Source organism: Opisthocomus hoazin, chromosome 29, assembly GCF_030867145.1.
Source record: "Opisthocomus hoazin isolate bOpiHoa1 chromosome 29, bOpiHoa1.hap1, whole genome shotgun sequence".
In the NCBI taxonomy this organism is placed as follows: domain Eukaryota; kingdom Metazoa; phylum Chordata; class Aves; order Opisthocomiformes; family Opisthocomidae; genus Opisthocomus; species Opisthocomus hoazin.
This window is the reverse complement of record NC_134442.1, coordinates 3,917,613-4,202,350: the sequence shown is the minus strand read 5'-3', so window position 1 is coordinate 4,202,350 and position 284,738 is coordinate 3,917,613. Positions and strand designations below refer to the sequence as shown.

Sequence of the window (284,738 nt, the reverse complement as noted above, 5' to 3'; positions counted from 1 at the left end):
AAAACCGGAGGGGATACCTTCCCTCACTCTTTCGCCCCCCCTCTCTCCCTCAGGCCAGTCCTAACAGCTTTTGAGAATTTCGAGTACCCGTGGGATGCTCAGGCCAGCACTCTCCTATTGTTCTGCTTCCTGAATGGGTTTCAGGTTTTGTTTAGTGCTAAACAAGTAGTTAAGAACATCGTGCAGAGACCTGCCCCGGGGCTGGATAGCTGTGAGTGGCTGGGAGTGTGGGACAGCATGGGCAGCTGTCTAGGGCAGTGGGCACCACTGGTGTTTTTTAAACTCACCCCTGAACAAATACAGAATCCTGACAAACTAGTGAAATATCTGAAAAAAGTGTGCTGCCACCCTGGGAACTCCAGAGAGACACAAATCACCTCAATGTGCTGGGGTCTGGCCCACGCCTACTGAGCCCTGTTTAACCTGATTCAGTGCTCTAAATGGGAAGGGGGGGGAAGCGAAGCGGCAGGCACTGCGACTGGCGCTGCCCCCCCAGCTGGCCCTGCAGCCCCTCCAGCCCAGCAGGCAGTCACAGCCCCCCCGACTGGCACCACCACTGCCACTGGTGTTGTCCCGGCTTCCCTGGCGGACACAGCAGTTACTACAACTCCAGCCCCAGCTCCAGCAGCAGGCATCGCGGCTGAGCCCAATGACCAACCTGTGCCAGTTGCAGTCGCCCCTGTAAAACTAAAGACGCAAAGAGAGCAGATCGCTCCGGGAGGGATGACGATGAGCCAGGGTCATCGCGGGAGATCGAGACAGAGATCATCACCCGGTCCCTGTCCCTGAGCGAGCTGTGAGACATGCGGAAAGATTTCAGCCACCACCCAGGTGAGCACATTGTCACCTGGCTGCTGCGGTGCTGGGATAACGGGGCCAGCAGCTTGGAATGAGAGGGCAAGGAAGCCAAGCAGCTGGGATCCCTGGCCAGGGAAGGGGGCATTGACAAGGCCATTGGTAAGAAGGACCAAGTCCTCAGCCTCTGGAGGAGACTTCTGTCAGGCATGAGGGAGAGGTACCCCTTCAGTGACGATTTTGTATGCTACCCTGGCAAGTGGACCAATACGGAAAGGGGTATTCAGTACTTGAGGGAATTAGCTGTGCTGGAGCTGGTTTATAATGAACCAGATGATGACCAGTTACCCACAGACCCAGATGAACTCCATTGCACAGCATCTATGTGGAGGAAGTTTGTGCGGAGCACACCATCCTCATATGCCAACTCACTGGCAGTAGTAAACTGGAAAGGTAAGGAGGCACCAACAGTGGATGAGGTGGCTGTCAGACTCCGGCAGTAGGAGGAAAGCCTCTCTTCCTCCCTTGTCTCAGCTGTGAATAAATTGTCCCGGCAGTTCCAGCAATTCAAAGAGGATATGTCCTATTCCCCACCTGTGTGGGCCCGCATCTCAGCTATTAGGGGCAAGCGTTTCTCTGCTCAGGAGAGATAGTACAGAGCCTACACACCACGGGGCACGCTGTGGTCTTACCTGCGTGACCATGGAGAGGACATGAGGATGTGGGATGGAAAACTCACCTCAAGTCTAGAGGCATGAGGACATTAACATATGCTATTGTGTTTCCAAAAAAGCTATGTATATGATAGGCATTTCTTAGAAATATAATGAATATGTATATTAACATAGCATAAATACCTAGTAGTTGTTTCTTTTCGGTATGCACATTTGGGCGGAGCTATCTCCTGTGTGTCCAGCCCTGCAAAAAAGAATGCCTGCTTTCTAAAACTCCAAAATTCAGTTTTAGAGAGTGAATTATTTGCCGCTTTCCGATAACGGTGATGTGCTGCAGGGAGAGCTCAATGTCTCTCTTCACCTTCTGCTGTATTTACTGGATCAACACTGACTAGGCTGGCACTTGACTCAGGTCCACCTCCACACTGCCTTACAGAATTCAGGGCAGCTACTCAATTTAATTTTCTAATCCAGGCCCACAGAGCTACAGGAGATGACAGGGCTGGCAGGAACAGCACAGGACCTACAGGAAAGCAATTCCCATCTGGTGTGTGAGTGACAGGTCACCCCAGATGACATGGCAAAGAGTGCAATTTGGTGCCTCTGTGCCACTGACATAAGCCTTCAGTCAGATATCAGTTATCAGTTGTCATCAGAGAGGCAAGGTCTTTCCATCCTCAACTCAACAGCTGCAGGCATTGCATGAACATCATTGTTTCTTCTTTAAATGTTCTAAAGGAGAATCAGCTCATTGTTGTGCCCTTGGACTCCCTCGCAAGTGTGAAATCTGGGGGAACTCTGGCTTTTCTAAAACCAGCTGCATTTTTGAATTCCTCCTTTTTTTCCGTTCTTAATCCAACTCTCATACACATCCTTTTTTCCTTGTAGGTTCCCCATGAGTTTCCTGTTTCCCCAAGCTTCTCTCCTGATAGCTCTGCTTGTTTTCCTGACCATTGACATGCACAGTCTCCTGCTTGAGAGACACTGTCTTTGAAGAGCAGCTGTACTGAGCTCTGCTGCCCTTCAATGCTGCTCACATGGGCTCCCTCATTAGTACTCACGAGACTAGAATAAAGTCTGCTCCCCTTCGGGGAGTGGGATGAAGAGATGGCTTGCAGGGCTCCAGCTCCTCTTCTCTGTGCCCCAGGCTGAGGTCATTGGTTCGTGGCTGGGCTGCAGCACCTCAGCGGTGGCACATGTGGCCTGAGAGCAGACTTGCAAAAAGAAACCTGTTACCAAGTGCCCAAGACCTTGTGTGTGCAAAGGCTTTGTTTCAGAGCAGAGACATGCTGGAGGGGAATTCAGATGGCAATGTAAAGGAGAAATGAGATGCCCACCAAGAGAGCAAACCCTGCTTTTGGCAAGGCCAGGAGAGGTGTTTGCTGTCTGTTGTGTCTCTGCAGCCCTGAGGGCCTGTGATGGAGGTAAAGCTGATCTCAGGAAGGAAGAGACAATGTTGAAGGAAGAAATGATGTTGAAAATATCCTTGGGTGTGGATGTCACTGAGAAAATCATCAGACTGATCCACGATTGTGACATCAAGGGGATGGTTAAATGATGGGGGAGAGAAGAACCAGAAGAGTTTGAGAGGGAATGCCCTCAAGTGGAGACCCTGCTGTGATGTGCTTGCTGTTCATGTTCTGCCCTGCATCCACTGGGTAGAGAAGGGAGATACCTTGCGTCACTGCAGTGGTGGGATTCCGTCACTGCCCAAAGGCACCAAATCTGTGTGAGATGCCCTGGGTTGTGCCTGTCACACAACGAGTCTGAAAGGAGATGGGTTCCTGTACAGGACCTGTGCTGTCCATGTCAGGTGCATGCTGTTTTTCTGGAGAGCCCTGGCACCTTCCATAGTCATAGGTGTCTGTAAATGTAAATTAAATGAAGCTTCAGCTGCCCTGAATGAGGCTAGGCAATGAAGGGATTCAGCTGAGACCAATGCCATCATACTGTTCAGGCCATGTGGACAATGCAGCTGATGGAGAACAGAAAGAAAGAGACTTGGCTCTCCCTGTGCCCCAGGACTCCATTTGGTCACCTGATGACATCCACAGGAAGCCCTGGACATAACAAATATTTACATATTCAGTTTTCTTAAATGTGGTCACCTTTTTTCATTTAAGCTGGCCAAAGGCGCTTCCCATCAGCTTCCAGGAAGGTGCCCTCGGACACTGTCCTGTCTCTATGTACTTCTCCTTTAGAGTTTGCAATTACCAGCAGGCATCTTGGTCACCTCTGGAACCAAGCCTGTCAGCAAGTGTCTGTGTCTGAATATCTTCCTCCTGCCCTCCACTTCCAATAATTAGAAAGGGAGTCGAGACAAGGAGCTCTTATGCAGGAGCCTAATTTGTGCCCATCTGAACTGAGGCAAGAAGAATCCCACCTCCTGTGGCTTTGTGGTGTGCATGAGAGGGAGCCGTGTCCTTTTCTAGCCCCAGGACTTCAAATGCAGGATGAGATGCCTCGGATGAATAGGCTGAAACCCTTCCCTCGTCAGGGGTAAAAGAGATCTCTCCCTGTCACTCTCTGGCTGTCTTGTCCAATGATGGGGCAAGGAAAGATGACTTTTGTTTCTAACTCTTTTTCCAACAGATGTTCTGACACTGTAGAAAAGAAGTGTCTCTCCCCAGCTGAGGGAGGGAACATCAGTGATGACTTCAGTCTGTTTCACAGAAGGTTCTTCCGTAGCCCCAGGGACGGGAGCCCAGAGAGGGCAGAAAGAGACACACATTGAGCTGGTCCTGTGCTGCTGAGCTGGGCTGGGCTCCTGGGATGGAGGGAGCTCATGGCATCAGGGAAACGCTTCAACGAGACAGCTGTGCCCAGGAGCAGCTCCTCTGCAAAGCACAGTAGGGCTGAGGGCACTGCCTGCAGGCAGCGAGGGGAGCGGAGTGAGACAGACAGTGGTTAAAGGCAGTGTGGGGTGGAAGGATGATGAGAGCTCACTGAGAGAAAGATCTTTTCAGTCATTGACATGGTAAGTCTCTGAAGGAAGGGCAATGTGTCTGCAGTGTGTGTAAAGATCTAAAGCTGGCACATACCACAGCCTGTGGGATGTACCATAAGGAATATCACAGTTTGTCTCTTGTTGAAGGTGAGGATGTGCTGCAAAGCAAGGCTTGCATGCTCCACCAGCACAGACACAGGGCAAGGCAGTTCCCTTCTGGCAAGGACGGCTGCAGGGTTGGGAAAGTGGATATGCAGCCCGGGCTGCCCGAAGCTGTCCTTCAGAACAGAGTGTCTGCACCCCAGGAGCTGTGTGCTGGGGCAGGGACTCTGCTGCCTGCCAAGGTCAGTGCTCAGCCTGCTTGGGGAGCTCCTCAGGTTACTGCGAGGAGAAGCTGTGGGTGGAAGGAGTGACCCCCAGTAAGGCAGGGCAAGGTCCTTCTGCTATCAAGAAACAGCTGCATGGGTCAGGGCTGATCACAGATCCAGATCTCCCCAGGATATTTTCCAGGGGATATGTGAAGGGGCAGGTAGAAGGAGGGATGACTGTCAAGCTCTCAAGTCACTTGCTGAGTTCCCTCTGAGGATCTCAGAGGCTGAGAAAAACTACCTGGTAACGTTGATGTCTGGGATCTGCACAGCTGGGTAAGGGTAGCAGTGTCCTGAGTGCCCGGCTGCCTCTGACTCTTTCATGTAGAACCTCACTGTGTTTCTCCTTATTGCTCCATTCGTCTGTGTTACTGAAGTAGTACCCATGTTCTCTCCGTCAGGATCTCTGGGGATGGGAGTTTCAGCTGCAGAGTCAGACACTGATCTTGTGGGTCCTCATGCTCAGGAGTGTCCATGGGAATGAGGTGTGCCAGTTTTTTCTAAGCTGTGGCGCATATGACAGTGAAGTCTGTGAGCCCAGAGAACAAGCTAGATTTCCTGTAGTTAGAATCCATCGCTAGGACACATGCCTATCTTCCTGAGGTGTTCTTCAAAGCTATGAGCCGGGCTCAAGAATGCATATCTTTCTAATAACTCAATTGTGTTATCTGAAAAGCCCCATGAAGCAGCGCAGAGATGCTACGCCCAACAGAGGAAATGCTCTTGGGTTGGTGAAATGAGCCGCATGTGTCCTTGACTACAAGTGGGGTGCTGAGACCTTGAATAAGGGTGAGATGTTTAGTGGTCTGTTGTGTATTCTGCTGCTCTCAGCAGTGTCTGCAGGCTTTTCAGGATAACATGGGAGTGCGATCACTCTCAATATCAGAACAGTGTAAGCCCAGGGCAGCTGGGCAGCCCTGTTCTCCTTGAGGGCAACAGAAATGCTGAGGGTTTCTGACATCCCAGAACAATCCCCAGGTGAGTTGGGGGCAGCTCTGAAAATCCCAGAGAACTCAGCCTGACTTTGCCTTCCTCATTTCTTAGCACTGGGAGTGCAGGTGCCGAAAAGCCCTTTTGAGTCAGGAGTAGTTTCAAGGGCCACAGTCAAACACCAGGATGTCCCCTTACTCCCACCATGCCCACAAACCCCAGTGTTGCACAGCATGGCTGAATCCTTGGCACCCAGTGCACAAAGGTCCTTTTCCTCATGGCACATTCAGCCAGAACCAACCAGAGACACGGCCACGGAGCTTAAAGAAAGTCTCCTAAAGAAAGAAAGGGTTGGGGGGGGCGGAGTGTAGCAGGGGAAAAGTCTGCAAGAAAAGGCTCAGAGACTTGTCCCCTAAATTCCCACTGTTTTTTTTTACTTGGACGGTAATATTTTCCCAGAGAGAGCAAATGTCTAATGGCAGCTCCATCACCGAGTTCATCCTCTTGGCATTCGCAGACACACGGCAGCTGCAGCTTTGGCACTTCTGGCTCTTCCTGGCCATCTACCTGGCTGCCCTCCTCAGCAACGGCCTCATCATCACTGCCATAGCCTGTGACCACCGCCTCCACACCCCAATGTACTTCTTCCTCCTCAACCTCTCCCTCATCGACCTGGGCTCCATCTCCACCACAGTGCCCAAATCTATGGCCAATTCCCTCTGGGACACCAGGGCCATCTCCTACTCAGGATGTGCTGCCCAGCTCTTTCTGTTTGCCTTCTTGGTTGTAACAGAGTATTGTCTCCTCACCATCATGGCCTATGACCGCTACATTGCCATCTGCAGACCCCTGCACTACGGGACCCTCCTGGGCAGCAGAGCTTGTGTCCACATGGCAGCAGCTGCCTGGGGCAGTGGGTTTGCTCAATGCCCTCCTGCACAGTGCCAATACATTTTCCACACCTCTCTGCAAGGGCATTGCTGTGGACCAGTTCTTCTGTGAAATCCCCCAGATCCTCAAGCTCTCCTGCTCCGACTCCTACCTCAGGGAATTTGGCCTTCTTGGGGTTAGTGTTTCTTTTGCTTTTGGGTGTTTTGTTTTCATTGTGCTGTCCTATGTGCAGATCTTCAGGGCCGTGCTGATGATCCCCTCTGAGCAGGGACGGCACAAAGCCTTTTCCACGTGCCTCCCTCACCTGGCCGTGGTCTCCCTGTTCACCTGCACTGCAATGTTTGCCTACCTGAAGCCCCCCTCCATCTCCTCCCCATCCCTGGACCTGGTAGTGTCATTCCTCTACTCAGTGGTTCCTCCAGCAGTGAACCCCCTCATCTACAGCATGCGAAACCAGGAGCTTAAAGATGCCCTGAAGAAGCTCATTCAATCTGTAGTGTTTCAGCAGCAATAAACTACCCCTGTCTCTTCACAGGTGATTTCCAATGTATCTGGGGAACCTCCTGTGCTTTCGGTATTTTACCTGTGGCAATGCTGTTTGTCCAGGAACATCTGCATCCTCTGAACTTCTCCAAATTTTTTAACCGAGCCTGTCTCACCCAGAGCTCTTTGCACATGTTTCTTACATGACAGTAGAGTCGGTCTCCTATGCCTCTTCTTTTCAATAAAAGGGCATTTCCTCAGTGCCAGTCTGGAGCTTCAGCTCTTTTTCCAAAGCTGAGGTCAGGAACAGTCTCAAGAGTGTTTCTCTGTGAGGCCGTGCTGCTGTGCTGGTGTTCTCCATGGGCTCAGGTGTGGATGGCATGGAGCAATGTGTTAGGGAATGGGTCTGTCCTGAGCCTCCAGGTGTGGGTGTCCAGTTTCAATGAGAATGGTGAGTGACAAAAGGGAACTCCCTGGACTGTCTGCTCATGGCTTTCAAGCAGCACAACCCACTCAGCCTGCAGAGAAGCACCGCCATCTCAGGTACTTTTGAAGAGCATGGGGAGGGAGGAGTGAACTCCCCTGACGCAACTTGAGGCCGTTGCCTCTCATCCTATCACTGGTTGGTTGGGAGAAGAGACCAACACCTGCCTCACTACCACCTGCTTTCAGGTAGTTGTAGAGAGCAAGAAGGTCTCCCCTCAGCCTCCTCTTCTCCAGACTAAACAGCTCCAGTTCTCTCAGCCATTCCTCAAAGACATGTCCTCTAGACTCCTCACCAGCCTCGTTGCCCTTCTCCGGACATGCTCCAGCACCTCAATGTCCTTCCTGTAGTGAGGGGCCCAAAACTGCACACAGTACTTGAGGTGAGGCCTCACAGGTGCCGAGTACAGGGGCACAATCACTTCCCTACTCCTGCTGGCCACACCATTCCTGATACAAGGCAGGATGCTGTTGGCCTTCTTGGCCACCTGGGCACACTGCTGGCTCATGTTCAGCCGGATGTCGACTAGCATGGTCCCTATGGTCCTTTTCCGCTGGGTAGCTTTCCAGCCACTCCTCCCCAAGCCTGTAGCGTTGCACGAGGTTGTTGTGACCCAAGGGCAGGATCCGGCACTTGGCCTTGTTGAAACTCATACTGTTGGCCTCAGCCCCATTGTTCTCGTCTGTAAAGATCCCTCTGTAGAGCCTTCCTGCCCTCGAACAGATCAACACTCCCGCCCAATTTGATATCTCCTGCAAGCTTACTAAGGGAGCACTTGATCCCCTCATCCACATCATTTATAAAGGTATTAAAGATGATGATTATTATTGTAAAATTATTAATAAAATAATATAAAATTACTATTTCAATAATAAACACCAGGAATAAAGGAATTCTTCTTTTTAAAAATTCTCTTTATTTTTCCACGTACACATTAAGTGATATCAGCAATTCTGCTTTCAACTGATACTGTAACAGAGCATATGCAAATGGATTTTGAATATGGGGGGAAATCAAGACCCGTTATGTCAGAGAATCTATGGGCAGTCTTAGTCACTGTGTCCCAACCCCACCACATGTCCCACTATCCTTCTGGGACTTACAGCAACCATGCAAAAATCTGAACTTTCTCTGTAAAGTCTGCAGCCATGTGTTTCAGCCCATGGACACCATCTCCTCCCTCCTTTGCCTGGGCAACGAGCCACACACGGCCACAGGAAGATGTGTCTTAGTTGCCAACAGACATAAACAAAGACAAGCAGAATTCAAGAAAAGAGAAAAGACATTCCTCAGCTGTGTATTCAGTCTATGCTACCTCCACTGAGATCTGCCTTCCAGAGTGGATAGCCTTAGACCCATAGAGAATGTCTTTTTGTGTCAAGCACAGATCCCAAGAGCACCCAAAACACTCCCTTGCCCACCCACAGCTTACTGGCCTTTGGAAGGGGTGGAGTGGAGAGACAGCCTTGATGCTGCGCAAGCACTGCCCAGGTAGATCCAAATCATAGGTGTGTTATCAACACCATTTCAGCTATAAATGAGAAGCACAGAGCTATGTGCTCTGCTATGGGGACAGATAACTGCATCCCAGCCAAAGTCAACACAATCTCCACCCTTTAGGCCATACTGTTTTCATCATGTTCAGATCCTACTTAATTTGAGACATTGATATACCTTCTGGCCATCTCACTGTACCTCTTTCTCATTCTTGAAATCCCCTCTTACCAACAGTTGCCACTTACACCACATACTTAAATCATTTCTATACCCAACATACAGATTTCTACATTCTCCTTATCTCCTATCCCCAGTTTTTAACGGGTAGGCAGACATAGTTTTCCCACTCCATGGGCCTCTGCCACTTCTCAAAATGTCCAGAAGAACAAGCAATGACTTGAGCCTCATCTGTCAAGATGGTTGCTCAGGAAAGGAGAAGTAGCATGTTCAATTCTTGGGTGCCAACACCAGCTTGGTTTACTTTAACGATGCCCTCACCCAGTTCCTTGTGAAACTCGCTCCTCATCGCTACAGGTAATCCCTGCTACATTACATCCTACAGCACACAACTCACCTCATGGATTATTTTCCGCCAAGGTAAAATCTCCCTGAGGTCCACACTGAATCTTCCCATCCTTCCCATGAATGTCATTGCCTTTTCCCAAGGGAGGAGCAGCCCGCAGTGCCTTCCCAGCACTTTCCTGTGTGCGCTACAGAGACCTCATCTGCTCCCACAGTCCATGGGGGCTTTGTCTGTGGATGCTCACCACGATGCTTAGCAAGTTTTATGCTGTTAACCAGCCAAGTGGCTTCCGCAAAATTTATATCCCAGTGCTTCCATGTCCCAGTGCCCAACATGCTCAACACGGCTTTAACAGTTCGTGATATCTCTCCTACTTTCCAGAGGCTTGTGGGTGATGGGGGCTGTGATACACCTAATCAATGTTGTGTTTTTTAGCCAAGGAGTTTTTGAAGTTATTTTGGAAATTTTCCCCATTTTCTTGCTCAGTACTTTCTGGGGTACCATGTGACCAAAAATCTTCCACTCCAGGCCCAAGGTGGTGTTTTGGGGCAGTGCCGTGGTTTACAGGATACGTTTCTGGACGTTTCTGGACATTCTGGTAGTTGCTTCCACCATGGTGAATACCTAGTGCTTGCTTTGGTGGGTTTGTGGCAGTAATCAATATACCCAATTCACCAGGCCTCACCATATCAGAAGCCCAGTCACTGCTCTCTGTTCCAGGGAGACTTTACTGGTGTGGTTCACTGCATTACAGCATGTTTCACATTGATGGGTGTCTCCATGATGGCTTCCATGGTCAGGTCCATTCATCAATCATGAGCCCATCTGTATGTTACATCTCCCCCTAGATGTCTCAAGACTTCATGCACACATTGAGTTACAAATAGCTCACCATTACTCTCTCAGACCAGGTCTACCTAAGCTACTTCAATGTTGACAGCCTTGTCTACCTGTTATTTTTTTCGGTGTTCTTCAGGGGCATGGTTCTTGGGCAGGTGAGCATTTACCTGATGTATCTTTAGGGCAAGGTTTTCTACCTGGGCTAAAATGTCTTGCCATAACACTGCAGCCCAGGTGGGTTTACCTCTGCACTGCCAATTGGTCTTCTCTCACTGCTGCAGCCACCTCTAATTGGCATTTGCCACCATCCATGACTCAGTACAGACGCAGGGTACTGGCCACTTTTCTCATTCAACAATCTTTAGGACCAGGTGGATGGCTTTCATTTCTGCAAACAGATTGACTCACCTTCTCCTTCAAAGGCTTCAAAAACTTAGCATGTTTTTCTCCTTTCCCTCTACACTGCCCTAGTGAGGCCCCATCTGGAGTACTCTGTCCAGTTCTGGGCTCCCCAGTTCAAGAAAGATGAAGAGCTGCTGGAGAGAGTCCAGTGGAGGGCTATGAGGATGGTGAGGGGACTGGAACATCTCCCCTACGAGGAGAGGCTGAGGGAGCTGGGCTTGTTCAGTCTGAAGAAGAGAAGGTTGCGAGGGGACCTAATATATACTTACAAATTTCTGCAGGGTGGGTGTCAGGAGGATGGGGCCAAGCTCTTTTCAGTAGTGCCCAGCGACAGGACAAGGGGCAATGGGCACAGACCGAAGCACAGGAAGTTCCGTCTGAACATGAGGAAGAATTTCTTCCCTCTGAGGGTGACGGAGCACTGGAACAGGCTGCCCAGGGAGGCAGTGGAGTCTCCTTCTCTGGAGACATTCAAGACCCGCCTGGACAAGGTCCTTTGCAGCCTGCTGTAGGTGACCCTGCTTGGGCAGGAGGGTTGGACTAGATAACCCACTAAGGTCCCTTCCAACCCCGAACATTCTGTGATTCTGTTATTCTGTGATGTGCTTGGTGTTCATGCACTGCCCTGCGTCCACTGGGTAGAGAAGGGACAGACCTTACATCACTGCAGTGGTGGGATTCCGTCACTGCCCAAAGGCACCAAATCTGTGTGAGGTGCCCTGGGTGGTGTCTGTCACACAATGAGTCTGAGTGGGGATGGGGCTCCTGTATAGAACCTGTGCTGTCCATGTCAGGTGCACGCTGTTGTTCTGGAGAGTCCTGGCACCTTCAATAGTCATAGATGTCTGTAAATGTAAAATAAATGAAAATTCAACTGCCCTGATGAGGTTAGGCAATGAAGGGATGCGCAGGAGACAAATGCCATCATACCGTTCAGGCAATGTAGACAATACAGCCGATGGAGAACAGAAGGAGAGAGAGTTGGCTCTCCCTGTGCCACAGGACTCCATTTGGTCAGGCTGTTTACATCCATCAGCAGCCCTGGACATAAGGAATATTTGCAAGTTCAGTTCTCTTAAATGTGGGCACGTTCAGCCATTTAAGTCAGCCGAAAGCATTTCCCACCAGCCTCCGGGAAGGTGCCCTCAGACACTGCCCTGCCTCTAAGAACTGCTCCACTAGAGCCTGCAGTTACCAGCAGGCATCTTGTTCAACTCTGGAACCAAAACTGTCACCAGGTGTCTGTGTCTGAACATCTTCCTCCTGCTCTCCACTTCCAATAACTAGCAAGGGAGCTGAGGCAAGCAGCTTTCATGCAGAAGCCTATTTAATGTCCATCTGAACTGAGGCAAGAGGAATCCCACCTCCCGTGGGTTTGTGTAGTACGTGAGACAGAGCTGAGTCCTCTTCTAGCCCCAGGACTTCAAACCCAGGTTGAGCTGCCTCGAATGACCAGGCTGCATCCCTTCCTTCATCAGGGGTAAAGGAGATCCCTCCCTGTCACTTTCTGGTTGTCCTGTCTAATGATGGGACTGGGATAGTTGATTTTTGTTTCCAACTCTTTCTCTGAGAGGAGAAATGACACTGTAGAAAAGAATTGCATCTCTCCAGCTGAGGGAGGAATCATCATTGATGACTTCAGCCTGTTTCACAGTAGGTTCCCCTGGAGACAAAAAGACACCTCAAGTGAGCCCAGAGGGCAAAAAGAACCAGAGACACATTGAGCTCCTACTGTGCTGCTGAGCTGAGGCTGAGCTTCTGGGATGGACAGACCTCATGGCAAGTGGGCAGCACTGCAGAGAGACAGCTGTGCCCAGGAACAGCTCCTCTGCAAAGCCCAGCAGGGCTGAGGGCACTGCCTGCAGGCAGCGAGGGGAGAGGAGTGAGGCAGAGAGAGGTTAAAGGCAGCATGGGGTGGGAGGGTGCTGAGAGATCACTGGGGGAGAGATGTTTTCAGCCATTGACACGGTAATCTCTGCATGAAGGGCAATGTATCTGCACTTTGTGGAAAGATCTCCTCAAGCTGGCACACCGCACAGCCCATGGGGGGGTGAGGAATATCACTGCTTGTCTGTTGTAGAAGGTGAGGATGTGCTGCAAAGCAGGGACTGCCTGCTGCACCCTCAGAGGGACAGGCCATGACAGCTGCCTTCTCCCAGGGACGGCTGCAGGCTTGGGAAGGTGGATGGGCAGCCCAGGCTGTGCACCCAGGATGTGCACCCCAGGGGCTGTGTGCTGGGGCAGGGACTCTGCTGCTTGCTAGGGCCAGCACTCAGCCTTCCTGGGGAGATCCCCAAGACACTACAGAGAGAAACTGTGGGTGGAAAGAGTGACCCTTGGCAGGGCAGGGTCCTTCTGCTGCATGGGTCAGGGCTCCTCACAGCTCCAGATCATCCCCAGGGCATTTCCAAGAGAGCTTTTCAAGATGGAGCTGTCTGAAGGGGAAGGCGCCTGTCTTCTGAGGTTTTTCATCTTTGTGTTTTATGGTGGACATTGGGACATTTTGAAAGGGAATTTTCAATTTTTAATTAAAGGTGGATTTACTGCAGAGATAAGAAGGGTTCCTGAGTCTGCATTTTCCCTTTCCAGCTCTGGGAACTACAGACAGCACCAGCATCCCCTGGCCAGTTTCACCAGCGTTTGTGTGAGCTGCCCTTTAGTCCCTGCACACACCGAGAGGCTGCAGGGCAGAGCTGGGCACACAGGGGCTGGGCTGGGGTCTGTGAGCACTGGCAGGGAGGAGATGTGGGGCCAGAGCAAGAGCTCCTGGCAGGGACAGCTCCAGGCAGTCGAGATGGGCAGGAAGGGAGGGAAATGCTCATGGAAACCCTGTTGCAGGGGAGATATGGGCACCTCCTGGCCATGTCCTGCAGTGCAGATGCCTTCCCTGAGCAATCCCCTTCCTCTCTTCTCTGCCTCTCCCCTTGCCTCTCTCAGCCAAATCCTCACTGTATTCTTCCTTTTTTCTCCTGTTGTCTCTTTTAAATTTATCTTTTTGTTGCTGTCACTCTCTGGGGATGGGAGTTTCAGCTGCAGAGCCAAACTCTGATCTTTTTTCTCCATTCCTGCAGATGTGACCACGGGAACAAGTGTCCCACCTTCCCTCTGACCTGTGGGGCTGTGGGCAATGCAGCCTGTGGGGCGGGGGACCGAGTCAATTTTCATTTAATGGGATGCCATCCTTAGGACAATTGGCTAACTCCTTGCTTTTCCTTCCAAGGTGTCAGATGCCTTCCAGGATGCAAACGTGACCCATAGCAGCTCTGTTTTATCTTAAAACCCCGTGGAGAAGCACAGAGATACTACTACTGAGGATATGCTGTTGGGCTGCTGAAATGAACTGTGTGTGTTCTTGGCTAGAAGTGGGGTGCTGAGACCCATGGAAAGAGTGCGACATATACTGGTCTCTGTTCTCAGCAGTGTCTCCATCTCAGCAAGCTGCAAGCCCAAGGCAGTTCAGAAGAAGACAGAGGGACAGAACAGCTTTACTGTCTTTGCACTAAGAAAGGGGCAAGCCTTTTGCCTCACAAGACTGGTTCTTCTCTGCTGAGGGTTTCTCACATCTAAACACACTCCCCAAGTTTACATGAGGGAAGCAGAAAAAACCCAAACGTGTCAAAATTAGTTCTGCTTTCCTGGATCCTCAGCACTGCCAGTGCAGATGTTGAAAATCCATTTTGCAGTAAGAACAGGTTTCTCAAACATAGTTGAAAACCAGGTCTGGCCCCTGCCCTTATCATTTTCGTGAACTCATGGCTACAGAGCAGGGCTGCCTTCTGGGCAGCCAGTGGGGAGAAGTCCTACTCCTCGTTGTACACTCAGACAGCACCCACAACAGCTGCAGCCACAGACCTGAAGGAAGGGATCTTGGAAAAAATTGTGCTGTGTATGTAACAGGGTGAGGGTCTAGGAGAAAGTCTTTGATTTTCCTCTGAGATATCTCCCCTAAATCTTCATTGATTCTTCCTCTAGGAATAGAATCCCATACCCAGAGGAAGCAAATGTCCAATGTCAGCTCCATCACCCAGTTCCTCCTCCTGGCATTCGCAGACACACGGGAGCTGCAGCTCTTGCACTTCTGGCTCTTCCTGGGCATCTACCTGGCTGCCCTTTTCAGCAATGGCCTCATCATCACTGCCGTAGTCTGTGACCACCGCCTCCACACCCCCATGTACTTCTTCCTCCTCAACCTCTCCCTCCTTGACCTCGGCTCCATCTCCGCCACTCTCCCCAAATCCATGTCTAGTTCCCTCTTGGACTCTAGGGCCATCTCCTACTCAAGATGTGCTGCCCAGCTCTTTTTCTTTCTCTTCTTCATTTCAGCAGAATTATTTCTTCTGACTGTCATGGCCTATGACCGCTACATTGCCATCTGCAGACCCTTGCACAATGGGACCCTCCTGGGCAGCAGAGCTTGTGTCCACATGGTAGCAGCTGCCTGGAGCACTGGTTTTCTTTACGCTGTGCTGCACACTGCCAATACTTTTTCCATACCCCTCTGCAAGGGCAATGCCCTGGACCAGTTCTTCTGTGAAATCCCACAGATCCTCAAGCTCTCCTGCTCAGACTCCTACCTCAGGGAAGATGGGCTTGTTGTGGTTAGTGTATCTATAGGTTTTGGGTGTTTCGTTCTCATTGTGCTGTCCTATGTGCAGATCTTCAGGGCCGTGCTGAGGATCCCCTCTGAGCAGGGACGGCACAAAGCCTTTTCCACATGCCTCCCTCACATGGCCGTGGTCTCCCTGTTCATCAGCACTGCCGCATTTGCCTACCTGAAACCACCCTCCATCTCCTCTACATTGCTTATTCTGTTTGTGGCAGTGCTGTATTCTGTGTTTCCATCAATACTGAACCCCCTCATCTATAGCTTGAGGAACCAGGAGCTCAAGGATGCAGTGTGGAAACTGGTGACTGGCTGTTCCTAAGCAGCAATACACTTCCTGTCTACTTCTGAACATTGTAATGTACTGCAAGACCAGGTTGTCTTTGGTCATTTGTTTTGTTTCTTTTGGTTTATTTTCTTCATAGTCTTGGTTGTGATAATGTTCTCTACAACTAATTGCCATCGTTCCTCCCAATGCTATTTCATTATCTACCTGTCGTGTGTGACCCAGAGACTGTGTAAATCAAGAGCCATTTTCTTGGTGTGTTTAAAAACAATAAAGGACCTTGTAATTTCTTGCTTGTCCAAGACCCCTCTTCCAAGACTTTCTCTGGAGCTGCAGGGGCACCTCCAGAGGGGCAGGGCAAAAGAGTCCCAGCACAGCAGAAGTGCTAGGGAGCACCAGCACTTGGTCTTTTCTGAGCTGCTCTCTTTCCAACTCCATGAAGTCCTTCTGAGGCCTTGTGTACTGTAAGACCTGAGTGCTCTGGCAGTTTGGTCCCAATCCTATGGGAGCGAAAGGGGATCTCCTCAAGGCAGTGCCTGAAGGCTTCAGACTCTTTCTAACAGTGTTCTCAAGAACATGCCCAGGAAAGTCCCCTGGAGATGAAAACACAGTGAAGAGCTGAGCTGAACTGTGTGAGTGGGAAGTCTGGGGGGACACAGCAGTGTCCTCGCACAGACAAGGTTGCTGGGAGAGACACGAAGGACCAGCAAAAAAGTGTCTGGTCTGTGTCCATGTTTATTGGAAACCCTGGGCAAGACCCTCCATGGTAGTTGTCACTTAGCAGCCAATAACAACAAGAATTTCCAGGGCTGGTTTCTCACTACAGCTTGGAGAGTTTCTTTATCTCTCCATGCAGGGACACCAAATGACATGGTCAGAAGTTCAGGTTTGTGTTGCATGGCCAAGACACAACCATGCACACTGTGTGCTAGTGGGGAGATGAACCCGAGTGAGCACAAATGCCATCAGCTATGCCTAGAGGTGGCCATGAAGGCCATGAGGTCTTCTGGGACAGAGAGTGTCTTCAGGTCACTTCACTTTAGCCTGTAACTTACCCTGGGAAACCTCCTGAATGTGGCACTGTCATGTGGTTCCTTGAACTGAGGTCCACGTGGCCATTCCTCATGCCATGGGGAATCTCTGATGCGTGCAGACCAGGGCAACACACCACACGGTTGAGGTGCCTCTGGGAGTGGCAGGAGGCAGCCAGGGAAACACTACGCCTGCTGCAGTGCCCTGCCTCTGCCTCTGCCTGTGCAGGGAAGCACTTGTGTCGCTGAACAGCCCTGTCAGAACCCTGACATTTCTGGGAGTGACTTCAGGAACAAGTCCCACCATCCCAAGGAGATTTCTCTCACCTGCCTTGTCAGCTTCGTTGCAAATGTCCCTGGGTGCTGTGTCACCTCCCTTGTCTTTAGGGCCTGTCCTTTTCATTAGAAAGAAGCACATCTCACCAATGCAGTCAGAAAGGGTTCTGAAAGCATGAGCAGCATTGCCCTGTAGAAGACAGCATTTCATTACTTTCACAAAGCACAGAGCATGTCTAGGGATCAGGAATGCAGTCAGAGGCACGCACCCCTCCATGTTTCCCCGCTCTGAACTTCCTTGACAATTTCTGTAAGCACCTACACAGAGAAAGAACTCTTGGGTGTCCTACCAGGAGACAGGGGACATGAAGACCAAAAGCTTTGCATGGAAAAAGGGGACTAGGACAATCAGACGTTATCAATGGAGTTTTCTGTAACAGGGAATGGGGAAAGTCCCCAGCTTTCGGATAAATCTTTTCATCCTTTCTCTCCTGCTCTGCCACATACTGGAGGTTTGGAACACCTTCGTCATGGGACTGCTGCTGGGAATCTTGGAAACCTGCTACAGCTCCACCACCCTGACAGCACAGTCTCTACTCCCAGCAAGGGTAGTGCTATTTCCTGCACCTTTTGCATTTATGGAGTGATTCTGGCTGGTGGCGACATCTTACAAGGAGTACTTAGCTGTATGCCACCCCCTGCTCTCTGTAAGACTCATGAACTGCAAGGGCTGTCTCCAGAAGGCAATTGCACCATGGCTAGGCGGATTTCTGTCACCTACACTCATCATTTTGTTCTCATCCCCTCTACATTTTGTGGCCCTCATGTATCGCACCACTTCTTCTGTGGTTTTGCCCCAGTACTGGGACAATCCTGCAGTGACAACCATGACACTCCTGCTCTTTGATTTCAAGATTGCTTTCAAGATCCAATCTTCCACTTCCTGTTCCCCCTGGCATCCTATGGGTGCATCAGAGCTGCCACCCTGGGGCAGCTTTCCTGCCCAGCGTGGGTTGGCGGAAGGCCTTGTCTACCTGCTCCCCTCACCTCACTAGTGTCACTCTTTTCTACAGCATCCCTCATCCTGGCGTGTGTAAAGCCCAGGACAGCCCTACTGAGAGACAGTTTGACAAAACCTTTTTTCTCCTCCATCCTTGCCCCTGCTCAGTCCTCTCATCTACAGCCCGATGACCACAAACTTGTGGGGCAGGGAATCACTCAGAAAACCACTCAGGAATGCTGTCAGCTGCACAGAGAGCCCATTAATATTCTGTGCCTGTAGGAAGAAATCACTTCTCATTCTCTTCTGAACAGGCCATGAGGACCTGGACAGGCACATCTTGTGTCCTGGGCATTCCCCAGGAAATGTGGGATACGGAGACAGCTTTTGGTGTCAGGGATATCAAGAAGGCAGGCCAGTGTCATTGTGAGACCTCTGTCAAACATCTTGGAAAGGCCAGAGCCATCAGAGAGGTTCGTGAGGATTTGAAAAAGGCAGGCGTGAAATAAGTCCTCAAAAAGGGCAGGAAGAAAGCTTGTGTTGGTTGTTCTCCTCCTGCCTCCTGCCTCAGGGCTTGAAATCCTGGGAGACCTCGCTTGTGGTAACCGAGGCAAAGAGTGCAGAGGCTATCACAGAGCTATCTACATCTCCTCTTACCAAACTCAGCAGTGGTCCCACGCTCTCTTTGTTTATTCTTATACAGTTCCTGATGCATCAACAGCTCATTTTGTTCTCATTTCATCCTCCTTCCAATTTCAACTGAGTTTTTATGAGGATTAATGGTGTGTTTGAAGGAGGCTGTCCTTGAAGACGAGATGTATCCAGGTACACTGTGAAAATACTTGTTCTGTCCTGTTCCTTGACTGTGTCGTCATGGGTGTGAGTATTCACCCCAGTGTGATGTGCTTTGTGTTCACATAATGCTTGCAGATATTGATTAGAGGAGGGACAGACCTTGCATCTCTCATGCATCTGACTGCCGCGATTGAAAGACGGGACACCTGCTTGATACAAGCAGAATGTACGTTTTATTGTCCTTACACACATACATTTATACAGATCAAAAGGCAGCGTGTTTTAAACTGAGTGGTTAAGTTTCAAACTAGGCACCTATTGATTGGTGAACACAGTTGCTAACACAGACACATTCTTTTCCTAAGCTTATCTAAACTAAGGCCATGCAGACACATTCTTTTCTTATCTAAGGCCCTGCTTCCTCCTTCAAGATGGCTCGGCACTATCTCCCTTCTTCCCAGGGTTTATGGCCCACAAGTTCCAACACATCCTTCCTTATCAATTGCACCGCTCTGGGGGCCCTGCTGAGGCCCACATCTCCCCCTTCCTGTGGTACAATAAGAATTCCTTTTACTGAGCGTGTTATTAGTTTTTGCAAACACTGCAACAGGCATGGAAGAAGTAATAACAGAAAAATAAAAACAGCCAAAGCATACACTGCTGTCATTTACACAAAACCCATGGTTCACAAGTGTTACAGAAAAGACACGAAACTTTCGTGACTGCTGTCTCTGTACACTGGTTCATACAGTCCTTCCATGTTTATGATTCATCCGTCCTGATTGTCCCGGTCCTCTTGAGGAGATTCACCTACTTGTTGATCAGAAGGTTCGTCCCGGGTACGATCCAATTTGTCCTCAGATGGTTGTGGCAACGATTCGCGGAAAGGCCGCACGCTTTTCGCTGGAATCCATCAGGGGCCTCTTTCTGTGGAAACACAAGCATAACCTCTGCCCCACGTGATAAGGAGGTAGGGTCCCGTGATCTTACCTCTTTCAGGATCTCGAATCAACACTGGGGCCTTGATTGTTGCTTCAAACGAAGCGTTTGTATTAAAATGATGAACTATCAGAGGGTTGCTGTCTAACAGAGAACAATTCAAAAAATTGAAAACATATAAGAGTTTCTGTAGACGCTCCTCAGGGGTAGCAGTCCCTACTCCCCCTTTTTGTTGTTGTAGCAAGCGTTTCAGAGATTGATGAGAGCGTTCAATTAAGGATTGGCCTGTAGTGGAGTGAGGAATGCCAGTAATGTGAGTAATCCCCCAGGAGTTAAAAAAAGCTTTCGTTGCGGATGACACGTAGGCAGGGCCGTTGTCCGTCTTGATCTGAGAGGGTATACCTAAAGTGGCAAAGGCACGCATTAAATGTTTTTGAACATCACGTGTCTTTTCTCCTGTGTGGCAGGAGGCAAACAAGGCACCAGAAAAGGTATCAATGGAAGAGTGAATACATTTTAGATGACCAAATTCTGAAAAGTGGGTTACATCAGTTTGCCACAGTTGTAAGCTCTGCAGTCGCCTAGGATTAACCCCTCCCGTTATCGACGGAAAGGAGTGTTTTTGACAGTCAGGACACACGGCGATAACATTAGTTGCTTGCTGAGTAGTGAGGCCGAATTGTCGTTTAAGACCTCCAACATTCTGGTGAAAGAAAGAATGGCTGAGTTTAGCCTGCGCTACGCGATCCGGTAATACTTGCACTGGTAACGTAAGTATATCAGCTTGTCGATTCCCTTCTGCAATAAAACCAGGTAAAGCAGTATGTGCCCTGACGTGCATAACAAAATAGGGATGAGGGCGCGAGTCCAGGAGGAAAATAAGCTCCTGCAATAAAGCAAACAATTCAGAATGTGAGACATCACGTAAGACAGATGCTTCAGCCTGTTCAACAATTCCTGCAACGTAAGCTGAGTCAGTAATTATGTTAAGCGGTGTGGACCACTTTCGGAAAACTCGAACAACTGCTTTCAGTTCTACTATCTGAGGAGAACCAGGTACAGTCTCTATATCCGAGTCCCATTGTCCACGCTGGTCATCCCACCATAGGATGACCGATTTATGCCACTTTCCAGAGCCGTCCGTAAACACGGTGAGGGCCTGCAAGGGTTGGTCACTTCTTTTTGGCCTGGACAGAAGATGAAAGTCAGCATTGAGTAGCTTATGAGATGGCGGGTGAGAAGTAAGTTGGCCTGTGTAGCCAGCTATTGCTACACTGAAGGCATCGGATTGTTGGTGGAGCCACTGTAAGCAAGTACTTGCCACAGGCAAACAGATGCAGGCAAAGTCCATTCCTGATAGTGTCAGTAAACGTTGCCGGGCTCTAATGATTAAAGATACAAACATCTCGTGCTGTGTTGAAATATTCTGGACTGATTGGGTAAGAAAACCCATTCAATAATCAGCAGTGGGTCTGATTTCTGAGAATCTCACTGAAATATTAACGCATGAGGTTGTCGTGCGGGGTTTAAAATAATCAGAAAAAAAGGTAGCTCGGGAGCCCATCGATGTGCTTGTCGGAGACTAATTGCTGTAGCAACCTTTTGCAGGGAAGTAGTGGCTTCAGGGTCAAGACTGTGGGGGGAGCGTAAGTCAGTGTCCCCTTTTAGCAGTCTAAATAAAGGACTTAAATCTGCATTAGAAATCCCCAACAGTGGTCGAACCCAATTGATTGTTCCTAACAATTTTTGTACATCGTGTAAATTTTGTATGTCTGTCTGTATCTGTAGAGGTTGGGGAGTTATAGTCTGGGCCCTGATGCGCCAACCTAAGTATTTCCATGGAGATATTTTTTGAATCTTTTCCGGAGCAATAGAGAGGCCTGCCGAGTTAACGGCAGCCATGACAAGGGCTACAGCTTCCTCCATGACTCCATGGAGTTGTGCAGCCACCAGGATGTCATCCATATAGTGATACAACAAGACACTAGGCATCGTAGTTCTAACAGGGGTAAGTACTTTAGCTACGTACCACTGACAAATCGTAGGACTATTCTTCATTCCCTGTGGCAGCACAGCCCACTGGTATCTTTGCAACAGGGCTTGCATGTTGACGCTTGGAACTGAAAAGGCAAATTTAGGAGCATCGTCTGGATGCAGTGGGATATTAAAAAAGTAGTCTTTGAGGTCAATAACAGTCAAGTGCCAATCTCGAGGGATCATAGTAGGGGACGGGAGTCCTGGTTGAAGGGCTCCCATATCTTCCATAGCGTCATTAATTTTTCTAAGGTCATGGAGTAAGCGCCACTTGCCAGTTTGTTTCTTGATGACAAAGACAGGTGAATTCCAAGGGCTAGTGGAGGGCACAATGTGCCCTTTTGTCAACTGCTTCGTGACTAATTCCTGGAGGGCGCGAAGCTTTTCCAGAGGGAGGGGCCATTGATCTACCCAAATAGGGTCATTGGTTTTCCAAGTTAATTTCAGGGTGTCACGCACTTCAATGGCCCCATCTAAAAATGGGTTTGAATGGACATTCCCCACTGAGACAGTACGTCGCGCCCCCACAGAACCATAGGAACAGGTAACACAAAAGGCTTAACAGAAGCCGTATGCCCTTCCGGACCTTGGATTTGGATTAATTCTACGCTTTGGTGGCTTTTACCAGTTCCCCCAATTCCAGCCAATGTCTGGGAAACATTAGCCAGAGGCCATTGGGCAGGCCACTTGGCCTGGGATATTACTGTGACATCAGCTCCAGTATCAATAATCCCATTTAGCATTACTTGCTGCCCCCCACGAATAAGGGTACATTGGTACACAGGTCGTTTTTGGGAAATAGACTGTACCCATAAAATTTGTGGGTCCCCCATAGGTCCAAACCCACCCTGCCTTTGTTGAGGTTGGTTAGGAACTGGGGAGTCCGTCACTGTGGGAATCAATACCAATTGTGCTATACAGCTGCCTTCTGGCACCGTGCAGGGAGGAAACGGGGTCCATGCCATGATTTTAATTTCATCAGTACTGTCAGAATCAATGACCCCTGGTAGTACAAAAAGTCCTGACAAGGTGGTAGATGATCTTCCTAACAAAAACGCTTGGGTTTTTGGGGGTAGGGGCCCCGAAACATTTGTTAACAATAAGTGAACCGAGGAATCGAGCAACGTTACTGTGTGGGAGGTTGCCAGGTCCAATCCGGCGCTACCAGCTGCTGTTGGGTGGAGACTTGAGACACTGCTGGTTCCCTCCGTAGGGGTTGAAACGTCGGCTGCGGTACTTGTGTCTGCGTGCGTCGCTGCCCCGCGCTTCGCGATCGGTTTCCCTGTATCGGTTGACCCTGGAAATCATACTTAGACCGACATTGATTAGCATAATGACGCCCTTTTCGGCATCTAGGGCAGACCCCAGGGGCCTGGGGCCTGGTACCAGCATTGGTAGCCAAACAGTTCCTTTTCAAATGACGTGGTTTGCCGCAACCATAACAATTCCTGGGCCCCCCAGAGCTGTGCATGGTCGCGAAAGCAGCAGCCATGGCTTCAAATTTATGATCCATAGTGCCAATTCTATTACAAGCCTCTACCATCTCCACCAGTGTGGGGTTTGGATTTGGGAGAGATTTCAGTAACTTTTTACAATCCACATTAGCATTTTCTACAGCCAATTTTAACAACAAAATCTCCCGCGCTTCCGTATTGTCTATCTGACGCTCCAGGGCTTGCTTCAGCCTGTCAACAATCTGCATATAAGGTTCCCGGTGGTCCTGGGTAATCGTAGTGAAGGTTTTTGGCGGTTTTTGTGAGTCAGGGACCTTAAAAAGGGCTTTTTTAGCTTTGGCTTGAGCCACCGGATCAGAATACTGACCCGTGCCAGTAAGGTGTTCGATAGTCAGCGCAGCTATAGCTGCATTGCCGTGACCCACGTAAGTTGTGAGAAGTGCCTGGAGTCCCCCCTTCCAGTGTGACTCCCACAGGGAGTACTGTGTCGGAGTCAGTAACAGTTGCGCTAAAGATTTTAAATCATGCGGAGTCATAACATAAGTGTCGAAAACAGAAGACAATAAACTTGCAAAATACGGAGACGAAAGCCCGTGCTCAGTAACAGTACGACGCAGTTCCTTAATTACCGAGAAAGATAAAGCCTCCCACTGAGCCCCCCGACCCTGATAGATCACGGGGGCTACAATTGTTTTAGCGATTTCTAACTCCCCCTCCTTCAAGGCTTGGCGTTTTATATTAGCCCACACATCGCACGGGTCAGGGGGGTAGAGATCCGGTTCTTTTTCAGGATCCACCGGACCCGGGTCAAAAGGATCCCCCCCTGGGGGGTATCTCGCAGCACACACTCTTAAGGGTTTGTTCTCCAGCGGCACCGGAGGCGCCGTGGGAGAGTTATCCTCCTCCCCTGCTTTGTCTTTATGATTTTTCTCTTGCGCTTTTAAGGTCTCAAAAACACTCCTCCACCAGGGGAGCATACGCTGCGCTTCGGCGTTCCCTGTTGTTGCCGCGTCCCATAGTTTCACCCCCACATCGTCCCAAAGTTCCCGCGTAAAGATAGTAGACGCAGTTACAGTGGGCATCTTCACCTGTACCCATTTAAGTATCAGTTTGAGATCGTGCCCAGAAATATTCTTTCCATGTTTTTTAAGGAGAGCTTTCATAAGCTCATATACGTCTCTCTCTGGGGAAGACGTCTGACTTCCCATGTTTCCCACAGCTCACCTCTCAGCTTTGGAGGGACTGTTTAAGCCGGCTCCTGCTTCCTTTCAGCAGCTCATTCAACGTCCTGTGGGACTCGCAGCATGCCACGCAGATAGGTGGTTTTTCTCCGAATCACGTCGGGGTCACCAATTTGCCGTGACTGAGAGACGGGACACCGCTTGATGCAAGCAGGATGATCGTTTTATTGTTCTTACCCACATACATTTATACAGATCAGAAGGCAGCATGTTTTAAACTGATTGGTTAAGTTTCAAACTAGGCACCAATTGATTGGTTAACACAGTTGCTAACACAGACACATTCTTTTCCTAAGCTCATCTAAACTAAGGCCATGCAGACACATTCTTTTCTTATCTTATCCAAGGCCTTGCTTCCTCCTTCAGGACGGCTCGGCACTATCTCTCTTCTTCTCAGGGTCAGGATGGCTGGGCACTAACTCCCTTCTTCCCAGTGTTTATGACCCACAAGTTCCAACACATCCTCCCTCATCAATTGCACCGTGCTGGGGGCCCTGCTGAGACCCACACCCGCCCTTCACAAGAGCTGATGACCTGCCATTGGCTGCCAGGGCTGTCACTCTGCCCAGATGCAGTGCCCACCCTCCCCTGAGGTGACGCTGCCTCTGATAGGCCCCCTTTGCGTTCAGGCTGCCCCGCTGGGTGCTTGCCCTTCATTTGAAATGTGACCTCTGATTGGCTACCTGGGCTGTCGCTCTGTCATGGTGTGGGGCCCACCCTCCCCTGAGGTGCTGCTCTCCGCTATTGGCTGCCTGAGGGGCCGCTCTCCCCTCCGCCGGTGCCTGCCCTGCTCCCAGGCGATGTGGTGATGAACTCCACAGGGTGGGCTGGGTGCTCGCGGTGACCCTGTGGGCACGGCAGAGCAGGGAGCTTCCGCTGGGGAGGGAGCGGCAGCCATCGCCCCGTCCAACCGCCCGCCCTGCAGGGCTGGCCCGGCCTGACAGCAGAGCATGGAGGGCACTGCCCAAAGGGCTCCTGGGCACGGACAGGCTGGGGGCACCGACCGCCTCTCAGGCAGCCTGTCCCAGCGCCCGGCCGCACTCTTGGTGCAGAAACGGATCCTCGTGCCCAGCTGAACCCGCCCTGACGCAGCTCTGAGCCGTTCCCACGCGTCCTGTCCCTGGACCCCAGCAGCAGAGCTCAGCACCTCCCTCTCACGTCCCCTCCTGGGGAAGCTGTGGAGAGCGGTGAAGTGGGACAGGGAAACACACGGCTGTGTGCAAGAACAGACAGGTTGGGGCCCCAAAAATGAGGATTTTGGCCCTGAAAATGAGGCTTTGCAGGTGAGGACTCTGGACTGAGGCACAGGGAACCTTCCCCCGGCTCAGGGCAAGGCTGCGCCAGCCCAGAGCACGCAGGAGGTGGCCGCCTCTGCACCGCGGCACGAGTGGCGACTCGCCGGCTTGGCAGGGCGCGGGGCCTTTCCATGCCCGGGGGTGTCTGGGGAGGGGGCAGGCTGCCTAAAGCGTCTCCCCTCCTCCTCACCTCCAGGTCTCTGTGCTCCAGTGGGGCAGCTGGGGCTTTGCTGCAAGGACACCCGGGGTCAGCGTGCGCTGTGCTGCCTTGGGTTGCTGGGAAGGGACGGCATCGGGACGCTCCCTGGGTAACCCTGCTTCCCCCGGGGGCTGCCATTTCCCATTTTCCCACCCAGCTGCCAGGCAGCCATGCTGCTGTCGGAGGGGCAGGCTCTGCTCCAGGCCCCGGCTGAGGTGACGCTGACACTGCCCTACCAAAGCCCTCCTGGTACACAGCTGTGGGATTCTGGGAGAAGGTGAGTACACAGGGTGTGTGCAAAGCAGTAACATTTGAGCACCTGCATCTTGTCAGCATCCACACCTTCCCTAGCTCACACTCCTTCTCTCTCCTCCTCTGGTGATATTTCTACATTTCTTCTCTCAGTCCAGGTTTCTCCTGGAGCAGAGAGGTTGTACAATATGTTGGAAATACCTGTGGTCGCGCCACCCCTACACAAAGAAAACCTTTTGCTTCACGATTCAGGAGCTTAGCCCAGATGTATCAAGCACATTACCCAGGACTAGGAGCCAGGAGCTTCCAGAAGCTGAGTTTCAGCTCTAGAGAAGAGTTGTTTTGTGATCTGGGATGATCCCACCTTCCTCCATCACTTTCTCTGTTGGCCAAATGACCAGTGAAGTGCCAGCCTGCCTGAGGTGAAGCTGAAGGACTTGTATCTCTTGGTAAGTGCTTGGGCTGGCAGAAGTCACTCGGTGCCTGCCAAACACCGCAACCACGGGGCTTGCCCCTGGCTCAGATGCCCCGGCCTGTTGTCCGTGCCCCCGTGACAGCCCACCGTGCAGCGAGGTTGCCCTGGCTGACGTCAGACAGCGGGAAGAAACCAGAGCGGAGCAGATGGGTTGGAATCTGGGCACAGAGAGGGGCAGGATGTAGGCTGAGAGCACTGGAGCTGCGACCAAACCGGCTTCCCCTCCTGCCCGCTCTGTCGCTGGCGTCTGCTGCGCTGCGGGAGCGCGGCCACAGCAGAATGTCCCTTGGGAGGAGGCACCGAGGACACGGCCCTGGGGGCTGTGGGACCATGGCCGTGCCCCCGGCAGGCTGGTGACACCCAGGGTGGGGCACAGGGGCCGGGGGAAGGCACCGGGAGAAGGGGGAGAGAGCAGCACCCAGAGACTGCATCAGGGGAAGAGGAATTTATTTCCTTTCTCTTGAACACACTTTTGCTGGAGCCCTGCTAGTGCTGCCGGTGGGGTGGCCGCTTGCAGGGCTGGGGAGAGTCCTGGGGGCTGGGGGCTCTCCTCTCTGGGGGGCACCGGGGCCCCCCGGGCGAGCAGTCCCTGCCCTTGTCGGGAGCAGAGGGGCTGGGGCTGCAGCCCTGGGCAGAGTGCCCTGATGCCGCTGCCTGCCCCGGCTCCTCCCGGGGCTGCTCCTGCTCTGCAGGGACGGGCGTGGATGGGGAGCGGCCGGGACCCCCGCGCAGGGTGGCCTCCGACGTGCCAGCTTCCTCCTCCCCGTCAGAGCCCGCAGAGCTGCTGGAGGGGGGAGTCCCCACCTGGAGCTGGTGGGGCTGGGTCTGCTCACAGGGCTGTCGTCCTCCTCCCCGGCAGCGTAGAAGCGCAGCAGCCTCCAGGCCTCCTCGCTGCACTGGCGCACGGTGACGCTGATGAGGGAACCTTCCCTCGGCTCAGGGCAAGGCTGCACTAGCCCAGAGCACGCAGGAGGTGGCCGCTTCTGCACCGCGGCACGAGTGGCGACTCGCCGGCTTGGCAGGGGGCGGGGGCCTTTCCGTTCCCGGGGGTGTCTGGGGAGGGGGCAGGGTGCCTAAAGCGTCTCCCTTCCTCCTCCCCTTCAGGTCTCTGTTGTCCAGCGGGGCAGCTGGGGCTCTGTTGCAAGGACACCCGGGGTCAGCGTGCGCTGTGCTGCCGTGGGCTGCTGGGAAGGGACGGCATCGGGACGCTCCCCGGACAACCCTCCTTCCTTCAGGGGCTGCCATGTCCCCTTTGCCCTTTGCCCCGCTAAAGGAGAGACTTCTCCAGGAGGCAACAAACCCAGCTACTTCTGGGGAAAACCTAGCTGAGGGTAAACTTGTCAAACAAGAGGGCAGCCAGGGTGTGCTGAGGAATGAGATGTTCTGCGGGCTGTGGGAGAGGCCAGCAATGACCATGTCTGCTCAACACCACAGGGTGCTCCCCATGCGAAGGACACCAGGAGACTGGGCTTGTGGATCCATCTTTAACCAAAAAGGCAGCCGTTTCTGCCAGGAGAGCCTCACCTCTGGCTGGCTTTGCAGGGCCAGCAGCACAGCGCTCGCAGGGTCCTTCGCCATGTTGGCTGCTCCCTTGCAGATCGCAAAGGAATGGACTGAGGGGTTGTTGTCTTTCTCCAAGCGCTTGAGGGCTACAACAGAAAGAAAGAGATGAGATGAAAGCCCGCTGTCTGCAGAGACCCCCAGGCATCCCCTCCAGAGCACGCCAGGCCCACCCTTCTCTTTCCCTGGCCAGGAGGAGCAGGTGGGACACAAGGGTCAGTAGGAAGCTGCTGCTCCAAACGCCCCTGAGATGTTCCCCTGTCCCTGAAGCGTTTCCCTGGAGCTGGGCAAGGCATGGCAGCACCCGTCCCCGGTCTGTTCTCAGCTCCACCAGTGCTGCCCCTACTCACCATCGCAGACTTCACACAGCTTCTCCCCGTGTTGGTCCCTCAGGCGCTGCATGGCAAACCCTAGGCACAGAGCTCCCGTCAGACCCCCCACTCCCCAGCACGCACGGTCCCTAGCCCTGCCCGCTGAGCTGCACGGTCTCCCCCCTCAGCAGGGTGACCCTTGGAAGGACGGTGCCCTGGGGCCAGGTTGCCCAGAGAGGGACCGGGGGCGGTGGCTCACCAATGAACCTGATGGCTGCATCTCGCAAGCTGGCCTGAGCATCCTGCAGGTACGGCAGGTTCTGCTCCAGGTATTCCTCAGCTCTGCTCCTGTCCCGCGCCAGCTGCAGAGAGCACATGGGTATGGCCACGTCGCAGAGCCTCTCCGGCCCCCGGAGCCGGCCCTCCTCCAGCACCCCCTGTTGCAGAGACCCGGGGGGCAGCCCTTGTCCGGTCTGGGCCCAGGGGCTTGGGGGTTGTCCTCACCAAGCACTCGCTGATCCTCCATGCCTGCTAGGTCCACACCAGGTGTCTGAGCTGGTTCCACCTGAGGAGCTCTGCTGCAGCCAGGAGGGCTTCCCCAGAGGCCTGCAGAGCAGCAGAAAATGAGAGACGGCACCACGGCCCAGGGAAGGAGACTTGGCGTCTCCCTCCTCTTGGCTTTGCTCCTGGGGTCATCCCACCCTTAGGAAGCTGGAACGTGCCCTGGCCCACACAGCTGGGACTTTCTTCCCTGCACCGCTGCTGAGCTTTGACAGCTGTACCTTGGCCACGCTCTGCGGTTGGTCGCTCATATGAAAGAGCAGCAGGAGCAGGCCCCCTTGCATGTTCTTCTTCATCTGCCTCTTGCTGTTCCCCAGCACAGTGCTCATCAGTTCTCTGCAGAGCCTGGTGGAGAGCTCTCTCAGCTGGCTGAGCTCCTGGCAGGAAGAATTGCAGCAGGACATCAGCAACAGCATTTCTGTGTGCACGGCGAGCAGTAGTGTTGACATGGCTGATGGGAGAGGAGATGTTCTGGGGTCAGATTCTGCACACTGGAGCTGTGGGCCAGACCTGCAGCCACAGCTGAATGGCCCCGGGCTCGTGAACGACCACTCCAAAGATCTCCTCCAGGTGGTGCCTGAGCCTCAGAGTGCTCTCCCAGACACCCAGCACTCCCCACCAGCGGCACCAGCCATGCTGGAGAAGAGCTCCCAACGGACGGGCTGAGGAGGAGACCGGCAGGCTGCTCCTCAGCAATGTTTCTCGGCCATGCCCCACTGGCTCAGCCTCAGCCCCTTTCCTTGGGGTCTGGGGAGAACGTCTGGTCGTGCCCCGCAGTGCAGCTGGGGAACACTCAGGTCTGTGGCAGCAGATGCCAGGGAGAAGCTGGCCTGGGCTGCACAACCCGGAAGCCATCCCACAGGAGCCCAGGGCAGAAAGCAGAGGAGAATAGGCTGGTTTGAGCGCTGCTTGCAGGGCTGGGCTGAAGGGCAGCTGCCCTTGCCCAGTGCCCATCTGCGGGGCTCGGGCTGCCCCATCAGCCTCACCTCGTCAAAGAGTGGTAGGAGCTTCTCTGACAGCTGCACACCGACGGAGCTGGCCTCCGCCTTCTTCAGGTGACCCATTAAGTTTTGGGTGACCACCAGGGCCTGCTTCCTGATGTCTTCATCGCCATTCTGCAAGACCTCCATCAGGTCTGTCACGAAGACCTTCGTTTTTCTGGCCTGTACGCAAAAGCGAACTTCCTTCTTATGAAAAGTTCCGTGCCTGCAAAGCTCCCCAGGCAGCCACCGGCCCCACCACGGCAGGGAGGGCGCTTGGAGCAGTCACCCCACCTCCTGACTCCCAGCCAAGTTCAAGCCACCACCTTACCCACTGTCCCAGCCCCCCGCTGCTAACATGGCTCCCCTTGACTGCGCCCTGCTCACCATCTCGCCTCTCTGCAACAGCTTGATCAGGCCTGTGAGCACCAGGGAGAACATCACCATACCTGGAACCCTCAGAAACCTCCAGACTTGGTACATGGGAGCAAACTCCTCATCTTGCAAATCGCTGGAGGCCAGCAGCTGAAAGAAACCCAGCAGTGAGCGACAAGCAGAGCTTGTGGGGCTCCCCGCAGCATGAAAAACATGACTCCCAAAAGCATGTCGCGTTATTTTGACAGAAAATAAATCCCTTTGCTTTCTAATGCTGGAGTTGGATGAACAGCCGGTGCTGGAGTTGGATGAACAGCTCCTTCAAGACATTCTCCAAAGTCTGGGGCGCAGAGAATATCACCTCCCACATGGCCAGGGCAGTGTTGCAAGCCAGAGAGCTCTGTCAGCAGGGCTGCCTCAGCCACAGGAGCATGGCCTGGGTCAGCCCCGCAGGACACAGACCCGGCCCCTCAGGTAGGATGCCCTAGGCAGCAGGAGAGGGCTGAGGTGATGTCCCCGTGGGGCTGGAGGAGCGTGGTGAGGGGGCTCTGGGCTGGCTCTGCCAGCTCTGTCTGCTGCGGGCCTGGCCGACCCACCCGAGCTGGGAAGCGTGGTGGGATGGAGGCCCCTGCTCCTCAGAGAGGTCCTGCGGTATTCCCACGAGCAAGGCCTCAAGGCTGTCAGGACCAGTACCTGTCTCCTCGTGGAGCGACTTTCAACAGTGTCCTGACTACCTCCGCAGGGGTCTTGTTAGCCCTCAGAAGAAGGAGAGATTGGAGGCTGTGCGGGGCTGGTGCCATGATGATGCTTTGCAGGTTTTCATGGGTACAGTTGAAGATCTTTGGTACCTGGAGGGGACACAAGTGAGGATGGTGCTGCCGCTGCAGTGCAGCCATTTCCTCAGCTGCCCTTCCCATCCCTCTCTGCTGCCTTGGGGTGGCTTCAGGTGCCCAAGACAGCTGGCTTTGGGAGGGAGGGATGGAGGGGAAGGCAGAACAGGGCCTGACAGGGCTGAAGGGCAGGGCAAGCCAGCCACACGACACCTACATCCATCAGCCTGGAGGCTGGGTCTTTCATGGCCTCGTCCAGAATGCTGCTGGCCCCCTCCTTCTCAGAAGTGCTGGCATCTGTCAAAGCTTCGATGGCTGTGAGGATGACATCTGTTCTTTCAAAATGTTGGAGGTATTTTCCAAATGCCTAGGAGTAAGGAAGGAAGACATGTCACACCAAGTGCCCTGATGGTGCTGCTGAGCTGGGCAATGCAAGCAGCCCTAGAGAGATACCTGGCAGTGCTGGCAGCAGTGCCCGCAGGAAATCTGGAAGGAGCGGCTGCAGTCACTGCATGGGGGAGGATGAGAAGAGAGGGCCCCAGGGTGAGGAAGGAGAGTTGGGCTCCCGGGCACAGTGTGCTGGCCCTGCAGAGAACCAGGGCTTGCTGGTGGCCAGGAGGGCTGGAGCTGCTGCTGGGACACTTCAGTGCAGCCCTCAAAAAGTCCCTGCTCAGGGACAGCAGGAACCCTGTCCCTAGGGACACTGCCAACCCCACTGATTCTGGGTCCCTTTGCTCGCTTAAGGCCCCTGCCGATGCCTCGGACAGGAGGCCCAGCAAGGGGGGAGCTCATTACCATGGTAATGTCACTGGTTCTGGTTGAAGAAAGCCAGGAGGTGTTCTCGGCTTCCAAAAGCCTTTGGATCTGTTTTGAGCCTCTGGCAGTTCCCTGCCTAAATGGGGATAAAAGCAGAAGAGTCCGTAAGACACAGCGTCTTTGCCAACAAGCTTCCTAAAGGGTGAAAAGAGCTTGGAACTAGGAATGGCTGAGGAGGGAGGGTACAATGCAGAGTCAAGGGAGGTGGTGGTGGGTGGGTGATAAACAAAGGGAGACGGGCGATGGGAACAAGACAGGAACGTTCCTCAGGAATGGTGGGGAAGGGTTAGGAAGAAGGGACAGCTTCTTGCTACATGCACTGGAGGGACCAGCTGCATCTGCTCTTCACTGACAGGGAAGAAGTGGTCTGGGGACACAGCAATCAATGGTAGCTGCAGCTGTGGGGCCGATGCAACAGCCGGGTTTGAGATCCTGAGAGGATTGAGGAAGGAGAGCAGCAGAGAACTTAAAAAGGAAACTTTTTTTAAAAAAAAAAATTTAAAATACAGGGAAAGAAAATAAAAGAGAAACTTCAAAAGAAAATATAGTAAAATACTATCGAAATGAGCATGCGCAGCGCCCTGGAGGTAACTCACGGGCAAATGAGGTAGACTACCGAAAGAGATGAAGTAACGACGAAAGACCACCAGAGACCACCCGGGAGCTGTAATACACCTGCGTAAAGGAGAATTGGAATAGATTCATATGCTCTCGGAAATCTAACAAATTAGTATACTACTTCTCATAAAATGATTAATATACTTATTGTAGTTGTATTTAACCTGAAATTAAAGGGTGTTTGGCGCACACGTTTGGAGGAGAGATCCCCCGTGTGCCCAGTGCCGTAATAAAGGATACCTGGTTAACAGCATACATTGTACTGTTAGGTTATTACGGGATCTGTGAATCACTCTAACCAGCATTTTCCCTTTTTGACTAGAAAATGAAAATCTTCAACAGCAGATAACCCTGAATGAAACATTAGTCAAATCTGGACCCAACATGGGGTGTGCCTTATGATATGACACAGATCTGGACTTGACTCTTGAAAGCAATCATGCACTAAGGAAAATTTTAGGTTTCTACGCAGAGTTTTAACTAGAGTCCTGGCAACTGAATTTGGGACATGAAAGGTATCAGCACTACAGTGCCATGTGCAGTAAAGAAAACTGCTCTTGCAGTTCAATTCCAACAGCGCATCCTCAACCAAAACAAAGCTGCTGTGTTTGAGGAACATGGCTGGAAATCTCCCCTGCCACATTGAAGTGAAGCTCGGTGATTTCTTCACCTTGTAGCCTCTTTCCTCAGGCTTGGTGAATCTTTGGCAGAGTCTGAGGCAAAGGCCCATGGCTTTCTCCTGTCTAACAGGGGATGTCTGAGTCTTCACATGGTGGTTTGTTGTGGGGCACCGCCTGCACCCTGGATTTGCCTTCATAAATGCATCCCTGTATTAGAAAAGGAAAGGAAAAGTACCAGTCAGGCCAGCCATGACAATGAACTATCCACAGGGCAACAGAGTGCACTGTTTGTAAGAGGATTTCAGACAGTAAAGAATCCTTAAACAGCTTGATTTTTCAACAGTTTAATCACGTGCTTAGAGTCTGACTGCCGACACAACCGAACAAAAGAAACAGGACTATAAGAAGAGCTGTATTTCAAAAAGCGAGGTTTCTCTTTCCTCACCTGAAGGTCTATGACCCAGAGCAGGCTGAAGGTCTGATCCTGCAAACTGCTCCCCACTGCTTCTCTGCTCACCCTGGGGAACAAGGACAGCTGCTCCCATTCTTTTGCAGGTACAATATTTCCAGTTTTACACTGCAGTTTGAATGAAATGAAGACATACATTTAGCAATACATGCAGAATGACGCACCCAAACGAGGAACAGAAAAAAACCCTATGACCAGGATCACCTCATTTTCAGGAACTTCGGATACATCTTCCCCATGTTCCCACCAAAATGTACGACGCTGCGTGGCTGCATCAGATCCACAGGGAACATGCAGGACTGTCTTTGGCCTGGAGCACACAGCACACAGCCCAGTTTCTGCTATATTCTCAGTCTGAGTCTGAAACCGCTACAAATAATTAAATCTTCAGGAACGCTGACCCACAGACACGCTGCATCTTCAGAACAGGGCATATGGATTAAATCTGCAAACTCAGGGCTGCAACCCCTCTCCCCTCGCCCCTTTTCTCTCTCCCTCAGCCAAGGCTGGGAGCTCATCTCACCAAGGAAGGCACGCCGTAAAAATCGTCTCACTGAGGGGCAGGGAGGGGAGGAGGGGATCAGGGGGAAAGGCAACGCACAGAGGAGTAGCTCTGCCTTCCCTTGGTCAGCCCACAGCCCGCTGGTGCCTGTGCCCGGGGGCTCCATGTCCGTCCCCTGCCCCTCCCCAGCTCTGGGCTCACCCCCGGGGCTGCCCCGGTCGGGCCCGGCTCCAGCGGGGAGCTCCCCCCCGTCCCCCTGGCGCGGCCAGCAGGCAGCAGAGCCCCCAGTGCCCGCCCCAGGGCCCCTCTCCCCTCACGGCCAGCCCCAGCCCTCACCTCAGCCGGGGCCTGCATCAGAGCCTGCCCCTGCCACACCAACATGGCCGGCGGCAGCCCCTGCCCCGGGCCTACAGCTCCCAGCATGCCCTGGGAACAAACATGGCCACCCAGCAGCCCCTGCCCCAAGGCAGGCCCCAGGACTACATCTCCCAGCATGCCCTGGGAAATAACATGGCCACCCAGCAGCCCATGCCCCAAGGCAGGCCCCAGGACTACAGCTCCCAGCATGCCCTGGGGCGCTCCTCCCTGCCCTGCCTTCCACTCGCCAGAAGCATCTTTGTTTCGCAAGGGATGAGAGTTTCACGCAGTAAACCTCAGAGGTGCTCTTATTTCTTCTCAACTCAGCAGCCATTGCCAAGCACACATCCAGTCAGGCCAGGAGAGCACGGGGTCCCTTCTGCTCCATGTCCCTCACACGATGAGGAGGTGACAGCCACCAGCCCCTGTGAGCCGACAGCTCGTCAACAGCCACCACGCTAAGGGACACAGCCCCTGCTCAGACACCACGGGCCTCTGGAATGGCTCTTCAGAAAAGTACTCAGGAGAGGGACAAAAGAAGGACCAAGAATCTGCAAGATCAGAGCAGAATGAGGAAACCAAGAGCCTAACCTGGCAACAATCCAAAAGTGAGAAAAGACATCAAACTCTTCTGAGGATGTCACATCATCTTGGCAGACCAGTGCCCTTGCCCGCACGCCGGTAGGACCCAGCAAAGTCTTACTCCTGAGATTTCACCCTCTGTGGTGGCAAGCCCCTGGGCAAGCCTCATTAGCCATATCCTTCGACAGCTTTAATTGACGACTCTCGCCCTTAGGACAAACGGGTGAGAGGCTAACGAAGGCTGTAAGGAAGAAAGAATCCCATGCTACATCTACATCACCAAACGTTTCCAGGCACATCAGACCTCAGCACACTTGCCATGCCGTCACAGATCTACTTGGCTTCTGCCGAAATTACTGCTTTTTCTCTCTCCAGGTTTTCTTTCGTAGCACTGCCCATTGCTGACAGCAGCCTGCTGCAAATTGCTTACTGTAATTTAGCTTATTGCCTGCAGTGATTTCTGCATATAGACAGGACCCAGAAAGAAGTGGCACAACAGGGAATGGGATTTTTGCCAAACTTGACAAGGACACGCTGTGAAAATGACAGCCCTTCCATCCGAAAGAGCAACAGCAGCTTTAGTAGCGGGGTGGGGACGTGGGGGAAGCAGAAAGAGTTTCTGTAGCATTTTCAGTACTTTCCCTTGGAACAGCAATGTGCAATCATGCCTTGTGACTTTGGCCCATGAAATCCATTAAAACTTTGAGGAAATAGTTGATACTTTAAAAAAAAGCAACAACCAAACCAAATACCACAGTTGCATTTCTAGCAATTACTGAAAACCTGCTGACATATATGTTGCACATTGCAAAGCTAAAGCACAGCCGCACAGAGCTGTCTGGTGGTTGGAATAACCACCAAATAATAGAAGCAAACAACATTTTGCAACTTCCAGATCAACAGTTGATTTGGATGGAGTCAAGAACTAAAGCAGCCACAACAGATGAAGGACATCATGTAACATCCACAATAGAACACCAGTAAAAACTTCAGTTACTACCACTCTGGCAAAATGATAGGAATGCATTACTACACAAGTAAAAACTTTAGTTACTACCACTCTGGTAAAATGGGGGAATGACACATCTCTCCATCGCTGCCAAAACCAGAGCTCCATCACTGCACAAGGGTTTTCACTGTGTTCCTAAACACATGCTCCTGCACTTCACGTTGGACGTACCCAGCTGATGAATGATGCAGGGCCATAAACCCAAACAGAAGGAACAAAGAAAAGCGTGAATTTTAGTGGAACATTTTTGATTTCTCTTTCAGCTGAACATCAGATGCTTCCGAAAAGGAAACGCTGGGGCAGACAGCCCTGTCACAAGAAACTCACCTCCACAAACAGGAACAGTGACGCCTGCTGGCAAGCTTCCGTCGAATGAGTCGCATCAGACTGGCGATTACTGGAGGAAACCTGGAACAGGGAGAGGGAAGAATACCACCTCTGTGTTACTCCGACATCATCCTCTGAAGGAATTGTGTCCCATGGGACGCACTCGTTAACTGTCACAGCACATGTCACTAGCAGTCACATGTCAGCTCCTCATTTTATTTCATGTTCCTAATTTCTGCGCTGCATTCCTGTGCACTGCGCTGTGTGCAGCGTGTGCTGCGCTGTGGGATTCACTGCCCTGTCTGCTCTCTGTCGCGTTCCCTGTGCTGTGCTGCTGCGTTCTGTGGTACCAACTACCCTGTGCCCACGGTCTGTGTGACACTGTCGGTGCTGTGCTGGCTGCTGTGCTATGTGGGGCCCAGGGGGCGATCCCCCAGCCCTGGGCCCAGGCCGCGGATTGGCCGAGACAGCACTGGGCGGAGCCACCAATGGACACCACCCACAGCGGACAGAGCCACCAACGGTCACCAATGGCCACCAACGGGCACTGCCCCGCAGCAGACAGACGCCGGCCAGACCCATCGGCACAGCGATGCCCAGGGATGTGGCAGAGCAGGCTCCGGCAGTGAGTGGAACGCGGCGTCCTCGGCTTCCCCGGGGCTGCCCGCGCCCGGCAGAGCCCCCACAGCCGCCCGGCCCCACCGCCTGTCCCTGCAGGCGATCTTCTTCCCGGGGGTCCGGCAGAGGGGTGCACGGGGCTGTTCCCGGAGGGGTGACAGCCGGCCGGCTGGGATGCCACAGGCAGACGCGGGGCTCTGCCCGGGGGCTGAGCTGCAGGAGGGGCTGGGCAGGCAGAGGGGTGTTCGGGAGGGACCCCGAGCCATGGAGCTGGGCTCTGCCGTCTGCGGCATTTATTTTGTATGGTGTGCTTCGTTTTGCATTGCATTTCATATTGTATTACATGTATGGTGTGTGGAATACAGAATGGTACGGACTATATGGTATGTGATGTATTGCACTGGGTTTTGTGTTGTACTGGTTCTGGTCTCTTCTGTGTGTTGTGTTGTGTGTATTGTGTGGGTTTTGATTCTCTTTTGTATTGCATTGTACTGTTTGTATTGTAAGGCTGGTGTTCTATCTTATGGTATGGCCTTTCTTTTATTGTATGCAATGTATTGAAAGGTGTGGTATTTATTTTTTTGTAAGTATTGTCTGTATTGTGTGGTTTGGTTTTTATTGTATTTTATGTATTGTTGTTTGTATTATATTGACATGTATGGTATGTAATGTATGGTATGTTAGTGTATGGTATGGTAATTTATGGTATGGCATTGTACTGTATTTTGCATTGAATTTTATGTATTTGATGTCTACACTATATTTTATGTGTTTTGTTTAATGTATGTTACGGTAATTATTTTATTGTATGTATTCCATGTATTATTTTGGGTGTAGTACATGGCATGGTATTTATTGTATTGTATTTTCTAGTCTACGGGGAACTGTATTGTATGGTAGGCATTGTATGGTATGGTATGTATGGAATGGTGTGCATTGTGTTTTATGTTGTGCATTGTGTCGATTTTATTCTATTTTATGGTATGTATTGTATAGCTTGTACAGCGAGTAGGTACTGTATGTTGTGTACACATTGTATTGTATTGCGCAGTGTGTATTGTCTTGTCTATACTGTGTGTTTTGTGCTGTAGGTACTGTAATTTCTTTTCTACTGTATTTTGTATTGTATTGTGTGCATTTGATAGTATGTAACATATACAGTGTATGCTATAGTAGGTGTTGTGTTGCTTGTGTTGTATTTTCTATTGAATGTATGTGCTCTGTGGCTTTTGTGTTGCGCTGCATTGCATGTACTGTACGTCATGCTATGGCATTATGTTTATGCACGTGTTGTATGGTATGGATTGCGTGTGTGGTGTTGTGTGGTATGTACTGTAGGGCGTGATGTTGTATTTATTGCGTTGTGCGTACTGTATTTTGAATTGTATTGAATTCTGTATTGTATTGTGGGGTTTTTGTATTGTATTTTATATACTGTGTTGTATTGTACGGTATTTATTGTATTGTACGTACTGTAATGCATTTTGCGTTGCAATGTATTTTGCAGTGTGCTTTGTGTGTGGCGTGGCTTGGACCATACAGCCTGTAGTGTATGGCTTGCACTGGACTTTGGTTTGTGTTGTATTGCCCTGCAGTATTGCAGACTGTCTTGTACAAGAGTGCAGACAGCAGGTACTGCATTCCATCGCAGATCCACTGGGATAAGCGAGACACGGCGGAATGAGTCCCACAGCTGGAGTGCTGCGATGGAGGGCTATAGGCTCCGTTGTACGTGTTGTATTTTGTATTGTATCGTCTTTTTTGTGTCGGCGTGTTTCTATTGCACTGTGTGGAGTGTGTTTCATACAGTATTTTGTGTTATTTTGTATGGTACGGCATTTACAGTGTTGCATTTTGCAATGTGCTGTGTTTTGTATAGTGAGGGTTGGTAGGATCGTCTGGTATGCACTGCCTGTGTGGTACGGTTTCTGTGGCACAGTTTGTAGGTATGGTAGGCGTGGTCTGGTACTGTATGTTCTACTGTTTGTCTGGTACATATGGTATGGTATGGTATGGTATGGTATTTTGGTTGTGGATATGGTATGGCATTGGGTAGGGTAGGGTATTGTTTTGTGCGTCTTGCGTTACATTTTGCGTTGTATTCCATTCTGCGTTGCATTTGTTGTATGCGTAAGACATGGTATGGTACATACAGTGTTTTGTTTTGTAAGGTGTGGTGTCTTTTGTACGATGCAGTGGGTACGGTGTGATGCTGTGGGTATGGTATGGTACGGTATGCCATTGTATGGTCCTTAGGGTAAGCTACGGTATTTAGGGTGTCTATGGTATGTATGGCTTTGTTTGGCGTGTATGGTATTGTATGCGTGGTAGGTATGGTATTGTCGCAGGAGAAGAGTCAGAGATCACTGAGATCTGAGCTGGCAGCTAATTCATTCAGTTCTAATCAGTACATTTCGGTATGCAAAATATTTAATAAATACTGATGGACTGGCGGTCAATACTTTGTTATCATCTGCTACACTGGGAGCAGTACGGGATACGAAGACTATTGCGTAAGCTTACTAAGTGTGTCTTAAATGTCACTTGCGTGCACAGAATGTCACTTACTGAGCCACCGGTGTCTGGGGTCAGGTCAGGGACCTTTCAGCCTCGAGGGGTGACCTTGGGAGATCCAGGGGAGATCACGGCCACGCAGCCAGCTGCTATGGAGGGAGAGCTCAGCGGACCCTGATGACTGCAGATATTTATGGCATCAAGTGGTTGATTTGTGGTCAGATTTTCTGCTGGGTTCATGCAGTTTCGGTCCCTTCTCAGGCAAGCCTCCAGCCAAACCACTTTTTCTGGTTTGGGTGCTGAGCTCCCTACTGACCACTCACACAACAGGAGTAACTTTGGCCAGGCCGACTTGCTGAGCACCTGCCTGGACCAGAGTTCAGTTAAGTCAGACAGGAGGAGGGCATCCGTCACAGGTATGTGTGGTGTGGTGTGGTGTGGTGTGGTAGGGTAGGGTACGGTATGGCACTGTATGGTACGGCATGGAAATGTGTGGTACAGCATGGTAAGGTACAATATGGCATGGCACTGTATGGTATTTTGCTTTGCATTATACGCATTGCATTATAGTTTGCATCGGGCTGTCAGTATTGTACTGTATTGCATTTTGCATTGTGTGATACGGTATTTATTGTATTGCATGCATTGTGTGTGTTGTGTTGTACACACTGTACTGTATGGTGTGTCATTTATTGTTTTGTATTGTGTTCTGTGGCATTCTGAATGTCTTTGTGTTGTATTTTGTACTGTATGATATGTATTCTACAGAGTGTATTGCACTGTGTATCGTATGTATCATACGACACGCTATCGTATTTATTGTATTGTATTGTATTGTATTGTATTGTATTGTATTGTATTGCACTGTTTGTGCTCTTGCATTGTATCTACTGTACTGTATGCGTTGTATGTTATGAACCGTGTGGTATTGTAGGGTATGGTATGTACGTAGCTTACTCTATGTAGTGAATTGTCTGTACTGCACTGATTGTACTGTGTGGTATGTATTTCATGATATGTATTGTATGGTACGGAATGGTATGCTACGTACCGTGTGCTACATGTGGTATGGTGTGTCTTGTACGGCATGTGTGGTAGGTATAGTGTTCTGTATTGCATGTAATGCATTCTGTGTTGTTTGCACTGCACTGTGAATTTTGTGTTGTTTACTGAAAGACATGGAATGTATTGTATGTGTTGTGTTGTAAGGGATGGTATGTATTGTACTCTATCTGTGCATTTTAATGTCCTGTGCGGTATTTTGTTATTTTACGTATTATCATACAGTATGTTTTAAATTTGATGCATTCTACTGTGCATTCTATAGTATTCTGTGCATTGTATTTTGCCTTGCTTTGGTATCGTATTGAAAAAACGGTACTGTGTTTTGTATTGTTCTGTATTGTCTTGTACATACTGTACACCACGTTGTAGGTATTCTATTGCATGTTTTTTTCTTGCATTGCCTTGTATACATTGTATGTGTCCTGTCCTACTGTATGGTACAGTATTTATAACAGTTTATTCATTCTAGAGTGTTTAGTTTTCTAAGGTATTTTGTTTTATTATATGTTGCTTGTCGTTTACTGTATGTAGAGTATGCATTGCTGTGTACAGTAAATATTGTGTAGTTTTTATTGTTTTGCAGCCATTGTGGGTATTGTGGGTATGGTAGGTATGGGACTGCGCTATACAGTTTATTATTGTCTGTGTTATATTGTGCCCCGAACGGGATGAACCTTTTCCAGAACCACCCAATGCTCCTGCAGACCCTGCAGCCCTGGGTCCAGCAGGAGCTGGAGCAGATCTTTGACAACAGGGGGTTGGAGGCAGCCATGGTGGAAGACACCGTCATGGCCATGTTGACCAAGATGCCCCCGACCCCGCTGCCTCCTGAGGAGGGTCTCTGCCTCCCCCGGCAGCCCTGCGAGATCCGGCACGGACAAGCTCCTCGGCACCTCATCTGCCACTGTGTGTTTGCACCTGGCAGCTGCCCCGCTGCTCCCGCTGCCATCCCCATGGAGCAAGAAGAGCCTCAGGAGGAGCCTGGGGAGGCTGTGCCCAGGCCCTCCACTTCCATCCGGGGCAGGGAATGCTCCCGGGGGGCCACAGCCACCCCCAAAGCGGTGCACCAGCAGCTCCGAGGACTCTCCAGCCAACAAGAGGCCAGCACCACACCAGGGACCCTGGAGGGGCCCTCGCCAGACGGCCGAACCAGGACTGGGCCACCAGCTGCAGCACACGCTGGCCCTCAAGGGCTCCCAGATCCCATTAGCCAAATAAAAGAAACGCATGCAAATGACAGAAAAAGTCTCAGTGTTACCAACAGTGCAGATGGCTTTGCTGTCCTCACCCTTTTTAGCTTTTCTTTTACAGGGAGGGGTGGGATGTGAACGCTGAGGGGTCCTTCTGCGCGTGCCAGGCACTATTTTGTTGTTCTCCCCCAAGGCAAGTGCTGCCCAGCTCCAGGCCTGCAGCTCTGCACTGGTCCCGGGGCAGATGTCTCCAGCCCGGGGGTCTCCAGGGCCAGCCCGTGCCCCATCGCTCAGCACCCCACGCCTGTCCCCCTCTTCCTGCACCCTCTGCCCCCACGTCTCAGGGCGCTGCTCCCCGACCAGCCTGCACTGCTGGGTGCAGCCTCGCGACGGTGACACCCAAAACCCTGCTCCTGCACAGAGTCACGACGTGGTGCTGCTCTCTGCACCAGCCCAGGGTCGCACCCTGCCCCAGCAGAGCCCCAACAAGTGCAGCCAGGGGAAGCGCAGAGTCCTGGCCCTGGGGAGGTCACTACCAATAGAGCTTTGGATCCTAAAAGATGCTTTCTGCTCTGAAAGTGAGGGTTTAAACCCCAACAAAAGGAACTGTGTGTCCTAAGAAAGTCTACGGCTAATAAAAGACAGCTTTGGACCCCAAAAAATGAGGATTTCCGCCCTTCAAATAAGGGACCTAAAATGAATGGAGAGTGTCTACAAATGTCGCTTTGGGCCCTGCAAAGGAGGTGAACCTCTTGGTTACTCTGTTGCCCCAAGAAATGAAGCTCTGGTCCCAAATACAGGGCTTTGGGCAATCCAGTGCAATTCTAGAGCTGTAAAAGAGGGGTTTGGTCCCAGAAATGAGACTTTGGACTCTCCAAAAATGAGTTTGGGCCTGAAGCATGGGGCTTTGGGATGTGAAAATAAGGCTTTGGAAATGAAAATGAGATGCTGAACCCTGAAATCAGGACTTTTGCCCTCACATGATGTTTTGGTGCCAAAAGCTAGGGCTCTGTATGCTAAAAACGGGTCTTTGGAGCCTCCAAATGAGGCTTCGGTCATTAAACAAGTGAGGCTTTGTACCCAAAATGAGCAGTTTGGATGCTAAAATGAGGCTTTGGGCCCTCCAGATGGTGCTATCACCATCGACCTCTTGTAGGACAGAAAGAGGTCTTGTGAGGCAGCAGTTGCGTCCCACTGTGCAGGCTTTGAGCCAGCCCTGGGGACTCAGCTGACCAGCAGGTTGTCACTGGAGGACACTGGGGCTGCAAGGGTACGCATTTCCCAGCCATCACTTAGCTGCAGGGAGATCTGCTTTGACGGCCCCAGGCCAGAAGGACACGCACTGCACAGGCGGGCATTCACAGAGGCGTCTCTTGGACTTGCCAGGGCAAGAATCACCTAGGGCAGAGGACAACAGCCCAAGAGCAGGGAAGTGCTGGCCTGTTTTTCAAGCCAAGGCGGCAATTTCACCTGCAGGGGCTCTCCTGAGCAGCGGCACAAGTGCCAGCTGGCTGAAAGCATGCACAGCTCGCTCAAGGGCTGGGCTGAGTGCTTCGTGCCCCACTAACGCAGGGCAAAAACAAAGCGTGCTCACCTCGCCTGAACGAGCGGCTGCAGAGCTGTCACTCCCCGGGTCCAGGCGGGATCTCCACGTGTGCCCTGGGACACCCACGGGTGCGTACGCTGGAGCCGCACACTTCCCATGCCTGGTGACGGAGGGCTCCACGCACGCTGGAGGAGCTGGAGAGCAGCAAGGCAGACGCTCAGTGCCCTCAGCACCAGGGCCAAGCCCTGCTCTCGCAGCAGGACGGGGCAGAGCCATCTCCCCGTTCCCCTGGGCAGCTGTCCCCAGCGCTCCACAGGAAAACTGCCAGGGCGGTGTGTTAGGGGTTGGAAGGGACCTCTGTGGGTCATCGCGTGGGCAGCGGTGTGCAGAGCAACGGCGGGCTGAGGGCAGCCGAGGCAGGAGAGCAGCCTTGCGCTCAGTGGGACCAGGCTGCTCTCTGCTCTGCCACCAAAGCTAAGACTTTAGAAAGTCAAAATGATGCTTTGGATGCTAGAAATATAGCTCTGGAGCCTAAAAAGAGGCTTTCTGCCTCCAAAATGAGAGTTAGGACCCTCAAAATGGAACTGTGGGCCCTAAAAGAAGGTTGTGAGTGATAAAAGACAGGTTTGGATCCCATAAATGAGGGTTTCAGCCCTGAAAATGGGGTTCTGGGCACTCAAAAGGATGGGCTAGATGATACAAAGGATGCTTTAGACCCAGAAAAGGAGGGGAACGACTTGGTTCCTCCATGGCCTCCAGAAATGGAGATTTCGTCCCAAATAGAGGGCTCTGGGCACTCCAGTGGAGGCTTTCAGGTGTAAAAGAGGGCTTGGGACCCTCCAAAGCAGAGTTTAGACCCGCCAAAGAATGGCTTGGGGCTTAAGAATGGAGCACTGGGCCCTGAAAATGGGGCTTTGGAAATTACATTGAGGCATTGAACCCTGAAATTCTGATGGTTTTAAGCCCTGAAGTGATGCTTTGGGTTTGAAATTCAGAGCTTTGTGCTGTTAAAATGGGATTTTAGACCCTCAGAATGAAGCTTGGGACATTAAACAAACAAGATTTTTAACTCTAAAGGAGCAGTTTCTATTCTACATGGAGGCTTTGGCTCCTGAAAAGCAGACTTTTGAAGCTAAAGATGAGGGTTGGGTCCACAAATGGAGACTTTGGACCCTATAAACAATGCTTTGGACTCTGAAAAGGAGGCTCTGCACCTTTAAAATGATGCTTTGAGCCCTTAGGATGAGTGTTTGAACCTTAAAAGTTGAATTTGGAACTTAGAAATGAGGGTTTGTACCCTAAAAAGGAGGCTTTGGGTCCTAAAAAGAAGGCATTAAAACCTAAAATAAAAGTTTGGACGTTAAAGATGAGTCCTGGAGACCAAGCGCTACACCCACCCCGTCCCTTGGCAATGACAGACTCACAGCTGAGGATGGTGGCCCTCTTTCAGGGGCGGGTGCTAGCGGCGGCGGGGCAGAGAGCGGTGCAGAGGAGGTGCAGGCGGCCTCACTGTCGCAGCCCTCGTGGAGGCAGCGGCAGGTCTGGCCCCGTCTCAGCCGGGCGGGCAGCATCAGGAAGGAGATGATGTGCAGGAGCTGTGGGGATGGGGGAGAGCATCAGCCCTGGGACCCCCCTGCTTCGGGGGGGAGATCGCAGCCCCACATCCCCCCCGTCCTCGCCACCTCAGGGCAGACGCTGGACGGCAGCCACGCCCTGCCCCTCCTCACAACCCTGCAGGCTGCTGTGGGGTCGCTGGGGCTGCGCGGAGGGGATGTGGGGGAGCCGATGGCCCCAGGGCAAGCATCACCCCCACCCAGCCTTGTCCACCCCAACGCCACCCCGGCGGCCTCAGCATCACGGAGACCTCAGAACACGGGGACAGCTGGGGGGTGCAGAGGAGACAGAGAGGAGCGGTGGAAGGGGGGAGGAGGGGCCCTGGGCCTGGTCCAGGGGCTGCTCGGCCTCGGGGCAGGCCCCACAGGAGCCATGGTGAAGCTGGGCCTGGCTGCAAGTAGGGCCCGCCTTCTTCCCGTGTAGTCTTGGCTGGCAGAGGTCGGGAGGGCTGTCAGTCTCCTCCCCTGAGGTGCTGCTGCCTCTGATTTGCCCCCGGGTGGTCAGGCTGCTGGGCTGCAGTGCCTGCCCTTCACCTGAAGTGATGACCTGCCATTGGCTGACAGTGCTGTCACTCTGCCCAGATGCAGTGCCCACCCTCCCCTGAGGTGACGCTGCCTCTGATTGGCCCCCTTTGCTTTCAGGCTGCCCCGCTGGGTGCCTGCCCTTCATTTGAAATGTGACCTCTGATTGGCTACCTGGGCTGTCGCTCTGCCATGGTGTGGGGCCCACCCTCCCCTGAGGTGCTGCTCTCCGCTATTGGCTGCCTGAGGGGCCGCTCTCCCCTCCGCCGGTGCCTGCCCTGCTCCCAGGCGATGTGGTGATGAACTCCACAGGGTGGGCTGGGTGCTCGCGGTGACCCTGTGGGCACGGCAGAGCAGGGAGCTTCCGCTGGGGAGGGAGCGGCAGCCATCGCCCCGTCCAACCGCCCGCCCTGCAGGGCTGGCCCGGCCTGACAGCAGAGCATGGAGGGCACTGCCCAAAGGGCTCCTGGGCACGGACAGGCCGGGGGCACCGACCGCCTCTCAGGCAGCCTGTCCCAGCGCCCGGCCGCCCTCTCGGTGCAGAAACGGATCCTTGAGCCCAGCTGAACCTGCCCTGACGCAGCTCTGAGCCGTTCCCATGCGTCCTGTCCCTGGACCCCAGCAGCAGAGCTCAGCACCTCCCTCTCACGTCCCCTCCTGGGGAAGCTGTGGAGAGCGGTGAAGTGGGACAGGGAAATACGCGGCTGTGGGCAAGAACAGACAGGTTGGGGCCCCCAGATGAGGATTTTGGCCCTGAAAATGAGGCTTTGCAGGTGAGGACTCTGGACTGAGGCACAGGGAACCTTCCCCCGGCTCAGGGCAAGGCTGCGCCAGCCCAGAGCACGCAGGAGGTGGCCGCCTCTGCACCGCGGCACGAGTGGCGACTCGCCGGCTTGACAGGGCGCGGGGGCCTTTCCGTGCCCAGAGGTGTCTGAGGAGGGGACAGTCTGCCTAAAGTGTTTCCCCTCCTCCTCCCCTCCAGGTCTCTGTGCTCCAGTGGGGCAGCTGGGGCTTTGCTGCAAGGACACCCGGGGTCAGCGTGCGCTGTGCTGCCGTGGGCTGCTGCGAAGTGATGGCATCGGGACGCTCTCCAGGCAACCCTGCTTCCCCCGGGGGCTGCCATGTACCATTTTCTCCCTGCCCTGCTGAAGAAGAGACTTCTCCAGGGGGGAGCAAACCCAGCGACTTTTGGGGGAAAGCCTAGCCGAGGAGTCAATGTGTCAAACACAACGACAGCCACAGTGTGCCGAGGGATGAGCTGTCCTGCAGGCAGCGGGAGAGGCCAGGAGCGACGCTGTCCGCTCAGCACGCTCAGGGCGCTGCGCATCTGAAGGACACTGGGGGTTTGGGCTTGTTGTGCCAGCTTTATTGAAACAGAGCCGCGGTCCCAAGAGGAGCTGCCTCTCTGCCCGGCTCAGCGGCGCCAGAAGCGCAGCGCTCGCAGGGTCCATCTCGATGTCGGCTGCGCCCAGGGAGAGCTCAGGATGTGGATGGTCTGATCTGCCAGGGCACGGACAGAGGGTTCGCAGTCTTCCTTCAGGGTCTGCAGGGCTGTGACCGACAGAAACAGAGCCGAGATGAGCCCCCGTGCCTGCAGAGACCCCCCGACATCCCCTCCAGACCAGGCTCCCTACTCACCGCTGCAGATCTCGCAGACCATCGCCCTGTTCTGCTTCCCCAGGGGCCATGCAGCAAGCCCTAGGCACAAAGCTGCGTCAGACCCCCCGCTCCCCAGCACCTTGCCAGCAGCGAAGCCCCCGGCCCTGCTGCCTCGGCTGCACGCTCTCACCCCCTCAGCAGGGTGACCCCCGGGAGGAGCAGAAGCCAAGGGGGGCTGAGCAAGGTGCCCCCAAGCCCACCGGCGTGGGCAGCGGGGCAGAGGGAGGCCCAGGCCCCGCACGGGGCAGCCGGGGCTCCGGCAGCCCCAGGGATGCTCCTTGCTGCCAGCGCAGCGGCGGGGGCTTGGTCCAGGCTGCCCAGAGACGGACCGGGGGCGGTGGCTCACCGATGAACCTGACGGCCACCTCTCGCACGGGGGCCTGGGCATCCCGCAGGTATGACAGGCTCTGCTCCAGGTATTCCTCAGCCCTGCTCCTGTCCCGCACCAGCTGCAGAGAGCACATGGGCATGGCCACGTCGCAGAGCCTCCCCGGCCGTCCGGAGCAGGCCCTCCTCCAGCACCCCCTGTTGCAGAGACCCAGGGAGCAGCCCTCACCCAGCCTGGGCCCGAAGGCTTGGGGGTTGTCCTCACCAAGCACTCGCCGATCCTCCACGCCTGCTGGGTCCACACCAGGCGCTTGAGCTGCTTCCACCCGAGGAGCTTCGCCGCAGCCAGGAGGGCTTCCCCAGAGGCCTGCAGAGCAGCAGAAGATGAGAGATGGCACCATGGCCGGGGAAGGAGACTTGGCGTCCCCCATTCTTGGCTTTGTTTCTGGGCCAATCCCACCCTTAGGAAGCTGGGACGTGCCCTGGCCCACGCGGCTGGGGCTCTCTTCCCTGCACCACTGCTGAGCTTTGACAGCTGTACCTTGGCCACGCTCTGCGTTTGGTCACTCATGCGCAAGAACAGCGGGAGCAGGCCCATTAGCGCATTGGTCTTCATCCGCCTCTTGTTGTTCCCCCGCACAGTCTTCATCAGGTCTCTGAAGAGGCTGATAGAGAGCTCTCTCAGCTGGCTGAACTCCTGGCAGGGAGAAGCACAGCAGGACTTCAGCAACAGTAGCTCTCTGCCCAATGTGAGCAGAAGCGTTAGCATGGCTGATGGGAGGGGAGGTGCTCCCGGGTCGGATTCTGCTCACGGGAGCTGTGGGCCAGACCTGCAGCCACAGCTGAACGGCCATGGGCTCGTGAAAGGCCACTCAGGAGATTTCCTCCAGGCAGTGCCTGAGCCTCAGAGTGCTCTCCCAGACACCCAGCTCTCCCCACCAGCGGCACCAGCCATGCTGGAGAAGAGCTCCCCATGGACGGGCTGAGGAGGAGACCAGGGGGCTGGTGCTCAGCAATGCCTCCGGGCCATGCCCCACCAGCTCAGCCTCAGCCCCTTGCCTTGGGGTCTGGAAAGAACGTCTGCTCCTGCCCCGCAGTGCAGCTGGGCAGCCCTCGGGCTCTGGGAGCAGCTGCCAGGGAGAAGCTGGGCTGGGCTGCAGAACCCGAAGCCATCCCACAGGAGCCCGGGGCAGAAAGCAGAGGAGAATAGGCTGGTTTGAGCGCTGCTCGCAGGGCTGGGCTGAAGGGCAGCTGCCCTTGCCCAGTGCCCATCTGCGGGGCTTGGGCTGCCCCATCAGCCTCACCTCATCAAAGAGCGGTAGGAGCTTCTCTGCCAGCTGCACAGCGACGGAGCTGGCCTCCCTCTTCTTCAGGCGACCCATTATGTTCTGGGTAACAACCAGGGCCTTTGTCTTGATATGTTCATTACCCTTCTGCAGGACCTCCATCAGGTGTGGCAGGAGGACCTGCATTTTTCTGGCCTGTATGCAAAAGAGAACTTCCTTCTTATGAAAAGGTCCGTGCCTGGAAAGGTCCCCAGGCAGCCACTGGGCCCCACCACGGCAGGGAGGGTGCTTGGAGCCGTCACCCCACCGCCTGACTGCCAGCCAAGGCCAAGCCACCACCTTACCCACCACCCCAGGCCCTGGCTGCTAACATGCTAACCCAGCTTGAAGTGGCTTCAGGTGCCCGAGACAGCTAGCTTTGGGAGGGAGGGAGGAAGGGATGGAAAGGGAGGCAGAACAAGGCCTGGTGGGGCTGAAGGCAGGGCAATCCAGCCACAGCCCACTTGCGTCCATCAGCCACAAGTCAGGGTCTTCCATGACCACATCCATCACGCTACTGGCCAGCTGTTTCTGGTAGACGGTTGTGTCTCTCCTCTCAGACATCTGGTAGATGGTTGTGTCTCTCCTCTCAGAGACAGATGGGATGTCTGTCCTCTCAGAAGGATGGAGGTATTTGCCCAAGGTTGTGTCTCTCCTCTCAGATATCTGGTAGATGGTTGTGTCTCTGCTCTCAGAGACAGATGGGATGTCTGTCCTCTCAGAAGGATGGAGGTATTTGCCCAAGGTGGTGTCTCTCCTCTCAGACATCTGGTAGATGGTTGTGTCTCTCCTCTCCGAGACAGATGGGATGACTGTCCTCTCAGAAGGATGGAGGTATTTGCCCAAGGTTGTGTCTCTCCTCTCAGACATCTGGTAGATGGTTGTGTCTCTGCTCTCAGAGACAGATGGGATGTCTGTCCTCTCAGAAGGATGGAGGTATTTGCCCAAGGTTGTGTCTCTCCTCTCAGACATCTGGTAGATGGTTGTGTCTCTGCTCTCAGAGACAGATGGGATGTCTGTCCTCTCAGAAGGATGGAGGTATTTGCCCAAGGTTGTGTCTCTCCTCTCAGATATCTGGTAGATGGTTGTGTCTCTGCTCTCAGAGACAGATGGGATGTCTGTCCTCTCAGAAGGATGGAGGTATTTGCCCAAGGTTGTGTCTCTCCTCTCAGACATCTGGTAGATGGTTCTGTCTCTGCTCTCAGAGACAGATGAGATATCTGTCCTCTCAGAAAGATGGAGGTATTTGCCCAAGGTCTATGGGAGGAAGGCATGGAGCAAAGACAAGTCACACCGAGTACCCTGATTGTGCTGCTGAGCTGGGCAGCGCAAGCAACCCTGGCGAGAGATGCCCGGCAGTGCTGGTGGCAGTGCCCGCCAGAAAGCTGGCAGCAGGGGCTGCAGTCACTGCACGGGGAAGGATAAGCACAGAGAGCCCCAGGGTGAGGGAGGAGGCTGCACTAGTGGACACAGTGTGCTGGCCCTACAGAGAACCAGGGCTTGCTGGTGGCCAGGAGCTGCTGCTGGGACACTGGAGTGCAGCCCTCACATCCTCCCTGCTCGCGGACAGCCAGAACCCTCTCACCTGGGACAGACAGGCCACACCATCACCACTGATTCTGGATGCCTTTGCTCACCCAAGCCCCCCGCTGAGTCCACAGACAAGAGCCCCAGCAAGGGGGGAGCTCATTACCTCGGTAACGTGACGGGCGCTGGGCAAAGAGCGCAGGGAGCTGCTCTCCGCTTCCCACTCCGCTTGGAGCTGCGCCGTCTCTTCTGGCAGTGCCGTGCCCGCAGAGCGGGGCAAACGCACAAGAGGCCGTCAGACACAGCAGCTGGGCCAGCAAGCTTCCCAAATACTGGGAAGAGCTCTGACCTGGGAGTGGCTAAGGAGGGAGGTTATGGCCCACAGTCAGGGGAGGAGCTGGTGCACGGCGGTATCAACGAAAGGGCGACCCGGCCTCCCGTGTCTGTGTGCCAATGATGCTGGCCTGGGAAACTCCCAGGAGCTGAGCTCTGCGTGCTGTCCCACCGTTCAACCATGGCTGGGATAACGGTGACGTGGGGGACAGCTGACACGGCTGGAGGGCTGCGGGGCAGGGATTCAGGCTCTTCAGGGCAGAGGGGAAGATGTGGGCTTGGGCTGCTCCTGGGTGAAGGAGCAGCTCTGGCCAGACGGGACGATGAACAGTCTGGGAGAGAGCGTGTGGGCCAGCGGCAGAGGCCGTGCTGGTGACATGCTGGTGCCTCCACCAAGCACAAGAATGGCCCGTCACAGCACCCAGGAAGACAAGCAGATGTATCGGGTGATGTTGGTGTGTGGATGGTTGCAGCCCACCACAGCTTCTCTTACATTTTTGCTGGCGGTTGAATATGAAGAGGGAGCAGACAGCCACAGTCTCCTCTTCCTTGAACGACATGTGGAGGAGGAAACATCCAGGCAGCTGTCCGAGGATCAGGATCTGGATCTGTCCGCAGGAGGCAGGGCTGTCCTCTTTCTGAGCAGCCTGGGCAAGGGAGGAAGAGCAGTAGAAAGGCTGAGGACAGGCACCTGGGGCCAAAGCCCTGAACCCCAGAGCGTGTTTGGGGGGCTTGGTGCAGGTGGGTCAGAGCTGTGCAGGGCCCTGCCGGCCCCAGCTCCCAAAGCAGCTCGACCTGGGCAGCAGCCCCGCGCAGGGAGAGCTGCCAGGCCTGGGCTTCCACCACGCTCCCCGGGCTGTCCCGTCCCACAGCGCAGCGGGGGCAGAGCTGGCTCCTGGCACAGAGGGGGGTCCTGGAGAGAACAGCCCATGGACCAAGAGCCCTGCAGCAGCACAGAGGCCGGTGAAGAGCCCAGACCCGTGCCCAGGCTTGCCCTGCAGGCACCTCTGAGCTGCTGGCTGCTGCGCTGGGCAGGGAATGGAAGATGGTCTGGCTAACAGGGGCCCTGTCCTTACCTTCAGGGAGTGATAGTTGTCCAGCAAGTGGCTCAGGCTCCTGATCCTGCCCAGGGTCCTCCTACGCACCACTACTGCTCTCTCTGAGCTGGTGAAAGGCAACAGCATCTGGGAAGAGAGAAGCGCTTGTGAGCCCTGGCGGCAGACACCCGCTGCAGCAGAAGCAGCACTGCTCAACTCCCACACTGGATTCGCACGGTCCATCAAGGCTTCCTCTGATCTCCTCCAGCAAAGCCTGTGGTGCGTGCCTCGCAGGCTTGAGACAAAGGCCCCAGGCCAACGTTATGGCCCTGCAGGGAGGCGGAAGCCATCCCCTCTGCAGGCACTGTGCCCCAGAAGAGCCTGGTGGGCAGCCCCTGGTTACCCAAGGGAGGTGGGCACCCTCCCCGCAGTGTGCTCTCTCTGCATGGCACTGCGGTGGGGACTGTCCCCTCAAGAGCGGACACCCCCTGCCCTAGGCTGAGGAGCAGCCCCTGTGGAGCCGACTCTTTGCACATGCCAGACCTGCAAGATATTCTGCAGCTCCTCGCCGACTCTGCAGGCAGGACAATTCAGCACCAGCTCCTCCAGCATTGTGTACATGGCTTTCAGGGTCTGCAAGGAAGGCAACGGGTTGTGGCAGCCTTTCCTGTGGTCCATGGCACCCGCAGGAGACTGATTTGAATGTGCAGTGCGAAGGGAGGACTCCCGCACTGCTTCATGGTGCTTGGGAGAGATCGAGGGGCAGACCGTGTGCTGTGGGAAGACCATCTTCTCGGCGATGTTGATGAGGAATTTGTCGCTTGGTTCTATTCCTCCTCCTTCTTTTTCTCGTTCTTTGGGGTTTTGCTGCAGTTCTTGGACTTTCCACTGGCGTTTGTCCTTAGCTTGGTTGGCCGCAGGTGGGATTTTGGTAGCGGAGACCGGCCTGGAGGGACGCAACAAGAGAGGTCTTACCTAAGGATGCTCGAGGGGTTCTCCTGAAGGGCTGGAGAAGAACCAGCGTTAGGGAATGGGGTGGGTCCTGGCAGCTCCACCCCTCCGGGCATTGCCTTCCCCCCATGAGCGTTCGGGGCTGGGTCAGAAAGCCGTAGAAAGGTTGGGATTGGAAGGGACCTTTTAAAGTCCATCGGGTCCAACCCCACGGCCATCAGCAGGGACGTCTTCAACTGGATCAGGCTGCTGCAAGCCACGTCCAGCCTGACCTTGAACCCTTCCAATCACAGACTCCTGGAATGGTTGGAGGTTGGAAGGGACCCTTCAAGGTCCATGTAGATCAGCAGGGACATCTTCCAGTAGATTCAGTTGCTCCAAGCCCCATCCAACCTGACCTTGAACACTTCCAATCACGGACTCATGGAATGCTTTGGGTGGGAAGGAACCCTTCAAGGTCCCCCCAGTCTAACTAGATCAGCAGGGACATCTTCCAGTAGACAAGGTTTCTCCAAGCCTCATCCAACCTGACCTTGAACCCTTTCAATGATTTGAGGTTGGAAAGGACCTTTCAAGGTCCACCCAGTCTTCAACATCTTCAAGTAGATGATGTTGCTCAGAGTCCCATCCAACCTGATCATCAACATTCCCAGGGATGGGGCGTCTCCCACCTCCTGGGGCAGAAACGACCCCGTGCAGACACCAGAGTCTTCAGCCTCACCTGCCCTGGGACCTTCTCCTCTTCTGCCTCACTGTGATATTGCAGCATGGTGGTACCGGACTGGTGGCCGGCCTTGGGCTGTCGGCAAAGCGAAAACCAGGAAATCCATCTGGAAGCAAGGAGGAGACACCTTGTCAGAAGAGCGTCGCCGTGACGGTGACACGCAGGGACCTTCTGCTCCCCTCGCAGCCCCTATCCGGGTTTGGGAACGAGGAGCTGGGTGACGCCGGGGGAGGTCATTTCCGAGGAGGAAGGGTCTTGGGTGACCTTCCTCCCACCGTACTCTTGAGGATATCCCACCCTGGGGCTCCGTTTCGGTGGAGGCAAACGAGTCATTAGGAGAAATTACCGGTGATTTCCCTGTCTGGTTTCCTGCGCGTGGCGGAAAGGAACCGGGAGCTGCCTCACCTTCATGGCCTCCTCCGAGACGTGGCAGAGTCTCTCGTCTCATCCACTCCTCATCGTGGGAGCCGCACCTCAAGGTCTTCTTGGGTGGTAGTTTGGCCGCAATCTCCATTTCAAACCTGAAGGCGAGGAGAAGACACCGGCGTAACCCAAGAGGCGCGGGCAGATGTGTGGCGTTGTCGTGAAGGCCATCGTTTTCCCAAGCCCACCACCTTTTCCCAAGCCCACCACACTTTTCTCAAGCCCACCATGTTTTTCTCAATCCCACCTCATGGACAACCCAGAGAGACGGAGTCACCAGGCCACCACGGGAAGAAGGCATTGCCTAAATCGCCCTCTTGCCCGTCAGATCTCCCTTTTGGGAGCGACTACGACCTGAGGGCATCAAGAGGACACCCGTGGTCACAAGGACCAACTGTACCTGCGTCAAACAGTGGCTGCAGCCACCGACGTACTCACTCGGGAAAGACGATGGCACGGCCAGATGAGGTCAGTGAAGCCACAGGTGTCCGCCACGACTCCATCATGTCCAGCAGCTGGGGGACCTGTCATGGAGGAGCCAAAACATGGCAGGATGTCCTCAGCATGGGTGAGGAACTCCACGTTGTAAGAGCCCAAAGGTGGCAAGATATCCTCCTGATGGATGAGGCACCCAGCGTTGGAGGAGCCCAAAAATGGGAGGATGTCATCATCATGGACAAGGCACTCAACATTGGAGGAACCCGAAGAGGGCAGGACATCCTCCGCATGCCTGAGAAACTGAATATTGCAGGAGCCCAAAGATAGAAGGACATCCTTCTCATGGACAAGGCACTCAGTGTTGGAGGACCCCAACAGTGGGAGGACGTCCTCAGCATGGACAAGGCACCCAGCGTTGGAGGAACCCGAAGAGGGCAGGACGTCTTCAACATGGCTGAGGCACTCAATATCGCAGGAGCCTGAGGCAGTTGGTAGGACGACTGTAGCTCCTTCTTGGCCTGAGTGGTTGGCCATGTCCTGGTGGGCCACAGCCGGGGACACCGCCATGGGACCGCCCGTGCCACGGAGAAACCACAACGCTCACCTTGAAGACGACTTTTTCCAAGTTCTCCTTCCCAGACAACGCCTTCATGAAGTTGTAATAGAACTTCATCTGCACCTTCGTGCCATCGATCAGCAGCACCCCAACGTCCTTGAGGATGAAGGCGATGTTCTCCCGAGTCCCCAAGCAGTGAGAGAGCTGGGACGTGGTGCCGTGGATGCAGTCCTCCACCTTCCTCCGGGACACGGAGGCCTCCGTGGCCACCCTGAAGTATTTGAGGGGCTCCAGCTCCTTGTGGCCTGGAAATAAACCCACATGAGGATGGAGACGCTCACGCCATGGTCCTTCTGATGGCGTTTCCCATCACGTCACCCAGAAAAACCCCATTTTTTGGACTTCTCTGATGAGCGGGAGTTGCTTTAGAGAAGAATTTCAGACCCAGGGAAGGGACTCCATGACTGCGTGACCAACCAAGATCTAATCCACCACCTTACCAGGCAGGCAGGCCTTGTCGTCCACCAGGTTGTGGACTTCCGGCAGGTTCCGGACCTCCGCCAGGATCCTGGCCAGACGAAACACCGGCCAGTGGATAGTCACGACCTCCTCTCCAACCTGGATCTGCTCACTGACGAGGTCGAAGCACCCGAGGCTGGGAATTCGGATCCCCTGGAGCAGAAGAGAAGGAGCGAAAGGTGAGGACTGGCCAGTGGGAAGAGCTGGAGGTGGCCCTGACCACGGATGGTGCTTCGGGATGGATCTTGCCCCCCTTCCTTGTTCAGAGACATGAAGGCGGGGCAGTGGCGAGCGACGCCAAGTCCCTCTGTAACCAGGGTGATAGAATCAGTTGACCATAAACAAGAACAGTGCTGCCATGTTCCTGGTACAGCCCGACCCACCTGGACATTAGGTCTGGGAACAGAGGTCTATTCTCCAGGTAACCATTAACGCTAACCATAGTGGGTAATTGTGTTTTTGTCAAGAGAAATGATGGAGTGTGGTTCTGTGAAACGGACTGAAGAGACTGACCAGGTTTGCCAAGATTGCGAGCCTGATAGGTAAAAGGTGATTGCGGCACGGGGAGATGGTGACCATTGACTCACTGACCCCCTACTCAGAAAGGAACAATGGCAGAGGGTGACTGAGTCTGCGCAACAATTCACGTGAGAAGCAAGAAAAGGCATCCGGGGGGGTCTCCAGCCACCAAGACCAGCCCTGAGGTCCAAGAGCACCTACCAGAGGTGATCCCACCCTCACCCAAGCCCTTTTTTGTCCATCGACGGGGGAATTTTGGGGCGAGTTTCCAGCTTTTTGGGGGGGGGAAGAGTAAGTGTAGGCCACGCCATGGGGCGATGGGGGTCACCCCACATGTCCGGGTGGGTCAGGAGGACAACGGGTGTTGGACTACCTTGTGCAGCAGGAGACGTTCTTCAACGTAGGCAGCCACCCTGTCCCAGATGGCTGTTCGCTCTGGAAAGCAGAAGAAAACCAGGTCACGCTCACCATCCACCACCACCCCGCGCTCCCACGCCTCCTCCCGCTGCGGTGTGGTGGCAGCGGCAACGCATCGTCACAGTCGCCTGCCCCAGATGGTGCCACCCCGGATATGGCCGCAGCCCCGCATCTCTCCCACGCGACCGTTGGCCACCACGATGTGGCTGCAGGGGAGGTGGGTAGTTGTACCTTCAGGGGTGATGCTGGGCATGATGGAGGTGTGCCCCACCCCCGCCCCGTTCCAGAAGTCCACCTTGGTCCGCCGGACGGTGACGGGTTGCCCCTTCCCAGTCATAGCCACGGGGGAGCTCATCCCTGTGTTCCTCCTCCGGGGGCTCCTCCAGAGTGAAGGCCCCACCACCGCGCGACCCCTTTTTTACCCCCGTGTGGGCGTGTCAGAGACCCATAGTGACATCACAGCCACCACTGTTTCGTTGCTCACGGTGCGTGGCACCCACAGACCTGTTGCCATTGGTGACAGGGCTGCCACCGGCTTCTTCCGCCATGGCTGGTGCCCACGTCACGAATGTCTGTGCTGTCTTGGTCCCACAATCCCTCTTTGAATCCCGCTGCCACCATTATCGGTGGCTTGGTCTATTGAACCTTCATAGACTCCTCGAATAGATTGGGTTGGAAGGGACCTTTGAAGGTCCACCCAGTCCAACTAGATCAGCAGGGACATCTTCCACAAGATCCAGTTGCTCCAAGCCCCATCCAACCTGACCTTGAACCCTTCCAGTCTCAGACTCAGAGAATGGTTTGGGGTTGGAAAGTTCTTTGGAAGCACCTTTCAAGGTCCACCTAGTCCAACCCCCCAGTCATCACCAGGGACATCTTCCAGGAGATCCGCTTGCTCCAAGCCCCGTCCAACCTGACCTTGAACCCTGCCAATCACAGACTCATTGGATGGTTGAGGTTGGAAGGGACCCTTCAAGGTCCACCCAGTCCAACTGGATCACCAGGGACATGTTCCAGTAGATGGGGTTGCTCCAACCCCCATCCAGCCTGACCTGGAACCCTTCCAGTCGTAGACTCATCAAATGGTTTGGGGTTGGAAGGGACATTTCAAGGTCATCCAGTCCAACTAGATCCGCATGCTTGCTTGGAGCAACCTGGTCTACTGGAAGATGTCCCTGCTGATCGAATTCGACTAGGTGGATCGGGGGTGCTAGAGCATCCGCCGGCTCAGTAACAACCGAGCAGGTCAATCCTGTGAAGGATTCATACAAAAGCCCCCTTCCAGCACAGCAGCTCCAACCATTACCTCCTCCTGCTGCCCAAGGCTTCTGGCACCTTCTCTCTTCCTAGCTAACCTAAATAATGTTATATCTTCAGCTGTTCCCCTCCTCTTACAGCTCATTAGGACTTCTAGAGAACCCGTCCAACCCACCATTAACCTCTTTCCACACCAAGAACTGGCTGTTACTTTGGACTCCAATTCCCACCTCAAACAGCTTCCATCTCCAGGAGGACTCTACCCCTCGCCCTTGAGGTGACCAAGTTTCTTTAATAGCCTCTTCTGAGGGACTTTATCAAAAGCCTTTTGAAAGCTAAATAAAATTCTCTGCACCGTATTTCTCCTTTCCCCAGGATTTTGTTATCGCATTTAAAGGCTCCTGACAGGCTAAGGCTGAGAAAGCTTTTGGTTTTGAAGGTGATTTCCTCCTCCTAAGCAGCAAAGCTCTCATTTTGCCTCCTTAATTGGGCCAGCAAGCATGCACAGCTCTGGTTTGGTTTCCTCGGGCAGCTCTTGCTGAATTTCCACATCGCTCCTGTCAGGGTGTTGGTCTCAGCGCTGCGTTACCACACTGCAGTGAGCCGGTAAGCTGCGAGGTTTGGGGAAGGAGCTCCATGCCGCTGCTGCGCTTGTCCTGGACCCGGGCAATCCCACCACCTCCTGTTCCACGCAGGGCTCTGTGCCTCAGGTTCAGGGGTGTTGTTTGAGGGTACAAGGTCAGCTCAGCCCTGCCCAAACCAACCAAGGAAGACTGCTGGGCCAGAACAGGGTAGTCCAAGGCAGAGAGAGAGTTTTGTTCCACAAGAAGCATGGAAGGCATCAGAAGTAAATTGCACTGGGGGGGGGGAAGTGAATCCATGGCATAAGTGTGCTCAATTTTCCCTCCCGTCCTCACTCTTCCCACCCACCCATCCCCCTCCATCAGGTCTCAGGCAGGGACAGAAACTGAGCTTGGCAGATTCTAGGTTTGAAACTCAAAAAAACAGCATTGCTCTCTTTACATACAAGCCCACCACCACTGAGAGCACCTGCTTAGTTGTATGGCCACAGCAGGTCATCTACAAAGCATGTCCAAGGCAGCATGTGAAGATTAAGGCCACCCACACCCACCCTGCCCACTGTTCCTGCTTAAAACCTGTATGAACACAGAAGTCAGGCTGCAGCTGTTACCAGCCTTTGGCCCAGAGCTACAAAGTGGGTCAGGAGAAACATCAAACCTGCCTGCTCTGACCAGGCCTCCATCCTTACCTCATCTGGAAGAGTTTCCCTAGAAGCCTCGAACAAAAAGCTGCTCTGGAGCTTCAGAGATGTCACAAGTCCACGTCCAAAGACAGCAGCTGTGGTTTGCTCCTGCTCCCACTGGAGCTCACTGCCTGCTCTGCCACTGTCTCCAGTGGGGGCAGGACTGGACTAAGGGGAAGTCCTCAGCAGAGCAGGTTTCAAGCCTCTGCACAGCAGCCAAGGCCAGAGTGCCCAGCCATGGTGTGTGCCAGGTCTCTGAGAATCTGCCAGAGAGAGGCATCCCAGAAGACCTTTCTCCAACTGTGATGGAAATTGTCCTGCAGGTCACTTGGCTCTGGCTATGGAAATGGACATCTGCAAATGCTCTGCAACACATCTACCAAGAAGAGGCCTTCAAGGCTCTTCCAGGAATTGTGCAGGGAGAGCGAAGAGGAGATGCCAGGCTGAGCTGAAACAGAAGCAGTTTTTTTTTCCAGGCTCTGTTTTAGTTTGTTTTCAAGCAGAGCAGTAAACAGCTCTACCTAGGCCTGCACCGCCCTGTCTGCCCAAGCCTGCAGCTGAGGCATAGCTCCTCCTGCCCCCAAGTGCCAGCACATCCTCAGGCCACCCCACACTGGGGCAATCAGGGATGCCCGAAACCCTTCTCGCCACACAAGGGAATCCCATTTTTCAGGCTGCTCTCCTGTCAGATCAGGGATGTGCTTGGCTCAGGGCAGGTTTTAGAGACTCATTAACACTCTGCAATGAGGCCTGGCAGCAGCTGATTTGATTTAAGATTCATTTCCAGGCTGTGATTTAAGAGAAGATTTGCTTAATGTTCTCTAACAGACTCTTCTGACTGGGAGCTTGAGTGCTGCCTAATGACAGCCTTATTTATTGTAATGTCTTTGCAGCGCAGAGTCTAGAGGAGCTGAGCAGGAGCACAGCAGCTGCCAGCAGGTGCTCAGACGGCAGGGGAAGCATCCCTCACCACAGAGTGGTAACACCAGGGCATGCATTTCTTTATCCAGGACAGCCAGATACTGCACCACTTTTCTGCTCAGAGGTCAGCAAGAAAGACCACTCTCTGCTTGCCTACGACAGACGGTGCTGCATCTCTACATATCTTTTTAAGCACGACAGGAGCAACGCTCCTCTTTCTCCCTGTTGCAGTACTTGAATGGTGGGAAACGCAGAAGTGCCTGCTCATCTCTAGACTGGTTAAAAGACAATTTGCAAGCAAGACTCCCAAATGCTCCTCCCCATTTCCCAGTTTTGGGCTTCCAACTCAAAGGCTAAGCCTGTTTTCCTCCTGCGAAGGGGGTGGTCATCATCTGACATTTGTAAGCTACCTTGAGCTTCTGAGCTGGATGTACCTACCCCACGGCCGAACACAGAGACAATTGTCGTGCCATTTGCCGGAACGGAGGGAAGAAGCAGTCACTCAATATGAGAGATCAGCAAGCTTCGTTTATTGCAGTTTGGTTACACAATTTATAGCGGTCTTAACTAGCTCATACATATTGCAAAAGCTAAGCTCCTTATTGGCTGTTAGTCTAAAAGTCAAGACCCGCCTCGATATCCTGTTCTAACGGATTCTTCTCATAACTTCGTAACCACAAGTTCCTGATACCGTGCCTATCTGCTAAACAAGGACAGTCTAACCTTGTCCCTGATTGGTTCCTAAACTAGTTGTTTTCGATACTTCTTGAGATCCTGATGACTTAGCTTTTCTATGTCGAAATGCCCTTGCTCCGCTAGCCATTCCTCCACAGACAATCACCACACAAATGAAGACAGTAGGTCAAGCAAGGGTTTGTCATATTTTAATGACATTGATCTTTGGTGTTTCCTTCATTAGCACTCACGCTCTCCCTGTCCTTCCTCCACAAGCCTGCTAGGGATGGAGAGTTACAAACGAAAAGGAAAATCACATTTGAGACTAAAACCAAAATGCCAGAGCCTTGATATCCACTAGAAACTACCTGTACAAGGTCAAGATTTCACATGCAACACCTTACATCACAGACCCATACCTCACAGCCTGGCCTGGAGCTGAAAGACGTTTCCTGCCCCCTGCCAAGGAGGTGCAGCTCAGTCCTGGCACCACGCCACTGGGACGGCTCATTCACGTTAATACTGGCACAGCTTAGAACATCCTTGCACGAACTGCATCCTGACTAGAGAGCAGCAGCCGCTGTCCCTCTACCCCCCTGTACAGAAGCTCTGCTTAGGTTCCCACCAAGTGCTAAACTAACTCTCTAAAAAGGAAAGATCCCCAACTGAGCAGCAGATCCTGAGCCATGCAGCTTTCGCCAAAGCCCCGTTCTTCCCAAAAAAGACCACAGTGCGGGCAGAACAGGTCTCAGAATAGCATGCTCCGAAGGGCAAGCAGTGGTGTGCCATGGAGCGGGGCTATGGCCTGAAGACTCCTCCACTCCAGCGATGGAGCTGGAGCACCACGCCCAGGTTTGCCCAGTAGGACTGCCTGTCTCCAGAAGGATGCTGCAGGCCTTCTTCACTCTACTCACCAGCCCCCAGGCATATAAGGGCAGGAAAGAGGAAAGGAAAGCAGCTTTACAAAGGATGACACTGACCGAACTGCAGGGTTAGGGCTGAGCTCAGGGGATCCCATGGGGCTTCAAAATCTGCATGATGTGCAGCCAGTATGGTTCATATTCCTGCCAACGCTTTGGCAGTGGGAATGTTGCAAGTGAAGTATGCTTTCTTCCCCATGGCTTCCCTTGCAGTCCTTGTCCCTTCCCACTCACCCAGGATCAAGGAGCCCTCTGAACCGCCAGCATCCTGTCAGAGCCACACGTCCCTACTCTTCCAGCTCCTGGCCAGCTGTGAGGTACAGGTCTCTGCTGAGCAGTACAAGGGTAGCACCAACACACGGCTCAGTCTCTCCCTCTTCCGCCACTCCCCACTGGTGCTCTCATTCCTGTAGAAGTTGGTACTGTCAGGAAGATGGTTATTATTAGTTAGGTCACCATACTCAGTTGGTCCCTCAGTGTCCATGGAGGACTGGGCCTGCTCCAGCATGTCCAGATCCCCAGCGCTTTGTCCTTCACTCCCACCAGGGGCTGTCCGCGGGCTCAGGCCATGCTCTGACAGCTGCATAGACTCCGACAGGATCCGTCCCTCCAGCTCGGCTGCCAGCTGCTGTGAGCTGGACTGCGGTGCTGATGTGCCCTGAACGAAGGCAGACTCTGCACCAGTCTGAGAGCTGCGGTGGATCCGGTGGCTCACAATGATTTTATTGCCAAAGCCGCCCATGGACGCCATGGTGGTACTCTGCTCCTGCTGGACCACAGCAGTCATGCCACCTTCTGCCATCAGCCTTTGGATCCTACTCAGGGCATCCTTACCACTGGCCCCATATTCTGGACCTTGACCTGCAAGAGAAAGAAGCAGTAGCTTTGATGCACAAGGCAAACTACAACAGAAAGAGAAAGCATGCTGGGTAGACGCATCACACAGTGCGCATGTGCTAGGACAGAAGATGAGTTTTGTTCCAGAGTGTCCTGGGTTTGGCCAGGACAGGGTGAATTTTCACCGGACTCCAGGAAGGGGCACAGCTGGGGGTGCTGACCCCACCTGACCAAACAGAACAGGGTATTCCATAGCATGTGCCACCATGCTGGGTTCCAGTGGGGGGGAGCTGGGTGCGGGAACTCACTCGCGGCTCGGGAGCGCGGGCACTGGTCCGGTCCAGGAGAACGACTCTCTGGGTTGGGCGGTTTGTCTTGTGCTTTTCTCCTCATCTGTAACGTTGTTGTTGCTGTTCCCTCTGTTTGCTGTTCTGTTAAACTGCCCTTATCCCCACCCACCAGTTTTCTGCCTGTTTCTTTCCATTTTCCTCCGCACCCAGGCGGGGGGGAGGGGCGGCCACATGGCGCTTTTGTTGCCAGCTGCAGCCAAACAAGAATATTAAATATGGCACCCAAGTGTGGCGCGGAAATAACAGCAGGGCTGAGAAGCGGGAGTTAAAACAGTTTTCTTAGATTTTGTTAAATTATGTTATACGCATTTTTCTGTGTCAGTTAAATAGTCGCCGGTAAAAATGTTTATGACTTTGATCAAATGTCTCTGGTATTTAAACCCATATTTGCTTTATGTGTTCGTTGCCGTGCTGTTTATTACCTCGGGGAAGAAGTCAGGCAGACGATTTTACTGTACTGTATGATATCGACTTATGACATGATAACATCACTGTGCATGAAATTAGGCTTGTATTTGCATGCGGCACTGTGGTCATTTCTGTACCTCGGATCCCATCCCGCTCCCTTGCAGCACGCCCAGTGCCTGGGCACTGCCAAGCCCAGCTGAGAGACTGCTCGCGAGAGGGCTGGGCTCACGCCACGGCTTCCTAGCAGCCTCCCGCCCGACACTCCTTGTGCCCAAGGCGTGCTAGGGCAGTCGCACCCTCCGTAGCGCTGCCTTCCTCTCTGCCCTGTGCAGCAGAAGGCAGGCAACTGCTGGGCTGCTTGCAGCACGGGGCTGCGCTCCCTCTGACCCCTCTCTCCACCTGCCTTGCAGGCACATCACCATGTGGCACGTGGTGATCGGGGCCAGCCACTTGACTCAGCTGGGCCCTGAGACCCAAGTGCGCACTATTAAGCGGCTACTGGTTCACGAGCACTACTACAACATCACGCAGAGGAACGACATTGCCTTGCTGGAATTGGACCAGCCTGTCCTGCGCGGCTACTACGTGCAGCTTGCCTGTGTGCCCGACGCCTGGCTGAGAGTGTCGCAGCTGAGAAGCTGCTACGTCAGTGGCTGGGGTTCCACGACTGCAAGAGGTGAGTTCCCAAAAGGGAGTGGTGTCCTGAGCGCAGGCTGGGCACACTGGGGAGGCGGGGTGGGCTTCCTGACAGCAGAGGCGAAAGCCAGAGTCGGGCTGCGGGGTGCATGCCGATGGAGAGGTGGGCCTGGCCCATTACCCCAAGCAAGACAGAAGGGAGATAGCAGCGGCACAGTGCCTCTGGAGACGCAAAGCCCAGCCCTAGGGCAGAGCTTCAGTCAGACGCCGGGGAGGGGGTGGGGGGAGGAGAGGAGAACTGGCAGCGAGCTGCTGGCTGTTAACTCCTTTCTGTGCTGACAGCTGGGGGACCAAGTTATGTCCTGCAGGAGGCCAAGGTCCGCCTCATCGATATCAAGCTCTGCAACAGCAGCCGCTGGTACGGAGGGGCCATCCACAGCCACAACTTGTGTGCTGGCTATCCGCAGGGCGGCATCGACACCTGCCAGGTAGGAGCGTGCTACAAGTCCACCCCCAACAGCACAGGCAGCCCTGTGGCAACTGCCCAAACCTGCCCCAGCGCGTGCTTTGCCTGGCAAGTCAGCCTGCCACTGCTGGGTCCCCTCCACTCTTGGGGTTCACCTCCCCTTGCCCAGATGCAGGTCCTTGCCCAGGGCCGCCCTTGTCCCAGAGGCCTGGCTCTCTGCCCACAAAGCCCATCTAGTGCTCTTGGCAGCCCACAGCTCCAGAGCCCAGTCCTGCAACATCCCCCTTCCACACATCCAGGATCACTGTGCAAAGAGGACAGAGAGAGAGAGCCCTGCCTGACTGGCCCACCACCCCCTGCCAGACAAGCTTCTGTAGGCTCCAGCACCTGAGCAGAGCCTTTGTGTGCAGTCAGGACAGCTCTGGCAGCTGCTGCGGGAGAGAAGGAGCCAGCCAGAGTGCTGACCGGGGCCACCCAACACCACCTTAACCCTCTCTCCTCCGCTGCAGGGTGACAGCGGTGGTCCTCTGGTCTGCAAAGATAACACCTACGACTACTTCTGGCTTGTTGGAGTGACCAGCTGGGGGAGAGGCTGTGCCAGACCAAACCAGCCTGGAGTCCACACCTCCACGAAGCATTTCTACGACTGGATCCTGCTACAGATGGGACTGCGCTCAGCAAGAAGAGATAGTCCAACAGCACGGCCATGGAGTCATTTTCTCTCCACCTCAAGCCCCTCTCAGAGGCCAAGGCCAACACCAGCACCAACACAGTCGGGCAGCATTAGCTCCTGTCCATTTCCACGCCAGAAGCTGGTGGAATTCTTTACTCGGCTGAAGGAGCTCCTGCAGTTCCTCAGGGGAAAAAAGGCTTGAGGAGCAGGATCAACAGGAACCAGCGCAGGCTGCACTGGACCATGATGATTTCCTTCTGGGGCAATGCCTGCTGCTCCAAAGGCAGCCTCAGCATCAAAGGCCTGCTCTGTGCTGCCCGCTCTCCTCCCCGTGCACACAAATGCTGAAGCTGACTTAGTTCTTGGAATAAATTTGCCAGGTTTCACAGTTAACCGTGCCTGAGTCCAATTCACTCTCGTGCGCAACGCAAGCATTTCCATGCCCGGCAAAATGAGGCTGCAGGCAGTCAAGGAGGGCACAAAGGGCAAGAGTCGCTCAGCAGGGCTGACACCATGCCTGGTCAGACAGGAGCGTGCTCAGAGCCACCATGGCATGAAGAAGACTGGCACATTGAGGCTAGAAAGAGGACGCAAAATAATGATGTGGCGTGCAGACAACTCTGGGGATGATGATTAGGACCTGGTTGAAGCATCTGCTAATTGGAAATATGAAAGAAAGCTGGCAGGAGTTACAGTGCCATGAGGAAGAGCCAGATGTCACCAGAAGTTAAGGGGGAATGGTGTGAGATGTGGCCAGACTTCAGCAATATCTGAAGGAAGAGCTGGAGTCGTTCTGGGGACAACATCACGCAGAGGAACGACATTGCCTTGCTGGAATTGGACCAGCCTGTCCAGTGCGGCTACTACGTGCAGCTTGCCTGTGTGCCCGACGCCTGGCTGAGAGTGTCGCAGCTGAGAAGCTGCTACATCAGTGGCTGGGGTTCCACGACTGCAAGAGGTGAGTTCCCAAAAGGGACTTGTTTGGCAGGCACAGAGTGACTTCTGCCAGCCCAAGCCCTTACCAAGAGAAACAAGTCCTTCAGCTTCACCTCAGGCAGGCCGGCGTTTCACTGGTCATTTGGCCAACAGAGAAAGTGATGGAGGAAGGTGGGGTCATCCCAGATCACAAAGCAACTCTTCTCTAGAGCTGAAACTCAGCTTCTGGAATCTCCTGGCTCCTAGTCCTGGGTAATGTGCTTGATACGTCTGGGCTAAGCTCCTGAATCGTGAAGAAAAAGTTTTTCTTTGTGTAGGGGTGGCGCGACCACAGGTATTTCCAACATATTGTACAACCTCTCTTCTCCAGGAGAAACCTAGACTGAGAGAAGAAATGTGGAAATATCACCAGAGGAGGAGACAGAAGGAGTGTGAGCTCGGGAAGGTGTGGATGCTGACAAGATGCAGGTGCTCAAATGTTACTGCTTTGCACACACCCTGTGTGCTCACCTTCTCCCAGAATCCCACAGCTGTGTAGCAGGAGGCTTTGGTAGGGCAGTGTCAGCCTCACCTCAGCCGGGGCCTGGAGCAGAGCCTGCCCCTCCGACAGCAGCATGGCTGCCTGGCAGCTGGGTGGGAAAATGGGAAATGGCAGCCCCCGGGGGAAGCAGGGTTGCCCGGGGAGCATCCCAATGCCATCCCTTCCCAGCAGCCCAAGGCAGCACAGCGCATGCTGACCCCGGGTGTCCTTACAGCAGAGCCCCAGCTGCCCCACTGGAGCACAGAGACCTGGAGGGGAGGAGGAGGGGAGACGCTTTTGGCACCCTGCCCCCTCCCCAGACACCCCCGGGCATGGAAAGTCCCCGCGCCCTGCCAAGCCGACGAGTCGCCACTCGTGCCGCGGTGCAGAGGTGGCCACCTCCTGCGTGCTCTGGGCTGGCGCAGCCTTGCCCTGAGCCGGGGGAAGATTCCCTCTGCCTCAGTCCAGAGTCCTCACCTGGAAAGCCTCATTTTCAGGGCCAAAATCCTCATTTTTGGGGCCCCAACCTGTCTGTTCTTGCCCACAGCCGCGTATTTCCCTGTCCCACTTCACCGCTCTCCACAGCTTCCCCAGGAGGGGATGTGAGCGGGAGGTGCTGAGCTCTGCTGCTGGGGTCCAGGGACAGGACGCGTGGGAATGGCTCAGAGCTGTGTCAGGGCAGGTTCAGCTGGGCATGAGGATCCGTTTCTGCACCGAGAGGGCGGCCGGGTGCTGGGACAGGCTGCCTGAGAGGCGGTCGGTGCCCCAGGCCTGTCCGTGCCCAAGGGGCCTTTGGGCAACGTCCTCAATGACTCAGTTTGACCTTTGCTCAGTCCTGAAGGTGTCGGGCAGTTGGACTAGATGGTCATTGTAGATCCCTTCCAAACGAAATTATTCTATTCTATGCTATGTTTTTTCACCTGCTTGTTGACAAGGCTGGGCCTCCATCCTGAGAACTCATCTCAAATGACAAGGACATAGTCAGAATTATAGGATTAAATTAATCAAGTAATTCTGCATCTGAATGAAGTAAATCTGCAAATTTTCAAGCGGCCCACAGAACAGAACTAGCTGAACAAAAAGAAATGTCTGTGAATTATATATATCCTGAATTTGTGGGGACTGTTGGAGAAGAAAAAGAAATCACAGCTGAAGTTTCTTAACTGTTCTTGTAAGATGAGGCTGCCCCTTGGCAAGGGTGCATTTCCCTTTCCTACCTGATTCTTCACAAATCTGGAAATTCAATTGCTAGAGAGTTTAGAATCAGAGAATCATAGAATCATTTAGGACAGAAAAGACCTTTAAGGTCATCGAGTCCAACCACAAACCTCACACTTGATTCGAAGATGCGGTAGGAAAAAAAACCTCACAGTACAATGTATACAGTTCAGCAGGTATTCTTTATTGCGGCGCCGGGCACACGGGGGATTTCTCCTCCAAACGTGCGCGCCAGACACCCTGTTGCTTCAGCTTAAATGCAATCACACAGGTAAATATTCATTATGTTTCTCGGAACTAATTAGCATATGTAAATATCTTTCACGCATGTCTGTTAGCATCTTTGGGTGGTCTTCAGGGGTCCCAAGATGAAGGCCCTTCCTCTTCATCACGCTGTTCACTGATTGACATTTGTTTCTGCGCAAACTCAGTTCCAGGATCACCTAGATCATGTCCTTCAGGTCGCTTGGCTCCGGTCTTGTTGCCCTCTTGGTGCCTTCTGATCTCTGTAGCTTGGCACATTTGCCCTCCCAAGGCTGAGCTGTCTGGAGTAGAATCATTTAGGAGTCTCTTTTATCCCACAATTATCCCAATTATTTGCTGAGAACCAAGACCACTTTTGTTTCACTTAATTATTTTGTCTAAAGACTAAGTGATAGCTTGTGCCCATGTCCTTTCACTACATTCCTTAATGAGAAAACAGGGATTAGTGCAACAGCCACATCGTTAGATCACTATGCATGCAGAAATACAAGTTACAGTACTAAAGACTACTAAAAACTAGAAAATATTAAGGCTTTTTTGTTATAGTTTCACATTTCTTACAATCCCCTCTATCACACTGCCAAGTCCACCACTAAACCATGCAGACCCCATCCGCAGAAGACACTCTCCTGTTTCGGTCATTCAAGCTGCTCTAGGATTTTGCTACAAGGAAACAACTCTGTTCATCATCTCTGCAGTCACACAGAGACAGCGTTTTCACGGGAACTTCTCCCTACAAGGCCACGCAGGACGCTGGTACAGAGTGGGACCTGCCTGCAAGCTCCTGTGTCACAGGGAGCTGCTGAGGTTGTCCTGCAGCCAAGGGATCTGTGCAGTACACACAGGTCTGAAGGCCACGCTCCATCTACATTGGTCTTCTCGTCAGGGTCAGAGCTCAGGTTTCCCCGGGAGAAGACTGTGCTCCCCCCTGATGCCACCGCTGAGGTGCTGTGGCCCAAACGTGCCCTGCCAGGAGGAGCCCCGTGGCTTGTCACAGCATGGTGGTGTGTTTGGATTCAATGAGATGTGGTGGGACAGCTTGATAAGCTGTTGTGCTGCCGTGAGGACACAGGCTGTGCCGTGGGCAGTGGCGGGGAGGATGAGGACGGGGGGATGTCCCCTGTGTGACGGAGCAGCTCAGATACAGGGAACTCCTCAAGGAGAGGGGCTGCAGGCTGCATTAGCATGTGCGAGTGAGGATGTCCAGAGGCTGTGGAACATCTCCAGGGACAGAGCTCCACCAGCTCCTGAGGCAGCCTGTGCCACCACTCGTCACCAGCACAGCACCCTTTGCCTTTCCCCTCGCTGAGCTGCACAAGGCCCCCGCCAGCCCATCTCTCCAGCCTGCCCAGGTCCCCCAGGATGGCGGCATGACCCCCTGGCCTGCGCCGCTCCTCCCCGTCCGGTGCCATCTGCCACCTTGCTGAGGGTGCGCTCGGCCCCACCATCCAGACCCCCAGTGCAGGGAGGTGTTACGCAGGATCGGGCCCGGGCCTGGCCTCTGGGTGGCACCGCCAGCCACCGGCCTTTCCCTGCACTCGGTGCCGCGGAACAGCACCCTCGGGCCCGGCTGTGCAGCCGGTGCTCAGTGCCCCTGGCTGCTGGCTCGTCCAGCCCGTGTCCGCTCGGGGGACGTGAAACCCGTATTTAAAAAGAAGAGATGGCACGATGGGCACATGCCAGCAACAGTACTTTCAAATCCCAAGACACAAACCTCCCACACCAATTGCCCCAACACCTACAGAGACGAAAACACGGCACAAATCTCACAGCCAAGGCCAGCAAGTGCTTTTAATTCCAGCTTTGACCTTTCTGCCAGTCCCCACTGCAGTGCCCTGAGTGTTTGCTCAGCCCGCATCTCTAGGGCACTAAAACCCTCCTCCTCCTCCTCCCTGCTGAGGAGTCGTAGTCCGTGGTGTCCATAAACTGGCTGCGGAGATCACAGCTCTGCCACGGGGATCTGCTCCGCTGTCTCTGCCTCAGCAGGGTTTGCTCCCGAGCAGCCCTGGGTATGGGAGCCCACCCGGAGCTGGCATTGGCGGGCCCTGCAGCTGCATCATCCTCTGGGGCTTGGTCACGATGTGGAGGACCTGCTCTCCACCTCCTGGTTCTCCTCGCTGAGCGGTGGCAGTCCGTGTTCTCCATGAATCGGCTGCGCAGACCATAGCCCTGACCCAGGGACCTGCTCTGCTCTCTCTGTCTTGGCAAGGTTTGCTCCAAAGCAGCGCTGGGTGTGGGAGCAAACGGGAGCTGCTATCAGAGGGCCTCGCAGCTGCGTCGTCCCTGGCAGCGTGGACACGACTTGGAGGAGCAGTTCTTCTCCTCCCTCTTGCGTGCTCGTAGTCCGTGGTGTCCACGAGCCAGCTGCGGAGATCCCGGCCCCACTGCGGGGATCTGCTCTGGGCCCTCTCCCTGGCACCGCTCCTCTGGCCACGGGCAGCAGGGATGTGTCTTGGCTCCTCTGTGCTGCTGCCCTGTGTCCCGGTGTGCAGCATACAGTCGCATGGCTGACTGCAGTCCAAGCACGCAGCTGTCCTTCTGAACAGCAGCCTCGCACAGCTGCAGAAGAAGCGGTGCAAGCACGAGCCCACTCTGGAGGTAAGGCTGAGGCTGCTTGGCCTGATGGGGCACAGCCAGCCTGCAGACACCTCCCGTGCGCCTGCCTCGGTGAGCTGGCTGGGGCTGGCTGGTGCAGAAGAGCTGCTGTCCTCTGGAGAGTCCTCCGTGCCCACCGCCACGTCCTGCAAAGGAAGCAGTGAAAGGTGAAAAGGTCTTCCTGAAAGGATCAGCACAGCGGGGAACAGTGGGGAACCCCCAGAAGCTCTGTCAGGGGACAGCTCAGGGCCTCCCAAAGGCCCTCTCGGATGGCTGCAAAGGCAGAAAGGCCAACGGCAGACAAATGGGACAGATCTCTGTGGGATGATCTGGGAGGCAGTAGAGTTGTGGCTGTGAAGCCAGCTGCAGTGTGTGAGGGAAAAGAGAGCAAGGCCTTGATTCCAGAAAGCAATCCGCCGTCCATCTGGTGCCCTGACCCACCCCCCAGAGTTATCTTAGTCCGACGAGGCAGACCCTGTTACCTAACAGAACCCACCTGCTTGCTGCCGGCTGCCCACCAACTGAGGAAAGCCTGGGCATATGATGATGCCGGTGAAGGAGAAGTCCTTTCTCCAGTTCACAAATCAGAGCACCTGGAGAAAAAAAAAAGAGTGATCTGCTTTTAGAGCTGCTCTTGCAGCCTCCCCTGGGGTTCAGTCATTTTCTTGGAGCAGTTTCTATGACAAAGAGAAAAGGTAACCAAGACTCCCAATGGGAAATTCGATTGGGGTCTGCCCACCAGGGCTGACCCCATTAGAGCAAGACCTTGTCTTTACTCCCCTTATGGCCTCCATTTCACAGAATCATAGAATCATCACATGGTTTGGGTTGGAAGGAATCATCCAGATCCAACCCCCTGCCACAGGCAGGGACAGCTCCCACTCGATCAGGTTATTGAAAGCCCTGTCCAGCCTGGCCTGGAACACTTCCAGGGAGAGGCATCCACAGCTGCTCTGGGCAACCTCTGCCAGTGTCTCACCACCCTCACCGTAAAGAACATCTTCCTAACATCTGACTGAAACCTGCCCTCATTCAGTTTGGAACCGTTACCCCTCGTCCTGTCACTATGCTTCCTGATAAAGAGTCCCTCCCCATCTTTCCTGTAGGCCCCCTGCAAGTCCTCTTCTCCACACTGGCCAGCTGCAGACAGCAGACAGAGAGTAGAATGCTGCAGGGCAGCAGCCTACAGCCCAGGAAGGAAAGATAGCGATTGACGTGGGGTATGTCAGAGTCAAGAGAACTGAGTGATGCTGGCAGTAATTCTCTGCTGTGAGAGAAAGAGAAACACTCGGAGGATGAGAAGAAAACCAGCAAAACCAAGGAAGGAAACATATTCTAAACAGATGTCATTACTTGTTATTACCTGATATAAAACAGCAGATAAGCTTGCTGCCTGAGGACTTTCTTGATGTCACAAAGAACCACAGATGCGTCGTCCATCATGTACCACAGCACATTGCTGGCCTGCAAAGAAGAGATATCTGGAGACGAACTGCATGTCTTCTTAACAGAAATCCGAAAAAAACTGCAGAACCATGAGTACCTCAAAACAAATTCAGTCCAGACCGTAAGGAGACCTTCTCTCACCAAGAATCTTGGCTGCCAGTAACACTGCCGTCTCTTCCCCAGCACACATTTTTCTCTTGTTAGGAAGGAAGTTGCTCTTTACCTTTCATTAGCAGAAATAGTGTCCTGCACGACAGTTGCAACCGCTGTGTACCAGGACAGCATATAAGGTGTAGAGCAGAGGTTCTCCAGTGATCTGAGACATGTATGGGCGAAGATCCAAGTACTCGGGATATTCCGCAATCTATGGAGAGACCGAGGGGGCTCAGAAAAGATCCTGACCTACTGCAGGAAAGAGCCTTCCAAGACTAAAGGCTGGAGGTGTAGAAATAAATCTTTAGGGATCACAGCAACTGGCTTTTCCCTAAAGCAACGTGTAATGCTTTGGGTGGCAGGAAACTGCTCTCGGCGAAAGCAGCTCTGCTGGAGCAGAGGACATGCTGGTCTTCCCACAAGAACTCTCCTCTCCACGGCAAGGAACGGGAAAAACCCAACATGACCAGCTTGTGAAAGAGACTACTGCTTTGGGAAATCTCCTGCTGCAGGCAGAGAAAATTGCACCCTAACTGCGCACACAGTTGATCACCACAGTTCCCAAAGAGGTAGTGCAGAGGGGACGTGCCTAGGTGGGAAGCAGCTCGGGGTATGCGTGGTCAAGCACCTCCAAGTCCTTCCTGACTCCAGCAGGTGGAGATGTGGCCGGTGGTTGGCAGGCCTGGTCCTCTTGTAAGGTCTGTTAATGCTGGGGCTGATCAGTCAGGTAGGCTGCAGCCACATGTCACCCACGGGACTGAAAAGGTCTCTGTCCTCTTGCTCGAGAGCTAGGCCAGCTTCAGGTTCGCTAGTGCACTGCGCACGCACACAGCGCTCCCACCAGGAGCTGGCCCGAGACACTCGGTCTTTCCAACTGCGGGGTCCCTATGACCTGTGTTCCCTTCTGCCATCGCCAGCAGCCAGGCCGCTAGACCCACCCCTCTAGCAGGTACAGAGTGGGGCCACACAGAAAAGGATGTGGAATGACTCTCAAGAAGAAGGTCGGACAGGCTGTGGGGAGTAGGGACAGGGTTCAGCCAAACAAGCAAACCAACCGGCACTTTGCTTATGCTCAAGGACGAGCTTCTTGAGCCCTCCTTCTCTCCATTTTCCACACTTACTCATCCCCCTCGACTTCCTTGGCTCCTCACTTTCTCTGCCCTTGTCTCCTCCCAATCAAGGGACCTAGCCCCGCCTACTAGTCCCCCTTGCTCCCAGGTCTGTCACATCTGGGAACAGATTGGGTCTTTCAGGGGCTGTTAGCTAGGTCATCTTGGCCTTGCGTGGCATTACTGTAGTGGTTTCCTGGCTACAGCTGTCCCTGCCAGAGTCCTCTCCCCAGAATGACCCCGGCTCTTCCTTCAGATATTGCTGAAGTCTGGCCACCTCTCACACCATTCCCCCTTAACTTCTGGTGACATCTGGCTCTTCCTCATGGCACTGTAACTCCTGCCAGCTTTCTTTCATCTTTCCATTTAGCAAAGGCTTCAACCAGGTCCTAATCATCATCCCCAGAGTTGTCTGCATGTCACATCATTATTTTGCATCCTCTTTCTAGCCTCAATGTGCCAGTCTTCTTCATGCCATGGTGGCTCTGAGCACGCTCCTGTCTGACCAGGCATGGTGTCAGCCCAGCTGAGCGACTCTTGCCCTTTGTGCCCTCCTTGACTGCCTGCAGCCTCATTTTGCTGGGCGTGGAAATGCTTGCCTTGCACACGAGAGTGAATTGGACTCAGGCACGGTTAACTGTGAAACCTGGCAACTTTATTCCAAGAACTAAGTCAGCTTCAGCATTTGTGTGCACTGGGAAGTGTTGCGGAGGAAGAACCGGACTCGACACGATGATCAATGTGATCACGTACAAGCCGTTTATTAGCCTCAGATAGCTCACTTTTATATTCCCCACTACATACGCGGCGATCCCCCATTGGTGATAATCAATTTAACTCACATAGTAACTCGATTATGATTGGTGTGCGTCACTAGCTCACGCGCACTGCTCGTGGCCTTCTTGCAGGCGGCAAGTTCCTCTTCGGCATCTGGGAGTTGTTTGTCTCTGCGTTCTTACTTCCTCATTCCAACCGCAGTTTGTCCTCTGGATGCCCTTGCGGCCTTATGCTAAGGCTCTGCGGCCTTAGGCTAAGGCTTCATGGCCTTCTAGAGAAATGCTGGATTGCTCACATGTCCCCAGTCCTTTAATGTTTCATCCTCCACAGGGAGGAGAGCGGGCAGCACAGAGCAGGCCTTTGATGCCGAGGCTGCCTTTGGAGCAGCAGGCATTGCCCCAGAAGGAAATGATCATGGTCCAGTGCAGCCTGCGCTGGTTCCTGTTGATCCTGCTCCTCAAGCCTTTTTTCCCCTGAGGAACTGCAGGAGCTCCTTCAGAAGAGTAAAGAATTCCACCAGCTTCTGGCGTGGAAATGGACAGGAGCTAATGCTGCCCGACTGTGTTGGTGCTGGTGTTGGCCTTGGCCTCTGAGAGGGGCTTGAGGTGGAGAGAAAATGACTCCATGGCTGTGCTGTTGGACTATCTGTTCTTGCTGAGCGCAGTCCCATGTGTAGCAGGATCCAGTCGTAGAAATGCTGCGTGGAGGTGTAGACTCCAGGCTGGTTTGGTCTGGCACAGCCTCTCCCCCAGCTGGTCACTCCAACAAGCCAGAAGTAGTCGTTGGTGTTATCTTTGCAGACCAGAGGACCACCGCTGTCACCCTGCAGCGGAGGAGAGAGGGTTAAGGTGGTGTTGGGTGGCCCCGGTCAGCACTCTGGCTGGCTCCTTCTCTCCCGCAGCAGCTGCCAGAGCTGTCCTGACTGCACACAAAGGCTCTGCTCAGGTGCTGGAGCCTACAGAAGCTTGTCTGGCAGGGGGTGGTGGGCCAGTCAGGCAGGGCTCTCTCTCTGTCCTCTTTGCACAGTGATCCTGGATGTGTGGAAGGGGGAGGTTGCAGGATTGGGCTCTGGAGCTGTGGGCTGCCAAGAGCACTAGATGGGCTTTGTGGGCAGAGAGCCAGGCCTCTGGGACAAGGGTGGCCCTGGGCAAGGACCTGCATCTGGGCAAGGGGAGGTGAACCCCAAGAGTGGAGGGGACCCAGCAGTGGCAGGCTGACTTGCCAGGCAAAGCACGCGCTGGGGCAGGTTTGGGCGGTTGCCACAGGGCTGCCTGTGCTGTTGGGGGTGGACTTGTAGCACGCTCCTACCTGGCAGGTGTCGATGCCGCCCTGCGGATAGCCAGCACACAAGTTGTGGCTGTGGATGGCCCCTCCGTACCAGCGGCTGCTGTTGCAGAGCTTGATATCGATGAGGCGGACCTTGGCCTCCTGCAGGACATAACTTGGTCCCCCAGCTGTCAGCACAGAAAGGAGTTAACAGCCAGCAGCTCGCTGCCACTTCTCCTCTCCTCCCCCCCCCCCTCCCCGGCGTCTGGCTGAAGCCCTGCCCTAGGGCTGGGCTTTGCGTCTCCAGAGGCACTGTGCCGCTGCTGTCTCCCTTCTGTCTTGCTTGGGGTAATGGGCCAGGCCCACCTCTCCATCGGCATGCACCCCGCAGCCCGACTCTGGCTTTCGCCTCTGCTGTCAGGAAGCCCACCCCGCCTCCCCAGTGTGCCCAGCCTGCGCTCAGGACACCACTCCCTTTTGGGAACTCACCTCTTGCAGTCGTGGAACCCCAGCCACTGACGTAGCAGCTTCTCAGCTGCGACACTCTCAGCCAGGCGTCGGGCACGCAGGCAAGCTGCACGTAGTAGCCGCACAGGACAGGCTGGTCCAATTCCAGCAAGGCAATGTCGTTCCTCTGCGTGATGTTGTTGTAGTGCTCGTGAACCAGTAGCCGCTTAATAGTGCGCACTTGGGTCTCAGGGCCCAGCTGAGTCAAGTGGCTGGCCCCGATCACCACGTGCCACATGTTGATGTGCCTGCAAGGCAGGTGGAGAGAGGGGTCAGAGGGAGCGCAGCCACGTGCTGCAAGCAGCCCAGCAGTTGCCTGCCTTCTGCTGCACAGGGCAGAGAGGAAGGCAGCGCTACGGAGGGTGCGACTGCCTTAGCACGCCTTGGGCACAAGGAGTGTCGGGCGGGAGGCTGCTAGGAAGCCGTGGCGTGAGCCCAGCCCTCTCGCGAGCAGTCTCTCAGCTGGGCTTGGCAGTGCCCAGGCACTGGGCGTGCTGCAAGGAAGCAGGATGGCGCTAGCACGTGCTGCTGTGGAGCGGGCACGTGCTAGTGCTGTGGGGCTGTTCCCTGGTCCTCCTTACCCGGGCGTGATGAAGCAGTGGGCTGCTGTCAGCACCCACTGTGGGCTGATGAGCGACCCTCCGCAGACATGCGCTATGCCTCCTATGATGGGCTTCTGGATGCTGACGATCCAGGGCCAGGCCCCTAGCTGGGCATCGGTGCCACCCACGACGCGTGACATGCCGTAGTAAGAATCCATGGGCCGGTGCCCGCAGGTCCCTCTGTAAGCAGAAACTGATGAATGTCCTGCTAAGTGTCTTGCTGCTGTTGAGGCTGCAGGTCAGCCCCCTTCCCCCCCACCAGGCGCTGCATGGACAGCAGGGCCGCGGAACCCTGTGGGGCATGCGTCCATCTACCCCTGTTTGTGCTTGAGCCCCGTAGGCGAGTTGTGCCAGCGGCCTGGCTGCTGGCAAGGAACTGAGGCTCCCACATGGCGTTTGGGAAGCTTTGGTGTGGCCAGGGGGAAAAGCGAGCACCCGCCAGTGAAGCCCACAAGGGCTGCCCCAGCTTCCTCCCAGAGCCTCGGGGGCCACTTACCCACAGTTGTCCCACATGCCGTACGCCGGCCAGCACACGGCCAGCAGGACCAGGACGGGGAGAAAATTCGTGGCTGCCAGCGGCACGTGGCAGCTGCAAGAAGCGAGAGCTGGTGGCCAGCAGTGCAGCAGCCGACGTAGTGCCTGCAGCAGTCCCGCTGCCCAGGGAACCCTTGGCCCCGTGGCTGATGTCACAGAGTGGCTGGTTCCGGGTGCTGGGCACGGTGGATTCTAGGGGGGGGCGGGCAACATGGAGGGTTCCGAGCAGGAGGGGAGGCAGAAGCTGGGCTCGGACACCCCCAGCAGACCCCCGCTGAATGCTCTGCTTGCGGGACGAGGCTCTGCAGACCTCGTGGCAGGCAGCAGTGCCTGCCTCCCACTGCTGCCTGCTAACAGCTAGCCGGGAAAACCAAGTGTGGCACCATAGCCTCTTTGGGAAGTTCACTGCCACCCCGCTCTGCGCAGCCGCTTGCCACCAGGTCCTTCCCAAAGAAACTGACACCGCAGAACGGAACTACTACAGGCAGTAGGCACCTGGTTGGGGGCTGAAGAGCCAATCTGCTTACAGCCGCGGCAGGCAAGCAGGGATGTGCAAGCCAAATCAACCAAGCATAGCCAAGCACTGCCATCCTGTCCTGCACAAAGCACAGCGAAACACAGATGGAGCACGCTCCACACTGGCTCTGTCTGCCACCGCAACGCCCTCTGACAGGCTCCGTGTCCTTGCTGTCTACCGGCTACACTGCTCTTCTGGGCCAACACTGGTGCGGGCAGTCGCACTGCCTGCTATGCGTGGCCACAGACGTGCAATTGCAAGCAGCATGGCTTCATAGGCACTAGAAGACGTCCCCAAACAAACCGCACTCCACGCTGCTTTGGTTTTCAAAAATTGACCTGAAGGTGGTGCCCGATATCTGCTTAGAGCAGGCAGAAGATGGCCTTGGAGAACGTCACTTGTCTTGTGTGGATACTCTGTGATGCCAGCAGCAGATTTTTGCAGGTGGTTAAGAGGGAATGGTGTGAGAGGTGGGCACACTTCAGCAATATGTGAAGGAAGAGCTGGGGTCATTCTGGGGAGAGCACTCTGGCAGAGACAGCTTTGCTTGTTTGGCTGAGCCCTGTCCCTAATCACCACAGCCCCCAAACAGGTAGTGCAGAGGGGACGTGCCTAGGTGGGAAGCAGCTCGGGGTATGCGTGGTCAAGCACCTCCAAGTCCTTCCTGACTCCAGCAGGTGGAGATGTGGCCGGTGGTTGGCAGGCCTGGTCCTCTTGTAAGGTCTGTGAACGCTGGGGCTGATCAGTCAGGTAGGCTGCAGCCACATGCCACCCACGGGACTGAAAAGTTCTCTGTCCTCTTGCTCGAGAGCTAGGCCAGCTTCAGGTTCGCTAGTGCACTGCGCACGCACACAGCGCTCCCACCAGGAACTGGCCCGAGACACTCGGTCTTTCCAACTGCGGGGTCCCTATGACCTGTGTTCCCTTCTGCCATCGCCAGCAGCCAGGCCGCTAGACCCACCCCTCTAGCAGGTACAGAGCGGGGCCACACAGAAAAGGATGTGGAATGGCTCTCAAGAAGAAGGTCGGACAGGCTGTGGGGATTATTGAGAGGGCTTTAAACAGAGCTGGCGGGGCTCATTGAGAGGGCTTTAAATGAGGTTCAAAGGGGGAGGGGGACATCACCCAGCTCACTAGGGAAGAGCCCAGGTTTGGCGTGCCAGGGTCAGGGGTGAGATTTGCTGCCCAGCTCAAGTGTGTCTATACCAACGCACGTAGCATGGGCAAAAACAGGAGGAGCTGGAAGCCATTATACAGCAGGACGGATATGACTTGGTCGCCATCACAGAAACGTGGTCGGACAACTCGCATGACTGGCATGCTGTCATGGATGGCTACAGACTCTTTAGGAAAGACAGGCCAACAAGGAGAGGTGGTGGAGTTGCTCTATATGTGAGGGAGCAACTGGAATGCATTGAGGTTGGCCTGGGGGCAAATGAGGAACGAGTTGAGAGCTTGTGGGTAAGAATTAAGGGACAGTCTCACACGGGTGACATTACCGTGCCACCTGACCAGGAGAAGGAAATTGATGAGGCTTTCTACAGGCAGCTACAAGCAGCCTCAAAATCACAGGCCCTGGTTCTCATGGGGACTTCAACCACCCTGACATCAGCTGGGAAGACCATACAGCTAGGCAGGCACAATCCAGGAGGTTCCTACAGAGCATCGACGATAACTTTCTGACGCAAGTGGTGAAGGAACCCACAAGGAAAGGCACTCTGCTGGACCTTGTATTAACAAACAAGGAGGGACTGGTGGAGGCTGTGAAGGCTGGAGGTAGACTCAGCTGCAGTGACCATGGAATGGTCGAGTTCAGAATCCTGCATGGAGGAAGCAGGGCGATAAGCAGGATCAAAACCTTGGACCTCAGAAAGGCTAACTTTGGCGTCTTCAGGGAGCTACTGGGAAGAATCCCGTGGGCCAGGGCTTTCGAAGGCAGGAAGGTCCAAGAGTGCTGGTCGCTGTTTAAATGTCACTTCCTCCACGCTCAGGAGCGGTGCATCCCCCTGAGAAAGAAGTATAACAAAGGAGGAAGGAGACCTGCATGGTTGAACAAGGAGATTCTAGTGGAGATCAGGTGGAAGAGAAAGGTCCGTGGAATGTGGAAAGAGGGGCAGGCCACTTGGGAAGAGTACAAAAACGTGGTGAGAGCGTGCAGGGATGTGACGAGGAAGGCCAAGACCCACTTGGAATTGGAGCTGGCAAGGGATGTCAAGAACAACAAGAAGGGCTTCTTCAAGTACATCAGCAGCAAAAGAAAGGCTAGGGACAATGTGGGGCCGCTGCTGAATGAGGTGGGTGTCCTGGTGACAGAGGATGCAGAGAAGGCAGAGCTACTGAATGCCTTCTTTGCTTCAGTCTTCAGTGTCAAGGCAGGCCCTCAAGAATCCCAGGCCCTGGAGGTAAGAGAAGAAACCTACAGAGAGGACGACTTTCCCTTGGTTGAGGAGGACTGTGTGAGGGATCGATTAAACAATCTGCATACCCACAAATCCATGGGCCCCAATGGAATGCACCCACAAGTGCTGAGGGAGCTGGCAGATGTCATTGCTGAGCCACTCTCCATCATCTTTGAGAGGTCCTGGAGGACAGGAGAGGTGCCCGAGGACTGGAGAAAGGCCAATGTCACTCCAATCTTCTAAAAGGACAAGAAGCAGGACCCAGGGAACTACAGGCCGGTCAGCCTCACCTCCATCCCGGGAAAGGTGATGGAGCAGCTTATCCTGGAGGCCATCATCAAGCAAGTGGAGGAAAAGAAGGTTATCAGGAGTAGTCAGCATGGCTTCACCAAGGGGAAATCATGCCTGACTAATCTGATAGCTTTCTACGATGGCATGACTGGCTGGCTAGATGAAGTTAGAGCCGTGGATGTTTTCTACCTTGACTTCAGCAAGGCTTTCGACACAGTCTCCCATAATATCCTCCTAGGGAAGCTCAGGAAGTGTGGGCTAGATGAGTGGTTGGTGAAGTGGATTGAGAACTGTCTGAATGGCAGAACTCAGAGGGTTGTAGTCAGCGGCGCTGAGTCTAGTTGGAGACCGGTAACTAGTGGTGTCCCTCAGGGGTCAGTACTAAGCCCAGTCTTGTTTCACTTCTTCATCAACGACCTGGACGAAGAGTTTGAATGTACCCTCAGCATATTTGCTGATGACACCAAACTGGGAGGTGCGGTATATACACCAGAAGGCTGTGCTGCCATTCAGCGTGACCTGGATAGGCTGGAAAGTTGGGCAGAGAGGAACCTGATGCGGTTCAACAAAGGCAAATGCAGAGTCCTGCTCCTGGGGAGGAACAACCCCATGCATCAGTACAGGCTTGGAGTGGATCTGCTGGAGAGCAGCTGTGCGGAGAGGGATCTGGTTGTCCTGGTGAACGACAGGTTAACCATGAGCAAGCAGTATGCCATGGCTGCCAAGAAAGCTAATGGGATCCTGGGATGCATTAGGAGGAGTGTGGCCAGAAGGTCGAGGGAGGATTTTGTTCCCCTTCACACTGCCCTGGTGAGGCCCCATCTGGAACTGTGTTCAGTTCTGGGCTCCCCAGTTCAAGTAAGATGAAGAGCTACTGGAGAGAGTCCAGCGAAGGGCTACGAGGATGGTGAGGGGACTGGAACATCTCTCCTATAAGGAGAGGCTAAGGGAGCTGGGCTTGTTCAGCCTGAAGAGAGAAGGCTGCGAGGGCACCTAATATATACTTACCAATATCTGCAGGGTGGGTGTCAGTAGGATGGGGCCAAGCTCTTTTCAGTAGTGCCCAGTGACAGGACAAGGGGCAACGGGCACAAACTGAAGCACAGGAAGTTCCGTCTGAACATGAGGAAGAACTTCTTCCCTCTGAGGGTGACAGAGCACTGGAACAGGCTGCCCAGGGAGGTTGTGGAGTCTCCTTCTCGGAGATATTCAAGACCCGCCTGAACAAGGTCCTCTACAGCCTATAGTAGGTGACCCTGCTTGGGCAGGGGGGTTGGACTAGATGACCCACAGAGGTCCCTTCCAACCTCTACCATCTGTGATTCTGTGATTCTACGATCAACCTCCAACATGCTTTTTTTTTTCCAAAATTTAGTTGATACTGGTTCAGACAATTACCAGAAAAGTTAGTGCAGTCATGTTATGACAGTTCTGAATTTCTTCAGTCTAGTCCTCTCAAATACCCAAGCTGCACACAAGCCTCTTTCAGACAGTCTGTTTTATCTATTATTGCAATGTCAAGATAGTCCTTCATTTGTTATAGATCGATTGTAAGGCTGGATTGCATTTTGAGATCTTCAAGATAAATCAAACCCCGGGATCAACCCCACAGATTATATAACATATCAAATTCAAAGTAAAAAAATAACAATTCAGGGACAAGAGCAGGCCAAAGACATCTTCATGAGGCAACAACACAGGAAGCGTATGTGGAAGAAGGTAAAAGAAATTTGAGAGAAGATTAGTTAATATTGGTGCAGTGCTCTGAAGATCAGAAGTGTGAAGCATGAAGTGTACCAAGGAGTGGCAGAGGAGGGGTGGGCACTTGGCCCATGGGGCATGGGAGTCTGTGAAGCACGGGCAGCCTCCATCCACAGGCACAAACCTGAGTCTAGGGAGAGAAAGCTGAGTGAATTTTGCGCTTTATTTTATGGTATGGCATTTTCTGTATGTATTCTATTGCATGGCATGGTATTTATTTTTCGTAAGTATTGCATGTGCTGTATGGTATATACAGTATGGGGTTTATTGTATTCTATGGTATGGTCTGCTGGTTTTTATTGTATTCTTTGTATTGTAGTTTGTATTATATTGTACTGTATGTTATCCATTGTATGGTATGGTATTGTATGGTATAATGTTACACTGCATTTTGTATTGCATTTTATGGATTTTATGTGTCATAATGTATTTTACGTGTTCTCTTTAATGTATTGTACAGTAAGGCATTGATTTTATTGTAGGTATTTTATGTATTATTTTGTACAGAATATATGGAATGGTGTTTCTTGTACTGTATTTTCTCGACTACTGGGATTTGTATTGTCTAGTATGCATTGCATTGTCTGTCACGTATGGTATATGGTGTATTGTATTTTATGTTCTGCACTGTATCTATTGTATTCTATTTGATGAAGGTTAGGGTATGCACTGTACTGTATGCAGGCATTGTATGTACTGCATGCTGTGTCGGTATCGTATTGTTTATCGTGTGGTGCCTACTGTGTGTTGTATGGTACTGGATGATACGGTGTTGTATGGTGCGGCGTAGATTGCCTTGTCTATATCCTGTGTTTGTGTTGTAGGCATTGTATTTTGGTTTGTATTGTCTTTAGTACTGTATGCATTTGACTGTATGCAGTACACAGTGTATGCTGTAGCATGTGTTGTATGTGATGCGTGTGTTGTATTTTCTATTGTATGTGCTGTGCGTGTTGTGTTGTGGTGCTGGTGTTGTATCCTATATTGTGTTGTATGTCATGCTACGGCATTATTGTAATGCATGTGTTGTATTGTACGTATCGTATGTGTTGAGTTGCATGGTAAGTATTGCAGGGCCTGGCGTTGCGTTTATTGTACGTACTGTATTTTTTATTGCATTGACTGCTGTATGGTGTTTTGGTTTGTATTGTGGTTTATCACAATCAAAATCAAGTGTTATTAAAGAAAACAAGCAGTCTGTACCGCACCGCAAGCTAATAAGCTTAATGCCTTGGTGATGTGTTTGACCTTTGCTTCTGGGACTTTTTTTCCCCTCTTCTTACTCATTCCATGTTGACTCTGTGAGGAGTCCCCTCTGTGTCTTCCTTCCACTCCAGCCTTCTGCTGCAGGCAAAGACAACAGACATGTCTATGCCATGCAATATTGTGCATTTTAAGAATTGCAAGGCACTCTCACGATCTACTTCTGTCAGTATGACATGGAATTGTACCTTGCAGAAAGAGCTGCTTGGTTGCCTATGTATTGTACTGATTTTAGCTCTGAGCACAGTGCCATGCTGACACAGCTACACGTGGCTTCCAGCTCTGGGCCCGCTTTTTTGTCACTTCCCTGGGAGATCTCTCATCTCTATTCCACTGTGTGACATGTGAAAAAAAGAGAAGTGATCGAGCGTGGTGCTGTTATAACTTATATTTCAGCATCTAAGGAAACAGGACAAAGCCAACTCAAAACATTTCAGACATCGCTGGAGACTTCAGATGGTGTCTTGATATTCTAAAACGTTTTTAAATTGTACGTTTTTCTAAACAAACTGCTGGGACATGAGGCTAAAACTTTGGGGGTGTATGAAAATGAATATGTGAATAGTCTTCAGACTGCCTGTAAGGAATGGAGAGTGGTAACACGGGGTCCTTCTCGTGCTCCCAGGCGAGAGGCACCTTTATGGCTGGCAGTAAGAAGGGGTTTTAGCCAGTGCGTCCTTCTGCTGCCTCTTTTCCCAGCACCCACGCACGAATTACAAGAAAAGGAAAATGCAAGCAAATCCCTCTTGGTAACAAGAGAGCCGGGTGTGGGACCTGTGGCTGAGCTCGGGACAGGGAGCACCCCTGGAGCAGCCTTGGGGCTTGCTGCCAACCTGCCTTCAAATGAGCTCTCCCAGCAGGTTGGTGCCCAGGAGTTACTTGGAGTTTTGCTCTTCTCCTTCAGGAACCACGTTCGATGCCAAGCACACCCAGAGCCAGGAGAGGACTTCTAGGACAGCTGGGGCTGATGGTGACAGTTCCCACCAGCTGCCCAGGCCAGGGAGATGCAGGTGAGATAGCAGGGAGGAGACACCAACTAATTGCCTCTTCTCTTGCAGGAACAGGCTTTAGCAGCAGGAGAGAGCCAGGCACAAAGGGCCTCTGAGGTCAAAGAAAGTGTCACGCAGCCAGAGCACAAAGAGGCAAAAGGAGAGAAATAGGTGCAGGTCCCATGGCTGGGACAGTGCTTTCAAGGTACCACCTGCCATCGAAACACGAGAACAGCGAAAGGCACTGGCAGGTGATGGAGTGACTGGGAAGAGTGCCTGGCAGAGGGAAGAGCACTGAGAGACAGGAGACAAGACAGAAACGGAGGTGAACCAGATGGCAGGTTGAGACTCAGGGTCTACCAGCTACATTGCTCTTCTGGGCCAACACTGGTGCGGGCAGTCGCGCTGCCTGCTATGCGTGGCCACAGACGTGCAATTGGAAGCAGCATGGCTTCATAGGCACTAGAAGACGTCCCCAAACAAACCGCACTCCACGCTGCTTTGGTTTTCAAAAATTGACCTGAAGGTGGTGCCCGATATCTGCTTAGAGCAGGCAGAAGGTGGCCTTCAGAACGTCACTTGTCTTGTGTGGATACTCTGTGATGCCAGCAGCAGATTTTTGCAGGTGGTTAAGAGGGAATGGTGTGAGAGGTGGGCACACTTCAGCAATATGTGAAGGAAGAGCTGGGGTCATTCTGGGGAGAGCACTCTGGCAGAGACAGCTTTGCTTGTTTGGCTGAGCCCTGTCCCTAATCACCACAGCCCCCAAACAGGTAGTGCAGAGGGGACGTGCCTAGGTGGGAAGCAGCTCGGGGTATGCGTGGTCAAGCACCTCCAAGTCCTTCCTGACTCCAGCAGGTGGAGATGTGGCCGGTGGTTGGCAGGCCTGGTCCTCTTGTAAGGTCTGTGAATGCTGGGGCTGATCAGTCAGGTAGGCTGCAGCCACATGCCACCCAGGGGACTGAAAAGGTCTCTGTCCTCTTGCTCGAGAGCTAGGCCAGCTTCAGGTTCGCTAGTGCACTGCGCACGCACACAGCGCTCCCACCAGGAGCTGGCCCGAGACACTCGGTCTTTCCAACTGCGGGGTCCCTATGACCTGTGTTCCCTTCTGCCATCGCCAGCAGCCAGGCCTCTAGACCCACCCCTCTAGCAGGTACAGAGCGGGGCCACACAGAAAAGGATGTGGAATGGCTCTCAAGAAGAAGGTCGGACAGGCTGTGGGGAGTAGGGACAGGGTTCAGCCAAACAAGCTAAGCAACCGGCACTTTGCTTACGCTCAAGGACGAGCTTCTTGAGCCCCCCTTCTCTCCATTTTCCACACTTATTCATCCCCCTCGACTTCCTTGGCTCCTCACTTTCTCTGCCCTTGTCTCCTCCCAATCAAGGGACCTAGCCCCGCCTACTAGTCCCCCTTGCTCCCAGGTCTGTCACATCTGGGAACAGATTGGGTCTTTCAGGGGCTGTTACCTAGGTCATCTTGGCCTTGCATGGCATTACTGCAGTGGTTTCCTGGCTACAGCTGTCCCTGCCAGAGTCCTCTCCCCAGAATGACCCCGGCTCTTCCTTCAGATATTGCTGAAGTCTGGCCACCTCTCACACCATTCCCCCTTAACTTCTGGTGACATCTGGCTCTTCCTCATGGCACTGTAACTCCTGCCAGCTTTCTTTCATCTTTCCATTTAGCAAAGGCTTCAACCAGGTCCTAATCATCATCCCCAGAGTTGTCTGCATGTCACATCATTATTTTGCATCCTCTTTCTAGCCTCAATGTGCCAGTCTTCTTCATGCCATGGTGGCTCTGAGCACGCTCCTGTCTGACCAGGCATGGTGTCAGCCCTGCTGAGCGACTCTTGCCCTTTGTGCCCTCCTTGACTGCCTGCAGCCCCATTTTGCCGGGCGTGGAAATCCTTGCCTTGCGCACGAGAGTGAATTGGACTCAGGCACGGTTAACTGTGAAACCTGGCAACTTTATTCCAAGAACTAAGTCAGCTTCAGCATTTGTGTGCACTGGGAAGTGTTGCGGAGGAAGAACCGGACTCGACACGATGATCAATGTGATCACGTACAAGCCGTTTATTAGCCTCAGATAGCTCACTTTTATATTCCCCACTACATATGCGGCGATTCCCCATTGGTGATAATCAATTTAACTCACATAGTAACTCGATTATGATTGGTGTGCGTCACTAGCTCACGCGCAGTGCTCGTGGCCTTCTTGCAGGCGGCAAGTTCCTCTTCGGCATCTGGGAGTTGTTTGTCTCTGCATTCTTACTTCCTCATTCCAACCGCAGTTTGTCCTCTGGATGCCCTTGCGGCCTTATGCTAAGGCTCTGCGGCCTTAGGCTAAGGCTTCATGGCCTTCTAGAGAAATGCTGGATTGCTCACGTGTCCCCAGTCCTTTAATGCTTCATCCTCCACAGGGAGGAGAGCGGGCAGCACAGAGCAGGCCTTTGATGCCGAGGCTGCCTTTGGAGCAGCAGGCATTGCCCCAGAAGGAAATGATCATGGTCCAGTGCAGCCTGCGCTGGTTCCTGTTGATCCTGCTCCTCAAGCCTTTTTTCCCCTGAGGAACTGCAGGAGCTCCTTCAGAAGAGTAAAGAATTCCACCAGCTTCTGGCGTGGAAATGGACAGGAGCTAATGCTGCCCGACTGTGTTGGTGCTGGTGTTGGCCTTGGCCTCTGAGAGGGGCTTGAGGTGGAGAGAAAATGACTCCATGGCTGTGCTGTTGGACTATCTCTTCTTGCTGAGCGCAGTCCCATCTGTAGCAGGATCCAGTCGTAGAAGTGCTGCGTGGAGGTGTAGACTCCAGGCTGGTTTGGTCTGGCACAGCCTCTCCCCCAGCTGGTCACTCCAACAAGCCAGAAGTAGTCGTTGGTGTTATCTTTGCAGACCAGAGGACCACCGCTGTCACCCTGCAGCGGAGGAGAGAGGGTTAAGGTGGTGTTGGGTGGCCCCGGTCAGCACTCTGGCTGGCTCCTTCTCTCCTGCAGCAGCTGCCAGAGTTGTCCTGACTGCACACAAAGGCTCTGCTCAGGTGCTGGAGCCTACAGAAGCTTGTCTGGCAGGGGGTGGTGGGCCAGTCAGGCAGGGCTCTCTCTCTGTCCTCTTTGCACAGTGATCCTGGATGTGTGGAAGGAGGATGTTGCAGGACTGGGCTCTGGAGCTGTGGGCTGCCCAGAGCACTAGATGGGCTTTGTGGGCAGAGAGCCAGGCCTCTGGGACAAGGGCGGCCCTGGGCAAGGACCTGCATCTGGGCAAGGGGAGGTGAACCCCAAGAGTGGAGGGGACCCAGCAGTGGCAGGCTGACTTGCCAGGCAAAGCACGCGCTGGGGCAGGTTTGGGCGGTTGCCACAGGGCTGCCTGTGCTGTTGGGGGTGGACTTGTAGCACGCTCCTACCTGGCAGGTGTCGATGCCGCCCTGTGGATAGCCAGCACACAAGTTGTGGCTGTGGATGGCCCCTCCGTACCAGCGGCTGCTGTTGCAGAGCTTGATATCGATGAGGCGGACCTTGGCCTCCTGCAGGACATAACTTGGTCCCCCAGCTGTCAGCACAGAAAGGAGTTAACAGCCAGCAGCTCGCTGCCACTTCTCCTCTCCTCCCCCCCCCGCCTCCCCGGCGTCTGGCTGAAGCCCTGCCCTAGGGCTGGGCTTTGCGTCTCCAGAGGCACTGTGCCGCTGCTGTCTCCCTTCTGTCTTGCTTGGGGTAATGGGCCAGGCCCACCTCTCCATCGGCATGCACCCCGCAGCCCGACTCTGGCTTTCGCCTCTGCTGTCAGGAAGCCCACCCCGCCTCCCCAGTGTGCCCAGCCTGCGCTCAGGACACCACTCCCTTTTGGGAACTCACCTCTTGCAGTCGTGGAACCCCAGCCACTGACGTAGCAGCTTCTCAGCTGCGACACTCTCAGCCAGGCGTCGGGCACACAGGCAAGCTGCACGTAGTAGCCGCACAGGACAGGCTGGTCCAATTCCAGCAAGGCAATGTCGTTCCTCTGCGTGATGTTGTAGTAGTGCTCGTGAACCAGTAGCCGCTTAATAGTGCGCACTTGGGTCTCAGGGCCCAGCTGAGTCAAGTGGCTGGCCCCGATCACCACGTGCCACATGGTGATGTGCCTGCAAGGCAGGTGGAGAGAGGGGTCAGAGGGAGCGCAGCCACGTGCTGCAAGCAGCCCAGCAGTTGCCTGCCTTCTGCTGCACAGGGCAGAGAGGAAGGCAGCGCTACGGAGGGTGCGACTGCCCTAGCACGCCTTGGGCACAAGGAGTGTCGGGCGGGAGGCTGCTAGGAAGCCATGGCGTGAGCCCAGCCCTCTCGCGAGCAGTCTCTCAGCTGGGCTTGGCAGTGCCCAGGCACTGGGCGTGCTGCAAGGAAGCGGGATGGCGCTAGCACGTGCTGCTGTGAAGCGGGCACGTGCTAGTGCTGTGGGGCTGTTCCCTGGTCCTCCTTACCCGGGCGTGATGAAGCAGTGGGCTGCTGTCAGCACCCACTGTGGGCTGATGAGCGACCCTCCGCAGACATGCGCTATGCCTCCTATGATGGGCTTCTGGATGCTGACGATCCAGGGCCAGGCCCCTAGCTGGGCATCGGTGCCACCCACGACGCGTGACATGCCGTAGTAAGAATCCATGGGCCGGTGCCCGCAGGTCCCTCTGTAAGCAGAAACTCATGAATGTCCTGCTAAGTGTCTTGCTGCTGTTCAGGCTGCAGGTCAGCCCCCTTCCCCCCCACCAGGCGCTGCATGGACAGCAGGGCCGCGGAACCCTGTGGGGCACGTGTCCATCTACCCTGTTCGTGCTGGAGCCCCGTAGGCGAGTTGTGCCAGCGGCCTGGCTGCTGGCAAGGAACTGAGGCTCCCACATGGCGTTTGGGAAGCTTTGGTGTGGCCAGGGGGAAAAGCGAGCACCCGCCAGTGAAGCCCACAAGGGCTGCCCCAGCTCCCTCCCAGAGCCTCGGGCCACTTACCCACAGTTGTCCCACATGCCGTACGCCGGCCAGCACACGGCCAGCAGGACCAGGACGGGGAGAAAATTCATGGCTGCCAGCGGCACGTGGCAGCTGCAAGAAGCGAGAGCTGGTGGCCAGCAGTGCAGCAGCCGACGTAGTGCCTGCAGCAGTCCCGCTGCCCAGGGAACCCTTGGCCCCGTGGCTGATGTCACAGAGTGGCTGGTTCCGGGTGCTGGGCACGGTGGATTCTAGGGGGGGGCGGGCAACATGGAGGGTTCCGAGCAGGAGGGGAGGCAGAAGCTGGGCTCGGACACCCCCAGCAGACCCCCGCTGAATGCTCTGCTTGCGGGGCGAGGCTCTGCAGACCTCATGGCAGGCAGCAGTGCCTGCCTCCCAGTGCTGCCTGCTAACAGCTAGCCGGGAAAACCAAGTGTGGCACCATAGCCTCTTTGGGAAGTTCACTGCCACCCCGCTCTGCGCAGCCGCTTGCCACCAGGTCCTTCCCAAAGAAACTGACACCGCAGAACGGAACTACTACAGGCAGTAGGCACCTGGTTGGGGGCTGAAGAGCCAATCTGCTTACAGCCGCGGCAGGCAAGCAGGGATGTGCAAGCCAAATCAACCAAGCATAGCCAAGCACTGCCATCCTGTCCTGCACAAAGCACAGCGAAACACAGATGGAGCACGCTCCACACTGCCTCTGTCTGCCACCGCAACGCCCTCTGACAGGCTCCGTGTCCTTGCTGTCTACCAGCTACACTGCTCTTCTGGGCCAACACTGGTGCGGGCAGTCGCACTGCCTGCTATGCGTGGCCACAGACGTGCAATTGCAAGCAGCATGGCTTCATAGGCACTAGAAGACGTCCCCAAACAAACCGCACTCCACGCTGCTTTGGTTTTCAAAAATTGACCTGAAGGTGGTGCCCGATATCTGCTTAGAGCAGGCAGAAGATGGCCTTGGAGAATGTCACTTGTCTTCTGTGGATACTCTGTGATGCCAGCAGCAGATTTTTGCAGGTGGTTAAGAGGGAATGGTGTGAGAGGTGGGCACACTTCAGCAATATGTGAAGGAAGAGCTGGGGTCATTCTGAGGAGAGCACTCTGGCAGAGACAGCTTTGCTTGTTTGGCTGAGCCCTGTCCCTAATCACCACAGCCCCCAAACAGGTAGTGCAGAGGGGACGTGCCTAGGTGGGAAGCAGCTCGGGGTATGCGTGGTCAAGCACCTCCAAGTCCTTCCTGACTCCAGCAGGTGGAGATGTGGCCGGTGGTTGGCAGGCCTGGTCCTCTTGTAAGGTCTGTGAGTGCTGGGGCTGATCAGTCAGGTAGGCTGCAGCCACATGCCACCCACGGGACTGAAAAGGTCTCTGTCCTCTTGCTCGAGAGCTAGGCCAGCTTCAGGTTCGCTAGTGCACTGCGCACGCACACAGCGCTCCCACCAGGAGCTGGCCCGAGACACTCGGTCTTTCCAACTGCGGGGTCCCTATGACCTGTGTTCCCTTCTGCCATCGCCAGCAGCCAGGCCGCTAGACCCACCCCTCTAGCAGGTACAGAGCGGGGCCACACAGAAAAGGATGTGGAATGGCTCTCAAGAAGAAGGTCGGACAGGCTGTGGGGATTATTGAGAGGGCTTTAAACAGAGCTGGCGGGGCTCATTGAGAGGGCTTTAAATGAGGTTCAAAGGGGGAGGGGGACATCACCCAGCTCACTAGGGAAGAGCCCAGGTTTGGCGTGCCAGGGTCAGGGGTGAGATTTGCTGCCCAGCTCAAGTGTGTCTATACCAACGCACGTAGCATGGGCAAAAACAGGAGGAGCTGGAAGCCATTATACAGCAGGACGGCTATGACTTGGTCGCCATCACAGAAACGTGGTCGGACAACTCGCATGACTGGCATGCTGTCATGGATGGCTACAGACTCTTTAGGAAAGACAGGCCAACAAGGAGAGGTGGTGGAGTTGCTCTATATGTGAGGGAGCAACTGGAATGCATTGAGGTTGGCCTGGGGGCAAATGAGGAACGAGTTGAGAGCTTGTGGGTAAGAATTAAGGGACAGTCTCACACGGGTGACATTACAGTGCCACCTGACCAGGAGAAGGAAATTGATGAGGCTTTCTACAGGCAGCTACAAGCAGCCTCAAAATCACAGGCCCTGGTTCTCATGGGGACTTCAACCACCCTGACATCAGCTGGGAAGACCATACAGCTAGGCAGGCACAATCCAGGAGGTTCCTACAGAGCATCGACGATAACTTTCTGACGCAAGTGGTGAAGGAACCCACAAGGAAAGGCACTCTGCTGGACCTTGTATTAACAAACAAGGAGGGACTGGTGGAGGCTGTGAAGGTTGGAGGTAGACTCAGCTGCAGTGACCATGGAATGGTCGAGTTCAGAATCCTGCATGGAGGAAGCAGGGCGATAAGCAGGATCAAAACCTTGGACCTCAGAAAGGCTAACTTTGGCGTCTTCAGGGAGCTACTGGGAAGAATCCCGTGGGCCAGGGCTTTCGAAGGCAGGAAGGTCCAAGAGTGCTGGTCGCTGTTTAAATGTCACTTCCTCCACGCTCAGGAGCGGTGCATCCCCCTGAGAAAGAAGTATAACAAAGGAGGAAGGAGACCTGCATGGTTGAACAAGGAGATTCTAGTGGAGATCAGGTGGAAGAGAAAGGTCCGTGGAATGTGGAAAGAGGGGCAGGCCACTTGGGAAGAGTACAAAAACGTGGTGAGAGCGTGCAGGGATGTGACGAGGAAGGCCAAGACCCACTTGGAATTGGAGCTGGCAAGGGATGTCAAGAACAACAAGAAGGGCTTCTTCAAGTACATCAGCAGCAAAAGAAAGGCTAGGGACAATGTGGGGCCGCTGCTGAATGAGGTGGGTGTCCTGGTGACAGAGGATGCAGAGAAGGCAGAGCTACTGAATGCCTTCTTTGCTTCAGTCTTCAGTGTCAAGGCAGGCCCTCAAGAATCCCAGGCCCTGGAGGTAAGAGAAGAAACCTACAGAGAGGACGACTTTCCCTTGGTTGAGGAGGACTGTGTGAGGGATCGATTAAACAATCTGCATACCCACAAATCCATGGGCCCCAATGGAATGCACCCACAAGTGCTGAGGGAGCTGGCAGATGTCATTGCTGAGCCACTCTCCATCATCTTTGAGAGGTCCTGGAGGACAGGAGAGGTGCCCGAGGACTGGAGAAAGGCCAATGTCACTCCAATCTTCTAAAAGGACAAGAAGCAGGACCCAGGGAACTACAGGCCGGTCAGCCTCACCTCCATCCCGGGAAAGGTGATGGAGCAGCTTATCCTGGAGGCCATCATCAAGCAAGTGGAGGAAAAGAAGGTTATCAGGAGTAGTCAGCATGGCTTCACCAAGGGGAAATCATGCCTGACTAATCTGATAGCTTTCTACGATGGCATGACTGGCTGGCTAGATGAAGTTAGAGCCGTGGATGTTTTCTACCTTGACTTCAGCAAGGCTTTCGACACAGTCTCCCATAATATCCTCCTAGGGAAGCTCAGGAAGTGTGGGCTAGATGAGTGGTTGGTGAAGTGGATTGAGAACTGTCTGAATGGCAGAACTCAGAGGGTTGTAGTCAGCGGCGCTGAGTCTAGTTGGAGACCGGTAACTAGTGGTGTCCCTCAGGGGTCAGTACTAAGCCCAGTCTTGTTTCACTTCTTCATCAACGACCTGGACGAAGAGTTTGAATGTACCCTCAGCATATTTGCTGATGACACCAAACTGGGAGGTGCGGTATATACACCAGAAGGCTGTGCTGCCATTCAGCGTGACCTGGATAGGCTGGAAAGTTGGGCAGAGAGGAACCTGATGCGGTTCAACAAAGGCAAATGCAGAGTCCTGCTCCTGGGGAGGAACAACCCCATGCATCAGTACAGGCTTGGAGTGGATCTGCTGGAGAGCAGCTGTGCGGAGAGGGATCTGGTTGTCCTGGTGAACGACAGGTTAACCATGAGCAAGCAGTATGCCATGGCTGCCAAGAAAGCTAATGGGATCCTGGGATGCATTAGGAGGAGTGTGGCCAGAAGGTCGAGGGAGGATTTTCTTCCCCTTCACACTGCCCTGGTGAGGCCCCATCTGGAACTGTGTTCAGTTCTGGGCTCCCCAGTTCAAGTAAGATGAAGAGCTACTGGAGAGAGTCCAGCGAAGGGCTACGAGGATGGTGAGGGGACTGGAACATCTCTCCTATAAGGAGAGGCTAAGGGAGCTGGGCTTGTTCAGCCTGAAGAGAGAAGGCTGCGAGGGCACCTAATATATACTTACCAATATCTGCAGGGTGGGTGTCAGTAGGATGGGGCCAAGCTCTTTTCAGTAGTGCCCAGTGACAGGACAAGGGGCAACGGGCACAAACTGAAGCACAGGAAGTTCCGTCTGAACATGAGGAAGAACTTCTTCCCTCTGAGGGTGACAGAGCACTGGAACAGGCTGCCCAGGGAGGTTGTGGAGTCTCCTTCTCGGAGATATTCAAGACCCGCCTGAACAAGGTCCTCTACAGCCTATAGTAGGTGACCCTGCTTGGGCAGGGGGGTTGGACTAGATGACCCACAGAGGTCCCTTCCAACCTCTACCATCTGTGATTCTGTGATTCTACGATCAACCTCCAACATGCTTTTTTTTTTCCAAAATTTAGTTGATACTGGTTCAGACAATTACCAGAAAAGTTAGTGCAGTCATGTTATGACAGTTCTGAATTTCTTCAGTCTAGTCCTCTCAAATACCCAAGCTGCACACAAGCCTCTTTCAGACAGTCTGTTTTATCTATTATTGCAATGTCAAGATAGTCCTTCATTTGTTATAGATCGATTGTAAGGCTGGATTGCATTTTGAGATCTTCAAGATAAATCAAACCCCGGGATCAACCCCACAGATTATATAACATATCAAATTCAAAGTAAAAAAATAACAATTCAGGGACAAGAGCAGGCCAAAGACATCTTCATGAGGCAACAACACAGGAAGCGTATGTGGAAGAAGGTAAAAGAAATTTGAGAGAAGATTAGTTAATATTGGTGCAGTGCTCTGAAGATCAGAAGTGTGAAGCATGAAGTGTACCAAGGAGTGGCAGAGGAGGGGTGGGCACTTGGCCCATGGGGCATGGGAGTCTGTGAAGCACGGGCAGCCTCCATCCACAGGCACAAACCTGAGTCTAGGGAGAGAAAGCTGAGTGAATTTTGCGCTTTATTTTATGGTATGGCATTTTCTGTATGTATTCTATTGCATGGCATGGTATTTATTTTTCGTAAGTATTGCATGTGCTGTATGGTATATACAGTATGGGGTTTATTGTATTCTATGGTATGGTCTGCTGGTTTTTATTGTATTCTTTGTATTGTAGTTTGTATTATATTGTACTGTATGTTATCCATTGTATGGTATGGTACTGTATGGTATAATGTTACACTGCATTTTGTATTGCATTTTATGGATTTTATGTGTCATAATGTATTTTACGTGTTCTCTTTAATGTATTGTACAGTAAGGCATTGATTTTATTGTAGGTATTTTATGTATTATTTTGTACAGAATATATGGAATGGTGTTTCTTGTACTGTATTTTCTCGACTACTGGGATTTGTATTGTCTAGTATGCATTGCATTGTCTGTCACGTATGGTATATGGTGTATTGTATTTTATGTTCTGCACTGTATCTATTGTATTCTATTTGATGAAGGTTAGGGTATGCACTGTACTGTATGCAGGCATTGTATGTACTGCATGCTGTGTCGGTATCGTATTGTTTATCGTGTGGTGCCTACTGTGTGTTGTATGGTACTGGATGATACGGTGTTGTATGGTGCGGCGTAGATTGCCTTGTCTATATCCTGTGTTTGTGTTGTAGGCATTGTATTTTGGTTTGTATTGTCTTTAGTACTGTATGCATTTGACTGTATGCAGTACACAGTGTATGCTGTAGCATGTGTTGTATGTGATGCGTGTGTTGTATTTTCTATTGTATGTGCTGTGCGTGTTGTGTTGTGGTGCTGGTGTTGTATCCTATATTGTGTTGTATGTCATGCTACGGCATTATTGTAATGCATGTGTTGTATTGTACGTATCGTATGTGTTGAGTTGCATGGTAAGTATTGCAGGGCCTGGCGTTGCGTTTATTGTACGTACTGTATTTTTTATTGCATTGACTGCTGTATGGTGTTTTGGTTTGTATTGTGGTTTATCACAATCAAAATCAAGTGTTATTAAAGAAAACAAGCAGTCTGTACCGCACCGCAAGCTAATAAGCTTAATGCCTTGGTGATGTGTTTGACCTTTGCTTCTGGGACTTTTTTTCCCCTCTTCTTACTCATTCCATGTTGACTCTGTGAGGAGTCCCCTCTGTGTCTTCCTTCCACTCCAGCCTTCTGCTGCAGGCAAAGACAACAGACATGTCTATGCCATGCAATATTGTGCATTTTAAGAATTGCAAGGCACTCTCACGATCTACTTCTGTCAGTATGACATGGAATTGTACCTTGCAGAAAGAGCTGCTTGGTTGCCTATGTATTGTACTGATTTTAGCTCTGAGCACAGTGCCATGCTGACACAGCTACACGTGGCTTCCAGCTCTGGGCCCGCTTTTTTGTCACTTCCCTGGGAGATCTCTCATCTCTATTCCACTGTGTGACATGTGAAAAAAAGAGAAGTGATCGAGCGTGGTGCTGTTATAACTTATATTTCAGCATCTAAGGAAACAGGACAAAGCCAACTCAAAACATTTCAGACATCGCTGGAGACTTCAGATGGTGTCTTGATATTCTAAAACGTTTTTAAATTGTACGTTTTTCTAAACAAACTGCTGGGACATGAGGCTAAAACTTTGGGGGTGTATGAAAATGAATATGTGAATAGTCTTCAGACTGCCTGTAAGGAATGGAGAGTGGTAACACGGGGTCCTTCTCGTGCTCCCAGGCGAGAGGCACCTTTATGGCTGGCAGTAAGAAGGGGTTTTAGCCAGTGCGTCCTTCTGCTGCCTCTTTTCCCAGCACCCACGCACGAATTACAAGAAAAGGAAAATGCAAGCAAATCCCTCTTGGTAACAAGAGAGCCGGGTGTGGGACCTGTGGCTGAGCTCGGGACAGGGAGCACCCCTGGAGCAGCCTTGGGGCTTGCTGCCAACCTGCCTTCAAATGAGCTCTCCCAGCAGGTTGGTGCCCAGGAGTTACTTGGAGTTTTGCTCTTCTCCTTCAGGAACCACGTTCGATGCCAAGCACACCCAGAGCCAGGAGAGGACTTCTAGGACAGCTGGGGCTGATGGTGACAGTTCCCACCAGCTGCCCAGGCCAGGGAGATGCAGGTGAGATAGCAGGGAGGAGACACCAACTAATTGCCTCTTCTCTTGCAGGAACAGGCTTTAGCAGCAGGAGAGAGCCAGGCACAAAGGGCCTCTGAGGTCAAAGAAAGTGTCACGCAGCCAGAGCACAAAGAGGCAAAAGGAGAGAAATAGGTGCAGGTCCCATGGCTGGGACAGTGCTTTCAAGGTACCACCTGCCATCGAAACACGAGAACAGCGAAAGGCACTGGCAGGTGATGGAGTGACTGGGAAGAGTGCCTGGCAGAGGGAAGAGCACTGAGAGACAGGAGACAAGACAGAAACGGAGGTGAACCAGATGGCAGGTTGAGACTCAGGGTCTACCAGCTACATTGCTCTTCTGGGCCAACACTGGTGCGGGCAGTCGCGCTGCCTGCTATGCGTGGCCACAGACGTGCAATTGGAAGCAGCATGGCTTCATAGGCACTAGAAGACGTCCCCAAACAAACCGCACTCCACGCTGCTTTGGTTTTCAAAAATTGACCTGAAGGTGGTGCCCGATATCTGCTTAGAGCAGGCAGAAGGTGGCCTTCAGAACGTCACTTGTCTTCTGTGGATACTCTGTGATGCCAGCAGCAGATTTTTGCAGGTGGTTAAGAGGGAATGGTGTGAGAGGTGGGCACACTTCAGCAATATGTGAAGGAAGAGCTGGGGTCATTCTGAGGAGAGCACTCTGGCAGAGACAGCTTTGCTTGTTTGGCTGAGCCCTGTCCCTAATCACCACAGCCCCCAAACAGGTAGTGCAGAGGGGACGTGCCTAGGTGGGAAGCAGCTCGGGGTATGCGTGGTCAAGCACCTCCAAGTCCTTCCTGACTCCAGCAGGTGGAGATGTGGCCGGTGGTTGGCAGGCCTGGTCCTCTTGTAAGGTCTGTGAATGCTGGGGCTGATCAGTCAGGTAGGCTGCAGCCACATGCCACCCAGGGGACTGAAAAGGTCTCTGTCCTCTTGCTCGAGAGCTAGGCCAGCTTCAGGTTCGCTAGTGCACTGCGCACGCACACAGCGCTCCCACCAGGAGCTGGCCCGAGACACTCGGTCTTTCCAACTGCGGGGTCCCTATGACCTGTGTTCCCTTCTGCCATCGCCAGCAGCCAGGCCTCTAGACCCACCCCTCTAGCAGGTACAGAGCGGGGCCACACAGAAAAGGATGTGGAATGGCTCTCAAGAAGAAGGTCGGACAGGCTGTGGGGAGTAGGGACAGGGTTCAGCCAAACAAGCTAAGCAACCGGCACTTTGCTTACGCTCAAGGACGAGCTTCTTGAGCCCCCCTTCTCTCCATTTTCCACACTTATTCATCCCCCTCGACTTCCTTGGCTCCTCACTTTCTCTGCCCTTGTCTCCTCCCAATCAAGGGACCTAGCCCCGCCTACTAGTCCCCCTTGCTCCCAGGTCTGTCACATCTGGGAACAGATTGGGTCTTTCAGGGGCTGTTACCTAGGTCATCTTGGCCTTGCATGGCATTACTGCAGTGGTTTCCTGGCTACAGCTGTCCCTGCCAGAGTCCTCTCCCCAGAATGACCCCGGCTCTTCCTTCAGATATTGCTGAAGTCTGGCCACCTCTCACACCATTCCCCCTTAACTTCTGGTGACATCTGGCTCTTCCTCATGGCACTGTAACTCCTGCCAGCTTTCTTTCATCTTTCCATTTAGCAAAGGCTTCAACCAGGTCCTAATCATCATCCCCAGAGTTGTCTGCATGTCACATCATTATTTTGCATCCTCTTTCTAGCCTCAATGTGCCAGTCTTCTTCATGCCATGGTGGCTCTGAGCACGCTCCTGTCTGACCAGGCATGGTGTCAGCCCTGCTGAGCGACTCTTGCCCTTTGTGCCCTCCTTGACTGCCTGCAGCCTCATTTTGCCAGGCGTGGAAATCCTTGCCTTGCGCACGAGAGTGAATTGGACTCAGGCACGGTTAACTGTGAAACCTGGCAACTTTATTCCAAGAACTAAGTCAGCTTCAGCATTTGTGTGCACTGGGAAGTGTTGCGGAGGAAGAACCGGACTCGACACGATGATCAATGTGATCACGTACAAGCCGTTTATTAGCCTCAGATAGCTCACTTTTATATTCCCCACTACATATGCGGCGATTCCCCATTGGTGATAATCAATTTAACTCACATAGTAACTCGATTATGATTGGTGTGCGTCACTAGCTCACGCGCAGTGCTCGTGGCCTTCTTGCAGGCGGCAAGTTCCTCTTCGGCATCTGGGAGTTGTTTGTCTCTGCATTCTTACTTCCTCATTCCAACCGCAGTTTGTCCTCTGGATGCCCTTGCGGCCTTATGCTAAGGCTCTGCGGCCTTAGGCTAAGGCTTCATGGCCTTCTAGAGAAATGCTGGATTGCTCACGTGTCCCCAGTCCTTTAATGCTTCATCCTCCACAGGGAGGAGAGCGGGCAGCACAGAGCAGGCCTTTGATGCCGAGGCTGCCTTTGGAGCAGCAGGCATTGCCCCAGAAGGAAATGATCATGGTCCAGTGCAGCCTGCGCTGGTTCCTGTTGATCCTGCTCCTCAAGCCTTTTTTCCCCTGAGGAACTGCAGGAGCTCCTTCAGAAGAGTAAAGAATTCCACCAGCTTCTGGCGTGGAAATGGACAGGAGCTAATGCTGCCCGGCTGTGTTGGTGCTGGTGTTGGCCTTGGCCTCTGAGAGGGGCTTGAGGTGGAGAGAAAATGACTCCATGGCTGTGCTGTTGGACTATCTGTTCTTGCTGAGCGCAGTCCCATCTGTAGCAGGATCCAGTCGTAGAAGTGCTGCGTGGAGGTGTAGACTCCAGGCTGGTTTGGTCTGGCACAGCCTCTCCCCCAGCTGGTCACTCCAACAAGCCAGAAGTAGTCGTTGGTGTTATCTTTGCAGACCAGAGGACCACCGCTGTCACCCTGCAGCGGAGGAGAGAGGGTTAAGGTGGTGTTGGGTGGCCCCGGTCAGCACTCTGGCTGGCTCCTTCTCTCCTGCAGCAGCTGCCAGAGTTGTCCTGACTGCACACAAAGGCTCTGCTCAGGTGCTGGAGCCTACAGAAGCTTGTCTGGCAGGGGGTGGTGGGCCAGTCAGGCAGGGCTCTCTCTCTGTCCTCTTTGCACAGTGATCCTGGATGTGTGGAAGGAGGATGTTGCAGGACTGGGCTCTGGAGCTGTGGGCTGCCAAGAGCACTAGATGGGCTTTGTGGGCAGAGAGCCAGGCCTCTGGGACAAGGGCGGCCCTGGGCAAGGACCTGCATCTGGGCAAGGGGAGGTGAACCCCAAGAGTGGAGGGGACCCAGCAGTGGCAGGCTGACTTGCCAGGCAAAGCACGCGCTGGGGCAGGTTTGGGCGGTTGCCACAGGGCTGCCTGTGCTGTTGGGGGTGGACTTGTAGCACGCTCCTACCTGGCAGGTGTCGATGCCGCCCTGTGGATAGCCAGCACACAAGTTGTGGCTGTGGATGGCCCCTCCGTACCAGCGGCTGCTGTTGCAGAGCTTGATATCGATGAGGCGGACCTTGGCCTCCTGCAGGACATAACTTGGTCCCCCAGCTGTCAGCACAGAAAGGAGTTAACAGCCAGCAGCTCGCTGCCACTTCTCCTCTCCTCCCCCCCCCGCCTCCCCGGCGTCTGGCTGAAGCCCTGCCCTAGGGCTGGGCTTTGCGTCTCCAGAGGCACTGTGCCGCTGCTGTCTCCCTTCTGTCTTGCTTGGGGTAATGGGCCAGGCCCACCTCTCCATCGGCATGCACCCCGCAGCCCGACTCTGGCTTTCGCCTCTGCTGTCAGGAAGCCCACCCCGCCTCCCCAGTGTGCCCAGCCTGCGCTCAGGACACCACTCCCTTTTGGGAACTCACCTCTTGCAGTCGTGGAACCCCAGCCACTGACGTAGCAGCTTCTCAGCTGCGACACTCTCAGCCAGGCGTCGGGCACACAGGCAAGCTGCACGTAGTAGCCGCACAGGACAGGCTGGTCCAATTCCAGCAAGGCAATGTCGTTCCTCTGCGTGATGTTGTAGTAGTGCTCGTGAACCAGTAGCCGCTTAATAGTGCGCACTTGGGTCTCAGGGCCCAGCTGAGTCAAGTGGCTGGCCCCGATCACCACGTGCCACATGGTGATGTGCCTGCAAGGCAGGTGGAGAGAGGGGTCAGAGGGAGCGCAGCCACGTGCTGCAAGCAGCCCAGCAGTTGCCTGCCTTCTGCTGCACAGGGCAGAGAGGAAGGCAGCGCTACGGAGGGTGCGACTGCCCTAGCACGCCTTGGGCACAAGGAGTGTCGGGCGGGAGGCTGCTAGGAAGCCGTGGCGTGAGCCCAGCCCTCTCGCGAGCAGTCTCTCAGCTGGGCTTGGCAGTGCCCAGGCACTGGGCGTGCTGCAAGGAAGCGGGATGGCGCTAGCACGTGCTGCTGTGAAGCGGGCACGTGCTAGTGCTGTGGGGCTGTTCCCTGGTCCTCCTTACCCGGGCGTGATGAAGCAGTGGGCTGCTGTCAGCACCCACTGTGGGCTGATGAGCGACCCTCCGCAGACATGCGCTATGCCTCCTATGATGGGCTTCTGGATGCTGACGATCCAGGGCCAGGCCCCTAGCTGGGCATCGGTGCCACCCACGACGCGTGACATGCCGTAGTAAGAATCCATGGGCCGGTGCCCGCAGGTCCCTCTGTAAGCAGAAACTCATGAATGTCCTGCTAAGTGTCTTGCTGCTGTTCAGGCTGCAGGTCAGCCCCCTTCCCCCCCACCAGGCGCTGCATGGACAGCAGGGCCGCGGAACCCTGTGGGGCACGTGTCCATCTACCCTGTTCGTGCTGGAGCCCCGTAGGCGAGTTGTGCCAGCGGCCTGGCTGCTGGCAAGGAACTGAGGCTCCCACATGGCGTTTGGGAAGCTTTGGTGTGGCCAGGGGGAAAAGCGAGCACCCGCCAGTGAAGCCCACAAGGGCTGCCCCAGCTCCCTCCCAGAGCCTCGGGCCACTTACCCACAGTTGTCCCACATGCCGTACGCCGGCCAGCACACGGCCAGCAGGACCAGGACGGGGAGAAAATTCATGGCTGCCAGCGGCACGTGGCAGCTGCAAGAAGCGAGAGCTGGTGGCCAGCAGTGCAGCAGCCGACGTAGTGCCTGCAGCAGTCCCGCTGCCCAGGGAACCCTTGGCCCCGTGGCTGATGTCACAGAGTGGCTGGTTCCGGGTGCTGGGCACGGTGGATTCTAGGGGGGGGCGGGCAACATGGAGGGTTCCGAGCAGGAGGGGAGGCAGAAGCTGGGCTCGGACACCCCCAGCAGACCCCCGCTGAATGCTCTGCTTGCGGGGCGAGGCTCTGCAGACCTCATGGCAGGCAGCAGTGCCTGCCTCCCAGTGCTGCCTGCTAACAGCTAGCCGGGAAAACCAAGTGTGGCACCATAGCCTCTTTGGGAAGTTCACTGCCACCCCGCTCTGCGCAGCCGCTTGCCACCAGGTCCTTCCCAAAGAAACTGACACCGCAGAACGGAACTACTACAGGCAGTAGGCACCTGGTTGGGGGCTGAAGAGCCAATCTGCTTACAGCCGCGGCAGGCAAGCAGGGATGTGCAAGCCAAATCAACCAAGCATAGCCAAGCACTGCCATCCTGTCCTGCACAAAGCACAGCGAAACACAGATGGAGCACGCTCCACACTGCCTCTGTCTGCCACCGCAACGCCCTCTGACAGGCTCCGTGTCCTTGCTGTCTACCAGCTACACTGCTCTTCTGGGCCAACACTGGTGCGGGCAGTCGCACTGCCTGCTATGCGTGGCCACAGACGTGCAATTGCAAGCAGCATGGCTTCATAGGCACTAGAAGACGTCCCCAAACAAACCGCACTCCACGCTGCTTTGGTTTTCAAAAATTGACCTGAAGGTGGTGCCCGATATCTGCTTAGAGCAGGCAGAAGATGGCCTTGGAGAATGTCACTTGTCTTCTGTGGATACTCTGTGATGCCAGCAGCAGATTTTTGCAGGTGGTTAAGAGGGAATGGTGTGAGAGGTGGGCACACTTCAGCAATATGTGAAGGAAGAGCTGGGGTCATTCTGAGGAGAGCACTCTGGCAGAGACAGCTTTGCTTGTTTGGCTGAGCCCTGTCCCTAATCACCACAGCCCCCAAACAGGTAGTGCAGAGGGGACGTGCCTAGGTGGGAAGCAGCTCGGGGTATGCGTGGTCAAGCACCTCCAAGTCCTTCCTGACTCCAGCAGGTGGAGATGTGGCCGGTGGTTGGCAGGCCTGGTCCTCTTGTAAGGTCTGTGAGTGCTGGGGCTGATCAGTCAGGTAGGCTGCAGCCACATGCCACCCAGGGGACTGAAAAGGTCTCTGTCCTCTTGCTCGAGAGCTAGGCCAGCTTCAGGTTCGCTAGTGCACTGCGCACGCACACAGCGCTCCCACCAGGAGCTGGCCCGAGACACTCGGTCTTTCCAACTGCGGGGTCCCTATGACCTGTGTTCCCTTCTGCCATCGCCAGCAGCCAGGCCTCTAGACCCACCCCTCTAGCAGGTACAGAGCGGGGCCACACAGAAAAGGATGTGGAATGGCTCTCAAGAAGAAGGTCGGACAGGCTGTGGGGATTATTGAGAGGGCTTTAAACAGAGCTGGCGGGGCTCATTGAGAGGGCTTTAAATGAGGTTCAAAGGGGGAGGGGGACATCACCCAGCTCACTAGGGAAGAGCCCAGGTTTGGCGTGCCAGGGTCAGGGGTGAGATTTGCTGCCCAGCTCAAGTGTGTCTATACCAACGCACGTAGCATGGGCAAAAACAGGAGGAGCTGGAAGCCATTATACAGCAGGACGGCTATGACTTGGTCGCCATCACAGAAACGTGGTCGGACAACTCGCATGACTGGCATGCTGTCATGGATGGCTACAGACTCTTTAGGAAAGACAGGCCAACAAGGAGAGGTGGTGGAGTTGCTCTATATGTGAGGGAGCAACTGGAATGCATTGAGGTTGGCCTGGGGGCAAATGAGGAACGAGTTGAGAGCTTGTGGGTAAGAATTAAGGGACAGTCTCACACGGGTGACATTACAGTGCCACCTGACCAGGAGAAGGAAATTGATGAGGCTTTCTACAGGCAGCTACAAGCAGCCTCAAAATCACAGGCCCTGGTTCTCATGGGGACTTCAACCACCCTGACATCAGCTGGGAAGACCATACAGCTAGGCAGGCACAATCCAGGAGGTTCCTACAGAGCATCGACGATAACTTTCTGACGCAAGTGGTGAAGGAACCCACAAGGAAAGGCACTCTGCTGGACCTTGTATTAACAAACAAGGAGGGACTGGTGGAGGCTGTGAAGGTTGGAGGTAGACTCAGCTGCAGTGACCATGGAATGGTCGAGTTCAGAATCCTGCATGGAGGAAGCAGGGCGATAAGCAGGATCAAAACCTTGGACCTCAGAAAGGCTAACTTTGGCGTCTTCAGGGAGCTACTGGGAAGAATCCCGTGGGCCAGGGCTTTCGAAGGCAGGAAGGTCCAAGAGTGCTGGTCGCTGTTTAAATGTCACTTCCTCCACGCTCAGGAGCGGTGCATCCCCCTGAGAAAGAAGTATAACAAAGGAGGAAGGAGACCTGCATGGTTGAACAAGGAGATTCTAGTGGAGATCAGGTGGAAGAGAAAGGTCCGTGGAATGTGGAAAGAGGGGCAGGCCACTTGGGAAGAGTACAAAAACGTGGTGAGAGCGTGCAGGGATGTGACGAGGAAGGCCAAGACCCACTTGGAATTGGAGCTGGCAAGGGATGTCAAGAACAACAAGAAGGGCTTCTTCAAGTACATCAGCAGCAAAAGAAAGGCTAGGGACAATGTGGGGCCGCTGCTGAATGAGGTGGGTGTCCTGGTGACAGAGGATGCAGAGAAGGCAGAGCTACTGAATGCCTTCTTTGCTTCAGTCTTCAGTGTCAAGGCAGGCCCTCAAGAATCCCAGGCCCTGGAGGTAAGAGAAGAAACCTACAGAGAGGACGACTTTCCCTTGGTTGAGGAGGACTGTGTGAGGGATCGATTAAACAATCTGCATACCCACAAATCCATGGGCCCCAATGGAATGCACCCACAAGTGCTGAGGGAGCTGGCAGATGTCATTGCTGAGCCACTCTCCATCATCTTTGAGAGGTCCTGGAGGACAGGAGAGGTGCCCGAGGACTGGAGAAAGGCCAATGTCACTCCAATCTTCTAAAAGGACAAGAAGCAGGACCCAGGGAACTACAGGCCGGTCAGCCTCACCTCCATCCCGGGAAAGGTGATGGAGCAGCTTATCCTGGAGGCCATCATCAAGCAAGTGGAGGAAAAGAAAGTTATCAGGAGTAGTCAGCATGGCTTCACCAAGGGGAAATCATGCCTGACTAATCTGATAGCTTTCTACGATGGCATGACTGGCTGGCTAGATGAAGTTAGAGCCGTGGATGTTTTCTACCTTGACTTCAGCAAGGCTTTCGACACAGTCTCCCATAATATCCTCCTAGGGAAGCTCAGGAAGTGTGGGCTAGATGAGTGGTTGGTGAAGTGGATTGAGAACTGTCTGAATGGCAGAACTCAGAGGGTTGTAGTCAGCGGCGCTGAGTCTAGTTGGAGACCGGTAACTAGTGGTGTCCCTCAGGGGTCAGTACTAAGCCCAGTCTTGTTTCACTTCTTCATCAACGACCTGGATGAAGAGTTTGAATGTACCCTCAGCATATTTGCTGATGACACCAAACTGGGAGGTGCGGTATATACACCAGAAGGCTGTGCTGCCATTCAGCGTGACCTGGATAGGCTGGAAAGTTGGGCAGAGAGGAACCTGATGCGGTTCAACAAAGGCAAATGCAGAGTCCTGCTCCTGGGGAGGAACAACCCCATGCATCAGTACAGGCTTGGAGTGGATCTGCTGGAGAGCAGCTGTGCGGAGAGGGATCTGGTTGTCCTGGTGAACGACAGGTTAACCATGAGCAAGCAGTATGCCATGGCTGCCAAGAAAGCTAATGGGATCCTGGGATGCATTAGGAGGAGTGTGGCCAGCAGGTCGAGGGAGGATTTTCTTCCCCTTCACACTGCCCTGGTGAGGCCCCATCTGGAACTGTGTTCAGTTCTGGGCTCCCCAGTTCAAGTAAGATGAAGAGCTACTGGAGAGAGTCCAGCGAAGGGCTACGAGGATGGTGAGGGGACTGGAACATCTCTCCTATAAGGAGAGGCTAAGGGAGCTGGGCTTGTTCAGCCTGAAGAGAGAAGGCTGCGAGGGCACCTAATATATACTTACCAATATCTGCAGGGTGGGTGTCAGTAGGATGGGGCCAAGCTCTTTTCAGTAGTGCCCAGTGACAGGACAAGGGGCAACGGGCACAAACTGAAGCACAGGAAGTTCCGTCTGAACATGAGGAAGAACTTCTTCCCTCTGAGGGTGACAGAGCACTGGAACAGGCTGCCCAGGGAGGTTGTGGAGTCTCCTTCTCGGAGATATTCAAGACCCGCCTGAACAAGGTCCTCTACAGCCTATAGTAGGTGACCCTGCTTGGGCAGGGGGGTTGGACTAGATGACCCACAGAGGTCCCTTCCAACCTCTACCATCTGTGATTCTGTGATTCTACGATCAACCTCCAACATGCTTTTTTTTTTCCAAAATTTAGTTGATACTGGTTCAGACAATTACCAGAAAAGTTAGTGCAGTCATGTTATGACAGTTCTGAATTTCTTCAGTCTAGTCCTCTCAAATACCCAAGCTGCACACAAGCCTCTTTCAGACAGTCTGTTTTATCTATTATTGCAATGTCAAGATAGTCCTTCATTTGTTATAGATCGATTGTAAGGCTGGATTGCATTTTGAGATCTTCAAGATAAATCAAACCCCGGGATCAACCCCACAGATTATATAACATATCAAATTCAAAGTAAAAAAATAACAATTCAGGGACAAGAGCAGGCCAAAGACATCTTCATGAGGCAACAACACAGGAAGCGTATGTGGAAGAAGGTAAAAGAAATTTGAGAGAAGATTAGTTAATATTGGTGCAGTGCTCTGAAGATCAGAAGTGTGAAGCATGAAGTGTACCAAGGAGTGGCAGAGGAGGGGTGGGCACTTGGCCCATGGGGCATGGGAGTCTGTGAAGCACGGGCAGCCTCCATCCACAGGCACAAACCTGAGTCTAGGGAGAGAAAGCTGAGTGAATTTTGCGCTTTATTTTATGGTATGGCATTTTCTGTATGTATTCTATTGCATGGCATGGTATTTATTTTTCGTAAGTATTGCATGTGCTGTATGGTATATACAGTATGGGGTTTATTGTATTCTATGGTATGGTCTGCTGGTTTTTATTGTATTCTTTGTATTGTAGTTTGTATTATATTGTACTGTATGTTATCCATTGTATGGTATGGTATTGTATGGTATAATGTTACACTGCATTTTGTATTGCATTTTATGGATTTTATGTGTCATAATGTATTTTACGTGTTCTCTTTAATGTATTGTACAGTAAGGCATTGATTTTATTGTAGGTATTTTATGTATTATTTTGTACAGAATATATGGAATGGTGTTTCTTGTACTGTATTTTCTCGACTACTGGGATTTGTATTGTCTAGTATGCATTGCATTGTCTGTCACGTATGGTATATGGTGTATTGTATTTTATGTTCTGCACTGTATCTATTGTATTCTATTTGATGAAGGTTAGGGTATGCACTGTACTGTATGCAGGCATTGTATGTACTGCATGCTGTGTCGGTATCGTATTGTTTATCGTGTGGTGCCTACTGTGTGTTGTATGGTACTGGATGATACGGTGTTGTATGGTGCGGCGTAGATTGCCTTGTCTATATCCTGTGTTTGTGTTGTAGGCATTGTATTTTGGTTTGTATTGTCTTTAGTACTGTATGCATTTGACTGTATGCAGTACACAGTGTATGCTGTAGCATGTGTTGTATGTGATGCGTGTGTTGTATTTTCTATTGTATGTGCTGTGCGTGTTGTGTTGTGGTGCTGGTGTTGTATCCTATATTGTGTTGTATGTCATGCTACGGCATTATTGTAATGCATGTGTTGTATTGTACGTATCGTATGTGTTGAGTTGCATGGTAAGTATTGCAGGGCCTGGCGTTGCGTTTATTGTACGTACTGTATTTTTTATTGCATTGACTGCTGTATGGTGTTTTGGTTTGTATTGTGGTTTATCACAATCAAAATCAAGTGTTATTAAAGAAAACAAGCAGTCTGTACCGCACCGCAAGCTAATAAGCTTAATGCCTTGGTGATGTGTTTGACCTTTGCTTCTGGGACTTTTTTTCCCCTCTTCTTACTCATTCCATGTTGACTCTGTGAGGAGTCCCCTCTGTGTCTTCCTTCCACTCCAGCCTTCTGCTGCAGGCAAAGACAACAGACATGTCTATGCCATGCAATATTGTGCATTTTAAGAATTGCAAGGCACTCTCACGATCTACTTCTGTCAGTATGACATGGAATTGTACCTTGCAGAAAGAGCTGCTTGGTTGCCTATGTATTGTACTGATTTTAGCTCTGAGCACAGTGCCATGCTGACACAGCTACACGTGGCTTCCAGCTCTGGGCCCGCTTTTTTGTCACTTCCCTGGGAGATCTCTCATCTCTATTCCACTGTGTGACATGTGAAAAAAAGAGAAGTGATCGAGCGTGGTGCTGTTATAACTTATATTTCAGCATCTAAGGAAACAGGACAAAGCCAACTCAAAACATTTCAGACATCGCTGGAGACTTCAGATGGTGTCTTGATATTCTAAAACGTTTTTAAATTGTACGTTTTTCTAAACAAACTGCTGGGACATGAGGCTAAAACTTTGGGGGTGTATGAAAATGAATATGTGAATAGTCTTCAGACTGCCTGTAAGGAATGGAGAGTGGTAACACGGGGTCCTTCTCGTGCTCCCAGGCGAGAGGCACCTTTATGGCTGGCAGTAAGAAGGGGTTTTAGCCAGTGCGTCCTTCTGCTGCCTCTTTTCCCAGCACCCACGCACGAATTACAAGAAAAGGAAAATGCAAGCAAATCCCTCTTGGTAACAAGAGAGCCGGGTGTGGGACCTGTGGCTGAGCTCGGGACAGGGAGCACCCCTGGAGCAGCCTTGGGGCTTGCTGCCAACCTGCCTTCAAATGAGCTCTCCCAGCAGGTTGGTGCCCAGGAGTTACTTGGAGTTTTGCTCTTCTCCTTCAGGAACCACGTTCGATGCCAAGCACACCCAGAGCCAGGAGAGGACTTCTAGGACAGCTGGGGCTGATGGTGACAGTTCCCACCAGCTGCCCAGGCCAGGGAGATGCAGGTGAGATAGCAGGGAGGAGACACCAACTAATTGCCTCTTCTCTTGCAGGAACAGGCTTTAGCAGCAGGAGAGAGCCAGGCACAAAGGGCCTCTGAGGTCAAAGAAAGTGTCACGCAGCCAGAGCACAAAGAGGCGAAAGGAGAGAAATAGGTGCAGGTCCCATGGCTGGGACAGTGCTTTCAAGGTACCACCTGCCATCGAAACACGAGAACAGCGAAAGGCACTGGCAGGTGATGGAGTGACTGGGAAGAGTGCCTGGCAGAGGGAAGAGCACTGAGAGACAGGAGACAAGACAGAAACGGAGGTGAACCAGATGGCAGGTTGAGACTCAGGGTCTACCAGCTACATTGCTCTTCTGGGCCAACACTGGTGCGGGCAGTCGCGCTGCCTGCTATGCGTGGCCACAGACGTGCAATTGGAAGCAGCATGGCTTCATAGGCACTAGAAGACGTCCCCAAACAAACCGCACTCCACGCTGCTTTGGTTTTCAAAAATTGACCTGAAGGTGGTGCCCGATATCTGCTTAGAGCAGGCAGAAGATGGCCTTGGAGAACGTCACTTGTCTTCTGTGGATACTCTGTGATGCCAGCAGCAGATTTTTGCAGGTGGTTAAGAGGGAATGGTGTGAGAGGTGGGCACACTTCAGCAATATGTGAAGGAAGAGCTGGGGTCATTCTGAGGAGAGCACTCTGGCAGAGACAGCTTTGCTTGTTTGGCTGAGCCCTGTCCCTAATCACCACAGCCCCCAAACAGGTAGTGCAGAGGGCACGTGCCTAGGTGGGAAGCAGCTCGGGGTATGCGTGGTCAAGCACCTCCAAGTCCTTCCTGACTCCAGCAGGTGGAGATGTGGCCGGTGGTTGGCAGGCCTGGTCCTCTTGTAAGGTCTGTGAATGCTGGGGCTGATCAGTCAGGTAGGCTGCAGCCACATGCCACCCACGGGACTGAAAAGGTCTCTGTCCTCTTGCTCGAGAGCTAGGCCAGCTTCAGGTTCGCTAGTGCACTGCGCACGCACACAGCGCTCCCACCAGGAGCTGGCCCGAGACACTCGGTCTTTCCAACTGCGGGGTCCCTATGACCTGTGTTCCCTTCTGCCATCGCCAGCAGCCAGGCCTCTAGACCCACCCCTCTAGCAGGTACAGAGCGGGGCCACACAGAAAAGGATGTGGAATGGCTCTCAAGAAGAAGGTCGGACAGGCTGTGGGGAGTAGGGACAGGGTTCAGCCAAACAAGCTAAGCAACCGGCACTTTGCTTACGCTCAAGGACGAGCTTCTTGAGCCCCCCTTCTCTCCATTTTCCACACTTATTCATCCCCCTCGACTTCCTTGGCTCCTCACTTTCTCCGCCCTTGTCTCCTCCCAATCAAGGGACCTAGCCCCGCCTACTAGTCCCCCTTGCTCCCAGGTCTGTCACATCTGGGAACAGATTGGGTCTTTCAGGGGCTGTTACCTAGGTCATCTTGGCCTTGCATGGCATTACTGCAGTGGTTTCCTGGCTACAGCTGTCCCTGCCAGAGTCCTCTCCCCAGAATGACCCCGGCTCTTCCTTCAGATATTGCTGAAGTCTGGCCACCTCTCACACCATTCCCCCTTAACTTCTGGTGACATCTGGCTCTTCCTCATGGCACTGTAACTCCTGCCAGCTTTCTTTCATCTTTCCATTTAGCAAAGGCTTCAACCAGGTCCTAATCATCATCCCCAGAGTTGTCTGCATGTCACATCATTATTTTGCATCCTCTTTCTAGCCTCAATGTGCCAGTCTTCTTCATGCCATGGTGGCTCTGAGCACGCTCCTGTCTGACCAGCCATGGTGCCAGCCCTGCTGAGCGACTCTTGCCCTTTGTGCCCTCCTTGACTGCCTGCAGCCTCATTTTGCCAGGCGTGGAAATCCTTGCCTTGCGCACGAGAGTGAATTGGACTCAGGCACGGTTAACTGTGAAACCTGGCAACTTTATTCCAAGAACTAAGTCAGCTTCAGCATTTGTGTGCACTGGGAAGTGTTGCGGAGGAAGAACCGGACTCGACACGATGATCAATGTGATCACGTACAAGCCGTTTATTAGCCTCAGATAGCTCACTTTTATATTCCCCACTACATATGCGGCGATTCCCCATTGGTGATAATCAATTTAACTCACATAGTAACTCGATTATGATTGGTGTGCGTCACTAGCTCACGCGCAGTGCTCGTGGCCTTCTTGCAGGCGGCAAGTTCCTCTTCGGCATCTGGGAGTTGTTTGTCTCTGCATTCTTACTTCCTCATTCCAACCGCAGTTTGTCCTCTGGATGCCCTTGCGGCCTTATGCTAAGGCTCTGCGGCCTTAGGCTAAGGCTTCATGGCCTTCTAGAGAAATGCTGGATTGCTCACGTGTCCCCAGTCCTTTAATGCTTCATCCTCCACAGGGAGGAGAGCGGGCAGCACAGAGCAGGCCTTTGATGCCGAGGCTGCCTTTGGAGCAGCAGGCATTGCCCCAGAAGGAAATGATCATGGTCCAGTGCAGCCTGCGCTGGTTCCTGTTGATCCTGCTCCTCAAGCCTTTTTTCCCCTGAGGAACTGCAGGAGCTCCTTCAGAAGAGTAAAGAATTCCACCAGCTTCTGGCGTGGAAATGGACAGGAGCTAATGCTGCCCGGCTGTGTTGGTGCTGGTGTTGGCCTTGGCCTCTGAGAGGGGCTTGAGGTGGAGAGAAAATGACTCCATGGCTGTGCTGTTGGACTATCTGTTCTTGCTGAGCGCAGTCCCATGTGTAGCAGGATCCAGTCGTAGAAGTGCTGCGTGGAGGTGTAGACTCCAGGCTGGTTTGGTCTGGCACAGCCTCTCCCCCAGCTGGTCACTCCAACAAGCCAGAAGTAGTCGTAGGTGTTATCTTTGCAGACCAGAGGACCACCGCTGTCACCCTGCAGCGGAGGAGAGAGGGTTAAGGTGGTGTTGGGTGGCCCCGGTCAGCACTCTGGCTGGCTCCTTCTCTCCTGCAGCAGCTGCCAGAGTTGTCCTGACTGCACACAAAGGCTCTGCTCAGGTGCTGGAGCCTACAGAAGCTTGTCTGGCAGGGGGTGGTGGGCCAGTCAGGCAGGGCTCTCTCTCTGTCCTCTTTGCACAGTGATCCTGGATGTGTGGAAGGAGGATGTTGCAGGACTGGGCTCTGGAGCTGTGGGCTGCCAAGAGCACTAGATGGGCTTTGTGGGCAGAGAGCCAGGCCTCTGGGACAAGGGCGGCCCTGGGCAAGGACCTGCATCTGGGCAAGGGGAGGTGAACCCCAAGAGTGGAGGGGACCCAGCAGTGGCAGGCTGACTTGCCAGGCAAAGCACGCGCTGGGGCAGGTTTGGGCGGTTGCCACAGGGCTGCCTGTGCTGTTGGGGGTGGACTTGTAGCACGCTCCTACCTGGCAGGTGTCGATGCCGCCCTGTGGATAGCCAGCACACAAGTTGTGGCTGTGGATGGCCCCTCCGTACCAGCGGCTGCTGTTGCAGAGCTTGATATCGATGAGGCGGACCTTGGCCTCCTGCAGGACATAACTTGGTCCCCCAGCTGTCAGCACAGAAAGGAGTTAACAGCCAGCAGCTCGCTGCCAGTTCTCCTCTCCTCCCCCCCCCCCCCTCCCCGGCGTCTGGCTGAAGCCCTGCCCTAGGGCTGGGCTTTGCGTCTCCAGAGGCACTGTGCCGCTGCTGTCTCCCTTCTGTCTTGCTTGGGGTAATGGGCCAGGCCCACCTCTCCATCGGCATGCACCCCGCAGCCCGACTCTGGCTTTCGCCTCTGCTGTCAGGAAGCCCACCCCGCCTCCCCAGTGTGCCCAGCCTGCGCTCAGGACACCACTCCCTTTTGGGAACTCACCTCTTGCAGTCGTGGAACCCCAGCCACTGACGTAGCAGCTTCTCAGCTGCGACACTCTCAGCCAGGCGTCGGGCACACAGGCAAGCTGCACGTAGTAGCCGCACAGGACAGGCTGGTCCAATTCCAGCAAGGCAATGTCGTTCCTCTGCGTGATGTTGTTGTAGTGCTCGTGAACCAGTAGCCGCTTAATAGTGCGCACTTGGGTCTCAGGGCCCAGCTGAGTCAAGTGGCTGGCCCCGATCACCACGTGCCACATGGTGATGTGCCTGCAAGGCAGGTGGAGAGAGGGGTCAGAGGGAGCGCAGCCACGTGCTGCAAGCAGCCCAGCAGTTGCCTGCCTTCTGCTGCACAGGGCAGAGAGGAAGGCAGCGCTACGGAGGGTGCGACTGCCCTAGCACGCCTTGGGCACAAGGAGTGTCGGGCGGGAGGCTGCTAGGAAGCCATGGCGTGAGCCCAGCCCTCTCGCGAGCAGTCTCTCAGCTGGGCTTGGCAGTGCCCAGGCACTGGGCGTGCTGCAAGGAAGCGGGATGGCGCTAGCACGTGCTGCTGTGAAGCGGGCACGTGCTAGTGCTGTGGGGCTGTTCCCTGGTCCTCCTTACCCGGGCGTGATGAAGCAGTGGGCTGCTGTCAGCACCCACTGTGGGCTGATGAGCGACCCTCCGCAGACATGCGCTATGCCTCCTATGATGGGCTTCTGGATGCTGACGATCCAGGGCCAGGCCCCTAGCTGGGCATCGGTGCCACCCACGACGCGTGACATGCCGTAGTAAGAATCCATGGGCCGGTGCCCGCAGGTCCCTCTGTAAGCAGAAACTCATGAATGTCCTGCTAAGTGTCTTGCTGCTGTTCAGGCTGCAGGTCAGCCCCCTTCCCCCCCACCAGGCGCTGCATGGACAGCAGGGCCGCGGAACCCTGTGGGGCATGCGTCCATCTACCCCTGTTTGTGCTTGAGCCCCGTAGGCGAGTTGTGCCAGCGGCCTGGCTGCTGGCAAGGAACTGAGGCTCCCACATGGCGTTTGGGAAGCTTTGGTGTGGCCAGGGGGAAAAGCGAGCACCCGCCAGTGAAGCCCACAAGGGCTGCCCCAGCTCCCTCCCAGAGCCTCGGGCCACTTACCCACAGTTGTCCCACATGCCGTACGCCGGCCAGCACACGGCCAGCAGGACCAGGACGGGGAGAAAATTCATGGCTGCCAGCGGCACGTGGCAGCTGCAAGAAGCGAGAGCTGGTGGCCAGCAGTGCAGCAGCCGACGTAGTGCCTGCAGCAGTCCCGCTGCCCAGGGAACCCTTGGCCCCGTGGCTGATGTCACAGAGTGGCTGGTTCCGGGTGCTGGGCACGGTGGATTCTAGGGGGGGGCGGGCAACATGGAGGGTTCCGAGCAGGAGGGGAGGCAGAAGCTGGGCTCGGACACCCCCAGCAGACCCCCGCTGAATGCTCTGCTTGCGGGGCGAGGCTCTGCAGACCTCATGGCAGGCAGCAGTGCCTGCCTCCCAGTGCTGCCTGCTAACAGCTAGCCGGGAAAACCAAGTGTGGCACCATAGCCTCTTTGGGAAGTTCACTGCCACCCCGCTCTGCGCAGCCGCTTGCCACCAGGTCCTTCCCAAAGAAACTGACACCGCAGAACGGAACTACTACAGGCAGTAGGCACCTGGTTGGGGGCTGAAGAGCCAATCTGCTTACAGCCGCGGCAGGCAAGCAGGGATGTGCAAGCCAAATCAACCAAGCATAGCCAAGCACTGCCATCCTGTCCTGCACAAAGCACAGCGAAACACAGATGGAGCACGCTCCACACTGCCTCTGTCTGCCACCGCAACGCCCTCTGACAGGCTCCGTGTCCTTGCTGTCTACCAGCTACACTGCTCTTCTGGGCCAACACTGGTGCGGGCAGTCGCACTGCCTGCTATGCGTGGCCACAGACGTGCAATTGGAAGCAGCATGGCTTCATAGGCACTAGAAGACGTCCCCAAACAAACCGCACTCCACGCTGCTTTGGTTTTCAAAAATTGACCTGAAGGTGGTGCCCGATATCTGCTTAGAGCAGGCAGAAGATGGCCTTCAGAACGTCACTTGTCTTCTGTGGATACTCTGTGATGCCAGCAGCAGATTTTTGCAGGTGGTTAAGAGGGAATGGTGTGAGAGGTGGGCACACTTCAGCAATATGTGAAGGAAGAGCTGGGGTCATTCTGAGGAGAGCACTCTGGCAGAGACAGCTTTGCTTGTTTGGCTGAGCCCTGTCCCTAATCACCACAGCCCCCAAACAGGTAGTGCAGAGGGGACGTGCCTAGGTGGGAAGCAGTTCGGGGTATGCGTGGTCAAGCACCTCCAAGTCCTTCCTGACTCCAGCAGGTGGAGATGTGGCCGGTGGTTGGCAGGCCTGGTCCTCTTGTAAGGTCTGTGAGTGCTGGGGCTGATCAGTCAGGTAGGCTGCAGCCACATGCCACCCACGGGACTGAAAAGGTCTCTGTCCTCTTGCTCGAGAGCTAGGCCAGCTTCAGGTTCGCTAGTGCACTGCGCACGCACACAGCGCTCCCACCAGGAGCTGGCCCGAGACACTCGGTCTTTCCAACTGCGGGGTCCCTATGACCTGTGTTCCCTTCTGCCATCGCCAGCAGCCAGGCCGCTAGACCCACCCCTCTAGCAGGTACAGAGCGGGGCCACACAGAAAAGGATGTGGAATGGCTCTCAAGAAGAAGGTCGGACAGGCTGTGGGGATTATTGAGAGGGCTTTAAACAGAGCTGGCGGGGCTCATTGAGAGGGCTTTAAATGAGGTTCAAAGGGGGAGGGGGACATCACCCAGCTCACTAGGGAAGAGCCCAGGTTTGGCGTGCCAGGGTCAGGGGTGAGATTTGCTGCCCAGCTCAAGTGTGTCTATACCAACGCACGTAGCATGGGCAAAAACAGGAGGAGCTGGAAGCCATTATACAGCAGGACGGCTATGACTTGGTCGCCATCACAGAAACGTGGTCGGACAACTCGCATGACTGGCATGCTGTCATGGATGGCTACAGACTCTTTAGGAAAGACAGGCCAACAAGGAGAGGTGGTGGAGTTGCTCTATATGTGAGGGAGCAACTGGAATGCATTGAGGTTGGCCTGGGGGCAAATGAGGAACGAGTTGAGAGCTTGTGGGTAAGAATTAAGGGACAGTCTCACACGGGTGACATTACAGTGCCACCTGACCAGGAGAAGGAAATTGATGAGGCTTTCTACAGGCAGCTACAAGCAGCCTCAAAATCACAGGCCCTGGTTCTCATGGGGACTTCAACCACCCTGACATCAGCTGGGAAGACCATACAGCTAGGCAGGCACAATCCAGGAGGTTCCTACAGAGCATCGACGATAACTTTCTGACGCAAGTGGTGAAGGAACCCACAAGGAAAGGCACTCTGCTGGACCTTGTATTAACAAACAAGGAGGGACTGGTGGAGGCTGTGAAGGTTGGAGGTAGACTCAGCTGCAGTGACCATGGAATGGTCGAGTTCAGAATCCTGCATGGAGGAAGCAGGGCGATAAGCAGGATCAAAACCTTGGACCTCAGAAAGGCTAACTTTGGCGTCTTCAGGGAGCTACTGGGAAGAATCCCGTGGGCCAGGGCTTTCGAAGGCAGGAAGGTCCAAGAGTGCTGGTCGCTGTTTAAATGTCACTTCCTCCACGCTCAGGAGCGGTGCATCCCCCTGAGAAAGAAGTATAACAAAGGAGGAAGGAGACCTGCATGGTTGAACAAGGAGATTCTAGTGGAGATCAGGTGGAAGAGAAAGGTCCGTGGAATGTGGAAAGAGGGGCAGGCCACTTGGGAAGAGTACAAAAACGTGGTGAGAGCGTGCAGGGATGTGACGAGGAAGGCCAAGACCCACTTGGAATTGGAGCTGGCAAGGGATGTCAAGAACAACAAGAAGGGCTTCTTCAAGTACATCAGCAGCAAAAGAAAGGCTAGGGACAATGTGGGGCCGCTGCTGAATGAGGTGGGTGTCCTGGTGACAGAGGATGCAGAGAAGGCAGAGCTACTGAATGCCTTCTTTGCTTCAGTCTTCAGTGTCAAGGCAGGCCCTCAAGAATCCCAGGCCCTGGAGGTAAGAGAAGAAACCTACAGAGAGGACGACTTTCCCTTGGTTGAGGAGGACTGTGTGAGGGATCGATTAAACAATCTGCATACCCACAAATCCATGGGCCCCAATGGAATGCACCCACAAGTGCTGAGGGAGCTGGCAGATGTCATTGCTGAGCCACTCTCCATCATCTTTGAGAGGTCCTGGAGGACAGGAGAGGTGCCCGAGGACTGGAGAAAGGCCAATGTCACTCCAATCTTCTAAAAGGACAAGAAGCAGGACCCAGGGAACTACAGGCCGGTCAGCCTCACCTCCATCCCGGGAAAGGTGATGGAGCAGCTTATCCTGGAGGCCATCATCAAGCAAGTGGAGGAAAAGAAAGTTATCAGGAGTAGTCAGCATGGCTTCACCAAGGGGAAATCATGCCTGACTAATCTGATAGCTTTCTACGATGGCATGACTGGCTGGCTAGATGAAGTTAGAGCCGTGGATGTTTTCTACCTTGACTTCAGCAAGGCTTTCGACACAGTCTCCCATAATATCCTCCTAGGGAAGCTCAGGAAGTGTGGGCTAGATGAGTGGTTGGTGAAGTGGATTGAGAACTGTCTGAATGGCAGAACTCAGAGGGTTGTAGTCAGCGGCGCTGAGTCTAGTTGGAGACCGGTAACTAGTGGTGTCCCTCAGGGGTCAGTACTAAGCCCAGTCTTGTTTCACTTCTTCATCAACGACCTGGATGAAGAGTTTGAATGTACCCTCAGCATATTTGCTGATGACACCAAACTGGGAGGTGCGGTATATACACCAGAAGGCTGTGCTGCCATTCAGCGTGACCTGGATAGGCTGGAAAGTTGGGCAGAGAGGAACCTGATGCGGTTCAACAAAGGCAAATGCAGAGTCCTGCTCCTGGGGAGGAACAACCCCATGCATCAGTACAGGCTTGGAGTGGATCTGCTGGAGAGCAGCTGTGCGGAGAGGGATCTGGTTGTCCTGGTGAACGACAGGTTAACCATGAGCAAGCAGTATGCCATGGCTGCCAAGAAAGCTAATGGGATCCTGGGATGCATTAGGAGGAGTGTGGCCAGCAGGTCGAGGGAGGATTTTCTTCCCCTTCACACTGCCCTGGTGAGGCCCCATCTGGAACTGTGTTCAGTTCTGGGCTCCCCAGTTCAAGTAAGATGAAGAGCTACTGGAGAGAGTCCAGCGAAGGGCTACGAGGATGGTGAGGGGACTGGAACATCTCTCCTATAAGGAGAGGCTAAGGGAGCTGGGCTTGTTCAGCCTGAAGAGAGAAGGCTGCGAGGGCACCTAATATATACTTACCAATATCTGCAGGGTGGGTGTCAGTAGGATGGGGCCAAGCTCTTTTCAGTAGTGCCCAGTGACAGGACAAGGGGCAACGGGCACAAACTGAAGCACAGGAAGTTCCGTCTGAACATGAGGAAGAACTTCTTCCCTCTGAGGGTGACAGAGCACTGGAACAGGCTGCCCAGGGAGGTTGTGGAGTCTCCTTCTCGGAGATATTCAAGACCCGCCTGAACAAGGTCCTCTACAGCCTATAGTAGGTGACCCTGCTTGGGCAGGGGGGTTGGACTAGATGACCCACAGAGGTCCCTTCCAACCTCTACCATCTGTGATTCTGTGATTCTACGATCAACCTCCAACATGCTTTTTTTTTTCCAAAATTTAGTTGATACTGGTTCAGACAATTACCAGAAAAGTTAGTGCAGTCATGTTATGACAGTTCTGAATTTCTTCAGTCTAGTCCTCTCAAATACCCAAGCTGCACACAAGCCTCTTTCAGACAGTCTGTTTTATCTATTATTGCAATGTCAAGATAGTCCTTCATTTGTTATAGATCGATTGTAAGGCTGGATTGCATTTTGAGATCTTCAAGATAAATCAAACCCCGGGATCAACCCCACAGATTATATAACATATCAAATTCAAAGTAAAAAAATAACAATTCAGGGACAAGAGCAGGCCAAAGACATCTTCATGAGGCAACAACACAGGAAGCGTATGTGGAAGAAGGTAAAAGAAATTTGAGAGAAGATTAGTTAATATTGGTGCAGTGCTCTGAAGATCAGAAGTGTGAAGCATGAAGTGTACCAAGGAGTGGCAGAGGAGGGGTGGGCACTTGGCCCATGGGGCATGGGAGTCTGTGAAGCACGGGCAGCCTCCATCCACAGGCACAAACCTGAGTCTAGGGAGAGAAAGCTGAGTGAATTTTGCGCTTTATTTTATGGTATGGCATTTTCTGTATGTATTCTATTGCATGGCATGGTATTTATTTTTCGTAAGTATTGCATGTGCTGTATGGTATATACAGTATGGGGTTTATTGTATTCTATGGTATGGTCTGCTGGTTTTTATTGTATTCTTTGTATTGTAGTTTGTATTATATTGTACTGTATGTTATCCATTGTATGGTATGGTATTGTATGGTATAATGTTACACTGCATTTTGTATTGCATTTTATGGATTTTATGTGTCATAATGTATTTTACGTGTTCTCTTTAATGTATTGTACAGTAAGGCATTGATTTTATTGTAGGTATTTTATGTATTATTTTGTACAGAATATATGGAATGGTGTTTCTTGTACTGTATTTTCTCGACTACTGGGATTTGTATTGTCTAGTATGCATTGCATTGTCTGTCACGTATGGTATATGGTGTATTGTATTTTATGTTCTGCACTGTATCTATTGTATTCTATTTGATGAAGGTTAGGGTATGCACTGTACTGTATGCAGGCATTGTATGTACTGCATGCTGTGTCGGTATCGTATTGTTTATCGTGTGGTGCCTACTGTGTGTTGTATGGTACTGGATGATACGGTGTTGTATGGTGCGGCGTAGATTGCCTTGTCTATATCCTGTGTTTGTGTTGTAGGCATTGTATTTTGGTTTGTATTGTCTTTAGTACTGTATGCATTTGACTGTATGCAGTACACAGTGTATGCTGTAGCATGTGTTGTATGTGATGCGTGTGTTGTATTTTCTATTGTATGTGCTGTGCGTGTTGTGTTGTGGTGCTGGTGTTGTATCCTATATTGTGTTGTATGTCATGCTACGGCATTATTGTAATGCATGTGTTGTATTGTACGTATCGTATGTGTTGAGTTGCATGGTAAGTATTGCAGGGCCTGGCGTTGCGTTTATTGTACGTACTGTATTTTTTATTGCATTGACTGCTGTATGGTGTTTTGGTTTGTATTGTGGTTTATCACAATCAAAATCAAGTGTTATTAAAGAAAACAAGCAGTCTGTACCGCACCGCAAGCTAATAAGCTTAATGCCTTGGTGATGTGTTTGACCTTTGCTTCTGGGACTTTTTTTCCCCTCTTCTTACTCATTCCATGTTGACTCTGTGAGGAGTCCCCTCTGTGTCTTCCTTCCACTCCAGCCTTCTGCTGCAGGCAAAGACAACAGACATGTCTATGCCATGCAATATTGTGCATTTTAAGAATTGCAAGGCACTCTCACGATCTACTTCTGTCAGTATGACATGGAATTGTACCTTGCAGAAAGAGCTGCTTGGTTGCCTATGTATTGTACTGATTTTAGCTCTGAGCACAGTGCCATGCTGACACAGCTACACGTGGCTTCCAGCTCTGGGCCCGCTTTTTTGTCACTTCCCTGGGAGATCTCTCATCTCTATTCCACTGTGTGACATGTGAAAAAAAGAGAAGTGATCGAGCGTGGTGCTGTTATAACTTATATTTCAGCATCTAAGGAAACAGGACAAAGCCAACTCAAAACATTTCAGACATCGCTGGAGACTTCAGATGGTGTCTTGATATTCTAAAACGTTTTTAAATTGTACGTTTTTCTAAACAAACTGCTGGGACATGAGGCTAAAACTTTGGGGGTGTATGAAAATGAATATGTGAATAGTCTTCAGACTGCCTGTAAGGAATGGAGAGTGGTAACACGGGGTCCTTGTTGTGCTCCCAGGCGAGAGGCACCTTTATGGCTGGCAGTAAGAAGGGGTTTTAGCCAGTGCGTCCTTCTGCTGCCTCTTTTCCCAGCACCCACGCACGAATTACAAGAAAAGGAAAATGCAAGCAAATCCCTCTTGGTAACAAGAGAGCCGGGTGTGGGACCTGTGGCTGAGCTCGGGACAGGGAGCACCCCTGGAGCAGCCTTGGGGCTTGCTGCCAACCTGCCTTCAAATGAGCTCTCCCAGCAGGTTGGTGCCCAGGAGTTACTTGGAGTTTTGCTCTTCTCCTTCAGGAACCACGTTCGATGCCAAGCACACCCAGAGCCAGGAGAGGACTTCTAGGACAGCTGGGGCTGATGGTGACAGTTCCCACCAGCTGCCCAGGCCAGGGAGATGCAGGTGAGATAGCAGGGAGGAGACACCAACTAATTGCCTCTTCTCTTGCAGGAACAGGCTTTAGCAGCAGGAGAGAGCCAGGCACAAAGGGCCTCTGAGGTCAAAGAAAGTGTCACGCAGCCAGAGCACAAAGAGGCAAAAGGAGAGAAATAGGTGCAGGTCCCATGGCTGGGACAGTGCTTTCGAGGTACCACCTGCCATCGAAACACGAGAACAGCGAAAGGCACTGGCAGGTGATGGAGTGACTGGGAAGAGTGCCTGGCAGAGGGAAGAGCACTGAGAGACAGGAGACAAGACAGAAACGGAGGTGAACCAGATGGCAGGTTGAGACTCAGGGTCTACCAGCTACATTGCTCTTCTGGGCCAACACTGGTGCGGGCAGTCGCACTGCCTGCTATGCGTGGCCACAGACGTGCAATTGGAAGCAGCAAGGCTTCATAGGCACTAGAAGACGTCCCCAAACAAACCGCACTCCACGCTGCTTTGGTTTTCAAAAATTGACCTGAAGGTGGTGCCCGATATCTGCTTAGAGCAGGCAGAAGGTGGCCTTCAGAACGTCACTTGTCTTCTGTGGATACTCTGTGATGCCAGCAGCAGATTTTTGCAGGTGGTTAAGAGGGAATGGTGTGAGAGGTGGGCACACTTCAGCAATATGTGAAGGAAGACCTGGGGTCATTCTGGGGAGAGCACTCTGGCAGAGACAGCTTTGCTTGTTTGGCTGAGCCCTGTCCCTAATCACCACAGCCCCCAAACAGGTAGTGCAGAGGGGACATGCCTAGGTGGGAAGCAGCTCGGGGTATGCGTGGTCAAGCACCTCCAAGTCCTTCCTGACTCCAGCAGGTGGAGATGTGGCCGGTGGTTGGCAGGCCTGGTCCTCTTGTAAGGTCTGTGAACGCTGGGGCTGATCAGTCAGGTAGGCTGCAGCCACATGCCACCCACGGGACTGAAAAGTTCTCTGTCCTCTTGCTCGAGAGCTAGGCCAGCTTCAGGTTCGCTAGTGCACTGCGCACGCACACAGCGCTCCCACCAGGAACTGGCCCGAGACACTCGGTCTTTCCAACTGCGGGGTCCCTATGACCTGTGTTCCCTTCTGCCATCGCCAGCAGCCAGGCCGCTAGACCCACCCCTCTAGCAGGTACAGAGCGGGGCCACACAGAAAAGGATGTGGAATGGCTCTCAAGAAGAAGGTCGGACAGGCTGTGGGGATTATTGAGAGGGCTTTAAACAGAGCTGGCGGGGCTCATTGAGAGGGCTTTAAATGAGGTTCAAAGGGGGAGGGGGACATCACCCAGCTCACTAGGGAAGAGCCCAGGTTTGGCGTGCCAGGGTCAGGGGTGAGATTTGCTGCCCAGCTCAAGTGTGTCTATACCAACGCACGTAGCATGGGCAAAAACAGGAGGAGCTGGAAGCCATTATACAGCAGGACGGCTATGACTTGGTCGCCATCACAGAAACGTGGTCGGACAACTCGCATGACTGGCATGCTGTCATGGATGGCTACAGACTCTTTAGGAAAGACAGGCCAACAAGGAGAGGTGGTGGAGTTGCTCTATATGTGAGGGAGCAACTGGAATGCATTGAGGTTGGCCTGGGGGCAAATGAGGAACGAGTTGAGAGCTTGTGGGTAAGAATTAAGGGACAGTCTCACACGGGTGACATTACAGTGCCACCTGACCAGGAGAAGGAAATTGATGAGGCTTTCTACAGGCAGCTACAAGCAGCCTCAAAATCACAGGCCCTGGTTCTCATGGGGACTTCAACCACCCTGACATCAGCTGGGAAGACCATACAGCTAGGCAGGCACAATCCAGGAGGTTCCTACAGAGCATCGACGATAGCTTTCTGACGCAAGTGGTGAAGGAACCCACAAGGAAAGGCACTCTGCTGGACCTTGTATTAACAAACAAGGAGGGACTGGTGGAGGCTGTGAAGGTTGGAGGTAGACTCAGCTGCAGTGACCATGGAATGGTCGAGTTCAGAATCCTGCATGGAGGAAGCAGGGCGATAAGCAGGATCAAAACCTTGGACCTCAGAAAGGCTAACTTTGGCGTCTTCAGGGAGCTACTGGGAAGAATCCCGTGGGCCAGGGCTTTCGAAGGCAGGAAGGTCCAAGAGTGCTGGTCGCTGTTTAAATGTCACTTCCTCCACGCTCAGGAGCGGTGCATCCCCCTGAGAAAGAAGTATAACAAAGGAGGAAGGAGACCTGCATGGTTGAACAAGGAGATTCTAGTGGAGATCAGGTGGAAGAGAAAGGTCCGTGGAATGTGGAAAGAGGGGCAGGCCACTTGGGAAGAGTACAAAAACGTGGTGAGAGCGTGCAGGGATGTGACGAGGAAGGCCAAGACCCACTTGGAATTGGAGCTGGCAAGGGATGTCAAGAACAACAAGAAGGGCTTCTTCAAGTACATCAGCAGCAAAAGAAAGGCTAGGGACAATGTGGGGCCGCTGCTGAATGAGGTGGGTGTCCTGGTGACAGAGGATGCAGAGAAGGCAGAGCTACTGAATGCCTTCTTTGCTTCAGTCTTCAGTGTCAAGGCAGGCCCTCAAGAATCCCAGGCCCTGGAGGTAAGAGAAGAAACCTACAGAGAGGACGACTTTCCCTTGGTTGAGGAGGACTGTGTGAGGGATCGATTAAACAATCTGCATACCCACAAATCCATGGGCCCCAATGGAATGCACCCACAAGTGCTGAGGGAGCTGGCAGATGTCATTGCTGAGCCACTCTCCATCATCTTTGAGAGGTCCTGGAGGACAGGAGAGGTGCCCGAGGACTGGAGAAAGGCCAATGTCACTCCAATCTTCTAAAAGGACAAGAAGCAGGACCCAGGGAACTACAGGCCGGTCAGCCTCACCTCCATCCCGGGAAAGGTGATGGAGCAGCTTATCCTGGAGGCCATCATCAAGCAAGTGGAGGAAAAGAAGGTTATCAGGAGTAGTCAGCATGGCTTCACCAAGGGGAAATCATGCCTGACTAATCTGATAGCTTTCTACGATGGCATGACTGGCTGGCTAGATGAAGTTAGAGCCGTGGATGTTTTCTACCTTGACTTCAGCAAGGCTTTCGACACAGTCTCCCATAATATCCTCCTAGGGAAGCTGAGGAAGTGTGGGCTAGATGAGTGGTTGGTGAAGTGGATTGAGAACTGTCTGAATGGCAGAACTCAGAGGGTTGTAGTCAGCGGCGCTGAGTCTAGTTGGAGACCGGTAACTAGTGGTGTCCCTCAGGGGTCAGTACTAAGCCCAGTCTTGTTTCACTTCTTCATCAACGACCTGGATGAAGAGTTTGAATGTACCCTCAGCATATTTGCTGATGACACCAAACTGGGAGGTGTGGTATATACACCAGAAGGCTGTGCTGCCATTCAGCGTGACCTGGATAGGCTGGAAAGTTGGGCAGAGAGGAACCTGATGCGGTTCAACAAAGGCAAATGCAGAGTCCTGCTCCTGGGGAGGAACAACCCCATGCATCAGTACAGGCTTGGAGTGGATCTGCTGGAGAGCAGCTGTGCGGAGAGGGATCTGGTTGTCCTGGTGAACGACAGGTTAACCATGAGCAAGCAGTATGCCATGGCTGCCAAGAAAGCTAATGGGATCCTGGGATGCATTAGGAGGAGTGTGGCCAGCAGGTCGAGGGAGGATTTTCTTCCCCTTCACACTGCCCTGGTGAGGCCCCATCTGGAACTGTGTTCAGTTCTGGGCTCCCCAGTTCAAGTAAGATGAAGAGCTACTGGAGAGAGTCCAGCGAAGGGCTACGAGGATGGTGAGGGGACTGGAACATCTCTCCTATAAGGAGAGGCTAAGGGAGCTGGGCTTGTTCAGCCTGAAGAGAGAAGGCTGCGAGGGCACCTAATATATACTTACCAATATCTGCAGGGTGGGTGTCAGTAGGATGGGGCCAAGCTCTTTTCAGTAGTGCCCAGTGACAGGACAAGGGGCAACGGGCACAAACTGAAGCACAGGAAGTTCCGTCTGAACATGAGGAAGAACTTCTTCCCTCTGAGGGTGACAGAGCACTGGAACAGGCTGCCCAGGGAGGTTGTGGAGTCTCCTTCTCGGAGATATTCAAGACCCGCCTGAACAAGGTCCTCTACAGCCTATAGTAGGTGACCCTGCTTGGGCAGGGGGGTTGGACTAGATGACCCACAGAGGTCCCTTCCAACCTCTACCATCTGTGATTCTGTGATTCTACGATCAACCTCCAACATGCTTTTTTTTTTCCAAAATTTAGTTGATACTGGTTCAGACAATTACCAGAAAAGTTAGTGCAGTCATGTTATGACAGTTCTGAATTTCTTCAGTCTAGTCCTCTCAAATACCCAAGCTGCACACAAGCCTCTTTCAGACAGTCTGTTTTATCTATTATTGCAATGTCAAGATAGTCCTTCATTTGTTATAGATCGATTGTAAGGGTGGATTGCATTTTGAGATCTTCAAGATAAATCAAACCCCGGGATCAACCCCACAGATTATATAACATATCAAATTCAAAGTAAAAAAATAACAATTCAGGGACAAGAGCAGGCCAAAGACATCTTCATGAGGCAACAACACAGGAAGCGTATGTGGAAGAAGGTAAAAGAAATTTGAGAGAAGATTAGTTAATATTGGTGCAGTGCTCTGAAGATCAGAAGTGTGAAGCATGAAGTGTACCAAGGAGTGGCAGAGGAGGGGTGGGCACTTGGCCCATGGGGCATGGGAGTCTGTGAAGCACGGGCAGCCTCCATCCACAGGCACAAACCTGAGTCTAGGGAGAGAAAGCTGAGTGAATTTTGCGCTTTATTTTATGGTATGGCATTTTCTGTATGTATTCTATTGCATGGCATGGTATTTATTTTTCGTAAGTATTGCATGTGCTGTATGGTATATACAGTATGGGGTTTATTGTATTCTATGGTATGGTCTGCTGGTTTTTATTGTATTCTTTGTATTGTAGTTTGTATTATATTGTACTGTATGTTATCCATTGTATGGTATGGTACTGTATGGTATAATGTTACACTGCATTTTGTATTGCATTTTATGGATTTTATGTGTCATAATGTATTTTACGTGTTCTCTTTAATGTATTGTACAGTAAGGCATTGATTTTATTGTAGGTATTTTATGTATTATTTTGTACAGAATATATGGAATGGTGTTTCTTGTACTGTATTTTCTCGACTACTGGGATTTGTATTGTCTAGTATGCATTGCATTGTCTGTCACGTATGGTATATGGTGTATTGTATTTTATGTTCTGCACTGTATCTATTGTATTCTATTTGATGAAGGTTAGGGTATGCACTGTACTGTATGCAGGCATTGTATGTACTGCATGCTGTGTCGGTATTGTATTGTTTATCGTGTGGTGCCTACTGTGTGTTGTATGGTATTGGATGATACGGTGTTGTATGGTGCGGCGTAGATTGCCTTGTCTATATCCTGTGTTTGTGTTGTAGGCATTGTATTTTGGTTTGTATTGTCTTTAGTACTGTATGCATTTGACTGTATGCAGTACACAGTGTATGCTGTAGCATGTGTTGTATGTGATGCGTGTGTTGTATTTTCTATTGTATGTGCTGTGCGTGTTGTGTTGTGGTGCTGGTGTTGTATCCTATATTGTGTTGTATGTCATGCTACGGCATTATTGTAATGCATGTGTTGTATTGTACGTATCGTATGTGTTGAGTTGCATGGTAAGTATTGCAGGGCCTGGCGTTGCGTTTATTGTACGTACTGTATTTTTTATTGCATTGACTGCTGTATGGTGTTTTGGTTTGTATTGTGGTTTATCACAATCAAAATCAAGTGTTATTAAAGAAAACAAGCAGTCTGTACCGCACCGCAAGCTAATAAGCTTAATGCCTTGGTGATGTGTTTGACCTTTGCTTCTGGGACTTTTTTTCCCCTCTTCTTACTCATTCCATGTTGACTCTGTGAGGAGTCCCCTCTGTGTCTTCCTTCCACTCCAGCCTTCTGCTGCAGGCAAAGACAACAGACATGTCTATGCCATGCAATATTGTGCATTTTAAGAATTGCAAGGCACTCTCACGATCTACTTCTGTCAGTATGACATGGAATTGTACCTTGCAGAAAGAGCTGCTTGGTTGCCTATGTATTGTACTGATTTTAGCTCTGAGCACAGTGCCATGCTGACACAGCTACACGTGGCTTCCAGCTCTGGGCCCGCTTTTTTGTCACTTCCCTGGGAGATCTCTCATCTCTATTCCACTGTGTGACATGTGAAAAAAAGAGAAGTGATCGAGCGTGGTGCTGTTATAACTTATATTTCAGCATCTAAGGAAACAGGACAAAGCCAACTCAAAACATTTCAGACATCGCTGGAGACTTCAGATAGTGTCTTGATATTCTAAAACGTTTTTAAATTGTACGTTTTTCTAAACAAACTGCTGGGACATGAGGCTAAAACTTTGGGGGTGTATGAAAATGAATATGTGAATAGTCTTCAGACTGCCTGTAAGGAATGGAGAGTGGTAACACGGGGTCCTTCTCGTGCTCCCAGGCGAGAGGCACCTTTATGGCTGGCAGTAAGAAGGGGTTTTAGCCAGTGCGTCCTTCTGCTGCGTCTTTTCCCAGCACCCACGCACGAATTACAAGAAAAGGAAAATGCAAGCAAATCCCTCTTGGTAACAAGAGAGCCGGGTGTGGGACCTGTGGCTGAGCTCGGGACAGGGAGCACCCCTGGAGCAGCCTTGGGGCTTGCTGCCAACCTGCCTTCAAATGAGCTCTCCCAGCAGGTTGGTGCCCAGGAGTTACTTGGAGTTTTGCTCTTCTCCTTCAGGAACCACGTTCGATGCCAAGCACACCCAGAGCCAGGAGAGGACTTCTAGGACAGCTGGGGCTGATGGTGACAGTTCCCACCAGCTGCCCAGGCCAGGGAGATGCAGGTGAGATAGCAGGGAGGAGACACCAACTAATTGCCTCTTCTCTTGCAGGAACAGGCTTTAGTAGCAGGAGAGAGCCAGGCACAAAGGGCCTCTGAGGTCAAAGAAAGTGTCACGCAGCCAGAGCACAAAGAGGCGAAAGGAGAGAAATAGGTGCAGGTCCCATGGCTGGGACAGTGCTTTCAAGGTACCACCTGCCATCGAAACACGAGAACAGCGAAAGGCACTGGCAGGTGATGGAGTGACTGGGAAGAGTGCCTGGCAGAGGGAAGAGCACTGAGAGACAGGAGACAAGACAGAAACGGAGGTGAACCAGATGGCAGGTTGAGACTCAGGGTCTACCAGCTACATTGCTCTTCTGGGCCAACACTGGTGCGGGCAGTCGCGCTGCCTGCTATGCGTGGCCACAGACGTGCAATTGGAAGCAGCATGGCTTCATAGGCACTAGAAGACGTCCCCAAACAAACCGCACTCCACGCTGCTTTGGTTTTCAAAAATTGACCTGAAGGTGGTGCCCGATATCTGCTTAGAGCAGGCAGAAGATGGCCTTGGAGAACGTCACTTGTCTTCTGTGGATACTCTGTGATGCCAGCAGCAGATTTTTGCAGGTGGTTAAGAGGGAATGGTGTGAGAGGTGGGCACACTTCAGCAATATGTGAAGGAAGAGCTGGGGTCATTCTGAGGAGAGCACTCTGGCAGAGACAGCTTTGCTTGTTTGGCTGAGCCCTGTCCCTAATCACCACAGCCCCCAAACAGGTAGTGCAGAGGGGACGTGCCTAGGTGGGAAGCAGCTCGGGGTATGCGTGGTCAAGCACCTCCAAGTCCTTCCTGACTCCAGCAGGTGGAGATGTGGCCGGTGGTTGGCAGGCCTGGTCCTCTTGTAAGGTCTGTGAACGCTGGGGCTGATCAGTCAGGTAGGCTGCAGCCACATGCCACCCACGGGACTGAAAAGTTCTCTGTCCTCTTGCTCGAGAGCTAGGCCAGCTTCAGGTTCGCTAGTGCACTGCGCACGCACACAGCGCTCCCACCAGGAACTGGCCCGAGACACTCGGTCTTTCCAACTGCGGGGTCCCTATGACCTGTGTTCCCTTCTGCCATCGCCAGCAGCCAGGCTGCTAGACCCACCCCTCTAGCAGGTACAGAGCGGGGCCACACAGAAAAGGATGTGGAATGGCTCTCAAGAAGAAGGTCGGACAGGCTGTGGGGATTATTGAGAGGGCTTTAAACAGAGCTGGCGGGGCTCATTGAGAGGGCTTTAAATGAGGTTCAAAGGGGGAGGGGGACATCACCCAGCTCACTAGGGAAGAGCCCAGGTTTGGCGTGCCAGGGTCAGGGGTGAGATTTGCTGCCCAGCTCAAGTGTGTCTATACCAACGCACGTAGCATGGGCAAAAACAGGAGGAGCTGGAAGCCATTATACAGCAGGACGGCTATGACTTGGTCGCCATCACAGAAACGTGGTCGGACAACTCGCATGACTGGCATGCTGTCATGGATGGCTACAGACTCTTTAGGAAAGACAGGCCAACAAGGAGAGGTGGTGGAGTTGCTCTATATGTGAGGGAGCAACTGGAATGCATTGAGGTTGGCCTGGGGGCAAATGAGGAACGAGTTGAGAGCTTGTGGGTAAGAATTAAGGGACAGTCTCACACGGGTGACATTACAGTGCCACCTGACCAGGAGAAGGAAATTGATGAGGCTTTCTACAGGCAGCTACAAGCAGCCTCAAAATCACAGGCCCTGGTTCTCATGGGGACTTCAACCACCCTGACATCAGCTGGGAAGACCATACAGCTAGGCAGGCACAATCCAGGAGGTTCCTACAGAGCATCGACGATAACTTTCTGACGCAAGTGGTGAAGGAACCCACAAGGAAAGGCACTCTGCTGGACCTTGTATTAACAAACAAGGAGGGACTGGTGGAGGCTGTGAAGGTTGGAGGTAGACTCAGCTGCAGTGACCATGGAATGGTCGAGTTCAGAATCCTGCATGGAGGAAGCAGGGCGATAAGCAGGATCAAAACCTTGGACCTCAGAAAGGCTAACTTTGGCGTCTTCAGGGAGCTACTGGGAAGAATCCCGTGGGCCAGGGCTTTCGAAGGCAGGAAGGTCCAAGAGTGCTGGTCGCTGTTTAAATGTCACTTCCTCCACGCTCAGGAGCGGTGCATCCCCCTGAGAAAGAAGTATAACAAAGGAGGAAGGAGACCTGCATGGTTGAACAAGGAGATTCTAGTGGAGATCAGGTGGAAGAGAAAGGTCCGTGGAATGTGGAAAGAGGGGCAGGCCACTTGGGAAGAGTACAAAAACGTGGTGAGAGCGTGCAGGGATGTGACGAGGAAGGCCAAGACCCACTTGGAATTGGAGCTGGCAAGGGATGTCAAGAACAACAAGAAGGGCTTCTTCAAGTACATCAGCAGCAAAAGAAAGGCTAGGGACAATGTGGGGCCGCTGCTGAATGAGGTGGGTGTCCTGGTGACAGAGGATGCAGAGAAGGCAGAGCTACTGAATGCCTTCTTTGCTTCAGTCTTCAGTGTCAAGGCAGGCCCTCAAGAATCCCAGGCCCTGGAGGTAAGAGAAGAAACCTACAGAGAGGACGACTTTCCCTTGGTTGAGGAGGACTGTGTGAGGGATCGATTAAACAATCTGCATACCCACAAATCCATGGGCCCCAATGGAATGCACCCACAAGTGCTGAGGGAGCTGGCAGATGTCATTGCTGAGCCACTCTCCATCATCTTTGAGAGGTCCTGGAGGACAGGAGAGGTGCCCGAGGACTGGAGAAAGGCCAATGTCACTCCAATCTTCTAAAAGGACAAGAAGCAGGACCCAGGGAACTACAGGCCGGTCAGCCTCACCTCCATCCCGGGAAAGGTGATGGAGCAGCTTATCCTGGAGGCCATCATCAAGCAAGTGGAGGAAAAGAAGGTTATCAGGAGTAGTCAGCATGGCTTCACCAAGGGGAAATCGTGCCTGACTAATCTGATAGCTTTCTACGATGGCATGACTGGCTGGCTAGATGAAGTTAGAGCCGTGGATGTTTTCTACCTTGACTTCAGCAAGGCTTTCGACACAGTCTCCCATGATATCCTCCTAGGGAAGCTCAGGAAGTGTGGGCTAGATGAGTGGTTGGTGAAGTGGATTGAGAACTGTCTGAATGGCAGAACTCAGAGGGTTGTAGTCAGCGGCGCTGAGTCTAGTTGGAGACCGGTAACTAGTGGTGTCCCTCAGGGGTCAGTACTAAGCCCAGTCTTGTTTCACTTCTTCATCAACGACCTGGATGAAGAGTTTGAATGTACCCTCAGCATATTTGCTGATGACACCAAACTGGGAGGTGCGGTATATACACCAGAAGGCTGTGCTGCCATTCAGCGTGACCTGGATAGGCTGGAAAGTTGGGCAGAGAGGAACCTGATGCGGTTCAACAAAGGCAAATGCAGAGTCCTGCTCCTGGGGAGGAACAACCCCATGCATCAGTACAGGCTTGGAGTGGATCTGCTGGAGAGCAGCTGTGCGGAGAGGGATCTGGTTGTCCTGGTGAACGACAGGTTAACCATGAGCAAGCAGTATGCCATGGCTGCCAAGAAAGCTAATGGGATCCTGGGATGCATTAGGAGGAGTGTGGCCAGCAGGTCGAGGGAGGATTTTCTTCCCCTTCACACTGCCCTGGTGAGGCCCCATCTGGAACTGTGTTCAGTTCTGGGCTCCCCAGTTCAAGTAAGATGAAGAGCTACTGGAGAGAGTCCAGCGAAGGGCTACGAGGATGGTGAGGGGACTGGAACATCTCTCCTATAAGGAGAGGCTAAGGGAGCTGGGCTTGTTCAGCCTGAAGAGAGAAGGCTGCGAGGGCACCTAATATATACTTACCAATATCTGCAGGGTGGGTGTCAGTAGGATGGGGCCAAGCTCTTTTCAGTAGTGCCCAGTGACAGGACAAGGGGCAACGGGCACAAACTGAAGCACAGGAAGTTCCGTCTGAACATGAGGAAGAACTTCTTCCCTCTGAGGGTGACAGAGCACTGGAACAGGCTGCCCAGGGAGGTTGTGGAGTCTCCTTCTCGGAGATATTCAAGACCCGCCTGAACAAGGTCCTCTACAGCCTATAGTAGGTGACCCTGCTTGGGCAGGGGGGTTGGACTAGATGACCCACAGAGGTCCCTTCCAACCTCTACCATCTGTGATTCTGTGATTCTACGATCAACCTCCAACATGCTTTTTTTTTTCCAAAATTTAGTTGATACTGGTTCAGACAATTACCAGAAAAGTTAGTGCAGTCATGTTATGACAGTTCTGAATTTCTTCAGTCTAGTCCTCTCAAATACCCAAGCTGCACACAAGCCTCTTTCAGACAGTCTGTTTTATCTATTATTGCAATGTCAAGATAGTCCTTCATTTGTTATAGATCGATTGTAAGGCTGGATTGCATTTTGAGATCTTCAAGATAAATCAAACCCCGGGATCAACCCCACAGATTATATAACATATCAAATTCAAAGTAAAAAAATAACAATTCAGGGACAAGAGCAGGCCAAAGACATCTTCATGAGGCAACAACACAGGAAGCGTATGTGGAAGAAGGTAAAAGAAATTTGAGAGAAGATTAGTTAATATTGGTGCAGTGCTCTGAAGATCAGAAGTGTGAAGCATGAAGTGTACCAAGGAGTGGCAGAGGAGGGGTGGGCACTTGGCCCATGGGGCATGGGAGTCTGTGAAGCACGGGCAGCCTCCATCCACAGGCACAAACCTGAGTCTAGGGAGAGAAAGCTGAGTGAATTTTGCGCTTTATTTTATGGTATGGCATTTTCTGTATGTATTCTATTGCATGGCATGGTATTTATTTTTCGTAAGTATTGCATGTGCTGTATGGTATATACAGTATGGGGTTTATTGTATTCTATGGTATGGTCTGCTGGTTTTTATTGTATTCTTTGTATTGTAGTTTGTATTATATTGTACTGTATGTTATCTATTGTATGGTATGGTATTGTATGGTATAATGTTACACTGCATTTTGTATTGCATTTTATGGATTTTATGTGTCATAATGTATTTTACGTGTTCTCTTTAATGTATTGTACAGTAAGGCATTGATTTTATTGTAGGTATTTTATGTATTATTTTGTACAGAATATATGGAATGGTGTTTCTTGTACTGTATTTTCTCGACTACTGGGATTTGTATTGTCTAGTATGCATTGCATTGTCTGTCACGTATGGTATATGGTGTATTGTATTTTATGTTCTGCACTGTATCTATTGTATTCTATTTGATGAAGGTTAGGGTATGCACTGTACTGTATGCAGGCATTGTATGTACTGCATGCTGTGTCGGTATTGTATTGTTTATCGTGTGGTGCCTACTGTGTGTTGTATGGTATTGGATGATACGGTGTTGTATGGTGCGGCGTAGATTGCCTTGTCTATATCCTGTGTTCGTGTTGTAGGCATTGTATTTTGGTTTGTATTGTCTTTAGTACTGTATGCATTTGACTGTATGCAGTACACAGTGTATGCTGTAGCATGTGTTGTATGTGATGCGTGTGTTGTATTTTCTATTGTATGTGCTGTGCGTGTTGTGTTGTGGTGCTGGTGTTGTATCCTATATTGTGTTGTATGTCATGCTACGGCATTATTGTAATGCATGTGTTGTATTGTACGTATCGTATGTGTTGAGTTGCATGGTATGTATTGCAGGGCCTGGCGTTGCGTTTATTGTACGTACTGTATTTTTTATTGCATTGACTGCTGTATGGTGTTTTGGTTTGTATTGTGGTTTATCACAATCAAAATCAAGTGTTATTAAAGAAAACAAGCAGTCTGTACCGCACCGCAAGCTAATAAGCTTAATGCCTTGGTGATGTGTTTGACCTTTGCTTCTGGGACTTTTTTTCCCCTCTTCTTACTCATTCCATGTTGACTCTGTGAGGAGTCCCCTCTGTGTCTTCCTTCCACTCCAGCCTTCTGCTGCAGGCAAAGACAACAGACATGTCTATGCCATGCAATATTGTGCATTTTAAGAATTGCAAGGCACTCTCACGATCTACTTCTGTCAGTATGACATGGAATTGTACCTTGCAGAAAGAGCTGCTTGGTTGCCTATGTATTGTACTGATTTTAGCTCTGAGCACAGTGCCATGCTGACACAGCTACACGTGGCTTCCAGCTCTGGGCCCGCTTTTTTGTCACTTCCCTGGGAGATCTCTCATCTCTATTCCACTGTGTGACATGTGAAAAAAAGAGAAGTGATCGAGCGTGGTGCTGTTATAACTTATATTTCAGCATCTAAGGAAACAGGACAAAGCCAACTCAAAACATTTCAGACATCGCTGGAGACTTCAGATAGTGTCTTGATATTCTAAAACGTTTTTAAATTGTACGTTTTTCTAAACAAACTGCTGGGACATGAGGCTAAAACTTTGGGGGTGTATGAAAATGAATATGTGAATAGTCTTCAGACTGCCTGTAAGGAATGGAGAGTGGTAACACGGGGTCCTTCTCGTGCTCCCAGGCGAGAGGCACCTTTATGGCTGGCAGTAAGAAGGGGTTTTAGCCAGTGCGTCCTTCTGCTGCGTCTTTTCCCAGCACCCACGCACGAATTACAAGAAAAGGAAAATGCAAGCAAATCCCTCTTGGTAACAAGAGAGCCGGGTGTGGGACCTGTGGCTGAGCTCGGGACAGGGAGCACCCCTGGAGCAGCCTTGGGGCTTGCTGCCAACCTGCCTTCAAATGAGCTCTCCCAGCAGGTTGGTGCCCAGGAGTTACTTGGAGTTTTGCTCTTCTCCTTCAGGAACCACGTTCGATGCCAAGCACACCCAGAGCCAGGAGAGGACTTCTAGGACAGCTGGGGCTGATGGTGACAGTTCCCACCAGCTGCCCAGGCCAGGGAGATGCAGGTGAGATAGCAGGGAGGAGACACCAACTAATTGCCTCTTCTCTTGCAGGAACAGGCTTTAGTAGCAGGAGAGAGCCAGGCACAAAGGGCCTCTGAGGTCAAAGAAAGTGTCACGCAGCCAGAGCACAAAGAGGCGAAAGGAGAGAAATAGGTGCAGGTCCCATGGCTGGGACAGTGCTTTCAAGGTACCACCTGCCATCGAAACACGAGAACAGCGAAAGGCACTGGCAGGTGATGGAGTGACTGGGAAGAGTGCCTGGCAGAGGGAAGAGCACTGAGAGACAGGAGACAAGACAGAAACGGAGGTGAACCAGATGGCAGGTTGAGACTCAGGGTCTACCAGCTACATTGCTCTTCTGGGCCAACACTGGTGCGGGCAGTCGCGCTGCCTGCTATGCGTGGCCACAGACGTGCAATTGGAAGCAGCATGGCTTCATAGGCACTAGAAGACGTCCCCAAACAAACCGCACTCCACGCTGCTTTGGTTTTCAAAAATTGACCTGAAGGTGGTGCCCGATATCTGCTTAGAGCAGGCAGAAGATGGCCTTGGAGAACGTCACTTGTCTTCTGTGGATACTCTGTGATGCCAGCAGCAGATTTTTGCAGGTGGTTAAGAGGGAATGGTGTGAGAGGTGGGCACACTTCAGCAATATGTGAAGGAAGAGCTGGGGTCATTCTGAGGAGAGCACTCTGGCAGAGACAGCTTTGCTTGTTTGGCTGAGCCCTGTCCCTAATCACCACAGCCCCCAAACAGGTAGTGCAGAGGGGACGTGCCTAGGTGGGAAGCAGCTCGGGGTATGCGTGGTCAAGCACCTCCAAGTCCTTCCTGACTCCAGCAGGTGGAGATGTGGCCGGTGGTTGGCAGGCCTGGTCCTCTTGTAAGGTCTGTGAACGCTGGGGCTGATCAGTCAGGTAGGCTGCAGCCACATGCCACCCACGGGACTGAAAAGTTCTCTGTCCTCTTGCTCGAGAGCTAGGCCAGCTTCAGGTTCGCTAGTGCACTGCGCACGCACACAGCGCTCCCACCAGGAACTGGCCCGAGACACTCGGTCTTTCCAACTGCGGGGTCCCTATGACCTGTGTTCCCTTCTGCCATCGCCAGCAGCCAGGCTGCTAGACCCACCCCTCTAGCAGGTACAGAGCGGGGCCACACAGAAAAGGATGTGGAATGGCTCTCAAGAAGAAGGTCGGACAGGCTGTGGGGATTATTGAGAGGGCTTTAAACAGAGCTGGCGGGGCTCATTGAGAGGGCTTTAAATGAGGTTCAAAGGGGGAGGGGGACATCACCCAGCTCACTAGGGAAGAGCCCAGGTTTGGCGTGCCAGGGTCAGGGGTGAGATTTGCTGCCCAGCTCAAGTGTGTCTATACCAACGCACGTAGCATGGGCAAAAACAGGAGGAGCTGGAAGCCATTATACAGCAGGACGGCTATGACTTGGTCGCCATCACAGAAACGTGGTCGGACAACTCGCATGACTGGCATGCTGTCATGGATGGCTACAGACTCTTTAGGAAAGACAGGCCAACAAGGAGAGGTGGTGGAGTTGCTCTATATGTGAGGGAGCAACTGGAATGCATTGAGGTTGGCCTGGGGGCAAATGAGGAACGAGTTGAGAGCTTGTGGGTAAGAATTAAGGGACAGTCTCACACGGGTGACATTACAGTGCCACCTGACCAGGAGAAGGAAATTGATGAGGCTTTCTACAGGCAGCTACAAGCAGCCTCAAAATCACAGGCCCTGGTTCTCATGGGGACTTCAACCACCCTGACATCAGCTGGGAAGACCATACAGCTAGGCAGGCACAATCCAGGAGGTTCCTACAGAGCATCGACGATAACTTTCTGACGCAAGTGGTGAAGGAACCCACAAGGAAAGGCACTCTGCTGGACCTTGTATTAACAAACAAGGAGGGACTGGTGGAGGCTGTGAAGGTTGGAGGTAGACTCAGCTGCAGTGACCATGGAATGGTCGAGTTCAGAATCCTGCATGGAGGAAGCAGGGCGATAAGCAGGATCAAAACCTTGGACCTCAGAAAGGCTAACTTTGGCGTCTTCAGGGAGCTACTGGGAAGAATCCCGTGGGCCAGGGCTTTCGAAGGCAGGAAGGTCCAAGAGTGCTGGTCGCTGTTTAAATGTCACTTCCTCCACGCTCAGGAGCGGTGCATCCCCCTGAGAAAGAAGTATAACAAAGGAGGAAGGAGACCTGCATGGTTGAACAAGGAGATTCTAGTGGAGATCAGGTGGAAGAGAAAGGTCCGTGGAATGTGGAAAGAGGGGCAGGCCACTTGGGAAGAGTACAAAAACGTGGTGAGAGCGTGCAGGGATGTGACGAGGAAGGCCAAGACCCACTTGGAATTGGAGCTGGCAAGGGATGTCAAGAACAACAAGAAGGGCTTCTTCAAGTACATCAGCAGCAAAAGAAAGGCTAGGGACAATGTGGGGCCGCTGCTGAATGAGGTGGGTGTCCTGGTGACAGAGGATGCAGAGAAGGCAGAGCTACTGAATGCCTTCTTTGCTTCAGTCTTCAGTGTCAAGGCAGGCCCTCAAGAATCCCAGGCCCTGGAGGTAAGAGAAGAAACCTACAGAGAGGACGACTTTCCCTTGGTTGAGGAGGACTGTGTGAGGGATCGATTAAACAATCTGCATACCCACAAATCCATGGGCCCCAATGGAATGCACCCACAAGTGCTGAGGGAGCTGGCAGATGTCATTGCTGAGCCACTCTCCATCATCTTTGAGAGGTCCTGGAGGACAGGAGAGGTGCCCGAGGACTGGAGAAAGGCCAATGTCACTCCAATCTTCTAAAAGGACAAGAAGCAGGACCCAGGGAACTACAGGCCGGTCAGCCTCACCTCCATCCCGGGAAAGGTGATGGAGCAGCTTATCCTGGAGGCCATCATCAAGCAAGTGGAGGAAAAGAAGGTTATCAGGAGTAGTCAGCATGGCTTCACCAAGGGGAAATCGTGCCTGACTAATCTGATAGCTTTCTACGATGGCATGACTGGCTGGCTAGATGAAGTTAGAGCCGTGGATGTTTTCTACCTTGACTTCAGCAAGGCTTTCGACACAGTCTCCCATGATATCCTCCTAGGGAAGCTCAGGAAGTGTGGGCTAGATGAGTGGTTGGTGAAGTGGATTGAGAACTGTCTGAATGGCAGAACTCAGAGGGTTGTAGTCAGCGGCGCTGAGTCTAGTTGGAGACCGGTAACTAGTGGTGTCCCTCAGGGGTCAGTACTAAGCCCAGTCTTGTTTCACTTCTTCATCAACGACCTGGATGAAGAGTTTGAATGTACCCTCAGCATATTTGCTGATGACACCAAACTGGGAGGTGCGGTATATACACCAGAAGGCTGTGCTGCCATTCAGCGTGACCTGGATAGGCTGGAAAGTTGGGCAGAGAGGAACCTGATGCGGTTCAACAAAGGCAAATGCAGAGTCCTGCTCCTGGGGAGGAACAACCCCATGCATCAGTACAGGCTTGGAGTGGATCTGCTGGAGAGCAGCTGTGCGGAGAGGGATCTGGTTGTCCTGGTGAACGACAGGTTAACCATGAGCAAGCAGTATGCCATGGCTGCCAAGAAAGCTAATGGGATCCTGGGATGCATTAGGAGGAGTGTGGCCAGCAGGTCGAGGGAGGATTTTCTTCCCCTTCACACTGCCCTGGTGAGGCCCCATCTGGAACTGTGTTCAGTTCTGGGCTCCCCAGTTCAAGTAAGATGAAGAGCTACTGGAGAGAGTCCAGCGAAGGGCTACGAGGATGGTGAGGGGACTGGAACATCTCTCCTATAAGGAGAGGCTAAGGGAGCTGGGCTTGTTCAGCCTGAAGAGAGAAGGCTGCGAGGGCACCTAATATATACTTACCAATATCTGCAGGGTGGGTGTCAGTAGGATGGGGCCAAGCTCTTTTCAGTAGTGCCCAGTGACAGGACAAGGGGCAACGGGCACAAACTGAAGCACAGGAAGTTCCGTCTGAACATGAGGAAGAACTTCTTCCCTCTGAGGGTGACAGAGCACTGGAACAGGCTGCCCAGGGAGGTTGTGGAGTCTCCTTCTCGGAGATATTCAAGACCCGCCTGAACAAGGTCCTCTACAGCCTATAGTAGGTGACCCTGCTTGGGCAGGGGGGTTGGACTAGATGACCCACAGAGGTCCCTTCCAACCTCTACCATCTGTGATTCTGTGATTCTACGATCAACCTCCAACATGCTTTTTTTTTTCCAAAATTTAGTTGATACTGGTTCAGACAATTACCAGAAAAGTTAGTGCAGTCATGTTATGACAGTTCTGAATTTCTTCAGTCTAGTCCTCTCAAATACCCAAGCTGCACACAAGCCTCTTTCAGACAGTCTGTTTTATCTATTATTGCAATGTCAAGATAGTCCTTCATTTGTTATAGATCGATTGTAAGGCTGGATTGCATTTTGAGATCTTCAAGATAAATCAAACCCCGGGATCAACCCCACAGATTATATAACATATCAAATTCAAAGTAAAAAAATAACAATTCAGGGACAAGAGCAGGCCAAAGACATCTTCATGAGGCAACAACACAGGAAGCGTATGTGGAAGAAGGTAAAAGAAATTTGAGAGAAGATTAGTTAATATTGGTGCAGTGCTCTGAAGATCAGAAGTGTGAAGCATGAAGTGTACCAAGGAGTGGCAGAGGAGGGGTGGGCACTTGGCCCATGGGGCATGGGAGTCTGTGAAGCACGGGCAGCCTCCATCCACAGGCACAAACCTGAGTCTAGGGAGAGAAAGCTGAGTGAATTTTGCGCTTTATTTTATGGTATGGCATTTTCTGTATGTATTCTATTGCATGGCATGGTATTTATTTTTCGTAAGTATTGCATGTGCTGTATGGTATATACAGTATGGGGTTTATTGTATTCTATGGTATGGTCTGCTGGTTTTTATTGTATTCTTTGTATTGTAGTTTGTATTATATTGTACTGTATGTTATCTATTGTATGGTATGGTATTGTATGGTATAATGTTACACTGCATTTTGTATTGCATTTTATGGATTTTATGTGTCATAATGTATTTTACGTGTTCTCTTTAATGTATTGTACAGTAAGGCATTGATTTTATTGTAGGTATTTTATGTATTATTTTGTACAGAATATATGGAATGGTGTTTCTTGTACTGTATTTTCTCGACTACTGGGATTTGTATTGTCTAGTATGCATTGCATTGTCTGTCACGTATGGTATATGGTGTATTGTATTTTATGTTCTGCACTGTATCTATTGTATTCTATTTGATGAAGGTTAGGGTATGCACTGTACTGTATGCAGGCATTGTATGTACTGCATGCTGTGTCGGTATCGTATTGTTTATCGTGTGGTGCCTACTGTGTGTTGTATGGTACTGGATGATACGGTGTTGTATGGTGCGGCGTAGATTGCCTTGTCTATATCCTGTGTTTGTGTTGTAGGCATTGTATTTTGGTTTGTATTGTCTTTAGTACTGTATGCATTTGACTGTATGCAGTACACAGTGTATGCTGTAGCATGTGTTGTATGTGATGCGTGTGTTGTATTTTCTATTGTATGAGCTGTGCGTGTTGTGTTGTGGTGCTGGTGTTGTATCCTATATTGTGTTGTATGTCATGCTACGGCATTATTGTAATGCATGTGTTGTATTGTACGTATCGTATGTGTTGAGTTGCATGGTATGTATTGCAGGGCCTGGCGTTGCGTTTATTGTACGTACTGTATTTTTTATTGCATTGACTGCTGTATGGTGTTTTGGTTTGTATTGTGGTTTATCACAATCAAAATCAAGTGTTATTAAAGAAAACAAGCAGTCTGTACCGCACCGCAAGCTAATAAGCTTAATGCCTTGGTGATGTGTTTGACCTTTGCTTCTGGGACTTTTTTTCCCCTCTTCTTACTCATTCCATGTTGACTCTGTGAGGAGTCCCCTCTGTGTCTTCCTTCCACTCCAGCCTTCTGCTGCAGGCAAAGACAACAGACATGTCTATGCCATGCAATATTGTGCATTTTAAGAATTGCAAGGCACTCTCACGATCTACTTCTGTCAGTATGACATGGAATTGTACCTTGCAGAAAGAGCTGCTTGGTTGCCTATGTATTGTACTGATTTTAGCTCTGAGCACAGTGCCATGCTGACACAGCTACACGTGGCTTCCAGCTCAGGGCCCGCTTTTTTGTCACTTCCCTGGGAGATCTCTCATCTCTATTCCACTGTGTGACATGTGAAAAAAAGAGAAGTGATCGAGCATGGTGCTGTTATAACTTATATTTCAGCATCTAAGGAAACAGGACAAAGCCAACTCAAAACATTTCAGACATCGCTGGAGACTTCAGATAGTGTCTTGATATTCTAAAACGTTTTTAAATTGTACGTTTTTCTAAACAAACTGCTGGGACATGAGGCTAAAACTTTGGGGGTGTATGAAAATGAATATGTGAATAGTCTTCAGACTGCCTGTAAGGAATGGAGAGTGGTAACACGGGGTCCTTCTCGTGCTCCCAGGCGAGAGGCACCTTTATGGCTGGCAGTAAGAAGGGGTTTTAGCCAGTGCGTCCTTCTGCTGCCTCTTTTCCCAGCACCCACGCACGAATTACAAGAAAAGGAAAATGCAAGCAAATCCCTCTTGGTAACAAGAGAGCCGGGTGTGGGACCTGTGGCTGAGCTCGGGACAGGGAGCACCCCTGGAGCAGCCTTGGGGCTTGCTGCCAACCTGCCTTCAAATGAGCTCTCCCAGCAGGTTGGTGCCCAGGAGTTACTTGGAGTTTTGCTCTTCTCCTTCAGGAACCACGTTCGATGCCAAGCACACCCAGAGCCAGGAGAGGACTTCTAGGACAGCTGGGGCTGATGGTGACAGTTCCCACCAGCTGCCCAGGCCAGGGAGATGCAGGTGAGATAGCAGGGAGGAGACACCAACTAATTGCCTCTTCTCTTGCAGGAACAGGCTTTAGCAGCAGGAGAGAGCCAGGCACAAAGGGCCTCTGAGGTCAAAGAAAGTGTCACGCAGCCAGAGCACAAAGAGGCGAAAGGAGAGAAATAGGTGCAGGTCCCATGGCTGGGACAGTGCTTTCAAGGTACCACCTGCCATCGAAACACGAGAACAGCGAAAGGCACTGGCAGGTGATGGAGTGACTGGGAAGAGTGCCTGGCAGAGGGAAGAGCACTGAGAGACAGGAGACAAGACAGAAACGGAGGTGAACCAGATGGCAGGTTGAGACTCAGGGTCTACCAGCTACATTGCTCTTCTGGGCCAACACTGGTGCGGGCAGTCGCGCTGCCTGCTATGCGTGGCCACAGACGTGCAATTGGAAGCAGCATGGCTTCATAGGCACTAGAAGACGTCCCCAAACAAACCACACTCCACGCTGCTTTGGTTTTCAAAAATTGACCTGAAGGTGGTGCCCGATATCTGCTTAGAGCAGGCAGAAGATGGCCTTGGAGAACGTCACTTGTCTTCTGTGGATACTCTGTGATGCCAGCAGCAGATTTTTGCAGGTGGTTAAGAGGGAATGGTGTGAGAGGTGGGCACACTTCAGCAATATGTGAAGGAAGAGCTGGGGTCATTCTGAGGAGAGCACTCTGGCAGAGACAGCTTTGCTTGTTTGGCTGAGCCCTGTCCCTAATCACCACAGCCCCCAAACAGGTAGTGCAGAGGGCACGTGCCTAGGTGGGAAGCAGCTCGGGGTATGCGTGGTCAAGCACCTCCAAGTCCTTCCTGACTCCAGCAGGTGGAGATGTGGCCGGTGGTTGGCAGGCCTGGTCCTCTTGTAAGGTCTGTTAATGCTGGGGCTGATCAGTCAGGTAGGCTGCAGCCACATGCCACCCACGGGACTGAAAAGGTCTCTGTCCTCTTGCTCGAGAGCTAGGCCAGCTTCAGGTTCGCTAGTGCACTGCGCACGCACACAGCGCTCCCACCAGGAGCTGGCCCGAGACACTCGGTCTTTCCAACTGCGGGGTCCCTATGACCTGTGTTCCCTTCTGCCATCGCCAGCAGCCAGGCCGCTAGACCCACCCCTCTAGCAGGTACAGAGCGGGGCCACACAGAAAAGGATGTGGAATGGCTCTCAAGAAGAAGGTCGGACAGGCTGTGGGGATTATTGAGAGGGCTTTAAACAGAGCTGGCGGGGCTCATTGAGAGGGCTTTAAATGAGGTTCAAAGGGGGAGGGGGACATCACCCAGCTCACTAGGGAAGAGCCCAGGTTTGGCGTGCCAGGGTCAGGGGTGAGATTTGCTGCCCAGCTCAAGTGTGTCTATACCAACGCACGTAGCATGGGCAAAAACAGGAGGAGCTGGAAGCCATTATACAGCAGGACGGCTATGACTTGGTCGCCATCACAGAAACGTGGTCGGACAACTCGCATGACTGGCATGCTGTCATGGATGGCTACAGACTCTTTAGGAAAGACAGGCCAACAAGGAGAGGTGGTGGAGTTGCTCTATATGTGAGGGAGCAACTGGAATGCATTGAGGTTGGCCTGGGGGCAAATGAGGAACGAGTTGAGAGCTTGTGGGTAAGAATTAAGGGACAGTCTCACACGGGTGACATTACATTGCCACCTGACCAGGAGAAGGAAATTGATGAGGCTTTCTACAGGCAGCTACAAGCAGCCTCAAAATCACAGGCCCTGGTTCTCATGGGGACTTCAACCACCCTGACATCAGCTGGGAAGACCATACAGCTAGGCAGGCACAATCCAGGAGGTTCCTACAGAGCATCGACGATAACTTTCTGACGCAAGTGGTGAAGGAACCCACAAGGAAAGGCACTCTGCTGGACCTTGTATTAACAAACAAGGAGGGACTGGTGGAGGCTGTGAAGGTCGGAGGTAGACTCAGCTGCAGTGACCATGGAATGGTCGAGTTCAGAATCCTGCATGGAGGAAGCAGGGCGATAAGCAGGATCAAAACCTTGGACCTCAGAAAGGCTAACTTTGGCGTCTTCAGGGAGCTACTGGGAAGAATCCCGTGGGCCAGGGCTTTCGAAGGCAGGAAGGTCCAAGAGTGCTGGTCGCTGTTTAAATGTCACTTCCTCCACGCTCAGGAGCGGTGCATCCCCCTGAGAAAGAAGTATAACAAAGGAGGAAGGAGACCTGCATGGTTGAACAAGGAGATTCTAGTGGAGATCAGGTGGAAGAGAAAGGTCCGTGGAATGTGGAAAGAGGGGCAGGCCACTTGGGAAGAGTACAAAAACGTGGTGAGAGCGTGCAGGGATGTGACGAGGAAGGCCAAGACCCACTTGGAATTGGAGCTGGCAAGGGATGTCAAGAACAACAAGAAGGGCTTCTTCAAGTACATCGGCAGCAAAAGAAAGGCTAGGGACAATGTGGGGCCGCTGCTGAATGAGGTGGGTGTCCTGGTGACAGAGGATGCAGAGAAGGCAGAGCTACTGAATGCCTTCTTTGCTTCAGTCTTCAGTGTCAAGGCAGGCCCTCAAGAATCCCAGGCCCTGGAGGTAAGAGAAGAAACCTACAGAGAGGACGACTTTCCCTTGGTTGAGGAGGACTGTGTGAGGGATCGATTAAACAATCTGCATACCCACAAATCCATGGGCCCCAATGGAATGCACCCACAAGTGCTGAGGGAGCTGGCAGATGTCATTGCTGAGCCACTCTCCATCATCTTTGAGAGGTCCTGGAGGACAGGAGAGGTGCCCGAGGACTGGAGAAAGGCCAATGTCACTCCAATCTTCTAAAAGGACAAGAAGCAGGACCCAGGGAACTACAGGCCGGTCAGCCTCACCTCCATCCCGGGAAAGGTGATGGAGCAGCTTATCCTGGAGGCCATCATCAAGCAAGTGGAGGAAAAGAAGGTTATCAGGAGTAGTCAGCATGGCTTCACCAAGGGGAAATCATGCCTGACTAATCTGATAGCTTTCTACGATGGCATGACTGGCTGGCTAGATGAAGTTAGAGCCGTGGATGTTTTCTACCTTGACTTCAGCAAGGCTTTTGACACAGTCTCCCATAATATCCTCCTAGGGAAGCTCAGGAAGTGTGGGCTAGATGAGTGGTTGGTGAAGTGGATTGAGAACTGTCTGAATGGCAGAACTCAGAGGGTTGTAGTCAGCGGCGCTGAGTCTAGTTGGAGACCGGTAACTAGTGGTGTCCCTCAGGGGTCAGTACTAAGCCCAGTCTTGTTTCACTTCTTCATCAACGACCTGGATGAAGAGTTTGAATGTACCCTCAGCATATTTGCTGATGACACCAAACTGGGAGGTGTGGTATATACACCAGAAGGCTGTGCTGCCATTCAGCGTGACCTGGATAGGCTGGAAAGTTGGGCAGAGAGGAACCTGATGCGGTTCAACAAAGGCAAATGCAGAGTCCTGCTCCTGGGGAGGAACAACCCCATGCATCAGTACAGGCTTGGAGTGGATCTGCTGGAGAGCAGCTGTGCGGAGAGGGATCTGGTTGTCCTGGTGAACGACAGGTTAACCATGAGCAAGCAGTATGCCATGGCTGCCAAGAAAGCTAATGGGATCCTGGGATGCATTAGGAGGAGTGTGGCCAGAAGGTCGAGGGAGGATTTTCTTCCCCTTCACACTGCCCTGGTGAGGCCCCATCTGGAACTGTGTTCAGTTCTGGGCTCCCCAGTTCAAGTAAGATGAAGAGCTACTGGAGAGAGTCCAGCGAAGGGCTACGAGGATGGTGAGGGGACTGGAACATCTCTCCTATAAGGAGAGGCTAAGGGAGCTGGGCTTGTTCAGCCTGAAGAGAGAAGGCTGCGAGGGCACCTAATATATACTTACCAATATCTGCAGGGTGGGTGTCAGTAGGATGGGGCCAAGCTCTTTTCAGTAGTGCCCAGTGACAGGACAAGGGGCAACGGGCACAAACTGAAGCACAGGAAGTTCCGTCTGAACATGAGGAAGAACTTCTTCCCTCTGAGGGTGACAGAGCACTGGAACAGGCTGCCCAGGGAGGTTGTGGAGTCTCCTTCTCGGAGATATTCAAGACCCGCCTGAACAAGGTCCTCTACAGCCTATAGTAGGTGACCCTGCTTGGGCAGGGGGGTTGGACTAGATGACCCACAGAGGTCCCTTCCAACCTCTACCATCTGTGATTCTGTGATTCTACGATCAACCTCCAACATGCTTTTTTTTTTCCAAAATTTAGTTGATACTGGTTCAGACAATTACCAGAAAAGTTAGTGCAGTCATGTTATGACAGTTCTGAATTTCTTCAGTCTAGTCCTCTCAAATACCCAAGCTGCACACAAGCCTCTTTCAGACAGTCTGTTTTATCTATTATTGCAATGTCAAGATAGTCCTTCATTTGTTATAGATCGATTGTAAGGCTGGATTGCATTTTGAGATCTTCAAGATAAATCAAACCCCGGGATCAACCCCACAGATTATATAACATATCAAATTCAAAGTAAAAAAATAACAATTCAGGGACAAGAGCAGGCCAAAGACATCTTCATGAGGCAACAACACAGGAAGCGTATGTGGAAGAAGGTAAAAGAAATTTGAGAGAAGATTAGTTAATATTGGTGCAGTGCTCTGAAGATCAGAAGTGTGAAGCATGAAGTGTACCAAGGAGTGGCAGAGGAGGGGTGGGCACTTGGCCCATGGGGCATGGGAGTCTGTGAAGCACGGGCAGCCTCCATCCACAGGCACAAACCTGAGTCTAGGGAGAGAAAGCTGAGTGAATTTTGCGCTTTATTTTATGGTATGGCATTTTCTGTATGTATTCTATTGCATGGCATGGTATTTATTTTTCGTAAGTATTGCATGTGCTGTATGGTATATACAGTATGGGGTTTATTGTATTCTATGGTATGGTCTGCTGGTTTTTATTGTATTCTTTGTATTGTAGTTTGTATTATATTGTACTGTATGTTATCCATTGTATGGTATGGTACTGTATGGTATAATGTTACACTGCATTTTGTATTGCATTTTATGGATTTTATGTGTCATAATGTATTTTACGTGTTCTCTTTAATGTATTGTACAGTAAGGCATTGATTTTATTGTAGGTATTTTATGTATTATTTTGTACAGAATATATGGAATGGTGTTTCTTGTACTGTATTTTCTCGACTACTGGGATTTGTATTGTCTAGTATGCATTGCATTGTCTGTCACGTATGGTATATGGTGTATTGTATTTTATGTTCTGCACTGTATCTATTGTATTCTATTTGATGAAGGTTAGGGTATGCACTGTACTGTATGCAGGCATTGTATGTACTGCATGCTGTGTCGGTATTGTATTGTTTATCGTGTGGTGCCTACTGTGTGTTGTATGGTACTGGATGATACGGTGTTGTATGGTGCGGCGTAGATTGCCTTGTCTATATCCTGTGTTTGTGTTGTAGGCATTGTATTTTGGTTTGTATTGTCTTTAGTACTGTATGCATTTGACTGTATGCAGTACACAGTGTATGCTGTAGCATGTGTTGTATGTGATGCGTGTGTAGTATTTTCTATTGTATGTGCTGTGCGTGTTGTGTTGTGGTGCTGGTGTTGTATCCTATATTGTGTTGTATGTCATGCTACGGCATTATTGTAATGCATGTGTTGTATTGTACGTATCGTATGTGTTGAGTTGCATGGTATGTATTGCAGGGCCTGGCGTTGCGTTTATTGTACGTACTGTATTTTTTATTGCATTGACTGCTGTATGGTGTTTTGGTTTGTATTGTGGTTTATCACAATCAAAATCAAGTGTTATTAAAGAAAACAAGCAGTCTGTACCGCACCGCAAGCTAATAAGCTTAATGCCTTGGTGATGTGTTTGACCTTTGCTTCTGGGACTTTTGTTCCCCTCTTCTTACTCATTCCATGTTGACTCTGTGAGGACTCCCCTCTGTGTCTTCCTTCCACTCCAGCCTTCTGCTGCAGGCAAAGACAACAGACATGTCTATGCCATGCAATATTGTGCATTTTAAGAATTGCAAGGCACTCTCACGATCTACTTCTGTCAGTATGACATGGAATTGTACCTTGCAGAAAGAGCTGCTTGGTTGCCTATGTATTGTACTGATTTTAGCTCTGAGCACAGTGCCATGCTGACACAGCTACACGTGGCTTCCAGCTCAGGGCCCGCTTTTTTGTCACTTCCCTGGGAGATCTCTCATCTCTATTCCACTGTGTGACATGTGAAAAAAAGAGAAGTGATCGAGCGTGGTGCTGTTATAACTTATATTTCAGCATCTAAGGAAACAGGACAAAGCCAACTCAAAACATTTCAGACATCGCTGGAGACTTCAGATGGTGTCTTGATATTCTAAAACGTTTTTAAATTGTACGTTTTTCTAAACAAACTGCTGGGACATGAGGCTAAAACTTTGGGGGTGTATGAAAATGAATATGTGAATAGTCTTCAGACTGCCTGTAAGGAATGGAGAGTGGTAACACGGGGTCCTTGTTGTGCTCCCAGGCGAGAGGCACCTTTATGGCTGGCAGTAAGAAGGGGTTTTAGCCAGTGCGTCCTTCTGCTGCGTCTTTTCCCAGCACCCACGCACGAATTACAAGAAAAGGAAAATGCAAGCAAATCCCTCTTGGTAACAAGAGAGCCGGGTGTGGGACCTGTGGCTGAGCTCGGGACAGGGAGCACCCCTGGAGCAGCCTTGGGGCTTGCTGCCAACCTGCCTTCAAATGAGCTCTCCCAGCAGGTTGGTGCCCAGGAGTTACTTGGAGTTTTGCTCTTCTCCTTCAGGAACCACGTTCGATGCCAAGCACACCCAGAGCCAGGAGAGGACTTCTAGGACAGCTGGGGCTGATGGTGACAGTTCCCACCAGCTGCCCAGGCCAGGGAGATGCAGGTGAGATAGCAGGGAGGAGACACCAACTAATTGCCTCTTCTCTTGCAGGAACAGGCTTTAGTAGCAGGAGAGAGCCAGGCACAAAGGGCCTCTGAGGTCAAAGAAAGTGTCACGCAGCCAGAGCACAAAGAGGCGAAAGGAGAGAAATAGGTGCAGGTCCCATGGCTGGGACAGTGCTTTCAAGGTACCACCTGCCATCGAAACACGAGAACAGCGAAAGGCACTGGCAGGTGATGGAGTGACTGGGAAGAGTGCCTGGCAGAGGGAAGAGCACTGAGAGACAGGAGACAAGACAGAAACGGAGGTGAACCAGATGGCAGGTTGAGACTCAGGGTCTACCAGCTACATTGCTCTTCTGGGCCAACACTGGTGCGGGCAGTCGCGCTGCCTGCTATGCGTGGCCACAGACGTGCAATTGGAAGCAGCATGGCTTCATAGGCACTAGAAGACGTCCCCAAACAAACCGCACTCCACGCTGCTTTGGTTTTCAAAAATTGACCTGAAGGTGGTGCCCGATATCTGCTTAGAGCAGGCAGAAGGTGGCCTTCAGAACGTCACTTGTCTTCTGTGGATACTCTGTGATGCCAGCAGCAGATTTTTGCAGGTGGTTAAGAGGGAATGGTGTGAGAGGTGGGCACACTTCAGCAATATGTGAAGGAAGAGCTGGGGTCATTCTGGGGAGAGCACTCTGGCAGAGACAGCTTTGCTTGTTTGGCTGAGCCCTGTCCCTAATCACCACAGCCCCCAAACAGGTAGTGCAGAGGGCACGTGCCTAGGTGGGAAGCAGCTCGGGGTATGCGTGGTCAAGCACCTCCAAGTCCTTCCTGACTCCAGCAGGTGGAGATGTGGCCGGTGGTTGGCAGGCCTGGTCCTCTTGTAAGGTCTGTGAATGCTGGGGCTGATCAGTCAGGTAGGCTGCAGCCACATGCCACCCACGGGACTGAAAAGGTCTCTGTCCTCTTGCTCGAGAGCTAGGCCAGCTTCAGGTTCGCTAGTGCACTGCGCACGCACACAGCGCTCCCACCAGGAGCTGGCCCGAGACACTCGGTCTTTCCAACTGCGGGGTCCCTATGACCTGTGTTCCCTTCTGCCATCGCCAGCAGCCAGGCCGCTAGACCCACCCCTCTAGCAGGTACAGAGCGGGGCCACACAGAAAAGGATGTGGAATGGCTCTCAAGAAGAAGGTCGGACAGGCTGTGGGGATTATTGAGAGGGCTTTAAACAGAGCTGGCGGGGCTCATTGAGAGGGCTTTAAATGAGGTTCAAAGGGGGAGGGGGACATCACCCAGCTCACTAGGGAAGAGCCCAGGTTTGGCGTGCCAGGGTCAGGGGTGAGATTTGCTGCCCAGCTCAAGTGTGTCTATACCAACGCACGTAGCATGGGCAAAAACAGGAGGAGCTGGAAGCCATTATACAGCAGGACGGCTATGACTTGGTCGCCATCACAGAAACGTGGTCGGACAACTCGCATGACTGGCATGCTGTCATGGATGGCTACAGACTCTTTAGGAAAGACAGGCCAACAAGGAGAGGTGGTGGAGTTGCTCTATATGTGAGGGAGCAACTGGAATGCATTGAGGTTGGCCTGGGGGCAAATGAGGAACGAGTTGAGAGCTTGTGGGTAAGAATTAAGGGACAGTCTCACACGGGTGACATTACAGTGCCACCTGACCAGGAGAAGGAAATTGATGAGGCTTTCTACAGGCAGCTACAAGCAGCCTCAAAATCACAGGCCCTGGTTCTCATGGGGACTTCAACCACCCTGACATCAGCTGGGAAGACCATACAGCTAGGCAGGCACAATCCAGGAGGTTCCTACAGAGCATCGACGATAACTTTCTGACGCAAGTGGTGAAGGAACCCACAAGGAAAGGCACTCTGCTGGACCTTGTATTAACAAACAAGGAGGGACTGGTGGAGGCTGTGAAGGTCGGAGGTAGACTCAGCTGCAGTGACCATGGAATGGTCGAGTTCAGAATCCTGCATGGAGGAAGCAGGGCGATAAGCAGGATCAAAACCTTGGACCTCAGAAAGGCTAACTTTGGCGTCTTCAGGGAGCTACTGGGAAGAATCCCGTGGGCCAGGGCTTTCGAAGGCAGGAAGGTCCAAGAGTGCTGGTCGCTGTTTAAATGTCACTTCCTCCACGCTCAGGAGCGGTGCATCCCCCTGAGAAAGAAGTATAACAAAGGAGGAAGGAGACCTGCATGGTTGAACAAGGAGATTCTAGTGGAGATCAGGTGGAAGAGAAAGGTCCGTGGAATGTGGAAAGAGGGGCAGGCCACTTGGGAAGAGTACAAAAACGTGGTGAGAGCGTGCAGGGATGTGACGAGGAAGGCCAAGACCCACTTGGAATTGGAGCTGGCAAGGGATGTCAAGAACAACAAGAAGGGCTTCTTCAAGTACATCAGCAGCAAAAGAAAGGCTAGGGACAATGTGGGGCCGCTGCTGAATGAGGTGGGTGTCCTGGTGACAGAGGATGCAGAGAAGGCAGAGCTACTGAATGCCTTCTTTGCTTCAGTCTTCAGTGTCAAGGCAGGCCCTCAAGAATCCCAGGCCCTGGAGGTAAGAGAAGAAACCTACAGAGAGGACGACTTTCCCTTGGTTGAGGAGGACTGTGTGAGGGATCGATTAAACAATCTGCATACCCACAAATCCATGGGCCCCAATGGAATGCACCCACAAGTGCTGAGGGAGCTGGCAGATGTCATTGCTGAGCCACTCTCCATCATCTTTGAGAGGTCCTGGAGGACAGGAGAGGTGCCCGAGGACTGGAGAAAGGCCAATGTCACTCCAATCTTCTAAAAGGACAAGAAGCAGGACCCAGGGAACTACAGGCCGGTCAGCCTCACCTCCATCCCGGGAAAGGTGATGGAGCAGCTTATCCTGGAGGCCATCATCAAGCAAGTGGAGGAAAAGAAAGTTATCAGGAGTAGTCAGCATGGCTTCACCAAGGGGAAATCATGCCTGACTAATCTGATAGCTTTCTACGATGGCATGACTGGCTGGCTAGATGAAGTTAGAGCCGTGGATGTTTTCTACCTTGACTTCAGCAAGGCTTTCGACACAGTCTCCCATAATATCCTCCTAGGGAAGCTCAGGAAGTGTGGGCTAGATGAGTGGTTGGTGAAGTGGATTGAGAACTGTCTGAATGGCAGAACTCAGAGGGTTGTAGTCAGCGGCGCTGAGTCTAGTTGGAGACCGGTAACTAGTGGTGTCCCTCAGGGGTCAGTACTAAGCCCAGTCTTGTTTCACTTCTTCATCAACGACCTGGATGAAGAGTTTGAATGTACCCTCAGCATATTTGCTGATGACACCAAACTGGGAGGTGTGGTATATACACCAGAAGGCTGTGCTGCCATTCAGCGTGACCTGGATAGGCTGGAAAGTTGGGCAGAGAGGAACCTGATGCGGTTCAACAAAGGCAAATGCAGAGTCCTGCTCCTGGGGAGGAGCAACCCCATGCATCAGTACAGGCTTGGAGTGGATCTGCTGGAGAGCAGCTGTGCGGAGAGGGATCTGGTTGTCCTGGTGAACGACAGGTTAACCATGAGCAAGCAGTATGCCATGGCTGCCAAGAAAGCTAATGGGATCCTGGGATGCATTAGGAGGAGTGTGGCCAGCAGGTCGAGGGAGGATTTTCTTCCCCTTCACACTGCCCTGGTGAGGCCCCATCTGGAACTGTGTTCAGTTCTGGGCTCCCCAGTTCAAGTAAGATGAAGAGCTACTGGAGAGAGTCCAGCGAAGGGCTACGAGGATGGTGAGGGGACTGGAACATCTCTCCTATAAGGAGAGGCTAAGGGAGCTGGGCTTGTTCAGCCTGAAGAGAGAAGGCTGCGAGGGCACCTAATATATACTTACCAATATCTGCAGGGTGGGTGTCAGTAGGATGGGGCCAAGCTCTTTTCAGTAGTGCCCAGTGACAGGACAAGGGGCAACGGGCACAAACTGAAGCACAGGAAGTTCCGTCTGAACATGAGGAAGAACTTCTTCCCTCTGAGGGTGACAGAGCACTGGAACAGGCTGCCCAGGGAGGTTGTGGAGTCTCCTTCTCGGAGATATTCAAGACCCGCCTGAACAAGGTCCTCTACAGCCTATAGTAGGTGACCCTGCTTGGGCAGGGGGGTTGGACTAGATGACCCACAGAGGTCCCTTCCAACCTCTACCATCTGTGATTCTGTGATTCTACGATCAACCTCCAACATGCTTTTTTTTTTCCAAAATTTAGTTGATACTGGTTCAGACAATTACCAGAAAAGTTAGTGCAGTCATGTTATGACAGTTCTGAATTTCTTCAGTCTAGTCCTCTCAAATACCCAAGCTGCACACAAGCCTCTTTCAGACAGTCTGTTTTATCTATTATTGCAATGTCAAGATAGTCCTTCATTTGTTATAGATCGATTGTAAGGCTGGATTGCATTTTGAGATCTTCAAGATAAATCAAACCCCGGGATCAACCCCACAGATTATATAACATATCAAATTCAAAGTAAAAAAATAACAATTCAGGGACAAGAGCAGGCCAAAGACATCTTCATGAGGCAACAACACAGGAAGCGTATGTGGAAGAAGGTAAAAGAAATTTGAGAGAAGATTAGTTAATATTGGTGCAGTGCTCTGAAGATCAGAAGTGTGAAGCATGAAGTGTACCAAGGAGTGGCAGAGGAGGGGTGGGCACTTGGCCCATGGGGCATGGGAGTCTGTGAAGCACGGGCAGCCTCCATCCACAGGCACAAACCTGAGTCTAGGGAGAGAAAGCTGAGTGAATTTTGCGCTTTATTTTATGGTATGGCATTTTCTGTATGTATTCTATTGCATGGCATGGTATTTATTTTTCGTAAGTATTGCATGTGCTGTATGGTATATACAGTATGGGGTTTATTGTATTCTATGGTATGGTCTGCTGGTTTTTATTGTATTCTTTGTATTGTAGTTTGTATTATATTGTACTGTATGTTATCCATTGTATGGTATGGTACTGTATGGTATAATGTTACACTGCATTTTGTATTGCATTTTATGGATTTTATGTGTCATAATGTATTTTACGTGTTCTCTTTAATGTATTGTACAGTAAGGCATTGATTTTATTGTAGGTATTTTATGTATTATTTTGTACAGAATATATGGAATGGTGTTTCTTGTACTGTATTTTCTCGACTACTGGGATTTGTATTGTCTAGTATGCATTGCATTGTCTGTCACGTATGGTATATGGTGTATTGTATTTTATGTTCTGCACTGTATCTATTGTATTCTATTTGATGAAGGTTAGGGTATGCACTGTACTGTATGCAGGCATTGTATGTACTGCATGCTGTGTCGGTATTGTATTGTTTATCGTGTGGTGCCTACTGTGTGTTGTATGGTACTGGATGATACGGTGTTGTATGGTGCGGCGTAGATTGCCTTGTCTATATCCTGTGTTTGTGTTGTAGGCATTGTATTTTGGTTTGTATTGTCTTTAGTACTGTATGCATTTGACTGTATGCAGTACACAGTGTATGCTGTAGCATGTGTTGTATGTGATGCGTGTGTTGTATTTTCTATTGTATGTGCTGTGCGTGTTGTGTTGTGGTGCTGGTGTTGTATCCTATATTGTGTTGTATGTCATGCTACGGCATTATTGTAATGCATGTGTTGTATTGTACGTATCGTATGTGTTGAGTTGCATGGTATGTATTGCAGGGCCTGGCGTTGCGTTTATTGTACGTACTGTATTTTTTATTGCATTGACTGCTGTATGGTGTTTTGGTTTGTATTGTGGTTTATCACAATCAAAATCAAGTGTTATTAAAGAAAACAAGCAGTCTGTACCGCACCGCAAGCTAATAAGCTTAATGCCTTGGTGATGTGTTTGACCTTTGCTTCTGGGACTTTTTTTCCCCTCTTCTTACTCATTCCATGTTGACTCTGTGAGGAGTCCCCTCTGTGTCTTCCTTCCACTCCAGCCTTCTGCTGCAGGCAAAGACAACAGACATGTCTATGCCATGCAATATTGTGCATTTTAAGAATTGCAAGGCACTCTCACGATCTACTTCTGTCAGTATGACATGGAATTGTACCTTGCAGAAAGAGCTGCTTGGTTGCCTATGTATTGTACTGATTTTAGCTCTGAGCACAGTGCCATGCTGACACAGCTACACGTGGCTTCCAGCTCAGGGCCCGCTTTTTTGTCACTTCCCTGGGAGATCTCTCATCTCTATTCCACTGTGTGACATGTGAAAAAAAGAGAAGTGATCGAGCGTGGTGCTGTTATAACTTATATTTCAGCATCTAAGGAAACAGGACAAAGCCAACTCAAAACATTTCAGACATCGCTGGAGACTTCAGATAGTGTCTTGATATTCTAAAACGTTTTTAAATTGTACGTTTTTCTAAACAAACTGCTGGGACATGAGGCTAAAACTTTGGGGGTGTATGAAAATGAATATGTGAATAGTCTTCAGACTGCCTGTAAGGAATGGAGAGTGGTAACACGGGGTCCTTGTTGTGCTCCCAGGCGAGAGGCACCTTTATGGCTGGCAGTAAGAAGGGGTTTTAGCCAGTGCGTCCTTCTGCTGCCTCTTTTCCCAGCACCCACGCACGAATTACAAGAAAAGGAAAATGCAAGCAAATCCCTCTTGGTAACAAGAGAGCCGGGTGTGGGACCTGTGGCTGAGCTCGGGACAGGGAGCACCCCTGGAGCAGCCTTGGGGCTTGCTGCCAACCTGCCTTCAAATGAGCTCTCCCAGCAGGTTGGTGCCCAGGAGTTACTTGGAGTTTTGCTCTTCTCCTTCAGGAACCACGTTCGATGCCAAGCACACCCAGAGCCAGGAGAGGACTTCTAGGACAGCTGGGGCTGATGGTGACAGTTCCCACCAGCTGCCCAGGCCAGGGAGATGCAGGTGAGATAGCAGGGAGGAGACACCAACTAATTGCCTCTTCTCTTGCAGGAACAGGCTTTAGTAGCAGGAGAGAGCCAGGCACAAAGGGCCTCTGAGGTCAAAGAAAGTGTCACGCAGCCAGAGCACAAAGAGGCGAAAGGAGAGAAATAGGTGCAGGTCCCATGGCTGGGACAGTGCTTTCAAGGTACCACCTGCCATCGAAACACGAGAACAGCGAAAGGCACTGGCAGGTGATGGAGTGACTGGGAAGAGTGCCTGGCAGAGGGAAGAGCACTGAGAGACAGGAGACAAGACAGAAACGGAGGTGAACCAGATGGCAGGTTGAGACTCAGGGTCTACCAGCTACATTGCTCTTCTGGGCCAACACTGGTGCGGGCAGTCGCGCTGCCTGCTATGCGTGGCCACAGACGTGCAATTGGAAGCAGCATGGCTTCATAGGCACTAGAAGACGTCCCCAAACAAACCGCACTCCACGCTGCTTTGGTTTTCAAAAATTGACCTGAAGGTGGTGCCCGATATCTGCTTAGAGCAGGCAGAAGGTGGCCTTCAGAACGTCACTTGTCTTCTGTGGATACTCTGTGATGCCAGCAGCAGATTTTTGCAGGTGGTTAAGAGGGAATGGTGTGAGAGGTGGGCACACTTCAGCAATATGTGAAGGAAGAGCTGGGGTCATTCTGGGGAGAGCACTCTGGCAGAGACAGCTTTGCTTGTTTGGCTGAGCCCTGTCCCTAATCACCACAGCCCCCAAACAGGTAGTGCAGAGGGCACGTGCCTAGGTGGGAAGCAGCTCGGGGTATGCGTGGTCAAGCACCTCCAAGTCCTTCCTGACTCCAGCAGGTGGAGATGTGGCCGGTGGTTGGCAGGCCTGGTCCTCTTGTAAGGTCTGTGAATGCTGGGGCTGATCAGTCAGGTAGGCTGCAGCCACATGCCACCCACGGGACTGAAAAGGTCTCTGTCCTCTTGCTCGAGAGCTAGGCCAGCTTCAGGTTCGCTAGTGCACTGCGCACGCACACAGCGCTCCCACCAGGAGCTGGCCCGAGACACTCGGTCTTTCCAACTGCGGGGTCCCTATGACCTGTGTTCCCTTCTGCCATCGCCAGCAGCCAGGCCTCTAGACCCACCCCTCTAGCAGGTACAGAGCGGGGCCACACAGAAAAGGATGTGGAATGGCTCTCAAGAAGAAGGTCGGACAGGCTGTGGGGATTATTGAGAGGGCTTTAAACAGAGCTGGCGGGGCTCATTGAGAGGGCTTTAAATGAGGTTCAAAGGGGGAGGGGGACATCACCCAGCTCACTAGGGAAGAGCCCAGGTTTGGCGTGCCAGGGTCAGGGGTGAGATTTGCTGCCCAGCTCAAGTGTGTCTATACCAACGCACGTAGCATGGGCAAAAACAGGAGGAGCTGGAAGCCATTATACAGCAGGACGGCTATGACTTGGTCGCCATCACAGAAACGTGGTCGGACAACTCGCATGACTGGCATGCTGTCATGGATGGCTACAGACTCTTTAGGAAAGACAGGCCAACAAGGAGAGGTGGTGGAGTTGCTCTATATGTGAGGGAGCAACTGGAATGCATTGAGGTTGGCCTGGGGGCAAATGAGGAACGAGTTGAGAGCTTGTGGGTAAGAATTAAGGGACAGTCTCACACGGGTGACATTACATTGCCACCTGACCAGGAGAAGGAAATTGATGAGGCTTTCTACAGGCAGCTACAAGCAGCCTCAAAATCACAGGCCCTGGTTCTCATGGGGACTTCAACCACCCTGACATCAGCTGGGAAGACCATACAGCTAGGCAGGCACAATCCAGGAGGTTCCTACAGAGCATCGACGATAACTTTCTGACGCAAGTGGTGAAGGAACCCACAAGGAAAGGCACTCTGCTGGACCTTGTATTAACAAACAAGGAGGGACTGGTGGAGGCTGTGAAGGTCGGAGGTAGACTCAGCTGCAGTGACCATGGAATGGTCGAGTTCAGAATCCTGCATGGAGGAAGCAGGGCGATAAGCAGGATCAAAACCTTGGACCTCAGAAAGGCTAACTTTGGCGTCTTCAGGGAGCTACTGGGAAGAATCCCGTGGGCCAGGGCTTTCGAAGGCAGGAAGGTCCAAGAGTGCTGGTCGCTGTTTAAATGTCACTTCCTCCACGCTCAGGAGCGGTGCATCCCCCTGAGAAAGAAGTATAACAAAGGAGGAAGGAGACCTGCATGGTTGAACAAGGAGATTCTAGTGGAGATCAGGTGGAAGAGAAAGGTCCGTGGAATGTGGAAAGAGGGGCAGGCCACTTGGGAAGAGTACAAAAACGTGGTGAGAGCGTGCAGGGATGTGACGAGGAAGGCCAAGACCCACTTGGAATTGGAGCTGGCAAGGGATGTCAAGAACAACAAGAAGGGCTTCTTCAAGTACATCAGCAGCAAAAGAAAGGCTAGGGACAATGTGGGGCCGCTGCTGAATGAGGTGGGTGTCCTGGTGACAGAGGATGCAGAGAAGGCAGAGCTACTGAATGCCTTCTTTGCTTCAGTCTTCAGTGTCAAGGCAGGCCCTCAAGAATCCCAGGCCCTGGAGGTAAGAGAAGAAACCTACAGAGAGGACGACTTTCCCTTGGTTGAGGAGGACTGTGTGAGGGATCGATTAAACAATCTGCATACCCACAAATCCATGGGCCCCAATGGAATGCACCCACAAGTGCTGAGGGAGCTGGCAGATGTCATTGCTGAGCCACTCTCCATCATCTTTGAGAGGTCCTGGAGGACAGGAGAGGTGCCCGAGGACTGGAGAAAGGCCAATGTCACTCCAATCTTCTAAAAGGACAAGAAGCAGGACCCAGGGAACTACAGGCCGGTCAGCCTCACCTCCATCCCGGGAAAGGTGATGGAGCAGCTTATCCTGGAGGCCATCATCAAGCAAGTGGAGGAAAAGAAGGTTATCAGGAGTAGTCAGCATGGCTTCACCAAGGGGAAATCATGCCTGACTAATCTGATAGCTTTCTACGATGGCATGACTGGCTGGCTAGATGAAGTTAGAGCCGTGGATGTTTTCTACCTTGACTTCAGCAAGGCTTTCGACACAGTCTCCCATAATATCCTCCTAGGGAAGCTCAGGAAGTGTGGGCTAGATGAGTGGTTGGTGAAGTGGATTGAGAACTGTCTGAATGGCAGAACTCAGAGGGTTGTAGTCAGCGGCGCTGAGTCTAGTTGGAGACCGGTAACTAGTGGTGTCCCTCAGGGGTCAGTACTAAGCCCAGTCTTGTTTCACTTCTTCATCAACGACCTGGATGAAGAGTTTGAATGTACCCTCAGCATATTTGCTGATGACACCAAACTGGGAGGTGTGGTATATACACCAGAAGGCTGTGCTGCCATTCAGCGTGACCTGGATAGGCTGGAAAGTTGGGCAGAGAGGAACCTGATGCGGTTCAACAAAGGCAAATGCAGAGTCCTGCTCCTGGGGAGGAGCAACCCCATGCATCAGTACAGGCTTGGAGTGGATCTGCTGGAGAGCAGCTGTGCGGAGAGGGATCTGGTTGTCCTGGTGAACGACAGGTTAACCATGAGCAAGCAGTATGCCATGGCTGCCAAGAAAGCTAATGGGATCCTGGGATGCATTAGGAGGAGTGTGGCCAGCAGGTCGAGGGAGGATTTTCTTCCCCTTCACACTGCCCTGGTGAGGCCCCATCTGGAACTGTGTTCAGTTCTGGGCTCCCCAGTTCAAGTAAGATGAAGAGCTACTGGAGAGAGTCCAGCGAAGGGCTACGAGGATGGTGAGGGGACTGGAACATCTCTCCTATAAGGAGAGGCTAAGGGAGCTGGGCTTGTTCAGCCTGAAGAGAGAAGGCTGCGAGGGCACCTAATATATACTTACCAATATCTGCAGGGTGGGTGTCAGTAGGATGGGGCCAAGCTCTTTTCAGTAGTGCCCAGTGACAGGACAAGGGGCAACGGGCACAAACTGAAGCACAGGAAGTTCCGTCTGAACATGAGGAAGAACTTCTTCCCTCTGAGGGTGACAGAGCACTGGAACAGGCTGCCCAGGGAGGTTGTGGAGTCTCCTTCTCGGAGATATTCAAGACCCGCCTGAACAAGGTCCTCTACAGCCTATAGTAGGTGACCCTGCTTGGGCAGGGGGGTTGGACTAGATGACCCACAGAGGTCCCTTCCAACCTCTACCATCTGTGATTCTGTGATTCTACGATCAACCTCCAACATGCTTTTTTTTTTCCAAAATTTAGTTGATACTGGTTCAGACAATTACCAGAAAAGTTAGTGCAGTCATGTTATGACAGTTCTGAATTTCTTCAGTCTAGTCCTCTCAAATACCCAAGCTGCACACAAGCCTCTTTCAGACAGTCTGTTTTATCTATTATTGCAATGTCAAGATAGTCCTTCATTTGTTATAGATCGATTGTAAGGCTGGATTGCATTTTGAGATCTTCAAGATAAATCAAACCCCGGGATCAACCCCACAGATTATATAACATATCAAATTCAAAGTAAAAAAATAACAATTCAGGGACAAGAGCAGGCCAAAGACATCTTCATGAGGCAACAACACAGGAAGCGTATGTGGAAGAAGGTAAAAGAAATTTGAGAGAAGATTAGTTAATATTGGTGCAGTGCTCTGAAGATCAGAAGTGTGAAGCATGAAGTGTACCAAGGAGTGGCAGAGGAGGGGTGGGCACTTGGCCCATGGGGCATGGGAGTCTGTGAAGCACGGGCAGCCTCCATCCACAGGCACAAACCTGAGTCTAGGGAGAGAAAGCTGAGTGAATTTTGCGCTTTATTTTATGGTATGGCATTTTCTGTATGTATTCTATTGCATGGCATGGTATTTATTTTTCGTAAGTATTGCATGTGCTGTATGGTATATACAGTATGGGGTTTATTGTATTCTATGGTATGGTCTGCTGGTTTTTATTGTATTCTTTGTATTGTAGTTTGTATTATATTGTACTGTATGTTATCCATTGTATGGTATGGTACTGTATGGTATAATGTTACACTGCATTTTGTATTGCATTTTATGGATTTTATGTGTCATAATGTATTTTACGTGTTCTCTTTAATGTATTGTACAGTAAGGCATTGATTTTATTGTAGGTATTTTATGTATTATTTTGTACAGAATATATGGAATGGTGTTTCTTGTACTGTATTTTCTCGACTACTGGGATTTGTATTGTCTAGTATGCATTGCATTGTCTGTCACGTATGGTATATGGTGTATTGTATTTTATGTTCTGCACTGTATCTATTGTATTCTATTTGATGAAGGTTAGGGTATGCACTGTACTGTATGCAGGCATTGTATGTACTGCATGCTGTGTCGGTATTGTATTGTTTATCGTGTGGTGCCTACTGTGTGTTGTATGGTACTGGATGATACGGTGTTGTATGGTGCGGCGTAGATTGCCTTGTCTATATCCTGTGTTTGTGTTGTAGGCATTGTATTTTGGTTTGTATTGTCTTTAGTACTGTATGCATTTGACTGTATGCAGTACACAGTGTATGCTGTAGCATGTGTTGTATGTGATGCGTGTGTTGTATTTTCTATTGTATGTGCTGTGCGTGTTGTGTTGTGGTGCTGGTGTTGTATCCTATATTGTGTTGTATGTCATGCTACGGCATTATTGTAATGCATGTGTTGTATTGTACGTATCGTATGTGTTGAGTTGCATGGTATGTATTGCAGGGCCTGGCGTTGCGTTTATTGTACGTACTGTATTTTTTATTGCATTGACTGCTGTATGGTGTTTTGGTTTGTATTGTGGTTTATCACAATCAAAATCAAGTGTTATTAAAGAAAACAAGCAGTCTGTACCGCACCGCAAGCTAATAAGCTTAATGCCTTGGTGATGTGTTTGACCTTTGCTTCTGGGACTTTTTTTCCCCTCTTCTTACTCATTCCATGTTGACTCTGTGAGGAGTCCCCTCTGTGTCTTCCTTCCACTCCAGCCTTCTGCTGCAGGCAAAGACAACAGACATGTCTATGCCATGCAATATTGTGCATTTTAAGAATTGCAAGGCACTCTCACGATCTACTTCTGTCAGTATGACATGGAATTGTACCTTGCAGAAAGAGCTGCTTGGTTGCCTATGTATTGTACTGATTTTAGCTCTGAGCACAGTGCCATGCTGACACAGCTACACGTGGCTTCCAGCTCAGGGCCCGCTTTTTTGTCACTTCCCTGGGAGATCTCTCATCTCTATTCCACTGTGTGACATGTGAAAAAAAGAGAAGTGATGGAGCGTGGTGCTGTTATAACTTATATTTCAGCATCTAAGGAAACAGGACAAAGCCAACTCAAAACATTTCAGACATCGCTGGAGACTTCAGATGGTGTCTTGATATTCTAAAACGTTTTTAAATTGTACGTTTTTCTAAACAAACTGCTGCGACATGAGGCTAAAACTTTGGGGGTGTATGAAAATGAATATGTGAATAGTCTTCAGACTGCCTGTAAGGAATGGAGAGTGGTAACACGGGGTCCTTGTTGTGCTCCCAGGCGAGAGGCACCTTTATGGCTGGCAGTAAGAAGGGGTTCTAGCCAGTGCGTCCTTCTGCTGCCTCTTTTCCCAGCACCCACGCACGAATTACAAGAAAAGGAAAATGCAAGCAAATCCCTCTTGGTAACAAGAGAGCCGGGTGTGGGACCTGTGGCTGAGCTCGGGACAGGGAGCACCCCTGGAGCAGCCTTGGGGCTTGCTGCCAACCTGCCTTCAAATGAGCTCTCCCAGCAGGTTGGTGCCCAGGAGTTACTTGGAGTTTTGCTCTTCTCCTTCAGGAACCACGTTCGATGCCAAGCACACCCAGAGCCAGGAGAGGACTTCTAGGACAGCTGGGGCTGATGGTGACAGTTCCCACCAGCTGCCCAGGCCAGGGAGATGCAGGTGAGATAGCAGGGAGGAGACACCAACTAATTGCCTCTTCTCTTGCAGGAACAGGCTTTAGTAGCAGGAGAGAGCCAGGCACAAAGGGCCTCTGAGGTCAAAGAAAGTGTCACGCAGCCAGAGCACAAAGAGGCGAAAGGAGAGAAATAGGTGCAGGTCCCATGGCTGGGACAGTGCTTTCAAGGTACCACCTGCCATCGAAACACGAGAACAGCGAAAGGCACTGGCAGGTGATGGAGTGACTGGGAAGAGTGCCTGGCAGAGGGAAGAGCACTGAGAGACAGGAGACAAGACAGAAACGGAGGTGAACCAGATGGCAGGTTGAGACTCAGGGTCTACCAGCTACATTGCTCTTCTGGGCCAACACTGGTGCGGGCAGTCGCACTGCCTGCTATGCGTGGCCACAGACGTGCAATTGGAAGCAGCATGGCTTCATAGGCACTAGAAGACGTCCCCAAACAAACCGCACTCCACGCTGCTTTGGTTTTCAAAAATTGACCTGAAGGTGGTGCCCGATATCTGCTTAGAGCAGGCAGAAGATGGCCTTGGAGAACGTCACTTGTCTTCTGTGGATACTCTGTGATGCCAGCAGCAGATTTTTGCAGGTGGTTAAGAGGGAATGGTGTGAGAGGTGGGCACACTTCAGCAATATGTGAAGGAAGAGCTGGGGTCATTCTGGGGAGAGCACTCTGGCAGAGACAGCTTTGCTTGTTTGGCTGAGCCCTGTCCCTAATCACCACAGCCCCCAAACAGGTAGTGCAGAGGGGACGTGCCTAGGTGGGAAGCAGCTCGGGGTATGCGTGGTCAAGCACCTCCAAGTCCTTCCTGACTCCAGCAGGTGGAGATGTGGCCGGTGGTTGGCAGGCCTGGTCCTCTTGTAAGGTCTGTGAATGCTGGGGCTGATCAGTCAGGTAGGCTGCAGCCACATGCCACCCACGGGACTGAAAAGTTCTCTGTCCTCTTGCTCGAGAGCTAGGCCAGCTTCAGGTTCGCTAGTGCACTGCGCACGCACACAGCGCTCCCACCAGGAACTGGCCCGAGACACTCGGTCTTTCCAACTGCGGGGTCCCTATGACCTGTGTTCCCTTCTGCCATCGCCAGCAGCCAGGCCGCTAGACCCACCCCTCTAGCAGGTACAGAGCGGGGCCACACAGAAAAGGATGTGGAATGGCTCTCAAGAAGAAGGTCGGACAGGCTGTGGGGATTATTGAGAGGGCTTTAAACAGAGCTGGCGGGGCTCATTGAGAGGGCTTTAAATGAGGTTCAAAGGGGGAGGGGGACATCACCCAGCTCACTAGGGAAGAGCCCAGGTTTGGCGTGCCAGGGTCAGGGGTGAGATTTGCTGCCCAGCTCAAGTGTGTCTATACCAACGCACGTAGCATGGGCAAAAACAGGAGGAGCTGGAAGCCATTATACAGCAGGACGGCTATGACTTGGTCGCCATCACAGAAACGTGGTCGGACAACTCGCATGACTGGCATGCTGTCATGGATGGCTACAGACTCTTTAGGAAAGACAGGCCAACAAGGAGAGGTGGTGGAGTTGCTCTATATGTGAGGGAGCAACTGGAATGCATTGAGGTTGGCCTGGGGGCAAATGAGGAACGAGTTGAGAGCTTGTGGGTAAGAATTAAGGGACAGTCTCACACGGGTGACATTACAGTGCCACCTGACCAGGAGAAGGAAATTGATGAGGCTTTCTACAGGCAGCTACAAGCAGCCTCAAAATCACAGGCCCTGGTTCTCATGGGGACTTCAACCACCCTGACATCAGCTGGGAAGACCATACAGCTAGGCAGGCACAATCCAGGAGGTTCCTACAGAGCATCGATGATAACTTTCTGACGCAAGTGGTGAAGGAACCCACAAGGAAAGGCACTCTGCTGGACCTTGTATTAACAAACAAGGAGGGACTGGTGGAGGCTGTGAAGGTCGGAGGTAGACTCAGCTGCAGTGACCATGGAATGGTCGAGTTCAGAATCCTGCATGGAGGAAGCAGGGCGATAAGCAGGATCAAAACCTTGGACCTCAGAAAGGCTAACTTTGGCGTCTTCAGGGAGCTACTGGGAAGAATCCCGTGGGCCAGGGCTTTCGAAGGCAGGAAGGTCCAAGAGTGCTGGTCGCTGTTTAAATGTCACTTCCTCCACGCTCAGGAGCGGTGCATCCCCCTGAGAAAGAAGTATAACAAAGGAGGAAGGAGACCTGCATGGTTGAACAAGGAGATTCTAGTGGAGATCAGGTGGAAGAGAAAGGTCCGTGGAATGTGGAAAGAGGGGCAGGCCACTTGGGAAGAGTACAAAAACGTGGTGAGAGCGTGCAGGGATGTGACGAGGAAGGCCAAGACCCACTTGGAATTGGAGCTGGCAAGGGATGTCAAGAACAACAAGAAGGGCTTCTTCAAGTACATCAGCAGCAAAAGAAAGGCTAGGGACAATGTGGGGCCGCTGCTGAATGAGGTGGGTGTCCTGGTGACAGAGGATGCAGAGAAGGCAGAGCTACTGAATGCCTTCTTTGCTTCAGTCTTCAGTGTCAAGGCAGGCCCTCAAGAATCCCAGGCCCTGGAGGTAAGAGAAGAAACCTACAGAGAGGACGACTTTCCCTTGGTTGAGGAGGACTGTGTGAGGGATCGATTAAACAATCTGCATACCCACAAATCCATGGGCCCCAATGGAATGCACCCACAAGTGCTGAGGGAGCTGGCAGATGTCATTGCTGAGCCACTCTCCATCATCTTTGAGAGGTCCTGGAGGACAGGAGAGGTGCCCGAGGACTGGAGAAAGGCCAATGTCACTCCAATCTTCTAAAAGGACAAGAAGCAGGACCCAGGGAACTACAGGCCGGTCAGCCTCACCTCCATCCCGGGAAAGGTGATGGAGCAGCTTATCCTGGAGGCCATCATCAAGCAAGTGGAGGAAAAGAAGGTTATCAGGAGTAGTCAGCATGGCTTCACCAAGGGGAAATCATGCCTGACTAATCTGATAGCTTTCTACGATGGCATGACTGGCTGGCTAGATGAAGTTAGAGCCGTGGATGTTTTCTACCTTGACTTCAGCAAGGCTTTCGACACAGTCTCCCATAATATCCTCCTAGGGAAGCTCAGGAAGTGTGGGCTAGATGAGTGGTTGGTGAAGTGGATTGAGAACTGTCTGAATGGCAGAACTCAGAGGGTTGTAGTCAGCGGCGCTGAGTCTAGTTGGAGACCGGTAACTAGTGGTGTCCCTCAGGGGTCAGTACTAAGCCCAGTCTTGTTTCACTTCTTCATCAACGACCTGGATGAAGAGTTTGAATGTACCCTCAGCATATTTGCTGATGACACCAAACTGGGAGGTGCGGTATATACACCAGAAGGCTGTGCTGCCATTCAGCGTGACCTGGATAGGCTGGAAAGTTGGGCAGAGAGGAACCTGATGCGGTTCAACAAAGGCAAATGCAGAGTCCTGCTCCTGGGGAGGAACAACCCCATGCATCAGTACAGGCTTGGAGTGGATCTGCTGGAGAGCAGCTGTGCGGAGAGGGATCTGGTTGTCCTGGTGAACGACAGGTTAACCATGAGCAAGCAGTATGCCATGGCTGCCAAGAAAGCTAATGGGATCCTGGGATGCATTAGGAGGAGTGTGGCCAGCAGGTCGAGGGAGGATTTTCTTCCCCTTCACACTGCCCTGGTGAGGCCCCATCTGGAACTGTGTTCAGTTCTGGGCTCCCCAGTTCAAGTAAGATGAAGAGCTACTGGAGAGAGTCCAGCGAAGGGCTACGAGGATGGTGAGGGGACTGGAACATCTCTCCTATAAGGAGAGGCTAAGGGAGCTGGGCTTGTTCAGCCTGAAGAGAGAAGGCTGCGAGGGCACCTAATATATACTTACCAATATCTGCAGGGTGGGTGTCAGTAGGATGGGGCCAAGCTCTTTTCAGTAGTGCCCAGTGACAGGACAAGGGGCAACGGGCACAAACTGAAGCACAGGAAGTTCCGTCTGAACATGAGGAAGAACTTCTTCCCTCTGAGGGTGACAGAGCACTGGAACAGGCTGCCCAGGGAGGTTGTGGAGTCTCCTTCTCGGAGATATTCAAGACCCGCCTGAACAAGGTCCTCTACAGCCTATAGTAGGTGACCCTGCTTGGGCAGGGGGGTTGGACTAGATGACCCACAGAGGTCCCTTCCAACCTCTACCATCTGTGATTCTGTGATTCTACGATCAACCTCCAACATGCTTTTTTTTTTCCAAAATTTAGTTGATACTGGTTCAGACAATTACCAGAAAAGTTAGCGCAGTCATGTTATGACAGTTCTGAATTTCTTCAGTCTAGTCCTCTCAAATACCCAAGCTGCACACAAGCCTCTTTCAGACAGTCTGTTTTATCTATTATTGCAATGTCAAGATAGTCCTTCATTTGTTATAGATCGATTGTAAGGCTGGATTGCATTTTGAGATCTTCAAGATAAATCAAACCCCGGGATCAACCCCACAGATTATATAACATATCAAATTCAAAGTAAAAAAATAACAATTCAGGGACAAGAGCAGGCCAAAGACATCTTCATGAGGCAACAACACAGGAAGCGTATGTGGAAGAAGGTAAAAGAAATTTGAGAGAAGATTAGTTAATATTGGTGCAGTGCTCTGAAGATCAGAAGTGTGAAGCATGAAGTGTACCAAGGAGTGGCAGAGGAGGGGTGGGCACTTGGCCCATGGGGCATGGGAGTCTGTGAAGCACGGGCAGCCTCCATCCACAGGCACAAACCTGAGTCTAGGGAGAGAAAGCTGAGTGAATTTTGCGCTTTATTTTATGGTATGGCATTTTCTGTATGTATTCTATTGCATGGCATGGTATTTATTTTTCGTAAGTATTGCATGTGCTGTATGGTATATACAGTATGGGGTTTATTGTATTCTATGGTATGGTCTGCTGGTTTTTATTGTATTCTTTGTATTGTAGTTTGTATTATATTGTACTGTATGTTATCCATTGTATGGTATGGTACTGTATGGTATAATGTTACACTGCATTTTGTATTGCATTTTATGGATTTTATGTGTCATAATGTATTTTACGTGTTCTCTTTAATGTATTGTACAGTAAGGCATTGATTTTATTGTAGGTATTTTATGTATTATTTTGTACAGAATATATGGAATGGTGTTTCTTGTACTGTATTTTCTCGACTACTGGGATTTGTATTGTCTAGTATGCATTGCATTGTCTGTCACGTATGGTATATGGTGTATTGTATTTTATGTTCTGCACTGTATCTATTGTATTCTATTTGATGAAGGTTAGGGTATGCACTGTACTGTATGCAGGCATTGTATGTACTGCATGCTGTGTCGGTATTGTATTGTTTATCGTGTGGTGCCTACTGTGTGTTGTATGGTACTGGATGATACGGTGTTGTATGGTGCGGCGTAGATTGCCTTGTCTATATCCTGTGTTTGTGTTGTAGGCATTGTATTTTGGTTTGTATTGTCTTTAGTACTGTATGCATTTGACTGTATGCAGTACACAGTGTATGCTGTAGCATGTGTTGTATGTGATGCGTGTGTTGTATTTTCTATTGTATGTGCTGTGCGTGTTGTGTTGTGGTGCTGGTGTTGTATCCTATATTGTGTTGTATGTCATGCTACGGCATTATTGTAATGCATGTGTTGTATTGTACGTATCGTATGTGTTGAGTTGCATGGTATGTATTGCAGGGCCTGGCGTTGCGTTTATTGTACGTACTGTATTTTTTATTGCATTGACTGCTGTATGGTGTTTTGGTTTGTATTGTGGTTTATCACAATCAAAATCAAGTGTTATTAAAGAAAACAAGCAGTCTGTACCGCACCGCAAGCTAATAAGCTTAATGCCTTGGTGATGTGTTTGACCTTTGCTTCTGGGACTTTTTTTCCCCTCTTCTTACTCATTCCATGTTGACTCTGTGAGGAGTCCCCTCTGTGTCTTCCTTCCACTCCAGCCTTCTGCTGCAGGCAAAGACAACAGACATGTCTATGCCATGCAATATTGTGCATTTTAAGAATTGCAAGGCACTCTCACGATCTACTTCTGTCAGTATGACATGGAATTGTACCTTGCAGAAAGAGCTGCTTGGTTGCCTATGTATTGTACTGATTTTAGCTCTGAGCACAGTGCCATGCTGACACAGCTACACGTGGCTTCCAGCTCAGGGCCCGCTTTTTTGTCACTTCCCTGGGAGATCTCTCATCTCTATTCCACTGTGTGACATGTGAAAAAAAGAGAAGTGATGGAGCGTGGTGCTGTTATAACTTATATTTCAGCATCTAAGGAAACAGGACAAAGCCAACTCAAAACATTTCAGACATCGCTGGAGACTTCAGATGGTGTCTTGATATTCTAAAACGTTTTTAAATTGTACGTTTTTCTAAACAAACTGCTGGGACATGAGGCTAAAACTTTGGGGGTGTATGAAAATGAATATGTGAATAGTCTTCAGACTGCCTGTAAGGAATGGAGAGTGGTAACACGGGGTCCTTGTTGTGCTCCCAGGCGAGAGGCACCTTTATGGCTGGCAGTAAGAAGGGGTTCTAGCCAGTGCGTCCTTCTGCTGCCTCTTTTCCCAGCACCCACGCACGAATTACAAGAAAAGGAAAATGCAAGCAAATCCCTCTTGGTAACAAGAGAGCCGGGTGTGGGACCTGTGGCTGAGCTCGGGACAGGGAGCACCCCTGGAGCAGCCTTGGGGCTTGCTGCCAACCTGCCTTCAAATGAGCTCTCCCAGCAGGTTGGTGCCCAGGAGTTACTTGGAGTTTTGCTCTTCTCCTTCAGGAACCACGTTCGATGCCAAGCACACCCAGAGCCAGGAGAGGACTTCTAGGACAGCTGGGGCTGATGGTGACAGTTCCCACCAGCTGCCCAGGCCAGGGAGATGCAGGTGAGATAGCAGGGAGGAGACACCAACTAATTGCCTCTTCTCTTGCAGGAACAGGCTTTAGTAGCAGGAGAGAGCCAGGCACAAAGGGCCTCTGAGGTCAAAGAAAGTGTCACGCAGCCAGAGCACAAAGAGGCGAAAGGAGAGAAATAGGTGCAGGTCCCATGGCTGGGACAGTGCTTTCAAGGTACCACCTGCCATCGAAACACGAGAACAGCGAAAGGCACTGGCAGGTGATGGAGTGACTGGGAAGAGTGCCTGGCAGAGGGAAGAGCACTGAGAGACAGGAGACAAGACAGAAACGGAGGTGAACCAGATGGCAGGTTGAGACTCAGGGTCTACCAGCTACATTGCTCTTCTGGGCCAACACTGGTGCGGGCAGTCGCGCTGCCTGCTATGCGTGGCCACAGACGTGCAATTGGAAGCAGCATGGCTTCATAGGCACTAGAAGACGTCCCCAAACAAACCGCACTCCACGCTGCTTTGGTTTTCAAAAATTGACCTGAAGGTGGTGCCCGATATCTGCTTAGAGCAGGCAGAAGATGGCCTTGGAGAACGTCACTTGTCTTCTGTGGATACTCTGTGATGCCAGCAGCAGATTTTTGCAGGTGGTTAAGAGGGAATGGTGTGAGAGGTGGGCACACTTCAGCAATATGTGAAGGAAGAGCTGGGGTCATTCTGAGGAGAGCACTCTGGCAGAGACAGCTTTGCTTGTTTGGCTGAGCCCTGTCCCTAATCACCACAGCCCCCAAACAGGTAGTGCAGAGGGGACGTGCCTAGGTGGGAAGCAGCTCGGGGTATGCGTGGTCAAGCACCTCCAAGTCCTTCCTGACTCCAGCAGGTGGAGATGTGGCCGGTGGTTGGCAGGCCTGGTCCTCTTGTAAGGTCTGTGAGTGCTGGGGCTGATCAGTCAGGTAGGCTGCAGCCACATGCCACCCACGGGACTGAAAAGTTCTCTGTCCTCTTGCTCGAGAGCTAGGCCAGCTTCAGGTTCGCTAGTGCACTGCGCACGCACACAGCGCTCCCACCAGGAACTGGCCCGAGACACTCGGTCTTTCCAACTGCGGGGTCCCTATGACCTGTGTTCCCTTCTGCCATCGCCAGCAGCCAGGCCGCTAGACCCACCCCTCTAGCAGGTACAGAGCGGGGCCACACAGAAAAGGATGTGGAATGGCTCTCAAGAAGAAGGTCGGACAGGCTGTGGGGATTATTGAGAGGGCTTTAAACAGAGCTGGCGGGGCTCATTGAGAGGGCTTTAAATGAGGTTCAAAGGGGGAGGGGGACATCACCCAGCTCACTAGGGAAGAGCCCAGGTTTGGCGTGCCAGGGTCAGGGGTGAGATTTGCTGCCCAGCTCAAGTGTGTCTATACCAACGCACGTAGCATGGGCAAAAACAGGAGGAGCTGGAAGCCATTATACAGCAGGACGGCTATGACTTGGTCGCCATCACAGAAACGTGGTCGGACAACTCGCATGACTGGCATGCTGTCATGGATGGCTACAGACTCTTTAGGAAAGACAGGCCAACAAGGAGAGGTGGTGGAGTTGCTCTATATGTGAGGGAGCAACTGGAATGCATTGAGGTTGGCCTGGGGGCAAATGAGGAACGAGTTGAGAGCTTGTGGGTAAGAATTAAGGGACAGTCTCACACGGGTGACATTACAGTGCCACCTGACCAGGAGAAGGAAATTGATGAGGCTTTCTACAGGCAGCTACAAGCAGCCTCAAAATCACAGGCCCTGGTTCTCATGGGGACTTCAACCACCCTGACATCAGCTGGGAAGACCATACAGCTAGGCAGGCACAATCCAGGAGGTTCCTACAGAGCATCGATGATAACTTTCTGACGCAAGTGGTGAAGGAACCCACAAGGAAAGGCACTCTGCTGGACCTTGTATTAACAAACAAGGAGGGACTGGTGGAGGCTGTGAAGGTTGGAGGTAGACTCAGCTGCAGTGACCATGGAATGGTCGAGTTCAGAATCCTGCATGGAGGAAGCAGGGCGATAAGCAGGATCAAAACCTTGGACCTCAGAAAGGCTAACTTTGGCGTCTTCAGGGAGCTACTGGGAAGAATCCCGTGGGCCAGGGCTTTCGAAGGCAGGAAGGTCCAAGAGTGCTGGTCGCTGTTTAAATGTCACTTCCTCCACGCTCAGGAGCGGTGCATCCCCCTGAGAAAGAAGTATAACAAAGGAGGAAGGAGACCTGCATGGTTGAACAAGGAGATTCTAGTGGAGATCAGGTGGAAGAGAAAGGTCCGTGGAATGTGGAAAGAGGGGCAGGCCACTTGGGAAGAGTACAAAAACGTGGTGAGAGCGTGCAGGGATGTGACGAGGAAGGCCAAGACCCACTTGGAATTGGAGCTGGCAAGGGATGTCAAGAACAACAAGAAGGGCTTCTTCAAGTACATCGGCAGCAAAAGAAAGGCTAGGGACAATGTGGGGCCGCTGCTGAATGAGGTGGGTGTCCTGGTGACAGAGGATGCAGAGAAGGCAGAGCTACTGAATGCCTTCTTTGCTTCAGTCTTCAGTGTCAAGGCAGGCCCTCAAGAATCCCAGGCCCTGGAGGTAAGAGAAGAAACCTACAGAGAGGACGACTTTCCCTTGGTTGAGGAGGACTGTGTGAGGGATCGATTAAACAATCTGCATACCCACAAATCCATGGGCCCCAATGGAATGCACCCACAAGTGCTGAGGGAGCTGGCAGATGTCATTGCTGAGCCACTCTCCATCATCTTTGAGAGGTCCTGGAGGACAGGAGAGGTGCCCGAGGACTGGAGAAAGGCCAATGTCACTCCAATCTTCTAAAAGGACAAGAAGCAGGACCCAGGGAACTACAGGCCGGTCAGCCTCACCTCCATCCCGGGAAAGGTGATGGAGCAGCTTATCCTGGAGGCCATCATCAAGCAAGTGGAGGAAAAGAAGGTTATCAGGAGTAGTCAGCATGGCTTCACCAAGGGGAAATCATGCCTGACTAATCTGATAGCTTTCTACGATGGCATGACTGGCTGGCTAGATGAAGTTAGAGCCGTGGATGTTTTCTACCTTGACTTCAGCAAGGCTTTCGACACAGTCTCCCATAATATCCTCCTAGGGAAGCTCAGGAAGTGTGGGCTAGATGAGTGGTTGGTGAAGTGGATTGAGAACTGTCTGAATGGCAGAACTCAGAGGGTTGTAGTCAGCGGCGCTGAGTCTAGTTGGAGACCGGTAACTAGTGGTGTCCCTCAGGGGTCAGTACTAAGCCCAGTCTTGTTTCACTTCTTCATCAACGACCTGGATGAAGAGTTTGAATGTACCCTCAGCATATTTGCTGATGACACCAAACTGGGAGGTGTGGTATATACACCAGAAGGCTGTGCTGCCATTCAGCGTGACCTGGATAGGCTGGAAAGTTGGGCAGAGAGGAACCTGATGCGGTTCAACAAAGGCAAATGCAGAGTCCTGCTCCTGGGGAGGAACAACCCCATGCATCAGTACAGGCTTGGAGTGGATCTGCTGGAGAGCAGCTGTGCGGAGAGGGATCTGGTTGTCCTGGTGAACGACAGGTTAACCATGAGCAAGCAGTATGCCATGGCTGCCAAGAAAGCTAATGGGATCCTGGGATGCATTAGGAGGAGTGTGGCCAGAAGGTCGAGGGAGGATTTTCTTCCCCTTCACACTGCCCTGGTGAGGCCCCATCTGGAACTGTGTTCAGTTCTGGGCTCCCCAGTTCAAGTAAGATGAAGAGCTACTGGAGAGAGTCCAGCGAAGGGCTACGAGGATGGTGAGGGGACTGGAACATCTCTCCTATAAGGAGAGGCTAAGGGAGCTGGGCTTGTTCAGCCTGAAGAGAGAAGGCTGCGAGGGCACCTAATATATACTTACCAATATCTGCAGGGTGGGTGTCAGTAGGATGGGGCCAAGCTCTTTTCAGTAGTGCCCAGTGACAGGACAAGGGGCAACGGGCACAAACTGAAGCACAGGAAGTTCCGTCTGAACATGAGGAAGAACTTCTTCCCTCTGAGGGTGACAGAGCACTGGAACAGGCTGCCCAGGGAGGTTGTGGAGTCTCCTTCTCGGAGATATTCAAGACCCGCCTGAACAAGGTCCTCTACAGCCTATAGTAGGTGACCCTGCTTGGGCAGGGGGGTTGGACTAGATGACCCACAGAGGTCCCTTCCAACCTCTACCATCTGTGATTCTGTGATTCTACGATCAACCTCCAACATGCTTTTTTTTTTCCAAAATTTAGTTGATACTGGTTCAGACAATTACCAGAAAAGTTAGTGCAGTCATGTTATGACAGTTCTGAATTTCTTCAGTCTAGTCCTCTCAAATACCCAAGCTGCACACAAGCCTCTTTCAGACAGTCTGTTTTATCTATTATTGCAATGTCAAGATAGTCCTTCATTTGTTATAGATCGATTGTAAGGCTGGATTGCATTTTGAGATCTTCAAGATAAATCAAACCCCGGGATCAACCCCACAGATTATATAACATATCAAATTCAAAGTAAAAAAATAACAATTCAGGGACAAGAGCAGGCCAAAGACATCTTCATGAGGCAACAACACAGGAAGCGTATGTGGAAGAAGGTAAAAGAAATTTGAGAGAAGATTAGTTAATATTGGTGCAGTGCTCTGAAGATCAGAAGTGTGAAGCATGAAGTGTACCAAGGAGTGGCAGAGGAGGGGTGGGCACTTGGCCCATGGGGCATGGGAGTCTGTGAAGCACGGGCAGCCTCCATCCACAGGCACAAACCTGAGTCTAGGGAGAGAAAGCTGAGTGAATTTTGCGCTTTATTTTATGGTATGGCATTTTCTGTATGTATTCTATTGCATGGCATGGTATTTATTTTTCGTAAGTATTGCATGTGCTGTATGGTATATACAGTATGGGGTTTATTGTATTCTATGGTATGGTCTGCTGGTTTTTATTGTATTCTTTGTATTGTAGTTTGTATTATATTGTACTGTATGTTATCCATTGTATGGTATGGTACTGTATGGTATAATGTTACACTGCATTTTGTATTGCATTTTATGGATTTTATGTGTCATAATGTATTTTACGTGTTCTCTTTAATGTATTGTACAGTAAGGCATTGATTTTATTGTAGGTATTTTATGTATTATTTTGTACAGAATATATGGAATGGTGTTTCTTGTACTGTATTTTCTCGACTACTGGGATTTGTATTGTCTAGTATGCATTGCATTGTCTGTCACGTATGGTATATGGTGTATTGTATTTTATGTTCTGCACTGTATCTATTGTATTCTATTTGATGAAGGTTAGGGTATGCACTGTACTGTATGCAGGCATTGTATGTACTGCATGCTGTGTCGGTATTGTATTGTTTATCGTGTGGTGCCTACTGTGTGTTGTATGGTACTGGATGATACGGTGTTGTATGGTGCGGCGTAGATTGCCTTGTCTATATCCTGTGTTTGTGTTGTAGGCATTGTATTTTGGTTTGTATTGTCTTTAGTACTGTATGCATTTGACTGTATGCAGTACACAGTGTATGCTGTAGCATGTGTTGTATGTGATGCGTGTGTTGTATTTTCTATTGTATGTGCTGTGCGTGTTGTGTTGTGGTGCTGGTGTTGTATCCTATATTGTGTTGTATGTCATGCTACGGCATTATTGTAATGCATGTGTTGTATTGTACGTATCGTATGTGTTGAGTTGCATGGTATGTATTGCAGGGCCTGGCGTTGCGTTTATTGTACGTACTGTATTTTTTATTGCATTGACTGCTGTATGGTGTTTTGGTTTGTATTGTGGTTTATCACAATCAAAATCAAGTGTTATTAAAGAAAACAAGCAGTCTGTACCGCACCGCAAGCTAATAAGCTTAATGCCTTGGTGATGTGTTTGACCTTTGCTTCTGGGACTTTTTTTCCCCTCTTCTTACTCATTCCATGTTGACTCTGTGAGGAGTCCCCTCTGTGTCTTCCTTCCACTCCAGCCTTCTGCTGCAGGCAAAGACAACAGACATGTCTATGCCATGCAATATTGTGCATTTTAAGAATTGCAAGGCACTCTCACGATCTACTTCTGTCAGTATGACATGGAATTGTACCTTGCAGAAAGAGCTGCTTGGTTGCCTATGTATTGTACTGATTTTAGCTCTGAGCACAGTGCCATGCTGACACAGCTACACGTGGCTTCCAGCTCAGGGCCCGCTTTTTTGTCACTTCCCTGGGAGATCTCTCATCTCTATTCCACTGTGTGACATGTGAAAAAAAGAGAAGTGATCGAGCGTGGTGCTGTTATAACTTATATTTCAGCATCTAAGGAAACAGGACAAAGCCAACTCAAAACATTTCAGACATCGCTGGAGACTTCAGATGGTGTCTTGATATTCTAAAACGTTTTTAAATTGTACGTTTTTCTAAACAAACTGCTGGGACATGAGGCTAAAACTTTGGGGGTGTATGAAAATGAATATGTGAATAGTCTTCAGACTGCCTGTAAGGAATGGAGAGTGGTAACACGGGGTCCTTGTTGTGCTCCCAGGCGAGAGGCACCTTTATGGCTGGCAGTAAGAAGGGGTTTTAGCCAGTGCGTCCTTCTGCTGCCTCTTTTCCCAGCACCCACGCACGAATTACAAGAAAAGGAAAATGCAAGCAAATCCCTCTTGGTAACAAGAGAGCCGGGTGTGGGACCTGTGGCTGAGCTCGGGACAGGGAGCACCCCTGGAGCAGCCTTGGGGCTTGCTGCCAACCTGCCTTCAAATGAGCTCTCCCAGCAGGTTGGTGCCCAGGAGTTACTTGGAGTTTTGCTCTTCTCCTTCAGGAACCACGTTCGATGCCAAGCACACCCAGAGCCAGGAGAGGACTTCTAGGACAGCTGGGGCTGATGGTGACAGTTCCCACCAGCTGCCCAGGCCAGGGAGATGCAGGTGAGATAGCAGGGAGGAGACACCAACTAATTGCCTCTTCTCTTGCAGGAACAGGCTTTAGTAGCAGGAGAGAGCCAGGCACAAAGGGCCTCTGAGGTCAAAGAAAGTGTCACGCAGCCAGAGCACAAAGAGGCGAAAGGAGAGAAATAGGTGCAGGTCCCATGGCTGGGACAGTGCTTTCAAGGTACCACCTGCCATCGAAACACGAGAACAGCGAAAGGCACTGGCAGGTGATGGAGTGACTGGGAAGAGTGCCTGGCAGAGGGAAGAGCACTGAGAGACAGGAGACAAGACAGAAACGGAGGTGAACCAGATGGCAGGTTGAGACTCAGGGTCTACCAGCTACATTGCTCTTCTGGGCCAACACTGGTGCGGGCAGTCGCACTGCCTGCTATGCGTGGCCACAGACGTGCAATTGGAAGCAGCATGGCTTCATAGGCACTAGAAGACGTCCCCAAACAAACCGCACTCCACGCTGCTTTGGTTTTCAAAAATTGACCTGAAGGTGGTGCCCGATATCTGCTTAGAGGAGGCAGAAGATGGCCTTGGAGAACGTCACTTGTCTTCTGTGGATACTCTGTGATGCCAGCAGCAGATTTTTGCAGGTGGTTAAGAGGGAATGGTGTGAGAGGTGGGCACACTTCAGCAATATGTGAAGGAAGAGCTGGGGTCATTCTGAGGAGAGCACTCTGGCAGAGACAGCTTTGCTTGTTTGGCTGAGCCCTGTCCCTAATCACCACAGCCCCCAAACAGGTAGTGCAGAGGGGACGTGCCTAGGTGGGAAGCGGCTCGGGGTATGCGTGGTCAAGCACCTCCAAGTCCTTCCTGACTCCAGCAGGTGGAGATGTGGCCGGTGGTTGGCAGGCCTGGTGCTCTTGTAAGGTCTGTGAATGCTGGGGCTGATCAGTCAGGTAGGCTGCAGCCACATGCCACCCACGGGACTGAAAAGTTCTCTGTCCTCTTGCTCGAGAGCTAGGCCAGCTTCAGGTTCGCTAGTGCACTGCGCACGCACACAGCGCTCCCACCAGGAACTGGCCCGAGACACTCGGTCTTTCCAACTGCGGGGTCCCTATGACCTGTGTTCCCTTCTGCCATCGCCAGCAGCCAGGCCGCTAGACCCACCCCTCTAGCAGGTACAGAGCGGGGCCACACAGAAAAGGATGTGGAATGGCTCTCAAGAAGAAGGTCGGACAGGCTGTGGGGATTATTGAGAGGGCTTTAAACAGAGCTGGCGGGGCTCATTGAGAGGGCTTTAAATGAGGTTCAAAGGGGGAGGGGGACATCACCCAGCTCACTAGGGAAGAGCCCAGGTTTGGCGTGCCAGGGTCAGGGGTGAGATTTGCTGCCCAGCTCAAGTGTGTCTATACCAACGCACGTAGCATGGGCAAAAACAGGAGGAGCTGGAAGCCATTATACAGCAGGACGGCTATGACTTGGTCGCCATCACAGAAACGTGGTCGGACAACTCGCATGACTGGCATGCTGTCATGGATGGCTACAGACTCTTTAGGAAAGACAGGCCAACAAGGAGAGGTGGTGGAGTTGCTCTATATGTGAGGGAGCAACTGGAATGCATTGAGGTTGGCCTGGGGGCAAATGAGGAACGAGTTGAGAGCTTGTGGGTAAGAATTAAGGGACAGTCTCACACGGGTGACATTACAGTGCCACCTGACCAGGAGAAGGAAATTGATGAGGCTTTCTACAGGCAGCTACAAGCAGCCTCAAAATCACAGGCCCTGGTTCTCATGGGGACTTCAACCACCCTGACATCAGCTGGGAAGACCATACAGCTAGGCAGGCACAATCCAGGAGGTTCCTACAGAGCATCGATGATAACTTTCTGACGCAAGTGGTGAAGGAACCCACAAGGAAAGGCACTCTGCTGGACCTTGTATTAACAAACAAGGAGGGACTGGTGGAGGCTGTGAAGGTCGGAGGTAGACTCAGCTGCAGTGACCATGGAATGGTCGAGTTCAGAATCCTGCATGGAGGAAGCAGGGCGATAAGCAGGATCAAAACCTTGGACCTCAGAAAGGCTAACTTTGGCGTCTTCAGGGAGCTACTGGGAAGAATCGCGTGGGCCAGGGCTTTCGAAGGCAGGAAGGTCCAAGAGTGCTGGTCGCTGTTTAAATGTCACTTCCTCCACGCTCAGGAGCGGTGCATCCCCCTGAGAAAGAAGTATAACAAAGGAGGAAGGAGACCTGCATGGTTGAACAAGGAGATTCTAGTGGAGATCAGGTGGAAGAGAAAGGTCCGTGGAATGTGGAAAGAGGGGCAGGCCACTTGGGAAGAGTACAAAAACGTGGTGAGAGCGTGCAGGGATGTGACGAGGAAGGCCAAGACCCACTTGGAATTGGAGCTGGCAAGGGATGTCAAGAACAACAAGAAGGGCTTCTTCAAGTACATCAGCAGCAAAAGAAAGGCTAGGGACAATGTGGGGCCGCTGCTGAATGAGGTGGGTGTCCTGGTAACAGAGGATGCAGAGAAGGCAGAGCTACTGAATGCCTTCTTTGCTTCAGTCTTCAGTGTCAAGGCAGGCCCTCAAGAATCCCAGGCCCTGGAGGTAAGAGAAGAAACCTACAGAGAGGACGACTTTCCCTTGGTTGAGGAGGACTGTGTGAGGGATCGATTAAACAATCTGCATACCCACAAATCCATGGGCCCCAATGGAATGCACCCACAAGTGCTGAGGGAGCTGGCAGATGTCATTGCTGAGCCACTCTCCATCATCTTTGAGAGGTCCTGGAGGACAGGAGAGGTGCCCGAGGACTGGAGAAAGGCCAATGTCACTCCAATCTTCTAAAAGGACAAGAAGCAGGACCCAGGGAACTACAGGCCGGTCAGCCTCACCTCCATCCCGGGAAAGGTGATGGAGCAGCTTATCCTGGAGGCCATCATCAAGCAAGTGGAGGAAAAGAAGGTTATCAGGAGTAGTCAGCATGGCTTCACCAAGGGGAAATCATGCCTGACTAATCTGATAGCTTTCTACGATGGCATGACTGGCTGGCTAGATGAAGTTAGAGCCGTGGATGTTTTCTACCTTGACTTCAGCAAGGCTTTCGACACAGTCTCCCATAATATCCTCCTAGGGAAGCTCAGGAAGTGTGGGCTAGATGAGTGGTTGGTGAAGTGGATTGAGAACTGTCTGAATGGCAGAACTCAGAGGGTTGTAGTCAGCGGCGCTGAGTCTAGTTGGAGACCGGTAACTAGTGGTGTCCCTCAGGGGTCAGTACTAGGCCCAGTCTTGTTTCACTTCTTCATCAACGACCTGGATGAAGAGTTTGAATGTACCCTCAGCATATTTGCTGATGACACCAAACTGGGAGGTGTGGTATATACACCAGAAGGCTGTGCTGCCATTCAGCGTGACCTGGATAGGCTGGAAAGTTGGGCAGAGAGGAACCTGATGTGGTTCAACAAAGGCAAATGCAGAGTCCTGCTCCTGGGGAGGAACAACCCCATGCATCAGTACAGGCTTGGAGTGGATCTGCTGGAGAGCAGCTGTGCGGAGAGGGATCTGGTTGTCCTGGTGAACGACAGGTTAACCATGAGCAAGCAGTATGCCATGGCTGCCAAGAAAGCTAATGGGATCCTGGGATGCATTAGGAGGAGTGTGGCCAGAAGGTCGAGGGAGGATTTTCTTCCCCTTCACACTGCCCTGGTGAGGCCCCATCTGGAACTGTGTTCAGTTCTGGGCTCCCCAGTTCAAGTAAGATGAAGAGCTACTGGAGAGAGTCCAGCGAAGGGCTACGAGGATGGTGAGGGGACTGGAACATCTCTCCTATAAGGAGAGGCTAAGGGAGCTGGGCTTGTTCAGCCTGAAGAGAGAAGGCTGCGAGGGCACCTAATATATACTTACCAATATCTGCAGGGTGGGTGTCAGTAGGATGGGGCCAAGCTCTTTTCAGTAGTGCCCAGTGACAGGACAAGGGGCAACGGGCACAAACTGAAGCACAGGAAGTTCCGTCTGAACATGAGGAAGAACTTCTTCCCTCTGAGGGTGACAGAGCACTGGAACAGGCTGCCCAGGGAGGTTGTGGAGTCTCCTTCTCGGAGATATTCAAGACCCGCCTGAACAAGGTCCTCTACAGCCTATAGTAGGTGACCCTGCTTGGGCAGGGGGGTTGGACTAGATGACCCACAGAGGTCCCTTCCAACCTCTACCATCTGTGATTCTGTGATTCTACGATCAACCTCCAACATGCTTTTTTTTTTCCAAAATTTAGTTGATACTGGTTCAGACAATTACCAGAAAAGTTAGTGCAGTCATGTTATGACAGTTCTGAATTTCTTCAGTCTAGTCCTCTCAAATACCCAAGCTGCACACAAGCCTCTTTCAGACAGTCTGTTTTATCTATTATTGCAATGTCAAGATAGTCCTTCATTTGTTATAGATCGATTGTAAGGCTGGATTGCATTTTGAGATCTTCAAGATAAATCAAACCCCGGGATCAACCCCACAGATTATATAACATATCAAATTCAAAGTAAAAAAATAACAATTCAGGGACAAGAGCAGGCCAAAGACATCTTCATGAGGCAACAACACAGGAAGCGTATGTGGAAGAAGGTAAAAGAAATTTGAGAGAAGATTAGTTAATATTGGTGCAGTGCTCTGAAGATCAGAAGTGTGAAGCATGAAGTGTACCAAGGAGTGGCAGAGGAGGGGTGGGCACTTGGCCCATGGGGCATGGGAGTCTGTGAAGCACGGGCAGCCTCCATCCACAGGCACAAACCTGAGTCTAGGGAGAGAAAGCTGAGTGAATTTTGCGCTTTATTTTATGGTATGGCATTTTCTGTATGTATTCTATTGCATGGCATGGTATTTATTTTTCGTAAGTATTGCATGTGCTGTATGGTATATACAGTATGGGGTTTATTGTATTCTATGGTATGGTCTGCTGGTTTTTATTGTATTCTTTGTATTGTAGTTTGTATTATATTGTACTGTATGTTATCCATTGTATGGTATGGTACTGTATGGTATAATGTTACACTGCATTTTGTATTGCATTTTATGGATTTTATGTGTCATAATGTATTTTATGTGTTCTCTTTAATGTATTGTACAGTAAGGCATTGATTTTATTGTAGGTATTTTATGTATTATTTTGTACAGAATATATGGAATGGTGTTTCTTGTACTGTATTTTCTCGACTACTGGGATTTGTATTGTCTAGTATGCATTGCATTGTCTGTCACGTATGGTATATGGTGTATTGTATTTTATGTTCTGCACTGTATCTATTGTATTCTATTTGATGAAGGTTAGGGTATGCACTGTACTGTATGCAGGCATTGTATGTACTGCATGCTGTGTCGGTATTGTATTGTTTATCGTGTGGTGCCTACTGTGTGTTGTATGGTATTGGATGATACGGTGTTGTATGGTGCGGCGTAGATTGCCTTGTCTATATCCTGTGTTTGTGTTGTAGGCATTGTATTTTGGTTTGTATTGTCTTTAGTACTGTATGCATTTGACTGTATGCAGTACACAGTGTATGCTGTAGCATGTGTTGTATGTGATGCGTGTGTTGTATTTTCTATTGTATGTGCTGTGCGTGTTGTGTTGTGGTGCTGGTGTTGTATCCTATATTGTGTTGTATGTCATGCTACGGCATTATTGTAATGCATGTGTTGTATTGTACGTATCGTATGTGTTGAGTTGCATGGTATGTATTGCAGGGCCTGGCGTTGCGTTTATTGTACGTACTGTATTTTTTATTGCATTGACTGCTGTATGGTGTTTTGGTTTGTATTGTGGTTTATCACAATCAAAATCAAGTGTTATTAAAGAAAACAAGCAGTCTGTACCGCACCGCAAGCTAATAAGCTTAATGCCTTGGTGATGTGTTTGACCTTTGCTTCTGGGACTTTTTTTCCCCTCTTCTTACTCATTCCATGTTGACTCTGTGAGGAGTCCCCTCTGTGTCTTCCTTCCACTCCAGCCTTCTGCTGCAGGCAAAGACAACAGACATGTCTATGCCATGCAATATTGTGCATTTTAAGAATTGCAAGGCACTCTCACGATCTACTTCTGTCAGTATGACATGGAATTGTACCTTGCAGAAAGAGCTGCTTGGTTGCCTATGTATTGTACTGATTTTAGCTCTGAGCACAGTGCCATGCTGACACAGCTACACGTGGCTTCCAGCTCAGGGCCCGCTTTTTTGTCACTTCCCTGGGAGATCTCTCATCTCTATTCCACTGTGTGACATGTGAAAAAAAGAGAAGTGATCGAGCGTGGTGCTGTTATAACTTATATTTCAGCATCTAAGGAAACAGGACAAAGCCAACTCAAAACATTTCAGACATCGCTGGAGACTTCAGATAGTGTCTTGATATTCTAAAACGTTTTTAAATTGTACGTTTTTCTAAACAAACTGCTGGGACATGAGGCTAAAACTTTGGGTGTGTATGAAAATGAATATGTGAATAGTCTTCAGACTGCCTGTAAGGAATGGAGAGTGGTAACACGGGGTCCTTCTCGTGCTCCCAGGCGAGAGGCACCTTTATGGCTGGCAGTAAGAAGGGGTTTTAGCCAGTGCGTCCTTCTGCTGCCTCTTTTCCCAGCACCCACGCACGAATTACAAGAAAAGGAAAATGCAAGCAAATCCCTCTTGGTAACAAGAGAGCCGGGTGTGGGACCTGTGGCTGAGCTCGGGACAGGGAGCACCCCTGGAGCAGCCTTGGGGCTTGCTGCCAACCTGCCTTCAAATGAGCTCTCCCAGCAGGTTGGTGCCCAGGAGTTACTTGGAGTTTTGCTCTTCTCCTTCAGGAACCACGTTCGATGCCAAGCACACCCAGAGCCAGGAGAGGACTTCTAGGACAGCTGGGGCTGATGGTGACAGTTCCCACCAGCTGCCCAGGCCAGGGAGATGCAGGTGAGATAGCAGGGAGGAGACACCAACTAATTGCCTCTTCTCTTGCAGGAACAGGCTTTAGTAGCAGGAGAGAGCCAGGCACAAAGGGCCTCTGAGGTCAAAGAAAGTGTCACGCAGCCAGAGCACAAAGAGGCGAAAGGAGAGAAATAGGTGCAGGTCCCATGGCTGGGACAGTGCTTTCAAGGTACCACCTGCCATCGAAACACGAGAACAGCGAAAGGCACTGGCAGGTGATGGAGTGACTGGGAAGAGTGCCTGGCAGAGGGAAGAGCACTGAGAGACAGGAGACAAGACAGAAACGGAGGTGAACCAGATGGCAGGTTGAGACTCAGGGTCTACCAGCTACATTGCTCTTCTGGGCCAACACTGGTGCGGGCAGTCGCGCTGCCTGCTATGCGTGGCCACAGACGTGCAATTGGAAGCAGCATGGCTTCATAGGCACTAGAAGACGTCCCCAAACAAACCGCACTCCACGCTGCTTTGGTTTTCAAAAATTGACCTGAAGGTGGTGCCCGATATCTGCTTAGAGCAGGCAGAAGATGGCCTTGGAGAACGTCACTTGTCTTCTGTGGATACTCTGTGATGCCAGCAGCAGATTTTTGCAGGTGGTTAAGAGGGAATGGTGTGAGAGGTGGGCACACTTCAGCAATATGTGAAGGAAGAGCTGGGGTCATTCTGAGGAGAGCACTCTGGCAGAGACAGCTTTGCTTGTTTGGCTGAGCCCTGTCCCTAATCACCACAGCCCCCAAACAGGTAGTGCAGAGGGGACGTGCCTAGGTGGGAAGCAGCTCGGGGTATGCGTGGTCAAGCACCTCCAAATCCTTCCTGACTCCAGCAGGTGGAGATGTGGCCGGTGGTTGGCAGGCCTGGTCCTCTTGTAAGGTCTGTGAGTGCTGGGGCTGATCAGTCAGGTAGGCTGCAGCCACATGCCACCCACGGGACTGAAAAGTTCTCTGTCCTCTTGCTCGAGAGCTAGGCCAGCTTCAGGTTCGCTAGTGCACTGCGCACGCACACAGCGCTCCCACCAGGAACTGGCCCGAGACACTCGGTCTTTCCAACTGCGGGGTCCCTATGACCTGTGTTCCCTTCTGCCATCGCCAGCAGCCAGGCCGCTAGACCCACCCCTCTAGCAGGTACAGAGCGGGGCCACACAGAAAAGGATGTGGAATGGCTCTCAAGAAGAAGGTCGGACAGGCTGTGGGGATTATTGAGAGGGCTTTAAACAGAGCTGGCGGGGCTCATTGAGAGGGCTTTAAATGAGGTTCAAAGGGGGAGGGGGACATCACCCAGCTCACTAGGGAAGAGCCCAGGTTTGGCGTGCCAGGGTCAGGGGTGAGATTTGCTGCCCAGCTCAAGTGTGTCTATACCAACGCACGTAGCATGGGCAAAAACAGGAGGAGCTGGAAGCCATTATACAGCAGGACGGCTATGACTTGGTCGCCATCACAGAAACGTGGTCGGACAACTCGCATGACTGGCATGCTGTCATGGATGGCTACAGACTCTTTAGGAAAGACAGGCCAACAAGGAGAGGTGGTGGAGTTGCTCTATATGTGAGGGAGCAACTGGAATGCATTGAGGTTGGCCTGGGGGCAAATGAGGAACGAGTTGAGAGCTTGTGGGTAAGAATTAAGGGACAGTCTCACACGGGTGACATTACAGTGCCACCTGACCAGGAGAAGGAAATTGATGAGGCTTTCTACAGGCAGCTACAAGCAGCCTCAAAATCACAGGCCCTGGTTCTCATGGGGACTTCAACCACCCTGACATCAGCTGGGAAGACCATACAGCTAGGCAGGCACAATCCAGGAGGTTCCTACAGAGCATCGATGATAACTTTCTGACGCAAGTGGTGAAGGAACCCACAAGGAAAGGCACTCTGCTGGACCTTGTATTAACAAACAAGGAGGGACTGGTGGAGGCTGTGAAGGTCGGAGGTAGACTCAGCTGCAGTGACCATGGAATGGTCGAGTTCAGAATCCTGCATGGAGGAAGCAGGGCGATAAGCAGGATCAAAACCTTGGACCTCAGAAAGGCTAACTTTGGCGTCTTCAGGGAGCTACTGGGAAGAATCCCGTGGGCCAGGGCTTTCGAAGGCAGGAAGGTCCAAGAGTGCTGGTCGCTGTTTAAATGTCACTTCCTCCACGCTCAGGAGCGGTGCATCCCCCTGAGAAAGAAGTATAACAAAGGAGGAAGGAGACCTGCATGGTTGAACAAGGAGATTCTAGTGGAGATCAGGTGGAAGAGAAAGGTCCGTGGAATGTGGAAAGAGGGGCAGGCCACTTGGGAAGAGTACAAAAACGTGGTGAGAGCGTGCAGGGATGTGACGAGGAAGGCCAAGACCCACTTGGAATTGGAGCTGGCAAGGGATGTCAAGAACAACAAGAAGGGCTTCTTCAAGTACATCAGCAGCAAAAGAAAGGCTAGGGACAATGTGGGGCCGCTGCTGAATGAGGTGGGTGTCCTGGTGACAGAGGATGCAGAGAAGGCAGAGCTACTGAATGCCTTCTTTGCTTCAGTCTTCAGTGTCAAGGCAGGCCCTCAAGAATCCCAGGCCCTGGAGGTAAGAGAAGAAACCTACAGAGAGGACGACTTTCCCTTGGTTGAGGAGGACTGTGTGAGGGATCGATTAAACAATCTGCATACCCACAAATCCATGGGCCCCAATGGAATGCACCCACAAGTGCTGAGGGAGCTGGCAGATGTCATTGCTGAGCCACTCTCCATCATCTTTGAGAGGTCCTGGAGGACAGGAGAGGTGCCCGAGGACTGGAGAAAGGCCAATGTCACTCCAATCTTCTAAAAGGACAAGAAGCAGGACCCAGGGAACTACAGGCCGGTCAGCCTCACCTCCATCCCGGGAAAGGTGATGGAGCAGCTTATCCTGGAGGCCATCATCAAGCAAGTGGAGGAAAAGAAGGTTATCAGGAGTAGTCAGCATGGCTTCACCAAGGGGAAATCATGCCTGACTAATCTGATAGCTTTCTACGATGGCATGACTGGCTGGCTAGATGAAGTTAGAGCCGTGGATGTTTTCTACCTTGACTTCAGCAAGGCTTTCGACACAGTCTCCCATAATATCCTCCTAGGGAAGCTCAGGAAGTGTGGGCTAGATGAGTGGTTGGTGAAGTGGATTGAGAACTGTCTGAATGGCAGAACTCAGAGGGTTGTAGTCAGCGGCGCTGAGTCTAGTTGGAGACCGGTAACTAGTGGTGTCCCTCAGGGGTCAGTACTAAGCCCAGTCTTGTTTCACTTCTTCATCAACGACCTGGATGAAGAGTTTGAATGTACCCTCAGCATATTTGCTGATGACACCAAACTGGGAGGTGTGGTATATACACCAGAAGGCTGTGCTGCCATTCAGCGTGACCTGGATAGGCTGGAAAGTTGGGCAGAGAGGAACCTGATGCGGTTCAACAAAGGCAAATGCAGAGTCCTGCTCCTGGGGAGGAACAACCCCATGCATCAGTACAGGCTTGGAGTGGATCTGCTGGAGAGCAGCTGTGCGGAGAGGGATCTGGTTGTCCTGGTGAACGACAGGTTAACCATGAGCAAGCAGTATGCCATGGCTGCCAAGAAAGCTAATGGGATCCTGGGATGCATTAGGAGGAGTGTGGCCAGAAGGTCGAGGGAGGATTTTCTTCCCCTTCACACTGCCCTGGTGAGGCCCCATCTGGAACTGTGTTCAGTTCTGGGCTCCCCAGTTCAAGTAAGATGAAGAGCTACTGGAGAGAGTCCAGCGAAGGGCTACGAGGATGGTGAGGGGACTGGAACATCTCTCCTATAAGGAGAGGCTAAGGGAGCTGGGCTTGTTCAGCCTGAAGAGAGAAGGCTGCGAGGGCACCTAATATATACTTACCAATATCTGCAGGGTGGGTGTCAGTAGGATGGGGCCAAGCTCTTTTCAGTAGTGCCCAGTGACAGGACAAGGGGCAACGGGCACAAACTGAAGCACAGGAAGTTCCGTCTGAACATGAGGAAGAACTTCTTCCCTCTGAGGGTGACAGAGCACTGGAACAGGCTGCCCAGGGAGGTTGTGGAGTCTCCTTCTCGGAGATATTCAAGACCCGCCTGAACAAGGTCCTCTACAGCCTATAGTAGGTGACCCTGCTTGGGCAGGGGGGTTGGACTAGATGACCCACAGAGGTCCCTTCCAACCTCTACCATCTGTGATTCTGTGATTCTACGATCAACCTCCAACATGCTTTTTTTTTTCCAAAATTTAGTTGATACTGGTTCAGACAATTACCAGAAAAGTTAGCGCAGTCATGTTATGACAGTTCTGAATTTCTTCAGTCTAGTCCTCTCAAATACCCAAGCTGCACACAAGCCTCTTTCAGACAGTCTGTTTTATCTATTATTGCAATGTCAAGATAGTCCTTCATTTGTTATAGATCGATTGTAAGGCTGGATTGCATTTTGAGATCTTCAAGATAAATCAAACCCCGGGATCAACCCCACAGATTATATAACATATCAAATTCAAAGTAAAAAAATAACAATTCAGGGACAAGAGCAGGCCAAAGACATCTTCATGAGGCAACAACACAGGAAGCGTATGTGGAAGAAGGTAAAAGAAATTTGAGAGAAGATTAGTTAATATTGGTGCAGTGCTCTGAAGATCAGAAGTGTGAAGCATGAAGTGTACCAAGGAGTGGCAGAGGAGGGGTGGGCACTTGGCCCATGGGGCATGGGAGTCTGTGAAGCACGGGCAGCCTCCATCCACAGGCACAAACCTGAGTCTAGGGAGAGAAAGCTGAGTGAATTTTGCGCTTTATTTTATGGTATGGCATTTTCTGTATGTATTCTATTGCATGGCATGGTATTTATTTTTCGTAAGTATTGCATGTGCTGTATGGTATATACAGTATGGGGTTTATTGTATTCTATGGTATGGTCTGCTGGTTTTTATTGTATTCTTTGTATTGTAGTTTGTATTATATTGTACTGTATGTTATCCATTGTATGGTATGGTACTGTATGGTATAATGTTACACTGCATTTTGTATTGCATTTTATGGATTTTATGTGTCATAATGTATTTTACGTGTTCTCTTTAATGTATTGTACAGTAAGGCATTGATTTTATTGTAGGTATTTTATGTATTATTTTGTACAGAATATATGGAATGGTGTTTCTTGTACTGTATTTTCTCGACTACTGGGATTTGTATTGTCTAGTATGCATTGCATTGTCTGTCACGTATGGTATATGGTGTATTGTATTTTATGTTCTGCACTGTATCTATTGTATTCTATTTGATGAAGGTTAGGGTATGCACTGTACTGTATGCAGGCATTGTATGTACTGCATGCTGTGTCGGTATTGTATTGTTTATCGTGTGGTGCCTACTGTGTGTTGTATGGTATTGGATGATACGGTGTTGTATGGTGCGGCGTAGATTGCCTTGTCTATATCCTGTGTTTGTGTTGTAGGCATTGTATTTTGGTTTGTATTGTCTTTAGTACTGTATGCATTTGACTGTATGCAGTACACAGTGTATGCTGTAGCATGTGTTGTATGTGATGCGTGTGTTGTATTTTCTATTGTATGTGCTGTGCGTGTTGTGTTGTGGTGCTGGTGTTGTATCCTATATTGTGTTGTATGTCATGCTACGGCATTATTGTAATGCATGTGTTGTATTGTACGTATCGTATGTGTTGAGTTGCATGGTATGTATTGCAGGGCCTGGCGTTGCGTTTATTGTACGTACTGTATTTTTTATTGCATTGACTGCTGTATGGTGTTTTGGTTTGTATTGTGGTTTATCACAATCAAAATCAAGTGTTATTAAAGAAAACAAGCAGTCTGTACCGCACCGCAAGCTAATAAGCTTAATGCCTTGGTGATGTGTTTGACCTTTGCTTCTGGGACTTTTTTTCCCCTCTTCTTACTCATTCCATGTTGACTCTGTGAGGAGTCCCCTCTGTGTCTTCCTTCCACTCCAGCCTTCTGCTGCAGGCAAAGACAACAGACATGTCTATGCCATGCAATATTGTGCATTTTAAGAATTGCAAGGCACTCTCACGATCTACTTCTGTCAGTATGACATGGAATTGTACCTTGCAGAAAGAGCTGCTTGGTTGCCTATGTATTGTACTGATTTTAGCTCTGAGCACAGTGCCATGCTGACACAGCTACACGTGGCTTCCAGCTCAGGGCCCGCTTTTTTGTCACTTCCCTGGGAGATCTCCCATCTCTATTCCACTGTGTGACATGTGAAAAAAAGAGAAGTGATGGAGCGTGGTGCTGTTATAACTTATATTTCAGCATCTAAGGAAACAGGACAAAGCCAACTCAAAACATTTCAGACATCGCTGGAGACTTCAGATGGTGTCTTGATATTCTAAAACGTTTTTAAATTGTACGTTTTTCTAAACAAACTGCTGGGACATGAGGCTAAAACTTTGGGGGTGTATGAAAATGAATATGTGAATAGTCTTCAGACTGCCTGTAAGGAATGGAGAGTGGTAACACGGGGTCCTTCTCGTGCTCCCAGGCGAGAGGCACCTTTATGGCTGGCAGTAAGAAGGGGTTTTAGCCAGTGCGTCCTTCTGCTGCCTCTTTTCCCAGCACCCACGCACGAATTACAAGAAAAGGAAAATGCAAGCAAATCCCTCTTGGTAACAAGAGAGCCGGGTGTGGGACCTGTGGCTGAGCTCGGGACAGGGAGCACCCCTGGAGCAGCCTTGGGGCTTGCTGCCAACCTGCCTTCAAATGAGCTCTCCCAGCAGGTTGGTGCCCAGGAGTTACTTGGAGTTTTGCTCTTCTCCTTCAGGAACCACGTTCGATGCCAAGCACACCCAGAGCCAGGAGAGGACTTCTAGGACAGCTGGGGCTGATGGTGACAGTTCCCACCAGCTGCCCAGGCCAGGGAGATGCAGGTGAGATAGCAGGGAGGAGACACCAACTAATTGCCTCTTCTCTTACAGGAACAGGCTTTAGTAGCAGGAGAGAGCCAGGCACAAAGGGCCTCTGAGGTCAAAGAAAGTGTCACGCAGCCAGAGCACAAAGAGGCGAAAGGAGAGAAATAGGTGCAGGTCCCATGGCTGGGACAGTGCTTTCAAGGTACCACCTGCCATCGAAACACGAGAACAGCGAAAGGCACTGGCAGGTGATGGAGTGACTGGGAAGAGTGCCTGGCAGAGGGAAGAGCACTGAGAGACAGGAGACAAGACAGAAACGGAGGTGAACCAGATGGCAGGTTGAGACTCAGGGTCTACCAGCTACATTGCTCTTCTGGGCCAACACTGGTGCGGGCAGTCGCGCTGCCTGCTATGCGTGGCCACAGACGTGCAATTGGAAGCAGCATGGCTTCATAGGCACTAGAAGACGTCCCCAAACAAACCGCACTCCACGCTGCTTTGGTTTTCAAAAATTGACCTGAAGGTGGTGCCCGATATCTGCTTAGAGCAGGCAGAAGATGGCCTTGGAGAACGTCACTTGTCTTCTGTGGATACTCTGTGATGCCAGCAGCAGATTTTTGCAGGTGGTTAAGAGGGAATGGTGTGAGAGGTGGGCACACTTCAGCAATATGTGAAGGAAGAGCTGGGGTCATTCTGAGGAGAGCACTCTGGCAGAGACAGCTTTGCTTGTTTGGCTGAGCCCTGTCCCTAATCACCACAGCCCCCAAACAGGTAGTGCAGAGGGGACGTGCCTAGGTGGGAAGCAGCTCGGGGTATGCGTGGTCAAGCACCTCCAAATCCTTCCTAACTCCAGCAGGTGGAGATGTGGCCGGTGGTTGGCAGGCCTGGTCCTCTTGTAAGGTCTGTGAGTGCTGGGGCTGATCAGTCAGGTAGGCTGCAGCCACATGCCACCCACGGGACTGAAAAGTTCTCTGTCCTCTTGCTCGAGAGCTAGGCCAGCTTCAGGTTCGCTAGTGCACTGCGCACGCACACAGCGCTCCCACCAGGAACTGGCCCGAGACACTCGGTCTTTCCAACTGCGGGGTCCCTATGACCTGTGTTCCCTTCTGCCATCGCCAGCAGCCAGGCCGCTAGACCCACCCCTCTAGCAGGTACAGAGCGGGGCCACACAGAAAAGGATGTGGAATGGCTCTCAAGAAGAAGGTCGGACAGGCTGTGGGGATTATTGAGAGGGCTTTAAACAGAGCTGGCGGGGCTCATTGAGAGGGCTTTAAATGAGGTTCAAAGGGGGAGGGGGACATCACCCAGCTCACTAGGGAAGAGCCCAGGTTTGGCGTGCCAGGGTCAGGGGTGAGATTTGCTGCCCAGCTCAAGTGTGTCTATACCAACGCACGTAGCATGGGCAAAAACAGGAGGAGCTGGAAGCCATTATACAGCAGGACGGCTATGACTTGGTCGCCATCACAGAAACGTGGTCGGACAACTCGCATGACTGGCATGCTGTCATGGATGGCTACAGACTCTTTAGGAAAGACAGGCCAACAAGGAGAGGTGGTGGAGTTGCTCTATATGTGAGGGAGCAACTGGAATGCATTGAGGTTGGCCTGGGGGCAAATGAGGAACGAGTTGAGAGCTTGTGGGTAAGAATTAAGGGACAGTCTCACACGGGTGACATTACAGTGCCACCTGACCAGGAGAAGGAAATTGATGAGGCTTTCTACAGGCAGCTACAAGCAGCCTCAAAATCACAGGCCCTGGTTCTCATGGGGACTTCAACCACCCTGACATCAGCTGGGAAGACCATACAGCTAGGCAGGCACAATCCAGGAGGTTCCTACAGAGCATCGATGATAACTTTCTGACGCAAGTGGTGAAGGAACCCACAAGGAAAGGCACTCTGCTGGACCTTGTATTAACAAACAAGGAGGGACTGGTGGAGGCTGTGAAGGTCGGAGGTAGACTCAGCTGCAGTGACCATGGAATGGTCGAGTTCAGAATCCTGCATGGAGGAAGCAGGGCGATAAGCAGGATCAAAACCTTGGACCTCAGAAAGGCTAACTTTGGCGTCTTCAGGGAGCTACTGGGAAGAATCCCGTGGGCCAGGGCTTTCGAAGGCAGGAAGGTCCAAGAGTGCTGGTCGCTGTTTAAATGTCACTTCCTCCACGCTCAGGAGCGGTGCATCCCCCTGAGAAAGAAGTATAACAAAGGAGGAAGGAGACCTGCATGGTTGAACAAGGAGATTCTAGTGGAGATCAGGTGGAAGAGAAAGGTCCGTGGAATGTGGAAAGAGGGGCAGGCCACTTGGGAAGAGTACAAAAACGTGGTGAGAGCGTGCAGGGATGTGACGAGGAAGGCCAAGACCCACTTGGAATTGGAGCTGGCAAGGGATGTCAAGAACAACAAGAAGGGCTTCTTCAAGTACATCAGCAGCAAAAGAAAGGCTAGGGACAATGTGGGGCCGCTGCTGAATGAGGTGGGTGTCCTGGTGACAGAGGATGCAGAGAAGGCAGAGCTACTGAATGCCTTCTTTGCTTCAGTCTTCAGTGTCAAGGCAGGCCCTCAAGAATCCCAGGCCCTGGAGGTAAGAGAAGAAACCTACAGAGAGGACGACTTTCCCTTGGTTGAGGAGGACTGTGTGAGGGATCGATTAAACAATCTGCATACCCACAAATCCATGGGCCCCAATGGAATGCACCCACAAGTGCTGAGGGAGCTGGCAGATGTCATTGCTGAGCCACTCTCCATCATCTTTGAGAGGTCCTGGAGGACAGGAGAGGTGCCCGAGGACTGGAGAAAGGCCAATGTCACTCCAATCTTCTAAAAGGACAAGAAGCAGGACCCAGGGAACTACAGGCCGGTCAGCCTCACCTCCATCCCGGGAAAGGTGATGGAGCAGCTTATCCTGGAGGCCATCATCAAGCAAGTGGAGGAAAAGAAGGTTATCAGGAGTAGTCAGCATGGCTTCACCAAGGGGAAATCATGCCTGACTAATCTGATAGCTTTCTACGATGGCATGACTGGCTGGCTAGATGAAGTTAGAGCCGTGGATGTTTTCTACCTTGACTTCAGCAAGGCTTTCGACACAGTCTCCCATAATATCCTCCTAGGGAAGCTCAGGAAGTGTGGGCTAGATGAGTGGTTGGTGAAGTGGATTGAGAACTGTCTGAATGGCAGAACTCAGAGGGTTGTAGTCAGCGGCGCTGAGTCTAGTTGGAGACCGGTAACTAGTGGTGTCCCTCAGGGGTCAGTACTAAGCCCAGTCTTGTTTCACTTCTTCATCAACGACCTGGATGAAGAGTTTGAATGTACCCTCAGCATATTTGCTGATGACACCAAACTGGGAGGTGTGGTATATACACCAGAAGGCTGTGCTGCCATTCAGCGTGACCTGGATAGGCTGGAAAGTTGGGCAGAGAGGAACCTGATGCGGTTCAACAAAGGCAAATGCAGAGTCCTGCTCCTGGGGAGGAACAACCCCATGCATCAGTACAGGCTTGGAGTGGATCTGCTGGAGAGCAGCTGTGCGGAGAGGGATCTGGTTGTCCTGGTGAACGACAGGTTAACCATGAGCAAGCAGTATGCCATGGCTGCCAAGAAAGCTAATGGGATCCTGGGATGCATTAGGAGGAGTGTGGCCAGAAGGTCGAGGGAGGATTTTCTTCCCCTTCACACTGCCCTGGTGAGGCCCCATCTGGAACTGTGTTCAGTTCTGGGCTCCCCAGTTCAAGTAAGATGAAGAGCTACTGGAGAGAGTCCAGCGAAGGGCTACGAGGATGGTGAGGGGACTGGAACATCTCTCCTATAAGGAGAGGCTAAGGGAGCTGGGCTTGTTCAGCCTGAAGAGAGAAGGCTGCGAGGGCACCTAATATATACTTACCAATATCTGCAGGGTGGGTGTCAGTAGGATGGGGCCAAGCTCTTTTCAGTAGTGCCCAGTGACAGGACAAGGGGCAACGGGCACAAACTGAAGCACAGGAAGTTCCGTCTGAACATGAGGAAGAACTTCTTCCCTCTGAGGGTGACAGAGCACTGGAACAGGCTGCCCAGGGAGGTTGTGGAGTCTCCTTCTCGGAGATATTCAAGACCCGCCTGAACAAGGTCCTCTACAGCCTATAGTAGGTGACCCTGCTTGGGCAGGGGGGTTGGACTAGATGACCCACAGAGGTCCCTTCCAACCTCTACCATCTGTGATTCTGTGATTCTACGATCAACCTCCAACATGCTTTTTTTTTTCCAAAATTTAGTTGATACTGGTTCAGACAATTACCAGAAAAGTTAGCGCAGTCATGTTATGACAGTTCTGAATTTCTTCAGTCTAGTCCTCTCAAATACCCAAGCTGCACACAAGCCTCTTTCAGACAGTCTGTTTTATCTATTATTGCAATGTCAAGATAGTCCTTCATTTGTTATAGATCGATTGTAAGGCTGGATTGCATTTTGAGATCTTCAAGATAAATCAAACCCCGGGATCAACCCCACAGATTATATAACATATCAAATTCAAAGTAAAAAAATAACAATTCAGGGACAAGAGCAGGCCAAAGACATCTTCATGAGGCAACAACACAGGAAGCGTATGTGGAAGAAGGTAAAAGAAATTTGAGAGAAGATTAGTTAATATTGGTGCAGTGCTCTGAAGATCAGAAGTGTGAAGCATGAAGTGTACCAAGGAGTGGCAGAGGAGGGGTGGGCACTTGGCCCATGGGGCATGGGAGTCTGTGAAGCACGGGCAGCCTCCATCCACAGGCACAAACCTGAGTCTAGGGAGAGAAAGCTGAGTGAATTTTGCGCTTTATTTTATGGTATGGCATTTTCTGTATGTATTCTATTGCATGGCATGGTATTTATTTTTCGTAAGTATTGCATGTGCTGTATGGTATATACAGTATGGGGTTTATTGTATTCTATGGTATGGTCTGCTGGTTTTTATTGTATTCTTTGTATTGTAGTTTGTATTATATTGTACTGTATGTTATCCATTGTATGGTATGGTACTGTATGGTATAATGTTACACTGCATTTTGTATTGCATTTTATGGATTTTATGTGTCATAATGTATTTTACGTGTTCTCTTTAATGTATTGTACAGTAAGGCATTGATTTTATTGTAGGTATTTTATGTATTATTTTGTACAGAATATATGGAATGGTGTTTCTTGTACTGTATTTTCTCGACTACTGGGATTTGTATTGTCTAGTATGCATTGCATTGTCTGTCACGTATGGTATATGGTGTATTGTATTTTATGTTCTGCACTGTATCTATTGTATTCTATTTGATGAAGGTTAGGGTATGCACTGTACTGTATGCAGGCATTGTATGTACTGCATGCTGTGTCGGTATCGTATTGTTTATCGTGTGGTGCCTACTGTGTGTTGTATGGTATTGGATGATACGGTGTTGTATGGTGCGGCGTAGATTGCCTTGTCTATATCCTGTGTTTGTGTTGTAGGCATTGTATTTTGGTTTGTATTGTCTTTAGTACTGTATGCATTTGACTGTATGCAGTACACAGTGTATGCTGTAGCATGTGTTGTATGTGATGCGTGTGTTGTATTTTCTATTGTATGTGCTGTGCGTGTTGTGTTGTGGTGCTGGTGTTGTATCCTATATTGTGTTGTATGTCATGCTACGGCATTATTGTAATGCATGTGTTGTATTGTACGTATCGTATGTGTTGAGTTGCATGGTATGTATTGCAGGGCCTGGCGTTGCGTTTATTGTACGTACTGTATTTTTTATTGCATTGACTGCTGTATGGTGTTTTGGTTTGTATTGTGGTTTATCACAATCAAAATCAAGTGTTATTAAAGAAAACAAGCAGTCTGTACCGCACCGCAAGCTAATAAGCTTAATGCCTTGGTGATGTGTTTGACCTTTGCTTCTGGGACTTTTTTTCCCCTCTTCTTACTCATTCCATGTTGACTCTGTGAGGAGTCCCCTCTGTGTCTTCCTTCCACTCCAGCCTTCTGCTGCAGGCAAAGACAACAGACATGTCTATGCCATGCAATATTGTGCATTTTAAGAATTGCAAGGCACTCTCACGATCTACTTCTGTCAGTATGACATGGAATTGTACCTTGCAGAAAGAGCTGCTTGGTTGCCTATGTATTGTACTGATTTTAGCTCTGAGCACAGTGCCATGCTGACACAGCTACACGTGGCTTCCAGCTCAGGGCCCGCTTTTTTGTCACTTCCCTGGGAGATCTCTCATCTCTATTCCACTGTGTGACATGTGAAAAAAAGAGAAGTGATGGAGCGTGGTGCTGTTATAACTTATATTTCAGCATCTAAGGAAACAGGACAAAGCCAACTCAAAACATTTCAGACATCGCTGGAGACTTCAGATGGTGTCTTGATATTCTAAAACGTTTTTAAATTGTACGTTTTTCTAAACAAACTGCTGGGACATGAGGCTAAAACTTTGGGGGTGTATGAAAATGAATATGTGAATAGTCTTCAGACTGCCTGTAAGGAATGGAGAGTGGTAACACGGGGTCCTTCTCGTGCTCCCAGGCGAGAGGCACCTTTATGGCTGGCAGTAAGAAGGGGTTTTAGCCAGTGCGTCCTTCTGCTGCCTCTTTTCCCAGCACCCACGCACGAATTACAAGAAAAGGAAAATGCAAGCAAATCCCTCTTGGTAACAAGAGAGCCGGGTGTGGGACCTGTGGCTGAGCTCGGGACAGGGAGCACCCCTGGAGCAGCCTTGGGGCTTGCTGCCAACCTGCCTTCAAATGAGCTCTCCCAGCAGGTTGGTGCCCAGGAGTTACTTGGAGTTTTGCTCTTCTCCTTCAGGAACCACGTTCGATGCCAAGCACACCCAGAGCCAGGAGAGGACTTCTAGGACAGCTGGGGCTGATGGTGACAGTTCCCACCAGCTGCCCAGGCCAGGGAGATGCAGGTGAGATAGCAGGGAGGAGACACCAACTAATTGCCTCTTCTCTTACAGGAACAGGCTTTAGTAGCAGGAGAGAGCCAGGCACAAAGGGCCTCTGAGGTCAAAGAAAGTGTCACGCAGCCAGAGCACAAAGAGGCGAAAGGAGAGAAATAGGTGCAGGTCCCATGGCTGGGACAGTGCTTTCAAGGTACCACCTGCCATCGAAACACGAGAACAGCGAAAGGCACTGGCAGGTGATGGAGTGACTGGGAAGAGTGCCTGGCAGAGGGAAGAGCACTGAGAGACAGGAGACAAGACAGAAACGGAGGTGAACCAGATGGCAGGTTGAGACTCAGGGTCTACCAGCTACATTGCTCTTCTGGGCCAACACTGGTGCGGGCAGTCGCGCTGCCTGCTATGCGTGGCCACAGACGTGCAATTGGAAGCAGCATGGCTTCATAGGCACTAGAAGACGTCCCCAAACAAACCGCACTCCACGCTGCTTTGGTTTTCAAAAATTGACCTGAAGGTGGTGCCCGATATCTGCTTAGAGCAGGCAGAAGATGGCCTTGGAGAACGTCACTTGTCTTCTGTGGATACTCTGTGATGCCAGCAGCAGATTTTTGCAGGTGGTTAAGAGGGAATGGTGTGAGAGGTGGGCACACTTCAGCAATATGTGAAGGAAGAGCTGGGGTCATTCTGAGGAGAGCACTCTGGCAGAGACAGCTTTGCTTGTTTGGCTGAGCCCTGTCCCTAATCACCACAGCCCCCAAACAGGTAGTGCAGAGGGGACGTGCCTAGGTGGGAAGCAGCTCGGGGTATGCGTGGTCAAGCACCTCCAAATCCTTCCTAACTCCAGCAGGTGGAGATGTGGCCGGTGGTTGGCAGGCCTGGTCCTCTTGTAAGGTCTGTGAGTGCTGGGGCTGATCAGTCAGGTAGGCTGCAGCCACATGCCACCCACGGGACTGAAAAGTTCTCTGTCCTCTTGCTCGAGAGCTAGGCCAGCTTCAGGTTCGCTAGTGCACTGCGCACGCACACAGCGCTCCCACCAGGAACTGGCCCGAGACACTCGGTCTTTCCAACTGCGGGGTCCCTATGACCTGTGTTCCCTTCTGCCATCGCCAGCAGCCAGGCCGCTAGACCCACCCCTCTAGCAGGTACAGAGCGGGGCCACACAGAAAAGGATGTGGAATGGCTCTCAAGAAGAAGGTCGGACAGGCTGTGGGGATTATTGAGAGGGCTTTAAACAGAGCTGGCGGGGCTCATTGAGAGGGCTTTAAATGAGGTTCAAAGGGGGAGGGGGACATCACCCAGCTCACTAGGGAAGAGCCCAGGTTTGGCGTGCCAGGGTCAGGGGTGAGATTTGCTGCCCAGCTCAAGTGTGTCTATACCAACGCACGTAGCATGGGCAAAAACAGGAGGAGCTGGAAGCCATTATACAGCAGGACGGCTATGACTTGGTCGCCATCACAGAAACGTGGTCGGACAACTCGCATGACTGGCATGCTGTCATGGATGGCTACAGACTCTTTAGGAAAGACAGGCCAACAAGGAGAGGTGGTGGAGTTGCTCTATATGTGAGGGAGCAACTGGAATGCATTGAGGTTGGCCTGGGGGCAAATGAGGAACGAGTTGAGAGCTTGTGGGTAAGAATTAAGGGACAGTCTCACACGGGTGACATTACAGTGCCACCTGACCAGGAGAAGGAAATTGATGAGGCTTTCTACAGGCAGCTACAAGCAGCCTCAAAATCACAGGCCCTGGTTCTCATGGGGACTTCAACCACCCTGACATCAGCTGGGAAGACCATACAGCTAGGCAGGCACAATCCAGGAGGTTCCTACAGAGCATCGATGATAACTTTCTGACGCAAGTGGTGAAGGAACCCACAAGGAAAGGCACTCTGCTGGACCTTGTATTAACAAACAAGGAGGGACTGGTGGAGGCTGTGAAGGTTGGAGGTAGACTCAGCTGCAGTGACCATGGAATGGTCGAGTTCAGAATCCTGCATGGAGGAAGCAGGGCGATAAGCAGGATCAAAACCTTGGACCTCAGAAAGGCTAACTTTGGCGTCTTCAGGGAGCTACTGGGAAGAATCCCGTGGGCCAGGGCTTTCGAAGGCAGGAAGGTCCAAGAGTGCTGGTCGCTGTTTAAATGTCACTTCCTCCACGCTCAGGAGCGGTGCATCCCCCTGAGAAAGAAGTATAACAAAGGAGGAAGGAGACCTGCATGGTTGAACAAGGAGATTCTAGTGGAGATCAGGTGGAAGAGAAAGGTCCGTGGAATGTGGAAAGAGGGGCAGGCCACTTGGGAAGAGTACAAAAACGTGGTGAGAGCGTGCAGGGATGTGACGAGGAAGGCCAAGACCCACTTGGAATTGGAGCTGGCAAGGGATGTCAAGAACAACAAGAAGGGCTTCTTCAAGTACATCAGCAGCAAAAGAAAGGCTAGGGACAATGTGGGGCCGCTGCTGAATGAGGTGGGTGTCCTGGTGACAGAGGATGCAGAGAAGGCAGAGCTACTGAATGCCTTCTTTGCTTCAGTCTTCAGTGTCAAGGCAGGCCCTCAAGAATCCCAGGCCCTGGAGGTAAGAGAAGAAACCTACAGAGAGGACGACTTTCCCTTGGTTGAGGAGGACTGTGTGAGGGATCGATTAAACAATCTGCATACCCACAAATCCATGGGCCCCAATGGAATGCACCCACAAGTGCTGAGGGAGCTGGCAGATGTCATTGCTGAGCCACTCTCCATCATCTTTGAGAGGTCCTGGAGGACAGGAGAGGTGCCCGAGGACTGGAGAAAGGCCAATGTCACTCCAATCTTCTAAAAGGACAAGAAGCAGGACCCAGGGAACTACAGGCCGGTCAGCCTCACCTCCATCCCGGGAAAGGTGATGGAGCAGCTTATCCTGGAGGCCATCATCAAGCAAGTGGAGGAAAAGAAGGTTATCAGGAGTAGTCAGCATGGCTTCACCAAGGGGAAATCATGCCTGACTAATCTGATAGCTTTCTACGATGGCATGACTGGCTGGCTAGATGAAGTTAGAGCCGTGGATGTTTTCTACCTTGACTTCAGCAAGGCTTTCGACACAGTCTCCCATAATATCCTCCTAGGGAAGCTCAGGAAGTGTGGGCTAGATGAGTGGTTGGTGAAGTGGATTGAGAACTGTCTGAATGGCAGAACTCAGAGGGTTGTAGTCAGCGGCGCTGAGTCTAGTTGGAGACCGGTAACTAGTGGTGTCCCTCAGGGGTCAGTACTAAGCCCAGTCTTGTTTCACTTCTTCATCAACGACCTGGATGAAGAGTTTGAATGTACCCTCAGCATATTTGCTGATGACACCAAACTGGGAGGTGTGGTATATACACCAGAAGGCTGTGCTGCCATTCAGCGTGACCTGGATAGGCTGGAAAGTTGGGCAGAGAGGAACCTGATGCGGTTCAACAAAGGCAAATGCAGAGTCCTGCTCCTGGGGAGGAACAACCCCATGCATCAGTACAGGCTTGGAGTGGATCTGCTGGAGAGCAGCTGTGCGGAGAGGGATCTGGTTGTCCTGGTGAACGACAGGTTAACCATGAGCAAGCAGTATGCCATGGCTGCCAAGAAAGCTAATGGGATCCTGGGATGCATTAGGAGGAGTGTGGCCAGAAGGTCGAGGGAGGATTTTCTTCCCCTTCACACTGCCCTGGTGAGGCCCCATCTGGAACTGTGTTCAGTTCTGGGCTCCCCAGTTCAAGTAAGATGAAGAGCTACTGGAGAGAGTCCAGCGAAGGGCTACGAGGATGGTGAGGGGACTGGAACATCTCTCCTATAAGGAGAGGCTAAGGGAGCTGGGCTTGTTCAGCCTGAAGAGAGAAGGCTGCGAGGGCACCTAATATATACTTACCAATATCTGCAGGGTGGGTGTCAGTAGGATGGGGCCAAGCTCTTTTCAGTAGTGCCCAGTGACAGGACAAGGGGCAACGGGCACAAACTGAAGCACAGGAAGTTCCGTCTGAACATGAGGAAGAACTTCTTCCCTCTGAGGGTGACAGAGCACTGGAACAGGCTGCCCAGGGAGGTTGTGGAGTCTCCTTCTCAGAGATATTCAAGACCCGCCTGAACAAGGTCCTCTACAGCCTATAGTAGGTGACCCTGCTTGGGCAGGGGGGTTGGACTAGATGACCCACAGAGGTCCCTTCCAACCTCTACCATCTGTGATTCTGTGATTCTACGATCAACCTCCAACATGCTTTTTTTTTTCCAAAATTTAGTTGATACTGGTTCAGACAATTACCAGAAAAGTTAGCGCAGTCATGTTATGACAGTTCTGAATTTCTTCAGTCTAGTCCTCTCAAATACCCAAGCTGCACACAAGCCTCTTTCAGACAGTCTGTTTTATCTATTATTGCAATGTCAAGATAGTCCTTCATTTGTTATAGATCGATTGTAAGGCTGGATTGCATTTTGAGATCTTCAAGATAAATCAAACCCCGGGATCAACCCCACAGATTATATAACATATCAAATTCAAAGTAAAAAAATAACAATTCAGGGACAAGAGCAGGCCAAAGACATCTTCATGAGGCAACAACACAGGAAGCGTATGTGGAAGAAGGTAAAAGAAATTTGAGAGAAGATTAGTTAATATTGGTGCAGTGCTCTGAAGATCAGAAGTGTGAAGCATGAAGTGTACCAAGGAGTGGCAGAGGAGGGGTGGGCACTTGGCCCATGGGGCATGGGAGTCTGTGAAGCACGGGCAGCCTCCATCCACAGGCACAAACCTGAGTCTAGGGAGAGAAAGCTGAGTGAATTTTGCGCTTTATTTTATGGTATGGCATTTTCTGTATGTATTCTATTGCATGGCATGGTATTTATTTTTCGTAAGTATTGCATGTGCTGTATGGTATATACAGTATGGGGTTTATTGTATTCTATGGTATGGTCTGCTGGTTTTTATTGTATTCTTTGTATTGTAGTTTGTATTATATTGTACTGTATGTTATCCATTGTATGGTATGGTACTGTATGGTATAATGTTACACTGCATTTTGTATTGCATTTTATGGATTTTATGTGTCATAATGTATTTTACGTGTTCTCTTTAATGTATTGTACAGTAAGGCATTGATTTTATTGTAGGTATTTTATGTATTATTTTGTACAGAATATATGGAATGGTGTTTCTTGTACTGTATTTTCTCGACTACTGGGATTTGTATTGTCTAGTATGCATTGCATTGTCTGTCACGTATGGTATATGGTGTATTGTATTTTATGTTCTGCACTGTATCTATTGTATTCTATTTGATGAAGGTTAGGGTATGCACTGTACTGTATGCAGGCATTGTATGTACTGCATGCTGTGTCGGTATTGTATTGTTTATCGTGTGGTGCCTACTGTGTGTTGTATGGTATTGGATGATACGGTGTTGTATGGTGCGGCGTAGATTGCCTTGTCTATATCCTGTGTTTGTGTTGTAGGCATTGTATTTTGGTTTGTATTGTCTTTAGTACTGTATGCATTTGACTGTATGCAGTACACAGTGTATGCTGTAGCATGTGTTGTATGTGATGCGTGTGTTGTATTTTCTATTGTATGTGCTGTGCGTGTTGTGTTGTGGTGCTGGTGTTGTATCCTATATTGTGTTGTATGTCATGCTACGGCATTATTGTAATGCATGTGTTGTATTGTACGTATCGTATGTGTTGAGTTGCATGGTATGTATTGCAGGGCCTGGCGTTGCGTTTATTGTACGTACTGTATTTTTTATTGCATTGACTGCTGTATGGTGTTTTGGTTTGTATTGTGGTTTATCACAATCAAAATCAAGTGTTATTAAAGAAAACAAGCAGTCTGTACCGCACCGCAAGCTAATAAGCTTAATGCCTTGGTGATGTGTTTGACCTTTGCTTCTGGGACTTTTTTTCCCCTCTTCTTACTCATTCCATGTTGACTCTGTGAGGAGTCCCCTCTGTGTCTTCCTTCCACTCCAGCCTTCTGCTGCAGGCAAAGACAACAGACATGTCTATGCCATGCAATATTGTGCATTTTAAGAATTGCAAGGCACTCTCACGATCTACTTCTGTCAGTATGACATGGAATTGTACCTTGCAGAAAGAGCTGCTTGGTTGCCTATGTATTGTACTGATTTTAGCTCTGAGCACAGTGCCATGCTGACACAGCTACACGTGGCTTCCAGCTCAGGGCCCGCTTTTTTGTCACTTCCCTGGGAGATCTCTCATCTCTATTCCACTGTGTGACATGTGAAAAAAAGAGAAGTGATGGAGCGTGGTGCTGTTATAACTTATATTTCAGCATCTAAGGAAACAGGACAAAGCCAACTCAAAACATTTCAGACATCGCTGGAGACTTCAGATGGTGTCTTGATATTCTAAAACGTTTTTAAATTGTACGTTTTTCTAAACAAACTGCTGGGACATGAGGCTAAAACTTTGGGGGTGTATGAAAATGAATATGTGAATAGTCTTCAGACTGCCTGTAAGGAATGGAGAGTGGTAACACGGGGTCCTTCTCGTGCTCCCAGGCGAGAGGCACCTTTATGGCTGGCAGTAAGAAGGGGTTTTAGCCAGTGCGTCCTTCTGCTGCCTCTTTTCCCAGCACCCACGCACGAATTACAAGAAAAGGAAAATGCAAGCAAATCCCTCTTGGTAACAAGAGAGCCGGGTGTGGGACCTGTGGCTGAGCTCGGGACAGGGAGCACCCCTGGAGCAGCCTTGGGGCTTGCTGCCAACCTGCCTTCAAATGAGCTCTCCCAGCAGGTTGGTGCCCAGGAGTTACTTGGAGTTTTGCTCTTCTCCTTCAGGAACCACGTTCGATGCCAAGCACACCCAGAGCCAGGAGAGGACTTCTAGGACAGCTGGGGCTGATGGTGACAGTTCCCACCAGCTGCCCAGGCCAGGGAGATGCAGGTGAGATAGCAGGGAGGAGACACCAACTAATTGCCTCTTCTCTTGCAGGAACAGGCTTTAGTAGCAGGAGAGAGCCAGGCACAAAGGGCCTCTGAGGTCAAAGAAAGTGTCACGCAGCCAGAGCACAAAGAGGCGAAAGGAGAGAAATAGGTGCAGGTCCCATGGCTGGGACAGTGCTTTCAAGGTACCACCTGCCATCGAAACACGAGAACAGCGAAAGGCACTGGCAGGTGATGGAGTGACTGGGAAGAGTGCCTGGCAGAGGGAAGAGCACTGAGAGACAGGAGACAAGACAGAAACGGAGGTGAACCAGATGGCAGGTTGAGACTCAGGGTCTACCAGCTACATTGCTCTTCTGGGCCAACACTGGTGCGGGCAGTCGCGCTGCCTGCTATGCGTGGCCACAGACGTGCAATTGGAAGCAGCATGGCTTCATAGGCACTAGAAGACGTCCCCAAACAAACCGCACTCCACGCTGCTTTGGTTTTCAAAAATTGACCTGAAGGTGGTGCCCGATATCTGCTTAGAGCAGGCAGAAGATGGCCTTGGAGAACGTCACTTGTCTTCTGTGGATACTCTGTGATGCCAGCAGCAGATTTTTGCAGGTGGTTAAGAGGGAATGGTGTGAGAGGTGGGCACACTTCAGCAATATGTGAAGGAAGAGCTGGGGTCATTCTGAGGAGAGCACTCTGGCAGAGACAGCTTTGCTTGTTTGGCTGAGCCCTGTCCCTAATCACCACAGCCCCCAAACAGGTAGTGCAGAGGGGACGTGCCTAGGTGGGAAGCAGCTCGGGGTATGCGTGGTCAAGCACCTCCAAGTCCTTCCTGACTCCAGCAGGTGGAGATGTGGCCGGTGGTTGGGCAGGCCTTGTCCTCTTGTAAGGTCTGTGAGTGCTGGGGCTGATCAGTCAGGTAGGCTGCAGCCACATGCCACCCACGGGACTGAAAAGTTCTCTGTCCTCTTGCTCGAGAGCTAGGCCAGCTTCAGGTTCGCTAGTGCACTGCGCACGCACACAGCGCTCCCACCAGGAACTGGCCCGAGACACTCGGTCTTTCCAACTGCGGGGTCCCTATGACCTGTGTTCCCTTCTGCCATCGCCAGCAGCCAGGCCGCTAGACCCACCCCTCTAGCAGGTACAGAGCGGGGCCACACAGAAAAGGATGTGGAATGGCTCTCAAGAAGAAGGTCGGACAGGCTGTGGGGATTATTGAGAGGGCTTTAAACAGAGCTGGCGGGGCTCATTGAGAGGGCTTTAAATGAGGTTCAAAGGGGGAGGGGGACATCACCCAGCTCACTAGGGAAGAGCCCAGGTTTGGCGTGCCAGGGTCAGGGGTGAGATTTGCTGCCCAGCTCAAGTGTGTCTATACCAACGCACGTAGCATGGGCAAAAACAGGAGGAGCTGGAAGCCATTATACAGCAGGACGGCTATGACTTGGTCGCCATCACAGAAACGTGGTCGGACAACTCGCATGACTGGCATGCTGTCATGGATGGCTACAGACTCTTTAGGAAAGACAGGCCAACAAGGAGAGGTGGTGGAGTTGCTCTATATGTGAGGGAGCAACTGGAATGCATTGAGGTTGGCCTGGGGGCAAATGAGGAACGAGTTGAGAGCTTGTGGGTAAGAATTAAGGGACAGTCTCACACGGGTGACATTACAGTGCCACCTGACCAGGAGAAGGAAATTGATGAGGCTTTCTACAGGCAGCTACAAGCAGCCTCAAAATCACAGGCCCTGGTTCTCATGGGGACTTCAACCACCCTGACATCAGCTGGGAAGACCATACAGCTAGGCAGGCACAATCCAGGAGGTTCCTACAGAGCATCGATGATAACTTTCTGACGCAAGTGGTGAAGGAACCCACAAGGAAAGGCACTCTGCTGGACCTTGTATTAACAAACAAGGAGGGACTGGTGGAGGCTGTGAAGGTTGGAGGTAGACTCAGCTGCAGTGACCATGGAATGGTCGAGTTCAGAATCCTGCATGGAGGAAGCAGGGCGATAAGCAGGATCAAAACCTTGGACCTCAGAAAGGCTAACTTTGGCGTCTTCAGGGAGCTACTGGGAAGAATCCCGTGGGCCAGGGCTTTCGAAGGCAGGAAGGTCCAAGAGTGCTGGTCGCTGTTTAAATGTCACTTCCTCCACGCTCAGGAGCGGTGCATCCCCCTGAGAAAGAAGTATAACAAAGGAGGAAGGAGACCTGCATGGTTGAACAAGGAGATTCTAGTGGAGATCAGGTGGAAGAGAAAGGTCCGTGGAATGTGGAAAGAGGGGCAGGCCACTTGGGAAGAGTACAAAAACGTGGTGAGAGCGTGCAGGGATGTGACGAGGAAGGCCAAGACCCACTTGGAATTGGAGCTGGCAAGGGATGTCAAGAACAACAAGAAGGGCTTCTTCAAGTACATCAGCAGCAAAAGAAAGGCTAGGGACAATGTGGGGCCGCTGCTGAATGAGGTGGTGTCCTGGTGACAGAGGATGCAGAGAAGGCAGAGCTACTGAATGCCTTCTTTGCTTCAGTCTTCAGTGTCAAGGCAGGCCCTCAAGAATCCCAGGCCCTGGAGGTAAGAGAAGAAACCTACAGAGAGGACGACTTTCCCTTGGTTGAGGAGGACTGTGTGAGGGATCGATTAAACAATCTGCATACCCACAAATCCATGGGCCCCAATGGAATGCACCCACAAGTGCTGAGGGAGCTGGCAGATGTCATTGCTGAGCCACTCTCCATCATCTTTGAGAGGTCCTGGAGGACAGGAGAGGTGCCCGAGGACTGGAGAAAGGCCAATGTCACTCCAATCTTCTAAAAGGACAAGAAGCAGGACCCAGGGAACTACAGGCCGGTCAGCCTCACCTCCATCCCGGGAAAGGTGATGGAGCAGCTTATCCTGGAGGCCATCATCAAGCAAGTGGAGGAAAAGAAGGTTATCAGGAGTAGTCAGCATGGCTTCACCAAGGGGAAATCATGCCTGACTAATCTGATAGCTTTCTACGATGGCATGACTGGCTGGCTAGATGAAGTTAGAGCCGTGGATGTTTTCTACCTTGACTTCAGCAAGGCTTTCGACACAGTCTCCCATAATATCCTCCTAGGGAAGCTCAGGAAGTGTGGGCTAGATGAGTGGTTGGTGAAGTGGATTGAGAACTGTCTGAATGGCAGAACTCAGAGGGTTGTAGTCAGCGGCGCTGAGTCTAGTTGGAGACCGGTAACTAGTGGTGTCCCTCAGGGGTCAGTACTAAGCCCAGTCTTGTTTCACTTCTTCATCAACGACCTGGATGAAGAGTTTGAATGTACCCTCAGCATATTTGCTGATGACACCAAACTGGGAGGTGTGGTATATACACCAGAAGGCTGTGCTGCCATTCAGCGTGACCTGGATAGGCTGGAAAGTTGGGCAGAGAGGAACCTGATGCGGTTCAACAAAGGCAAATGCAGAGTCCTGCTCCTGGGGAGGAACAACCCCATGCATCAGTACAGGCTTGGAGTGGATCTGCTGGAGAGCAGCTGTGCGGAGAGGGATCTGGTTGTCCTGGTGAACGACAGGTTAACCATGAGCAAGCAGTATGCCATGGCTGCCAAGAAAGCTAATGGGATCCTGGGATGCATTAGGAGGAGTGTGGCCAGAAGGTCGAGGGAGGATTTTCTTCCCCTTCACACTGCCCTGGTGAGGCCCCATCTGGAACTGTGTTCAGTTCTGGGCTCCCCAGTTCAAGTAAGATGAAGAGCTACTGGAGAGAGTCCAGCGAAGGGCTACGAGGATGGTGAGGGGACTGGAACATCTCTCCTATAAGGAGAGGCTAAGGGAGCTGGGCTTGTTCAGCCTGAAGAGAGAAGGCTGCGAGGGCACCTAATATATACTTACCAATATCTGCAGGGTGGGTGTCAGTAGGATGGGGCCAAGCTCTTTTCAGTAGTGCCCAGTGACAGGACAAGGGGCAACGGGCACAAACTGAAGCACAGGAAGTTCCGTCTGAACATGAGGAAGAACTTCTTCCCTCTGAGGGTGACAGAGCACTGGAACAGGCTGCCCAGGGAGGTTGTGGAGTCTCCTTCTCGGAGATATTCAAGACCCGCCTGAACAAGGTCCTCTACAGCCTATAGTAGGTGACCCTGCTTGGGCAGGGGGGTTGGACTAGATGACCCACAGAGGTCCCTTCCAACCTCTACCATCTGTGATTCTGTGATTCTACGATCAACCTCCAACATGCTTTTTTTTTTCCAAAATTTAGTTGATACTGGTTCAGACAATTACCAGAAAAGTTAGCGCAGTCATGTTATGACAGTTCTGAATTTCTTCAGTCTAGTCCTCTCAAATACCCAAGCTGCACACAAGCCTCTTTCAGACAGTCTGTTTTATCTATTATTGCAATGTCAAGATAGTCCTTCATTTGTTATAGATCGATTGTAAGGCTGGATTGCATTTTGAGATCTTCAAGATAAATCAAACCCCGGGATCAACCCCACAGATTATATAACATATCAAATTCAAAGTAAAAAAATAACAATTCAGGGACAAGAGCAGGCCAAAGACATCTTCATGAGGCAACAACACAGGAAGCGTATGTGGAAGAAGGTAAAAGAAATTTGAGAGAAGATTAGTTAATATTGGTGCAGTGCTCTGAAGATCAGAAGTGTGAAGCATGAAGTGTACCAAGGAGTGGCAGAGGAGGGGTGGGCACTTGGCCCATGGGGCATGGGAGTCTGTGAAGCACGGGCAGCCTCCATCCACAGGCACAAACCTGAGTCTAGGGAGAGAAAGCTGAGTGAATTTTGCGCTTTATTTTATGGTATGGCATTTTCTGTATGTATTCTATTGCATGGCATGGTATTTATTTTTCGTAAGTATTGCATGTGCTGTATGGTATATACAGTATGGGGTTTATTGTATTCTATGGTATGGTCTGCTGGTTTTTATTGTATTCTTTGTATTGTAGTTTGTATTATATTGTACTGTATGTTATCCATTGTATGGTATGGTACTGTATGGTATAATGTTACACTGCATTTTGTATTGCATTTTATGGATTTTATGTGTCATAATGTATTTTACGTGTTCTCTTTAATGTATTGTACAGTAAGGCATTGATTTTATTGTAGGTATTTTATGTATTATTTTGTACAGAATATATGGAATGGTGTTTCTTGTACTGTATTTTCTCGACTACTGGGATTTGTATTGTCTAGTATGCATTGCATTGTCTGTCACGTATGGTATATGGTGTATTGTATTTTATGTTCTGCACTGTATCTATTGTATTCTATTTGATGAAGGTTAGGGTATGCACTGTACTGTATGCAGGCATTGTATGTACTGCATGCTGTGTCGGTATTGTATTGTTTATCGTGTGGTGCCTACTGTGTGTTGTATGGTATTGGATGATACGGTGTTGTATGGTGCGGCGTAGATTGCCTTGTCTATATCCTGTGTTTGTGTTGTAGGCATTGTATTTTGGTTTGTATTGTCTTTAGTACTGTATGCATTTGACTGTATGCAGTACACAGTGTATGCTGTAGCATGTGTTGTATGTGATGCGTGTGTTGTATTTTCTATTGTATGTGCTGTGCGTGTTGTGTTGTGGTGCTGGTGTTGTATCCTATATTGTGTTGTATGTCATGCTACGGCATTATTGTAATGCATGTGTTGTATTGTACGTATCGTATGTGTTGAGTTGCATGGTATGTATTGCAGGGCCTGGCGTTGCGTTTATTGTACGTACTGTATTTTTTATTGCATTGACTGCTGTATGGTGTTTTGGTTTGTATTGTGGTTTATCACAATCAAAATCAAGTGTTATTAAAGAAAACAAGCAGTCTGTACCGCACCGCAAGCTAATAAGCTTAATGCCTTGGTGATGTGTTTGACCTTTGCTTCTGGGACTTTTTTTCCCCTCTTCTTACTCATTCCATGTTGACTCTGTGAGGAGTCCCCTCTGTGTCTTCCTTCCACTCCAGCCTTCTGCTGCAGGCAAAGACAACAGACATGTCTATGCCATGCAATATTGTGCATTTTAAGAATTGCAAGGCACTCTCACGATCTACTTCTGTCAGTATGACATGGAATTGTACCTTGCAGAAAGAGCTGCTTGGTTGCCTATGTATTGTACTGATTTTAGCTCTGAGCACAGTGCCATGCTGACACAGCTACACGTGGCTTCCAGCTCAGGGCCCGCTTTTTTGTCACTTCCCTGGGAGATCTCTCATCTCTATTCCACTGTGTGACATGTGAAAAAAAGAGAAGTGATGGAGCGTGGTGCTGTTATAACTTATATTTCAGCATCTAAGGAAACAGGACAAAGCCAACTCAAAACATTTCAGACATCGCTGGAGACTTCAGATGGTGTCTTGATATTCTAAAACGTTTTTAAATTGTACGTTTTTCTAAACAAACTGCTGGGACATGAGGCTAAAACTTTGGGGGTGTATGAAAATGAATATGTGAATAGTCTTCAGACTGCCTGTAAGGAATGGAGAGTGGTAACACGGGGTCCTTCTCGTGCTCCCAGGCGAGAGGCACCTTTATGGCTGGCAGTAAGAAGGGGTTTTAGCCAGTGCGTCCTTCTGCTGCCTCTTTTCCCAGCACCCACGCACGAATTACAAGAAAAGGAAAATGCAAGCAAATCCCTCTTGGTAACAAGAGAGCCGGGTGTGGGACCTGTGGCTGAGCTCGGGACAGGGAGCACCCCTGGAGCAGCCTTGGGGCTTGCTGCCAACCTGCCTTCAAATGAGCTCTCCCAGCAGGTTGGTGCCCAGGAGTTACTTGGAGTTTTGCTCTTCTCCTTCAGGAACCACGTTCGATGCCAAGCACACCCAGAGCCAGGAGAGGACTTCTAGGACAGCTGGGGCTGATGGTGACAGTTCCCACCAGCTGCCCAGGCCAGGGAGATGCAGGTGAGATAGCAGGGAGGAGACACCAACTAATTGCCTCTTCTCTTACAGGAACAGGCTTTAGTAGCAGGAGAGAGCCAGGCACAAAGGGCCTCTGAGGTCAAAGAAAGTGTCACGCAGCCAGAGCACAAAGAGGCGAAAGGAGAGAAATAGGTGCAGGTCCCATGGCTGGGACAGTGCTTTCAAGGTACCACCTGCCATCGAAACACGAGAACAGCGAAAGGCACTGGCAGGTGATGGAGTGACTGGGAAGAGTGCCTGGCAGAGGGAAGAGCACTGAGAGACAGGAGACAAGACAGAAACGGAGGTGAACCAGATGGCAGGTTGAGACTCAGGGTCTACCAGCTACATTGCTCTTCTGGGCCAACACTGGTGCGGGCAGTCGCGCTGCCTGCTATGCGTGGCCACAGACGTGCAATTGGAAGCAGCATGGCTTCATAGGCACTAGAAGACGTCCCCAAACAAACCGCACTCCACGCTGCTTTGGTTTTCAAAAATTGACCTGAAGGTGGTGCCCGATATCTGCTTAGAGCAGGCAGAAGATGGCCTTGGAGAACGTCACTTGTCTTCTGTGGATACTCTGTGATGCCAGCAGCAGATTTTTGCAGGTGGTTAAGAGGGAATGGTGTGAGAGGTGGGCACACTTCAGCAATATGTGAAGGAAGAGCTGGGGTCATTCTGAGGAGAGCACTCTGGCAGAGACAGCTTTGCTTGTTTGGCTGAGCCCTGTCCCTAATCACCACAGCCCCCAAACAGGTAGTGCAGAGGGGACGTGCCTAGGTGGGAAGCAGCTCGGGGTATGCGTGGTCAAGCACCTCCAAGTCCTTCCTGACTCCAGCAGGTGGAGATGTGGCCGGTGGTTGGCAGGCCTGGTCCTCTTGTAAGGTCTGTGAGTGCTGGGGCTGATCAGTCAGGTAGGCTGCAGCCACATGCCACCCACGGGACTGAAAAGTTCTCTGTCCTCTTGCTCGAGAGCTAGGCCAGCTTCAGGTTCGCTAGTGCACTGCGCACGCACACAGCGCTCCCACCAGGAACTGGCCCGAGACACTCGGTCTTTCCAACTGCGGGGTCCCTATGACCTGTGTTCCCTTCTGCCATCGCCAGCAGCCAGGCCGCTAGGCCCACCCCTCTAGCAGGTACAGAGCGGGGCCACACAGAAAAGGATGTGGAATGGCTCTCAAGAAGAAGGTCGGACAGGCTGTGGGGATTATTGAGAGGGCTTTAAACAGAGCTGGCGGGGCTCATTGAGAGGGCTTTAAATGAGGTTCAAAGGGGGAGGGGGACATCACCCAGCTCACTAGGGAAGAGCCCAGGTTTGGCGTGCCAGGGTCAGGGGTGAGATTTGCTGCCCAGCTCAAGTGTGTCTATACCAACGCACGTAGCATGGGCAAAAACAGGAGGAGCTGGAAGCCATTATACAGCAGGACGGATATGACTTGGTCGCCATCACAGAAACGTGGTCGGACAACTCGCATGACTGGCATGCTGTCATGGATGGCTACAGACTCTTTAGGAAAGACAGGCCAACAAGGAGAGGTGGTGGAGTTGCTCTATATGTGAGGGAGCAACTGGAATGCATTGAGGTTGGCCTGGGGGCAAATGAGGAACGAGTTGAGAGCTTGTGGGTAAGAATTAAGGGACAGTCTCACACGGGTGACATTACAGTGCCACCTGACCAGGAGAAGGAAATTGATGAGGCTTTCTACAGGCAGCTACAAGCAGCCTCAAAATCACAGGCCCTGGTTCTCATGGGGACTTCAACCACCCTGACATCAGCTGGGAAGACCATACAGCTAGGCAGGCACAATCCAGGAGGTTCCTACAGAGCATCGATGATAACTTTCTGACGCAAGTGGTGAAGGAACCCACAAGGAAAGGCACTCTGCTGGACCTTGTATTAACAAACAAGGAGGGACTGGTGGAGGCTGTGAAGGTCGGAGGTAGACTCAGCTGCAGTGACCATGGAATGGTCGAGTTCAGAATCCTGCATGGAGGAAGCAGGGCGATAAGCAGGATCAAAACCTTGGACCTCAGAAAGGCTAACTTTGGCGTCTTCAGGGAGCTACTGGGAAGAATCCCGTGGGCCAGGGCTTTCGAAGGCAGGAAGGTCCAAGAGTGCTGGTCGCTGTTTAAATGTCACTTCCTCCACGCTCAGGAGCGGTGCATCCCCCTGAGAAAGAAGTATAACAAAGGAGGAAGGAGACCTGCATGGTTGAACAAGGAGATTCTAGTGGAGATCAGGTGGAAGAGAAAGGTCCGTGGAATGTGGAAAGAGGGGCAGGCCACTTGGGAAGAGTACAAAAACGTGGTGAGAGCGTGCAGGGATGTGACGAGGAAGGCCAAGACCCACTTGGAATTGGAGCTGGCAAGGGATGTCAAGAACAACAAGAAGGGCTTCTTCAAGTACATCAGCAGCAAAAGAAAGGCTAGGGACAATGTGGGGCCGCTGCTGAATGAGGTGGGTGTCCTGGTGACAGAGGATGCAGAGAAGGCAGAGCTACTGAATGCCTTCTTTGCTTCAGTCTTCAGTGTCAAGGCAGGCCCTCAAGAATCCCAGGCCCTGGAGGTAAGAGAAGAAACCTACAGAGAGGACGACTTTCCCTTGGTTGAGGAGGACTGTGTGAGGGATCGATTAAACAATCTGCATACCCACAAATCCATGGGCCCCAATGGAATGCACCCACAAGTGCTGAGGGAGCTGGCAGATGTCATTGCTGAGCCACTCTCCATCATCTTTGAGAGGTCCTGGAGGACAGGAGAGGTGCCCGAGGACTGGAGAAAGGCCAATGTCACTCCAATCTTCTAAAAGGACAAGAAGCAGGACCCAGGGAACTACAGGCCGGTCAGCCTCACCTCCATCCCGGGAAAGGTGATGGAGCAGCTTATCCTGGAGGCCATCATCAAGCAAGTGGAGGAAAAGAAGGTTATCAGGAGTAGTCAGCATGGCTTCACCAAGGGGAAATCATGCCTGACTAATCTGATAGCTTTCTACGATGGCATGACTGGCTGGCTAGATGAAGTTAGAGCCGTGGATGTTTTCTACCTTGACTTCAGCAAGGCTTTCGACACAGTCTCCCATAATATCCTCCTAGGGAAGCTCAGGAAGTGTGGGCTAGATGAGTGGTTGGTGAAGTGGATTGAGAACTGTCTGAATGGCAGAACTCAGAGGGTTGTAGTCAGCGGCGCTGAGTCTAGTTGGAGACCGGTAACTAGTGGTGTCCCTCAGGGGTCAGTACTAAGCCCAGTCTTGTTTCACTTCTTCATCAACGACCTGGATGAAGAGTTTGAATGTACCCTCAGCATATTTGCTGATGACACCAAACTGGGAGGTGTGGTATATACACCAGAAGGCTGTGCTGCCATTCAGCGTGACCTGGATAGGCTGGAAAGTTGGGCAGAGAGGAACCTGATGCGGTTCAACAAAGGCAAATGCAGAGTCCTGCTCCTGGGGAGGAACAACCCCATGCATCAGTACAGGCTTGGAGTGGATCTGCTGGAGAGCAGCTGTGCGGAGAGGGATCTGGTTGTCCTGGTGAACGACAGGTTAACCATGAGCAAGCAGTATGCCATGGCTGCCAAGAAAGCTAATGGGATCCTGGGATGCATTAGGAGGAGTGTGGCCAGAAGGTCGAGGGAGGATTTTCTTCCCCTTCACACTGCCCTGGTGAGGCCCCATCTGGAACTGTGTTCAGTTCTGGGCTCCCCAGTTCAAGTAAGATGAAGAGCTACTGGAGAGAGTCCAGCGAAGGGCTACGAGGATGGTGAGGGGACTGGAACATCTCTCCTATAAGGAGAGGCTAAGGGAGCTGGGCTTGTTCAGCCTGAAGAGAGAAGGCTGCGAGGGCACCTAATATATACTTACCAATATCTGCAGGGTGGGTGTCAGTAGGATGGGGCCAAGCTCTTTTCAGTAGTGCCCAGTGACAGGACAAGGGGCAACGGGCACAAACTGAAGCACAGGAAGTTCCGTCTGAACATGAGGAAGAACTTCTTCCCTCTGAGGGTGACAGAGCACTGGAACAGGCTGCCCAGGGAGGTTGTGGAGTCTCCTTCTCGGAGATATTCAAGACCCGCCTGAACAAGGTCCTCTACAGCCTATAGTAGGTGACCCTGCTTGGGCAGGGGGGTTGGACTAGATGACCCACAGAGGTCCCTTCCAACCTCTACCATCTGTGATTCTGTGATTCTACGATCAACCTCCAACATGCTTTTTTTTTTCCAAAATTTAGTTGATACTGGTTCAGACAATTACCAGAAAAGTTAGCGCAGTCATGTTATGACAGTTCTGAATTTCTTCAGTCTAGTCCTCTCAAATACCCAAGCTGCACACAAGCCTCTTTCAGACAGTCTGTTTTATCTATTATTGCAATGTCAAGATAGTCCTTCATTTGTTATAGATCGATTGTAAGGCTGGATTGCATTTTGAGATCTTCAAGATAAATCAAACCCCGGGATCAACCCCACAGATTATATAACATATCAAATTCAAAGTAAAAAAATAACAATTCAGGGACAAGAGCAGGCCAAAGACATCTTCATGAGGCAACAACACAGGAAGCGTATGTGGAAGAAGGTAAAAGAAATTTGAGAGAAGATTAGTTAATATTGGTGCAGTGCTCTGAAGATCAGAAGTGTGAAGCATGAAGTGTACCAAGGAGTGGCAGAGGAGGGGTGGGCACTTGGCCCATGGGGCATGGGAGTCTGTGAAGCACGGGCAGCCTCCATCCACAGGCACAAACCTGAGTCTAGGGAGAGAAAGCTGAGTGAATTTTGCGCTTTATTTTATGGTATGGCATTTTCTGTATGTATTCTATTGCATGGCATGGTATTTATTTTTCGTAAGTATTGCATGTGCTGTATGGTATATACAGTATGGGGTTTATTGTATTCTATGGTATGGTCTGCTGGTTTTTATTGTATTCTTTGTATTGTAGTTTGTATTATATTGTACTGTATGTTATCCATTGTATGGTATGGTACTGTATGGTATAATGTTACACTGCATTTTGTATTGCATTTTATGGATTTTATGTGTCATAATGTATTTTACGTGTTCTCTTTAATGTATTGTACAGTAAGGCATTGATTTTATTGTAGGTATTTTATGTATTATTTTGTACAGAATATATGGAATGGTGTTTCTTGTACTGTATTTTCTCGACTACTGGGATTTGTATTGTCTAGTATGCATTGCATTGTCTGTCACGTATGGTATATGGTGTATTGTATTTTATGTTCTGCACTGTATCTATTGTATTCTATTTGATGAAGGTTAGGGTATGCACTGTACTGTATGCAGGCATTGTATGTACTGCATGCTGTGTCGGTATTGTATTGTTTATCATGTGGTGCCTACTGTGTGTTGTATGGTACTGGATGATACGGTGTTGTATGGTGCGGCGTAGATTGCCTTGTCTATATCCTGTGTTTGTGTTGTAGGCATTGTATTTTGGTTTGTATTGTCTTTAGTACTGTATGCATTTGACTGTATGCAGTACACAGTGTATGCTGTAACATGTGTTGTATGTGATGCGTGTGTTGTATTTTCTATTGTATGTGCTGTGCGTGTTGTGTTGTGGTGCTGGTGTTGTATCCTATATTGTGTTGTATGTCATGCTACGGCATTATTGTAATGCATGTGTTGTATTGTACGTATCGTATGTGTTGAGTTGCATGGTATGTATTGCAGGGCCTGGCGTTGCGTTTATTGTACGTACTGTATTTTTTATTGCATTGACTGCTGTATGGTGTTTTGGTTTGTATTGTGGTTTATCACAATCAAAATCAAGTGTTATTAAAGAAAACAAGCAGTCTGTACCGCACCGCAAGCTAATAAGCTTAATGCCTTGGTGATGTGTTTGACCTTTGCTTCTGGGACTTTTTTTCCCCTCTTCTTACTCATTCCATGTTGACTCTGTGAGGAGTCCCCTCTGTGTCTTCCTTCCACTCCAGCCTTCTGCTGCAGGCAAAGACAACAGACATGTCTATGCCATGCAATATTGTGCATTTTAAGAATTGCAAGGCACTCTCACGATCTACTTCTGTCAGTATGACATGGAATTGTACCTTGCAGAAAGAGCTGCTTGGTTGCCTATGTATTGTACTGATTTTAGCTCTGAGCACAGTGCCATGCTGACACAGCTACACGTGGCTTCCAGCTCAGGGCCCGCTTTTTTGTCACTTCCCTGGGAGATCTCTCATCTCTATTCCACTGTGTGACATGTGAAAAAAAGAGAAGTGATGGAGCGTGGTGCTGTTATAACTTATATTTCAGCATCTAAGGAAACAGGACAAAGCCAACTCAAAACATTTCAGACATCGCTGGAGACTTCAGATGGTGTCTTGATATTCTAAAACGTTTTTAAATTGTACGTTTTTCTAAACAAACTGCTGGGACATGAGGCTAAAACTTTGGGTGTGTATGAAAATGAATATGTGAATAGTCTTCAGACTGCCTGTAAGGAATGGAGAGTGGTAACACGGGGTCCTTCTCGTGCTCCCAGGCGAGAGGCACCTTTATGGCTGGCAGTAAGAAGGGGTTTTAGCCAGTGCGTCCTTCTGCTGCCTCTTTTCCCAGCACCCACGCACGAATTACAAGAAAAGGAAAATGCAAGCAAATCCCTCTTGGTAACAAGAGAGCTGGGTGTGGGACCTGTGGCTGAGCTCGGGACAGGGAGCACCCCTGGAGCAGCCTTGGGGCTTGCTGCCAACCTGCCTTCAAATGAGCTCTCCCAGCAGGTTGGTGCCCAGGAGTTACTTGGAGTTTTGCTCTTCTCCTTCAGGAACCACGTTCGATGCCAAGCACACCCAGAGCCAGGAGAGGACTTCTAGGACAGCTGGGGCTGATGGTGACAGTTCCCACCAGCTGCCCAGGCCAGGGAGATGCAGGTGAGATAGCAGGGAGGAGACACCAACTAATTGCCTCTTCTCTTGCAGGAACAGGCTTTAGTAGCAGGAGAGAGCCAGGCACAAAGGGCCTCTGAGGTCAAAGAAAGTGTCACGCAGCCAGAGCACAAAGAGGCGAAAGGAGAGAAATAGGTGCAGGTCCCATGGCTGGGACAGTGCTTTCAAGGTACCACCTGCCATCGAAACACGAGAACAGCGAAAGGCACTGGCAGGTGATGGAGTGACTGGGAAGAGTGCCTGGCAGAGGGAAGAGCACTGAGAGACAGGAGACAAGACAGAAACGGAGGTGAACCAGATGGCAGGTTGAGACTCAGGGTCTACCAGCTACATTGCTCTTCTGGGCCAACACTGGTGCGGGCAGTCGCGCTGCCTGCTATGCGTGGCCACAGACGTGCAATTGGAAGCAGCATGGCTTCATAGGCACTAGAAGACGTCCCCAAACAAACCGCACTCCACGCTGCTTTGGTTTTCAAAAATTGACCTGAAGGTGGTGCCCGATATCTGCTTAGAGCAGGCAGAAGATGGCCTTGGAGAACGTCACTTGTCTTCTGTGGATACTCTGTGATGCCAGCAGCAGATTTTTGCAGGTGGTTAAGAGGGAATGGTGTGAGAGGTGGGCACACTTCAGCAATATGTGAAGGAAGAGCTGGGGTCATTCTGAGGAGAGCACTCTGGCAGAGACAGCTTTGCTTGTTTGGCTGAGCCCTGTCCCTAATCACCACAGCCCCCAAACAGGTAGTGCAGAGGGGACGTGCCTAGGTGGGAAGCAGCTCGGGGTATGCGTGGTCAAGCACCTCCAAGTCCTTCCTGACTCCAGCAGGTGGAGATGTGGCCGGTGGTTGGCAGGCCTGGTCCTCTTGTAAGGTCTGTGAGTGCTGGGGCTGATCAGTCAGGTAGGCTGCAGCCACATGCCACCCACGGGACTGAAAAGTTCTCTGTCCTCTTGCTCGAGAGCTAGGCCAGCTTCAGGTTCGCTAGTGCACTGCGCACGCACACAGCGCTCCCACCAGGAACTGGCCCGAGACACTCGGTCTTTCCAACTGCGGGGTCCCTATGACCTGTGTTCCCTTCTGCCATCGCCAGCAGCCAGGCCGCTAGACCCACCCCTCTAGCAGGTACAGAGCGGGGCCACACAGAAAAGGATGTGGAATGGCTCTCAAGAAGAAGGTCGGACAGGCTGTGGGGATTATTGAGAGGGCTTTAAACAGAGCTGGCGGGGCTCATTGAGAGGGCTTTAAATGAGGTTCAAAGGGGGAGGGGGACATCACCCAGCTCACTAGGGAAGAGCCCAGGTTTGGCGTGCCAGGGTCAGGGGTGAGATTTGCTGCCCAGCTCAAGTGTGTCTATACCAACGCACGTAGCATGGGCAAAAACAGGAGGAGCTGGAAGCCATTATACAGCAGGACGGCTATGACTTGGTCGCCATCACAGAAACGTGGTCGGACAACTCGCATGACTGGCATGCTGTCATGGATGGCTACAGACTCTTTAGGAAAGACAGGCCAACAAGGAGAGGTGGTGGAGTTGCTCTATATGTGAGGGAGCAACTGGAATGCATTGAGGTTGGCCTGGGGGCAAATGAGGAACGAGTTGAGAGCTTGTGGGTAAGAATTAAGGGACAGTCTCACACGGGTGACATTACAGTGCCACCTGACCAGGAGAAGGAAATTGATGAGGCTTTCTACAGGCAGCTACAAGCAGCCTCAAAATCACAGGCCCTGGTTCTCATGGGGACTTCAACCACCCTGACATCAGCTGGGAAGACCATACAGCTAGGCAGGCACAATCCAGGAGGTTCCTACAGAGCATCGATGATAACTTTCTGACGCAAGTGGTGAAGGAACCCACAAGGAAAGGCACTCTGCTGGACCTTGTATTAACAAACAAGGAGGGACTGGTGGAGGCTGTGAAGGTTGGAGGTAGACTCAGCTGCAGTGACCATGGAATGGTCGAGTTCAGAATCCTGCATGGAGGAAGCAGGGCGATAAGCAGGATCAAAACCTTGGACCTCAGAAAGGCTAACTTTGGCGTCTTCAGGGAGCTACTGGGAAGAATCCCGTGGGCCAGGGCTTTCGAAGGCAGGAAGGTCCAAGAGTGCTGGTCGCTGTTTAAATGTCACTTCCTCCACGCTCAGGAGCGGTGCATCCCCCTGAGAAAGAAGTATAACAAAGGAGGAAGGAGACCTGCATGGTTGAACAAGGAGATTCTAGTGGAGATCAGGTGGAAGAGAAAGGTCCGTGGAATGTGGAAAGAGGGGCAGGCCACTTGGGAAGAGTACAAAAACGTGGTGAGAGCGTGCAGGGATGTGACGAGGAAGGCCAAGACCCACTTGGAATTGGAGCTGGCAAGGGATGTCAAGAACAACAAGAAGGGCTTCTTCAAGTACATCAGCAGCAAAAGAAAGGCTAGGGACAATGTGGGGCCGCTGCTGAATGAGGTGGGTGTCCTGGTGACAGAGGATGCAGAGAAGGCAGAGCTACTGAATGCCTTCTTTGCTTCAGTCTTCAGTGTCAAGGCAGGCCCTCAAGAATCCCAGGCCCTGGAGGTAAGAGAAGAAACCTACAGAGAGGACGACTTTCCCTTGGTTGAGGAGGACTGTGTGAGGGATCGATTAAACAATCTGCATACCCACAAATCCATGGGCCCCAATGGAATGCACCCACAAGTGCTGAGGGAGCTGGCAGATGTCATTGCTGAGCCACTCTCCATCATCTTTGAGAGGTCCTGGAGGACAGGAGAGGTGCCCGAGGACTGGAGAAAGGCCAATGTCACTCCAATCTTCTAAAAGGACAAGAAGCAGGACCCAGGGAACTACAGGCCGGTCAGCCTCACCTCCATCCCGGGAAAGGTGATGGAGCAGCTTATCCTGGAGGCCATCATCAAGCAAGTGGAGGAAAAGAAGGTTATCAGGAGTAGTCAGCATGGCTTCACCAAGGGGAAATCATGCCTGACTAATCTGATAGCTTTCTACGATGGCATGACTGGCTGGCTAGATGAAGTTAGAGCCGTGGATGTTTTCTACCTTGACTTCAGCAAGGCTTTCGACACAGTCTCCCATAATATCCTCCTAGGGAAGCTCAGGAAGTGTGGGCTAGATGAGTGGTTGGTGAAGTGGATTGAGAACTGTCTGAATGGCAGAACTCAGAGGGTTGTAGTCAGCGGCGCTGAGTCTAGTTGGAGACCGGTAACTAGTGGTGTCCCTCAGGGGTCAGTACTAAGCCCAGTCTTGTTTCACTTCTTCATCAACGACCTGGATGAAGAGTTTGAATGTACCCTCAGCATATTTGCTGATGACACCAAACTGGGAGGTGTGGTATATACACCAGAAGGCTGTGCTGCCATTCAGTGTGACCTGGATAGGCTGGAAAGTTGGGCAGAGAGGAACCTGATGCGGTTCAACAAAGGCAAATGCAGAGTCTTGCTCCTGGGGAGGAACAACCCCATGCATCAGTACAGGCTTGGAGTGGATCTGCTGGAGAGCAGCTGTGCGGAGAGGGATCTGGTTGTCCTGGTGAACGACAGGTTAACCATGAGCAAGCAGTATGCCATGGCTGCCAAGAAAGCTAATGGGATCCTGGGATGCATTAGGAGGAGTGTGGCCAGCAGGTCGAGGGAGGATTTTCTTCCCCTTCACACTGCCCTGGTGAGGCCCCATCTGGAACTGTGTTCAGTTCTGGGCTCCCCAGTTCAAGTAAGATGAAGAGCTACTGGAGAGAGTCCAGCGAAGGGCTACGAGGATGGTGAGGGGACTGGAACATCTCTCCTATAAGGAGAGGCTAAGGGAGCTGGGCTTGTTCAGCCTGAAGAGAGAAGGCTGCGAGGGCACCTAATATATACTTACCAATATCTGCAGGGTGGGTGTCAGTAGGATGGGGCCAAGCTCTTTTCAGTAGTGCCCAGTGACAGGACAAGGGGCAACGGGCACAAACTGAAGCACAGGAAGTTCCGTCTGAACATGAGGAAGAACTTCTTCCCTCTGAGGGTGACAGAGCACTGGAACAGGCTGCCCAGGGAGGTTGTGGAGTCTCCTTCTCGGAGATATTCAAGACCCGCCTGAACAAGGTCCTCTACAGCCTATAGTAGGTGACCCTGCTTGGGCAGGGGGGTTGGACTAGATGACCCACAGAGGTCCCTTCCAACCTCTACCATCTGTGATTCTGTGATTCTACGATCAACCTCCAACATGCTTTTTTTTTTCCAAAATTTAGTTGATACTGGTTCAGACAATTACCAGAAAAGTTAGTGCAGTCATGTTATGACAGTTCTGAATTTCTTCAGTCTAGTCCTCTCAAATACCCAAGCTGCACACAAGCCTCTTTCAGACAGTCTGTTTTATCTATTATTGCAATGTCAAGATAGTCCTTCATTTGTTATAGATCGATTGTAAGGCTGGATTGCATTTTGAGATCTTCAAGATAAATCAAACCCCGGGATCAACCCCACAGATTATATAACATATCAAATTCAAAGTAAAAAAATAACAATTCAGGGACAAGAGCAGGCCAAAGACATCTTCATGAGGCAACAACACAGGAAGCGTATGTGGAAGAAGGTAAAAGAAATTTGAGAGAAGATTAGTTAATATTGGTGCAGTGCTCTGAAGATCAGAAGTGTGAAGCATGAAGTGTACCAAGGAGTGGCAGAGGAGGGGTGGGCACTTGGCCCATGGGGCATGGGAGTCTGTGAAGCACGGGCAGCCTCCATCCACAGGCACAAACCTGAGTCTAGGGAGAGAAAGCTGAGTGAATTTTGCGCTTTATTTTATGGTATGGCATTTTCTGTATGTATTCTATTGCATGGCATGGTATTTATTTTTCGTAAGTATTGCATGTGCTGTATGGTATATACAGTATGGGGTTTATTGTATTCTATGGTATGGTCTGCTGGTTTTTATTGTATTCTTTGTATTGTAGTTTGTATTATATTGTACTGTATGTTATCCATTGTATGGTATGGTACTGTATGGTATAATGTTACACTGCATTTTGTATTGCATTTTATGGATTTTATGTGTCATAATGTATTTTACGTGTTCTCTTTAATGTATTGTACAGTAAGGCATTGATTTTATTGTAGGTATTTTATGTATTATTTTGTACAGAATATATGGAATGGTGTTTCTTGTACTGTATTTTCTCGACTACTGGGATTTGTATTGTCTAGTATGCATTGCATTGTCTGTCACGTATGGTATATGGTGTATTGTATTTTATGTTCTGCACTGTATCTATTGTATTCTATTTGATGAAGGTTAGGGTATGCACTGTACTGTATGCAGGCATTGTATGTACTGCATGCTGTGTCGGTATTGTATTGTTTATCGTGTGGTGCCTACTGTGTGTTGTATGGTACTGGATGATACGGTGTTGTATGGTGCGGCGTAGATTGCCTTGTCTATATCCTGTGTTTGTGTTGTAGGCATTGTATTTTGGTTTGTATTGTCTTTAGTACTGTATGCATTTGACTGTATGCAGTACACAGTGTATGCTGTAGCATGTGTTGTATGTGATGCGTGTGTTGTATTTTCTATTGTATGTGCTGTGCGTGTTGTGTTGTGGTGCTGGTGTTGTATCCTATATTGTGTTGTATGTCATGCTACGGCATTATTGTAATGCATGTGTTGTATTGTACGTATCGTATGTGTTGAGTTGCATGGTATGTATTGCAGGGCCTGGCGTTGCGTTTATTGTACGTACTGTATTTTTTATTGCATTGACTGCTGTATGGTGTTTTGGTTTGTATTGTGGTTTATCACAATCAAAATCAAGTGTTATTAAAGAAAACAAGCAGTCTGTACCGCACCGCAAGCTAATAAGCTTAATGCCTTGGTGATGTGTTTGACCTTTGCTTCTGGGACTTTTTTTCCCCTCTTCTTACTCATTCCATGTTGACTCTGTGAGGAGTCCCCTCTGTGTCTTCCTTCCACTCCAGCCTTCTGCTGCAGGCAAAGACAACAGACATGTCTATGCCATGCAATATTGTGCATTTTAAGAATTGCAAGGCACTCTCACGATCTACTTCTGTCAGTATGACATGGAATTGTACCTTGCAGAAAGAGCTGCTTGGTTGCCTATGTATTGTACTGATTTTAGCTCTGAGCACAGTGCCATGCTGACACAGCTACACGTGGCTTCCAGCTCAGGGCCCGCTTTTTTGTCACTTCCCTGGGAGATCTCTCATCTCTATTCCACTGTGTGACATGTGAAAAAAAGAGAAGTGATGGAGCGTGGTGCTGTTATAACTTATATTTCAGCATCTAAGGAAACAGGACAAAGCCAACTCAAAACATTTCAGACATCGCTGGAGACTTCAGATGGTGTCTTGATATTCTAAAACGTTTTTAAATTGTACGTTTTTCTAAACAAACTGCTGGGACATGAGGCTAAAACTTTGGGTGTGTATGAAAATGAATATGTGAATAGTCTTCAGACTGCCTGTAAGGAATGGAGAGTGGTAACACGGGGTCCTTCTCGTGCTCCCAGGCGAGAGGCACCTTTATGGCTGGCAGTAAGAAGGGGTTTTAGCCAGTGCGTCCTTCTGCTGCCTCTTTTCCCAGCACCCACGCACGAATTACAAGAAAAGGAAAATGCAAGCAAATCCCTCTTGGTAACAAGAGAGCTGGGTGTGGGACCTGTGGCTGAGCTCGGGACAGGGAGCACCCCTGGAGCAGCCTTGGGGCTTGCTGCCAACCTGCCTTCAAATGAGCTCTCCCAGCAGGTTGGTGCCCAGGAGTTACTTGGAGTTTTGCTCTTCTCCTTCAGGAACCACGTTCGATGCCAAGCACACCCAGAGCCAGGAGAGGACTTCTAGGACAGCTGGGGCTGATGGTGACAGTTCCCACCAGCTGCCCAGGCCAGGGAGATGCAGGTGAGATAGCAGGGAGGAGACACCAACTAATTGCCTCTTCTCTTGCAGGAACAGGCTTTAGTAGCAGGAGAGAGCCAGGCACAAAGGGCCTCTGAGGTCAAAGAAAGTGTCACGCAGCCAGAGCACAAAGAGGCGAAAGGAGAGAAATAGGTGCAGGTCCCATGGCTGGGACAGTGCTTTCAAGGTACCACCTGCCATCGAAACACGAGAACAGCGAAAGGCACTGGCAGGTGATGGAGTGACTGGGAAGAGTGCCTGGCAGAGGGAAGAGCACTGAGAGACAGGAGACAAGACAGAAACGGAGGTGAACCAGATGGCAGGTTGAGACTCAGGGTCTACCAGCTACATTGCTCTTCTGGGCCAACACTGGTGCGGGCAGTCGCGCTGCCTGCTATGCGTGGCCACAGACGTGCAATTGGAAGCAGCATGGCTTCATAGGCACTAGAAGACGTCCCCAAACAAACCGCACTCCACGCTGCTTTGGTTTTCAAAAATTGACCTGAAGGTGGTGCCCGATATCTGCTTAGAGCAGGCAGAAGATGGCCTTGGAGAACGTCACTTGTCTTCTGTGGATACTCTGTGATGCCAGCAGCAGATTTTTGCAGGTGGTTAAGAGGGAATGGTGTGAGAGGTGGGCACACTTCAGCAATATGTGAAGGAAGAGCTGGGGTCATTCTGAGGAGAGCACTCTGGCAGAGACAGCTTTGCTTGTTTGGCTGAGCCCTGTCCCTAATCACCACAGCCCCCAAACAGGTAGTGCAGAGGGGACGTGCCTAGGTGGGAAGCAGCTCGGGGTATGCGTGGTCAAGCACCTCCAAGTCCTTCCTGACTCCAGCAGGTGGAGATGTGGCCGGTGGTTGGCAGGCCTGGTCCTCTTGTAAGGTCTGTGAGTGCTGGGGCTGATCAGTCAGGTAGGCTGCAGCCACATGCCACCCACGGGACTGAAAAGGTCTCTGTCCTCTTGCTCGAGAGCTAGGCCAGCTTCAGGTTCGCTAGTGCACTGCGCACGCACACAGCGCTCCCACCAGGAACTGGCCCGAGACACTCGGTCTTTCCAACTGCGGGGTCCCTATGACCTGTGTTCCCTTCTGCCATCGCCAGCAGCCAGGCCGCTAGACCCACCCCTCTAGCAGGTACAGAGCGGGGCCACACAGAAAAGGATGTGGAATGGCTCTCAAGAAGAAGGTCGGACAGGCTGTGGGGATTATTGAGAGGGCTTTAAACAGAGCTGGCGGGGCTCATTGAGAGGGCTTTAAATGAGGTTCAAAGGGGGAGGGGGACATCACCCAGCTCACTAGGGAAGAGCCCAGGTTTGGCGTGCCAGGGTCAGGGGTGAGATTTGCTGCCCAGCTCAAGTGTGTCTATACCAACGCACGTAGCATGGGCAAAAACAGGAGGAGCTGGAAGCCATTATACAGCAGGACGGCTATGACTTGGTCGCCATCACAGAAACGTGGTCGGACAACTCGCATGACTGGCATGCTGTCATGGATGGCTACAGACTCTTTAGGAAAGACAGGCCAACAAGGAGAGGTGGTGGAGTTGCTCTATATGTGAGGGAGCAACTGGAATGCATTGAGGTTGGCCTGGGGGCAAATGAGGAACGAGTTGAGAGCTTGTGGGTAAGAATTAAGGGACAGTCTCACACGGGTGACATTACAGTGCCACCTGACCAGGAGAAGGAAATTGATGAGGCTTTCTACAGGCAGCTACAAGCAGCCTCAAAATCACAGGCCCTGGTTCTCATGGGGACTTCAACCACCCTGACATCAGCTGGGAAGACCATACAGCTAGGCAGGCACAATCCAGGAGGTTCCTACAGAGCATCGATGATAACTTTCTGACGCAAGTGGTGAAGGAACCCACAAGGAAAGGCACTCTGCTGGACCTTGTATTAACAAACAAGGAGGGACTGGTGGAGGCTGTGAAGGTCGGAGGTAGACTCAGCTGCAGTGACCATGGAATGGTCGAGTTCAGAATCCTGCATGGAGGAAGCAGGGCGATAAGCAGGATCAAAACCTTGGACCTCAGAAAGGCTAACTTTGGCGTCTTCAGGGAGCTACTGGGAAGAATCCCGTGGGCCAGGGCTTTCGAAGGCAGGAAGGTCCAAGAGTGCTGGTCGCTGTTTAAATGTCACTTCCTCCACGCTCAGGAGCGGTGCATCCCCCTGAGAAAGAAGTATAACAAAGGAGGAAGGAGACCTGCATGGTTGAACAAGGAGATTCTAGTGGAGATCAGGTGGAAGAGAAAGGTCCGTGGAATGTGGAAAGAGGGGCAGGCCACTTGGGAAGAGTACAAAAACGTGGTGAGAGCGTGCAGGGATGTGACGAGGAAGGCCAAGACCCACTTGGAATTGGAGCTGGCAAGGGATGTCAAGAACAACAAGAAGGGCTTCTTCAAGTACATCAGCAGCAAAAGAAAGGCTAGGGACAATGTGGGGCCGCTGCTGAATGAGGTGGGTGTCCTGGTGACAGAGGATGCAGAGAAGGCAGAGCTACTGAATGCCTTCTTTGCTTCAGTCTTCAGTGTCAAGGCAGGCCCTCAAGAATCCCAGGCCCTGGAGGTAAGAGAAGAAACCTACAGAGAGGACGACTTTCCCTTGGTTGAGGAGGACTGTGTGAGGGATCGATTAAACAATCTGCATACCCACAAATCCATGGGCCCCAATGGAATGCACCCACAAGTGCTGAGGGAGCTGGCAGATGTCATTGCTGAGCCACTCTCCATCATCTTTGAGAGGTCCTGGAGGACAGGAGAGGTGCCCGAGGACTGGAGAAAGGCCAATGTCACTCCAATCTTCTAAAAGGACAAGAAGCAGGACCCAGGGAACTACAGGCCGGTCAGCCTCACCTCCATCCCGGGAAAGGTGATGGAGCAGCTTATCCTGGAGGCCATCATCAAGCAAGTGGAGGAAAAGAAGGTTATCAGGAGTAGTCAGCATGGCTTCACCAAGGGGAAATCATGCCTGACTAATCTGATAGCTTTCTACGATGGCATGACTGGCTGGCTAGATGAAGTTAGAGCCGTGGATGTTTTCTACCTTGACTTCAGCAAGGCTTTCGACACAGTCTCCCATAATATCCTCCTAGGGAAGCTCAGGAAGTGTGGGCTAGATGAGTGGTTGGTGAAGTGGATTGAGAACTGTCTGAATGGCAGAACTCAGAGGGTTGTAGTCAGCGGCGCTGAGTCTAGTTGGAGACCGGTAACTAGTGGTGTCCCTCAGGGGTCAGTACTAAGCCCAGTCTTGTTTCACTTCTTCATCAACGACCTGGATGAAGAGTTTGAATGTACCCTCAGCATATTTGCTGATGACACCAAACTGGGAGGTGTGGTATATACACCAGAAGGCTGTGCTGCCATTCAGTGTGACCTGGATAGGCTGGAAAGTTGGGCAGAGAGGAACCTGATGCGGTTCAACAAAGGCAAATGCAGAGTCTTGCTCCTGGGGAGGAACAACCCCATGCATCAGTACAGGCTTGGAGTGGATCTGCTGGAGAGCAGCTGTGCGGAGAGGGATCTGGTTGTCCTGGTGAACGACAGGTTAACCATGAGCAAGCAGTATGCCATGGCTGCCAAGAAAGCTAATGGGATCCTGGGATGCATTAGGAGGAGTGTGGCCAGCAGGTCGAGGGAGGATTTTCTTCCCCTTCACACTGCCCTGGTGAGGCCCCATCTGGAACTGTGTTCAGTTCTGGGCTCCCCAGTTCAAGTAAGATGAAGAGCTACTGGAGAGAGTCCAGCGAAGGGCTACGAGGATGGTGAGGGGACTGGAACATCTCTCCTATAAGGAGAGGCTAAGGGAGCTGGGCTTGTTCAGCCTGAAGAGAGAAGGCTGCGAGGGCACCTAATATATACTTACCAATATCTGCAGGGTGGGTGTCAGTAGGATGGGGCCAAGCTCTTTTCAGTAGTGCCCAGTGACAGGACAAGGGGCAACGGGCACAAACTGAAGCACAGGAAGTTCCGTCTGAACATGAGGAAGAACTTCTTCCCTCTGAGGGTGACAGAGCACTGGAACAGGCTGCCCAGGGAGGTTGTGGAGTCTCCTTCTCGGAGATATTCAAGACCCGCCTGAACAAGGTCCTCTACAGCCTATAGTAGGTGACCCTGCTTGGGCAGGGGGGTTGGACTAGATGACCCACAGAGGTCCCTTCCAACCTCTACCATCTGTGATTCTGTGATTCTACGATCAACCTCCAACATGCTTTTTTTTTTCCAAAATTTAGTTGATACTGGTTCAGACAATTACCAGAAAAGTTAGCGCAGTCATGTTATGACAGTTCTGAATTTCTTCAGTCTAGTCCTCTCAAATACCCAAGCTGCACACAAGCCTCTTTCAGACAGTCTGTTTTATCTATTATTGCAATGTCAAGATAGTCCTTCATTTGTTATAGATCGATTGTAAGGCTGGATTGCATTTTGAGATCTTCAAGATAAATCAAACCCCGGGATCAACCCCACAGATTATATAACATATCAAATTCAAAGTAAAAAAATAACAATTCAGGGACAAGAGCAGGCCAAAGACATCTTCATGAGGCAACAACACAGGAAGCGTATGTGGAAGAAGGTAAAAGAAATTTGAGAGAAGATTAGTTAATATTGGTGCAGTGCTCTGAAGATCAGAAGTGTGAAGCATGAAGTGTACCAAGGAGTGGCAGAGGAGGGGTGGGCACTTGGCCCATGGGGCATGGGAGTCTGTGAAGCACGGGCAGCCTCCATCCACAGGCACAAACCTGAGTCTAGGGAGAGAAAGCTGAGTGAATTTTGCGCTTTATTTTATGGTATGGCATTTTCTGTATGTATTCTATTGCATGGCATGGTATTTATTTTTCGTAAGTATTGCATGTGCTGTATGGTATATACAGTATGGGGTTTATTGTATTCTATGGTATGGTCTGCTGGTTTTTATTGTATTCTTTGTATTGTAGTTTGTATTATATTGTACTGTATGTTATCCATTGTATGGTATGGTACTGTATGGTATAATGTTACACTGCATTTTGTATTGCATTTTATGGATTTTATGTGTCATAATGTATTTTACGTGTTCTCTTTAATGTATTGTACAGTAAGGCATTGATTTTATTGTAGGTATTTTATGTATTATTTTGTACAGAATATATGGAATGGTGTTTCTTGTACTGTATTTTCTCGACTACTGGGATTTGTATTGTCTAGTATGCATTGCATTGTCTGTCACGTATGGTATATGGTGTATTGTATTTTATGTTCTGCACTGTATCTATTGTATTCTATTTGATGAAGGTTAGGGTATGCACTGTACTGTATGCAGGCATTGTATGTACTGCATGCTGTGTCGGTATCGTATTGTTTATCGTGTGGTGCCTACTGTGTGTTGTATGGTACTGGATGATACGGTGTTGTATGGTGCGGCGTAGATTGCCTTGTCTATATCCTGTGTTTGTGTTGTAGGCATTGTATTTTGGTTTGTATTGTCTTTAGTACTGTATGCATTTGACTGTATGCAGTACACAGTGTATGCTGTAGCATGTGTTGTATGTGATGCGTGTGTTGCATTTTCTATTGTATGTGCTGTGCGTGTTGTGTTGTGGTGCTGGTGTTGTATCCTATATTGTGTTGTATGTCATGCTACGGCATTATTGTAATGCATGTGTTGTATTGTACGTATCGTATGTGTTGAGTTGCACGGTATTTATTGCAGGGCCTGGCGTTGCGTTTATTGTACGTACTGTATTTTTTATTGCATTGACTGCTGTATGGTGTTTTGGTTTGTATTGTGGTTTATCACAATCAAAATCAAGTGTTATTAAAGAAAACAAGCAGTCTGTACCGCACCGCAAGCTAATAAGCTTAATGCCTTGGTGATGTGTTTGACCTTTGCTTCTGGGACTTTTTTTCCCCTCTTCTTACTCATTCCATGTTGACTCTGTGAGGAGTCCCCTCTGTGTCTTCCTTCCACTCCAGCCTTCTGCTGCAGGCAAAGACAACAGACATGTCTATGCCATGCAATATTGTGCATTTTAAGAATTGCAAGGCACTCTCACGATCTACTTCTGTCAGTATGACATGGAATTGTACCTTGCAGAAAGAGCTGCTTGGTTGCCTATGTATTGTACTGATTTTAGCTCTGAGCACAGTGCCATGCTGACACAGCTACACGTGGCTTCCAGCTCAGGGCCCGCTTTTTTGTCACTTCCCTGGGAGATCTCTCATCTCTATTCCACTGTGTGACATGTGAAAAAAAGAGAAGTGATGGAGCGTGGTGCTGTTATAACTTATATTTCAGCATCTAAGGAAACAGGACAAAGCCAACTCAAAACATTTCAGACATCGCTGGAGACTTCAGATAGTGTCTTGATATTCTAAAACGTTTTTAAATTGTACGTTTTTCTAAACAAACTGCTGGGACATGAGGCTAAAACTTTGGGTGTGTATGAAAATGAATATGTGAATAGTCTTCAGACTGCCTGTAAGGAATGGAGAGTGGTAACACGGGGTCCTTCTCGTGCTCCCAGGCGAGAGGCACCTTTATGGCTGGCAGTAAGAAGGGGTTTTAGCCAGTGCGTCCTTCTGCTGCCTCTTTTCCCAGCACCCACGCACGAATTACAAGAAAAGGAAAATGCAAGCAAATCCCTCTTGGTAACAAGAGAGCTGGGTGTGGGACCTGTGGCTGAGCTCGGGACAGGGAGCACCCCTGGAGCAGCCTTGGGGCTTGCTGCCAACCTGCCTTCAAATGAGCTCTCCCAGCAGGTTGGTGCCCAGGAGTTACTTGGAGTTTTGCTCTTCTCCTTCAGGAACCACGTTCGATGCCAAGCACACCCAGAGCCAGGAGAGGACTTCTAGGACAGCTGGGGCTGATGGTGACAGTTCCCACCAGCTGCCCAGGCCAGGGAGATGCAGGTGAGATAGCAGGGAGGAGACACCAACTAATTGCCTCTTCTCTTGCAGGAACAGGCTTTAGTAGCAGGAGAGAGCCAGGCACAAAGGGCCTCTGAGGTCAAAGAAAGTGTCACGCAGCCAGAGCACAAAGAGGCGAAAGGAGAGAAATAGGTGCAGGTCCCATGGCTGGGACAGTGCTTTCAAGGTACCACCTGCCATCGAAACACGAGAACAGCGAAAGGCACTGGCAGGTGATGGAGTGACTGGGAAGAGTGCCTGGCAGAGGGAAGAGCACTGAGAGACAGGAGACAAGACAGAAACGGAGGTGAACCAGATGGCAGGTTGAGACTCAGGGTCTACCAGCTACATTGCTCTTCTGGGCCAACACTGGTGCGGGCAGTCGCGCTGCCTGCTATGCGTGGCCACAGACGTGCAATTGGAAGCAGCATGGCTTCATAGGCACTAGAAGACGTCCCCAAACAAACCGCACTCCACGCTGCTTTGGTTTTCAAAAATTGACCTGAAGGTGGTGCCCGATATCTGCTTAGAGCAGGCAGAAGATGGCCTTGGAGAACGTCACTTGTCTTCTGTGGATACTCTGTGATGCCAGCAGCAGATTTTTGCAGGTGGTTAAGAGGGAATGGTGTGAGAGGTGGGCACACTTCAGCAATATGTGAAGGAAGAGCTGGGGTCATTCTGAGGAGAGCACTCTGGCAGAGACAGCTTTGCTTGTTTGGCTGAGCCCTGTCCCTAATCACCACAGCCCCCAAACAGGTAGTGCAGAGGGGACGTGCCTAGGTGGGAAGCAGCTCGGGGTATGCGTGGTCAAGCACCTCCAAGTCCTTCCTGACTCCAGCAGGTGGAGATGTGGCCGGTGGTTGGCAGGCCTGGTCCTCTTGTAAGGTCTGTGAGTGCTGGGGCTGATCAGTCAGGTAGGCTGCAGCCACATGCCACCCACGGGACTGAAAAGTTCTCTGTCCTCTTGCTCGAGAGCTAGGCCAGCTTCAGGTTCGCTAGTGCACTGCGCACGCACACAGCGCTCCCACCAGGAACTGGCCCGAGACACTCGGTCTTTCCAACTGCGGGGTCCCTATGACCTGTGTTCCCTTCTGCCATCGCCAGCAGCCAGGCCGCTAGACCCACCCCTCTAGCAGGTACAGAGCGGGGCCACACAGAAAAGGATGTGGAATGGCTCTCAAGAAGAAGGTCGGACAGGCTGTGGGGATTATTGAGAGGGCTTTAAACAGAGCTGGCGGGGCTCATTGAGAGGGCTTTAAATGAGGTTCAAAGGGGGAGGGGGACATCACCCAGCTCACTAGGGAAGAGCCCAGGTTTGGCGTGCCAGGGTCAGGGGTGAGATTTGCTGCCCAGCTCAAGTGTGTCTATACCAACGCACGTAGCATGGGCAAAAACAGGAGGAGCTGGAAGCCATTATACAGCAGGACGGCTATGACTTGGTCGCCATCACAGAAACGTGGTCGGACAACTCGCATGACTGGCATGCTGTCATGGATGGCTACAGACTCTTTAGGAAAGACAGGCCAACAAGGAGAGGTGGTGGAGTTGCTCTATATGTGAGGGAGCAACTGGAATGCATTGAGGTTGGCCTGGGGGCAAATGAGGAACGAGTTGAGAGCTTGTGGGTAAGAATTAAGGGACAGTCTCACACGGGTGACATTACAGTGCCACCTGACCAGGAGAAGGAAATTGATGAGGCTTTCTACAGGCAGCTACAAGCAGCCTCAAAATCACAGGCCCTGGTTCTCATGGGGACTTCAACCACCCTGACATCAGCTGGGAAGACCATACAGCTAGGCAGGCACAATCCAGGAGGTTCCTACAGAGCATCGATGATAACTTTCTGACGCAAGTGGTGAAGGAACCCACAAGGAAAGGCACTCTGCTGGACCTTGTATTAACAAACAAGGAGGGACTGGTGGAGGCTGTGAAGGTCGGAGGTAGACTCAGCTGCAGTGACCATGGAATGGTCGAGTTCAGAATCCTGCATGGAGGAAGCAGGGCGATAAGCAGGATCAAAACCTTGGACCTCAGAAAGGCTAACTTTGGCGTCTTCAGGGAGCTACTGGGAAGAATCCCGTGGGCCAGGGCTTTCGAAGGCAGGAAGGTCCAAGAGTGCTGGTCGCTGTTTAAATGTCACTTCCTCCACGCTCAGGAGCGGTGCATCCCCCTGAGAAAGAAGTATAACAAAGGAGGAAGGAGACCTGCATGGTTGAACAAGGAGATTCTAGTGGAGATCAGGTGGAAGAGAAAGGTCCGTGGAATGTGGAAAGAGGGGCAGGCCACTTGGGAAGAGTACAAAAACGTGGTGAGAGCGTGCAGGGATGTGACGAGGAAGGCCAAGACCCACTTGGAATTGGAGCTGGCAAGGGATGTCAAGAACAACAAGAAGGGCTTCTTCAAGTACATCAGCAGCAAAAGAAAGGCTAGGGACAATGTGGGGCCGCTGCTGAATGAGGTGGGTGTCCTGGTGACAGAGGATGCAGAGAAGGCAGAGCTACTGAATGCCTTCTTTGCTTCAGTCTTCAGTGTCAAGGCAGGCCCTCAAGAATCCCAGGCCCTGGAGGTAAGAGAAGAAACCTACAGAGAGGACGACTTTCCCTTGGTTGAGGAGGACTGTGTGAGGGATCGATTAAACAATCTGCATACCCACAAATCCATGGGCCCCAATGGAATGCACCCACAAGTGCTGAGGGAGCTGGCAGATGTCATTGCTGAGCCACTCTCCATCATCTTTGAGAGGTCCTGGAGGACAGGAGAGGTGCCCGAGGACTGGAGAAAGGCCAATGTCACTCCAATCTTCTAAAAGGACAAGAAGCAGGACCCAGGGAACTACAGGCCGGTCAGCCTCACCTCCATCCCGGGAAAGGTGATGGAGCAGCTTATCCTGGAGGCCATCATCAAGCAAGTGGAGGAAAAGAAGGTTATCAGGAGTAGTCAGCATGGCTTCACCAAGGGGAAATCATGCCTGACTAATCTGATAGCTTTCTACGATGGCATGACTGGCTGGCTAGATGAAGTTAGAGCCGTGGATGTTTTCTACCTTGACTTCAGCAAGGCTTTCGACACAGTCTCCCATAATATCCTCCTAGGGAAGCTCAGGAAGTGTGGGCTAGATGAGTGGTTGGTGAAGTGGATTGAGAACTGTCTGAATGGCAGAACTCAGAGGGTTGTAGTCAGCGGCGCTGAGTCTAGTTGGAGACCGGTAACTAGTGGTGTCCCTCAGGGGTCAGTACTAAGCCCAGTCTTGTTTCACTTCTTCATCAACGACCTGGATGAAGAGTTTGAATGTACCCTCAGCATATTTGCTGATGACACCAAACTGGGAGGTGTGGTATATACACCAGAAGGCTGTGCTGCCATTCAGTGTGACCTGGATAGGCTGGAAAGTTGGGCAGAGAGGAACCTGATGCGGTTCAACAAAGGCAAATGCAGAGTCTTGCTCCTGGGGAGGAACAACCCCATGCATCAGTACAGGCTTGGAGTGGATCTGCTGGAGAGCAGCTGTGCGGAGAGGGATCTGGTTGTCCTGGTGAACGACAGGTTAACCATGAGCAAGCAGTATGCCATGGCTGCCAAGAAAGCTAATGGGATCCTGGGATGCATTAGGAGGAGTGTGGCCAGCAGGTCGAGGGAGGATTTTCTTCCCCTTCACACTGCCCTGGTGAGGCCCCATCTGGAACTGTGTTCAGTTCTGGGCTCCCCAGTTCAAGTAAGATGAAGAGCTACTGGAGAGAGTCCAGCGAAGGGCTACGAGGATGGTGAGGGGACTGGAACATCTCTCCTATAAGGAGAGGCTAAGGGAGCTGGGCTTGTTCAGCCTGAAGAGAGAAGGCTGCGAGGGCACCTAATATATACTTACCAATATCTGCAGGGTGGGTGTCAGTAGGATGGGGCCAAGCTCTTTTCAGTAGTGCCCAGTGACAGGACAAGGGGCAACGGGCACAAACTGAAGCACAGGAAGTTCCGTCTGAACATGAGGAAGAACTTCTTCCCTCTGAGGGTGACAGAGCACTGGAACAGGCTGCCCAGGGAGGTTGTGGAGTCTCCTTCTCGGAGATATTCAAGACCCGCCTGAACAAGGTCCTCTACAGCCTATAGTAGGTGACCCTGCTTGGGCAGGGGGGTTGGACTAGATGACCCACAGAGGTCCCTTCCAACCTCTACCATCTGTGATTCTGTGATTCTACGATCAACCTCCAACATGCTTTTTTTTTTCCAAAATTTAGTTGATACTGGTTCAGACAATTACCAGAAAAGTTAGCGCAGTCATGTTATGACAGTTCTGAATTTCTTCAGTCTAGTCCTCTCAAATACCCAAGCTGCACACAAGCCTCTTTCAGACAGTCTGTTTTATCTATTATTGCAATGTCAAGATAGTCCTTCATTTGTTATAGATCGATTGTAAGGCTGGATTGCATTTTGAGATCTTCAAGATAAATCAAACCCCGGGATCAACCCCACAGATTATATAACATATCAAATTCAAAGTAAAAAAATAACAATTCAGGGACAAGAGCAGGCCAAAGACATCTTCATGAGGCAACAACACAGGAAGCGTATGTGGAAGAAGGTAAAAGAAATTTGAGAGAAGATTAGTTAATATTGGTGCAGTGCTCTGAAGATCAGAAGTGTGAAGCATGAAGTGTACCAAGGAGTGGCAGAGGAGGGGTGGGCACTTGGCCCATGGGGCATGGGAGTCTGTGAAGCACGGGCAGCCTCCATCCACAGGCACAAACCTGAGTCTAGGGAGAGAAAGCTGAGTGAATTTTGCGCTTTATTTTATGGTATGGCATTTTCTGTATGTATTCTATTGCATGGCATGGTATTTATTTTTCGTAAGTATTGCATGTGCTGTATGGTATATACAGTATGGGGTTTATTGTATTCTATGGTATGGTCTGCTGGTTTTTATTGTATTCTTTGTATTGTAGTTTGTATTATATTGTACTGTATGTTATCCATTGTATGGTATGGTACTGTATGGTATAATGTTACACTGCATTTTGTATTGCATTTTATGGATTTTATGTGTCATAATGTATTTTACGTGTTCTCTTTAATGTATTGTACAGTAAGGCATTGATTTTATTGTAGGTATTTTATGTATTATTTTGTACAGAATATATGGAATGGTGTTTCTTGTACTGTATTTTCTCGACTACTGGGATTTGTATTGTCTAGTATGCATTGCATTGTCTGTCACGTATGGTATATGGTGTATTGTATTTTATGTTCTGCACTGTATCTATTGTATTCTATTTGATGAAGGTTAGGGTATGCACTGTACTGTATGCAGGCATTGTATGTACTGCATGCTGTGTCGGTATCGTATTGTTTATCGTGTGGTGCCTACTGTGTGTTGTATGGTACTGGATGATACGGTGTTGTATGGTGCGGCGTAGATTGCCTTGTCTATATCCTGTGTTTGTGTTGTAGGCATTGTATTTTGGTTTGTATTGTCTTTAGTACTGTATGCATTTGACTGTATGCAGTACACAGTGTATGCTGTAGCATGTGTTGTATGTGATGCGTGTGTTGCATTTTCTATTGTATGTGCTGTGCGTGTTGTGTTGTGGTGCTGGTGTTGTATCCTATATTGTGTTGTATGTCATGCTACGGCATTATTGTAATGCATGTGTTGTATTGTACGTATCGTATGTGTTGAGTTGCACGGTATTTATTGCAGGGCCTGGCGTTGCGTTTATTGTACGTACTGTATTTTTTATTGCATTGACTGCTGTATGGTGTTTTGGTTTGTATTGTGGTTTATCACAATCAAAATCAAGTGTTATTAAAGAAAACAAGCAGTCTGTACCGCACCGCAAGCTAATAAGCTTAATGCCTTGGTGATGTGTTTGACCTTTGCTTCTGGGACTTTTTTTCCCCTCTTCTTACTCATTCCATGTTGACTCTGTGAGGAGTCCCCTCTGTGTCTTCCTTCCACTCCAGCCTTCTGCTGCAGGCAAAGACAACAGACATGTCTATGCCATGCAATATTGTGCATTTTAAGAATTGCAAGGCACTCTCACGATCTACTTCTGTCAGTATGACATGGAATTGTACCTTGCAGAAAGAGCTGCTTGGTTGCCTATGTATTGTACTGATTTTAGCTCTGAGCACAGTGCCATGCTGACACAGCTACACGTGGCTTCCAGCTCAGGGCCCGCTTTTTTGTCACTTCCCTGGGAGATCTCTCATCTCTATTCCACTGTGTGACATGTGAAAAAAAGAGAAGTGATGGAGCGTGGTGCTGTTATAACTTATATTTCAGCATCTAAGGAAACAGGACAAAGCCAACTCAAAACATTTCAGACATCGCTGGAGACTTCAGATAGTGTCTTGATATTCTAAAACGTTTTTAAATTGTACGTTTTTCTAAACAAACTGCTGGGACATGAGGCTAAAACTTTGGGTGTGTATGAAAATGAATATGTGAATAGTCTTCAGACTGCCTGTAAGGAATGGAGAGTGGTAACACGGGGTCCTTCTCGTGCTCCCAGGCGAGAGGCACCTTTATGGCTGGCAGTAAGAAGGGGTTTTAGCCAGTGCGTCCTTCTGCTGCCTCTTTTCCCAGCACCCACGCACGAATTACAAGAAAAGGAAAATGCAAGCAAATCCCTCTTGGTAACAAGAGAGCTGGGTGTGGGACCTGTGGCTGAGCTCGGGACAGGGAGCACCCCTGGAGCAGCCTTGGGGCTTGCTGCCAACCTGCCTTCAAATGAGCTCTCCCAGCAGGTTGGTGCCCAGGAGTTACTTGGAGTTTTGCTCTTCTCCTTCAGGAACCACGTTCGATGCCAAGCACACCCAGAGCCAGGAGAGGACTTCTAGGACAGCTGGGGCTGATGGTGACAGTTCCCACCAGCTGCCCAGGCCAGGGAGATGCAGGTGAGATAGCAGGGAGGAGACACCAACTAATTGCCTCTTCTCTTGCAGGAACAGGCTTTAGTAGCAGGAGAGAGCCAGGCACAAAGGGCCTCTGAGGTCAAAGAAAGTGTCACGCAGCCAGAGCACAAAGAGGCGAAAGGAGAGAAATAGGTGCAGGTCCCATGGCTGGGACAGTGCTTTCAAGGTACCACCTGCCATCGAAACACGAGAACAGCGAAAGGCACTGGCAGGTGATGGAGTGACTGGGAAGAGTGCCTGGCAGAGGGAAGAGCACTGAGAGACAGGAGACAAGACAGAAACGGAGGTGAACCAGATGGCAGGTTGAGACTCAGGGTCTACCAGCTACATTGCTCTTCTGGGCCAACACTGGTGCGGGCAGTCGCGCTGCCTGCTATGCGTGGCCACAGACGTGCAATTGGAAGCAGCATGGCTTCATAGGCACTAGAAGACGTCCCCAAACAAACCGCACTCCACGCTGCTTTGGTTTTCAAAAATTGACCTGAAGGTGGTGCCCGATATCTGCTTAGAGCAGGCAGAAGATGGCCTTGGAGAACGTCACTTGTCTTCTGTGGATACTCTGTGATGCCAGCAGCAGATTTTTGCAGGTGGTTAAGAGGGAATGGTGTGAGAGGTGGGCACACTTCAGCAATATGTGAAGGAAGAGCTGGGGTCATTCTGAGGAGAGCACTCTGGCAGAGACAGCTTTGCTTGTTTGGCTGAGCCCTGTCCCTAATCACCACAGCCCCCAAACAGGTAGTGCAGAGGGGACGTGCCTAGGTGGGAAGCAGCTCGGGGTAGAATCACAGAATCACAGAATCACAGAATAGTAGGGGTTGGAAGGGACCTCTGTGGGTCATCTAGTCCAACCCCCCCGCCGAAGCAGGGTCACCTACAGCAGGCTGCACAGGACCTTGTCCAGGCGGGTCTTGAATATCTCCAGAGAAGGAGACTCCACAACCTCCCTGGGCAGCCTGTTCCAGTGCTCCGTCACCCTCAGAGGGAAGAAGTTCCTCCTCATGTTCAGACGGAACTTCCTGTGCCTCAGTTTGTGCCCATTGCCCCTTGTCCTGTCACTGGGCACCACTGAAAAGAGCTTGGCCCCATCCTCCTGACACCCACCCTTCAGATATTTGTAGGCATTTATAAGGTCCCCTCGCAGCCTTCTCTTCTTCAGGCTGAACAAGCCCAGTTCCCTCAACCTCTCCTCGTAGGGGAGATGCTCCAGTCCCCTCACCATCCTTGTAGCCCTCCGCTGGACTCTCTCCAGTAGCTCTTCATCCTTCTTGAACTGGGGAGCCCAGAACTGGACACAGTACTCCAGATGAGGCCTCACCAGGGCAGTGTAGAGGGGAAGGAGAACCTCCCTTGTCCTGCTGGCCACACTCTTCTTGATGCACCCCAGGATCCCATTGGCCTTCTTGGCAGCCAGGGCACACTGCTGGCTCATAGTTAACCTGTCATCCACCAGGACACCCAGGTCCCTCTCCGCAGAGCTGCTCTCCAGCAGGTCCACCCCAAGCCTGTACTGGTGCATGAGGTTGTTCCTCCCCAGGTGCAGGACCCTGCACTTGCCCTTGTTGAACCTCATCAGGTTCCTCTCTGCCCAGCTCTCCAGCCTGTCCAGGTCACGCTGAATGGCAGCACAGCCTTCTGGTGTATCTACCACACCTCCCAGTTTGGTGTCGTCAGCAAACTTGCTGAGGGTACATTCTAACTCTTCATCCAGGTCGTTGATGAAGAAAGGTATGCGTGGTCAAGCACCTCCAAGTCCTTCCTGACTCCAGCAGGTGGAGATGTGGCCGGTGGTTGGCAGGCCTGGTCCTCTTGTAAGGTCTGTGAGTGCTGGGGCTGATCAGTCAGGTAGGCTGCAGCCACATGCCACCCACGGGACTGAAAAGTTCTCTGTCCTCTTGCTCGAGAGCTAGGCCAGCTTCAGGTTCGCTAGTGCACTGCGCACGCACACAGCGCTCCCACCAGGAACTGGCCCGAGACACTCGGTCTTTCCAACTGCGGGGTCCCTATGACCTGTGTTCCCTTCTGCCATCGCCAGCAGCCAGGCCGCTAGACCCACCCCTCTAGCAGGTACAGAGCGGGGCCACACAGAAAAGGATGTGGAATGGCTCTCAAGAAGAAGGTCGGACAGGCTGTGGGGATTATTGAGAGGGCTTTAAACAGAGCTGGCGGGGCTCATTGAGAGGGCTTTAAATGAGGTTCAAAGGGGGAGGGGGACATCACCCAGCTCACTAGGGAAGAGCCCAGGTTTGGCGTGCCAGGGTCAGGGGTGAGATTTGCTGCCCAGCTCAAGTGTGTCTATACCAACGCACGTAGCATGGGCAAAAACAGGAGGAGCTGGAAGCCATTATACAGCAGGACGGCTATGACTTGGTCGCCATCACAGAAACGTGGTCGGACAACTCGCATGACTGGCATGCTGTCATGGATGGCTACAGACTCTTTAGGAAAGACAGGCCAACAAGGAGAGGTGGTGGAGTTGCTCTATATGTGAGGGAGCAACTGGAATGCATTGAGGTTGGCCTGGGGGCAAATGAGGAACGAGTTGAGAGCTTGTGGGTAAGAATTAAGGGACAGTCTCACACGGGTGACATTACAGTGCCACCTGACCAGGAGAAGGAAATTGATGAGGCTTTCTACAGGCAGCTACAAGCAGCCTCAAAATCACAGGCCCTGGTTCTCATGGGGACTTCAACCACCCTGACATCAGCTGGGAAGACCATACAGCTAGGCAGGCACAATCCAGGAGGTTCCTACAGAGCATCGATGATAACTTTCTGACGCAAGTGGTGAAGGAACCCACAAGGAAAGGCACTCTGCTGGACCTTGTATTAACAAACAAGGAGGGACTGGTGGAGGCTGTGAAGGTCGGAGGTAGACTCAGCTGCAGTGACCATGGAATGGTCGAGTTCAGAATCCTGCATGGAGGAAGCAGGGCGATAAGCAGGATCAAAACCTTGGACCTCAGAAAGGCTAACTTTGGCGTCTTCAGGGAGCTACTGGGAAGAATCCCGTGGGCCAGGGCTTTCGAAGGCAGGAAGGTCCAAGAGTGCTGGTCGCTGTTTAAATGTCACTTCCTCCACGCTCAGGAGCGGTGCATCCCCCTGAGAAAGAAGTATAACAAAGGAGGAAGGAGACCTGCATGGTTGAACAAGGAGATTCTAGTGGAGATCAGGTGGAAGAGAAAGGTCCGTGGAATGTGGAAAGAGGGGCAGGCCACTTGGGAAGAGTACAAAAACGTGGTGAGAGCGTGCAGGGATGTGACGAGGAAGGCCAAGACCCACTTGGAATTGGAGCTGGCAAGGGATGTCAAGAACAACAAGAAGGGCTTCTTCAAGTACATCAGCAGCAAAAGAAAGGCTAGGGACAATGTGGGGCCGCTGCTGAATGAGGTGGGTGTCCTGGTGACAGAGGATGCAGAGAAGGCAGAGCTACTGAATGCCTTCTTTGCTTCAGTCTTCAGTGTCAAGGCAGGCCCTCAAGAATCCCAGGCCCTGGAGGTAAGAGAAGAAACCTACAGAGAGGACGACTTTCCCTTGGTTGAGGAGGACTGTGTGAGGGATCGATTAAACAATCTGCATACCCACAAATCCATGGGCCCCAATGGAATGCACCCACAAGTGCTGAGGGAGCTGGCAGATGTCATTGCTGAGCCACTCTCCATCATCTTTGAGAGGTCCTGGAGGACAGGAGAGGTGCCCGAGGACTGGAGAAAGGCCAATGTCACTCCAATCTTCTAAAAGGACAAGAAGCAGGACCCAGGGAACTACAGGCCGGTCAGCCTCACCTCCATCCCGGGAAAGGTGATGGAGCAGCTTATCCTGGAGGCCATCATCAAGCAAGTGGAGGAAAAGAAGGTTATCAGGAGTAGTCAGCATGGCTTCACCAAGGGGAAATCATGCCTGACTAATCTGATAGCTTTCTACGATGGCATGACTGGCTGGCTAGATGAAGTTAGAGCCGTGGATGTTTTCTACCTTGACTTCAGCAAGGCTTTCGACACAGTCTCCCATAATATCCTCCTAGGGAAGCTCAGGAAGTGTGGGCTAGATGAGTGGTTGGTGAAGTGGATTGAGAACTGTCTGAATGGCAGAACTCAGAGGGTTGTAGTCAGCGGCGCTGAGTCTAGTTGGAGACCGGTAACTAGTGGTGTCCCTCAGGGGTCAGTACTAAGCCCAGTCTTGTTTCACTTCTTCATCAACGACCTGGATGAAGAGTTTGAATGTACCCTCAGCATATTTGCTGATGACACCAAACTGGGAGGTGTGGTATATACACCAGAAGGCTGTGCTGCCATTCAGTGTGACCTGGATAGGCTGGAAAGTTGGGCAGAGAGGAACCTGATGCGGTTCAACAAAGGCAAATGCAGAGTCTTGCTCCTGGGGAGGAACAACCCCATGCATCAGTACAGGCTTGGAGTGGATCTGCTGGAGAGCAGCTGTGCGGAGAGGGATCTGGTTGTCCTGGTGAACGACAGGTTAACCATGAGCAAGCAGTATGCCATGGCTGCCAAGAAAGCTAATGGGATCCTGGGATGCATTAGGAGGAGTGTGGCCAGCAGGTCGAGGGAGGATTTTCTTCCCCTTCACACTGCCCTGGTGAGGCCCCATCTGGAACTGTGTTCAGTTCTGGGCTCCCCAGTTCAAGTAAGATGAAGAGCTACTGGAGAGAGTCCAGCGAAGGGCTACGAGGATGGTGAGGGGACTGGAACATCTCTCCTATAAGGAGAGGCTAAGGGAGCTGGGCTTGTTCAGCCTGAAGAGAGAAGGCTGCGAGGGCACCTAATATATACTTACCAATATCTGCAGGGTGGGTGTCAGTAGGATGGGGCCAAGCTCTTTTCAGTAGTGCCCAGTGACAGGACAAGGGGCAACGGGCACAAACTGAAGCACAGGAAGTTCCGTCTGAACATGAGGAAGAACTTCTTCCCTCTGAGGGTGACAGAGCACTGGAACAGGCTGCCCAGGGAGGTTGTGGAGTCTCCTTCTCGGAGATATTCAAGACCCGCCTGAACAAGGTCCTCTACAGCCTATAGTAGGTGACCCTGCTTGGGCAGGGGGGTTGGACTAGATGACCCACAGAGGTCCCTTCCAACCTCTACCATCTGTGATTCTGTGATTCTACGATCAACCTCCAACATGCTTTTTTTTTTCCAAAATTTAGTTGATACTGGTTCAGACAATTACCAGAAAAGTTAGCGCAGTCATGTTATGACAGTTCTGAATTTCTTCAGTCTAGTCCTCTCAAATACCCAAGCTGCACACAAGCCTCTTTCAGACAGTCTGTTTTATCTATTATTGCAATGTCAAGATAGTCCTTCATTTGTTATAGATCGATTGTAAGGCTGGATTGCATTTTGAGATCTTCAAGATAAATCAAACCCCGGGATCAACCCCACAGATTATATAACATATCAAATTCAAAGTAAAAAAATAACAATTCAGGGACAAGAGCAGGCCAAAGACATCTTCATGAGGCAACAACACAGGAAGCGTATGTGGAAGAAGGTAAAAGAAATTTGAGAGAAGATTAGTTAATATTGGTGCAGTGCTCTGAAGATCAGAAGTGTGAAGCATGAAGTGTACCAAGGAGTGGCAGAGGAGGGGTGGGCACTTGGCCCATGGGGCATGGGAGTCTGTGAAGCACGGGCAGCCTCCATCCACAGGCACAAACCTGAGTCTAGGGAGAGAAAGCTGAGTGAATTTTGCGCTTTATTTTATGGTATGGCATTTTCTGTATGTATTCTATTGCATGGCATGGTATTTATTTTTCGTAAGTATTGCATGTGCTGTATGGTATATACAGTATGGGGTTTATTGTATTCTATGGTATGGTCTGCTGGTTTTTATTGTATTCTTTGTATTGTAGTTTGTATTATATTGTACTGTATGTTATCCATTGTATGGTATGGTACTGTATGGTATAATGTTACACTGCATTTTGTATTGCATTTTATGGATTTTATGTGTCATAATGTATTTTACGTGTTCTCTTTAATGTATTGTACAGTAAGGCATTGATTTTATTGTAGGTATTTTATGTATTATTTTGTACAGAATATATGGAATGGTGTTTCTTGTACTGTATTTTCTCGACTACTGGGATTTGTATTGTCTAGTATGCATTGCATTGTCTGTCACGTATGGTATATGGTGTATTGTATTTTATGTTCTGCACTGTATCTATTGTATTCTATTTGATGAAGGTTAGGGTATGCACTGTACTGTATGCAGGCATTGTATGTACTGCATGCTGTGTCGGTATCGTATTGTTTATCGTGTGGTGCCTACTGTGTGTTGTATGGTACTGGATGATACGGTGTTGTATGGTGCGGCGTAGATTGCCTTGTCTATATCCTGTGTTTGTGTTGTAGGCATTGTATTTTGGTTTGTATTGTCTTTAGTACTGTATGCATTTGACTGTATGCAGTACACAGTGTATGCTGTAGCATGTGTTGTATGTGATGCGTGTGTTGCATTTTCTATTGTATGTGCTGTGCGTGTTGTGTTGTGGTGCTGGTGTTGTATCCTATATTGTGTTGTATGTCATGCTACGGCATTATTGTAATGCATGTGTTGTATTGTACGTATCGTATGTGTTGAGTTGCACGGTATGTATTGCAGGGCCTGGCGTTGCGTTTATTGTACGTACTGTATTTTTTATTGCATTGACTGCTGTATGGTGTTTTGGTTTGTATTGTGGTTTATCACAATCAAAATCAAGTGTTATTAAAGAAAACAAGCAGTCTGTACCGCACCGCAAGCTAATAAGCTTAATGCCTTGGTGATGTGTTTGACCTTTGCTTCTGGGACTTTTTTTCCCCTCTTCTTACTCATTCCATGTTGACTCTGTGAGGAGTCCCCTCTGTGTCTTCCTTCCACTCCAGCCTTCTGCTGCAGGCAAAGACAACAGACATGTCTATGCCATGCAATATTGTGCATTTTAAGAATTGCAAGGCACTCTCACGATCTACTTCTGTCAGTATGACATGGAATTGTACCTTGCAGAAAGAGCTGCTTGGTTGCCTATGTATTGTACTGATTTTAGCTCTGAGCACAGTGCCATGCTGACACAGCTACACGTGGCTTCCAGCTCAGGGCCCGCTTTTTTGTCACTTCCCTGGGAGATCTCTCATCTCTATTCCACTGTGTGACATGTGAAAAAAAGAGAAGTGATGGAGCGTGGTGCTGTTATAACTTATATTTCAGCATCTAAGGAAACAGGACAAAGCCAACTCAAAACATTTCAGACATCGCTGGAGACTTCAGATGGTGTCTTGATATTCTAAAACGTTTTTAAATTGTACGTTTTTCTAAACAAACTGCTGGGACATGAGGCTAAAACTTTGGGGGTGTATGAAAATGAATATGTGAATAGTCTTCAGACTGCCTGTAAGGAATGGAGAGTGGTAACACGGGGTCCTTCTCGTGCTCCCAGGCGAGAGGCACCTTTATGGCTGGCAGTAAGAAGGGGTTTTAGCCAGTGCGTCCTTCTGCTGCCTCTTTTCCCAGCACCCACGCACGAATTACAAGAAAAGGAAAATGTAAGCAAATCCCTCTTGGTAACAAGAGAGCCGGGTGTGGGACCTGTGGCTGAGCTCGGGACAGGGAGCACCCCTGGAGCAGCCTTGGGGCTTGCTGCCAACCTGCCTTCAAATGAGCTCTCCCAGCAGGTTGGTGCCCAGGAGTTACTTGGAGTTTTGCTCTTCTCCTTCAGGAACCACGTTCGATGCCAAGCACACCCAGAGCCAGGAGAGGACTTCTAGGACAGCTGGGGCTGATGGTGACAGTTCCCACCAGCTGCCCAGGCCAGGGAGATGCAGGTGAGATAGCAGGGAGGAGACACCAACTAATTGCCTCTTCTCTTGCAGGAACAGGCTTTAGTAGCAGGAGAGAGCCAGGCACAAAGGGCCTCTGAGGTCAAAGAAAGTGTCACGAAGCCAGAGCACAAAGAGGCGAAAGGAGAGAAATAGGTGCAGGTCCCATGGCTGGGACAGTGCTTTCAAGGTACCACCTGCCATCGAAACACGAGAACAGCGAAAGGCACTGGCAGGTGATGGAGTGACAGGGAAGAGTGCCTGGCAGAGGGAAGAGCACTGAGAGACAGGAGACAAGACAGAAACGGAGGTGAACCAGATGGCAGGTTGAGACTCAGGGTCTACCAGCTACATTGCTCTTCTGGGCCAACACTGGTGCGGGCAGTCGCACTGCCTGCTATGCGTGGCCACAGACGTGCAATTGGAAGCAGCATGGCTTCATAGGCACTAGAAGACGTCCCCAAACAAACCGCACTCCACGCTGCTTTGGTTTTCAAAAATTGACCTGAAGGTGGTGCCCGATATCTGCTTAGAGCAGGCAGAAGATGGCCTTGGAGAACGTCACTTGTCTTCTGTGGATACTCTGTGATGCCAGCAGCAGATTTTTGCAGGTGGTTAAGAGGGAATGGTGCGAGAGGTGGGCACACTTCAGCAATATGTGAAGGAAGAGCTGGGGTCATTCTGGGGAGAGCACTCTGGCAGAGACAGCTTTGCTTGTTTGGCTGAGCCCTGTCCCTAATCACCACAGCCCCCAAACAGGTAGTGCAGAGGGGATGTGCCTAGGTGGGAAGCAGCTCGGGGTATGCGTGGTCAAGCACCTCCAAGTCCTTCCTGACTCCAGCAGGTGGAGATGTGGCCGGTGGTTGGCAGGCCTGGTCCTCTTGTAAGGTCTGTGAATGCTGGGGCTGATCAGTCAGGTAGGCTGCAGCCACATGCCACCCACGGGACTGAAAAGGTCTCTGTCCTCTTGCTCGAGAGCTAGGCCAGCTTCAGGTTCGCTAGTGCACTGCGCACGCACACAGCGCTCCCACCAGGAGCTGGCCCGAGACACTCGGTCTTTCCAACTGCGGGGTCCCTATGACCTGTGTTCCCTTCTGCCATCGCCAGCAGCCAGGCCGCTAGACCCACCCCTCTAGCAGGTACAGAGCGGGGCCACACAGAAAAGGATGTGGAATGGCTCTCAAGAAGAAGGTCGGACAGGCTGTGGGGAGTAGGGACAGGGTTCAGCCAAACAAGCTAAGCAACCTGCACTTTGCTTATGCTCAAGGACGAGCTTCTTGAGCCCCCCTTCTCTCCATTTTCCACACTTACTCATCCCCCTCGACTTCCTTGGCTCCTCACTTTCTCTGCCCTTGTCTCCTCCCAATCAAGGGACCTAGCCCCGCCTACTAGTCCCCCTTGCTCCCAGGTCTGTCACATCTGGGAACAGATTGGGTCTTTCAGGGGCTGTTAGCTAGGTCATCTTGGCCTTGCGTGGCATTACTGCAGTGGTTTCCTGGCTACAGCTGTCCCTGCCAGAGTCCTCTCCCCAGAATGACCCCGGCTCTTCCTTCAGATATTGCTGAAGTCTGGCCACCTCTCACACCATTCCCCCTTAACTTCTGGTGACATCTGGCTCTTCCTCATGGCACTGTAACTCCTGCCAGCTTTCTTTCATCTTTCCATTTAGCAAAGGCTTCAACCAGGTCCTAATCATCATCCCCAGAGTTGTCTGCATGTCACATCATTATTTTGCATCCTCTTTCTAGCCTCAATGTGCCAGTCTTCTTCATGCCATGGTGGCTCTGAGCACGCTCGTGTCTGACCAGCCATGGTGTCAGCCCTGCTGAGCGACTCTTGCCCTTTGTGCCCTCCTTGACTGCCTGCAGCCTCATTTTGCTGGGCATGGAAATGCTTGCCTTGCGCACGAGAGTGAATTGGACTCAGGCACGGTTAACTGTGAAACCTGGCAACTTTATTCCAAGAACTAAGTCAGCTTCAGCATTTGTGTGCACTGGGAAGTGTTGCGGAGGAAGAACCGGACTCGACACGATGATCAATGTGATCACGTACAAGCCGTTTATTAGCCTCAGATAGCTCACTTTTATATTCCCCACTACATATGCGGCGATTCCCCATTGGTGATAATCAATTTAACTCACATAGTAACTCGATTATGATTGGTGTACGTCACTAGCTCACGCGCAGTGCTCGTGGCCTTCTTGCAGGCGGCAAGTTCCTCTTCGGCATCTGGGAGTTGTTTGTCTCTGCATTCTTACTTCCTCATTCCAACCGCAGTTTGTCCTCTGGATGCCCTTGCGGCCTTATGCTAAGGCTCTGCGGCCTTAGGCTAAGGCTTCATGGCCTTCTAGAGAAATGCTGGATTGCTCACATGTCCCCAGTCCTTTAATGCTTCATCCTCCACAGGGAGGAGAGCGGGCAGCACAGAGCAGGCCTTTGATGCCGAGGCTGCCTTTGGAGCAGCAGGCATTGCCCCAGAAGGAAATGATCATGGTCCAGTGCAGCCTGCGCTGGTTCCTGTTGATCCTGCTCCTCAAGCCTTTTTTCCCCTGAGGAACTGCAGGAGCTCCTTCAGAAGAGTAAAGAATTCCACCAGCTTCTGGCGTGGAAATGGACAGGAGCTAATGCTGCCCGACTGTGTTGGTGCTGGTGTTGGCCTTGGCCTCTGAGAGGGGCTTGAGGTGGAGAGAAAATGACTCCATGGCTGTGCTGTTGGACTATCTGTTCTTGCTGAGCGCAGTCCCATCTGTAGCAGGATCCAGTCGTAGAAGTGCTGCGTGGAGGTGTAGACTCCAGGCTGGTTTGGTCTGGCACAGCCTCTCCCCCAGCTGGTCACTCCAACAAGCCAGAAGTAGTCGTTGGTGTTATCTTTGCAGACCAGAGGACCACCGCTGTCACCCTGCAGCGGAGGAGAGAGGGTTAAGGTGGTGTTGGGTGGCCCCGGTCAGCACTCTGGCTGGCTCCTTCTCTCCTGCAGCAGCTGCCAGAGCTGTCCTGACTGCACACAAAGGCTCTGCTCAGGTGCTGGAGCCTACAGAAGCTTGTCTGGCAGGGGGTGGTGGGCCAGTCAGGCAGGGCTCTCTCTCTGTCCTCTTTGCACAGTGATCCTGGATGTGTGGAAGGGGGATGTTGCAGGACTGGGCTCTGGAGCTGTGGGCTGCCAAGAGCACTAGATGGGCTTTGTGGGCAGAGAGCCAGGCCTCTGGGACAAGGGCGGCCCTGGGCAAGGACCTGCATCTGGGCAAGGGGAGGTGAACCCCAAGAGTGGAGGGGACCCAGCAGTGGCAGGCTGACTTGCCAGGCAAAGCACGCGCTGGGGCAGGTTTGGGCGGTTGCCACAGGGCTGCCTGTGCTGTTGGGGGTGGACTTGTAGCACGCTCCTACCTGGCAGGTGTCGATGCCGCCCTGCGGATAGCCAGCACACAAGTTGTGGCTGTGGATGGCCCCTCCGTACCAGCGGCTGCTGTTGCAGAGCTTGATATCGATGAGGCGGACCTTGGCCTCCTGCAGGACATAACTTGGTCCCCCAGCTGTCAGCACAGAAAGGAGTTAACAGCCAGCAGCTCGCTGCCAGTTCTCCTCTCCTCCCCCCCCCCCCTCCCCGGCGTCTGGCTGAAGCCCTGCCCTAGGGCTGGGCTTTGCGTCTCCAGAGGCACTGTGCCGCTGCTGTCTCCCTTCTGTCTTGCTTGGGGTAATGGGCCAGGCCCACCTCTCCATCGGCATGCACCCCGCAGCCCGACTCTGGCTTTCGCCTCTGCTGTCAGGAAGCCCACCCCGCCTCCCCAGTGTGCCCAGCCTGCGCTCAGGACACCACTCCCTTTTGGGAACTCACCTCTTGCAGTCGTGGAACCCCAGCCACTGACGTAGCAGCTTCTCAGCTGCGACACTCTCAGCCAGGCGTCGGGCACACAGGCAAGCTGCACGTAGTAGCCGCACAGGACAGGCTGGTCCAATTCCAGCAAGGCAATGTCGTTCCTCTGCGTGATGTTGTTGTAGTGCTCGTGAACCAGTAGCCGCTTAATAGTGCGCACTTGGGTCTCAGGGCCCAGCTGAGTCAAGTGGCTGGCCCCGATCACCACGTGCCACATGGTGATGTGCCTGCAAGGCAGGTGGAGAGAGGGGTCAGAGGGAGCGCAGCCACGTGCTGCAAGCAGCCCAGCAGTTGCCTGTCTTCTGCTGCACAGGGCAGAGAGGAAGGCAGCGCTAGGGAGGGTGCGACTGCCCTAGCACGCCTTGGGCACAAGGAGTGTCGGGCGGGAGGCTGCTAGGAAGCCGTGGCGTGAGCCCAGCCCTCTCGCGAGCAGTCTCTCAGCTGGGCTTGGCAGTGCCCAGGCACTGGGCGTGCTGCAAGGAAGCGGGATGGCGCTAGCACGTGCTGCTGTGGAGCGGGCACGTGCTAGTGCTGTGGGGCTGTTCCCTGGTCCTCCTTACCCGGGCGTGATGAAGCAGTGAGCTGCTGTCAGCACCCACTGTGGGCTGATGAGCGACCCTCCGCAGACATGCGCTATGCCTCCTATGATGGGCTTCTGGATGCTGACGATCCAGGGCCAGGCCCCTAGCTGGGCATCGGTGCCACCCACGACGCGTGACATGCCGTAGTAAGAATCCATGGGCCGGTGCCCGCAGGTCCCTCTGTAAGCAGAAACTCATGAATGTCCTGCTCGGTGGCTTGCTGCTGTTCAGGCTGCAGGTCAGCCCCCTTCCCCCCCACCAGGCGCTGCATGGACAGCAGGGCCGCGGAACCCTGTGGGGCATGCGTCCATCTACCCCTGTTTGTGCTTGAGCCCCGTAGGCAAGTTGTGCCAGCGGCCTGGCTGCTGGCAAGGAACTGAGGCTCCCACATGGTGTTTGGGAAGCTTTGGTGTGGCCAGGGGGAAAAGCGAGCACCCGCCAGTGAAGCCCACAAGGGCTGCCCCAGCTCCCTCCCAGAGCCTCGGGCCACTTACCCACAGTTGTCCCACATGCCGTACGCCGGCCAGCACACGGCCAGCAGGACCAGGACGGGGAGAAAATTCATGGCTGCCAGCGGCACGTGGCAGCTGCAAGAAGCGAGAGCTGGTGGCCAGCAGTGCAGCAGCCGACGTAGTGCCTGCAGCAGTCCCGCTGCCCAGGGAACCCTTGGCCCCGTGGCTGATGTCACAGAGTGGCTGGTTCCGGGTGCTGGGCACGGTGGATTCTAGGGGGGGGCGGGCAACATGGAGGGTTCCGAGCAGGAGGGGAGGCAGAAGCTGGGCTCGGACACCCCCAGCAGACCCCCGCTGAATGCTCTGCTTGCGGGACGAGGCTCTGCAGACCTCGTGGCAGGCAGCAGCGCCTGCCTCCCAGTGCTGCCTGCTAACAGCTAGCCGGCAAAACCAAGTGTGGCACCATAGCCTCTTTGGGAAGTTCACTGCCACCCCGTTCTGCGCAGCCGCTTGCCACCAGGTCCTTCCCAAAGAAACTGACACCGCAGAACGGAACTACTACAGGCAGTAGGCACCTGGTTGGGGGCTGAAGAGCCAATCTGCTTACAGCCGCGGCAGGCAAGCAGGGATGTGCAAGCCAAATCAACCAAGCATAGCCAAGCACTGCCATCCTGTCCTGCACAAAGCACAGCGAAACACAGATGGAGCACGCTCCACACTGGCTCTGTCTGCCACCGCAACGCCCTCTGACAGGCTCCGTGTCCTTGCTGTCTACCAGCTACATTGCTCTTCTGGGCCAACACTGGTGCGGGCAGTCGCACTGCCTGCTATGCGTGGCCACAGACGTGCAATTGGAAGCAGCATGGCTTCATAGGCACTAGAAGACGTCCCCAAACAAACCGCACTCCACGCTGCTTTGGTTTTCAAAAATTGACCTGAAGGTGGTGCCCGATATCTGCTTAGAGCAGGCAGAAGGTGGCCTTGGAGAACGTCACTTGTCTTGTGTGGATACTCTGTGATGCCAGCAGCAGATTTTTGCAGGTGGTTAAGAGGGAATGGTGCGAGAGGTGGGCACACTTCAGCAATATGTGAAGGAAGAGCTGGGGTCATTCTGGGGAGAGCACTCTGGCAGAGACAGCTTTGCTTGTTTGGCTGAGCCCTGTCCCTAATCACCACAGCCCCCAAACAGGTAGTGCAGAGGGGACGTGCCTAAGTGGGAAGCAGTTCGGGGTATGCGTGGTCAAGCACCTCCAAGTCCTTCCTGACTCCAGCAGGTGGAGATGTGGCCGGTGGTTGGCAGGCCTGGTCCTCTTGTAAGGTCTGTGAACACTGGGGCTGATCAGTCAGGTAGGCTGCAGCCACATGCCACCCACGGGACTGAAAAGGTCTCTGTCCTCTTGCTCGAGAGCTAGGCCAGCTTCAGGTTCGCTAGTGCACTGCGCACGCACACAGCGCTCCCACCAGGAGCTGGCCCGAGACACTCGGTCTTTCCAACTGCGGGGTCCCTATGACCTGTGTTCCCTTCTGCCATCGCCAGCAGCCAGGCCGCTAGACCCACCCCTCTAGCAGGTACAGAGCGGGGCCACACAGAAAAAGATGTGGAATGGCTCTCAAGAAAAAGGTCGGACAGGCTGTGGGGAGTAGGGACAGGGTTCAGCCAAACAAGCAAAGCAACCGGCACTTTGCTTATGCTCAAGGACGAGCTTCTTGAGCCCCCCTTCTCTCCATTTTCCACACTTATTCATCCCCCTCGACTTCCTTGGCTCCTCACTTTCTCTGCCCTTGTCTCCTCCCAATCAAGGGACCTAGCCCCGCCTACTAGTCCCCCTTGCTCCCAGGTCTGTCACATCTGGGAACAGATTGGGTCTTTCAGGGGCTGTTAGCTAGGTCATCTTGGCCTTGCGTGGCATTACTGCAGTGGTTTCCTGGCTACAGCTGTCCCTGCCAGAGTCCTCTCCCCAGAATGACCCCGGCTCTTCCTTCAGATATTGCTGAAGTCTGGCCACCTCTCACACCATTCCCCCTTAACTTCTGGTGACATCTGGCTCTTCCTCATGGCACTGTAACTCCTGCCAGCTTTCTTTCATCTTTCCATTTAGCAAAGGCTTCAACCAGGTCCTAATCATCATCCCCAGAATTGTCTGCGTGTCACATCATTATTTTGCATCCTCTTTCTAGCCTCAATGTGCCAGTCTTCTTCATGCCATGGTGGCTCTGAGCACGCTCCTGTCTGACCAGCCATGGTGTCAGCCCTGCTGAGCGACTCTTGCCCTTTGTGCCCTCCTTGACTGCCTGCAGCCTCATTTTGCTGGGCGTGGAAATGCTTGCCTTGCGCACGAGAGTGAATTGGACTCAGGCACGGTTAACTGTGAAACCTGGCAACTTTATTCCAAGAACTAAGTCAGCTTCAGCATTTGTGTGCACTGGGAAGTGTTGCGGAGGAAGAACCGGACTCGACACGATGATCAATGTGATCACGTACAAGCCGTTTATTAGCCTCAGATAGCTCACTTTTATATTCCCCACTACATATGCGGCGATCCCCCATTGGTGATAATCAATTTAACTCACATAGTAACTCGATTATGATTGGTGTGCGTCACTAGCTCACGCGCAGTGCTCGTGGCCTTCTTGCAGGCGGCAAGTTCCTCTTTGGCATCTGGGAGTTGTTTGTCTCTGCGTTCTTACTTCCTCATTCCAACCGCAGTTTGTCCTCTGGATGCCCTTGCGGCCTTATGCTAAGGCTCTGCGGCCTTAGGCTAAGGCTTCATGGCCTTCTAGAGAAATGCTGGATTGCTCACATGTCCCCAGTCCTTTAATGCTTCATCCTCCACAGGGAGGAGAGCGGGCAGCACAGAGCAGGCCTTTGATGCCGAGGCTGCCTCTGGAGCAGCAGGCATTGCCCCAGAAGGAAATGATCATGGTCCAGTGCAGCCTGCGCTGGTTCCTGTTGATCCTGCTCCTCAAGCCTTTTTTCCCCTGAGGAACTGCAGGAGCTCCTTCAGAAGAGTAAAGAATTCCACCAGCTTCTGGCGTGGAAATGGACAGGAGCTAATGCTGCCCGACTGTGTTGGTGCTGGTGTTGGCCTTGGCCTCTGAGAGGGGCTTGAGGTGGAGAGAAAATGACTCCATGGCTGTGCTGTTGGACTATCTGTTCTTGCTGAGCGCAGTCCCATCTGTAGCAGGATCCAGTCGTAGAAGTGCTGCGTGGAGGTGTAGACTCCAGGCTGGTTTGGTCTGGCACAGCCTCTCCCCCAGCTGGTCACTCCAACAAGCCAGAAGTAGTCGTTGGTGTTATCTTTGCAGACCAGAGGACCACCGCTGTCACCCTGCAGCGGAGGAGAGAGGGTTAAGGTGGTGTGGGGTGGCCCCGGTCAGCACTCTGGCTGGCTCCTTCTCTCCTGCAGCAGCTGCCAGAGCTGTCCTGACTGCACACAAAGGCTCTGCTCAGGTGCTGGAGCCTACAGAAGCTTGTCTGGCAGGGGGTGGTGGGCCAGTCAGGCAGGGCTCTCTCTCTGTCCTCTTTGCACAGTGATCCTGGATGTGTGGAAGGGGGATGTTGCAAGACTGGGCTCTGGAGCTGTGGGCTGCCAAGAGCACTAGATGGGCTTTGTGGGCAGAGAGCCAGGCCTCTGGGACAAGGGCGGCCCTGGGCAAGGACCTGCATCTGGGCAAGGGGAGGTGAACCCCAAGAGTGGAGGGGACCCAGCAGTGGCAGGCTGACTTGCCAGGCAAAGCACGCGCTGGGGCAGGTTTGGGCGGTTGCCACAGGGCTGCCTGTGCTGTTGGGGGTGGACTTGTAGCACGCTCCTACCTGGCAGGTGTCGATGCCGCCCTGCGGATAGCCAGCACACAAGTTGTGGCTGTGGATGGCCCCTCCGTACCAGCGGCCGCTGTTGCAGAGCTTGATATCGATGAGGCGGACCTTGGCCTCCTGCAGGACATAACTTGGTCCCCCAGCTGTCAGCACAGAAAGGAGTTAACAGCCAGCAGCTCGCTGCCAGTTCTCCTCTCCTCCCCCCCCCCCCCCTCCCCGGCGTTTGGCTGAAGCCCTGCCCTAGGGCTGGGCTTTGCGTCTCCAGAGGCACTGTGCCGCTGCTGTCTCCCTTCTGTCTTACTTGGGGTAATGGGCCAGGCCCACCTCTCCATCGGCATGCACCCCGCAGCCCGACTCTGGCTTTCGCCTCTGCTGTCAGGAAGCCCACCCCGCCTCCCCAGTGTGCCCAGCCTGCGCTCAGGACACCACTCCCTTTTGGGAACTCACCTCTTGCAGTCGTGGAACCCCAGCCACTGACGTAGCAGCTTCTCAGCTGCCACACTCTCAGCCAGGCGTCGGGCACACAGGCAAGCTGCACGTAGTAGCCGCACAGGACAGGCTGGTCCAATTCCAGCAAGGCAATGTCGTTCCTCTGCGTGATGTTGTTGTAGTGCTCGTGAACCAGTAGCCGCTTAATAGTGCGCACTTGGGTCTCAGGGCCCAGCTGAGTCAAGTGGCTGGCCCCGATCACCACGTGCCACATGGTGATGTGCCTGCAAGGCAGGTGGAGAGAGGGGTCAGAGGGAGCGCAGCCACGTGCTGCAAGCAGCCCAGCAGTTGCCTGCCTTCTGCTGCACAGGGCAGAGAGGAAGGCAGCGCTACGGAGGGTGCGACTGCCCTAGCACGCCTTGGGCACAAGGAGTGTCGGGCGGGAGGCTGCTAGGAAGCCGTGGCGTGAGCCCAGCCCTCTCGCGAGCAGTCTCTCAGCTGGGCTTGGCAGTGCCCAGGCACTGGGCGTGCTGCAAGGAAGCGGGATGGCGCTAGCACGTGCTGCTGTGGAGCGGGCACGTGCTAGTGCTGTGGGGCTGTTCCCTGGTCCTCCTTACCCGGGCGTGATGAAGCAGTGGGCTGCTGTCAGCACCCACTGTGGGCTGATGAGCGACCCTCCGCAGACATGCGCTATGCCTCCTATGATGGGCTTCTGGATGCTGACGATCCAGGGCCAGGCCCCTAGCTGGGCATCGGTGCCACCCACGACGCGTGACATGCCGTAGTAAGAATCCATGGGCCGGTGCCCGCAGGTCCCTCTGTAAGCAGAAACTCATGAATGTCCTGCTCGGTGGCTTGCTGCTGTTGAGGCTGCAGGTCAGCCCCCTTCCCCCCCACCAGGCGCTGCATGGACAGCAGGGCCGCGGAACCCTGTGGGGCATGCGTCCATCTACCCCTGTTTGTGCTTGAGCCCCGTAGGCAAGTTGTGCCAGCGGCCTGGCTGCTGGCAAGGAACTGAGGCTCCCACATGGTGTTTGGGAAGCTTTGGTGTGGCCAGGGGGAAAAGCGAGCACCCGCCAGTGAAGCCCACAAGGGCTGCCCCAGCTCCCTCCCAGAGCCTCGGGCCACTTACCCGCAGTTGTCCCACATGCCGTACGCCGGCCAGCACACGGCCAGCAGGACCAGGACGGGGAGAAAATTCATGGCTGCCAGCGGCACGTGGCAGCTGCAAGAAGCGAGAGCTGGTGGCCAGCAGTGCAGCAGCCGACGTAGTGCCTGCAGCAGTCCCGCTGCCCAGGGAACCCTTGGCCCCGTGGCTGATGTCACAGAGTGGCTGGTTCCGGGTGCTGGGCACGGTGGATTCTAGGGGGGGGCGGGCAACATGGAGGGTTCCGAGCAGGAGGGGAGGCAGAAGCTGGGCTCAGACACCCCCAGCAGACCCCCGCTGAATGCTCTGCTTGCGGGACGAGGCTCTGCAGACCTCGTGGCAGGCAGCAGCGCCTGCCTCCCAGTGCTGCCTGCTAACAGCTAGCCGGCAAAACCAAGTGTGGCACCATAGCCTCTTTGGGAAGTTCACTGCCACCCCGTTCTGCGCAGCCGCTTGCCACCAGGTCCTTCCCAAAGAAACTGACACCGCAGAACGGAACTACTACAGGCAGTAGGCACCTGGTTGGGGGCTGAAGAGCCAATCTGCTTACAGCCGCGGCAGGCAAGCAGGGATGTGCAAGCCAAATCAACCAAGCATAGCCAAGCACTGCCATCCTGTCCTGCACAAAGCACAGCGAAACACAGATGGAGCACGCTCCACACTGGCTCTGTCTGCCACCGCAACGCCCTCTGACAGGCTCCGTGTCCTTGCTGTCTACCAGCTACATTGCTCTTCTGGGCCAACACTGGTGCGGGCAGTCGCACTGCCTGCTATGCGTGGCCACAGACGTGCAATTGGAAGCAGCATGGCTTCATAGGCACTAGAAGACGTCCCCAAACAAACCGCACTCCACGCTGCTTTGGTTTTCAAAAATTGACCTGAAGGTGGTGCCCGATATCTGCTTAGAGCAGGCAGAAGGTGGCCTTGGAGAACGTCACTTGTCTTGTGTGGATACTCTGTGATGCCAGCAGCAGATTTTTGCAGGTGGTTAAGAGGGAATGGTGCGAGAGGTGGGCACACTTCAGCAATATGTGAAGGAAGAGCTGGGGTCATTCTGGGGAGAGCACTCTGGCAGAGACAGCTTTGCTTGTTTGGCTGAGCCCTGTCCCTAATCACCACAGCCCCCAAACAGGTAGTGCAGAGGGGACGTGCCTAGGTGGGAAGCAGCTCGGGGTATGCGTGGTCAAGCACCTCCAAGTCCTTCCTGACTCCAGCAGGTGGAGATGTGGCCGGTGGTTGGCAGGCCTGGTCCTCTTGTAAGGTCTGTGAACACTGGGGCTGATCAGTCAGGTAGGCTGCAGCCACATGCCACCCACGGGACTGAAAAGGTCTCTGTCCTCTTGCTCGAGAGCTAGGCCAGCTTCAGGTTTGCTAGTGCACTGCGCACGCACACAGCACTCCCACCAGGAGCTGGCCCGAGACACTCGGTCTTTCCAACTGCGGGGTCCCTATGACCTGTGTTCCCTTCTGCCATCGCCAGCAGCCAGGCCGCTAGACCCACCCCTCTAGCAGGTACAGAGCGGGGCCACACAGAAAAAGATATGGAATGGCTCTCAAGAAGAAGGTCGGACAGGCTGTGGGGAGTAGGGACAGGGTTCAGCCAAACAAGCTAAGCAACCGGCACTTTGCTTATGCTCAAGGACGAGCTTCTTGAGCCCCCCTTCTCTCCATTTTCCACACTTATTCATCCCCCTCGACTTCCTTGGCTCCTCACTTTCTCTGCCCTTGTCTCCTCCCAATCAAGGGACCTAGCCCCGCCTACTAGTCCCCCTTGCTCCCAGGTCTGTCACATCTGGGAACAGATTGGGTCTTTCAGGGGCTGTTAGCTAGGTCATCTTGGCCTTGCGTGGCATTACTGCAGTGGTTTCCTGGCTACAGCTGTCCCTGCCAGAGTCCTCTCCCCAGAATGACCCCGGCTCTTCCTTCAGATATTGCTGAAGTCTGGCCACCTCTCACACCATTCCCCCTTAACTTCTGGTGACATCTGGCTCTTCCTCATGGCACTGTAACTCCTGCCAGCTTTCTTTCATCTTTCCATTTAGCAAAGGCTTCAACCAGGTCCTAATCATCATCCCCAGATTTGTCTGCGTGTCACATCATTATTTTGCATCCTCTTTCTAGCCTCAATGTGCCAGTCTTCTTCATGCCATGGTGGCTCTGAGCACGCTCCTGTCTGACCAGGCATGGTGTCAGCCCTGCTGAGCGACTCTTGCCCTTTGTGCCCTCCTTGACTGCCTGCAGCCTCATTTTGCTGGGCGTGGAAATGCTTGCCTTGCGCACGAGAGTGAATTGGACTCAGGCACGGTTAACTGTGAAACCTGGCAACTTTATTCCAAGAACTAAGTCAGCTTCAGCATTTGTGTGCACTGGGAAGTGTTGCGGAGGAAGAACCGGACTCGACACGATGATCAATGTGATCACGTACAAGCCGTTTATTAGCCTCAGATAGCTCACTTTTATATTCCCCACTACATATGCGGCGATCCCCCATTGGTGATAATCAATTTAACTCACATAGTAACTCGATTATGATTGGTGTGCGTCACTAGCTCACGCGCAGTGCTCGTGGCCTTCTTGCAGGCGGCAAGTTCCTCTTTGGCATCTGGGAGTTGTTTTTCTCTGCGTACTTACTTCCTCATTCCAACCGCAGTTTGTCCTCTGGATGCCCTTGCGGCCTTATGCTAAGGCTCTGCGGCCTTAGGCTAAGGCTTCATGGCCTTCTAGAGAAATGCTGGATTGCTCACATGTCCCCAGTCCTTTAATGCTTCATCCTCCACAGGGAGGAGAGCGGGCAGCACAGAGCAGGCCTTTGATGCCGAGGCTGCCTTTGGAGCAGCAGGCATTGCCCCAGAAGGAAATGATCATGGTCCAGTGCAGCCTGCGCTGGTACCTGTTGATCCTGCTCCTCAAGCCTTTTTTCCCCTGAGGAACTGCAGGAGCTCCTTCAGAAGAGTAAAGAATTCCACCAGCTTCTGGCGTGGAAATGGACAGGAGCTAATGCTGCCCGACTGTGTTGGTGCTGGTGTTGGCCTTGGCCTCTGAGAGGCGCTTGAGGTGGAGAGAAAATGACTCCATGGCTGTGCTGTTGGACTATCTGTTCTTGCTGAGCGCAGTCCCATCTGTAGCAGGATCCAGTCGTAGAAGTGCTGCGTGGAGGTGTAGACTCCAGGCTGGTTTGGTCTGGCACAGCCTCTCCCCCAGCTGGTCACTCCAACAAGCCAGAAGTAGTCGTTGGTGTTATCTTTGCAGACCAGAGGACCACCGCTGTCACCCTGCAGCGGAGGAGAGAGGGTTAAGGTGGTGTTGGGTGGCCCCGGTCAGCACTCTGGCTGGCTCCTTCTCTCCTGCAGCAGCTGCCAGAGCTGTCCTGACTGCACACAAAGGCTCTGCTCAGGTGCTGGAGCCTACAGAAGCTTGTCTGGCAGGGGGTGGTGGGCCAGTCAGGCAGGGCTCTCTCTCTGTCCTCTTTGCACAGTGATCCTGGATGTGTGGAAGGGGGATGTTGCAGGACTGGGCTCTGGAGCTGTGGGCTGCCAAGAGCACTAGATGGGCTTTGTGGGCAGAGAGCCAGGCCTCTGGGACAAGGGCGGCCCTGGGCAAGGACCTGCATCTGGGCAAGGGGAGGTGAACCCCAAGAGTGGAGGGGACCCAGCAGTGGCAGGCTGACTTGCCAGGCAAAGCACGCGCTGGGGCAGGTTTGGGCGGTTGCCACAGGGCTGCCTGTGCTGTTGGGGGTGGACTTGTAGCACGCTCCTACCTGGCAGGTGTCGATGCCGCCCTGCGGATAGCCAGCACACAAGTTGTGGCTGTGGATGGCCCCTCCGTACCAGCGGCTGCTGTTGCAGAGCTTGATATCGATGAGGCGGACCTTGGCCTCCTGCAGGACATAACTTGGTCCCCCAGCTGTCAGCACAGAAAGGAGTTAACAGCCAGCAGCTCGCTGCCAGTTCTCCTCTCCTCCCCCCCCCCCCCTCCCCGGCGTCTGGCTGAAGCCCTGCCCTAGGGCTGGGCTTTGCGTCTCCAGAGGCACTGTGCCGCTGCTGTCTCCCTTCTGTCTTGCTTGGGGTAATGGGACAGGCCCACCTCTCCATCGGCATGCACCCCGCAGCCCGACTCTGGCTTTCGCCTCTGCTGTCAGGAAGCCCACCCCGCCTCCCCAGTGTGCCCAGCCTGCGCTCAGGACACCACTCCCTTTTGGGAACTCACCTCTTGCAGTCGTGGAACCCCAGCCACTGACGTAGCAGCTTCTCAGCTGCCACACTCTCAGCCAGGCGTCGGGCACACAGGCAAGCTGCACGTAGTAGCCGCACAGGACAGGCTGGTCCAATTCCAGCAAGGCAATGTCGTTCCTCTGCGTGATGTTGTTGTAGTGCTCGTGAACCAGTAGCCGCTTAATAGTGCGCACTTGGGTCTCAGGGCCCAGCTGAGTCAAGTGGCTGGCCCCGATCACCACGTGCCACATGGTGATGTGCCTGCAAGGCAGGTGGAGAGAGGGGTCAGAGGGAGCGCAGCCACGTGCTGCAAGCAGCCCAGCAGTTGCCTGCCTTCTGCTGCACAGGGCAGAGAGGAAGGCAGCGCTACGGAGGGTGCGACTGCCCTAGCACGCCTTGGGCACAAGGAGTGTCGGGCGGGAGGCTGCTAGGAAGCCGTGGCGTGAGCCCAGCCCTCTCGCGAGCAGTCTCTCAGCTGGGCTTGGCAGTGCCCAGGCACTGGGCGTGCTGCAAGGAAGCGGGATGGCGCTAGCACGTGCTGCTGTGGAGCGGGCACGTGCTAGTGCTGTGGGGCTGTTCCCTGGTCCTCCTTACCCGGGCGTGATGAAGCAGTGGGCTGCTGTCAGCACCCACTGTGGGCTGATGAGCGACCCTCCGCAGACATGCGCTATGCCTCCTATGATGGGCTTCTGGATGCTGACGATCCAGGGCCAGGCCCCTAGCTGGGCATCGGTGCCACCCACGACGCGTGACATGCCGTAGTAAGAATCCATGGGCCGGTGCCCGCAGGTCCCTCTGTAAGCAGAAACTCATGAATGTCCTGCTCGGTGGCTTGCTGCTGTTGAGGCTGCAGGTCAGCCCCCTTCCCCCCCACCAGGCGCTGCATGGACAGCAGGGCCGCGGAACCCTGTGGGGCATGCGTCCATCTACCCCTGTTTGTGCTTGAGACCCGTAGGCAAGTTGTGCCAGCGGCCTGGCTGCTGGCAAGGAACTGAGGCTCCCACATGGTGTTTGGGAAGCTTTGGTGTGGCCAGGGGGAAAAGCGAGCACCCGCCAGTGAAGCCCACAAGGGCTGCCCCAGCTCCCTCCCAGAGCCTCGGGCCACTTACCCGCAGTTGTCCCACATGCCGTACGCCGGCCAGCACACGGCCAGCAGGACCAGGACGGGGAGAAAATTCATGGCTGCCAGCGGCACGTGGCAGCTGCAAGAAGCGAGAGCTGGTGGCCAGCAGTGCAGCAGCTGACGTAGTGCCTGCAGCAGTCCCGCTGCCCAGGGAACCCTTGGCCCCGTGGCTGATGTCACAGAGTGGCTGGTTCCGGGTGCTGGGCACGGTGGATTCTAGGGGGGGGCGGGCAACATGGAGGGTTCTGAGCAGGAGGGGAGGCAGAAGCTGGGCTCGGACACCCCCAGCAGACCCCCGCTGAATGCTCTGCTTGCGGGGCGAGGCTCTGCAGACCTCGTGGCAGGCAGCAGCGCCTGCCTCCCAGTGCTGCCTGCTAACAGCTAGCCGGCAAAACCAAGTGTGGCACCATAGCCTCTTTGGGAAGTTCACTGCCACCCCGTTCTGCGCAGCCGCTTGCCACCAGGTCCTTCCCAAAGAAACTGACACCGCAGAACGGAACTACTACAGGCAGTAGGCACCTGGTTGGGGGCTGAAGAGCCAATCTGCTTACAGCCGCGGCAGGCAAGCAGGGATGTGCAAGCCAAATCAACCAAGCATAGCCAAGCACTGCCATCCTGTCCTGCACAAAGCACAGCGAAACACAGATGGAGCACGCTCCACACTGGCTCTGTCTGCCACCGCAACGCCCTCTGACAGGCTCCGTGTCCTTGCTGTCTACCAGCTACATTGCTCTTCTGGGCCAACACTGGTGCGGGCAGTCGCACTGCCTGCTATGCGTGGCCACAGACGTGCAATTGGAAGCAGCATGGCTTCATAGGCACTAGAAGACGTCCCCAAACAAACCGCACTCCACGCTGCTTTGGTTTTCAAAAATTGACCTGAAGGTGGTGCCCGATATCTGCTTAGAGCAGGCAGAAGGTGGCCTTGGAGAACGTCACTTGTCTTGTGTGGATACTCTGTGATGCCAGCAGCAGATTTTTGCAGGTGGTTAAGAGGGAATGGTGCGAGAGGTGGGCACACTTCAGCAATATGTGAAGGAAGAGCTGGGGTCATTCTGGGGAGAGCACTCTGGCAGAGACAGCTTTGCTTGCTTGGCTGAGCCCTGTCCCTAATCACCACAGCCCCCAAACAGGTAGTGCAGAGGGGACGTGCCTAGGTGGGAAGCAGTTCGGGGTATGCGTGGTCAAGCACCTCCAAGTCCTTCCTGACTCCAGCAGGTGGAGATGTGGCCGGTGGTTGGCAGGCCTGGTCCTCTTGTAAGGTCTGTGAACGCTGGGGCTGATCAGTCAGGTAGGCTGCAGCCACATGCCACCCACGGGACTGAAAAGGTCTCTGTCCTCTTGCTCGAGAGCTAGGCCAGCTTCAGGTTCGCTAGTGCACTGCGCACGCACACAGCGCTCCCACCAGGAGCTGGCCCGAGACACTCGGTCTTTCCAACTGCGGGGTCCCTATGACCTGTGTTCCCTTCTGCCATCGCCAGCAGCCAGGCCGCTAGACCCACCCCTCTAGCAGGTACAGAGCGGGGCCACACAGAAAAAGATGTGGAATGGCTCTCAAGAAGGTCGGACAGGCTGTGGGGAGTAGGGACAGGGTTCAGCCAAACAAGCTAAGCAACCGGCACTTTGCTTATGCTCAAGGACGAGCTTCTTGAGCCCCCCTTCTCTCCATTTTCCACACTTATTCATCCCCCTCGACTTCCTTGGCTCCTCACTTTCTCTGCCCTTGTCTCCTCCCAATCAAGGGACCTAGCCCCGCCTACTAGTCCCCCTTGCTCCCAGGTCTGTCACATCTGGGAACAGATTGGGTCTTTCAGGGGCTGTTAGCTAGGTCATCTTGGCCTTGCGTGGCATTACTGCAGTGGTTTCCTGGCTACAGCTGTCCCTGCCAGAGTCCTCTCCCCAGAATGACCCCGGCTCTTCCTTCAGATATTGCTGAAGTCTGGCCACCTCTCACACCATTCCCCCTTAACTTCTGGTGACATCTGGCTCTTCCTCATGGCACTGTAACTCCTGCCAGCTTTCTTTCATCTTTCCATTTAGCAAAGGCTTCAACCAGGTCCTAATCATCATCCCCAGAGTTGTCTGCGTGTCACATCATTATTTTGCATCCTCTTTCTAGCCTCAATGTGCCAGTCTTCTTCATGCCATGGTGGCTCTGAGCACGCTCCTGTCTGACCAGCCATGGTGTCAGCCCTGCTGAGCGACTCTTGCCCTTTGTGCCCTCCTTGACTGCCTGCAGCCTCATTTTGCTGGGCGTGGAAATGCTTGCCTTGCGCACGAGAGTGAATTGGACTCAGGCATGGTTAACTGTGAAACCTGGCAACTTTATTCCAAGAACTAAGTCAGCTTCAGCATTTGTGTGCACTGGGAAGTGTTGCGGAGGAAGAACCGGACTCGACACGATGATCAATGTGATCACGTACAAGCCATTTATTAGCCTCAGATAGCTCACTTTTATATTCCCCACTACATACGCGGCGATTCCCCATTGGTGATAATCAATTTAACTCACATAGTAACTCGATTATGATTGGTGTGCGTCACTAGCTCACGCGCAGTGCTCGTGGCCTTCTTGCAGGCGGCAAGTTCCTCTTTGGCATCTGGGAGCTGTTTGTCTCTGCGTTCTTACTTCCTCATTCCAACCGCAGTTTGTCCTCTGGATGCCCTTGCGGCCTTATGCTAAGGCTCTGCGGCCTTAGGCTAAGGCTTCATGGCCTTCTAGAGAAATGCTGGATTGCTCACATGTCCCCAGTCCTTTAATGCTTCATCCTCCACAGGGAGGAGAGCGGGCAGCACAGAGCAGGCCTTTGATGCCGAGGCTGCCTCTGGAGCAGCAGGCATTGCCCCAGAAGGAAATGATCATGGTCCAGTGCAGCCTGCGCTGGTTCCTGTTGATCCTGCTCCTCAAGCCTTTTTTCCCCTGAGGAACTGCAGGAGCTCCTTCAGAAGAGTAAAGAATTCCACCAGCTTCTGGCGTGGAAATGGACAGGAGCTAATGCTGCCCGACTGTGTTGGTGCTGGTGTTGGCCTTGGCCTCTGAGAGGGGCTTGAGGTGGAGAGAAAATGACTCCATGGCCGTGCTGTTGGACTATCTCTTCTTGCTGAGCGCAGTCCCATCTGTAGCAGGATCCAGTCGTAGAAGTGCTGCGTGGAGGTGTAGACTCCAGGCTGGTTTGGTCTGGCACAGCCTCTCCCCCAGCTGGTCACTCCAACAAGCCAGAAGTAGTCGTTGGTGTTATCTTTGCAGACCAGAGGACCACCGCTGTCACCCTGCAGCGGAGGAGAGAGGGTTAAGGTGGTGTTGGGTGGCCCCGGTCAGCACTCTGGCTGGCTCCTTCTCTCCCGCAGCAGCTGCCAGAGCTGTCCTGACTGCACACAAAGGCTCTGCTCAGGTGCTGGAGCCTACAGAAGCTTGTCTGGCAGGGGGTGGTGGGCCAGTCAGGCAGGGCTCTCTCTCTGTCCTCTTTGCACAGTGATCCTGGATGTGTGGAAGGGGGATGTTGCAAGACTGGGCTCTGGAGCTGTGGGCTGCCAAGAGCACTAGATGGGCTTTGTGGGCAGAGAGCCAGGCCTCTGGGACAAGGGCGGCCCTGGGCAAGGACCTGCATCTGGGCAAGGGGAGGTGAACCCCAAGAGTGGAGGGGACCCAGCAGTGGCAGGCTGACTTGCCAGGCAAAGCACGCGCTGGGGCAGGTTTGGGCGGTTGCCACAGGGCTGCCTGTGCTGTTGGGGGTGGACTTGTAGCACGCTCCTACCTGGCAGGTGTCGATGCCGCCCTGCGGATAGCCAGCACACAAGTTGTGGCTGTGGATGGCCCCTCCGTACCAGCGGCTGCTGTTGCAGAGCTTGATATCGATGAGGCGGACCTTGGCCTCCTGCAGGACATATCTTGGTCCCCCAGCTGTCAGCACAGAAAGGAGTTAACAGCCAGCAGCTCGCTGCCAGTTCTCCTCTCCCCCCCCGCCCCCCCCGGTGTCTGGCTGAAGCCCTGCCCTAGGGCTGGGCTTTGTGTCTCCAGAGGCACTGTGCCGCTGCTGTCTCCCTTCTGTCTTGCTTGGGGTAATGGGCCAGGCCCACCTCTCCATCAGCATGCACCCCGCAGCCCGACTCTGGCTTTCGCCTCTGCTGTCAGGAAGCCCACCCCGCCTCCCCAGTGTGCCCAGCCTGCGCTCAGGACACCACTCCCTTTTGGGAACTCACCTCTTGCAGTCGTGGAACCCCAGCCACTGACGTAGCAGCTTCTCAGCTGCCACACTCTCAGCCAGGCGTCGGGCACACAGGCAAGCTGCACGTAGTAGCCGCACAGGACAGGCTGGTCCAATTCCAGCAAGGCAATGTCGTTCCTCTGCGTGATGTTGTAGTAGTGCTCGTGAACCAGTAGCCGCTTAATAGTGCGCACTTGGGTCTCAGGGCCCAGCTGAGTCAAGTGGCTGGCCCCGATCACCACGTGCCACATGGTGATGTGCCTGCAAGGCAGGTGGAGAGAGGGGTCAGAGGGAGCGCAGCCACGTGCTGCAAGCAGCCCAGCAGTTGCCTGCCTTCTGCTGCACAGGGCAGAGAGGAAGGCAGCGCTACGGAGGGTGCGACTGCCCTAGCACGCCTTGGGCACAAGGAGTGTCGGGCGGGAGGCTGCTAGGAAGCCGTGGCGTGAGCCCAGCCCTCTCGCGAGCAGTCTCTCAGCTGGGCTTGGCAGTGCCCAGGCACTGGGCGTGCTGCAAGGGAGCGGGATGGGATCCGAGGTATAGAAATGACCACAGTGCCGCATGCAAATACAAGCCTAATTTCATGCGCAGTGATGTTATCATGTCATAAATCGATATCATACAGTACAGTAAAATCGTCTGCCTGACTTTTTCCCCAAGGTAATAAACAGCACGGCAACGAACACATAAAGCAAATATGGGTTTAAATACCAGAGACATTTGATCAAAGTCATAAACATTTTTACCGGCGACTATTTAACTGACACAGAAAAATGCGTATAACATAATTTAACAAAATCTAAGAAAACTGTTTTAACTCCCGCTTCTCAGCCCTGCTGTTATTTCCGCGCCACACTTGGGTGCCATGTTCTTGTTTAGCTGCAGCCGGCAACAAAAGCGCCATGTGGCCGCCCCTCCCCCCCGCCTGGGTGCGGAGGAAAATGGAAAGAAACAGGCAGAAAACTGGTGGGTGGGGATAAGGGCAGTTTAACAGAACAGCAAACAGAGGGAACAGCAACAACAACGTTACAGATGAGGAGAAAAGCACAAGACAAACCGCCCAACCCAGAGAGTCGTTCTCCTGGACCGGACCAGTGCCCGCGCTCCCGAGCTGCGAGTGAGTTCCCGCACCCAGCTCCCCCCCACTGGAACCCAGCATGGTGGCACATGCTATGGAATACCCTGTTCTGTTTGGTCAGGTGGGGTCAGCACCCCCAGCTGTGCCCCTTCCTGGAGTCCGGTGAAAATTCACCCTGTCCTGGCCAAACCCAGGACACTCTGGAACAAAACTCATCTTCTGTCCTAGCACATGCGCACTGTGTGATGCGTCTACCCAGCATGCTTTCTCTTTCTGTTGTAGTTTGCCTTGTGCATCAAAGCTACTGCTTCTTTCTCTTGCAGGTCAAGGTCCAGAATATTGGGACAGTGGTAAGGATGCCCTGAGTAGGATCCAAAGGCTGATGGCAGAAGGTGGCATGACTGCTGTGGTCCAGCAGGAGCAGAGTACCACCATGGCGTCCATGGGCGGCTTTGGCAACAAAATCATTGTGAGCCACCGGATCCACCGCAGCTCTCTGACTGGTGCAGAGTCTGCCTTCGTTCAGGGCACATCAGCACCGCAGTCCAGCTCACAGCAGCTGGCAGCCGAGCTGGAGGGACGGATCCTGTCGGAGTCTATGCAGCTGTCAGAGCATGGCCTGAGCCCGCGGACAGCCCCTGGTGGGAGTGAAGGACAAAGCGCTGGGGATCTGGACATGCTGGAGCAGGCCCAGTCCTCCATGGACACTGAGGGACCAACTGAGTATGGTGACCTAACTAATAATAACCATCTTCCTGACAGTACCAACTTCTACAGGAATGAGAGCACCAGTGGGGAGTGGCGGAAGAGGGAGAGACTGAGCCGTGTGTTGGTGCTACCCTTGTACTGCTCAGCAGAGACCTGTACCTCACAGCTGGCCAGGAGCTGGAAGAGTAGGGACGTGTGGCTCTGACAGGATGCTGGCGGTTCAGAGGGCTCCTTGATCCTGGGTGAGTGGGAAGGGACAAGGACTGCAAGGGAAGCCATGGGGAAGAAAGCATACTTCACTTGCAACATTCCCACTGCCAAAGCGTTGGCAGGAATATGAACCATACTGGCTGCACATCATGCAGATTTTGAAGCCCCATGGGATCCCCTGAGCTCAGCCCTAACCCTGCAGTTCGGTCAGTGTCATCCTTTGTAAAGCTGGTTTCCTTTCCTCTTTCCTGCCCTTATATGCCTGGGGGCTGGTGAGTAGAGTGAAGAAGGCCTGCAGCATCCTTCTGGAGACAGGCAGTCCTACTGGGCAAACCTGGGCGTGGTGCTCCAGCTCCATCGCTGGAGTGGAGGAGTCTTCAGGCCATAGCCCCGCTCCATGGCACACCACTGCTTGCCCTTCGGAGCATGCTATTCTGAGACCTGTTCTGCCCGCACTGTGGTCTTTTTTGGGAAGAACGGGGCTTTGGCAAAAGCTGCATGGCTCAGGATCTGCTGCTCAGTTGGGGATCTTTCCTTTTTAGAGAGTTAGTTTAGCACTTGGTGGGAACCTAAGCAGAGCTTCTGTACAGAGGGGTAGAGGGACAGCGGCTGCTGCTCTCTAGTCAGGATGCAGTTCGTGCAAGGATGTTCTAAGCTGTGCCAGTATTAACGTGAATGAGCCGTCCCAGTGGCGTGGTGCCAGGACTGAGCTGCACCTCCTTGGCAGGGGGCAGGAAACGTCTTTCAGCTCCAGGCCAGGCTGTGAGGTATGGGTCTGTGATGTAAGGTGTTGCATGTGAAATCTTGACCTTGTACAGGTAGTTTCTAGTGGAGATATCAAGGCTCTGGCATTTTGGTTTTAGTCTCAAATGTGATTTTCCTTTTCGTTTGTAACTCTCCATCTCTAGCAGGCTTGTGGAGGAAGGACAGGGAGAGCGTGAGTGCTAATGAGGGAAACACCAAAGATCAATGTCATTAAAATATGACAAACCCTTGCTTGACCTACTGTCTTCATTTGTGTGGTGATTGTCTCTGTGTTCGGCCGTGGGGTAAGTACATCCAGCTCAGAAGCTCAAGGTAGCTTACAAATGTCAGATGATGACCACCCCTTTCGCAGGAGGAAAACAGGCTTAGCCTTTGAGTTGGAAGCCCAAAACTGGGAAATGGGGAGGAGCATTTGGGAGTCTTGCTTGTAAATTGTCTTTTAACCAGTCTAGAGATGAGCAGGCACTTCTGCGTTTCCCACCATTCAAGTACTGCAACAGGGAGAAAGAGGAGCGTTGCTCCTGTCGTGCTTAAAAAGATATGTAGAGATGCAGCACCGTCTGTCGTAGGCAAGCAGAGAGTGGTCTTTCTTGCTGACCTCTGAGCAGAAAAGCGGTGCAGTATCTGGCTGTCCTGGATAAAGAAATGCATGCCCTGGTGTTACCACTCTGTGGTGAGGGATGCTTCCCCTGCCGTCTGAGCACCTGCTGGCAGCTGCTGTGCTCCTGCTCAGCTCCTCTAGACTCTGCGCTGCAAAGACATTACAATAAATAAGGCTGTCATTAGGCAGCACTCAAGCTCCCAGTCAGAAGAGTCTGTTAGAGAACATTAAGCAAATCTTCTCTTAAATCACAGCCTGGAAATGAATCTTAAATCAAATCAGCTGCTGCCAGGCCTCATTGCAGAGTGTTAATGAGTCTCTAAAACCTGCCCTGAGCCAAGCACATCCCTGATCTGACAGGAGAGCAGCCTGAAAAATGGGATTCCCTTGTGTGGCGAGAAGGGTTTCGGGCATCCCTGATTGCCCCAGTGTGGGGTGGCCTGAGGATGTGCTGGCACTTGGGGGCAGGAGGAGCTATGCCTCAGCTGCAGGCTTGGGCAGACAGGGCGGTGCAGGCCTAGGTAGAGCTGTTTACTGCTCTGCTTGAAAACAAACTAAAACAGAGCCTGGAAAAAAAAACTGCTTCTGTTTCAGCTCAGCCTGGCATCTCCTCTTCGCTCTCCCTGCACAATTCCTGGAAGAGCCTTGAAGGCCTCTTCTTGGTAGATGTGTTGCAGAGCATTTGCAGATGTCCATTTCCATAGCCAGAGCCAAGTGACCTGCAGGACAATTTCCATCACAGTTGGAGAAAGGTCTTCTGGGATGCCTCTCTCTGGCAGATTCTCAGAGACCTGGCACACACCATGGCTGGGCACTCTGGCCTTGGCTGCTGTGCAGAGGCTTGAAACCTGGTCTGCTGAGGACTTCCCCTTAGTCCAGTCCTGCCCCCACTGGAGACAGTGGCAGAGCAGGCAGTGAGCTCCAGTGGGAGCAGGAGCAAACCACAGCTGCTGTCTTTGGACGTGGACTTGTGACATCTCTGAAGCTCCAGAGCAGCTTTTTGTTCGAGGCTTCTAGGGAAACTCTTCCAGATGAGGTAAGGATGGAGGCCTGGTCAGAGCAGGCAGGTTTGATGTTTCTCCTGACCCACTTTGTAGCTCTGGGCCAAAGGCTGGTAACAGCTGCAGCCTGACTTCTGTGTTCATACAGGTTTTAAGCAGGAACAGTGGGCAGGGTGGGTGTGGGTGGCCTTAATCTTCACATGCTGCCTTGGACATGCTTTGTAGATGACCTGCTGTGGCCATACAACTAAGCAGGTGCTCTCAGTGGTGGTGGGCTTGTGTGTAAAGAGAGCAATGCTGTTTTCTTGAGTTTCAAACCTAGAATCTGCCAAGCTCAGTTTCTGTCCCTGCCTGAGACCTGATGGAGGGGGATGGGTGGGTGGGAAGAGTGAGGACGGGAGGGAAAATTGAGCACACTTATGCCATGGATTCACTTCCCCCCCCCCAGTGCAATTTACTTCTGATGCCTTCCATGCTTCTTGTGGAACAAAACTCTCTCTCTGCCTTGGACTACCCTGTTCTGGCCCAGCAGTCTTCCTTGGTTGGTTTGGGCAGGGCTGAGCTGACCTTGTACCCTCAAACAACACCCCTGAACCTGAGGCACAGAGCCCTGCGTGGAACAGGAGGTGGTGGGATTGCCCGGGTCCAGGACAAGCGCAGCAGCGGCATGGAGCTCCTTCCCCAAACCTCGCAGCTTACCGGCTCACTGCAGTGTGGTAACGCAGCGCTGAGACCAACACCCTGACAGGAGCGATGTGGAAATTCAGCAAGAGCTGCCCGAGGAAACCAAACCAGAGCTGTGCATGCTTGCTGGCCCAATTAAGGAGGCAAAATGAGAGCTTTGCTGCTTAGGAGGAGGAAATCACCTTCAAAACCAAAAGCTTTCTCAGCCTTAGCCTGTCAGGAGCCTTTAAATGCGATAACAAAATCCTGGGGAAAGGAGAAATACGGTGCAGAGAATTTTATTTAGCTTTCAAAAGGCTTTTGATAAAGTCCCTCAGAAGAGGCTATTAAAGAATCTTGGTCACCTCAAGGGCGAGGGGTAGAGTCCTCCTGGAGATGGAAGCTGTTTGAGGTGGGAATTGGAGTCCAAAGTAACAGCCAGTTCTTGGTGTGGAAAGAGGTTAATGGTGGGTTGGACGGGTTCTCTAGAAGTCCTAATGAGCTGTAAGAGGAGGGGAACAGCTGAAGATATAACATTATTTAGGTTGGCTAGGAAGAGAGAAGGTGCCAGAAGCCTTGGGCAGCAGGAGGAGGTAATGGTTGGAGCTGCTGTGCTGGAAGGGGGCTTTTGTATGAATCCTTCACAGGATTGACCTGCTCGGTTGTTACTGAGCCGGCGGATGCTCTGGCACCCCCGATCCACCTAGTTGAATTCGATCAGCAGGGACATCTTCCAGTAGACCAGGTTGCTCCAAGCAAGCATGCGGATCTAGTTGGACTGGATGACCTTGAAATGTCCCTTCCAACCCCAAACCATTTGATGAGTCTACGACTGGAAGGGTTCCAGGTCAGGCTGGATGGGGGTTGGAGCAACCCCATCTACTGGAACATGTCCCTGGTGATCCAGTTGGACTGGGTGGACCTTGAAGGGTCCCTTCCAACCTCAACCATCCAATGAGTCTGTGATTGGCAGGGTTCAAGGTCAGGTTGGACGGGGCTTGGAGCAAGCGGATCTCCTGGAAGATGTCCCTGGTGATGACTGGGGGGTTGGACTAGGTGGACCTTGAAAGGTGCTTCCAAAGAACTTTCCAACCCCAAACCATTCTCTGAGTCTGAGACTGGAAGGGTTCAAGGTCAGGTTGGATGGGGCTTGGAGCAACTGGATCTTGTGGAAGATGTCCCTGCTGATCTAGTTGGACTGGGTGGACCTTCAAAGGTCCCTTCCAACCCAATCTATTCGAGGAGTCTATGAAGGTTCAATAGACCAAGCCACCGATAATGGTGGCAGCGGGATTCAAAGAGGGATTGTGGGACCAAGACAGCACAGACATTCGTGACGTGGGCACCAGCCATGGCGGAAGAAGCCGGTGGCAGCCCTGTCACCAATGGCAACAGGTCTGTGGGTGCCACGCACCGTGAGCAACGAAACAGTGGTGGCTGTGATGTCACTATGGGTCTCTGACACGCCCACACAGGGGTAAAAAAGGGGTCGCGCGGTGGTGGGGCCTTCACTCTGGAGGAGCCCCCGGAGGAGGAACACAGGGATGAGCTCCCCCGTGGCTATGACCGGGAAGGGGCAACCCGTCACCGTCCGGCGGACCAAGGTGGACTTCTGGAACGGGGCGGGGGTGGGGCACACCTCCATCATGCCCAGCATCACCCCTGAAGGTACAACTACCCACCTCCCCTGCAGCCACATCGTGGTGGCCAACGGTCGCGTGGGAGAGATGCGGGGCTGCGGCCATATCCGGGGTGGCACCATCTGGGGCAGGCGACTGTGATGATGCGTTGCCGCTGCCACCACACCGCGGCGGGAGGAGGCGTGGGAGCGCGGGGTGGTGGTGGATGGTGAGCGTGACCTGGTTTTCTTCTGCTTTCCAGAGCGAACAGCCATCTGGGACAGGGTGGCTGCCTACGTTGAAGAACGTCTCCTGCTGCACAAGGTAGTCCAACACCCATTGTCCTCCTGACCCACCCGGACATGTGGGGTGACCCCCATCGCCCCATGGCGTGGCCTACACTTACTCTTCCCCACCCCAAAAAGCTGGAAACTCGCCCCAAAATTCCCCCGTTGATGGACAAAAAAGGGCTTGGGTGAGGGTGGGATCACCTCTGGTAGGTGCTCTTGGACCTCCGGGCTGGTCTTGGTGGCTGGAGACCCCCCCGGATGCCTTTTCTTGCTTCTCACGTGAATTGTTGCGCAGACTCAGTCACCCTCTGCCATTGTTCCTTTCTGAGTAGGTGGTGTTACTTGAGTAGGGGGTCAGTGAGTCAGTGGTCACCATCTCCCCGTGCCGCAATCACCTTTTACCTGTCAGGCTCGCAATCTTGGCAAACCTGGTCAGTCTCTTCAGTCCGTTTCACAGAACCACACTCCATCATTTCTCTTGACAAAAACACAATTACCCACTATGGTTACCGTTAATGGTTACCTGGAGAATAGACCTCTGTTCCCAGACCTAATGTCCAGGTGGGTCGGGCTGTACCAGAAACATGGCAGCACTGTTCTTGTTATGGTCAACTGATTCTATCACCCTGGTTACAGAGGGACTTGGCGTCCCTCGCCACTGCCCCGCCTTCATGTCTCTGAACAAGGAAGGGGGGCAAGATCCATCCCGAAGCACCATCCGTGGTCAGGGCCACCTCCAGCTCTTCCCACTGGCCAGTCCTCACCTTTCGCTCCTTCTCTTCTGCTCCAGGGGATCCGAATTCCCAGCCTCGGGTGCTTTGACCTCGTCAGTGAGCAGATCCAGGTTGGAGAGGAGGTCGTGACTATCCACTGGCCGGTGTTTCGTCTGGCCAGGAACCTGGCGGAGGTCCGGAACCTGCCGGAAGTCCACAACCTGGTGGACGACAAGGCCTACCTGCCTGGTAAGGTGGTGGATTAGATCTTGATTGGTCACGCAGTCATGGAGTCCCTTCCCTGGGTCTGAAATTCTTCTCTAAAGCAACTCCCGCTCATCAGAGAAGTCCAAAAAATGGGGTTTTTCTGGGTGACGTGATGGGAAACGCCATCAGAAGGACCATGGCGTGAGCGTCTCCATCCTCATGTGGGTTTATTTCCAGGCCACAAGGAGCTGGAGCCCCTCAAATACTTCAGGGTGGCCACGGAGGCCTCCGTGTCCCGGAGGAAGGTGGAGGACTGCATCCACGGCACCACGTCCCAGCTCTCTCACTGCTTGGGGACTCGGGAGAACATCGCCTTCATCCTCAAGGACGTTGGGGTGCTGCTGATCGATGGCACGAAGGTGCAGATGAAGTTCTATTACAACTTCATGAAGGCGTTTTCTGGGAAGGAGAACTTGGAAAAAGTCGTCTTCAAGGTGAGCGTTGTGGTTTCTCCGTGGCACGGGCGGTCCCATGGCGGTGTCCCCGGCTGTGGCCCACCAGGACATGGCCAACCACTCAGGCCAAGAAGGAGCTACAGTCGTCCTACCAACTGCCTCAGGCTCCTGCGATATTGAGTGCCTCAGCCATGTTGAAGACGTCCTGCCCTCTTCCGGTTCCTCCAACGCTGGGTGCCTTGTCCATGCTGAGGACGTCCTCCCACTGTTGGGGTCCTCCAACACTGAGTGCCTTGTCCATGAGAAGGATGTCCTTCTATCTTTGGGCTCCTGCAATATTCAGTTTCTCAGGCATGCGGAGGATGTCCTGCCCTCTTCACGTTCCTCCAATGTTGAGTGCCTTGTCCATGATGATGACATCCTCCCATTTTTGGGCTCCTCCAACGCTGGGTGCCTCATCCATCAGGAGGATATCTTGCCACCTTTGGGCTCTTACAACGTGGAGTTCCTCACCCGTGCTGAGGACATCCTGCCATGTTTTGGCTTCTCTATGACAGGTCCCCCAGCTGCTGGACATGATGGAGTCGTGGCGGACACCTGTGGCTTCACTGACCTCATCTGGCCGTGCCATCGTCTTTCCCGAGTGAGTACGTCGGTGGCTGCAGCCACTGTTTGACGCAGATACAGTTGGTCCTTGTGACCACGGGTGTCCTCTTGATGCCCTCAGGTCGTAGTCGCTCCCAAAAGGGAGATCTGACGGGCAAGAGGGCGATTTAGGCAATGCCTTCTTCCCGTGGTGGCCTGGTGACTCCGTCTCTCTGGGTTGTCCATGAGGTGGGCTTGAGAAAAAGGTGGTGGGCTTGAGAAAAGTGTGGTGGGCTTGGGAAAACGTGGTGGGCTTGGGAAAACGATGGCCTTCACGACAACGCCAAACATCTGCCCGCGCCTCTTGGGTTACACCGGTGTCTTCTCCTCGCCTCCAGGTTTGAAATGGAGATCGCGGCCAAACTACCACCCAAGAAGACCTTGAGGTGCGGCTCCCACGATGAGGAGTGGATGAGACGAGAGACTCTGCCACGTCTCGGAGGAGGCCATGAAGGTGAGGCAGCTCCCGGTTCCTTTCCGCCACGCGCAGGAAACCAGACAGGGAACTCACCGGTAATTTCTCCTAATGACTCGTTTGCCTCCACCGAAACGGAGCCCCAGGGTGGGATATCCTCAAGAGTACGGTGGGAGGAAGGTCACCCAAGACCCTTCCTCCTCGGAAATGACCTCCCCCGGCGTCACCCAGCTCCTCGTTCCCAAACCCGGATAGGGGCTGCGAGGGGAGCAGAAGGTCCCTGCGTGTCACCGTCACGGCGACGCTCTTCTGACAAGGTGTCTCCTCCTTGCTTCCAGACGGATTTCCTGGTTTTCGCTTTGCCGACAGCCCAAGGCCGGCCACCAGTCCGGTACCACCATGCTGCAATATCACAGTGAGGCAGAAGAGGAGAAGGTCCCAGGGCAGGTGAGGCTGAAGACTCTGGTGTCTGCACGGGGTCGTTTCTGCCCCAGGAGGTGGGAGACGCCCCATCCCTGGGAATGTTGATGATCAGGTTGGATGGGGCTCTGAGCAACATCATCTACTTGAAGATGTTGAAGACTGGGTGGACCTTGAAAGGTCCTTTCCAACCTCAAATCATTGAAAGTGTTCAAGGTCAGGTTGGATGAGGCTTGGAGAAACCTTGTCTACTGGAAGATGTCCCTGCTGATCTAGTTAGACTGGGGGGACCTTGAAGGGTTCCTTCCCACCCAAACCATTCCATGAGTCCGTGATTGGAAGGGTTCAAGGTCAGGTTGGATGAGGCTTGGAGCAACTGAATCTACTGGAAGATGTCCCTGCTGATCTACATGGACCTTGAAGGGTCCCTTCCAACCTCCAACCATTCCAGGAGTCTGTGATTGGAAGGGTTCAAGGTCAGGCTGGACGTGGCTTGCAGCAGCCTGATCCAGTTGAAGACGTCCCTGCTGATGGCCGTGGGGTTGGACCCGATGGACCTTACAAGGTCCCTTCCAATCCCAACCATTCTACGGCTTTCTGACCCAGCCCCGAACGCTCATGGGGGGAAGGCAATGCCCGGAGGGGTGGAGCTGCCAGGACCCACCCCATTCCCTAAGGCTGGTTCTTCTCCAGCCCTTCAGGAGAACCCCTCGAGCATCCTTAGGTAAGACCTCTCTTGTTGCGTCCCTCCAGGCCGGTCTCCGCTACCAAAATCCCACCTGCGGCCAACCAAGCTAAAGACAAATGCCAGTGGAAAGTCCAAGAACTGCAGCAAAACCCCAAAGAACGAGAAAAAGAAGGAGGAGGAATAGAACCGAGCGACAAATTCCTCATCAACATCGCCGAGAAGATCGTCTTCCCACAGCAAGCGGTCTGCCCCTCGATCTCTCCCAAGCACCACGAAGCAGTGCGGGAGTCCTCCCTTTGCACTGTGCATTCAAATCAGTCTCCTGCGGGTGCCATGGACCACAGGAAAGGCTGCCACAACCCGTTGCCTTTCTTGCAGACCCTGAAAGCCATGTACACAATGCTGGAGGAGCTGGTGCTGAATTGTCCTGCCTGCAGAGTCGGCGAGGAACTGCAGAATATCTTGCAGGTCTGGCATGTGCAAAGAGTCGGCTCCACAGGGGCTGCTCCTCAGCCTAGGGCAGGGGGTGTCCGCTCTTGAGGGGACAGTCCCCACCGCAGCGCCATGCAGAGAGAGCACACTGCGGGGAGGGTGCCCACCTCCCTTGGCTAACCAGGGGCTGCCCACCAGGCTCTTCTGGGGCACAGTGCCTGCAGAGGGGATGGCTTCCGCCTCCCTGCAGGGCCATAACGTTGGCCTGGGGCCTTTGTCTCAAGCCTGCGAGGCACGCACCACAGGCTTTGCTGGAGGAGATCAGAGGAAGCCTTGATGGACCGTGCGAATCCAGTGTGGGAGTTGAGCAGTGCTGCTTCTGCTGCAGCGGGTGTCTGCCGCTAGGGCTCACCAGCGCTTCTCTCTTCCCAGATGCTGTTGCCTTTCACCAGCTCAGAGAGAGCAGTAGTGGTGCGTAGGAGGACCCTGGGCAGGATCAGGAGCCTGAGCCACTTGCTGGACAACTATCACTCCCTGAAGGTAAGGACCGGGCCCCTGTCAGCCAGACCATCTTCCATTCCCTGCCCAGCGCAGCAGCCAGCAGCTCAGAGGTGCCTGCAGGGCAAGCCTGGGCACGGGTCTGGGCTCTTCACCGGCCTCTGTGCTGCTGCAGGGGTCTTGGTCCATGGGCTGTTCTCTCCAGGACCCCCCTCTGTGCCAGGAGCCAGCTCTGCCCCCGCTGCGCTGTGGGACGGGACAGCCCGGGGAGCGTGGTGGAAGCCCAGGCCTTGCAGCTCTCCCTGCGCGGGGCTGCTGCCCAGGTCGAGCTGCTTTGGGAGTTGGGGCCGGCAGGGCCCTGCACAGCTCTGACGCACCTGCACCAAGCCCCCCAAACACGCTCTGGGGTTCAGGGCTTTGGCCCCAGGTGCCTGTCCTCATCCTTTCTACTGCTCTTCCTCCCTTGCCCAGGCTGCTCAGAAAGAGGACAGCCCTGCCTCCTGCGGACAGATCCAGATCCTGATCCTCGGACAGCTGCCTGGATGTTTCCTCCTCCACATGTCGTTCAAGGAAGAGGAGACTGTGGCTGTCTGCTCCCTCTTCATATTCAACCGCCAGCAAAAATGTAAGAGAAGCTGTGGTGGGCTGCAACCATCCACACCCCAACATCACCCGATACATCTGCTTGTCTTCCTGGGTGCTGTGACGGGCCATTCTTGTGCTTGGTGGAGGCACCAGCATGTCACCAGCACGGCCTCTGCCGCTGGCCCACACGCTCTCTCCCAGACTGTTCATCGTCCCATCTGGCCAGAGCTGCTCCTTCACCCAGGAGCAGCCCAAGCCCACATCTTCCCCTCTGCCCTGAAGAGCCTGAATCCCTGCCCCGCAGCCCTCCAGCCATGTCATCTGTCCCCCACGTCACCGTTATCCCAGCCATGGTTGAACGGTGGGACAGCACGCAGAGCTCAGCTCCTGGGAGTTTCCCAGGCCAGCATCATTGGCACACAGACACGGGAGGCCGGGTCGCCCTTTCGTTGATACCGCCGTGCACCACCTCCTCCCCTGACTGTGGGCCATAACCTCCCTCCTTAGCCACTCCCAGGTCAGAGCTCTTCCCAGTATTTGGGAAGCTTGCTGGCCCAGCTGCTGTGTCTGACGGACTCTTGTGCGTTTGCCCCGCTCTGCGGGCACGGCACTGCCAGAAGAGATGGCGCAGCTCCAAGCGGAGTGGGAAGCGGAGAGCAGCTCCCTGCGCTCTTTGCCCAGCGCCCGTCACGTTACCGAAGTAATGAGCTCCCCCCTTGCTGGGGCTCTTGTCTGTGGACTCAGCGGGGGGCTTGGGTGAGCAAAGGCATTCAGAATCAGTGGTGATGGTGTGGCCTCTCTGTCCCAGGTGAGAGGGTTCTGGCTGTCCGCGAGCAGGGAGGATGTGAGGGCTGCACTCCAGTGTCCCAGCAGCAGCTCCTGGCCACCAGCAAGCCCTGGTTCTCTGTAGGGCCAGCACACTGTGTCCACTAGTCCAGCCTCCTCCCTCACCCTGGGGCTCTCTGTGCTTATCCTTCCCCGTGCAGTGACTGCAGCCCCAGCTGCCAGCTTTCCGGCGGGCACTGCCACCAGCACTGCCGGGCATCTCTCGCAAGGGTTGCTTGCGCTGCACAGCTCAGCAGCACAATCAGGGTACTCGGTGTGACTTGTCTTTGCTCCATGCCTTCCTCCCATAGACCTTGGGCAAATACCTCCATCCTTCTGAGAGGACAGACATCCCATCTGTCTCTGAGAGGAGAGACAGAACCATCTACCAGATGTCTGAGAGGAGAGACACAAACTTGGGCAAATACCTCCATCCTTCTGAGAGGACAGACATCCCATCTGTCTCTGAGAGCAGAGACACAACCATCTACCAGATATCTGAGAGGAGAGACACAACCTTGGGCAAATACCTCCATCCTTCTGAGAGGACAGACATCCCATCTGTCTCTGAGAGCAGAGACACAACCATCTACCAGATGTCTGAGAGGAGAGACACAACCTTGGGCAAATACCTCCATCCTTCTGAGAGGACAGACATCCCATCTGTCTCTGAGAGCAGAGACACAACCATCTACCAGATATCTGAGAGGAGAGACACAACCTTGGGCAAATACCTCCATCCTTCTGAGAGGACAGTCATCCCATCTGTCTCTGAGAGGAGAGACACAACCATCTACCAGATGTCTGAGAGGAGAGACACAACCTTGGGCAAATACCTCCATCCTTCTGAGAGGACAGACATCCCATCTGTCTCTGAGAGCAGAGACACAACCATCTACCAGATGTCTGAGAGGAGAGACACAACCTTGGGCAAATACCTCCATCCTTCTGAGAGGACAGACATCCCATCTGTCTCTGAGAGGAGAGACACAACCTTGGGCAAATACCTCCATCCTTCTGAGAGGACAGACATCCCATCTGTCTCTGAGAGGAGAGACAGAACCATCTACCAGATGTCTGAGAGGAGAGACACAACCTTGGGCAAATACCTCCATCCTTCTGAGAGGACAGACATCCCATCTGTCTCTGAGAGGAGAGACACAACCATCTACCAGTTGTCTGAGAGGAGAGACACAACCGTCTACCAGAAACAGCTGGCCAGTAGCGTGATGGATGTGGTCATGGAAGACCCTGACTTGTGGCTGATGGACGCAAGTGGGCTGTGGCTGGATTGCCGTGCCTTCGGCCCCACCAGGCCTTGTTCTGCCTCCCTTTCCATCCCTTCCTCCCTCCCTCCCAAAGCTAGCTGTCTCGGGCACCTGAAGCCACTTCAAGCTGGGTTAGCATGTTAGCAGCCAGGGCCTGGGGTGGTGGGTAAGGTGGTGGCTTGGCCTTGGCTGGCAGTCAGGCGGTGGGGTGACGGCTCCAAGCACCCTCCCTGCCGTGGTGGGGCCCAGTGGCTGCCTGGGGACCTTTCCAGGCATGGACCTTTTCATAAGAAGGAAGTTCTCTTTTGCATACAGGCCAGAAAAATGCAGGTCCTCCTGCCAGACCTGATGGAGGTCCTGCAGAAGGGTAATGAACATATCAAGACAAAGGCCCTGGTTGTTACCCAGAACATAATGGGTCGCCTGAAGAAGAGGGAGGCCAGCTCCGTCGCTGTGCAGCTGGCAGAGAAGCTCCTACCGCTCTTTGATGAGGTGAGGCTGATGGGGCAGCCCGAGCCCCGCAGATGGGCACTGGGCAAGGGCAGCTGCCCTTCAGCCCAGCCCTGCGAGCAGCGCTTGGAGCAGCCTCTTCTCCTCTGCTTTCTGCCCTGGGCTCCTGTGGGATGGCTTCGGGTTCTGCAGCCCAGCCCAGCTTCTCCCTGGCAGCTGCTCCCAGAGCCCTGAGGGCTGCCCAGCTGCACTGCGGGGCAGGAGCAGACATTCTCCCCAGACCCCAAGGCAAGGGGCTGAGGCTGAGCTGGTGGGGCATGGCCCGGAGGCATTGCTGAGCACCAGCCCCCTGGTCTCCTCCTCAGCCCGTCCATGGGGAGCTCTTCTCCAGCATGGCTGGTGCCGCTGGTGGGGAGTGCTGGGTGTCTGGGAGAGCGCTCTGAGGCACAGGCTCTGCCTGGAGGAAATCTCCTGAGTGGCCTTTCACGAGCCCATGGCCGTTCAGCTGTGGCTGCAGGTCTGGCCCACAGCTCCCGTGAGCAGAATCAGACTCGGGAGCACCTCCCCTCCCATCAGCCATGCTAACGCTTCTGCTCACATTGGGCAGAGAGCTACTGTTGCTGAAGTCCTGCTGTGCTTCTCCCTGCCAGGAGTTCAGCCAGCTGAGAGAGCTCTCCATCAGCCTCTTCAGAGACCTGATGAAGACTGTGCGGGGGAACAACAAGAGGCGGATGAAGACCAATGCGCGAATGGGCCTGCTCCCGCTGTTCTTGAGCATGAGTGACCAAACGCAGAGCGTGGCCAAGGTACAGCTGTCAAAGCTCAGCAGTGGTGCAGGGAAGAGAGCCCCAGCCGCGTGGGCCAGGGCACGTCCCAGCTTCCTAAGGGTGGGATTGGCCCAGGAACAAAGCCAAGAATGGGGGACACCAAGTCTCCTTCCCCGGCCATGGTGCCATCTCTCATCTTCTGCTGCTCTGCAGGCCTCCGGGGAAGCCCTCCTGGCTGCGCGAAGCTCCTCGGGTGGAAGCAGCTCAAGCGCCTGGTGTGGACCCAGCAGGCGTGGAGGATCGGCGAGTGCTTGGTGAGGACAACCCCCAAGCCTTCGGGCCCAGGCTGGGTGAGGGCTGCTCCCTGGGTCTCAGCAACGGGGGGTGCTGGAGGAGGGCCTACTCCGGCCGTCCGGGGAGGCTCTGCGACGTGGCCATGCCCATGTGCTCTCTGCAGCTGGTGCGGGACAGGAGCAGGGCTGAGGAATACCTAGAGCGGAGCCTGTCATACCTGCGGGATGCCCAGGCCCCCGTGCGAGAGGCGGCCGTCAGGTTCATCGGTGAGCCACCGCCCCCGGTCCGTCTCTGGGCAGCCTGGACCCAGCCCCCGCTGCTGCGCTGGCAGCGAGGAGCATCCCTGGGGCTGCCGGAGCCCCGGCTGCCCCGTGCGGGGCCTGGGCCTCCCTCTGCCCCGCTGCCCACGCCGGTGGGCTTGGGGGCACCTTGCTCAGCCCCCCTTGGCTGCTGCTCCTCCCGTGGGTCACCCTGCTGAGGGGGTGAGAGCGTGCAGCCGAGGCAGCAGGGCCGGGGGCTTCGCTGCTGGCAAGGTGCTGGGGAGCGGGGGGTCTGACGCAGCTTTGTGCCTAGGGCTTGCTGCACGGCCCCTGGGGAAGCAGAACAGGGCGATGGTCTGCGAGATCTGCAGCGGTGAGTAGGGAGCCTGGTCTGGAGGGGATGCCGGGGGGTCTCTGCAGGCACGGGGGCTCATCTCGGCTCTGTTTCTGTCGGTCACAGCCCTGCAGACCCTGAAGGAAGACTGCGAACCCTCTGTCCGTGCCCTGGCAGATCAGACCATCCACATCCTGAGCTCTCCCTGGGCGCAGCCGACATCGAGATGGACCCTGCGAGCGCTGCGCTTCTGGCGCCGCTGAGCCGGGCAGAGAGGCAGCTCCTCTTGGGACCGCGGCTCTGTTTCAATAAAGCTGGTACAACAAGCCCAAACCCCCAGTGTCCTTCAGATGTGCAGCGCACTGAGTGTGCTGAGCGGACAGCGTCGCTCCTGGCCTCTCCCGCTGCCTGCAGGACAGCTCATCCCTCGGCACACTGTGGCTGTCGTTGTGTTTGACACATTGGCAACTCGGCTAGGCTTTCCCCCAAAAGTCGCTGGGTTTGCTCCCCCCTGGAGAAGTCTCTTCTTTAGCAGGGCAGGGAGAAAATGGTACATGGCAGCCCCCAGGGAAGCAGGGTTGCCTGGAGAGCGTCCTGATGCCGTCACTTCGCAGCAGCCCACGGCAGCACAGCGCACGCTGACCCCGGGTGTCCTTGCAGCAAAGCCCCAGCTGCCCCACTGGAGCACAGAGACCCGGAGGGGAGGAGGAGGGGAGATGCTTTAGGCAGCCTGCCCCCTCCCCAGACACCCCCGGGCATGGAAAGGCCCCTGCGCCCTGCCAAGCCGGCGAGTCGCCACTCGTGCCGCGGTGCAGAGGCGGCCAACTCCTGCGTGCTCTGGGCTGGCGCAGCCTTGTCCTGAGCCAGGGGAAGATTCCCTCTGCCTCAGTCCAGAGTCCTCACGTGCAAAGCCTCGTTTTCACGGCCAAAATCCTCATTTTTGGGGCCCCAACTTGTCTGTTCTTGCCCACAGCCGCGTATTTCCCTGTCCCACTTCACCGCTCTCCACAGCTTCCCCAGGAGGGGACGTGAGAGGGAGGTGCTGAGCTCTGCTGCTGGGGTCCAGGGACAGGATGCGTGGGAACGGCTCAGAGCTGCGTCAGGGCAGGTTCAGCTGGGCTCAAGGATCCGTTTCTGCACCGAGAGTGCGGCCGGGCGCTGGGACAGGCTGCCAGAGAGGCGGTCGGTGCCCCCGGCCTGTCCGTGCCCAGGAGCCCTTTGGGCAGTGCCCTCCATGCTCTGCTGTCAGGCCGGGCCAGCCCTGCAGGGTGGGCGGTTGGACGGGGCGATGGCTGCCGCTCCCTCCCCAGCGGAAGCTCCCTGCTCTGCCGTGCCCACAGGGTCACCGCGAGCACCCAGCCCACCCTGTGGAGTTCATCACCACATCGCCTGGGAGCAGGGCAGGCACCGGCGGAGGGGAGAGCGGCCCCTCAGGCAGCCAATAGCGGAGAGCAGCACCTCAGGGGAGGGTGGGCCCCACACCATGGCAGAGCGACAGCCCAGGTAGCCAATCAGAGGTCACATTTCAAATGAAGGGCAAGCACCCAGCGGGGCAGCCTGAACGCAAAGGGGGCCAATCAGAGGCAGCGTCACCTCAGGGGAGGGTGGGCACTGCATCTGGGCAGAGTGACAGCCCTGTCAGCCAATGGCAGGTCATTCCGTCAGGTGAAGGGCAGGCACTGCAGCCCAGCAGCCTGACCACCTGGGGGCCAATCAGAGGCAGCAGCACCTCAGGGGAGGAGACTGACAGCCCTCCCGACCTCTGCCGGCCAAGACTACATGGGAAGGAGGCGGGGGCCCTGCTTGCAGCCAGGCCCAGCTTCACCATGGCTCCTGTGGGGCCTGCCCCGAGGCCGCGCAGCCCCTGGACCAGGCCCAGGGCCCCTCCTCCCCCCTTCCACCGCTCCTCTCTGTCTCCTCTGCACCCCCCAGCTGTCCCCGTGTTCTGGAACCCCCCGTCTCCCTGATGCTGAGGCCGCCGGAGTGGCGGTGGAGTGGACAAGGCTGGGTGGGGGTGATGCTTGCCCTAGGGCCATCACCTCCCCACATCCCCTCCGCGCAGCCCCAGCGACCCCACAGCAGCCTACAGGGTGGTGAGGAGGGGCAGGACGTGGCTGCCGTCCAGTGTCTGCCCTGAGGTGGCGAGGACTGGGGGGATGTGGGGCTGGGGTCTCCCCCCCGAAGCAGGGGGGTCCCAGGGCTGATGTTCTCCCCCATCCCCACAGCTCCTGCACATCATCTCCTTCCTGACGCTGCCCGCCCTGCTGAGACGGGGCCAGACCTGCCGCTGCCTCCACGAGGGCTGCGACAGCGAGGCCGCCTGCACCTTCTCTGCACCGCTCTCTGCCCCGCCGCCGCCAGCGCCCGCCCCTGCAAGAGGGCCGCCATCCTCAGCTGTGAGTCTGTCATTGCCAAGGAAAGGGGCGGGGGTGGCGCTTGGTCTCCAGGACTCATCTTTAGTGTCCAAACTTTTATTGTAGGTTTTAATGCCTTCTTTTTAGGACCCAAAGCCTCCTTTTTAGGGTACAAACCCTCATTTCTAAGTTCCAAACCCACCTTTTAAGGTTCAAATGCTCATCTTAAGGGCTCAAAGCAACATTTTGACGGTGCAGAGCCTCCTTTTCAGAGTCCAAAGCATTGTTTATAGGGTCCAAAGTCTCCATTTGAGGTCTCAATCCTCATCTTTAGCTTCAAAAGCCTGCTTTTCAGGAGCCAAAGCCTCCATGTAGAATCAAAACTGCTCCTTTAGACTTAGAAGCCTTGTTTGTTTAATGTCCCAAGCTTCATTCTGAGGGTCTAAAATCCCATTTTAACAGCACAAAGCCCTGATTTTCAAACCCAAAGCATCACTTCAGGGCTTAAAATCATCAGAATTTCAGGGTTCAATGCCTCAATGTAATTTCCAAAGCTCCATTTTCAGGGCCCAGTGCTCCATTCTTAAGCCCCAAGCCATCCTTTGGTGGGTCTAAACTCTACTTTGAAGGGTCCCAAGCCCTCTTTTACACCTGAAAGCCTCCACTGGAGTGCCCAGAGCCCTCTATTTGGGACGAAATCTCCATTTCTGGAGGCCATGGAGGAACCAAGTCGTTCCCCTCCTTTTCAGGGTCTAAAGCGTCCCTTGTAGCATCTAGCCTATCCTTTGGAGTGCCCAGAGCCCCATTT

At 52.2% G+C, this 284,738-nt stretch overlaps 3 protein-coding genes and 1 long non-coding RNA gene across 4 annotated transcripts; 3 read left to right on the top strand and 1 right to left on the bottom strand.

Annotated features, from left to right (window-relative positions):
- Positions 1 to 6,182: 6,182 nt before the first annotated feature.
- LOC142364807 (uncharacterized) lies at positions 6,183 to 15,759 on the top strand. Its single transcript, XM_075444934.1, is given in 10 exon segments — positions 6,183 to 6,635; positions 6,637 to 7,098; positions 7,141 to 7,179; positions 8,296 to 8,377; positions 9,604 to 9,666; positions 9,918 to 9,983; positions 10,313 to 10,419; positions 10,504 to 10,587; positions 12,406 to 12,487; positions 14,807 to 15,759. Coding segments are annotated over 10 exon segments (2,391 nt in total).
- A 47,629-nt stretch (positions 15,760 to 63,388) lies between these two features.
- LOC142364805 (acrosin-like) lies at positions 63,389 to 65,211 on the top strand. Its single transcript, XM_075444933.1, has 3 exons — positions 63,389 to 63,762; positions 64,065 to 64,210; positions 64,698 to 65,211. Exons 1-3 carry the CDS (start codon positions 63,507 to 63,509, stop codon positions 65,061 to 65,063), a joined length of 768 nt encoding a protein of 255 aa, XP_075301048.1. The 5' UTR covers positions 63,389 to 63,506; the 3' UTR covers positions 65,064 to 65,211.
- A 454-nt stretch (positions 65,212 to 65,665) lies between these two features.
- LOC142364806 (uncharacterized) lies at positions 65,666 to 283,942 on the top strand. The gene is made up of 3 exons (XR_012766342.1): positions 65,666 to 65,819; positions 66,168 to 66,265; positions 283,802 to 283,942. It is a non-coding gene; the product is annotated as an uncharacterized LOC142364806 (long non-coding RNA).
- LOC142364845 (acrosin-like) lies at positions 86,556 to 88,632 on the bottom strand. Its single transcript, XM_075444964.1, has 4 exons — positions 88,454 to 88,632; positions 87,877 to 88,120; positions 87,407 to 87,529; positions 86,556 to 86,921 (listed from the first exon to the last, which is right to left on the bottom strand). Exons 1-4 carry the CDS (start codon positions 88,630 to 88,632, stop codon positions 86,556 to 86,558), a joined length of 912 nt encoding a protein of 303 aa, XP_075301079.1.
- Positions 283,943 to 284,738: the final 796 nt, after the last annotated feature.

Excerpts from the sequence above, each read along its gene's own strand:
- LOC142364845 (XM_075444964.1), bottom strand. The coding sequence starts at position 88,632 with ATGGATTCTTACTACGGCATGTCACGCGTCGTGGGTGGCACCGATGCC. Across the intron at positions 88,121-88,453 it reads CACTGCTTCATCACGCCCGG|GCACATCACCATGTGGCACG; the intron begins GTAAGGAGGACC and ends CCTGCCTTGCAG. Across the intron at positions 87,530-87,876 it reads GAAGCTGCTACGTCAGTGGC|CAGGAGGCCAAGGTCCGCCT; the intron begins TGGGGTTCCACG and ends AGTTATGTCCTG.
- LOC142364805 (XM_075444933.1), top strand. The coding sequence starts at position 63,507 with ATGTGGCACGTGGTGATCGGGGCCAGCCACTTGACTCAGCTGGGCCCT. Across the intron at positions 63,763-64,064 it reads GGGTTCCACGACTGCAAGAG|CTGGGGGACCAAGTTATGTC; the intron begins GTGAGTTCCCAA and ends CTGTGCTGACAG. Across the intron at positions 64,211-64,697 it reads GCGGCATCGACACCTGCCAG|GGTGACAGCGGTGGTCCTCT; the intron begins GTAGGAGCGTGC and ends CCTCCGCTGCAG.